Below are 228,516 nucleotides of genomic sequence, written 5' to 3' on the forward strand. Positions count from 1 at the left end.
GTCCACTAGGGGGTTGCGAACTAAGAGGGGGAGGGATGTTATGTATGTGGACCCAAGTGAAGACTTTGGGTGTGCCTGCCAGGCTCATTGGAGCCATACAGACTTTGCCTGGGGACTTGGGAACAAAGGGCTGCAGGATCCAAATCTCTGCAGCCCTAGACCAATCACAAGCCCCACCGGTTTCAATGATCCAATGATGTACTAGCGCGGGAATCCAGAGATGTATATAAGTTGGGCCAGTAGGCCCCCATCCCCAATCTTGTAATGTAGCACCTATATCATGTCTATTAAAGAGCTTGTTATCACTCAACTGATGACTCCATGCATAGAACCCACTATATTATAGATTTTATTCCAGCCTTCAGCAAGAGATCCTCCCCCTTAAGTGAGCGTGTTTTAGTTTATGCTAATACATGTACACTAATGAAGGAGGGGGCAATAAATCCTATGCAAAAACGCCTGAAAGGAAGGAAGACTCACTGAACTTCTTACTTACTTCTGAGTAAAAATAAGTAGGATTAGGCCACGTGAAAAAGCCATAGGAAATAATGAAATAATCAACACGTTTGCCCGCAGCATTTTTTTAAAGCTGCAGCTGCGCAATCATTCATTAGTGAGAGTATCACAGCACCACGGCATGTGCCGGCAGTAGTCTTTCTTCCCCTCTTTCGAACGCCGGCATCGCTTTTTCCTTCCAGGCTGCTCTTCAGTGCACCCGCAGCAACGTCACCATCCGCCTGCATGGCATGACGTCATGGTGCAAGGCTGTGACGTTATGGTGCAGAGTCCCGGCTCCTTCCTTGCGCGGCTGGCCTTTTATAAATGAAAAGCTTCTCGGATAACTCTTGAGAAGGGCGGACAGTGGAAACATGGGTCTGTCCTTCCCTGCCCTCGTCTCCTGCCCGCCTCCGCTGAGGGTATGAAGAAGCCGCCGGTGGAGTTTACTGCGGGAGTTTCGGTGCCAGAGGGCGCTGAGCTTCTGGCGGCAGCGGCAGCGGCAGCAGCCGGCGCTGTGGGAGGAGCTTGTACTTCAAGGCGGATTCTGCACAGCAGCTGCCGGTTCCAGGCCGGCTTCTGGGAGCAGAAGAGACGACGGGAGCGCTGAGCTGTTGGCTGGGCTTCTTGGGGGCAGCACCGCCGCCCGGGCGTGGGGATGATGGTCGGTGCAGCAACGGCGGGAGATGGGGCATCGCCGAACCCCGGCCCGGCTGCAGTCTCGCTGGGCTTGAGCGTGGCTGTGGTCTCTAGCCTGGTGAATGGGTCCACGTTCGTGTTGCAGAAGAAAGGGATCGTACGGGCAAGAGGACGAGGTACGGGGCCTGCTCACGCTCCCAGCCCCTTTCGGCGGCTTTTGCAGGAGGGAGGGAGGGAGGGAGGCGTACTTGCAGCAATAGTTTCAACTCCTGCTCTGATCGCACCCCGTGTGCCGTCAAACTCGCCCGCGTTCAAGGGACGCCGCTCAGAGTATCCCCCTCCCCGGCTTGCGGGTTTTGTGTGTGTGTGGGGGGGGGGGGTGCACACACAGCCACAGTACCTACACGCCACAGCTCTTCCCTGCGCATTTCGATTCCTAGAACCCCATGGCCATCTCTGGACTCTTGACTGTTGCCTGTATAGATAACTTCTCACATTCATTGCTCTTTCAAAGGCACAGACATCTTGGCTTTAAACGCCACCAGCCAAGAATTGCTGGGTTTTATGGTATGGCAGAGCCTTTATCCAGTGCAGCGATCCTGCCCCAGGGGTGCATCCGGAAGGCAAAACGCCTGGGGAAAGAAAGGGCCATACTCCCTTCATGGCTACACCCCTCTCTGCCATGCCTCCAAACGAGGAAGGGCTGGCTGGTGCAGAGGACTGATGCTCCTCCCAAGGAAGAATGGACAGCTCCCAGGCCATTGGCCCACCCATGGCAAGTCCACCCCTATCCTGTGTGGTACATGCACTTGAGAAGGGACCCTTTCGGTTGGGACAGCAATTGTGAGCAATTTCATCCCCCTCTCTGGTCATTCTCTCATATATTTTTTCCACTCTCATCTTGACCTCTTGTGACCCTCTTGCAGCTGACTGTCATTACTTTGAAACAGCAGCTAGCTAATTTGAAAAAGGCCACCTTTGCAGAGAGCTCTTGCCTCGGTCTGCTATAATCATGGTTGTACTCTCTACATTCCAAGCAAAATTAATTCACTCTTGGAACTCTTGCTTTATCGTCAGAAAATAATGCAGCCTCCCAGGGAAAGTCTTGGAGCTTGCACTGACCACTAGAGCACATTGAGTTGCTTTCTGAAAGACAAGTGGAGTCTGGCCAGGAAATGAAGAAGGTGTAATCCCAGAATATTGGAGTTTGTTCGAGTGTAATGTTTCTTTTTGTAGTTAGATATAAAAGAGTGTTCAATCTTAAAAGACTGTGCAACTTACACACCACAAAAGAGAGTGGTTTCTCGACTTGATCTTCAAGAAATTTGAATGAATTAAGTACTAAAGAGAATCCACAAGTTGGCAAGGGCATAGATGCAGAAAGCTGTTTTTTGAAGTTACCTCAGTTTCAAAAGTGGAGGCATTATACTGCTATTTTAAAATTCATATGCCTGACTCCTCCTTTGGATGTATAAAACACTAGGTCAACAGTATTTTGGACTCCAGATTCCCAAGGAACTCAGGGAATGGACATGGTTTGCCCCAGCTCTATCTTATCTTCTCAACCATCCTGTAAGAGGCTAAGGCCTAACTCTTTATAGCCAAGTGGGACTGAACCTCTGGCTGTCTGGCAGCCTGGCTACTACACCACAACAGCGCTAAGTAATTCTACTACAGATATATTGAGCAGATGACCCTTCAGTACAGATTATCTCTGCAATTAATGTGCATTTTGTTTTGCAGCAAGTTTAGTTATGTTGTAGGTGATGTGAAAGACCTCCACCTAAGCTACAGAGTGGAGAACCACTGATGCATCAATTGCCTGATGTATTATAAGACAACTTCATGTGTTTAAGCACTGAGGAATACCAAAGCTATTTCATCCAGAAAGCTACAGGAAACAGATTTTCTTTTAGCTCCGAGGTGAAGAGATATAACATTTTCTAATCTGATGCCTTTAGAAATTTGCTGATGGGATTGTAAATTAGGCCTGGAAACTCGCCCTGAGCCTGTTCTACAAGAAGGGTGGGCTAAAAATCGAATAAATAAATAAATAAAATTCTGTCCTGTTGCAAAAGCATTTAATATAGTCCTGCCACCTAAACAAATAGTGTGGTAATATAACAGAAAATGCCATTGATACCTTTGTTGGCTGTGGCTAATCAAGCCTAACCATCATCCATAAGTCTGGCATTTTAGACAACTTGAAATGCAGAAGAAAAATGGCTACAAGTGTTAAGTCATCTCGACAGCTCTCAGATTAAAATAGACAAAGTCATTAACATACCTCAGACTATCCAGTGTATTATGTCTGGTTTTAAAACAACTTGGACATGACTCAATGCCCATCTTGCCAAGAACTCTTATTATAGGCCAAAAAAAGTCAAAAATATCCTGTGAGTTCTTCATTGTTACATCACCGGGATCTAAAGCTGCACATTGCATGAAATAAATTGTTCACAAGGAATCATGAAAACAATAATTTTTTTGGTTTTCCTTCTAACTGACTTGTGGAATCTAAGCCAGTTTTTTTAAGCCACAAAAAATATCAGCTTTAAATTGGCCAGTGAATTTGGGCCCAAGTACTGCAATTACATTATTAGTGTATAGAAACCTGAATTTGAAAACATACCAGGAACTGTGACTACAAATTGGATGCATATCCAAATTACTATCAGTGGGATGTGCCTTTGAATGCACATCCAAATTTAGGCATATTGTACACCTGGGTTGAATGCTGTGGAAAAGATCCATGGATGCAAAGGGGGAACTGATTATTCCCTGCTGTGGCAGCTATTCAGCTGTGCCCCTCACACTGCTACATTGGGTCCTCATCCCTGAGGAGCAGTATTTGGAGCAGCAGGGGAAGGGAGGTAGGGAAGTCATACTTCCATGCTTGGGATTTAGATGGGATCCACCATGTCTGATTGCATTGAAAATAATAAGCAACTTTTACGTTCGGATGTGCATGTGATTTTCACTTCCTCACATGTATGTTGATCACATGCTACCAGCTCATGTTAAAAATCCAGCCTCCCATGTTCTCAGTAGCCTGGGGAACACAAGTGAAGGCTGCCTCTGAGCATGTACAATGGGCAGAGTTCCCCAATTACTTCAGCCCTTCTCTTGTACTTGCATGTCTAAGCATGAGCAAGTGATTAAGACGTGCAAGGAGGACTTTGAATCACAGTCTGCTCTCAAACAAGAACATTTTATTGCTGCAGATTAAGGTAGAGCCAAAGACAGGGAAAATAGCTATCAAGCCTACTGGATTACAGTTATAAGGAAAAGAACAATAAATACATAACATCAAGCTAAACTTAATAGCACTAAAGATTTACCTGTGATCCCCCCTGCCCCTGCAAATGTCTATGGAACAAATGCACATCGACCCCCACCTGCTCCATGCTGGGAAATGTGACTTCCAGCATTTGAAGAAAGACTAATGGATGTTGCCAACCTTTTAACCCTTTCTGCCTTAGCTGGCAGGAAGCCTCTTGCCCAATCCAGATTCAGGGTAAATCCCAACCTCCCAGTCAACCGAAGATGCACATCCCATACATCTCAGTACCCAGATAAGGTTTTACAACAGCTATCCATTTTGCCCTTTTTGGCAGGTACAGCAAATGTTATCTCCCTGTAGGGACACATCTCTGCTCTCTCTGACCTTGTGGTGCATTTCATGGCTCTGGTGAGGAGAGTTATTATTTGTGACTTATTTTGTAAGGCAACATGTTTCTGAAAATATTTCTTGAATATTTGCAAAAGCCAATTTAAATTCTGGCTAAAGGATGCACAGGCATTTCAGAATATGTACTTTTAAATTATATGTATATACTTTTACAGCTCCAGTCGCTGAGATTGACACCAGAAACAGATGCTGTCTATTAGCCCTAAATATGGGCAAATGGTTTAGATTAATTATACTTTAGCATTTGTACAGTTTGAAGACATCATAAATAGTCCGGGCTGGTGGTTTTGATGTGCTGTTTCATCATTTTTCTAGGAACTTCATATTTAACTGACATAGTATGGTGGTCAGGCACTATTGCAAGTAAGTATCTTCTACCTTTAAGTAATTTACAGATTGAAGTAGCTTTTTGTGTGAGTGTGTTTTTTTTTTAAAAATGATAGTATCTGCCAGATGTCAAAGCATGCAGTTAGACTGGTATTCTTTTTCTTGTTTTGTTACTAACCTTACAATTTGTTCTTTGTTTGAAGGTTTTGGATAACAAGTCTTCTAAATGGTCACTTTGATTAAGCTATGATGTATTTTGTTTTCTTAGGTATTACAAGTTGTGGTTCTTTTTAGAAATAAAAAGCCTTTGATTGTTAAACACTTCTGGCATTTCCAGTATAACTGTAAACATGATGCATCTCTGGAATTATGACAATGGTCACATTTTAAATCAAATATACAGTCAAACCTTATAAAATCAGTCCCTTTTCGTTATGTGTAACATTGTCTGAGACTGATTGGACAAAAAATCCAAAAGAACAATGGTGCAACGGGAAGACAAAAATATTTTATCCAGTTATAGTGGCCCTGCACATTTCACATGTGCTTATTCAGAGGCATCTGTAAGCATGTATATAAAAATAAGAAAAAACAAATTGCCATTAAAAAGCAGAACTGAAATGCATGTATTTTCACACAATGCCCTTTCAGTGCACTTTAGCAATCTTTTGCTAGTGGATGTTGCTGTTTCAAACAGCAAAACCCAGCTGCAAAGTGGACTGAAAGTACATTATGATGTGTGTGTGAGAATGTCAAAAAGGTAATAAACACCATATGAGAAGTGCATAAATATATCCAGAACCACAAATCCATGAGGATCCTTCAGACAATGCTGTGTAAAGCAGCATTACACAGACAATATATGGATGGGAAAACAAATGTTAAAATAAAATTTTGTAAATAACTCAAATTGTCACAAGTTAAAACAATATACAACTAATCTGTAAAATGGTATAGCCAAAGCAGTTCCTACTGGAACAGAGCTACAGAGAGAGATGTTTCACGGTCCGACAAAATACAAAGTTCTGCTACCACTAGCATCAGTAATCAGTTATGCTTACAACTATGCACTGAGGACTGATTTACACAACTCCTTCAGCTGTTTGTTTTTTAATCTGTGTAGCTGAAGTGAAAAAAAAAACTAGATTATAAAGGGGAGATAAGGACTGAAAGTTATGGTTAAATCTAATAATTTGAAATACAGATATCTTACAAAATCTCTATTTGCTTTTCAGTAAAATTAACACAATCATCATAGTTGACTGATCATAGTAGGCTGCTAGAACTTTGCATTTGTCGTTTTTGCATCATTCAACTGCAGCGCTATTCCTTATAAAACATACTTGCAGCCTGACACGGAACTTTGGTTTAGAGCAGTGATTTTCAACCTTTCCAGACTCAGGACCCACCATTTAATGTCCAGGTGGTAGAATGGGACCCACTGACTTGCAAGCACATGAACAGAAAGCACATGATATCAGAGTTATATGACAAGAAATGCCAGAGCTGTGATCTGACCAGTCAGGATCTGCCTGCCTCCAAGCATGCGTAGACACTGGAGGACAAATTGGCATGGAGGAAGAATAAGCTGAGGGGGAAAGGGAGAAAAAGTAAGGGAGCACTTTTAGGGGGAGGGGGGCTTTGAGACTGAATGCCAAAAAGAATTCTCTCCACCACTGAACAATTGCTTTGTTGTTTTAAACAAAATCGTGAACTGCTGGGAATTTCTGGTAATACTGAAATGCTGTCAACATTGTTTTGTTAACATCATTTTGCTCAGTATTTAGGGATATTTATTTACGGTTTTGCTCAGTGTTTAACATTGTTTGCTTAGTATTTAGGGATAAACACTGGAAGCTTTGCTCCTTCTAAAAATATTTTTGTGGTTCTTTTCACAGTGGCTCTGGGTCAGATTGGGAATTTCTTAGCCTACACTGCAGTTCCTACTGTTCTAGTGACTCCCCTTGGAGCACTTGGAGTTCCATTTGGGTAAGGATTTTAGTTATCTGTATCTGAAGCATATGTAGATAAAGATATTCATATATGGAGTAGTTGTTCAAATACCAGCAAGAAATTTAAAACCTTGATAATGAAAGTAGATGCTAGGTGTGTCCTTAACCACAGTTAATAAAGGGTATGAGGCCCTACACAACTAACTCTTTTGTGCACATTTGCATTCTATATATTTTTCTGCCCACTTGATAATTGTTCCTGTTTGCTTAGCTTTGTTGTGTTAGTTCTCTTTAAAAACAAAAAGATTTCACTCACATGAAGATTTGTGCCTTCCTTTTCCATCAGTTACTATCTCCATGCCGTTCCACTATTCCTTATTCAAGGGTATTGGATTTGTAAATGGAAATATCTGCTAATGGAAATTTTATATATGGGGGAAATAGGGCAAATAATAGAAATATTAAAACGCAGCCTCAAACCACCAACCAGGAAGTCCCTCCCATGTTCATTCATGTATTCAGGAGTGGCCCTTAGATAGATGGCTTTTTGGTCCAATCCAGCTAAACTGTCCTTTTTAAAAAAAGATAAATATCATTCACAAGAGTTTATTATAGGCAAGTGGCACAACTCATCTATACTCTGGGCTTTTTTTGTAGCAAGAACTCCTTTGCATATTGGGCTTCTTCCCCAATGTAGCCAGTCCTGGAGATTACAGTAGGCCTTGTACTAAGAGTCCTGCAAGCTCCTGGAGGATTAGCAACATCAGGGGTGCGTGGCCTAATATGCAAAGGACTTCCTGCTATAGAAAAAGTTCTGTCTATACTTACCCCGACCTCATATAATGGATCATTTAAAAAGCCTTATAAATATCTTTAGAGACTGAGTCCTCTATACTATGCCGCTTAAGTGAGAATTTATTCAGCTCCTGAGAGTGAGAGAGACAATTCGCTATCACCATAGCATTTTAAAGGTGGTATATCTTCCCTTTTCCATCACTGGATAACATGTTCCCACTAAATGTAAAAGAACTGTTTAAATTCTCATTTGGGTTGAACTAACAGACAAAGCTCCTCAACAAGGCATATTTCCCTTATAGAGACAAGTAAAACAACTTTTAAAAAGTATTTTATAAAGAAGAACAAAAGATATCAAAGCACTGAAAATTTAATTAAAATGTTCTCTTCTCTCCTTTTTTTTTTTTAAAGATCCATTTTAGCTTCCTATTTATTGAAAGAAAAACTCAACATTCTTGGCAAGTTGGGCTGTCTGCTGAGCTGTGCAGGTTCTGTTGTTCTCATAATCCATTCTCCAAAGTCTGAAAGTGTCACCACTCAGGCAGAGCTTGAAGAGAAGCTCACAAACCCAGGTATTTCATTATTTGGGTGGGACAATAACATTAGCAAGTCAATCCATCTCAGTAGCTGGGCTTTTTTGTAGCAGGATAGAACAAAACATCAGCAACAAAAACCAGAGCAAACTGGTTCTAAATGAAGCATCATCTCACTGTCTTAAGTGTCGTATTTTAAAGTGAGAAAGAGGACAGGTCTTGATGCTGCATCTTTAATTGTTGTAATGCTTTTGCTCTAGAGTAATGAATGTGTTCATTCAGAAGCCAAGCCTACTGCATTGTTAGATTTCTTTCCCAGTAAGTATCGATAGAACTGCAGTTGGAAAAGTAGGCAAGCCAACTTGCTTTCTTGATGGGAAACTCTAATCTAGTGAAAATCTTTCGATTCTTCAACACTAGGGTTGACAAGTCTAATTTAGAAAATATCTGGGGACTTTGGGGGTGGAGCCAGGAGACTTTGGGGCGGAGCCAGACTTTCCCATTTTCAAAATAAATGCATAAAAATGCAGCAATGCAGTTCACCTGAATAGTCATCATTTCCTCATCCCCCAATAGCTGCAATTCTAGTAAATAAAAGTGTAAACACCACAAAAAGCAGCCAAAATGCACAACGTTTGCAAGTTCACATTTTTTAAATCTCACTGGGACTTTACTCACAGGAACTGCTGTTCTTCAGCTTAACACAGGCAAACAAAAGAGAGAGGTGGAGTTTTCCTCTATCCCATAAACAGGCTCCTATACAAAGACTCTGAAAACAATGCAAAACAAGCACAGAGGGCTACGCAGTAAGTTTTTTCATTTTTAAATGAATTATCAGTTACACACTATTACTGCCTTCCCTACAAAGACTTCTGAAAAGTACTCTCTCTCTCACTGGGTCTGATTCCTCCACAACCTCTGACAATTACAGGGGCTATGCTGCTCTCTCACACATACACACGCTTACTTGCTGTGAAAGGAAAGCAAAACAAATGGAGGCTCTGCTTCTGACCCTTCCCCATGAAGTACTTCCTGCTTCCTGTTCAACTTTAAAGGGACACACACACACACACAAAGAGGCATTTTAAAATGGGATCTGTTTGCAGATTTCTTAACCTGCGGGAGATCTAGAGGTACTGGTGGCTGTGGGGGCATGGCTTTCCTCCCGCCGGTCAGCTGGCTGGGGGTTGGGGGGAGCCTGTAAACCCAGGGATCCCCCGCTGGGACCTGGGGATTGGGAAGCTTATTCAGCACATTATTGAAGTGGAAACCAGCTGCCCTACACAATTGAAATATGTGGGATTTAAGCATAAAATAGCATCAGGACAATAAAAAAAATTAAACTGAGGTTATTTAGTGAAGGGCTACAGATAAAAAGCAATAGGTTCTTTCATTTATAAATGAATTATCAGTTACAGAATAAATAGAAGAAGAAGAAGATGATATTGGATTTATATCCCGCCCTCCACTCCGAAGAGTCTCAGAGCGGCTCACAATCTCCTTTACCTTCCTCCCCCACAACAAACACCCTGTGAGGTGGGTGGGGCTGAGGGGGCTCTCACAGCAGCTGCCCTTTCAAGGACAACCTCTGCCAGAGCTATGGCTGACCCAAGGCCATGCCAGCAGGTGCAAGTGTAGGAGTGGGGAATCAAACCCGGTTCTCCCAGATAAGAGTCCGCACACTTAACCACTACACCAAACTGGCTCTCTATACTATTGCCTTGGGGAAAATGATCGTATTATATTTGTGTGCGCTGTCTTGTTCCAGTTTTAGTATAAGTGTGCTTTTTAACACAGGTTGAGAAAATAGGTGACAAAATGGAAGAAAAGAACATGCAGCAATTTTCAGTAACTGAGAAGCCAGGGTTTGTTTTATTTCCTCCACCGAAGAGCTGTGGTATAAAAAAAAAAAGTGTACCTTTGGAAGGCTAGTAAATTATCAAAATCTTAGTTTTGATATAGACATTTTTAATTTGAAGTGTTTATGCTGCATGAAGTATCATGCCCTTCATAGCAGTCACTGTTAGCTCTAAACACTGCATGAAAATGGGGAAAGACCACAGTTCTGGGCAAACTACATATGAGCTGTAGTGAATTTCTTTTGTGGATTGCGATTAGCTGTGGCTTCAAGCATATCTTCGGTGAGAGTGAGGTGGCTTCTAAATCTTTCTCTGCCTACAGTTTTTCCTCATAAATCATGTGTCCTAGTTATCTTTCTTCCAGAAGTTGTTACTTCCTGTCTTTTCATTTTTCTCACTTGTGTGTTCCTGTTGTTTCTTTCTGTTCCACATGTGTTTTGCTCCATCCAGTGGTTGATTCAATATTATATTGCAGGGGTGGCCAAACTGCAGCTCGGGAGCCACATGTGGCTTTTTAACACATATTGTGCAGCTACCAGAGGTTGAGGAGGAACTTAATGCAGGTTTGCTCTCAAGTAAGCATGTTTAGCATTGGGACCTCAGTCAGCCTCTGAATGCTAGCCCATAGGTAGGTGACTGTTTCCACAATGTGTGAAGCAGGGAAGGAGGGGGAAATAGGCAGGCTTGCAAGCTCTTCTCCTCCACCACAGAGGTTGCCCAGAGACTTACAGCAGGGAAAGAAAGCAAAACAGCCAAGGGAGCTACTGGAAGGAGGGACAGAATTAAAGAGGGTGGCACAGGGTTCATAGCTCTTGTAGGAGCTTGTATTTACTAACCTTGGTGTCAAGGCAAAGAGAGATGCATAATGATGCAAACAGTGGACAGTGATTTATATGGTACATGTTTGTTTGTTTCTCCCACCGGTGCCAAAAAATAATTCCCTAACCTTTCCCTATGCTGGTCTTATGGGGACTGTTATTTCTAGCTTTTGTTGTTTTAAAAAAGTCTTCTAGCATGATCATGTTGTAAAATGCATACATATATATATTTTGTCTGTCTTTGCAAATAAAGTATTCAAAGTTTTAATAAGAACATGTGTGTACTATTTGTTCATGCCTTGAGGTTCTCAAACATCTGTTTATTCTATGTGGCTCTTACATTAAGCAAGTTTGGCCACCTTTGTTATATTTGTTTATATTCAGCATATCTCCCTGCAGATTTAAATTGCAGGGTTTTATGCCAGAAATAACCCAACATCATATTGAATCAACCACTAGAGGGAGCAAATCACATGCAGAATGGGGGGGGGGGGTGGCACTGAAGCAGCAGGTACACACTGAAAGGAGGGACATGAGAATGTAGGAAAGCCCTCAGAGGCTGAAGGATAAGAGCAGCAGGAGAGGGCTTGTAGGAAAGGGAAGGTTGGTTTTGTTGGCTGTATTATGATATGGTACGATCAAATATATTTTTAACTATTATAAAAACCAATTCACAATTCAGGACTGCTAGTAAACTAAACTAAATGCATTTCTAAATAAAAATGTCTTCAACTGGGCAAGTTGTTCCATAATCATGGGGCTGCCACTGAAGAGGCCCTCTCTTGTGTACCTATCAAATGAGCATCTTTGATTGATGGGTGTAACTGTATATAGGATTCCACTGTTAGTGAGGAGGACCTCAGAAATTTCATAACTGCATTGTTCTAGGACTGCTATTACTATACCTTCAATGAATGAGAAACTACTCTAAAAGCAATATTTGGATGTTTTACCATATTGGTTTCTGCAAAAAAGAGCCGTGCATACATAGAACACATCAGAAAGAGTTCATGTTTTATGTTCTGATTCTAATCTAATTTTTGTATGAATTACTGTGAGCAACAATGTTGCCACAGAGTTTATTTATTACAATATTTATATCCTGCCTTTCCTCTTGGCTTATGTGGAGTTATGCAATGCTTTTATTCTGTCTTTGTTTTTCAGTGTTCGTGGGGTACCTCTGCATTGTGCTTCTCATGCTGCTTCTACTTATCTTCTGGATTGCACCAGCTCACGGACCCACTAATATTATGGTTTACATCAGTATTTGCTCACTGTTAGGAAGTTTCACAGTGCCTAGCACAAAAGGCATAGGACTGGCTGCCCAAGATATCTTTCACAATAATCCCTCAAGCCAAAGAGCACTGTACCTCTGTTTGGTTCTGTTGGCAGTATTAGGATGTAGCATCATCATTCAGTTCAGGTACATTAATAAGGCTTTGGAATGTTTTGACTCTTCAGTGTTTGGTGCCATTTACTATGTGGTATTTACCACTCTGGTCTTGCTAGCTTCAGCCATCCTTTTCAGAGAATGGAGCAATGTTGGAGTGGTTGATTTCTTAGGGATGGCTTGTGGATTCACTACTGTATCTATTGGAATAGTTCTTATACAAGTTTTCAAAGAGTTCAGTTTCAGTATTGGGGATGTGAATAAGCCTAATATGAAGACTGATTAGGATCCTAATAGTTGATCGGTTGGATGGCCAGGGGATGATGAGCCTTTAATTTCTAGGCCAAAGGAATGACAGAATCTTTAATTTCTAGGCTAAGATAAAAACAGGAATGGATGGAATATATGAAATTAGGGCCCCCCCATCCAGTTTCTCTACTGATGCCACACTTCAACCATATAAGAGCTTTAAGTGGAATAATCTTACAATTTTCCCAGCATATGGGTAAGAATTACATCAGTATAGAGACTGATATATTTCTTCACTCTTAAAGGTGATTTGTGTTGAGAAGAGTCGAAGCATTCAGCATATCAGAATGGAGGAACCATTCAAAATGGCTACCTTCAATGTTCTTGCTGTGGGAATAAACCAATTCAGGTTCTTCTGTGCTCAACTTGACAGATGACATGACTCATAAATGGTCCTTTTGAAAATATAGATACACTTCAAAACTGAAATTGAATTTTTCCTCCCCTATATTATTGTCATGTTTATTGTTTTCATAGCTTTATTAGGGGGTTCTAAAAATGCCGTTTCAGTATCTATATATTAACGTATTTATTTCCTTTACTAACCGCATCTGCATTTTGGACTGTTCATGGGAAGTTTAGAATTGACCAAGGCATAGAGCAGTGCATTTATTACTTAAAACATGCCTTCTCTTACCAGTCAAAAGTTACTCACTGACTTCAGTAAACACATAATTCACTTTGCAGATATGCCTTTTGTTGACAACTATAATTTGAAGTGCATTAACATTTGTCATTCATTTATGAGCTCTTAATGACCAACAGAAAAATATTGTGAGGGGTTGTGGCAGATTGTAACCACTCTTCTACCTTTTTTTGGTAGATCATTTCTAAACACTTGGAAACTACTTCAGTGCCTTTTGTATTACTAAAATACCACATAATTTGAATGCATGTGTCTGTTGTCTCTTAACACTTGGCTGTCCTCATGCTTATAAGCAGGTAAAGCAGCCAGAAAGGGCAGTATATTTACAAGAGAGACTTTAAAGCCTGAATTTATAATTGAGGTGACTGCAATAACTTTTCTCGCACCTCCATTATGTGTTGTTCAGAGAAGTGTTCAACACATGTCTGTTCCCAATGTTCCAGTTTTTATGTAGCAAACTCCTTCATAGCACATTTTAAAGTCAGATTTTGAACTGGCACTTTTCAGAGTGGAAGGAAGCTTGTGGAGCAATGAATTTCTAAGGGACAATGCTAATTTCAGACAAAAAAAGGTTGGACAAGCTCAGTGGCTTGAGTCTTCAGCCACCTCCAAAGGGTTAGGACAGAATCTGGCAGCTATTCAGTACAGTTCCTGAGTTGGGGGAGCTCATAGAAGTGCAGCCTGACCAATTTATGAAGCTCTCAAAGCTAAAACTAAGTTGGTATACATGTATCAGAAATGAAGGATTTTTTTCCTTCATGAAACTTCAGATGCTGTTTAACAGAATAAGAGTATTTGTAGGTCCATCATCAGTATTTAGTTAATGAATTTAACATCTGTCATGGAGAGTTTGTTTTGTATCACTTCCAAAAAACAAAGTACAGGAAAAAAATTTAGCAGACCAATCTCTGTTCTTTAAAATATTTGCATTGCTCCCTTTGAAAATCTCTACTGGTTTCAGAGTTCTGTGAAACTGATGGGCCCAGTTGTGCTCTAGTTTAAAGGTGATTGAAAAATAACTCCTGTCAGTAGAACTGTTTGTGCCATGTGGTGACAGCTAACCAAATGCAGCACAAGAATTACCAGTTTTCTAAATGTGAAGTTGACATTCCGAGATTCCATTTTTAAAACTGCAAATGCCAAGTTTCTGATTTTCATAAAATAAGGGCCGCTTCAGATGTTATAGTTTAAGAATGTGCAATCTGTACTCTTTAAGCATACACTGTCATGTCCAAAGTGACCATGTGTTTTGTTTTGGTCGTGTCAAAACTAATGGTGGTCTTCATTAAGCCGTAACATGTGAAGTAGCTATTAATATTAATTCAGTTTAAATATTAATTTCACGGGTAAAACACAGATGTTTGTCATTTGTATTTTGCCAAACTCCTAGAAAAACTACTCTGGAATGTTACATTTTAAAATAAGACATGCTTGTGCTTTCATAATTCTAGAACAAATTTTATCATAAATGTGTTCATATTATTTTTTGGATTTAAAAACAGATTAAATATTGGCTTCTATTCTTTCAATGTCCCTTGAAGCAAATAGTCACATCGGATTGATTCTAGGTTTTGATTGAAACTAACTTCAGTCTGGTTTTTCCTCGATGATGCACAAGTGGGTTTCATTCTAGAAAATGGCGAATGCTTCTTGTTCACATTATAGTTTTTTTAAAATTTAAAAGTGCCTGTTTCTTTATGAACATTCAGCATTCGTATACACTGCTATTCTTTACTGGATGAGGCTTTTTCTGATGGATGGCTGACCAGATCCCATATTCTTGGGAAACACTTGATTCTCCAAGTATATTTTGCCATTCAAATTCATCCCCTCAAGAAATCAGATTCCATAATAAAGTTGGCACCCTCTGGAAGTAAGAACTTTACAGAGAATGGCAGTTAACGACTCAGGCATAACTTCATGTTCAAATATATAGAATTATGTATTACATAAAAACTAGATATGTAATATTTAAGTGTAAAATGTCTCATTTCTTAACACTTGAAATCTTTTATTATTTTCCTAAAATGTGAAACCATGGACAAATTTTTAAGGTGCCGGGGATCAGATAAAATCACCGGATAAGATACAGTCACATTTACTCTCATCTTTGCCATGACACCTGCACCTCATGGAGATTCACAGCTTCTGGTGGCTGTTTTGGAATGGAAACAACCTGCCAACCAGAGCCCCACTAGACAATTTTCTTGTAACATAGGGCTAGTGCAGGGGTGGCCAAACTATGACTCAGGAGCCACATGTGGCTCTTTCACACATATTGAGTGGCTCTCGAAGCCCCCACCACTCTGTTGGACAGCTTGGAGAAGGCATTTCTCTATTTAAATCACTTCTCCAAATCAAGCCAGCTGGCGGCTTGGAGAATGCATTTAAAGTTGCTTTCTTTCCACCCCTCCTCCCTCTATTTCCTTCCTTCCATCCTTCCAATATTCATGTCTTGCAACTTTCAAACATCTGACATTTATTCTATGTGACTCTTACATTAGCCACTCTTGGGCTAGTGCTGCATTGAGGAATGATACTCAAAAGAGCCACAACTGGCATTTCAAAGAGCCACAGGTGGCTCTTAAGTCACTATCACTGTCTTTGAGTCATGTGTTTTGTTGGCAACACATAGTTAGGGCAAAAGTGTATTGTAAGATCTCCCTTTTTGTCTGACCATTTTTTTCCCGTGTAGATGGTTTTCCTTGATTCATCTGGAACCACTTGTAGTTCAAGTACTACAGTGCACCAACTTATGTGGCACTTCTGTATCTGAATTGCACAGGTTTGCCTGTGATCTGTGGCTCTAAATTTGAGTATGTTGCCTGAAGAGATTGAGTGATTTTATGGCCAAAAGCCAGAATTTTGAAATGTTTTAGTGGCCTTGCATATAATTTATATCTGCAGCATTTTGCATTATGAACTATGAATTTATTATATATATATATATATTTATTTATTTTTGCTACTGTGTTCAACAAATAGTATTTCTGTTTTCCTGTAGATTATATATAATTCTAGTTTTACATACAACTCTGTATGTATTATTAATAGTAATAATACTGGTAAGGCAGGATTTTTTTTCCGTTCACTGCTTTTCTACTCTCTTTGGATGTTTTGTGTTACTAATCTGGTGAAAGGTTTAATTTTCAACCTCTTCTCATAGCATACGACACTGGGTAATAAATATTTGGAATTAATGACCAGAGTTTTAGTCTTCCTCGAACCTGGATATGTCCTTTCCAAGTCCTGTCATACTTAAGATGCACATTATCAGTAACCTGATAAAAAAACATCTTAAGTGAGCTGTATATTACTGGACTGTATTATATTACATTCATACCTACCCTAAAGGAATTTCATAATGTCTTTACAAGATGGTGAATTCTGTTGAGAAATAAATTGAAGAATGTATATGTCCAACTCCTGTTACGTTTAATTGAGCATTTGTTTTAGTTTTGGGTTGTTTTAAAAAGCAATACATATGCAAACCACAGGCTATTTACACTGGAAAAATATGTGTAGACTCTGTACAATCCACTAGGAAATCTCTTCGGTAAAAAAAAAATCTATAACCCATTTGAATTAATGGAAGAGGTATTGTATGTCTTGCATAAGCCCCATTTATTTCAATGGAACGTGTTCTGGATATATTCCCAATGAAAATGCCCTGTAGAACTGGTCTGGGAATACTTATGACAAAATGATTTTTCAGTAGCAAGTCTACAAAAAATGTCTGCTTTAATAACTATTCAATTTGTTTTATGTTAATTATTCCTATTTGTTAATTAATAAGCTATTTTTTAGTATCTTGGCTTAAGTTGAATGTTATATTAAAGTAACCAGCTCCATAGTTGAAAACACTGGAAGATTACAAGGAATAATATGAACGTTATATTTTAGTTTAAGATTAATGTTTTTGCATCTTATGAGGGCCTAACTAAATTGCACTGAAAGGCAGGCTATGCTCACATGTTGGACCACTCTTATAGTAAAGTATGCCTTTAACCCTGCCTTCATGGATATTATTTTAATTCCTTGGAGTCAAAGTTAAGCACTACTGAATTAGCTTACGCTAATGCTAAATGCATCAGTAAAAAGAACAACAAAATGAGGCTGATAAACATAAAAATATTTCTTTATAGCAATTTTCAACTTGAAAATGTCAGGCATTAATTACAAAAGTGAAAATTAACTGTTGCACTGAAACTCCAGACCTACAGATGTTTTCTAAAAAGTAAAATTCAGTCCTGTTAATTTTAGTAACATTCATTTAAAGTCACTCCAAGGATTTTGCAGCAGCAAATAAAAAAAAAATGATTTTATCATTATTCTTGTGCCAGGAATCTGCAGCCAACCCCAGCTTCCTGATGCCTGGATTTGTATGGCATGTGAGTTTGCAACAGACATTTATCATGTACTTATATCATGTTAGACATAAAATACTTTATTTCCACATGTTTAAAATGTAACATATTGTGGACCTAGGAGTACTAGCAAATGTTAATATTTATTATTTTGTTGTTCTGAAGCATATCAGTTTGCACTTTAGAAGGAGAAATTATTATGTAGAGTCAATACTGTTGAGATAAAAAAAGTTTGGACATTTTATATGAGGCAGAAGAGGTTGTGGTGGTGGATGTTATGTTTAAATTAAAATATGAATATGAACCAAGTAAAATGTAGATGGGAGCCAAATTCAAACAATGTGGGATTGATTGCTTAAATGTTGCTATGTTGCAGTATTAATAAAGAGATTCAAAAAGTTTATTTTATTAGTTTCCAAAACACTGTACATAAAGATGGGTTATACATGCAGTAAATTTAACTTTGCTTTAAAACAATAGCTCTAGGCTTGTAGTAACTGCCTTATGTAAATTTGCAAAAGCTATTTATTAAGGTTTCTGACAACCTATTTATCGATATGTAATGTTTTAAAATAAACAGACATTTCTAGCTCAATGTTTGTATCAATTTTTTTCTACTTCCTTTGACAAAGAAAGCAAGATAAATACCATCTCTCAGTCTCTTAATTCTTCAATTATTTCCTTTCTAAATCCACAACATCAAAAAAGCAGTTTTACAAGAACCCACAGTAACCACATCTTCTAGACATTGAGTCAAAACTGGGCCAGGAAATACAGGATAGTATAGTTTTAGTTTTCACTTTTGAATTGCAAAAAAAATTCCTCTATTAGCAACTTGGGGGTCTAACCACTTAAGACTCCTGTGATTCCTTATATATTACAGTAGTTGGTTGCAACAGGACATTTGTTTGTATAAATATTTTTTTCTTTTAACAGTGGCTTGGACCAAAAACAGCATCAGTTTATTAGTTTACTAAAAGGCCAAATTGCTAATTTGATCAGAGCAATGGTCCTAGGAAAAGAATATTTAACCTCCCTGGAGCTGTTAGCCCTCCAGGGGAAGATGCTAGAAATATTGGCTGATGACCTATCCTACTGAAAAGACTCTGACCTACTAGATGTTTAGCATGACACACCCACATAACACTTAGGTAATCTTATCACTCAGCAGGACTTGGCACCAAACCTGTTTCTAGTGTTTGGACTCAACATGGAAAAAACCATGACTCCCAACAAGATTTGAGTTCCTACACTGCATAACTTTGTTCCTGTATTTGTGCTACATCATTCTTGCTTATCTACCACACCCTGTGATGATAAATACATAAATCAGGTAATAAAATTTAAATGCGTTGGCTGGTTATTTAAAACTAATATGTGTCTTTCTCACTTCTGTATTTCTTAACTGCACATACATATTAATAGGTGAAAAAGCTACTGATTTAACAGAAATGTAACTATGACAATCAGCATAGTAAGTAATTACAAAAAATAGGGTTGTCAGGCTCCGGCTGGGTTCTGGAGACCTCCAGCTTTTACAACTGATCCCCAGCTGGCAGAGAAAATAGCTTTGAAGGGTAGACTCTATGGCTGGGGTGACCAACGGTAGCTCTCCATATGTTTTTTGCCTACAACTCACATCAGCCCAGCCAGCATAGCCAATGGCTGGAGCTGATGGGAGTTGTAGGCAAAAAACATCTGGAGAGCTACCGTCGGCCACCCCTGCTTTATGGCATTGTACCATGCTGAGACCCCTCCCCTTCTTAAACCCCACCCTTTCCCAGATCCAATTCCAAGGTCTCCACATATTTTCCAACACAGACCTGGCAGCCCTAACCTACAAGCAGATTACTTCTCTTATTTGTATGCTAAAATGTTTAATCTTCATGGTATATGGCTGCTTTAACAGTGTTGCTTGTAGTTTCTGATAGATACAGGAAAGAAAACAACACATTATTATGGTCCTTGAATCCATGGAAGTTTTCTACTAGCCTCCACGCCACAGAATTAAAGAGTATTTTAACAGTGCAGTCCTATGCAGCTACTCTACTCTCAGCTGACTGGAATAATTCTTTAGGGTTTGTAGAATCTTTCGGGCTCAAGTACCGTGTTCTACTGGAGAAAGTTTTCCTTCCAGACATTTCGTTCTCAGCTGCGGAGAACATCCTCAGTGGCGTTGCAGCCGGAGCAGGCGCTCTGACCTTCTTGGCTGCTGTGCATTGAGTGGGGCCAGGGCTGCTGGAGAGCTGCTATTTCTAGGCTGGATCAGAAAGGAAGAAGGCATTTTCATCCACCAATCTTGGTACCCAGCTCTGCAGAACACCCTACAGACTATAAATTGCAGAAAGTCTCAGAACAACCAGCACATTCCACAGAACAATCAGCACAGTCAACAACCATCTTCCTTATCTTCACACCCCTTCAAACCCTCCCAGCAATTAACACAGAACAATGATCACATTCAACAGCCAGTTTCCTTATCACTACCCTTCCAGGAAGCCCCACCAAACAATGGGCACATCCACAAACCAATTGCCCTTTCATCACACCCTCTCCAGCAGCCCTGGCCCCACTCAATGCACAGCAGCCAAGAAGGTCAGAGCGCCTGCTCCGGCTGCAACGCCACTGAGGATGTTCTCCGTAGCTGAGAACGAAACGTCTGGAAGGAAAACTTTCTCCAGTAGAACATGGCACTTGAGCCCGAAAGATTCTACAAACCCTAATGATGTTACCAGCCGTGAAAACCTGAAATCTTGGAATAATTCTGCATATAATTGCACTGATAGGCGTCATTTTAAACACAAGACTTCACTAGATGTGTGAGGCAAGGTTACCTACTGAACAGAATGGTTAAAAGTTACTTTGGCACACTAAGAACTAATTTGAATGGTGTTATTTTTATCTGCAGTAAAGGAAACTACTGGAAAATATATTCAGGTAGGTAGCTGTGTTGTTCTGAATAAAACAGTTTGAGTCCAGTGGCACCTTTAAGACCAATAAAGTTTAATTCTGGGTATAAGCTTTCATGTGCATGCACAATTCAGGCACTGGGCTCAAAACTTTTCTAGAAAATATGTACATCTGTATTTGGCCAACTAACATAGTTCTATATTCAACCGTTGACAAGTGCTTGCTCAAGGTTGATCAGAGAAAATTTGGTGTTGAAAATTTCTCAGTGCTACAATAAATTAAAATACAGACCCTAGGAATAATTTTCTCCTTTGTATTGCTGTGTATAGAGATTGAATTTATAAGACATAGCTAACGAAAGAGGCATTTAGCATTCTCACAGTAACATTAATACTCATTTGAATAGGGTTAAATTGTTAGATTCTTTACCTGAATTAGAAATCCTGAATTAGTTTAAGAAGTGGATAGGGCTAAATGACAGGATCTTTCAGGATCTGCTTTACGTCTCTGAACTGCATTTTATTAGTCTTTTTGGGTCCTAAGACTATAACAAATTTTGTCTACCTTTAATGTGCTAGCAGTCCAAACAGCTCAAGCTCATTAGAGTTTGAGAGCTAAGCAGGGCTGGTTACAGCCAATATTTGGATAAGAGACCACCAAGGTAGACTGGGGTTGCTATGCAGAGAATGGCAATTGTAAGCCACCTCTGCTCATCTCTTGCCTGGTACACCCTATGAATGGGATTGCCATGAATCAGCTGTGACTTGATGGGACATTTTTCTTCTTATAATTCTACTTGACTCCTATGTAATCCTGTACAGAGTTCTTTCAGTCTGAGTCCATTGATTTCAAAAGATTTAGACTGTGATGACACTGTATAGAATCAGTCTCTAGTAGCCGCACAAAAAACTGGGCTTGAAAAAAAGCTGTTCCTGAAAATGTAATTTCAAAATTGTACTAATTGGCCCATAAATGCACAATAACTGCATTTTCTGAAAGTGAGAACTATGATTCCAGCTGGTTTCGTTGCTAGCAAAAATTACTGAGGTGATGGTTTTTAGCATTCAAAGGGACTCCAACATAGAATACTGTATTAATGGTCCAGTGTCGGTGTGTCTGAATTATATTGTCTTGTTATTGCCAATTGTCCCTCCTTTTACTTGGGAGTTCTCTTAATTACTACATCTGCTGCAGAACTGGTAACTTTCTCAAGTTGTATGTTTAACCTACCCTGTATTTAACCATGAATAATTCAGGATGGTTTTCTCAAAGCCATTAGTTATGCACATTACCTGCTAAACCTCACTGAATAATTCAGAGATGAGTACCAGTGCAATCCTAAGAACATTTTCCTGGAAGTAAATCCCAGTGAGTAGGCTTCAGCAGGATTTTGATTAGGCCTGCTTAGGATGGTCCTGTAAATCGGCTTACTTTTCAAATGTATAAAATAGATCCTGACGTATACTGTTAAAAAGTTCTATTCATTTCCCAAACTAATTCAGGATGTTTAATTCATGCAAAGAATTTAGCCATTTAACACCCTAGTCAAATGCCTATTAAGGTTACTGTGAGAATGATGCTAAATGTTTTTTATATTTTAGATACGTCCTATAAATTTAGTCCCTATACACCAGGGGCGGCCAAACTTGCTTAACATAAGAGCCACATAGATGAATATCAGATGGTTGAGAACCGCAAGACAGGAAGGAAGGCAAATAGATGGGAGGGAGGGGGAGATGTAGAGGTAGAAAGAAAGCAACTTTAAATGCATTTTCCAAGCCACTGGCTGGCTTGGCTCAAAGAAGTGATTTAAAGAGAGAAACGCCTTCTAGCCTGCAAACAGGGTGGTGGGGGCTTCAAGAGCCACCAATTATGTGTGAAAGAGCCACATGTGGCTCCCGAGCTGCAGTTTGGCCACCCTGCTACACACGGTGATATGAAAACAAGCCTATTCCTAGGGTCTACAATCCTCAGCACTTTAAAGACTAACAAAATGTATTTCAGCATAAGCTTTCATAAAGAGTTCAGTTTTTCAGATGCATTAAGTGTAAAACCAGTGGGTCTTATTTTATATATTGGGGGGGGGGGGGGCGGGGAGAGATGTTACAAAGAAGCCAGTTCTACATGGGGCTGCCCTTGTTCCAAACCCGGAAGCTTCAGCTAGTGCAGAATGCTGCAGCCAGGCTGTTAATGGAGCCTCCTTCACGGGAACATGTTCAACCTGTGCTAAAAGTTGCACTGGTTACCTATTGCTTACTGGATTCACTTCAAGGTGCTGGTTATCACCTTTAAAGCCCTATATGGCCAGGGACCTGCATACCTTAGGGACCACCTTTTTCCGCATGTACCCCAGAGGGCACTTCGGTCAGGGTCTCAGAACCTGCTCTCCATCGCCAGCATCAAAGAGGCCAGGCTCAAGATGACCAGAGCCAGGGCCTATTCTGTTACAACTCCTTACTGGTGGAACAAGCTTCCAGAAGAGGTTAGGGCACTGCGAGAGCTCACACCGTTCCGCAGGGCCTGCAAAGCGGCACTCTTCTGCCAGGCATTTCTGAACTGAAATCTATTACAACAGATATTATACCATCTGGCCCAAACAGACACCAATTGGCCCACCTCAAATACTCTATTGTGACCCTGTGACTTTTCTTCTAATAGAACACCCAGTATCGACCGAAACATCAATATATTCCGTTACTAGATCGAAATAGCATCTGGCATTGTTTTATTATATGTCTTATATATTTTATCTATGATGTATTCTTATTTTTATGCTTGGCTTATATTAATATTGATTTTTATGACCTTGAATGTCAGCCGTCCTGAACCTGTCTCAGCGGGGAGGGTGGGATATAAGTAAAATAAATAAAAGAAAAGTCAATAGGAGTGTCTCACAGCCACTCCTAACAGGAAAGCAAAATGAACAAGTTTAATGCAGACTGAATGGCATAATGGAACAAATTAGCATTTGGAAAGGTGAAGTATGGGAGATGTTAGAGGGCTGGGAATACAAGGTCTAAGCCATTACAAGTGTCGAAGAGTTTAACTAAACTGAGACAACTGCATTATAATGTTTTATTGCTATTGTGAATGGTTTCTGTACTTTTCCAGATACCATTGGAATGTTACATAGTTATCTTGTGTTTCCTGCATTTAATGGCCCTTTGGCTATACTGTTTACAGCTGTTTTTTTCTTATATACATAAAGTCCCAATGATACACTCTAGCTTAATCTAGAATAAAACAGTTAAGGTGCCATAAGATTCTTGTTTTCAAAAAATGAAAAAGCACAATAAAATAGACCAGTTTCCTTTGCTAGGGACATTAACTCAATAATTGGGAGAACACGAGAAAGAAGCTTTGAGTCCAAGATGGGATCTAAAATTTATGTTGTGAGTCAACCCTATGCATATTTACCTGAAAGGAAAGGTCCCCTTGTGCAAGCACCAGTCGTTTCTGACTCTGGGGTGACGTTGCGTTCACAACGTTTTCACAGCAGACTTTTTACAGGGTGGTTTGCTGTTGCCTTCCCCAGTTATCTACACTTCTCCTCCCCCGCCCCCCCAGCAAGCTGGATACTCATTTTACCGACCTCGGAAGGATGGAAGGCTAAGTCAACCTTGAGCTGGCTACCTAAAAACCCAGCTTCCGTGAGCAGAGCTTAGGACTACAGCTTTAACACTCTACGCCATGGGGCTCTAACCACTTACCTGAAAACAAACCCCCAAATGAGAAGGAAGCACTTACTGGAGAACACCCTGATGCTGGGAAAGACAGAAGGCAAAAAAAGGAGATGGCAAAAGGTGAGATGGCTGGACAGCATTACTGATGTGACTACATGAATTTGGACAGACTTCGGAGGATGGTGGAAGACAGGAGGGCCTGGCGTGACTTGGTCCATGAGGTTGCAAAGAGTCAGACTCAACAACCCCCCCCCCCCCCCAATTTAAACAGTTTTACACATAATTCTATGCATGTATCAAAGTAGACACGCATAGAATTGCCAGTTATCTTTGCAGCTAGCGTTGACACCCAGTTAGGATACCGTTTTTTTTTACTAACTTGCATTGTTATCAGATGCCTAAACTACAGGCTCATATTTCACCAGTTAGCTCATATTTCAGTTAGATTTTGACCAGAGAGAAAGCAGTATAATAGGAGTCTCAATGGTGGAGGTGGGGGATACCCAGCCAACGCATCCTGGAGCTCCCTTAGTGAAAAGGGAAGAAAAACTAGAAAATAGCAACCGTGGTTCCCTTGTGTATCTATAATAACTGGATGCATTTTCCTAAAATGCCTTCTCTCATTACTGTATCTCACTGGAACTACACACTGATGTGTCAGCCTCAACCAATATAGTACTGGTTAATATCTCACCCAGTATCTCATTTAAGATGGGCCACATAAGTACAATCTTGTTATGCAGACATTAGAATGCTAGTATAGTGCCTGCCTGGCCCACCTATCCTAGGCATTCTAATGCTGCAAACTTTCCTAAGAATGCTTTCCTTGGAGCATCCTTTGCCCCTGCTCAGGCTTGCTTTCCTAGGGGCTGACATTTAAACAACATACTGGATGTGTGCAACATCACATGGATTTGTTATTTTCCCCTGCTGGTGTCACATTTAAATCAAGCCTCATTTAAGAGTAAACATGAACAGCTTCTTGTTATATGACTGGTTTTCATATTCAAGCCTAAAAACTGTGTTTCAGCCTATAGCCAAATTCACACATTTTTTAAAAAGAGGAATGGAATGCACCAATTCAAGGAGAAAAGCCACAGAAAAAGAACCTGAATATGCAGTTTAATTATGTAAAATTAAAATCTAATCAAGAAAAGTACCATTCACAGTTGTGCTAAGTGAATTAATTCTTATAATGGGTCCTAAATTATATTAAATTAGTTAACAACTATAGCTGCCTTGAGCCCAAAGAAATAAGGCAGGATATAAATATGTAAACTAAATAAACAAAACACCTATAAATAGTACTTAATGAACCCCTTTTAATTTTCTTTTGTTGGAAAACAGTGACTTTTAGATCAGCAACAGTGTGTCCCAGAGGACTGGAACGTTCTCCCAACTAGTTTCTGAATATTACCCTTTTTAAAGCCAAATGTGCATTTAATTTGCACAAGTACTGACAGGTTTGGGACTCTGCCACATTCATCTGGCGAAGTGGGCTCTAGTCCTTTTAAACTTTTGCTACAATAAAAAGATGTTTTTGCCACTCATGTACCGTTTATTTCATGAATGATCGGAACTAACCCTAATACACGGGACTCTGATAACACGATAGAAAGACAACATTTCAGAAGGAGCTTTCGCGAATGACTTCCTCAGACACACATAGCATCCTTCTGGAATTATGAACCTTCTGAAATCCCTCCAGTTTAAAAGCAAGGTGAAGGATCGCACAGCATGTTTGTGTTGCCTAACCCAGTAAGGAGATTTCGTTTCTATTACCTGGTTAGACACTTATAAAGGCTGCTATCCTGCACACACTGTCTTGGGAGCAAAGTCCCATTGAATAACATGAACCTTGCTTCCAGGCAGACCTATTTAGGTTTGCTCCAATAACCTATGATCCCGTGACACACCTCTGACGGAAAGTGCCCACCGTGCTGCTGCCAAGCAAAAGGTCGGGTTTAGTCCGCCTTCGGCGACTGCGTGACCCAGTCCTCGCCCGAGGCAACGGCTTCCGCCGGCGTGCTTGCGGCCTCTTTCGCCCCGCCTGTTCCGCCCAGAGCTGAGCGCGGTGTGGGGACTCGGCGGTGGAGCAGCGGCTGAGCTGGAGAGGCGAGCAGCGCCGAGTAGAAAGAGGAAGCGGCCGAGCCATCCGAGGGGCCTCTCCATGGCGACGGCGCGTGCTTGGGAAGGGCCTTCCTCGTCCCCTGCCCCCCCTCGCCCTCCCCCTCTCTTCGTCGCCGCGCCGCCCGCGCTCCCTTTTTGGGTGGCCGGAATGTGAGCGGAAGGCACCGGCGCTGCAGGTAAGGAGCTGAGAGAAGGCCCGAAGTGGCGCTCCTTTGCCTGCTGCTTCTCACCCGCCCCGGCCAAGGCAAAGGAGGGCTGGGTGAAGGTGACCGTCCCTGCCTGTCTCGCGGCCGACGCTGGCCTGCTTCCTCTTGCCATTTCGTCCCAGAACTCTTCTCCTACGGACTAGCGGCTCTTCTTGGCTGCTGCTTCTTAACAGAAAGTGCCCGTAGCGTGCTGCACAGAGCAGCCGAAGGCTATGTGCCAGGAAAGAAAGGGAAGGGCAACAGTCCCCCTTTGAGATGAATTGTAAAGGGAGAGGAGGAAACTTTACCTATCCTTTAATACCTGCTTTAGAGTCTTCGTTCCAACCTGCCTATGTGCATGTCTCCATATAAAGGTGGACTAGTTACATTTTGGACAGTCCTATCAGCTGCCAGGTTCGATCGATCGACCTACCTATCTACCTACCTACTTATGAAATGTGCATAATTAGCAGTGGGTGTGACCTATGGTGTTGCTGGTTGGAGTGCTTTATGGAGCAGCTTGGTTCCCCACTCAGCTGCGAAGCTCACTGGGTGACCTTGGGGCAGTCCTGTGCTACCTTAGTGGACTGTTGTGTGGATAAAACAGGGAGGGCCAGAACCATGTGTGCTTCCTGACCTTGGCAAGACTATAACAAGGATGCTTAAAAGACCAATGTAATTTTAGAGAAGCTTTTTACAAATGCCCCTCTGTGCGTTTCTAGATCAAAAATTGAAGGGTGGTATATAGTTAGACCAAGGCTAGTCAGGTTCAGATCTCCATTCAGCTCTGAAATGCACTGGTGCCAGCCTAACCTAACTCTCAGGGCTGTTGTGAGGATGAAAGGAAATAAGCATCATTAATTTCTTGTGGATGAGGCTTAGGTTTAGCAACTGGTTTGTATACAGAAGATCCTGGGTTCAATCCCTGGCAACTCCAGCTAGACAAACCTTTTGGCGAGGCTGTTCTCTAGGTACAGCATCCTTCTCTCCAAATAAAAACAATAAGTAGTAGCAGAGCTGTCTCCCCCCCCCCCCTTGCTGGTTTGTTTGTTAATGAAATAACTGTTAATGAAATCATTAAAAACCCACAACCCCTGCTATCAGGTCAATATTGTGTAGCCCCTTCGTTTCATTACTTAGCTTATGTTTTGATGTTGTGTTTAATTTTTATTTTTGATGGGGTGCAGTTTGGTATTCATTTTAGAGTTACATTACTTTGGAGATCTTGGCAGAGAGGTTACTCATATATTGGAATCATTTCATCTTGTCTCTGACATTAAATTACAAAGTTATCGTTAATGATGGTAATTCAGCCCTTGCAACAAATGACTGTCTGTTGGTTATATTCTGTGTACCTACTTCTAATTAAATAAACCTTGAGTATACAAGAATCAGACCTTAGAGGCTCACTTTGTGCCTTCCACCCTTGTGGAAAGGTATATTATTTGCATAATTAAATGGTATCATCCTTTGTTCTACATAACTTCAAGCAACTTTGCTGAGGAAGCTGGATGTGCAGAGCTGAAATCCATTTTATGTTTGTCCTGCCTTTTCAGAAATATCCTCCCCTTTTCACACCTGTCTGATATTTATTCATGACTAGTTTAGTTTCCCTACTAGCATATTAACCACAGGTCTAATAACTGCTTATTGAAATTCGGCTGCATTAACGCAGGAGCATCCAAAGCATACTGCTTCTGGTGTGGGAATGGTGTATACACACATGGTTCCTGTTCCTTTCATTCCTGACTGCCTTCCTACCTACTCCTGGTTTTTTTTTCTGTGGCATATGTTCAGAAAGGCAATTGCACTGGAGCCCCTCATGGCTGTGTAACCCCTTCTTCATGTCATTTTCCTTTAGCTTTGCTGGAAAAGCAGGAAAAGGTCTGAAAAAGGTGGGGATGGTGGAACATTTTGAGGGTGGAGCTTAATACAACAGTGAGAACCATCAGATGTATTAAACCCACTCCAATCTACTGGCTACCTACATTGTGCTATGTTGCTCCCCTGTATCTCTGAAGATAGGATGCTCTTCTTTGTAAATATAGAAGGATCATCAAAAACAGGGAGTTGTCTGTTCATGAGAACATGGTTGACATGGGTTTACCCAGATTAAGGACCCAACACCCATCAATAAGGTCTGCAACCTGCAGTTACAAAATTTCAATCTAAGGAACATGAATTCAGTTCCACCCGATATCCATACCTTGATAAACATCAGTGAGAAGCTCGCAGGATTTGATTTGTCATGTAAAGTGTGGAAGACCACTAACAGAATACAAAGGTTTTGGCAGATGTGCAGAACTGTTGCTTAAATGGGGCAAAATACCAGGGCCCAAATGCAGCTGTGGTGCAGCCCGCCAAACTATTTTTCACCTGCCACAGAAATGCGAGTGATGTTCGGAGATGTGACCAAGTTCTTTGAACTTTCCCCAGCTGCAATTGAATGGATTGAAAATTTAGATATTAGTATTTAGAGTGATTGTTCAATTTGTTTGTATACCTGTTGTATCAACTCTGTTACATATTCTACATTATATGTTGTGTATAATTTTGCCATTTAATAAATAAATAACACACCCATAGTTGCAACAAAGGGATTATGCATATAGATATTCCCAGCAGTCACTCCATTACTCTTCCTTTGAACCAAATTAAAACAGGTTTAATTTAAAGGCCTTTTTAAAGGAGTAAGCTCCTGAAATGCTGTGAGTCATGCATTGAATGAGTGCAAGTCATGTGGATGTTCCATTTAAATGTGGTGGCTTCCTACTTTCCATGCAGGGAAAAATAACACTAGGCTTTGTTTACTTCAGTGTTTCAAAGTAGTTTCACCAATTTTTGTAGTAGCATGCAGGAGTAATTAGTTTAAAGATTGTGACTAATCCTTTGAAATCCAGTGCTTCCCGTCTTTTGGTAGCATAATGGTTCACAACATGTTTTTACTAGGGATACAATCCATTTGTTTTTTACATTAGTCTTCTAGTACATCCAGCATCTAGTATTACATTGTCCCCAATACTCACTGCCAGTGGTTCCTAAAAAGAAAGAAGTCTTTACCATCACAGATGAATCTAATTTAACTGTGATCTCTTCTTGTTGGAACTTCTACCTATAACCACATTTGAAAGAACTGGAAAGATTAATTTGAATTTATTTCATATTTAGACTGTGGCTTAGTCTGTCATACAAGTGAAGAGTCTGTTCTGTCTTGGTGCCTCTTGAAACTGATTCTATGATAGCTTACAACACATCCTGAGAACACCTTCCTGGGCTTAAGCTCTGTTGAAGAGACTTTAGTAGGATTCTCAGTAGACCAGTAGGCAGAATAAAAGTCAACAAATTCTTGTATAGTTAACAGTTGAATATTTCCAGGAAGCTGAATGTTGCTTGAAGGCTTCTGGTTTACTGAAGCTGTTTACAACCATGCTGGTTCAAAATCCAAAAGGAAATCACAGTCCACATAATACCTTTTATTAAAACCAGTTACTATTATGTAGATGGTGGTTTGTTTGCTGTAAACTAGAAACCGAAAAGTTTCATTGTTACAGGAGTGCATATATTCCCATCTTCTGCTTTGGTGACATTCTCAAGAATACTTCATGTAAATTTTAAGTAGAAAATAAATCACTTAGTCATCTATCCACCATTCTGAGCACATTAATATAAAAAAACCCCCTATGCATACATCAGTATTCTTGCTGTCCATGGTATTGTGACTTCACTGTTGTTGTTTTTTTAAGGAATGCTAGAAGCTAGTGGTAACAGTTCATTATACAAATTCTTGTAATAGAGCAGAATTTTTGTGCTAGGTTTTACATAACTGTCATGTGATGCAGTCATAAAGGGCTTTCTATAATGTGCATGATCAAACAAAGGTTGCTTTGTTTGGATGAACTCAGAAGTTGTATGCAGCTGAAGTACACAATAGTTCTATACAAATGCTGAGCTAGGGGATATTAATAGAAACAGTGAGAATGTAAATAGATTGTTCTGGTTTGGCTGCTAGTATAGTTGTCTCTGGATACTAGTTGGAATATGTATTAATTTCTTTGTGTTGCCCACTGCTTAAAATTTTGTGCTTCTTTTCCTGTAGAATGTACACTTATTGTAAACATGGAGTAGCCAAGCTGTCAAATGAAGAATATAGAACACTGTTTGTTGTAAAAATAATGCTTACTGCTTAGCCAGTCAGAAAAATCCTTACCTACCTGGCTGTTTCTCCATTGTTTATTTCACTTGAAACAGTGGGGAGGGACTGTGGCCTAGTGGCAGAGCATCTGCTTGGCATGTAGAAGGGTCACAGGTTCAATGCCCGTCATCTCTGGTTAAAGAATCTGGCAGCAGGTGATGTGAAAGACCTCTGTCTAGGATCCCTGGAGAACTGCTGGCAGTCTGAGTAGATAATATTAAGTTTGATGACTCTCAGTATAAGGCAGCTTAATGTATTCATCGATTATTATAGTGCAGGGGTGGCCAACGGTAGCTCTCCAGATGTTTTTTGCCTACAACTCCCATCAGCCCCAGCCAGTGGCCATGCTGGTTGGGGCTGATGGGAGTTGTAGGCAAAAAACATCTGGAGAACAACCGTTGGCCACTCCTGTTATATTGTGTCATGAAAAATGTAAGCAAAATGCTATCCAATAGGGACTGTCATAATCAACTTGCCTATGTTTAGTGTATTTGTGTAAATAAATTACCTATTGCCTTGTCTTTTCAACGAATAGGTAGTTGCAACCTGTATGTGTAGTGCTCATAAATTAATCTGGATAGATACTGTATTGAAAACATAAGATGTTATGTTGTTTCCTCACTATTCTGTAGTTTCTGAAATCTAGCTAATAGCTAATCTATGCCTACAGGAAGTTACTTAAAGACATACAGCTTTTAAGTAATATCATTGTGCTACTCTGTGGTTGAAAGATGTGCTCCTTCTCTAACCATAAAGCATAAAGCAGATATGCTGCAAGTATCCCAAAGATAAAATGAAGGAATAGGCACTCTCTGGAAGGCAGGATTGTGAGTGGAATGTGTTGCTGGTGGCAGTTACTTTTGTTTTTATTAAACTTTCATAGGTTCAATGAAAACCTTTTGGATAGGGACAGGAAGCCCTTACCTGGATCACTCAGGTTAGCTTGATCTCATCAGATCTTGGAAGCACTCAGCAAGGTTGGGCCTGGTCAGTATTTGGATGGGAGACCGCCAAGGAATACCAAGGTTGTTATGCAGAGGCAGGCAATGGCAAACTACCATATCTCTTGCTTTGAAAACTCCATGAGGTCATCCAGCAACAACAAAAAAAGGGAGGGGAGGGATGGAGGATAAAGTGTTATTAAGCAACTATTAGATGTGAAGATTCTGTCTTCTTATGATGCTTGTTTAACAAGAACGTTTAGGTCTCCAGTGTTCTTAACATTACCTTCATGGATTTTGTACAGCAATGTTGGTTATTTGATTTATTTTTGGAAACTGGAGGTTCAGAGTATTAGGAGAGATTTAGGAATTCACAATGCCTTCACAACTGTATGGCAGCTGGTCATATAAAATATGATCCTGGTTTGGAAAATTTCTTTACTTGCTGGGTTCTACTTGAAATCTGTGATTTGTTGAGAGGTCATATTTTAAAATAACAAGTGATGTCACACTTTACACATTCCTTAATCTTAACCTTGTAGTACGCTAACTTAAAAGATATATCAGCAAGTGCCTTCCACTGATGCTTTGCTGGCTTCATTGATGTGCTATTAAAACATAAAACTGTTTGTTGTAATATAATATAAATGATACAATGAAATATTTAAGAAGTTCAAGGTAGAGGAAGGCATTCCCTGTATTTATGATCTTAATTGTTCTCCCTCTGTCACAAAATTAAATAATTACCTTTATAATTCACATTATATCACCACAGCAAACATTTGTGTTTTTGTAACATTTAAGTGGATTGGATTTTTAAAAAAATAACTAAGGGCTTACAGATGTGGGTGTCTTTTGCTTAGCAGTCCTATGGCACATCTGAAAAGCTGATGCTGTAGGTCCTGGGACCTTTGTGATCAGAAAGCTGCATGGCTCACAGAAGTGCACTGAACAAAGGGAACTTTGTAAAATTCTCATCTTTTTCTTCTGCCAGGTGCACAGCTAGCACAAGAGCAAGGTGGGGGAAATTCTCGCTTGGCATCCTCTCCTTATTATGCTGTCTGTGGACCTGGTAACTTTTTCTTTGCACGAGTTCCACAACCTACAGAATCAGCTCTTCAGGGATCTCTGGCATTGCTAGGGAGAGGGAGCAGCAGGAAAGTTGTGCATTGGTAAGTGTCTTACATGGATCCAGTGTCTCTTAATGAAAGTTAGGAAACTTTTTAAAGTGCAGATACGTAAATGAAGGGAAAAGACCAACAAGGATAAAGGGATCCCTCCAGTTTCAGAAATCTTTATGGCATAATAGAGCACATAAGAATGACAAATGCCAACAGCTTTGACTGCACATCAAAAATGGGACAGCATGCTGCTATTGCATACAGATATGCAAATATTTGATGTTGGAGTGCTGTTTAACTTTATGTATGCTTTGTAAATAAAGTTAAACAGGGAACAAAAAGTTGTGCAGGAAAAACAAATTCACTTTGTGCTCTGTAAAATTGAAATAGTTGCTGGAAAGTATTTAATCAAGTTGGGGAACAAATGTGTCTTATATTTGCTTATTAATATTAATAGAAATATTGAGCATATACGGTATTCAAATTAAAAGGTCATGTTTCAGTGGGAATGTTTCTGTACAGGAATAAAACAGTTCAAGTATTCCCCTAATAACAGAATGATTCTGCACTACATAAATAAACTTAGTAAATGTTAATATAGATTAAATTGTGTCACATAGGTGATCTTTATTCTTAATAAGACAAAACACTTCATGCAGTAATTTAAATAAAACTTTGTGATGTAGGAAGTGGAATGCCTGTGAATAATGTATGATCCCTGAGATTTTTTTGTTGTAGTTTTTTTTTAAAAAAACCCTGCAAAACAGCAGTGACTAAATGTTTTCCCCTATCATCTGATTGCACAGACATCATTGAAAAAAAAATTGAAAGGTTTGAAAGGACAAGCATGCAGTGGCCTCAGGGACTGCAATCTATACCTGTCCAAAGGAGATCAATTATTCTATTAATCTTGCTGTCAAATTTGTAGCTAGTGATAGGGCCTGTGGGTCAGTCAGCTTGGTTAGATATTCACTTTAGAAAGATGTGTCTGTGACCAATGGCCTTAGTTTATATGAAAATTCAAATAGTTGCATGCATTAGCTGCAGCTTTGTAGTATAATACTTGCTTCTGGAATAGGTTGTGATTAGGACTGAACAAGTGTGTGCTACAAAGTTATAAGTCATGCTTCTGGAAACAAACTAGTAGAAACGGGATGGGCATGAACCAAAAAACCATGCTGGATTTTGGTTCAAACACAAACTGGATTTTGAACCAGGCTGGATTTTGGTTCAAACACAAACTGCTTCATTCCTTGGGTGATTTGCTTGGTTCGTTTTTCTGATTCATTTTTCCAGACAGCCTGGTGAGGATTCAGTCAATTCCTTGGCAGTGCTGGGGGTGGACTTGTGGAGAGCCCTAGAAATACCCATAGTGGTGATCCATAGCTTGACTGGCAGCTCTGGGAGCCAATAACAGAGCTCCGATTATGCTCTATGGGAGCAAACACCCTGACTCAGCTGCTTTCACTTTGCAACGCAAAGAGAGATGGTTTAGTTGTTGTGAGAGCTGAAGCTGAGCTTTCCTGGAGGCACCTGCTTTGGGGAGCTTTAACTCAGACATTCCAAATCCATTCTTCACCAGCAGATGGAGGAGAGCCTGCTGAAGACTCCTGGTGAGTTTGGTAACTCTAACTCACACGGGGTCTGTTCTACATCTCCCAAGCCAAACAAACCGTGAACCTGGTTCAGGCAATCAAACAAACCACGAGCCACCATTTCCCCAGTTCATGCCTCTAGTAGAAATATTTAGAATCTTACTGTATTTTTGCTGTGACCACTATATGTGAAACACTAGTTCCATGGTTTGGAACTTTGGAGTACCATTCAGTTGGCATAGAACGTATCATTTTTCCTGTATAATGATAAACTGCTGCATATTACTGGAGGCATGTTAATTCTGGAGGTTGTTCTGCTGAGTTATTATCCCTGTGAAATTTGTTTGGAGTTTGTTAGTGAGGAAAAAGCCAAATTAAGGAACCAGACATCTTTCTGATCATAGACTATGTACATATCAACAGAGGTACAATATTTTACTAATCTCTGCTTTTAATGAATTTTAAGCATGCTTTGCATCTTAGTGTAACATAACATGGAATACTGTTATACTTATTGTCCTGAAGTTACCATTGCTGTTCTGGAGAAAAAAGTATGATAAAATTGATAGCCTTAGTAGTTATTTATATGGTACTCAAGAGGATAATAAAGGCTTTGGCAAACACTCCTGTCAGGCACACGATCTGGGAAAAGACAAATTAGGAAATAATATGAAGTGAGATATATGCATGATAAACTGGCCTAAGGTTCAGGTTAGCATTCTTTCTTTTTCAGTGTAGTCTGTTTCATTAGTGAAATGGAAGACAAATGGTGTGAAGAGATGTCTAAAAATGTCACTAAGGTAAGGGAGTTTCTTTAAAAAAGAAATAGAAATTCTTCTCTCAGTTTGATATCAACTTTTAGATAAAGAAAACCCTTGTTCTAGCCTTTATTCAATGTGATACTTGTTTGGTTTTTAAAAACTTCTAACACACCCTGGTCCCCAAGGAGACCCAGGGCAACTCACAAAACTATGAATGTCAAAAACTGACTAAAGCCAGTTTAAAAATAGCGACATCCTCACAAATAGCAACAAACATCATTAAGCTTATTTCTGTCAGATACACAAGTAATTACATGTACTCATGAAAAACTCAGTTAATGGCATTAAAGTCTTATTGGAACAATTCTCTTTACAGCTTTTTTGGAAAGCTAGAAAATCTGGGGTGAAATGCAGAGTCTCCAGCTGGCTATTTCACTGTTCTAGGTTTGCAAAAAAAAAAAAAAATCTGAGGTCAGGCAGTGGTAGTTTGCATAGATACATGAGAGTAGTCAGTCAAGTTTAATGTCTACATGAGAGTAGGTAGCAAGAAGTTGTAGGGAGTTCACAGGTTTGACCTTGGAGAGATGGCTGTTTACGCATAGGGGCCTGTTGACAGTTAAGCCTGTAAAAGTTTTAAAAGAAGCAGCCTAAGTCAGATCCAAAAACAAGTCACTAGTGCAAGGTTTTAAGCATATGCATTTTGTTTTTAAGGTATTTTATCCTTGTCAAAAGATGAGCAGCCCCATTTTGAACCAACTGTAGTTTCCAGATAGTTCTCAAGGACCATCATGTTACAGTAGTCTAGTTTCCAGGTTACTGTAGCATGGATTGTAGTGATGCTGGTGATTACTGTACAGTTTTGAACTTAAAGCTGTGTGTTTTCTAAAGACGTGTAGAAAGTCTTCTTTTTCAAGTTCTTAGTGTAGCATTAAAAAGTTTTCTCAATATAAAACTATTTTCATTTGAAGTGTAGAGTTGAAGAGAATACTTTTACTGGGGAAGAAACTGGTGCTTAAAATTATTCATGTTTATTTTAAACATTTCAATGCCACATTTCTACCCAATTCTGGGTCCCCCGAGGCCTAAGCTTCAAAATGAGCCTTTGAGAATTGTGGTGGCAGAAGTCCAGCTCTAGGGCAGAACTGAGCTTCTCCCAGCCCTGATGTGGGATCCAAGTGTGGTATCCTGATGTGGGATCCAAGAGAGCTAGTTTGGTGTAGTGGTTAAGTGCGTGGACTCTTATCTGGGAGAACCAGGTTTGATTCCCCACTCCTCCACTTGCACCTGCTGGAATGGGCTTGGGTTAGCCATAGCTCTGGCAGAGGTTGTCCTTGAAAGGGCAGCTGCTGTGAGAGCCCTCTCAGCCCCACCCACCTCTGTTATGGGGGGAGAAGATATAGGAAATTGTAAGCCGCTCTGAGCCTTTGATTCAGAGAGAAGGGCGGGGTATAAATTTGCAATTCTTCTTCTTTCGTGGTTAGAATGTCAGACTAGGATCTGGGGGACCCAGGTTTAAATCTCCACTTTGCCTTGGAAGCTACTGAGTGTGACCTTGGGCCAGTCAAATGGTCTCATCCTAACCTGCTCACATGGTGGTTGTGAGGATAAAATGGAGGAGAATGATGTAAGCGGCTTTGGATCTGCCCTAAAGAAAAAAGTGGGTAATAATAAAGTTTTGTGTACGCAGGAAGTTCAAGTGATATTTGGAGGAAAATGGGAAGGAGAGAGGAAGAAGCTTCTTTTATTTAACCGATATTAGAGAATGAGAGAAATAATGTAACAAAATGTGATTAATGAAAACAATCAAATGCTGTCTAGTAGAAGTGTTCTTTCTAAATTAGTTTTAGGGGCAGGTTAGCTGTTACATTCACCAGGAATGTGTCAGTGGATTAATAGCTGGGGGGGGGGAGGGCTGCCTTCCCTGAGCCTCTCTGTTCAACAGGGTACCAACCCAACGAAGCACAAGTGGCTGCCACTGGGTGGAGGGAATCCTCCACATGGCTGCTTCCTTAGGGAAATCAGATTTCCCTTGAGCACTGGGAATCTTATTTAGACAAGTTTACCATCTGAGCAAACACCAATTTGTACCATGCAAGACTAGCAATTTTCAATTAAATTTATTGTAAGGTTTATACTCAGTACTGACATCTCAAGACTAGTTGTACAACTGGCATCAGTTCCTGAATATCCCATTGGGATTCATTTGTTCATATTTATAGTAAGCCTATAAGGGCCAGGATAATTTCACTCTCTTTCCCCCTCCTATAAGGATCAAACATATTAAAATGGAGAAACCATTTCCAATTTGTTATTTCTGCCTATAACAAAGGGCTTTTGCATTGCTGTAAGATGGGGATGGGCAGACTTCAGCTTTGAGAGATTAACTGAGTTTGCTAGTTTTGGGATTCCCCTGCTGTAGCTGGTTACAAAATGGCTCCTCCCAGGGTACAGGCCAGTCATAAAGATCTGCTACTCATTTAAGCCATCCATGTGCACCTGTGTTGCCTCACAGTTCACATCTGAGTCATTACATATCGGGAATCCCAGCACCAGCCCTAAAAATATTACACAAAGGCCTGGTTGTGGACAACCAGTTAATATATTGTCGAAGGGTTTCACAGCCGGAGTTCGTTAGTTGTTGTAGATTTTCCGGGCTGTGCCATGGCCATACAGCCCGGAAAATATACAGCAGCTAAAGTTAATATATTGTTTAATAAGTGGTAGACACTGAGGCTGAGAAGTGATTGTACCTTCATTTGTAAACAAAAAATTACCATTATTTATGACTTTACAAGAGAGAAGCAGTTGCAGTATGTACAGCTAAACTAGTTGTCAAAATAATGGAGAACCAGCCCTAATAGAGTGGTAACTGGCAGGAAACAGAAGGGAGGCGGCAGCTAGGTTTATCCCTAGAGCTATATTTTAATTGGGAGTGCTAGCACTGAAGATCCTCTATAGTTTCTGAATATGGAACTTCAGAGATCTGTTATGGCTGACCCTGGGAACTACTAGTAGATTGTGACAAATCACCCTTTCACTCACTCATGTGGTAAGGTGATTTTGTTTTATGGGGTCTGCCTAAATGTCCTGTTCTTTATGGCATCTATCTTTTTAACTCAGCAAAATATTGATGTGTTGGAAAGCTTATTTCTGCAAAAGCACACTTCTGCCAGCTGAGAGTAGAAGATAGTTACTGGTTCCTCCCTTCATTGCAGGCAGGAATTCAGTGGTGAATGGTTTTACAGGACATTCTTGCTTCAACCCTTCCAGTAATACAGTATAACTATTACATGTACTGTTCTATGACATTGCCCTGAAAAATGTCTTGAGCCAGAGATAGAACAAAATAGGAGTCAAGTTGCTCCTTTAAGACCAATTTAGTTGTATTCAGAATGTAAGCTTTCGTGTGCATGCACACTTCTTCAGATGAGGAATGAGGTACAGTAAGCAGAGACACATACAGCTAGTGGGGTTTGGAATGCCAAGTGGTACAAAGTTAAAAAACAATAGCAGAATAGTAAAATTAACAAATTCAGAAAACTTTTGATCTGTGTTGCATTAGCGCGGGAAACCATAAAACAGTAACATGTCAGAATGTGAGAATGCCTGTTAATTATTCTATTGCTAATAAACCTGGGTCAAAAAGAAGGCATTTCTTTCCCAGAAGTTTTTCCTGTCCAGCTAATTTACCTTTTAACATGTAACATAAATATATACATCATTCTTGTTTGCTGTTAGGAAAAAATACATTAAAATATAGTGGAAGATGGGTTTAGTATATGTAATGAGATAAACGGCCAATATCCCTTGTTTGAGTATGTCAGTACAAAAGCATTATTCTGATACACTATCCTAAAAGAGAAATACATTGGAATACTGTGGATATATCGCCATACTTGGTGAAAGTGGGTTTAGCATATGTAATGAGATAAAAAAACAAAACAACATTTCTGTTCAGTCCTGAGGAGGTGTTTGTTCCAAGTTTCATAATAGTTTGTAATTCAGGAATTCCCCTCTCCATTCTGTTCTTAAAGCTCTGAGAGTGTGTTTAGCATCTGTAATGAGATAAAAAACCAATATTCCTGTTCAGTCCTGAGGAAGTGTTTGTTCCAAGTTTCATAATAATTTGTAATTCAGCAATTTCTCCATTCTGTTCTTGAAGTTCCTTTGTAGTAAAACAGCTACTTTGAGGTCACCCATTGAATGCTTTGGAAAGTTAAAGTGTTCCCCCACAGGTTTCTCAGTTCTGTACTTCCTGATGTCCGATTTGTGTCCATTTATCCTTTGGTGGAGGGTTTGTCCTGTTTGCTCTATGTAGAGAACTGAAGGGCATTGTTGGCATTTAATGGCATATATATAAAGTTGGAAGATGAACAAGTAAATGAGCCTGGGATGGTGTAGTTAATGCTGTTAGGCCCAGTGATTGTGTTGTCTGGTGTATGTGGCAGCAAAGTTGGCACTTGGGTTTATTGCAAGCTCTGGTACCAGTGTCCATGCTCAGATGAGATGTTGTATTGTTGTGAGTGAGGAGTTGTTTCAGATTAGGGGGCTGTGTGCAAGAAAAGGTTTACCACCCAGTACTTTTGAAAGAGAGCTGTCACTGGTATGTTTGTTGGTCAGTAGGTTTCCAGTATAAGGTAGTGTCAATGCATCCATTGTGTATTTTAACAGTGGTGTCCAGAAAATGTATTTCTTGCGTAGACTAGTTCATTGTCAGGTTGATGGTGGGGTGAAAGTCATTGAATGCCTGGTGGAATGTATCCAGGGCTTCTTTATCATGTGTCCAGACCATAAAAATGTCATCAATGTAACGCAGGTATAAGGTAGGTAGGAGTGGGATTCTAGGAAGTGTCGCTCCAAGTCAGCCATAAAGACGTTTAGCATATTGTGGGGCCATACGGGTGGCTGTACCATTGATCTGTAGGAAAAGTTCACTGCCAAATCTAAAGTAGTTATGGGTGAGAACAAAATGGCACAGTTTTGTAGCAAAGTCAGCTGTGTTTTTATCAGATTATATTACAGTTTGTAATCCATTTTGATGTGGGATGTTGTTATATAAAGATTCTACATCCATGGTGGCTAAGATAGTGTTCTCTGGAAAGTTGTACAAAGATTGTCTTTTCCTCAGAAAATCTGTAGTATCACGAACATAACTGAGAGCACTGGCGGCATAGGGTCTTCAAACAGAATCCATATTTTAACTTTGTACCACTTGGCATTCCAAACCCTACCAGCTATATGTGTCTCTGCTTACTGTACCTCATTCCTTGTATGAAAAAGTGTGCATGCACACGAAAGCTTACGTTCTGAATACAACTAAGTTGGTCTTAAAGGTGCACTTGACTCCTATTTTGTTCTACTACTTCAGACCAACACGGCTGGCTACTTGGATCTATTGAGCCAGAGGTGTCAAACTCATTTGTTAAGAGGGCTGGATCTGACATAAATGTCATTTTGTTTGGCCAGGCTATGTGTGCAATAAAACGTAATGCCAGGTACTGGGATTTATAAGAATACAGGCAAATCGAATTGATGAAATTAATTTTTATTCAAAATACAAACAAAAGCAATTGATTCCTAGCAGTGAAAGCAGTTGATTTACTGGAACACATAAGATCTCCATACTTAGCTAACATTTCTAATCATGTTCTTAGAGCAAACTTTACCTCCTTATGATTCCAGTCAATGCCAACAGCAGTCGTGGAAGATTTACTGGGGAACCCACAAATGCCTCAATAGATTTATTTAATTATATACAAACTAGGTTTCGCTCCCAAGGGATAGCATAAAAGGGACAGTATCTTACATTTCCATATCAATTAGTTACCGTACTTTTTGTATATATAGCACTTTTATTAAAAGAGTAATCTTCCTCATAAATAAGGTAGTTTTTCAGCACCATCCATACACCCAGCCTCAGCAGTCAAGGATGGCTACGATCCATCTCTTGGTCTTGTTTCTTCTCTTCCCCCATCCTACCTCTGAAGATCTCAAGGAGGCACACTATGGCCCCATCCCCCTCATCAACAATAACCCTGTGAGTTGGGCTAGGCTGTGACCAGCTCTGCATGACTCAGATGACAAGGTCCTGGCATAAGAGGAGGGGAGGGATCTGAATCTGGCTTTCCCAGATCCCTCCACCCCAGTTCTCATCCCTCCTGCATTTTCCACAGGAGTTGTGAAGCTGACAGGAAGGCCCAACTGAAACCTGCAGGGGGCACTTTTTGCCATCCCATTACCCCTTTTTCCTCACAGGCTGAGAACAGGTGAGGGGGAGAAGGGAGGTCACCTTTCCCCACCCAGTACTCATTCCGCCTCCCAGCTCCACAGCTATTCAGATGTATGGTGGCAACAGAAGCACCTTTTTCCCCCTTCACTCCTCCCTTTGCTTCTGAGGCCAAGACATCTTTCACCTCAGCAGTGTGCATAAGACAGCCTAGTTGCCTTCCAATCCACGCACTAGTACTCCTCCTTTCTTGGAGTAATACTAGTACTACTACTAGTACTCCTATCCCTTTGTTGATGCTCCATGTGCTTGCTCTTGCCAACCCCCATGGTCCCCATTTGAAAAGATATGAAGCGGGTTGTGGCAGTGCTGACTGTTCAGCTTTGCCCCACCCTCCATGTAGTGGCTTCGCCAGCGCTCATTGAGCTCTAGTTGGAGGAGGTGGAAGGGAAAAATGCACCTCCTTTCCCCCACCTTTGCTGCCATTCTCTCCCATATTATTTTTACCCCAGGCCCACACCTTAGGTATTTCCTTTCTGTTTCTTGACAGCTGCAACCACATGCGCCTGCTTTCCCCCCACTCTCAGCCACATCATGCCTTCCCTCCTTTGCATCAGTTGCTCACAGGCTAGATAAAAACGGCAAGCTGTATGTTTGACACCCCTGGTCTATGCTGTCTTTTGAATTGCATACTAATGGCTTATAGGCATAAGTATATAACAGGGGTGGCCAAACTGTGGCTCAGGAGCCACATGTGGCTCTTCCACATATATTGTGTAGCTCTTGAAGCCCCCACTGCCCCATCAGCTAGCTTAGAGAGAAAGTATTTTTCTCTTTAAATCACTTCTCCAAGCCAAGCCAGCTGGCAGCTTGGAGAATGTTAAAGTTAAATTTGCATTCTTTCCACCTCTTCTCTCCCCTCCCTCCCTCCCTCCCTCCCCCCCCCTTCCTTCCTTCCTTCCTTCCTTCCTTCCTTCCTTCCTTCCTTCCTTCCTTCCTTCCTTCCTTCCTTCCTTCCTTCCTTCCTTCTTTCCTTCCTTCCTTCCTTCCTTCCTTCCTTCCTTCCTTCCTTCCTTCCTTCCTTCCTTCAGACATCTGACATTCATGTCTTGTAGCTCTCAAACATCTGATATTTATTCTGTGTGGCTCTTACGTTAAGCAAGTTTGGCCACCCCTGGTATATGTTTCATTGAGACAGACAACAGAACATTAAATCCCACTATATGTGGCTCACATGACATATGAGTTTGAGATACTTGGTATATAGGTGAACAAAATATCCTGGTAGCTTAATACAAAAATACAGTCAGTTTTTCATTCTAATAGTTACAGATGTTAGAAACATAATATAAAAAAGACAAATGACTTCATGTATCTGGGCAGTAAAATTTGGTGTGCTATTATGTTGTCTTACTTAGTCATGCAAAGATGTCACTATGGTCTTCCTGCACAGGCAAGCAAGTTCTTGTTGTGTCCTGTGTGGTGCTGCTGATGAAATAATCTGCAAGAAACTTGCTCACCTTTGTTATTTTTAAAAAAATTCTTATTGTGCAAGTATCACTAGGGAATGCCACGTATCAATTTCTAGGCATGCCCCAAGCATTTAGAAATTAAGCTCTGGAATGAACTGTAGCAACAATAGATGAGACATTTGTTTCTTTAGTATTGCAAAGAAAACTGTTTTAGCGCAGTTCATAGGATTTTAGATGCTGGGCGTTGCCCAATCCAAGCAGTGAATCAGTGACTGATTCATTGTAATAGGGACATAGACAAAGTTCAGTGATAAATGTACACTTCGGCTATTATGAGGATAGTGCTTTAAGGTACCAAATGTTATTGAAAATTGAGTTTAGGTGTTGTATGATACTTAGTTGTAAAAGAAGGAAATTTGAGAACAAGATTGTAGGTTTTGAACTGCAGTTTTCTTACACATACTGAGTTGAACAAGTTGTAATCAGTAACATGAAGGTATGAAATCCAGTTACATAGTTCAGTTTCATGTTGTTCATGGGGGCACCATTAGAGAGAGAATTTCTGATAATTTTGAATCCATGGAAAAAACATCTTTTTCAGTTTGTTGTGGGGGGGGGGGAGGAAATAGAAATGATGAAGAAAATGGAAATATATGCAATACTTACCAAGCCTAACATTATTTTTTCTGCTTTAACAACATAAAAGGAATAAAGTATGTTAACCTGTAAAATTGTACTATTACATCACTGCTGGCTTCTGATTTTTCTGACCAAGCAAAAATGGTACACAATTAAACCACTACTATAGGAGAGTGTACCTGACCATGGCAACAAGCTATCAAAAATGAAGCCCCTGATTCATATCTTTGCATTTGGTCACAGAAAATAATCATTTAAAAATTAATCTTGGTCAATTTATAAAGCGTTTTGGGCCTCATCTCTCCCTTACGGGAGAGAACAATAATCCTTCACTGGAGATCTCCCTAGATTGTAAGGACTTGCCAACTTGGCCACCAGTCTCTGAATCAGAGGTAAGAGGGCTAATAGCCTCACTGGCCTCCGGAAAATCCCCCAGAGAGGACATGCTACCCCCTGAGTTATATAAGGCCTTTCCTAACTAGTGGGCCCAAATTCTGGCCAGTCTTTTCCCAGATTAACACTACAGGGGCAATTCCTCCCATTTGGAAACTGAATATTGTAGTGCCCATTCAGAAAAAAAGGCAATAAACTAGATCCGCAAAATTACAGACCTATAAGCTTACTTAATATTGCAGCAAAGCTTTATAGCAAACATCTATCAAAACTTGAGGATTGGGTGACCGAGGAGCAAATCCTTCATCCCGCACAAGCAGGATTTAGAAAAGGCCTCGGACTATCACCCACTGTGAAACTCTCTCCCAGCTGGCCTATTCAGGCATAAATGGGCCCACAAAGACACTATATGTAGCATTTGTGGACGTGACTGCTGTGTTTGATTCCATTGATAGGTCCCGCTTTTGGTCTAAGTTCACTAACATTGATAAGCGTCTATTATTCCTGCTCCACGAGCTTCACAGTAACACCTCTGCACAAATTAGGGTGGGCACTTCAGGTTCCCTGACTAACAAAATTCCTATCTGTAAGGAAGTCAAGCAGGGATGTGTGATGGCTCCCTTACTGTTTAATCTATACATAAATGACATCACAGAGAGCCTGCCAGCTCCCCAGTTCACTTAGGACAGCAGAAAGTTTCGATCTTTCTTTACGCAGATGATATGTCCATAATATCCTTGACTGAAATAGGTCTGAGAAGGCTATTACAATGTCTAGGGCCCTACTGTAATGATGAAGCCCTGAATATCAACCATGCAAAGACTAAAGTCATGGTCTTCAGAAAAAAGCCCAAAATCTTCTGCTGGAGTATAGTGGGCAATCCAATCAACCAATGCAGCTCCTGGGGGTAACCTTTAAGGAGACCCTGAATTGGAATGCCCACCTGGCATCGGTAAAATCCTCAGCACTGAGGATTGTTGGATCAGTTCTCCACTTTTTTCATACGAAGGGTAGACACTTGATAGATCTAGCACTAAAATTATTTAAAAGCAAGGTTCTACTACATCTTTTGTACGGTGTCAAAATATGGGGGTGGAATGAGAACACTTTATCCAGTCTGGAGGTAATCCAGAATCAGTTCCTAAGATGAATTCTTGCTCTTCCTAGGGGCTCTCCTGCTGCCTTGATGAGGGCTGAAACAGGACTCCCTTCCATAAGAGCACGGATACACCTAGCTATAATAAAACATTGGGGAAAAAGTAAATCCTCTTATCATACTTTCCTTAATTACCATTCATTTAATTTTCTACTATCAAAAGATCACAGGCGTTCTAAATACTTCAGAAACGTTATCCAGAGTTATTCTATTCCTGATGATCTCCTAGGGGCCCAAAATGACTATTCTCAACTTAGAGATTGGATATATTTTTCAGATGCGTTGCTAGATCATTCTCTAATCCTAAAATTTAAAGTAGTCCCTTGGTTCAGACTAATGAAATCGGATCATCTGAGATCCCCATATCTGGTTAATATCTCCAGATTTAACATCAGAACATCCTTCACAGCTCTCCGCTTTGAGACTATGCAAACAACTGTTAACTGGTTGATATTCCCACATCCCAACAGAACAATGTTTTTGCATTTGTGGTTTACCTATGATAGAGGACCTCCCCCATTATATTCTGTCCTGTCTACTCTACAATGCCCCCAGAATTAAATTTCTGTGTGAAGTACTAACCTCCTTAAAAGCATGTTCAGAAACTGAAAAGATTATATTTCTGTTATTTGACAATGATGCTCATGTGTCCTATAGAGTCTCTTTGTTTGCCCTTGCAGCTAAGAAGATAAGAGCAAGAGTAATTTCAAATGCTGTAACTTCTTGAGGTTCGTCTTTCTGGGGAAATTTTAAGGTGCTAATTTGAAACTTTGTTGTTCAGGTTTTGTTTTGTAACGACCAATGGCTGTATACAATAAATTTTTGACTGACTGACTGATAAGCCTAAATGTAACCTTGAATTTTATTTGTTTAGGTTTCAGTTTAGCATCCCCTTGTCTTCAGTACCAGCAGCAGCTTTGTTCCATAATCAATGTGATACTTTGGAATGCCTCAGCAACTAACGAAATGATTCAGAGTAGTGGAAAACATGATTTCTACATTGGTCTGGTATTGGCAATGAGCTCCAGCCTTTTCATTGGTGGGAGTTTCATCCTGAAGAAGAAAGGACTCCTTCGACTGGCCAGAAAAGGTTCCATGAGAGCAGGTAAATACTTTGGCTTGAGTTACCTTTTTAATTTTTATGTGAAGTCTGCTGAATTAGATTCTTTTACAAAAGGATCTGTTGTCCTTGGAAGAATAGGGCACTGCCACCTTCATAAGGGCATCAATTGCCTTGTTGCCAAAAATGTTTCTCCCCTGGATAGGGAACAGTGGAGAGGTTAGTTTTGGAAAAGTGATCCATCTTGCAGTGCTTCAGACACAGGTTGCAGCAGGTCACAATGCTGGCAGCTAAGGACTAGCTCAAGAACTGCATAGTACAAAAGCTGTTGGTGTCTGCTGAGAATGCTTAATTTTTAGATGAACCTGCCTAAATTAAACCAAATCAGGAAAAGGATTTTGCAGGAGTTCCTCTCCCAGAAGCTCTGGAAAGCACTGTCATGGTGTAGGAGAAAAGAGTACATTCTTTTAGCACCAGAAATCAGGCACCTTCCCTTCCCTTCCCTTAGGGAAGCCCACATACTCTTGAGGACCTTGTCAAAGAATTCTGAAAAGGGTCTGCTTGAAGGAATACAGCCTAGTTGTAGAAACCCTAGCCTTTCCCATGTTGGAGGTATTCTGGGATGCAGTGGACTAGGCCTCTGAAGCAAGTTTATGGTGCAAGATGATCTTTCTACAGAGACAAGAAAAATCCTCTTCCTGGAAAAGCCCCAAGGAAGCTGGGCCCTGAGTGTTACCACTTCCAATTCTTCTTTAAAAGCATGGATATACAAAGATTTGAAAATTCACACACCTTGACATCGTAGAAGAAGCATCATGCCACATTTCATAGCAGCCAAAAACTGCTTCCTCAGTGTCTGAAAGAATGGTCTTGGCGAAAGTGTTTTTTCCAGCACCAGATGTTTCTTGATCCAGTCAGATGCACCTGCAGTGCTATCATTAACCACTCTTGAATTTTGGATAGAAATTGATGATAGAATGAACTGGCTGTAATATTTAAAACACAGTGTTAAGAAGTGTTTTGCTTCAGTTTGAAAGAAAAAAGATACAGAAGGTTTTTTTCAATTTTCAGCTAATTGGTATTTGAATTTGATGTCTTCCATAGTGGTATGAAAATGTGTAGTGTACATCTCATATTTCAGTTTTGAAATATATTTGTTTGCCAGTACAAAGAATACTCCATACTCAGTATGTGTGTATAAAAGCTCATTTGTGATCTTTCAGTGACTGTTTTGGCATAAGCCATCTTTCATTAACTAGATTGGGCTTGCCTGGGCTCTCCAGGTTAGGGCTACCCGATCTCATCAGATCTTGAAAGCTAAGCAGGGTCAGCCATGGCAAGTACTTGGATGGGAGACCTCCAAGGAGTACTGGGGCTAGGATACAGAGGCAGGCAATAGTAAGTCAGCTGTCTGAACATCCAAGCCCCACTAGAGGTAGCCAGAAGGTCAACCATGACTTCCAAATATGCATGCACGACCCTCCCCCCCTCCCCCCCAACCCCCCCCCCCAAAGAACTAGATTGGGTAGTTGGCTGTATTTGTAATATCCAGCATTCTGTTGCTTGGGTATCAAACAGTGCAAATTGCTTTCAGTTAATTCCCATATTTCTCTTTTAAGAGTGAACATGACTTGAGGGAATATTTACTGGAGTAATTTTCTTGTTTCTCTCCTTGAAAAATGCAGGTCAAGGTGGCCATGCTTACCTTAAAGAATGGCTGTGGTGGGCTGGACTGCTGTCTAGTAAGTATCTGTAGATGCTAAAATTGGCTGTTGTTTCCCTCATAATCACAGTGTGTTATCCAGTGAAGGGCCAACAGGAGACTCTTGCTCATGCCGGTCTTTCCTGCAGCAGCCAGAAGCTTAAAACATTGATGCTGGAGGCTGAACTCATGTGAACAAAGAGCCACATGGACTGGGGTGGGGGAGCTATTGGGAAAGCTGGCTGTTCTTGCACCAGTGGAATGGTGGCAGAAGAGGGGAGATAGGGGCAGTTTTGCTTGGTTCCATCTCATCACTTCTTCCCCCCAAGCTGTGTAGTTTTGTCCATGAAGATTCTGCAGCCTCCATCACAGCTTTCCAGGTCTCAGGATTGCTGGGAAGGGGTAGGAAAGATCTACATCCATGATTTAACCTTGCAGTTATCCTTTGTTGGATCAAAAAAGTATAATAGAGAATTATCAATGAAAAGTGTGTTATAAGTGCAATCATTGTGGGAAAAGAACAATCCCTACAACGCCTAGGAATAAATGGTTTCCATGCTGGAAAGGATGAAAAGATTGAAGCATCTGTGAAGCAGGGTAAAAGCCTCTTAGGATTTTCCTTCCTCATGTGGCTGTCTAAAGTTTGGGTTTCATTCTGTTACAAAAGATTATTGGTTTCTGTCTTCTTTTTACTGTTAGTTTTTGCATCAATATCTAGATAATAATTATACAAGAGAACTGAGAAAATGTTTCTTTCATATTGGAATCTATTTTCTACCTGCCATGGTTAATGTTACTCAAATCAATGAAGACAGTATTATGATCAAAGATTTTAAAGTTGTGAGGGCGCTCAAACAGAGTAGCCTAGAGTGAGATTAGATTTCCTTCTTAATGAATACTATGTATATATTCTGGTTTTATCTACAGGAACTCATGGTCAGCTCATTTCCTTTTATTTGTCTGTGACTTGCCTTTTTGCTTTTTAACTTGCAGTGGGAGCTGGAGAAGTTGCAAACTTTGCTGCCTATGCATTTGCACCAGCTACGCTGGTCACTCCATTAGGAGCGCTCAGTGTTCTTGTAAGGTAAGAAATGTGGTTGAACCTCAAGGACAGGCAGGACTGCTGTTAGGGGGAAGCTGCCTAGTATATTTAAAAAGCCGCAATAGCATCATGCATAAATAATTTCTGCAATAAGCAAAACCAATAGGGAACATATCTCTATATATGCATATTAAGATTGATGTTTAGAAAATTGGAACAAAAAAAATCTAAGTCTGCATTTTATTCAGTTGCCTGGTATGAAACTGTAGACATGTCAGTATGTTTTAGGTTTTTGTATCAAATTTCGTTATCTTCTTTTGTACTTCTCACAGTTGACTATGAATGAGTTAGTGGCAGGGGGTTGGTTGGTTTAGTGGTAAAATTGGTAAATTATATTGGCCTTGTGGTTATGTTGCTAATTGTGACTTGTAGTAGCTTCCCTTTTGAAGAAATCTGCTTTGAAAGTTAAAAATCAGTAAATTATAAAGTGCCTGTCCTAGCCCAGGGGGCTGCTAGAACTGCACTAAAAAATCAAACTTAGAATACTGTGTGACTTGAAATGTATATTTCATCTGTTTCAGTGCCATTCTTTCATCATACTTTTTAAATGAGAAACTTAATCTACATGGAAAAATTGGATGTTTGCTAAGTATTACGGGTTCCACTGTGATGGTTATTCATGCACCCCAAGAAGAGGAAGTAGAAACCTTGAATGAAATATCTCACAAGCTAGGTGATCCAGGTGAGAATGTGATCATTGTATTTATAAATTCATATCCCATCTTTGTAGCTCAAAGTAAGCTTACACATCTCATTTAAAATATTAATATATGGGTATGGATTTCAGTTATTCAGAGAACTACCAGACCTGCCAGTGGCTTTTGTCTTAACAGTGCAAGGCAATATTTTTGTACCTTCCTATGTCCCCACCTCAGCTTTAGTTCCATTGCCATTACTCAGAAGTAGGCATAGATGCTGCTTTGGAATTCAGCAGGCTCAGCGCTTGCCATCATTCTAGCATTTATCTAATGTAGCAGTTCTCAGAGTGTCAGCTGAGACCCAGGTAGGTTGCAGCCCTCTTGGAGGCAGGGTGTGAGGACAGGAACAAAGGAGGCTCTTGAAGGTTGATGGCAAACTTGGGTTTGCTCCTGCATAATTCACACAGTAATGGTATGCTTATAAGTACTAAAGATAAAATATAAAGCTCTTCATTGTTAACTGATGTGAGGTTCTTATTTTGTCTTGAAGAGGGAAAGCAAGTGTGGTTAATTCTCAAGTGGGTCTCAAAGTAGCATCAGCTTAAAGTAGGTCCTAGTTTAAAAAACTTGAGAACTACAGATCAAAAGGAGAGGAAACGTTTAACTAACTGCAAGGATTGATGGACCCATAGGCAACTTTATGTAGTCAGTAGGGTTTATTCTAAGAACCTTAGGTTAGAATCAGCAGGCACTTATCCCCAAGATACTGAGATCTGCATTGTAGAAGTGACATAGGAGTACTCCCAAGAGATTCGTGGTTGAGCTTTTTGTACCATATTTCATCTTTGAAATCTTCCAACACCACGTTAATACTATGATTGCACTACAGCGGCAGCAGTGATAAGGTGTTCATGTTGTTGTTTTTGGTTTAAAGAAGTCAGCTGCTAATATATATTTTCTATTTTAATGTTATAGGTTTTATGGTCTTTGCAACTCTCATAGTCATTGTATCCTTGATACTGATCTTTGTGGTGGGACCACGGCATGGGCAAAGCAACATTCTTGTGTATATAACAATCTGCTCAGTTATTGGAGCTTTGTCCGTTTCCTGCGTAAAAGGCTTGGGCATTGCGATAAAAGAACTTTTTGCTGGAAAACCTGTGCTGAGACATCCTTTGGCCTGGATGCTGCTGCTAAGCCTTATTGTCTGTGTTAGCACACAAATCAACTATTTAAATCGGGCCCTGGATATATTCAACACTTCTATTGTGACACCGATCTATTACGTATTCTTCACAACATCTGTTTTAACTTGTTCTGCTATTCTATTTAAGGAGTGGCAACACATGGCTGCTGATGACATTATTGGTACATTTAGTGGCTTTCTCACTATAATAGTGGGGATATTTTTATTGCATGCTTTTAAGGATGTAAACTTCACTCTAGCAAATTTGCCCGTCTCCCTACATAAAAATGACAGAGGAATGAATGGCTCTCTGACAACCCCCTATGAACTCTATAATAACGATGAAGAGACTGCAACTCATGTAGGTGATCCTCAGTCCATGGAAGGAATGTCTTCTAGGAGAAATGGAAACCTAACAGCATCTTAAGAAAAATTCTGTAACTGTGTTTCATTGTGAAAAGTCAATTTTAAGCGCTTGTCATAAAAATGTATTTAAACTGTATGTGTAGACAATCGTTCCTTTTTAGAGGTTTGATTAGCTTGGACCAAGCAGAGTGGTTTGATTTTTATTTTCATTTAAAAAAATAAACCTCAAAACATGTTTTGTTTTTATGTATATATTAAATTTGGTGTAGTAAGACTTATTGCACTAATGACGATTTTAAGTAATAAAATGCTTTATTTCTGCATTGGTGACTGCCCCAAATAGGCATCCTTCCTCTCATCCCTAATTGTACAAATGGTCTTGTTTTCAGAACAGGCGGTGGTAAACCTTTTGAGCATGTTTTCAAATGCAAATGTGTGTGATTATGTTCATTTGTATGTGATAGATGAGCCAGCTATTTTGCTTCTCATAAATAAGGCAAAGCTAAAATACTAAGGATGGAAAGGTTTTATTTTAATAACTTGGAGCAGGGAAAGCTACTACCTTCTTGCCTTTCTGAACAGCGAGTAAGTGATAGCCCTTTTTCAATATCGTCAGAGCTGGTAGGAACCTACACATTTTATGAGGTATACCTACATGCTTGACTAAAGAACACATTTGACATGGAAGTTAAATGTGAGGAGCTTCTGAATTTCCTTGATCCCATGAGAGCAACCTCTGTTAATGAGAAAGTTGTATTCCTTTTTCCAAGGTATAGTCAGCCATTTTCAGTTCAGTATTTTGTCACTGTTATCTCATACTGAACTGTGTTGATAACAAATGTAGCAAAACTGGGCCCCTTCCAAGAAATGCAGAAGGAAAAATAAAACCTTTTTTAAAAGGCCTGAGGACAAAATGTTTCAAAAAGGGCAGAATGTTGATTCCCTAATGGCAGCCTGGAGCGAAAGTTTCCAGACTGTCTCTCAGCGAACAAGTCGTTGCCTGCACAAGATCAGCTATATGAAGGAGGCATGTGAAGAGGTCAGTGGGCTTAAGAAACAGCCCTGGCATGTCTTAGTTCTGGTTAAGATGACTTAGAAACAACTTGATAAGGCTGTCAAGGATGGTACCAGTGGATAAAAGTTGTTTAAAGACAAGCATATTCTTAATTTTTTGCAGATGGCTGCCCATCAGTTACTAGGTTCAATAAGGTATTAGTTAACAGAAACAAGGGTCCAAGGCCATGAACATCTTTTGTATCTGTGAGACCACTGCCACAACAGCACCACTTGCTGGAGTAGGGTCTTCTAGGTGCAAATGAGCAAAATCAACAACTGCCCAAATATGTGCTTTCCGTTATGGCCCCACCTTGTGGAACAACCTGCCTGAGGATGTTAGAAAAGTGCTCACAGCTTTCTGAAAACTGTGTAATGCTGAATTATTCAAAAGGGCTTTTCTACAAAGACAACAGTTGCATTGTACAAAATATTTCACAGTTACTTAGAAAAATTATTAGGGGCTGTATGTAGCTTATTGAAACTAGTGCTACTGTGGAATTTTGCACCGTTTATGTTATGCTTTGCTTAATCCTGTTTTTAGACTTCTGGTTGGTTCTACATCCTATGTCCTATTGCATTATACTGAATGTCCCCATGCATCGATCATGGCGACTCACTCTGTTATCTATTGAGTCCAAATGAGAAAAGGGGACTATAAATAATGTGACCAAATATTTGACCATTCAAGCATCAATGAATAAGACAAGTAACCACAGTTGTCTTTTACATGTTTTAATTTGAAATTTAGTTTCATAATTACACTGCCCAATGCTGATAGTACAAAGGTAAAATTATAAATATTTCCCAAGCCTGGCATTAGAAAAAGCAAAGTTCTGCAATGGTTACATTGAATTTTGAAAGAATGACCAAGCAAGGTTTAATTCTACTGCTTAAGAATGTTTCCAACCAAAATGTCCTCTACATAACCATTCTAGGAGTGAATGATGATACTGCTTTGTCTGTGGCCAGTGTAAGGACTCAAAAATATCCCCATTTTATACTAGAAACTAAAACAAGTCTCTGAATACCTGAACAGATTCTACAAAACCTGGAAGTCTCTAATATTGCTTCCATTTTATAGATGATTTTAAAAAACTGATGATATGTGGATACTAGACATTGTAGAAGTGTTCCCATAATTAAAGATACTTTATGGAATTGCAAAAGTAGTTTCCCTAAAGGGTAACTGAGCAGCTTAATGCTTTTCTTACATAAAAAATTACAATCCACATCCCCCCCATGTTAATTTTACATTATTGCTAGTAGTTAGACACAATAACACCAAACCATTTGAAAATAATTATAAACAGCTAGACAAATGCAAGGAGCTTAAGGATGTATTGCAAAGCCTTTTATCAAAAGTATATAAAAGTGGTCTAAAATCCATGTATAGTTATCTCAGAAATGAGACTAAACACCTCTTCCTTTTAGAAGGGCTCAGGCAAATACATTTTGGACATTTTCACGTAACCATCAAATCTCGCATACCACTGTGATGCCCCTGTACTGCTGCCAAAATTACAAACTGGATCCTTCTAGTTGCTGGCCAAGGACTGGTGAATGGGAGGCTGGAAACAGCGAACATGTTCTACTGGTGTGCCTTCTCCATCTCCAGACTTCAAATATTTGTCCAAAATACCAATGATTTCATCATTCAAGATCTGGAATTTTCGGATTCTTTCAACCATTTTCTTCAAAGGCTGCCAACAACAACAATGAGATGGTGAAGAAGAAAGGCTACCTTGGAAAATTTGCCCACACACATACTGGAAAGGGAGGGTGTTATTTGGTTCCTATAAAAGCCAGCATCACCGTCAAAACACACTGTAATGCCTCTTTATTACATACCACATTCTTTATGACCTCATCTTTGCCATCATGTTTCTGTACTTTCAGTAAGTGGTAGCAGAAATCCAGCACATCAAATCGACGCTGCTGCCCCAGAAGCACTATAATCATACAACCAGCCCAGTGCAGCCCATCTCCAAAACACTGCCTGTGAAATAAAAACCACAGAAAATGCAACATTTTAATATGTCAAGTCAACATGAGCACTGTCCTAAAAGAGATAAGTGCTGAGAGCATTTGAGGGAAGCCTTATGACATTTTTATCCTACCTACTGACCATGGTTTTCAAGGTAGTTTACATATATTAATTTAGATAAGATTATAAAATATCCAAAAAATTAAATCCCAGTCCACCACACAAATTGGCAATAATAAAAACCCTACATAAAATCCAGCAGAAGAGAAATCCAATTCAGTGGATCAGACACACATGAAGAAAAAATTATTTCCCTGGTACCCATCATAGTTGGCACCATATTCCCTAACTAGGCACCACCAAAGAGAAGGCCTTTCCAACAGTCCCTTGATTAGATGCCTCTGAAGCAGAGCCTTTGCTGACAATCACGGTGATCAAACAAATACAGCTCCTATTTTTGTTTTGCTGCAGGACTACTGGCTAGGAAAACAACATCATTCTGTGTGCTTTGCTACCTTTGGCAATAAAAACACCTACTAAAACCAAAAATGTTTTCCATCTTTGTCAAGCCTGGCAACTGGCTCACCTCCTATCCCATTCAGACCCAGTCACAGTGATCCATTTTACGGTCACCTCCAGATTAGACTACTGTAACTATGCTGGCCTACCCTTGAGACTGACCCGGATACTTCAGAATGCGGTAGCTTGAGTTCTGTTGGGAATGCCACGGACGACACATATACATCCTATGCTGTGCCAGCTACACTGGCTTCTGTTTGAGTACTGAGACAGGTTCAAGGTTTTGGTGTTGACCTTTAGGCCATGAGTGGTCTGGGACCAACATATCTGAGGGACCATCTTCTCCACTATGTTCCTAGTATGACGCTGTGCTCTGTTGGTAACAACATGATGGTAATCCCCGGCCCCTAAGAAGCTCCACTATCCTCAACTAGGGCCAGGGCTTTCCAGTCCTGGCCCCTACCTGGTGGAACTCTCTGCCAGATGATGTCCAAGCCCTGTGCAGGGCCTGTAAGGGAGAGATCCACTAGGCTTTTGATAGAGACTCTTGATTGAGGAGTGGTATCTGGTGACTCTTCTCTTGTCCACCTCCTTCAGAAGTGTTTCCTTCCTCCCTCCCTCCAATATGCTCTGATATTCTGATGAGTATATAATTAGCCAACTGCCACCAGAGGTAGGAATTCTTATTGCTATTGTTTTATTGTACTAAATTATGTATCTTTTATGTTTTATCTGATGTACATCGCCCAGAGCCCAGCCTGAATGGATAAATTAAATTGAATAAATAATATTAAAAATAAGCAAAGTTTAAGCTGAGGCTGTTTGAAAAAGACTGGCAAACTCCCTCAAAATAGGTTTACAAAATTATTCATAATATTATTCACAGCGTGACACAGGTTAGGACTTCATTTTAATCACACAGCAAACTTCCTTGTGAGCTTTGCAGATGCCCTTCCCAGAAGCAACTGGTCCATTTCTCTCTGCTGTGGGATAAATCTGAATAGACAAGGGGTGGTATCCTACCTTGAGCTCGAGGAATGTCCTCAGACCATAGGAGCCCTTCTTTAAATTTTAGTGACTCTTCTGTTGAAAAGAAAGGCCACTATGTTCGGAGAAAGACTACTTTGGCAGAAGGAAGGCTTTAAACTTTGCTCAGCAGAGTGGTAAGATACAAGCCAACACTGTTACCTTGAAAATGTTCATATATTTACCAATTCTAAAGCAATGTTAGATTCAGAACCATTGCGTGTGCTTGGATACGTACTCCACAGTAAATTCATGTGTACCTACAGGAATACAGTACACAAACTGCATTGCACTCCACAGGCGGTGAAATTCTACACATTCATCCACATGCATCACGCCATTGCTGGGAAGAGGGCCACGCCAGATTGGGTCGTCGAGGAAGCTCCGAATCCTGGTTAAAATGACTTCAAACATGGATAACCCGCAGCAGAGACGCTCCTTGGTTAACAAATCTCCTTCTCTCGCTATGGCTATTTGCTATGGTTGGAACCAAAAGGGAACACCATTGTGAGACAAATAATAAATCAGCAGACAAACTGAAGTACATTGACAGAAATTTCCTGCTTCCCTCACTCTGCTTTTGTGTCTGTGTATTGAAACCAATTAGCCTCACCATACAAATAAATGGCAGTAGACCCTGAAAACCAGCAGCTTAGCAACCCTACTGAAAAAGCTATCTAAGCTTGCTCTCCTGTGCAGACAATGGAATCTGGAAAAGGGAGCATTTCCTTCTGGAAGCTAATATTTTAGCAAAGATCAGAACAGGAGTGGCTGCTTAGTTTGCAACCAGCTCTGGGTTTTCCCTTTTGTTCAGTGAATTATAAAAGAACAAATGGCTTTTGTTAAAGGTTATAAAGGACGTCAGCCGGTTCCCTGAAATTTGAACTGTGAGTCCCCTGAGTGAAAACCCTATCATCTGGAAACTGTGTTCCTAAATGTCATCCTAGCATTGCCTTCTAGCATTTAACCAATTAGCTATGGATGTCAGAAAGCTGCTGTGTTCAGCTCATTATATACCAGTAGGAGCTAGGATGTCAAGGGCTCTTATGAAATTATTGCAGAGTACACTTTTACTCTAAAACAAACAAAGGCGGTACCTGAGGTGTTCCTAGTCTTTCAATAAGTGGAACAAGGTGGAGTGGAGCGTACTTTGATTCCAGTCTCTTCATTTTAGCATCAAGTCTTTCACCCTCTGGAGGGAGACAAAACAATTCTTTCAAAAGGAAACTAGTTGCTTGTGTGTGTTTTTTTAAAAAATTAAATACACAGAATTTTTTCCTCTCCCCCCCTTTTAACTATTTGTTACTTGAAGGCAAGACACATGCAAGCACTTATTTCACTCCTGAAATAAAGCCTATTATGCTCAAGCATACTTTTGCTCCCACACACATTTAAATCAATTAAGATAATCCTTATCACACATAAAATGTCAAGAGTCAAGAGACAGGAATGTTAATGCATAAGCCAAATACCATTCCCCTCCTCCCAACAAAAATGTGTATAAGGAAAACTTGTGGAGGAAGAAACATTTTGGTTGATCACTGATTTGCAAAGAGACAATATTCTGTGACTAGTGGGCAGACTTAGTAGGCAGTGATCCCACTCCAGTTCCTTGCTCTCTATTAAGATTTCAGTAGCATGCATTTAAAGGGGGGGGGGGGCTCAGTGTGATGTAGTGGTTAGTGTCAGACATGGATCTGGGAGACCCAGGTTCAAATTCCTACTTTGACATGGAAAACTGCTGGATGACCTTAGGTAAGTATCTCACACTCAGCTTAATGTACCTTGCAGGGTTGTTATGTCGACAAAATGAGGGAAAGAAGAATAGTTTGCTTTTATACCCCACTTTACCGTAAGGAGTCTCAAAGCAGCTTACAAACTCCTTCCCTTCCTTTCCCCACAACAGACACCTTGTGAGGCAGGCTGGGTTGAGAGAATTCTGGGAGGTCACCCAGCTGGCTTTATGTAGAGGAGAAGGGAACCAAACATGCTTCTCCAAATTAGAGTCCAACTACTTTAGGTTACCAAGCAAAGGGTAGGTTATAAATGAAATAAATAGCTTTCATTTTTCATAGCAGATACAAGAAAAGGTAACAATCTGCTACTAGCAAGGAGTTTTCAACCAATGAAAGAAACAAAAAACCTTCAGGAGCAACACTAAGGGCTCATGTCACAGGGGTGCCAAGCACTTCCAGCATAATGCTTACAACAATAGGTTAACTAGTTGCAGTGGTTTCATTATGGAAACTTCACTTGCTGAGTCTTCAGGCTGCAAAGGCTACCAAACCAAAGGCAGCATACCAGCCACCTACTGTTTTGTTAGGTGTTCTATTTCTGCAGTGCTTGGAAAGCAACAGATCCAGGATATTCACTGGTGGATGCACTACCACACATGGCTGGCAACATTCATTAGAACAGTAAAACAATAAGCCAATACCTTTGACATGAACTCGTGGTAAAATGTTCTGGAACGGAGCCGCATGCAACAGATCACACACTTCCTCTAGTGACTGCAACAAAGGGGACAAAATGTACTGAAAACATACAGCAGCACATGAGAGCAGAAACACTGATAAGGTATTAAGCACCTGTTAGAGTGTTCCAGCCTCTCTTTTAAATGGCAGTTTGGGTCTCAGGAGGCTGTATTCGACTGACAGAGGGCTACAGCATTTGGTTACCCACCAAAACAGGCAGCTTATTCTACAGGCAGAATTATTAAAACCATGATCATATTTATTGAAATGCCTAATGCAATTGACTAACTGCTCCAGTGGCAGAAAGCGAGATGTGGCCCAAGCAGTGAGTCATGCATTTATTTTTACCAGCATTATCTCCATAATTCATTATCGCCTCAAGGACAGCTCCACAAAGGAAGCAAGTCAAAGACACAGGAAAATAATGTTGGACCCTCAGTAGTCTTCAGAAAAGGAAATTCAGACAGCAGCTTTTATGTTCCCAACTGCACAAAAAGTTCTGGCAAAAGAAACACAGAGTGACTTTGGAAGGTTGCATCGGGCCTCAAGTTTGAGCCATGCAGTTTCCAATGCCCATGCTCAACCGAGGAACATTGGTTTGTACTTGGCGGCCATTTTCTTCACCTCTGAAAAACCATAGCTAGTGTCAACATGATTTGCCAAGATACTCAGTTCAAAAATACCTTTCACAACACATAAAGTGACTCAATATGCCTGATAATGATTTAGGACAAGGGTGGCCAAACTGTGGCTCAGGAGCCACATATGGCTTTTTCATACATATTCTGTGGCTCTTGAAGCCCCCACTGCCAGGCTTGGAGAAGGCATCTGTCTCTTTAAATCACTTCTCCAAGCCAAGCCAGCTGGCAGCACTTAAAGGAACATGCATTTAAAGTTGGTTTCTTATTACTTCCCCCATCTATTTCCTTCCTTCTTGCAGTTCTCAAACATCTGATGTTTATGTCTTGTTGCTCTTCTGTTAAGCAATTTTGGCCACCCCCGATTTAGGAGATAACTGGCATGTTTTCTAAGAATACAAACTCTGATTTCATCAAGGAAGTCATGGTTGACACATCATTTTTGAAACACTGATATATTAAATTCTGAATTTAAAAGATGCCGGTTGACTCCAATAATGTGTCTTCAATTCAACTTCAGAGATGTGGGGAGGAACAAATTTTTGCAACAGTGAAACTGAGGGGCCTTAATCACATCCATGGAAGCCAGTTCAATAGGTGGGCAATAACAGCAATCTTTGGGCATACTAAAACTTAGTGTATCAGCAGTTTTTAGCACCCTTCCTTTCCCCTTAAATTTAAATGAAGTGAGAGAAGTACATGCGTAAGTCAAAATAAATATGCTAAACAAAATCACATTCTATTTAGGGCATGGGTGTCAAACTCATTTGCTATGAGGGACGGATCTGACATAAATGAGACCTTGTTGAGCCGGGCCATGTGTATATCTATTTAAGATTAGACAGCAGAAACATAAACTTTATAAGGGACAAAGACAAAGACAAACACAATTAAATATGTTTTTTAAAAACTTAAAACATGCTTAAAACATTAGCATTAATTGGTCTTAAAGGTGCTTTCTTTGTATTTCTCCCATGGGATCCAGGGAACTGGGCAAAAGAAACTCTCGCTCTTTCCTTCCTTCCCCAGAGGACTGGGGGGGGGGGACCTCAGCCAATAGAAGGAAGAGAGGCTTGGCTCAGTAGCTCTGCTGTGAGATTGAGAGCCTGGAAAAACAAGCTCTGCCTCCCCCACCCCTTCCTCCACAAAGGAGGAGCCTCAGTCAATGGAGAAAACAGAGGTTCTGCTCTGTAGCTCCTGTGCAATTGAGCAAGCCTTGCAAAGCAAACAGTTATGAAGAAGGAAGCAAGAGAAAGGGAGAAGAAAGCAAATCACAGTCAGTTGCTTGGGGGCCTGATAGGAGCCCTCTGAGGAACTGATTCAGCCCCTGGACTGCATGTTTGACACCCCTAATTTAGGGCATCAGAAAATTTCCAAATTCAACTTTTTCCAGAGAACCCACCTCACTACCCATTCCACAGTACTGTTTTCACACTCCTGCTACCCCCAACACATGAAATTACTGTAATGGGACATTATCAAAGGATCCTTAATAACTTTAAAGGTAAAGGTAGTCCCCTGTGCAAGCACTAGTCATTTCCAACTCTGGGGTGACGTCTCAACACGGCATTTTCACGGCAGACTTTTTAATGGGGTGGTTTGCCATTGCCTTTCCCAGTCATCTACACTTTCCCCCAGCAACCTCGGAAGGAGGGAAGGCTGAGTCAACCTTGAGCTGGCTACATGAACCCAGTTTCCACTGGAATCAAACTCAGGTCATGAGCAGAGAGCTCAAACTGCAGCTTTACCACTCTGTGCCACAGGGCTTTGTTTCTTAAGAACTTTACTGATTCCTTATTAAAAAGCAAAAAGGTCCTTTCCTTCAGCAAACACCAGAGGGCACTGAAAACATGCAATTTTCTTCATCAAAGAAATAAATAAAAAGCTCTTTCATTTTGAGTCTGAATTCCTGTAATGACAAACTGCTAAAATATCATCTACTCCGCTCTTATTCTTCAAAAAGTTCTTTTCTAGGAAACTATTAAAAGCAATTGTAGTAGAGCTCAGACCTAACCTCTATACTTGACTTTGGACCACCTCAAAATGGTCAAGATCTGCAAGGAACACTTTAATCCAACTCATCACCTACCAGACTCTGCTCAATGAGGAGGCAGAACAGAATAGCATTTCCCACTTCCCGCAGATTTTGGAAGCACACAGTCTTCAGTTCTGCGTACTCAACAATATCCTTCAGCTGATGATGAAAGAATTCCAGAATCCCTGAGAAATGCAGAAAATGAGGGATTGTGGAAAGCAGAATAAAAAACAAACCTATGCATTTCCGTGCATGCAGAAGCAATGTAAATATAGAGAGATGGATCTGAACAACCCAACCCAAATCATATCACCTACAGTAAGCAGATATGCATTAACTTTAGATAAGCTATACCACAATCCTGGGGAAGGGGAGAATGAAAGCACTCAGGGAACCAACTGACCTTGGTGTTGGTGTATGTGTGAGATATGCCAGTATAAGGACTAGTTATGATGGCACAGGCTGCCAGTGTTGTTCCATCGCTCTCAGGTGCTGCCTGCTGCAATGAAAGAGGCTTAGATCCTTGCGCCAGCATGGTTGTGGGGGTTTGAGGAGTGTGGCCAGAGGTAGTTGCTCCCTGAGTGCTTTCAGCCTGGGAATACCCCCTGCCAGAAGCAGAAAGTTCCACCAACAAAAAAACATGTTGTGGCTCATAGGTGCCAACTAAACTAAAAACTCAAGCCATCCTATTGCTACTGCAGCCTCACCAATTAGGGTCAGAGGAGCTCAGGATGCAAATTACAGGCTTGGCCAATCACCTCCCTCCCTGGGGTGGCCAAGGCCCCTCTCCAGCACCCAATCATGTCCTTCACCCTACAAAAACTTCAGCCAGGAGATCATACAACTTAATAGTTGGGGCATGTGCTGCAGGATTCTGGCTCAGAGCTCCCTGCCATGCAGACTTAGAATAAGCAGCAAAGCACTTTGGTGGTAAGAAAAGCACAGAGAGGGCACTTAGCACTACAAAGTGAACACTTCATGCTAACACCCAAGGAGAAGAGTGAAAGTTCATACTCTGCAGCTGGCCTCTCACATTTCAAAACCCTAACAGAATACTCCACCTTTGGAAGCTCAACCCAAAGGGACAACTGCACATTGATTAGATAAACAAGGGTAAGGATCCCAAACTTGCTTCCTCACTCTTCTCATTTGAGGCTAGGTGGCGCCACAGCACCTCCTGCACTCCAGCTCAGCACTGAGTTTGTGCAGGAGCCCTGACATGCCATAGGAAAAGATCCCAAGGAAGTCTCCCAGGAGATATTAGGGAATGCTCTATCATTTGCCTGTTTTCCACCCTTGGCAGATGACAGGGCATGTCTGTGATGGAAGGAGGGGGGTTGGCAGCTGCCCACTGCATGTAGAGAACCAGAGCTGTGTGCAGAAATTTTGAAGACTATGCGTTGATCCATGTGAGAGTGTTGTTATTCTGTGACTCCTATTGTGATTTTGCGAGAGATCGAGCAGATGAAGACTATCGAAACCATTGAGAAGTTCCGGAAAGGACAAGTTTTCTATCTCTCTTTGGTGTTCATATTCCCCTGTGGATGCTTCTGCTCTACATGCTTTATTCCAGAATACTGGTCAAAGTTATGCAGTGACTGGTTGCAATGGCACAGGCGCGGCACATGATTGCTGTATTATTCTGTGTTCAAGACAGTGCAGTGGATTCAACCAGCTTTTCTGATGCTGAAAATACTTTATTTACTCAAATGCAAGACTAGGTTTCTCCCAAGAATGCCCTTAAAAGAGAGGAGGGGGTTCTATATTTGCATACAAGTTACAGTTATGTCCAATAATGATTTGTGTATAGTATTTTTTTGGTGGGGGGCATCTTACATTCAGGATTGTCTTCCTTTTGAGGAAGTATAGTAAGTGGAAGGAAGGGTGGGAGGGTTCTCTTAACCACTCAAGAAGGCCTTGTGTTGTGGATTATGGGACATGAACAGTGCTTCCTCTAAGCTGTGGAGTCTTGTGAGCAATAATTCTACTTTGTGAGCTACTGGCATTAAATCAGTTTGTTCTGGAGCCATTTTTCCTGAGCTAAGACAAAAATGTGTGAGCCAGAAGCTAAAAAACTGAGCTAGCTCACACTAAATCAGCTTAAAGGGAACACTGGACATGAATGGACTAAACTCATGTAGGATATGAGTAGTATTGAGAATGAGAATCTGGCAGGCTTTGAGTCAATCCACAGCTATGTGGGGATTTTTCAACCTAACTGAAATCATATTAATAACCACCTTAGCATTAGATGTAGGTGGGCTAGTTTCCTGTCTTAAAATGCACTTATTGAGCTGGTGGATGAGTTCCACTAAAACAGTCCTTATGCTAAAGTTAAAATCTAGGGAAATTAACATAAAGATGAAAACATATCATAGAAAGTAGCTGAATCACATAAGCTAGACTATAATCATCAGGACCTTAAAGCTGAGACTTTATTTAGATCATCCTGAATGACAAATAGAATTATAGAAAAATATGTTTAGCATCTCTGGATTCTGCAACAGATTTAAATGGGTTAAGAGAAAGCTGGGATAGAAAGGGCAAAAGGTCAATAAGTAGTTACAGCGTGGATACTTGCCTCTACACAAAAATGGTGATGCTATTTCTTTCTTGCATCGAACTTTTCTTTATAAAAAGTTACCTTCCATTTAATTGATTCTCCCCCACCATTACTTTTACAAAAAGAAATACAACTTTGCCTAAAAAATGCCACCTCCTGTTTTCTGAGTGGGCTGACAGGTGCACACCTCACATTTTTAACAAAGGCTAATGAGGCAGTTCATCAGCTCAACAAGAGAACCATGGGAACTAATGTTTTAGTGCATCTTTGACCTAAGTTCAGCCTTGGTAATAAAAGTCGAGAACTTGGTATGATGGAAAAAGCAACCCAATTTAAGTTAAAATGAGGTCTGATGAGGTTGAGTAATACTGGGAGGAAAGGGGAGAAGAATAACAGATACTCAAAAGCAAGGAACAAGCACTGTGGTTCATTTGTGTTAACAAAAATTGCGGAGGTTGTGCTCAGGGTAAAGAACAAGTCTTTAAGTCACAGTCAAACAACAAGCACTCATCAGAAATTATTCTTCTGAAGTGGCATTGGAAGGCAAGTCCCCTGCAGGGGTCATTTGCTAAAAAGCTAAGCAACCAACTTGTGAAATGTGAAAACTAAAAGTCCCAATGTACAACAACAGCAATGTGAAAACAAAATTATTTACACTGGTATTTGCATAATTAAGCTGTTTATAAAGTAGTAAATTAAAGCGTAGAACAAAATTGTTTCTTAATGCTGTAACATCATCTAAAGGAAACTTACCTGGGGAACCATACTCATGTCTGGGCAACCTACAGATTTTTGGCATCACTTCCATTAAGGTCTTCACGTACTGCAGAATTGTGCCTTGTAGCTAGGAAAAGAGATTTTTGCAAGATGATTAGTGCTATTACTAGAGGTAACAGAAGTCCAGCTGTGATTTACAAGTCACGCCATCTTAGAGCTCCTTCATGTGAATTTATTACTGCTCAGGCAAAGTGTTCATATACACAACAAATCTATCATGATAGCCAGATTTTCACATGAAAATACACATGGTTTATTTCTTGGTTGCAGGCACATCTGTGTGGCAAAACTGTTTTGTGAAGTAGCCCTTACTGCTACCAAAAGAAACCTGAAAGATGTGCAAACTAGCTGATTAAAGCTGCAATGCTGTGAATATTTACCATTAACTAGATGCACTGAATACAATTACTTCTGAGACTTCTGAGTAAGTTTGCATAGATCAGGCAGCACATTATTAATCTTTTTGAACTATTTGTATCTAGTTCAATCTACTTTTAAATTTTATTTAAGATTTATTAACCTACAACACCATCAAAGAGATAGAAAAGGAACAAAAGCATACCAAATAAGTACATTGTCAAAGCATTTACCCATCACATACTGGCCAATTGAACATAAAAAGAAGAATATCAACACTGAATGACCTTAATTCTACTTCTAACTATTCTGTGGCCTCTGTACAACTTCTGACCATTATGACTGCAATCTGTATATATCACTGTTCCTTTTTTTTGGGGGGGGGAGGGGGGAGATAAACCATTTCACTGATGGTTTCACTGAACCTGGATGTCTTTTACTTTCAACAGCCAATCATGAATCCTAGGAGTATTTTTTGCTTCCATTTCCTGGCAAAGATCAGTTTGGAAGCTGGTCTTGCAATTATATGTAAGACTACCATTTGAAGTTCTCTTGGGATGCTGAGTACATAATTCAGTAGTACTGTCTCTGGCTTTCAGGGAACCTGGCTGAAACAATCCCCACCACTTGCTTCCAACAACTGGAGGCATGCTTGCACTTCTAGCAGACATGAAAGATACCTTATCTACTGCACAAAACCAGCACTTACAATTTACAGTATTATAGACCTTTGAAACTTTAAAGGAGGATGCTGCCTTTTCATCAAGTTTTCTCTGAAGGAAAGGCAAACTAAGAAGATAGTTCTGTATGTAAAAGTCAGGAATTCCAAGGCCACCATTTAACTTTTAATCATAGGCACTGCTCTATCAGATCCTAGACCTCTTTTTACAACAAACAGAAGTGTTTAATGCTACCAGTCTTTTATTGGGGATTTCAGCTAGAAGTGCAACCTGGGAAGAACCATCATTTTCATCATGTTTATTTATCCTAGAAAGGATAGGTTTAGGCTTTCCCAGAGAATGTGTTCTTAGTTCAGCTATTAGATAATAACTGATTTTACACAGTCATTCAATGTTTGTAGTTAACCAAATACCTAAATTCTTGGTGTGATTTGTTCTCTTCATATCCTAGATCCAATTATTCTCTTTACATTTACTCAAATCTGTGTTGAAACAGATGACCTCAGTTTTACTTGCATTTAATTTATACTCTGAGATCCTACCTTATTACATAATTAGGGTCTAATTCTTTACTAGATTGCTATCTTTTCAACAGATATCAAAGAATGCCATAGGCATACAGGCCGATTTTGTAGTAAGAGTAATGCACTTTAACTCCCTGAATTTTTGCCTCCCCTTTCAGCAAAACTGCTAATGATTCCAAAAATATAATGAAGACTAGCATCTCTTGTGACATCTATTTGCAGAGACAGACACCCTCTTATGCTGACTTTCACAAAAGATTGTGAATAAATCAGATTTGCCCATCTTTTAAAACTGACTCTAAAACTGAAAGCCACAAGAAAGTCTACCAAAAATCTATGTTCTGCTCTATCATATGATATATGATACAAACAAGAAAGCTGATTTGACGTCTTCCTTATTAACCACCTCATTCAAGTTAACAAGCTTTCCTATATTTGGAGTAATAGGCTGACTAGGTGTGAAGCCAGTGTGGTCATAATTATACCCTGCAAATAGTTTGCAAGTACAAATGACAAGATTTTATAATCTAAAGTCAATAGGCTAATGGGACAGTACAAGCTCACTAAGGTAGGATCTTTCAAGGTTTGAAACCTCCCTTTGCCATAGAAACTCGCTGGGTGATCTTCAGCCAGTTACACAACCTCAACCTGCTTCATAGGATGGCTGTGTAGATTATAATAATAATTATCTTATGTCATTGTGTAGTATAGCCAGGAGATCCTAAGACTGTCTGGCAGTCTTAAGTTCCAGTTCTTGTGAACAAGACTTATTTTGGGGGGCTGAGAGAGCTCTGAAAGAGCTGTGACTGACTCAAGGTTACCTAGCTGGCTTCATGCTGAGGAGTGGGGAATTGAACCTAGTCCTCCAAATTAGAACCCGCAGCTTTTAACCACTACACCAGCTCTCTTGCTGTGGAAATAAAATGGAGGAACAAAGAACTATGTCAGCTGCTTTAGGTGGGTCATAAATGAAATAAATAAAGGAATACTCTTGAGATATTCACTTTATGAAAAAAATTAAGGTGCCCCCCCCCCCCAGTGTTTAGTTTTAATGCAAGGCTTAGGAGATGAGATAATCCAGTAATCAGTCGGGGGAAAAGTAGCCCAGGACATGAGACAGAAGGCAGTCCTACTATATATTTTCTAAAAGCAGAAGATGCTTCTGCCAGAATGAAAGGGGGTAGTGGTATTTTGCTCATTCCCCCTCCTCCTGCAGATCTTCACTACCTTTGAGCCATGATTCCAAGGGGCACAGCAGGCAGGAAAGTTTGCTTCCATGGCAACTGCTCCAGTCATACTACGTTTTCCTGCTGTGCAAATAAATGCTGTGCGGTTGGTCTTAAGTGGATCATGCAAGCCAAGAAGTTTTACTTAGTGGTATCTTATGTTTCTTCATATTAGAGTCACATGTATTTCTAAGTCCCTCATCTGACTCCTGTTCTTGTATTAAAACAATAATTTATTTCATTCAAGCAGCACACATATTTATTTTAAAAATTGAAAATAATGCTTGCAAGAATCAGGAACCTGCCATGCCTTAAGATTCATAGCTGTTCCCACAAAATAATTTGCTACGCAGAAAGTTGTACTTCAGGCATCTGTACAGTTAGATAAGTAGAACATATTCCCTCTGATTATAATAATTTCAGAAATAAAGTATGAGTCACCATACCAGACTCTTGACAACTTTCAGTAGTTCTTCCATTACTACAGCAATGCCCTGATATCCTAGGAGTCTGCAGATTACTTTGAAATGAGGTGGACCCACAAAGTTTCTGTAATTGCTATAAATGCTGGAATATGCCAGATTCAAAGCCTAAAGGGAAACAAAAACAAATCCAACATATCTCATTAGCAAGTATTTGTTCGAACAATACAAGGTTCATAATGTTCTTTCAAAAGCTGCGAAGTTGCTTTTTTAATTCTTTAATGTTTTCATGAAAAATGTACTTTGAAGTGTTTAACTAGCATAACAAGCAGAATTACAAGTGCAAAACTGATGTTAGTATCAAAGAATTCAGGTTTTTCACAGCTGGTAACATCATTAGGGTTTGTAGAATCTTTCGGGATCAAGTGCCGTGTTCTACTGGAGAAAGTTTTCCTTCCAGACGTTTCGTTCTCAGCTGCGGAGAACATCCTCAGTGGCGTTGCAGCCGGAGCAAGCGCTCAGACCTTCTTGGCTGCCGCAGCTGAGAACAAAACGTCTGGAAGGAAAACTTTCTCCAGTAGAACACGGCACTTGATCCCGAAAGATTCTACAAACCCTAATGATGTTAGTATGCTTTTAAAATATCATGGTACAAACCCCCCCCCCCACTTGCAAAAAAACAGAATACTGACAAAGTCAGGTTTAACAATACGCCTGAGGTATAACTGGCAATTTACTGATATATCAAGCTTGTAGCAAGTCTAATCAGGAAGGCATTTTGTCATTTGAAAAGTAGACAAGGAATCTCTATATAACTATCACAGTGTAGATTCAAGGTGGTGGCTGGCTATTAATTAGTAGGGATAGATTATTTATTACATTTCTGCTAATACATATCCACAGCACACAGATACTAAATTTGTTCAACTGACATACTGGTATAGGTAGTCTTATTGCAAGTTGCTTCTCTCAGCCTCAGTTCACCTTCTGTAAAATGGGAATGAGCATCATACCTAATAGGAATGTGAAAAGGAATGCAGCAAAGGGAACTATCATCCCCCCCCCCCCCCCACTGTACTTGTAATCAAGTTTCAATAAATTCAACGGAGCTTTCTTTCTGGCAAGCATGCCACAGCAACAGCTGTAGAGAAATGTCCTGCAGTTCTGTTGCTAACCAGTAGAAAGCAACTCCGGAACAAGGTGAGAAACCTACACCCTCCAAAATTGCCCCGCAGCTCTGTATCTCTGTGTTATATCATATAGTTATTTCATGAGAAACTGACATTCTACCTTTTTACTCTCTCGTGAACTAGAAACTACCTCAGCAGATGTCTAGTAGATTACCAGAATCCATCTACAAGAGTATTCTGAATGAAATTAATAAATTTTGATACTAGATAATGGTTGATTGAAATATAAAGTTGCCAATTAATGCTTACTGTATTCTCCTTGGTACTGTGGTGAAAACACAAACACAGCACACAAAGGGATAATGGAGGAGGACTGGCAAAGACAGCTGTCGCTAATGTTTTGGATATATACTTGGTAAGCTAACAACCTCTTTTCTTCTTTTGCAATTTCTAAAATTGCTGTTGAAGTAGAGGAAAATACTACAACAATGGTATTTTAAATGTGGCTCCTACTGATCAATATTGAAAATTTCCCAACATTTTTCAGATACCTTCAAAAAACAATTCAGAAAATATAACTGGCAGACATGTAAATATCTGAATTTTAGCTGAATTTTTCCTTGCTATATTCTGTAAAGCTCTATAAACAGGGGAGCAGGGCAGAAGGAGCAAGCAATATGTCCTGTAAAGAAAACACTACATAAATTAAAAAATTATCAGCCAGCCCAGCACTATTTTAGAAAGCACAGCTAATTTAGCATATGATAATTTTAGTACATTTCACAAGCCTCATGAAACTATCCGTGTACAGGTAAGTTAAGTGCTATAACACAGAGGTTTGTAACAAAGACACATGTAGATAGAAAATTATCAGCAACTGTCTGATAGAGGCAACCTCAAGGTAATCAAGGCAGAAAAGCTTTCTAAAAGCTATGCTTCTCCCTCCCCAACCCAAGGAGTTCAATAATGATGTCACTGAGCAAAGCAAGCCCAGACACACAAAAGCAGAATCTAACTAGCACACTAGAACAGTGCATTCTCAACCAGGAAGCAAGCAAGAGAAAGTGAAGGCTGGCTTTACCTATTCTCAGAAAACCTAGGCAACAGAGCACTTAAGACAAGATGTTCTCATGTAGATAACAAAGAGGCCTCATCACTGCAGAGGAGAACCTACAAGAGTCAAACAATGAGAACTTGGTCCAAATGACCTACAGGAAGAAAAATCAGCAACTACAAATCATGCAGAAAACTACTGAAAACCTGGCTGCTGTTTTTACCCAAATATCACATGAAAACCTCAGAATTTCAACATCAGAAACTGACAGTAAGTATGAACTTTTAAAAATTGATATTGTATATGGTATTTCCCTTCAATATTTCAGCACATTTTATCATATACTCAATATGTGTAAATGAGAGGAGGGTGGGAGAGATGCCCAAGAATGTTCGTTATCTGACGGAAGGGAAAATGGATTTTAAGGGTAGGGTGGAAAGAAGCAGCTCACTTCTAAACCTTAAATCAACACATTTCTTTATCTTGCCTAGTTAGGTTGCGTTAAATAAAAAGTAGGATGCATTTAACCAATTTAAATCAAAGGATAACTTAAATAGTAGTCACTCTTAGAGCAATCAGCAAAGTAACAGTAACTGAAAGCAAAAAACACAATATAAAGTAATTTCTGTGTATGATGTACCCTTTCTGTAAAAATGCTTGTTGCTTCATCCAATGTGTCCAATAAAATGGTTAATCTCTGCTGATTGAGTTTTACCTTTGGCTTATAAAAACAGAAACAAAGGTTGCCTCAAATTGGCGGGGGAGGACTCACTACCTTCTCAAATACTGAGCATTAAATATAGGCATATTCTTTCATAAAATGCTAACTGTGTAAAATATTAATAGTCCTCTTAAAGACCAAAATATGCAAACTCTAATGAAGTGAAATAGGTTCTTAGAGGATTTACATCCTTATTTTTTTGGCTATCCTAATATAATCTTGAACTTCCAGTAGAACGTGGCAAAATCTCCCGCTTGCATCCACAATAATATTAGTGTAATACTTCAACACTATTACAATGACCTAATCAGTAATGCTTTCTAAATTCATTAGCAACATCTTTCTTTCAACATACCTTTCCGGTTTTTAAAAGGGTACCAGAAGAGTAAATCTAAAGTCAATGTAATATTTTACTATGTTTCACATAAAAATGTATCTTGCACTTAAAAAAATCAATTTAATGATTTTAAATCAAAGATTATTTTCAAGTAGTTATGACTGATTTGGTAGTGTGAAATATTTTACCTTTACTGAAAGGTTACAGTTTATATACAATACTTGGACACATTTATTTGGAAGCAGATTTCACTGAGATCACAGGGATTAACAACACAAAGTAATGTTTGATTCTATATTAAACTACTACAGCACTTTTTCTCATATGCATGGAAATATGCAGATAATATCATGCTTGCAAAAAAAATGGAGCAAATCAGCCAGGAAAATTATCTGTCAACTAGCCCTCAGAAGTTTATATTTCTTCCCAGAACAGCAAAAAAAAGTTCCTCTAAAAACTGGATACCCTTTTCTCTGAAGGCTAAATACTTTATAATTGGGACACAACCCACATTTTTCAAAATCAGAGGGTAATCAGTGACTTCCAAGGAGGCGCAAACCACAAAGTAATATTTTAACAAGTTCCATAGTATTTAATGGATCCACTGGACAGAAGTATATTTGTCTGCAGAGTTGAACTGTTTACTCTCCCCTGCCCGTTGGCTCCTCAGAGCAGGTCTTCTAAAGAAGCCAACTTCCCAACTGTCAAAATCAACAACAGCCCGTACACATGCCTCCTCTGTTGTGGCCCCACCTTAGGGAATGGCTTCCCTGAGGAAGTCAGGAAGGCTCCCATTCTCGTGGCTTTCCACAAACAACACAAAACTAAATTATTCAAGAAGGCTTTTCTACATAGGCGACAGAGTGACACTGCACTAAATGATTCACGAAGTTACTTGGGAAAATTATTAGGGACATTGGAGTGATTCCTCACCAGCATTTGCTCCGCCCCCGCTCTTCTCCCTATGCTGGCTTGAGCGATGGATTCCCCACTAGTTGCTCTGCGGGCACTTCTTACATCGCGGTTACTTTCTATTACCATTGCAGCAACAGGATGCTGGTTTTTTGGCGTTCTAGTTGCTACAACGGAAATCAGAAGTAGCCCCGAAGCAAGAGGCACTGTGGAGCAACTGATGGAGAATCAATGCTTGTGCCGATGCAAGGAGAAGTGTGGGGGTGGAGCAAATGTCGGTAAGGAATCACTCCTACTGTGTATAGTCTGCTGAAACTAGGATCCTACTATGGAATTTTGCATCATTTAATATGTCATGTTAATAATTATGCTTTGCTTCACTTGTTTTTAGACTGGTTGGTTCTACAACCCTAGTCCTACTGCATTGTTTACTGAATGTCCCATCCATCAATAGCATTGACTCACTCTGTGTAATCCCCCTTATGTCCCAGTAAGAAAGGAGGTTTATAAGTAGAATAAATAAAAATAAATTGCTGCAACCACCCCCATTCTCAATACTGGTCCTGGGGATGCATGCTAATTACTTTACATAGATGGTGCTAATATATAGACCACTGTGGTATTAAGACTTGTCAGTTGGCACAGGATGCTACTTTATCTTACAAGAGATGTTTAAGGCTGATGCAAAAATAAATACATTAGATTCAGCAGTATTTTGTTCCTGTTGAAAACTCTCATTTTACCAGAACAATTTCACTTTCCTTGGCTTGGACAAGAAGGGACAAGAATGTAAAAGGCTTGCACATACAATGGTCCCTTCTTTGGAATTCCAGTTGCTATAAAATTAAAATGATTTTATACTACAGCATGCAAAAACTCTTCTTAGAAATACAAGTTCCTATTTTCAGTTGGCATTAGTTTGTTTTCTTAAATTCCAGAGCTTATGACTCCCTGAGATCTGCTTCTTGAAACTTCTTGGTCTCCTGAATCTTAAGACTCATCACTGTTCTCTGAAGATAACTACTGAGAGAATAAAGAGAAACCTACAATGGGAGTAACAGTACAAAATGTGACAGGAAACACAGCCCTGGTAATCTGGCCCAAAATGGCAAGCTGCGCTGACAGCTTCTACAGCATTATGTACAACCCCAACTGGGATAAAACGCTGTCAGGGTACACCAGAAAACATTTTCAAAAAGAGGAGAGAGTACCAGGTAGCCGCTCTTCATTCGTCATCGAGAACCTGATTCCATTAACAACTTATATTCTGTGTGTAACTTGCCAGTCAGCAAACCCATCCAGTGACCAATGCCGAATTTTTAACACCCCCAAGCAAGATCCAGCATCCACAAGCAACAAGAAGAAAGACCTAGCAGTGGGCATATGGCTAACCAGTTCTGTTCTGCTTCTCATCATTGCTGGTATCCTTATTTATGGTTGCTTGCATATATGGTGGCGCAAAAGAAGAGAGGCTTTAGAGGCACAAAGCATGCCTCTGGGAGAAAAGGAAGAGGCATGGACAAAAAATGAATTGTACAGTTCAGCAGGACTTAATAAGGAAGCCCAGCCTGGTCAGCAAATGGAAATTAGAAATGCAGATGGTGTCCAAATGGCCACCATAATTGCCAATCCTCTAGCAGCTAAGGAGCCCTCTGTGTTGACTTCCAAATGTGAGGATTTTGTGCCTTTGTCTATATGTCAATCTGCTCCAAAATAGCTGACCTTCCTGGGGCAAACCACTGTACATGTTTTACTATACGCAAACAATATGTATATTTAAGCCTACCTAACAGCTGTTTACAGAAGCACTTCTGTGTCCAATTGCTTTCTTAAATCCTCACAAAGAGCTAATGCATCACATCTACATATTATGTAACTGGAAGACTGAGTAGTCTCCTAGGTCCAAATAGACATAATTTAGAGATATCCAAACTCCAAAAACCTCTATACTTTGGTTTTGTCTTGTGAAAGGCTGTGATTCAAAAACAGAAATGCAAAATTCCCCCAACAGCATAGGATTTGTATTCTTTGTATCTCAACTAGCATTAACATAAACTGAAAACTATTACAAAAACCTATGCTGGAGATTTTATATTACACACATACATAAACTTCATATTAAATGGCATACATATGAGGTCACAGGAACCAAATTTTATTATAGCTCAAACAGATAAGTAGGTAATGGGATTGGCAGAGGGGGAATGACAAAGAGAATGATTATTCAATTTATGATATTTTTCATTGTCCATTATATCTGGTTCTACTTCTTAACACCAATGTTATTAACGGTAACTTTTAACAAGGCACAGCTGGTTCAAGAATTGTAAGCCAGATTTTGAAGTTGTATTTCGTTAAATGGCTGTGTTGTACTATGCATAATTCAAGTTAATATGCCCTTGTGCAGGAAAACTGTTCAACTGCTGTTGTCATTTCTAGCTGTTTCTCTTGAAGTGCATTTATGTTAATGTATAGTTTCAAACTGCTAAATGTACTGACCCTCTTTAGTTTAGTCGGCAAAGCATGTCATCTGTGACATATTCAAGCTTTTAATAACAAAGTAGATTTACATGTGGATTATCTAGGAGGTTGTAAATAGCATGCGCACGCGCACACACACAGACTTAAACTGCCAAATAAATACTGAGTTGTTGTCTCTTAGGTAAGTATTTAAACACTGAATACTTAAACAGGTACTGGGAGGGGGGATTGGATATTAATCTGATTTTTAAAAAATGACAGGATTAACGATATCATTTTGGCCATTTTTTCAAGATGTTATTCTTTATTACAGGTCAGTGTTACGAAGCAAATGTTTTCTCAGCTGTTTTTTCTTGTGGCTCATCAGTAAAATTTCAAACAAAATGTGAATGAACTACTTACTAAAATCTGACTGATGTCCCATTACAATTAATGAAACTGTTTTATAACAGAGTAATGCGTCGTCACAATTTGCCTCTGTTTAATCAAGACCCATTTCACATGCTTCATGGTGCATTAAGCATCATGTTAGATCGAAATAGTTTCAGACACAGAGCACTGTCTCTGAGGGGTTGCAACAATTTCACAAGAACTATCTTAGGGTTATGATGAAAAACTAGAAAGCCACTCAAAGTTCATCAGGTAGCATCTCTTCTCTTTTCATTTCTGATCCCAGGAAAAACCTTTTCATCCTAGATATGTCTTTGATCTCCAGAATGTTAAGATCTGGTTGCCAGATTGAAGAGACTAGCCATATGGGCCCAATTCAGATATCCAGTGAATCAAACTGTCAGAGACAGCTTTCTAAGGTTACACGAATGAAAAATTGCAGAGCCCATCTTGTGTCCTTCAAGTAGAAGCCCCCTAACCACCAATACTTTATCACACTACTTCCTTGAGCCAGCACAGTCAGATCCATAAAGAACACAGAGCAGTAGCACATGGGTGGCAGTGTATCATGGTCAAACTTGTAATTCTTATGGTACTGTTTCCCAGGACGCGCCATGCAGCAACATTCAGGGCCTAGGGGTCCAAGCAATGTAGCCTTCAAGTTCATTCATAATCTCTGTCAAATAATCACAAATGAAGGGGCAGCAAGGACCTCCACTCAAGAATAAAGCCTGCAGTAGGGTCTCAGTCTCCAGGGCAATACTGTCATTGCTGTGTGCTATGAACTGGGACACCCAAACTGACCCCAGGTAGAAATCTTAATGAAGTTTATCAGGACATCTAGGAAACCAAGTGGAGTAAGATCAGGGTTTATGAGCACTTCCCTTTTCTTTTCTTCAAAATACCTAACTTAGCTTTTCATAAGATCTTTCACCTTGGACATATATTTATATATGGACATGTTATAAACCAAATGTAATCTTTAAATTTCAGCTACTGAAACATGGGATTCCCAAGATAGATCCTATTAAACATCTATAAATGCAATGTATATATTGTGTAGTTGTTATCAAATGCAGAATTGCATTTCCTGGACATAAAAAGACAGCCACATTTATGAATTGTAAAAAACTGAAAACAGTGATTCAGATCTGGAAACTGCAAACAGAATGCACCTTTCATGCTTTTATTTTCTTGCTGCAGCCTGTACCTGCCCTTACTCCACAAAAGGAGCCTCTACTGAGGGTTGGGAGACGTTTTGGAATAGTATTGGATGGAATGAGAGGGCAAAATCAGCAGAAATTGTCCACTCCTATGTGAGCAGAGGAAAAACCAGAGCAAGGAAGGAGCTATTTCCCTGGATTTCTCCCTTCCCAATATAGCTGTCCCCTGACAGATGCTCAGGAAGAGCTTTTCGTGGGGTGTAGGGACTGCAGCAAGAGAACAGAAAGGCAACCAAGATCCATTCTGTGTTCTTCTGTTCACTTGCAGTTCTCCAGATCTAAGCCACTGTCTGCTATATTTCAGGAAAGAAGGATTAACAGCAAATACACAAGACAAGCAAGGAACTACATCAGCTCCAAATGATGGAGTGAGCAGGGAACAGTAGTAATGACCACAGCCAAGTGTAATCATTTGCAAAAGTCGTATTAAGTCTCTAGACAGATAACAGGATCAGGCACTATTTCCACAAAAAAAGATGTAGCAACTTGGAGAGCTATCAAAGGAGTTTTTCAAATGTTTCAGTCACAAGCAGATCAGAAATATGAAAAGAATGTCTAACCTTGGATCCGTGTAGATACTGGGGCTGTGCATTCGGTTGCTTATCTCTCTGGAATTCTTGGGAAAAAGCTAATACTGTTCGAACAAACCTATAAAAATAAAAACCCAACAATTTACATTTATGCAACGGAGGTTTTATTTTGGAAAACTGCTTTTTCATAATGTGGAACTTTGGTCCTGAAATTGTAAGAAATACAGGAAGTCATTTTGAATCTTGCTAAAAAAGGCATCAAAGCATTAATATAGTATAACTTACAAATGTCCACAACAAAATGAATGTTAGACTAAGCATGTACCTCTCTCCAAGGTGTAGTGGTTAAGTGTATGGACTCTTATCAGGGAGAACTGGGTTTGATTCCCCACTTCTCCACTTGCACCTGCTGGAATAGCCTTGTGTCAGCTATAGCTCTGGCAGAAGTTGTCCCTGAAAGGGCAGCTGCTGTGTGAGCCCTCTCAGCCCCACTCACCTCACAGGGTGCCTGTTGTGGGGGAGGAAGATAAAGGAGATTGTGAGCCGCTCTGAGACCTGAGATTCGGAGTGGAGGGTGGGATATAAATCCAATATCTTCTTCAAGCTAACTAGATATCTATTATTTACTTATACCTGGGCTTTTTCACAGAAGGAAAGATACAGACATGAATTGCGTAATCCTACAAAATTGTTTTATATTTCTGTATATATTTATGTTTTAAAAGCTCTTATAAAGAATGTGCATGAATTTGTTTATCATCACACTGTAGTCAGGGTGGCTCAAAACACTGACACACCAATAGCAGTGTTAGATTTTTGTGCTCCTATTCAACACTTATGTCCTCTGACTTCTTATCCAGAGAAAAGCAATGGCTGGCATTCCTCATCTTCTTCACAACTCCTTGCACCATGCCAGAACCCAGTCCTGAGTTCTCCCAACTCCCAAGTGGTGATGACAAGCATGCCCCCAAAATCAAACAGACGGCAAAGTTGCTTGGGAAAGAAGGAAGTTCAAGAACTGAATGAGAAGTATGGGGCAAAGGGTTAAGCACATACACACCTATGGTCTAAGCTCCTCACTGTCAAAGCCGCTGGGTTTTTTTTCTTTTAAAAGTGGAGATTCAGTTGTGTACATGTATGTATGTATGTAACATGTTGTTTGCTCTGGATTGGTGTATATGCTTTTATAACAATGCATGTTGTATCAAATCAATTTCAGAACACTCTTCCAACCCTTTGTCAAACTCATCCCTGTTCCCCTATTATTTTTAATTATTTCTGATAAAGTATCTATAATGCATTATACACCTAGGAGAACTGAGTGAAGATAAATATTTTAAAAATAGTTCTGTATTCTTAAATTGGATCTATTCCCTTCCTCTACTCTCTAATGAACAACATTATTTTGGTAAATCTACTTTGGTGTTCTGTTGCTAGACTGTAGGTTTTGCCATGCTTCAAGATAATCAGGTCTTGTTATTTAATCTCTGGATGATGAATGTCCTAGCAATTTATCCATCTGCATCAGCACAGCTCTAAGCAGTCAAAACAAAGTAGATTACACCAATCAAAACCCTGTTATCAGAGCTGGGGGGCAGTTACAATTGATAAATCAGCCTTTAAAGTATTTATTTTGTTTTTAAATATTCATAGCATGATAAACAAGACAATTTAACTTTTAAATCTTCACTGGATGCTCATGATAGATGGCTTTGCTGTACAAGACTGTTGTAAGACTTACTCTGAAGAGCTCTAAATATTTGAAAGTTCTTTATGGATAATAAAATAATTGTTAGAGACTTAGAGACTTTCATGATATCAGGTAAAGCAATGAAATACAAGATGAAAAACAAATTAAACAGAAAAAATTATTATTTTTCTTTTTAAAATATAAGTGGGACCCGTAAGGATTCATGGGGTAGGAAAAATCCCATCCCTTTTCTTTCTGCCATCCCACTACATGTTATGTTCTTCTCTCCTACCAAGCCCTCACCTAGACTTAAAAAAAATAACCTTTTCCACACAGGGCTTCTCTGAAATATTTGTGCCTGTGTATAGTTTCAGGGGATCAAATGTGCACACACACACTTTAAAGGCTTCAGGTATTACTGTAACCATCTCCCTATGATTTGGATACGGCCATCCTGGAAATTAGGCTATCTGGTGGTAATATACCAGACAGATGGCCACAGCTGAGACAGGCAGTTTGCATAAAGCCAGCGAGTTCACTGTAGAAGAGAACCTGAGTCTTCTTGTCCCACGGCTTTCACCAATAACTGGCTCTCATATTACCAAACATCTACCATGCTTGTGTCAGGCCCACAGCCTGCTCTACTCCCTTGCAAATGCTCTCAATCAATAATTCTTGCATTTGGTCTACGTTGCACAGAAAGCTGAGAACTAGCAGATGCAATTAGTTAAATGCCCACTGCTTTAGCAGAAGACTGTTCTATTGTTTAATCTCACTACATTATCAGAACTTCAATAGTTATAAACAGTGAGGAAACTTAATAATGGGCATTTGATGACGTCAACTTTTGACCTCAATGTTGAGAGCTTTTTATAAATGCCCTATATCCTGTAACAATTTACACATCATGCTAATTTGCACAGAACCTTCAAACAAAAAGGTGCTGATTGTTAAAAATAATAGCGTAGCATTTTTACAGAGACCAAACAAACACAGGATCATATGATCACTTGAGCATTCCAATAAAGGATGTATCTATAAAGGATCAAATGCACTTGTCCAATGAAGCAACAGAGAAGGATTTTTAAAAAGTTTTGCTTAAATCTGTAAGATATTTAATTATTCAGGTGGTTGGGTATTGAGCTTGCATTTCCTATGAACATGACAGTGACTCAGTGATTGATTACTAATAATTTTATAATGAAAAAAGGATTTAAGTACTTTTCTCTGCTTTCTTTTAGGAATGAAAAAGATACAAATGATAATGTTTGATCAGGTCATCATTAAAGAGTAGATTATTCCTAACACTCATTCAGCACTGGGAAGCTCATACTCTGAAAATCTTGTTTGTCTTTAAGGCTGTACTGGACTCATATCTAGCAGAGGGAAAATGTTATGCCAGTTATAGCAAGCATGATACAACAATGAGAAATATGCTATTACCCTGCAAGGTGTCCCATTCCCAGGCAACCCATGTGCAAAACAATGATATGGCCAGGAAAGACAGTGTGTGAGGATGGAGTACCTTTGTGGAGGATATACTAGTGACGGTTATAAGGTGATAATCATGGTGGTGATGTATGGTCTCAACCCTTATTAGAAGTCCAAGACTTTCTAGAATGGAGCTTGATTTGATATCTGAAAACAGGTCTGATACATCCTCCACTCTGGGCCCTGATGCATCCCTCTAGATTCAGAGTTGCCTCTGCATGTTCGTCTGCTTGGCCTTATTCTGGTCACAGCTGGCTCTATAAAAGGGGTCTCTAACATGGCATCCATGCCTGCCTTGTTGCCCATCTTTCTTGCACCTGCCAGGTATTTTTAGAAAATGGGCTGGGTCACTGGGACTTTTGCTCAGTGAGGCTTCAGGCTGATTGTGCAGATTTAAAAAAAAAATGCTTCAGCAGCAGCTGCTACCGCAGCACAGTAATATTAACTGCATGACTGAAGGTAAGCTGCATCCATTCAAAAAATTATTTTTAAGCAATAAGCACATTTTAAAAGGCATTCTGTTAATCAGAGCTTCTGCCTGAAATGCTGAAGTTACTATTAGATTTATGCATAACTTCACTCCTTAACATTTTTTGGTTGGCTCAACTTCTGTGTCAGCCATTTTGTGGTTCTGCCCACCATCCTGTGTCAGAATCCCAAAAGTGCCTGCAGCATCAAAAAAGTTGCATATCCCTTGCTCTATAAATCTACCCTTTCCCATATGGGCTGCTGTCTTTTAAACCCCACCCACTGCTGCAATGCAGCTAGATGTTTTGCTTAATCTCTGTATCATACACGTTCAATGCAGAAAATACAAGCTTCCTAGTTATTAGAGAAAGAATGAGGTTTATTGAAAGTCTGGATGCAATATTCTTTTCTACACCCACTCCATCATACAGGCTGTATATGCCAAAAATAACATAACCTTTATCTTAACCGCCTATTCTAGTTATTATAGTTAAGAGTCTCAAAGCATTTGCACACCTTGTTCACACTACCTTCTGCAAGCGTGCACACTGGGATTGCCATATGACGGCGTATGCTTGAACACAGCATTAAAATAGAACATAACACTCCATATAGATACATATAATGAGAACTATCAGAAGACTATAATGGCTTAAGCATATATAGAATAAGTATATGTAGAATCATCCAACATTTACTCAAAAAAGCTGTGGAAGAAGAGTTGTCTTTATACCACACCCTTCACTACCTGAGGAAGTCTTGGAGTGACTTATAGTTTCCTTCCCTTCCTCTCCCCACAACAGACACCCTGTAAGGTAGGTGGGGCTGAGACGGCTCTTGGAGAGCTGCTCTTGAGAGAACAGTTCAAAGAAAACTGTGACTGATCGAAGATCACCCAGCTGGCTTCATGTGGAGGAGTGGGAGAATCAAACCTGGTTCTCCAGATCAGAGTCCACCACTCTTATCCACTACACCACAGCTGGCTTTGGAAGACAAGTTCTACTTTTAAAAAAAAAATTACTCATTTACACACATATACCCCTGTCCCCAACCTCACACCAACAATCTTTGTTCATAAACTTACAATTGTTGGGCGATTTTCTTTGGAAGTGCAAGGATTATACATTCTTAGTAATTCCTTGTCCCAAAAGAGAACAGGATGCCCTGGCCACACAGAGATCGTGATTATAACCCTGCTGTACTTACATATCACATGATAAACTAAATCCTTAATTTATCCAGATTTAAATGAACTGTAACTTTTAACAAAAATTCTACAGTTTTGGAAAAATCTGCCAAACATAGATAGTTAGTAATACAGGTTAGTAGAACAGCATGCAAATTCTATTTTAAAAAATGTAACCTGTCACTAACCTGTTAGTGGACCCGTTGTAGCAGTAATTTGGAAGAAAATCGTAATTGAGCTCCCAGAAGACATGAAGCGTGATTCTTCCATATGGTGCTGACACATTATGGTTGGCTTCTCTGAACATGGCATCAAAACTGTCCAAAGTCATATACCTGCTTAGAAGTTTGTGTGTCATCCTGTTTATTTCTATCAACCCATCCAATTCCTGGGAACAGGTTTTTAAGGAAGGAACAGAAAGGGAAAATGAAAACCACACTAAAATAATATTATGAAAGAAGATGCAAGGCTGCAAAAATCATTAAGATACACTGAATAAAAACTGACCAGGATCATACATCTGCAAGGCCTTCTTGGGGGAAAAAATCACACATTTACTTAGACTAACTTCTATCCCATCTTTCAGTTCTGGTTTTTGAAACAGCTATCCTTGCCAACAAAATATGACATACCTATAAGCCGACTGCCACTTTGGGGTCAGGAAACAGGCCAATTTGGTGTACAGCCAGTTTGGTGTAGTGGTTAAGTGTGCGGACTCTTATCTGGAAGAACCAGGTTTGATTCCCCATTCCTCCACCTGCACCTGCTGAAATGGCCTTGGGTTAGAGATAGCTCTGGCAGAGATTGTCCTTGAAAGGGCAGCTGATGTGAGAGCCCTCTCAGCCCCACCCACCACACAGGTTGTCTGTTGTGGGGGGAGAAGATATAGAAGATTGTAAGCCACTCTGGGTCTCTGATTCAGAGAGAAGGGCGGGGTATAAATCTGCAATTCTTCTTCTTCTTCAATTTAGCGAAGGATTCTGGAGGGTTTCTTTGCCATCTTCTAGGCAGGGGTCACTGGGGGTATGTGAGCGAGGTATTTGTGAATTTCCTGCATTGTGCAGCAGGGGAATTGGACTAGATAATCCTGGAGGTCCCTTCCAGCTTTATGATTCTATGAATTGCAACACTTCTTTCATATTTAAAACATATTCCTAATAGCAGTTAATAGGCAGTTTTTATTCTGGCAAATGAGATTTTATCCATGTGTTGCATCTACTTTAAGGGATGTGATTCACACACAGAGTGATACCAGATTCCATTAATATGGGCTGACGTCAAACCACTATTCCTTAACTGAATATTGCATATACAGGAAATGTTAATCCCATTCCCAGCTGTCCCCAATTCTTCAATTCCAACATGGCATAAAATACTAAAAAAAATTAAAACAGAGATGAGATTATGTACTGCATGATTATAAAGCAGGTGTCCAATCACTTTATCAAACTGCCCTTTGTGCATATCTCACATGACATAAAGCAGAACAAAAAGCAAAACTTAAGAGATTTTCATTTTTGTGCTGTGCATAATTTAATCTGACAAATTACGCATTAATTTCTGACCAGGCAAAGGTGAGAAGGGCAAGGGAGAGTGGTGTGCTACCATGTAACATAAACTTCTATCCATTAATTTATTGTGACATTGGCCTAAAAAAGAAGTTCCCAGGTTTGAACCAGTTCCTATCCTAATACAAATCTGAGCAGTTCCAGTTTCTCAATACTCACAACAATAGAGGTTAGATCTTCACTCTCAAAGCGACTGATTGCAAGTTCCAGTGATTTGTACATGGCTGCTGAAATTCGTTGAGTGATCAGGCGGTTCAGATCTATTGACCGACCAAGAAGCTGCAGCAGAAGAAATCCCAATGCATTGTTATCAATTTTATATACATAATTTGATAACAACTTGCATATTTCATGCACCCTTCATCTGGAACAACAATCCCATCCTCCTAATCCTGTAGAGAGTTCAACTCTCTTTACTGGAATATTTTACAAGATCTCAAAAAACTTTTGTATAATCAGGATGTGCACCTGGGTCACATGAATATGTAGAGCTAACATGATAACTTTTAAAACTTATTCCTATGTAAATGTTTATCAAATTTTTTAGGAGATGGCCTGATGGGAAGTATGAAGGATTCTTACAGTGGATAATCCTGCTATCAGAAAAGTCAGATTAAGACAATAAAGCTCCCAATACATTCTGTAAATTTAATCAGCCAAACAGACTGCTTCCAGAAGTTCACTGTATCTGACTAATAAATTCTGGGCACCTCAAGAGGTTATAAATTATGCAAAATATAAAAACTCTAATTCTACAGAGAAAGGCTTTAGTTAGTATACGTGCTTATTCAGGAATTCTATGAAATAAAAATTTAACTAAAACCAGAGATTAAATCAAATCTCTTAAAAATATTTTAAAAGCCTTCATAGTTTAGTTAAGGGCCTTTTCAAAAAAATTTAAAAGTTCAAATGTACAGTTTTCTATTATACCACAGAATTTCTGCAACTGAGGTAATAATTTAGCTATTATTGATTATAAACAGCAAGAATGGATCTCATGTATTTCCTTTTAGTCATTATTAGATGGTTTTTAAAGAGCACAAAACATACACTAAGAACAAGAAATAAGGAACATGCAGTACAAACATGGGTCTTACTAACCTGCACATGCCTCTGCTTTAGCAATGTTTCATATCGATTGGATGTTAACAAAGGAATTGTTGCTCCCTGATTCTTGCACTCAGATCTTAATCGTTTATCTAGAAGCAGGCTGTTGAAAAGGGAGAGCATTGACTGTCATACACCATGAAGAAGGTGATATATGATAAAAATCAATAATGTAAATGAATATTTTAAAATATTCATGAGTCTACTGACCTTCCTGCCATAACCTTGTAGTATCCAAATATCTGATCTGCAAGCTTGTATACAAACTGATCAAAGCACAAGTTGACCTGAAGAAAAGCAACATATGAACTGCTCAGCAGTTGAATAACTCAAATGTATTTCCTTTAGCAAACACACAGGCTGTGCAAACTCAATGTGCATAGTTGCTAACTCTGTGGTCTAGGCTTAAGCTGCATTAGGTCAGAAGAAATATTGTTCCAATGACCTGGTGTTAAGATGTATCATGTCTTACAAGTTATGCTCAGGTTGTCAATCAACGAACCTGGCATGTGTGCACCAGCTATAAGTTTCACTAACAGTTACAGTAATTTTCTTGAAACTTCATCCTGACTTAACAAACTCAAATATATGTGCTGCTTATTAAAAGGATTATCTCACCTCAGCCTCAATTTCATCATAAAGGAACTGCTTCTTGAACTTGGTGAGAGCATAATGAGCACTGTCATTATAAAGATCCAAAGAATACAAAACATATCTAAATACAGGGAAGAAGAAAATATGATGGTCAAAATCAATCATTGTCTTGATACACCATCACAACATCTTACAAAGTAACCCTGATCATAATCAAAGAATTAGATTTATCCACATCCAAATGCTGACAATAGGCAGGTTAAGCAAGTCTGGTGCTGTACCATATCCTAGAAAGAGAAGTGAGTTCCTTCTGCTCAATCAGGCTCTCATTTTACAAAGTGCTACTAGTAAAAGGAAGGGGTGCTTCAGTAGTAGATAAAACAACCTGGCCACATTATATAAACTACAGAACAATAGTGGTACACAGGTTGGCCAGATGCTGTACCTTTTAGTGGCTATTAGCCACAGTGTGTGTGTGTGTATATATATATATATATATATATATATATAATTTTTTTGGCCACTGTGTGACACAGAGTGTTAGACTGGATGGGCCATGGGCCTGATCCAACATGGCTTCTCTTATGTTCTTATGTACCTAAGAATATGTCAGTGGGTTACATTATGATACCCACTCAGACATCCTTCTAGCATTTGAAGCATCTTAAGCAATCAAAGCTTTTGAAGCCGTATGGAAGTTCCAGGTGGCATTAGACATGGAAATGTGGCAGACATGCTTCCAGTTCTCAAACTGGAAAAATGGGAGATGAGTTGTAAAGCTAAAGTTTATCCATAAGTAAAGCCTGATGCATGTCCTGAAAATAAACCTCAGAGGAGGGGTTCTTGGCAGACCCTAGTATCAGTATCCACAACTGCCTTTTCAGTATCCACAATTGCTTAGTATGGCAAGCATTAAAAATGATTCCCCAGAAAACAGCCAAGTTGAAAAAAAGACTGTTTAAGCATCAAAAGAGAAGGTAACAAACTCCAGAGGCCCATCTCCCTTTGCACTTTCAAATCTCACCCTCATCTTTTTGCTATAAAATACCTTTTCTCCTTATTCCATTTTCCCTGACCATCACTTTAAACCTTTGATCTGGCTTTTACCAGAACATTCTGCATCTAACAGAGAAAGAGAACTTCAGAAATCTTACTCCATCATCGATGCTTCCTTGGTTTCCAAAATGTGATCAGTCAGAATCCAGGGCATAGACATTTCAATGGGAAACTGGATTCTTCTCCCCATTGTCAATTCCAGAAAGAACTCCCTGAACCATAATTGTGATAAGTCACAGCACTGCTGCAGGGTTTCTAAAAGCAGGAGAAGTGATATTGCATGAGTTTCCACAGAGAGACAGCCAGCATAAAAAGAATTACTGCTTTTCTAATGGAGAGGCGTTATGAACCCAAACAAGGATGACCAAGGGTTAAAATAGTATTTCATGAAAAGAAAACAGAAAACAATGATCAAATGGGAAGCCCAGTTACCATTAATAAAAAAGCATACACATAAATGGTTTACTACTGAAAACACTAACACAACTGCCAATTTAGTGGTTTAGCGGTACACATACAGGTTATAGAACACTCTTCCAGCTTATGAAAATAGCTTTTAGTACGGCAAGGGAAGAGACGGGAACATTTTGTAAAAACCATGTTGATCATTCCATTCAACCAACAGGACTGATTTGTCTCCTATGGTAGGCAGTGATTAGAAAGATGCTGAATGGCAAATACAATTCTTGTAGAAAGGAAAAGCAAGTGTGGCAAAAGAAGCCAAAGCAAATAAATTGTTCTCAAGACACCATCTCAGGTGCCAAGGATCCCATCTTGCCCGTCATAGGAGAAGTGTTTTCAGTAGGCCAGCCAGATCAGTGGTTTCCAAACCTTTTATTGAGAAATCTATCAGGAGCATTTTTTCCAGACCTCTTAGGATTCCTCTTTTCAGCCTTGCCAATTATATGTAAACTGGATTATAAAACATATATTCTAAGGAATGCTAAATGAGACAGATAAGTCCAAAAACATTAGCATCTGCAACATTTTGTACGCTGCAGCCTTTTCACAGGGCTGGGTACCAAGTCAGTGGCAGTGCCAGTGACCTATCTGTTTTGTATACACAATAAGCTTTGCTTTTCCAGAGTCTCTACTGCAGCTAACAGAGAAGAGCACAGGTCATCTGCTGTATTAAGAGACCCATCCAGGCCCAGTCCAACTCTGCTGAAGCAAGCACCATCTAGGATACTAATGGGCCCCAATTCACAGTTTGGGAAACACTGTACTAAGGAGCCAAAACTAGGACATTACTTGCAAATGAAAAAACAGTATGCTGTACAAAAAAGGAGCTAGCAGGTGTTCTCCCATTCAGAGGGAAGAGTTACACTAACAAATGTTAGAGAGGTAACACAAAACGGTGCTATAAGACTAGACACACATGCTTCCAACTTCAGCCAATGTAAGAGAAAATGGAAACCCAAGCATTTTACCCAACACAAGGTGTTTGATTTCTGTCCTACATTTTCTTTTTAAATCATAGCAGTCATTTGGCCTGTTTTTTAAACAGGACCAGACTACCAAGATTCTAGTAACTCTGAAATTTTATAAAGAAAGGAAGGAACGCTCCCCAGGCCAACTGGAAAATATATGAAAGCATTAAATGCTTAGTTGCCAGTTGTATTTACAGTCTTTCAACATAAGAAGATAATCAGAGCTGGATCATACCAAGGCTCTGTGTTGCCCGGCAACTAGTTCCTGACAACAGCCACAGATATCAGGCTGCTTTGTTCTGAAAGACCAACATTTTAAATCAAGTAAAATGCACAAAAATCGGAAACATTTTCCCAGGTCACGTTAGAGGTGTTAGGACATGCTGAAGCTAGACACTAATCATCTACAAATCTTACCACTGAAATTTATCAAATGTGTGTAGAAGAAAGACTCTCGATGGAATTTTTCTATGTCCAATATGGTGGGCCCCTCAAGGCTACTTCTCAAGGTTTTCTTGGAACCACTTTTGTCAGCAATGAGGGACTCTAACATGGTTCTCACCATGTAAAGCTGCGTTATTAAACAGAACATTCATGACAAAGGGAAAAACACATGGCACATTAGTCGAACGTCACTAAAACATGCTGTCAAAGAAAGACTGCTCCACTACAAGCTGAAACCGGGTAAGGATGCTTAGAGGTTACAAATTTGAGGAAGAAAGGACTAAATAAAAGCACCACTGTTTGAAGGAGAACAGTTCATGTCAACCACTTTACTTAAAAATAAGAAGTAATGCCTTACCACCAAAATTTAAAAGAGGGGGATAGATGTAGGACTGCCTCAGAAACTTGTTTATCACATGCAATAACTTTTCCATTCCCAGAGATCTGAGCTGCTTCAACAGCTCAGCAGAGTTTAAGGACTCTGTCATAGACCGAACCATGAAGAGCTAAAACCAACAGAGAAGGAAGAGGCAAGGGGGAGAGAATCTGTTAATAAAAAAACACAAGGGTAAATAAGAAAAGGAGACGAACACAAAACCAGGGAAAATATCTATTAGTATGTTAAGACAGAAGAAGCAAGACAATGAAGACTGAAGAAATCTAATTAACATATAACAAACACAGGTTCTTTTATTGTGTCTATTCATTTTGTTAAGGCTCAGAATGCTGCCTTTAAGAGAACAGCAGCATTCAGACATCACGACAAACTGCAATTAAACTCTGACTGCACATGAACACAGCTTGTTGCTGTGTCCGCACCACTTGCTCCTCCTACGTCCCTTTAGGCACAGAGCTTGATACAAAGCTTCTCAATCTGATCACGCTCCAATTCACTGTAGCATCCAAAAGCAGGCATTTCAGTGAATTTAATTTTGTTTACTGTACTCAAGCCAGGATTCTAAACTGGAACTCAATCAAGATTTAGCAGTACAGGCTGATTGCAGCAAAACCTCAGTTTACTGAGGTGCCTGCATATGGACATCATGGTGAACTGAAGTTTGAACAAACCAGGTTTGGCATAAATCTCCTCACACAAGGAAGGAGTAAGTGATGCACGTAAGAACACCAATCAGCTGTGTTTGTGCAAGGCCGGAGTTCAACTGTTGCTTGCTGTGACATCTGAATGCAGCCAATTTCATTTGTTCTCTGTATTACCTCAGATCACAGGTAAAACCCACCTGAAGCTACCACTAAAACTCTCACCAAAATTCCACAGGAGTTTGTACTGATTTTTTTTTAATGGCCTTCAAACATTTCACAAAGGTTTATAGTTTCAAAACAACAATACATTTCTGAGGAACTACCACAGCAGAGGTGCTACAATTTTAACACAGAAAATATAACTGTATGAACCTCTGGCTCACAGTAGAAGTATTCCAAAAGTGCGGTTTGAAAGGCCATCTCTCAAAATGAATAGGTTATATGACTCAGAATAAAGGAAGAACTAAAGAAACAAAAAAAGCAAACAAACTACTTGCCATGAAAAGTGGAATAAAGCCCGAGAGCCCAGAGAGTTAGGTTAGGTGCTCTCAGGGATTTAAATGCACTCAACAGGATTACACGTCTTTCAAACAGCAGCCCACCTCCTCTGTCAAAAATTATGAACAGCTTTGGAAACTGTATTTCAAAAGGGAAAATGCTGTTGTGGGCCATGGGAGGCTAAAGCTCAAGAACAAATGCAAAGATGTAGTAAGTTTATGGTCCTAATCACATATGGGTTTTTTTGGGGAGGGGTGGTGGTGGTTTAGACTATGGATTTCAAACTCATTACAATATTTCCATTTAGCATATAAAAGGTTTTCTCTGTTTGTGGGGAGGTTAATATCTAACAAATTTCTTTAACAGACATTACAATTATGATAGAGTTATCCTAATCCTGGAATTATTTCAGAAAAAATAAAATTTATTTTATTTAATTTATACCCTGCCCTTTCCCACAAGTGGGCTCAGGGCAGCTTACACTATAAAAACCCATCAACAATAAAAACAATAGATGACACAACAGATAGTAACAAGAATCCATGCATCACGGCAGGCAAAAAAATAGGTGCACCAGAAAACTCCTGTGCCCAATTAATACCTAGGGCCATGAGCAGAGGAGGCCAGAATAGCTGATTTTCCATTGCCTCAGACAAAAGCCTGGTGGAATAACTCCATTTTAGAAGCCTTGCAGAATTGAAGCAAGTCCCACAGGGCCCTGATTTCAAGTGGAAGCATGTTCCACCAGGCTGAGGCAAGAGCCAAAAAAACCCCTTGCCTTGGTTGAGGCTACGTGAACGTCCCTCAAGCCAGGAACTACTAGGAGGTGCTCGCTGGAAAAGTGTTTTAAAAAATTAGGAGAAAATATGTTAATTGACAAATTAAGCCTTTAGCTTGGACCTTGCCTAGAATTTCCATGGGCACTGGAAAGGTGATTTTTTCCACAAATTTTCCCCTTCAAAAGCAGCCTAAAAAACCTTTTCCCCCCCCGCCCCCAATGCTGCAGTTGAAGAATGAGAAACCCCCAGGAACAATCTGGGGGAAATCAGAGCTTTTCTGCTCGAAGGGAGAACTGACAAAAATAGTGTCCATCTTTGGTGGAATCAAAGCCCCTAACTATACAGCTTCACATCCCTTTTCTACAAAATTAGGCATAATTCTGTTTCATTTATATACAGCTGAACAAGAGCAGCTGTCCAACTTTATCCCTTAAAATGGTAAATGCAGAGTTAAAGAGGTAGATATGACATCTTATTACAGTGAGAACTTTGTCACTGGGCATTCGGGGGGGGGGGGGGGAAGAGGAGTTGCTAGTTAAGCAAATGGGCCAGATGCTGTGACCTTTCTCCTTCCCAGATGACTCCATGATTTCTAACTCCCACCCCAGTGGGAATGCCATAGCAACAGTTGCCATGCCTGCGAGGACCCTCCCTCTAAAACACAGGGCCATCTTACACAGCAGGTAGACAAGAGGGAAAGCTGCCTGACAGCCCTTCAGCAGGGCTAGCTGTCCACCACTCAAGGCAGGATGCGGGAAAAGGAGACACTCTTGGATGCTATCAGGAGGAACAGCAATACAGAAGCTCAGTAATGGCCAGAGACATCGATGGCTGGTTGGTGAGACAGGAGCAGGGCACACACATGCCCAAAGACACAAGCATATCAGGTCTGAGGGAGATGCTTCCCTCAGGACAATGCCAGTTAACTGAGCATTAAGGATTATCAAGTGCCACATAACAAAGCATTTACTGTATACAGGATTAAGGTTCCTGTAAAAGAGCTTCACAAGTAAACAGCAAAGAAAGGATATAACAGAAAAGCCTATCACAACAAGGGACACAAATGAATCAGAAATACAGATAACCAAATCACTAAGAGACTGCTGGAACAGAGGCATTCCAGGGGACAGAAACACATGTGAAAGAGTAATCAGTGCTGAAAATTAAAGTGACGGCACCCCCTACAAGATTTTTGACTAATCCAGATTTACACAGGATTTGTAACACTAATCTTTTTAAATGGGTTCATTCTGCAATAATTCCTGTGTCAGTCAGTGACATACATATCAGAATAAGGATATAAAGAATTACCTGAGTACTGGAGGGCCCCACTGCTCGCCTTGGGACTTTGACATCAAAGCCACTTTTTGGATCTTTCTCTCCCCTCAATGCTGGATCATTAAATGGTTCATGCCCACCTTCCCAGTCACAAACTGTCTTTCTGATAGCCTGGAGAACACTAGCCATGATCCAAAATGTGTGAGTTAGTTTCTGAACTCTTCCTTCAGAGTCACTCTTCCTTCATGGTTGAACACAGCTTTCCAAATGCATTCCAACAAAGCTTAAAGAAATCACACTGGGAATGCACTTAGTTTTCAATCAATGTATTAGGTAATCCAAAGAGTTCAGACATCCAAAGCTTCTAAGCCTGGGAGCTTCTAATTTTATTTCATTAGAAACAGCAGTTTATGCTAACAACAACTCTATGAATATTGATGCTAGCTTTGAAAATACAAGCCTGTATGGGTATATACTGCAATGCAACAAAATAAGACCCTCTACAAGATAAACTCATTAGTTTTCTTTTAAGAAATCCAGAAAATTTCATTTCTGTGAGATGAATTTCCAATATCATTGCTAAGCATGCAAGCCACAAAACAAAACACCAAAACCCTCTGGTGAGTTAATGCAAAGCATCATCTCCTTTCTCTCACTGTCTCTGTAGAGTCCTAGAAAATTTTAAGAACAGCTTGAATCCAGTATACTGCATGGCCCAGTACCCATCTAATTCCAGTTTGCAGCCCAAGCAATTGCAATAGGTCTTTATGAAGAATAATGCACATAACTCTGAATCTAGAAGGAAACATCAGCTTTAACTAGTTGTCTCTGACAGCCTTGCACCACTGGTGGGCCATATTGTGACTCCATATATATCTCAGATTTGCCCAGACTGGGCCATATTGTGAATCCATATATATCTCAGATTTGCCCTGCACTGGCTGTGGAGAATGTTGTTGCATCTGTGCAGGAGGACTGCTGAATTCCATGCAAACATTATTCCCAGGGTTTGTTTTGGAGAAGCCATGATGGTTATATTGGATTATAACCATCATTATAACCTTGTGGCCTCTCTAACCATTTACTCTAAGTCTGAAAGAGAAAAACAAAAACACTGAATAGCATGAGAAAATGGCAGCCACCACCTTTGAATAACATTCTTCTTCTTTTTGATAGCTTGTCTCAATGGTTCTCTAAGTGTAATTTGAGCAAAGTCCTGGAGAGCAGCATAGATAGTATGACGAATAGCATGATTGAAGACACTTTCCATCCTGCCCATCAACACCTGGAGACCTTTGATCATTGCAATAACCTGTGTGGATAAATGGAATTATTCTGTATAATAAAACTAACAGAAATCGGGGGGGGGGGGCGGGAGCAAGAGGAAAGTAAGAGAACCTCAGCTTCTACAGAAGATTTATTTTTGGTTTTACCTCAACAAGAGCAAACTTTTCTTCACTGGTATAATTGTATCTTGTTGCTCTTTCATACTCTTCTGCATTGTCTGGACAATCTTTGTTAGAGTATTTGTCAGTTGGATGTACTAGTTTCCATGAATACTGCAAATGACAGACACAATACAATGGTAGCATTGGACTAACAGAATCATGCTGTGGAAAAAAATTAGCAAGACTTCCCATTTTTTATAAAAGTTTGAATGACTGTTTCTACTCTCTTGTGTCTCTGGAATGACAACTGTGGGTACTATATAATTTACTAGAATCCCCAAAACAAACTATATTCTCCAGTCCAGAAGTGCATATCCTACCCATACAAGCAGACTGCTGCAGGTACAGTCAAGACGGATGATAATTTGTATCACAATGGTAATCTGAATCTGGGTCCCATGGAAAGGACTGAACACTGCTGCACATGACTGACTATAGCTAAACTGGGACCTCTGTCTAAGAATACAAAATTTAATAGAACCAAGACAAATATACAGCGTAGTGACATAGCATTCAAAGGGCTACAAACCTAAAAATGTAAATGTAAGTATGTTTGTTCAATTACTTGCTAGATTGATTTAATTTAATTTATGCACTGCTTAATGCAAATGCTCAAAACTAACAAAAATGCACTTAAGAAAATGTGTGTTAACTATTATTATGATTAGTCCATAGTCCTCTCATAACAGCAAATGAGATGAATTTGTCAAAATTATCACAAGAAAGGTGATTTGAGAATGTGTCCCTTAGGGCTGGTTCTACTATACAGCTACCTCATGGAAGTATCCAGAAATGTTTCCATATGGCAGTTTTACTGTTCAAGGTTCATTCACTATGCACACTGCACTATCACAGGGAACCCGTGGTGCTGAAAGGAACCCTCTCACATGATTCCTCTATTAAAGGCTGTTGCACATGATGCCCAGGGGATGGAACCTCTGCCGCACAGACTAATTCCCAATGACCTTCACACAGGCACCATTAGGACATAAGAATCTATCCTGGGCCTTGCATTTTGTATTATTCATTTTAAAGAGGAAGGTCGGCAACAAAGAAGTTAGTATAGTCAAGGCTGACTGTCACTTTGATTGATAAAAAAAATTTCTTCACCATCTTCATATATGACTATTAGTCAGATGCCCTACATGAAAGAACTACCAAGCCTATTAAAAATAAATCAGATCTTATCCTTCACTCATCCAAATGAGACTAGAAATAAGGCATGAGATAGAAAACAAGAATATAAAATCTAAGTACTACTGGTAATAAACAGCTCCTTGCTGTTTCATCTCCTCCTCAATCCAGCCAAGAGCCCTTTTTTGTGCCCCCAATTTTGCAGAATGGTCTGCCTGAGGAGATCAGAAGGGCACCATTTTTGATTATTTTTTTTAAAAAGAGGGAAAAGCTGTTTTGTTTCAGACTGAATATCTATGAAGTGGGGCTGTTACCTATGGCCCTGTTTATGAAAAGGGTAAGAAAAATTTAAATAAATGAATAAATGAATGAATGGAAAAGACTATTATTCAGTTGCATTTGACCTGGTTAGCCAGAATTTTTATTGTTGATTGTTTATAGCAATAATGCTGACTATTTAAACCACTGTTATTAATGTCTGCTGGAACATCTTTTACAAGCTCTTTTGGGCCACACAGGGGACAGGCAGGATATAAATATTTTAAAACATAATAAATGAATAGATCACAAAACATTTATCTCCAGCCTCTCATCTGTCCTCCCACGTACCACTTCCATAACATGAGCGCTCCACTGAGACAAAAGTTGTAGGCCTTGGAGAGAAAGATCAAAGAGTTTTCGATATTCTGCATCTGTTTTTTGAGCTTCCTGGCGACCTGATCCAGTCACCACCTGGAATGAAAACATGGCTGTTAATACATTTAAAAAAAAACAAAAAACACCTTAAGTATTTGTTCCACAGTGTAAGCAGCTAGCTTTTTCAGCTTCAATAAGAATGCCAAAGCGTGAGGAGGCCAAATTTTCACACTACCACAGTCAAGGTGAATGCTGGTTTCCTATAAAGCAGTTTCTGGCTACTTCAGCAAGTGTAGTCCTAGCCAGATATTATATAATTTTACCCTATACCTCCTTTGCATGGGAAATGTTGCCCTGCCTACAAGGTTCCCTCAGAAGTGGAGGAATACTGCTATGGTTATATACTGAGTGAATTTTAATTTATGATGAATAAGCATCTAAATATGTTTGGTGTCTTCTTTTTTCCCCAAGCAATACTGGTTGTTAAGCTAGTTATTCACTGAAGTCCTACCCCTTTCTGGGGTAGGGAGGAAAAGAAAGGGCTGATGTTTATTTAGAGATAAGAGAAATACATTCAGTAGATGTACAGAAGTATTCTTACTTCACACATTCCAGAGCTCAGGCTTACCATGGAAAATACATTCAGAGAGCTGGGTGTGTGTGATAAAATTAAATTTGCTTTTCTAGACTAATTATTAAGACAAATAAACAGACTTCAACCTAGATAAAAAAAAGAATCAGCCTGTGATTTTTAAAAAAACATCCTATTTAAAAAGCAGGATTTATTAAAAAAACTGAGTAAGAAGCACTTCATTGAACATTCTGCTGATACCACACCAATGTAACAGTTTCTTGAACCAAGAAGCCCAAGAACATTTCCAGTTCCTCTTTCCAGTGTAAGAGTTTGCCTGCATATAAAGCCTGCCAACACCCAAAGAGGAAGCACACTGCTTCAGCTCACACACCTCACTATTGCTGTAACGGGCCAGTTCTGAAATAAAGCGCATGTGATCTTCTCTGATCTGGATCATCTGTTCACAGATGTTGTACTGAGGACTACTGCTGGAAGATGTGCATGTCCATCTACAACAAAAAGAGAGGGTAGAAAAAAGATGTGACATCTTTCTTTATGCAAAAACTACCGTTTGTGGCACTAAGCTCTCTCCTACCTCCTCAAATCTCCGCACTTTCTGACTGGAGAGCAGGTACACAGCACTCACAACAAACTACTTTCTCCCAGACACCCATTAAACCCCCAGATTTCTATAAGACAGCAAATGAGACTGCATAGCTGCCACAGTCCCTCTCTTCTTTCTCCTGTAACGTTTTCTCAACTATGTGGTGATAGCCCAACAGGTGGTCTGCAGGTATCTTGCTTCAAGTATATGAAAGCTAAGGAGGTGTGGAACTGAACAGGTAACAAGATGACCCATGTAACTGCAGGGCATAAATATAATCAGTATACTTGAGGCTGAAGTAGTGAAGGAAGATGAGACATAATATTGCAACTTTCCTGTCCTCACAAAGAGAAACCAATGAAGTAAAGTGGCAGTCAGCAACATGGTGATGTGATGCCCATGTCTGAATTTCACCAGGGCAGAGAAGAGGAAGGGATATGAGGGTGATACTTTCAGGAGAAGCTGAATGAAACCTTATTTAGGCCTCGTTTCAGCTTAAATTTCATAATTTTCAATCCTTATTGCTAGGCATGACTTGTAGCCTTTCAGAAGGTACAAAAACATCTAAGACTGCACCAAAAAACCCATGAATTTATGAAGGTTTGAAAAAAACCCAGTCCTTATATGTTGTAATCTGCCCTGAGACCACTTGTGGGGAGGGCGAAATTTAAACTAGCAGAAATAAACAAACAAACAAAACATCAAACCAGGAATGAAAAATTCTGTTCCTGCCTGTTGTACAATGTGCAGCGTTTCTCAGACCATGTGCTCTGTCACAGTTTTACAAACAAAAAAGAAATAAGATCATTTATTTGCCTCTAATGCAGTACATGAAAACCTTCACTGCAGACATCAGGACTTCCCATCTTGAACAAAATCCCCAAAACCTTACATGTTTCAGAGTGGAGGGGAAGCATTAAAACCTGCAATCCTCCTAAGCACATTTAGTAGAAAGCACTTCCCATGAAGGTCAGTGGTATTTAACTCTAGGGTAAATGTATAGACTAGGACTGCAAAAAGTCAGACCAGAAGGCAGCTTTTCTAGATGGAGTTACTGGCCCCAATATATGCATATTTCTACACTTAGGTCTTGTTTAGTCAGTGCAACACATGACCAGCTGCCAAGATGAGATGCATGGTAAAAGGGTTACAAAGCATTCACGCACCTCCATACACCCATGCCCACCTTAATTTTCTTTCTTTAAACAATCTACAGAAAGGATGAAAAATTATTCCCTTGCCCTTGCCAAAGCAAACTTTTGCTTGTCAATCTTACCGGGATTTGTTCTCTTCATAGTGGGCACTAGTCTTGATGTATCTTGCCAGTTCAATCTGCATGTCACCAAACAGGGGAACTACCTGCAGCTGCTATACTCAAGAAAGAAAACAACATTAAGCAAATGTATCAGTATCTTAGTACCCACACATTCTGATCCCCTCCCCCACTGCACAAACACTACAGTTAAAAATTCAATAATCTGTCTCTAAAGGTTAATTACAGCCTGTGAGGTACTCAACACATATAACCTCTCATTCTAAACCAACCTTAAAAAATTTGTCTATCTTGGTCAGATTTATCCTTTTCTTGGCATCCAGCTTATAGATGTTACTGACACTGCCATCCATTAGGTATAAACCGAAGCCCATTACCTGAAAAATGAAAAAAACCACAAATTGTGAGTCAATCTAAGGGTTAAGTGATAAGCATAAAAAGTGTTTAGTTTGCAGACAAGACAAACTCCTGTAAATGGCTCAAATCCATAAGGTTTTCAAAACAGAAGATATAAGCTTCATAAATAGGATTTATATTCATAATTGCTTCATTGTACTGCATTCAATCTGATTATATACACTGTACCTTCATTGTATTAAGTCTATGTTGTCAGGAATTGATGCACATAAGTCTACCCATAAGTCCCAAGAAAGTCTAGACCAATTATAAATTGAGACTACTCTCTCGCCCCACAATCCCAAAGCTTCCAGGTAGGCCCAACTAGTGCCTACCACTTCTTCCCACTCCAAGTTTCAAAGCAATTCACATAAAATCATTCCACTGTGCATCATCAAACAAAGGTGCCAGAAGAGCCCAGCCCACATGGAGCAGAACAGTTCAAAAATATATTAATGGTTCCAACCAGAACAGGAGAATATTTCTTACTGATCCATTATGTAGCAACGGTTCAGACCCTGACCAAAATCCCAGAGGACACCAGATTTCCAAGAGAAATTTTAGAATGGTCTGTAGATACAACCATCTACAATTTCCTCAAAGTGATCCTTTCTGAAGCTTATACAGAATTCCCAAAGCACTCTTTAAACTCACAAAATCCTGGAGGGCATTGCCAGTTTTCAAGGAAGGAAAAAACAGCATACAAATATTGCCAAAAGGTCTTAAACAGGTGTTTCCAACTCATGGTAGGGGATTTGAAAATGAGTATGGATTGCTTCATAAGGATCTTCTGAAACACTTTGAAAAGTACATGTATATGCTCAACAGCCTTCCAGGGCTAACGGAAGGGTGAACTCCCTGCCCCAATAAGCAAAACTGAAGAACCAGAACAGAAAATCATAACCTCCCTGATATTACTATGTTTTAAACACACACAATCAACAGTGAGGGCATGGCCTTTAAAATTCATTTTTTCAACTTAAAATAGTTAATGTATCATACTTGGAAGTTCAGAAATAGGTAAATTACAAAATTACTTTTAAAATATTAATCCACTTTTTATATTCCCAATAACTGACATCATGCCTAGGATTACAAAAGTGACAATCAGGATTTTATAAATTGGATGGAGGAACCATGACTTGATAAGAGAGCATCCACTCTTCATGCAGAAGGGCCCAAGTTCAATTAGTTTGCAGATGATGTGAAAGACCTTCACCTGAGACCGTAAAGGACCTCTGCTAGTCTGAGTAGAGGATACTGAGCTTCATGGAGAAGTGGTCTGATTCGGTACAAGATAGCTTTCCCACCCTTTCTATTTCCCCAGCAACCCTGAGATCACAAAAATCCTGACAGAGGAGCTTCTGGGACCCATTTGCACAAAAAGCCACACAGTCTGGGATGAGGGTCACTTTAGTAAAAGTGAGCCAGTGAAATCCTCCTCTTCCACCAGTTGTTTCTGATGACAAAAGAAACTGTTGCCTGAAGAATGTGGGGGTGATTTCACAGGTCCCCCTCCTCACTGCAGCTCTGTGATCCATACAGTTTTTTTGTCCATGCTGAACCTGCAACCTCCAGCATCAGCTTTTTGGAGCTTCTGGGAAGGTGCTGGGGAAAGGTGGAAGCAGCAAAGATCCATCTCCACAAGAACTCTGCACTTGTGCCAAAGATCTAACCCAGTATGTTCAAAGATTGTCTTTTCATCTCTAAAATACAGAGATGTTGGTATTTAGGGGATAAATGCCCAACACTCTTAAAAGTAATGAGCTGTGATTTGATAGCTGTTGAATTTGCTTCCTTTTACAGCCTATAATTTTGATTTTGAGGTAGATTTAAAGATAAAAATTGTCTTTGCATAAATACATGACTCTTCTAACCTTTTTTTTTAAAAATAAAGTTTTCAAATTACTATATTCATTTATCTAACAGTCAAAGTAATTAATGGGTTCTGAGCAATTTGGTGCCACAAAGCATTCTACCTTTTACCGACTATGACAAAGAGACACAAAATTGCTCTAATTACATTGTGGCCTTTCTTCCCTTGATAAAAATGATTTTCATACATAAGAAGCTAACCCCATCCACCAACAAAAGGTAGGCTGTAAATCCTTCTAGAAGCATTCTAAATTGTCTGAGATGTTTGGCAAAGAAAGGTTAGCATTTCAGAAAAATATGCAATGTTTGCCAGCAGGGTTTTTCCCCCTTCATAATGTGGGAGTGTTTGCAAGGAACAAATCTTACTTTCAAGAGCATGTGCTTCTCACTAGGTGTTAGATACATTTTGTTTTCATAATAATCAATGCATAAATTCACAATGTCTGCAAGCAATTCTTCATATCCAGGAATCACCTCAAGTTGTTGCTGTAAAGACTGAAACAAAAATCAGTTAAACATTATATAACGTTTCCAGAAATATTAATGTATTTAATTCTCAACATAGCCCCATCTGCAGATACTTAAATCCACAAATCTGCGCCATGGAGAGGCAAGTGACATTTTCATACAAAGTTGGGGGACACCCCTAAGATTGCACTAAAATATGAACAGTTTTTTTTAAAAAATGGAGGAAGGGTTTAACCCCACCCCACACAGCAGAGAATAGTGCATTTGGGAGATAGAAATGGAGTTGAATCCGCCTGAGCAAGATAACCAGGGGCAGCAGTGACACTGCAGGCAAAAAATAGGATGAGAGCCATACTCAACCACTCCCTGCAGGGAGTGAGACAGGCAGAGAGTCAGAGTGAGTGGATACAGAGGCAGACAGAGTGTGGACAAGAGTGGGCAGTGTGAATCTCAGGTTCCTCGCTCCCCCTACCATTGCCAGGAAGGAAGAGCAGGAACCTCTACTTGAGCCAGGCCAGTGGAAGTGGTGACACTGCAGGCTGGCAGATGGCCAAGTGAACAAAGGGGGGGATGGGACTCTTTCCACAAGGTCTCACAGGTCCCTGGTTGTTAAGACATTGCACTGAGATGATTCTTAGCATACACAAAGAAATCTTTGTGTCTTTATTATTCTATTGCACATAAAATGCTAGGCACTGATCAAAACAGATAATGTCTCAATTCATAAAAAGTACAAGATGTAAATAGTCATTTAATACATAAGAACATACTTGCGTGATCTTGTTGTGATTAGCAAGGAACATGGAGAGGTTTTGAGATTCTTGGATAGACTGAGGATCGGCCATTTTTCGCAAAAACTGGGCAGCTCTTTAAAGAAAAGAGTGAAATTAAGTTCTGTGAGAACAATCATCAGTATTTCCTACATCACTGTTACGATGAATCTTTCAAGAAGGTCTTCATACTGCAATATCATTTCTAAGTCAGCTCTATAAATTAAGGATAATTTATGTAGTTTAGGAATTATCATCATTACTATAGGAAAAGCTCATTCAGCTCCATTAAGTCTCACTTCCAAGACTGGCCCTAACAAATGTTATGGCAGGGATAGCCACATGTGGTTCTTTCACATAAACTGTGTGGCTTTTAAAGTCCCCACTGGCCTGTTGGCTGGCTTGGAGAATGTATTTAAAGTTAAAGTTGCTTTCTCTCCACCTCTCCCTCCCCCATCTATTTGTCTGCCTGCCTGCTTTCCTTCCTTCCAGTTCTCAAACATCTGATGTTCATGTCTTGCGGCTCTCAAATATCTGACGTTTATTCTATGTGGCTCTTATGTTAAGCAAGTTTGGCTACCATTGTGTTATGGCAACAAGATGGGAAGAAGTTTCCAGTAGCAAATTCCTACCATATAAAGTAAATGTTTAGAAATCACACAAAATGCAACTACAGGCAGGATGGGTGGGCATCAATGAACTACTTTTCCTGCACCCAAGACAAATATAAAGTAATTCCTTGACTATTTTTCTCAGAACAACCACCTCTCCTCTTCAAAACACATTACTAATTGTACAGATCCATAAACATTCTCTCCTCGATACCTACCCTTGTTGCCTCTTCCTCTTTATTATTTGTGGGGCAATACCTGTCCTGTTTATTTTATATATCCACACTGAAGTTTTTAAAACATTTAACAAAAGACTACACTGCACTGTAGGCAAGGATCTATCTCAGGGCCCTCAATGAGATGCATCCTGCTACTTTTTCTGGCTTCTGTCAAGAGTTTTTCAAAATTGGGCAAGGCCAGGTGGGTCTTTTGCCCAGCAATTTTTCTGACTGGTCACTGGAAATGTGATTGGCAGGGCAGATTTTTAAAATAGTAGCTGCCACTACAGGAAAATAATCTTTGCTGCATGACTGAAGGGCTGCTGTGCATAAGCAAGGAAGTACTTTTATATCGTATGTTCATTTAAAAAGGCATCCTGTTAATCAGAGCTTCTACATGAAATGATGAAGCGTTACTATCAGAGTTATGCATAACCTAATTTCTGCGGTTGGTTACACTTCCTGCAGCAGCCATTTTGTAGTTGTGCCCACTGCCTTATATCAAAATTCCAAAGGTGCCCACAGGCTTAAAACAGCAGGGACCCCTTATCTCTTTCTTCCATTCTGTTATTACAGTGAAGTCACACAGGAAAAAGAGATATAAACAATATGGACTCAGTGAACTATGAAGTCAAACCTTGCAAACGAGTGCAGAGAAGCCTCCCAGACCTTGTGGCACCCCTGATGGGCCCAGATGCAAAAAAAAATCCTTATGTTTGACTAATTGTGATGTAGCATTTTCTTCAAAGCAGCTCTTTCTTCTGAAGCAGCTTTGCAAAAGCAACTCAGATGAGTATCAGTGTTATGCTGAATATAGTCTTGGTTTGGTTAGATTAGTGATTACTAACAGAGATCCTATGGAAATATGGAAACAACTAGCACCATCTTGTGGCCATAATGTCCTGTAATGCAGCTGTTTCATACATTAAGAAAACATACCTTGTTTCATAAGGGTTACACAGGAAGACTAGCAGCACAATTCAGAGGGGGGGGGCGGAAAGTCTTTTGGGAGCAGACGAGCCGCTACGTGGGCTCACGAAGGGTTTGCACCAATGTACGCCTGGCGCCGCCACAGTGGAGAGGAGTTATGTGGGCAGGGGGCCACCCAAGCACCGCTCCGCCCGAGGGCTGCGCCCGAACGTGGGTGGAAGTGAGGCGGACCGTGGCGTTCAGGCAGAGGAAGGGGTGGAGTTGGGGGCATAACCAGGCTTAGGTGGCTTCCTGAATAGTTTGGCCCATGACACGCCCCCCCCCAAGAGACGCAACGTTATGCTGGCAAAAATAGCTACGTGTCCCATAGGCACCCGTTGAAACCAAAACCAAAGGTCGCCTCTGGCACTGTGGAAGCTCGCAAATCCCTTAGGGAGCGGTGTGATTGCCTCACCAATCCCCTCACGCCTCGGTCTGGCGAGCCCCCTCCCCGGTGCCCAATTGCCCCCCCCAGAACACTTCCGGTCTGCCTCTCACAACTCAGTTGTTAGGGACAGGTTCACGTGGTTGAAAGCTGTGCCAGTGAGCTCCTGGCCATACAGACTTAGAGTGAGGGACAGGAAGGAACGTTGGTGACAGGTTTTGCACTGCACGGTTGCTTTGACAGTATCTTTGACTTCCAAGCAGGAGAGAGAGATCTCTTCCCTGGGGCTATCTGCTCTTTCCAGGTCTTTACAGGTTCTGGGCTCCCAGAGGCTCTGCATGCGAGGACTGTCGCCCATGGCTGGGTAAGTTCCATTGTCCCGCCACACCCGTCCTCCTTCTCCCCTCGCTCTCTACCACTCGGTGTGCAAGCATCTCCGGCACTTGAACCCGGCAGTGGGCTCCAGCAGGGGGCATTTACTGAGCCCACTCCCCTGTGCTGCTGCCTGCTCCCTTCCCTTGGTCCATCCTCTGCCGCATTCCCAACCCCTGGAAGGGTATGGGGGGGGGGTATGGCAGCTGCCCTGATGTGGGGAGGTGGATCAGAAACTGTTCCTTTAAGAGAGCGCCCGACTGAAATACAGTCTGCTCTTCCAGCTGCCGCCCCTGCAGGTGCTCTTGATCTCTGTCCCATTTTGCAGGTGGGACTCCAAAACAGAGGCATCTGCATGTGTTGCTCCACTGCCCCCCCCCACCTCAGCTGCTTCTGCCTGCCACTTGGAATGGAGCCCCACCCACGGTGAGACTGTTGCACTCTGTTCCGAAAAATAAAGTCTGAGCGGTGCCCTCTGTTGTCTCTCCTGCTTGGCAACTGCTGCACATTCCTGGGGCAACCCCTCCCCCGCCTCTCTCAGTGGCCTCTCCGAGGGAATGCCTGGGAAGGTGGGCAAACTTGGTTTTTGGGGAGGGAGAATGAGCTATGAGCTGCCACGCTGCCCCTCACTTGACTGGACAGGGGAGGGGGCTGCTGCCCCTCAGCCTGCCCAAGCTGACGGCCTACCTGACCACACAGGGCTATTGTGCACTGGGGGGGGGGCGCTGAAGTGAATGCATGCCCAGCAGCTCGCACTCTGAGTTCTGCAGCCCCCAGGAGAGGTGTTCCTTGCACATAGCAGGAGGCAACAGCAGGGCAACACGGGGGGGGGGGGGCTGCAAGGGGTGTCTTTCGGACTTGGTCTGGCTGCTCCCAGACACACATTCCAGCTGCTGTCTAGGACAGTGAACTTCTGCACTTGGCACTTCCTGCTTGTCCGCGCATGCCTCTGCCCGCCTGCCTGCCATTGGCAGTCTCTGACAATGGGAGGGAGTGGGGGGATTGACGGCCTCTCAGGCGCGGGCTTTCCGCCCCCTTGCCCAGTCACGTGCAACGGGCTGGCCAATCCCATGGTCCCGCACGAGCCTGCGCCTCCCCCATGCCCGCCTCAGCAGCGGGCCAATGGCGTGCGCCTGGGCAGAATCACCATGGCGACGGGTTCTCTCTCGTTCATCTGGCTACTATTTCCTATCCAAGCGTGGCGTAACGTCTCCCCACTGGAAGCCAACGAGCGGCGCCATAGATCCACCCACACCCGAGCGGCCGGCTGCCACGTATGTCTGGATTGGGCTGTTACAAAGCAATAATAAGTAGGGCTGCTCAAGAATCATACCCAAGTCCACTCAAAGAGGCTTACTCCCAGGAAAGTGTTTCTTAGTACTGTTAATGTGGAACTCTCTGTAGAGGGTGTGGAAAACAAACAACTTTTTAATGCTTTTAAATACATAAATACACTAAAAGCCAGTTTGGAGAAGGGCCACGGCTCAGTGGAAGAATGTACATGGTCTCAAGTTCAATCCAATGGAAAAAAAAAAACCAGGCAGTAGCTGATGTGAAAGTCCTCTACCAAAGACCCTAGAGAGAGCTGAAACCAGTCAGAGCAAACAAATCTTATCTTTACAAACCTATGATGTGACTCAGTATAGAGCCCCATGCATTAACTTTATACTTTCCAACAGGGCTTTTTTTTTTTTTTTAGCAGGAACGCACAGGAATGCAGTTCCGGCTGGAGTGGTGTCAAGGGCGTGTGGCCTAATATGCAAATGAGTTCCTGCTGGGATTTTTTCCTGCAAAAAGTCCTGCCTGAAACAATGGTGATATCAGGGGTGTGGCATAATATGCAAATGAGTTCCTGCTGGGCTTTTTCTACCAAAAAAGCTCTGCTTTCCAACATTAAGCCTATGTGCAAAACAGTTTTATGGATACATGTAAGTGCTAATGAGTTCAAACAGCAATTGCGTGATTCAGGACACCCACATCATAGAGGTATGTGCCAGGGAGCTGGAATGTGATCATTTACCTACCATAAGGCTGAGAGATGTTTGTCTTCACATGAAGTTTGAAATACCAATTCAGTACATATGACACTCCTAAACTGCAGGTGATTACACCAATCCACTGAACCCAACCTGTTATGAACTAGTTAGGAATTAATAGGGTTGATGAAAGTATCAAAAATCCCAAATATGAATATGACAAAAAACCCTGCATTAATTTGTATGCTTTTCTTTTGGTACCTCCTTTTTGGTTCCTTACCAATACACCACCATAAAATCAGTTATGAGACCACATGATGTTTCAATATATAACTCTTTCCCCTCACCGTTTATAGGCTGAGTGGTCATTCTTCACACTGCACTTCATGTTTTTCAGCTCATCTAAAACAGCAAACATGTTGATAAATTTTCCAAGAGTGATGAGATAGGCCTCAGATACAAAATCCTTCCTCCTCTCTGCATGGCACAATCGCTTCACTTCACCACAGAATCTTTCAATTGCATTTCTCTGTTTAAAAAAGTAAAGAAATTCATGCTTCAGGGGGAAAAAGCATGGAGTGTAATTCACACTGCATATTTACTAGCCATGTTTAACACACACATATCCTCAATTAAAATATCTATAATAGGAGACTTCTGCGAGCTAGGGTAAATGATTGTGCAAACTCAGAAGAACCCTCAGATTTTAATGAAAGGCTTTTTATTTAAAAAGGGCAGGGAGAAAATATAGCAAAGCAAAAAGCAAAGTTTATTTAAAACAGTCAAAAGATCAGCATACAAAATAATATAAGATAATACAGTATAAGAACATGGCAATAGACAGTTACAGCCATAATTCCTAAAATTCCAGACCAAACTAATCCTTCACTAATAACTCAACTTACAGTACAATCTACACTTTTTAATTACCAGATAACAATACCTAGCAACCTTGCGTGAGACGGATTCATAATTTGCAGCCAATAAAAACTTCATCACTTGTTCCTCAGCATATTTACAATAATTTGCCAATGGTTTAAAATGTGAGAGAAGCGGTATCAGCAGCTGCTGTCTCTCTTCATCATACATAGGACAATGAGGAAATATATGGGCAGCTAACTCCACCTGATTCAACGCACAAAAACAAATCCTCTGATGCATGGGAGTCCAGGTATATCTACCAAAAAAGGACTGCTGATGGGAGCGGATCAAAACGGGTAGTCTGATTTAATTTAGCCCATAATCTTTCCCTCACAACCAAATCAAAGGCTGCTTTCAGATCCATAAATGCAGCATATAAAACTCCCTTATGGTTATGCGTGTATTTTTGAACTAAATAATCTAGAACAAGACAATGATCTAGCGTGGAACGGCCTTTTATAAAAAACCCCTGTTCAGGTTTAAGGATCTTTTCCTGCTTTAGCCATCTACATAATTTCATACATAAATGTTTGGTGTACAGTTTACATATGATATTTATCAAACTAATAGGTCTATAATTACTGGGATCGGATCTGTTATTTTTCTTAAATATCGGAATTATTATGGCCAGCCCCCATCCCTCTGGAATTTGTCCTGTTTGATCAATATATGTAAAGAGGTTAGCCAAAATTGGGGTCCACCAGTCTAAATTAGCTTTTAGAAGCTCTGCTGTAATATAATCACTACCTGGGGCTTTTCCGCTTTTAAGATTTTTAATATAAAATTCCACCTCCTCGGATGAAACTGGATCCCAAGTTGTAGTAGTATTCAGATCCCACAATGGGAAAGGTTCCAAGTTATCTCCTTTATATAGATAGTTCTTCAAAATGATTTTCCCATATTCTTGCGGGGATTATATACTACTTTCTCAGCACCTGCAACTATTTTCCAGAATTGCCTATGATCCTTGTTCTTAGCTGCCTCTATTAATATCTTCCACTTAAGCTGTGTGGCAGTGTTCTTCTTACTTCTCAAAAGATTTTTATAGGCCCTTTTATTAGCTTGTACTTTTAACTTATTTCCAATCACGGGTGCTCTATGAAATTCTTTAAGGCTCCTAATAAGTCTCTGTTTTGCTTGCATGCACTCCTTGTCAAACCAGCTTTTATTATGGGAGCGCACAGACTGGGAGTTACTAATCTCCTGTGACAGGAATGAGGATAAATGGGCCGTTAGTTGAGCATAGTTATCAAGAATAGAGTCCTCATGGTTAGAGCCCTCCTCCACCATCAGTGAAGATAAATTTCTATGAATAACTCTCCCTATATCAGACTTTGTCCATAATAGAAATTTATCATTCAGCTTGGAACACCAGTTGATTTTCCGCCTACCTGGTATATTTTCTGTTTCTAGAAAGGTACCGTGGGCATTATGCAGGGGGACTGCCCCTACATCCCAACTTAAATTGAGAGGCAGATGGTCACTCTAAGCTCTCTCTTTAATATGAAGGCACTTTAACCTTGCAAGCATATCATTGATGGTTATCAGGTAGTCAATAGTAGAATGTCTGCTACCAGACCAGAAGGTGTATTGCCCAGGATGATCTCCCTGAATTACTCCATCTAGGACCTTAAGATTCAGTTTGTGAATCAGCTGGACTAAACATAACTCTGCATAATTCACAACTGAGTCCAGTGAACATCGATCATTTAACCCATTCGTATCTTCCCCTCCCGTTGGATCTATCCCAAACTTGTCAAATAGGATCTCATCATTTGCCCCCAACCTTGCATTCAAATCCCCTCCCATAATTAACTTTGCGTTAGGATATTTTTGTAAACAATGAACAATATTGGCTTCCATCAAATTCGATGTTTTCCTTATTTGGCCCCTTAACCGTTGTGGAAGTAGATAACAATTTAGACACATCATAGAATGCTTTGGGCAACTCAAGTGTACCGCAATGGCCCCATCATTTGGTAAATAAATTCTTTTAGCCTGTATATTTAATGCAGTAGAAATAAAGGTAGCCAGACCACCTGAAGGTCTCCCCCCCTTATTACTCGGTGTTGCTGGGATGTGGAAAGCAAAATAACCAGATATATCAAAATCTTCCAACATCCAAATTTTCTGCAAAAAAATAATATCAAATTGTCGCAAATAATCCATAAACCCCTTATCATAAACTTTGGCAGTCCAACCCGCTATATTCCAACACAAGAGTTTAGCTAGTTGCCCCAATTCCCCCCCCCCTTGAGGATCGATCTTCTAGTCACTCAAAGGAAATAAGATTCAAATGTCCAGCTTCATCAAAGATGCAGCCATTCTTCAAAACATTTGATAACTTGTTTCCAGGTGAAAAACCCTTTTCTCCCATTGCCGACTTTACTGTTGGGTGGGTGGGCAGTTTGTACCAGAATTTTATCGCTAACAGAAATTGTCTGTAAATGGTTGGGAATTTGTTTAAAGTCTTTTATTTCCTTTGAACGGCTTTTCAGGGGAACCTCTGTTTTCATTGGGGATGCTTCCACTTCCAGTAGTTTTTTTCCTCAGGGCATCCAGTCTATTAGTAATAGCCCACTCATTGTATTGATCTCATACAAGACTGAGAGCAAAACTGCCTATTAAACACACACACAAACACAGAGCCTATGGGTCAGGCATGAAAAATGCTAAATCAGGGGCAGTTGTGGGAGGTAATGGGGAGAAAGAACTGAATAGCATCCAACATCCATTTACCTGAAAATACATAAAATTCATCAGCTTGGTGACCTCTGGTTCTAGAACTTCAACAGTTTTTTCATAAATTTCCACTCTGTTTGGCTGCTCATTGCATTTCACCTAAAAAAAGAAAGGGAAAAGGTTTGACAAACTATGCAGGAATATTGCACGCACCTTTCTTCACCAGCTGTAAGACTCACACAAAAATATTACCAATTTCAAAACATTTTACACATTTTAGAAATTTAACTTTGCCACAAAAGTTTTTCAGAAACTTTTTCAGAAACAGCTTCCAGGATTATCAGACTATATAAAATATTTTATCCTAATGATGGTCCTAATGCTTCTGCATTATCTACAGCAATACATTCTGGGAACAACAAAACTGAGCCCAATAAAATTTGCTGGAAACAAGTCAGGAGGACATTGATTATATGACTGTACTTGCTGTCTGACCTACCATCATATCTGAGGAAAGCCCCCATCTTTCTTCAAATGCTAAGGATTGCACTTTAAGGCTATTTCAGAACAACTAGACAAGGATTACAGATCTCATCTAGTGCAATATTTTGCAAGTTAGTCTTTGCAATGTATCAAAGTATGCAAACAGGCCTTTTAAAATCTTTTGATTTGCTAAGCTTTCCATGAGATGGGTATGCAGAGTTACTTTGGTGTTCTTGCTACTGCTTGACAGCAAAGGCTGTCCTCAAGGGTTACACACTTCCTGTTTTCACTTTTTTGTGGCTGACAGGAAGCAAAGGTGAAAAGACAAGCAACAGGGCATGGGTAAAAAGTAAATGATTCTAGAAGCCTGCTGTTACCATCAAAAAAGAAATCAGATCCAAACTCAAATCAGGGGACCCTACAGCAAACAGCTTAAAAGACAGATTTGTGATGGGGGAGGTTGAAGGAACTCCTCACTGAGAAAGGAGGGATGCAGTTTCAGTTTGGTGCTGCTTCATTACCTGAAGGGATCCTTCCCATCCACTAGCCTCCTACAGGTGACAATTCCCACATGCTGTTCTAACAATATTTTCCATTAAGTTCAACATACATGTCATAGATTACGTCCCAGTTTCAGCATTTTAAACACAGTGGATATTGCAATTATTTCCTGACAATAAAGGCATTACACCATAGGTCATTGTTGTCATCTTTGTAGCACACTGAATTAGGCTCATTAATAATAATAAAGACACTAAGGGTGATAACAGACAGGCATTTAAAGCCACACCTGGGGACGGGTGGCAGGCGGACCAAAAAAGTGCATCTACATGCACACATCTGCCTTTGAAAGTGTTGCTTTTTTGCTGGGGCGCCTCTGAGGTGCCTCCCCAGCCGTCTGGAAGGCCATAAAATGACTGAAGAGCTGCAGACAGGGCGCGTGAGCACTCCAGACGCTCCCTGGGCACCCACAGCCCACCCCTTTTCCAAGCGCCATTGGGAAGCTCCCGGGCGCTCTATTTCCAGCCGGCTCTTTTTGGGGCAGCTTCATTCCGTCTGTTGTTGAACTAAGATTCCCTTTGGGGAGGAGGTTAGAGTTCCTTCTGAAAGTGCTCCAAGGTATCTAATAGCTGTCGAACCACCAAAGTATAAGAGGCCACCTATGGAATAGTAAGAAAACAGTAATTCTTAACACTGATTTTGCTGCTATACCTGAGGAATGGCTCTTGAACAGCTCCTCCATGTGTAGAGCATAATGGCATACTCTTGACCTTCTTCCAACATTTCATTCTAAAACATACAAAAAACCCTGGTGTTTACACAAAAGGGTAGAGTAACTGATCAAAACAAAGATACTAATCATGTAGCATGCTGAACAAAGTTTGAGTCCAAGGGCACCATTAAGACCAATGAAGTTTTATTCAAGGTATAAGCTCTTGTGTGCAAGCATACTTCTTCAGATAGTTTAATGGTTGAGGAAATTCTGTTTTGCTATCTGAAGAAGTGTGCTTGCACACAAAAGCTTATACCCTGAATAAAACCTTGTTGGTCTTAAAAGGTGCCACTGGAATCAAACTGTGTTCTACTGCTTCAGACCAACACAGCTGCCGCACCTGGATCTATGTAGCATGCTGTATTTCAGAGAAAATGCAACTGAAAGCTTTGTCAGAACAGTGACTGAAATAATTTTTAATAATATCCCAAAGCTAAACATATTCACTAGGAAGCTAGTCTAACTTTTATTCGCAAGCACACCTTTGTTTTTAAAGATAATTGTGATTGGTTCAAGAATTGCTAAAACAAAGACCTCAGACCTATTAAATAATCCTGGGATATCAAATCGGTATTAGAACTAAGAGATGCAAAGAATCACATTATCATCGTACTCCTGGGCTTAAGAAGCAGCAAACAGTAGCTCTTTATGTTCCTCTTCCCGACAGGAAACAAAGTATAAGCAGTGAATTTTTTAAAATTTAGTGTACGCACAACAGAATAAGAATGTCCATGAAATACAATAATTGAATAAGAACAGTTGCATCACTTTGGAACACTATTTTTCAAATGCTGAATTTGCTTTAGCACAGACACAACACACAAATTATTCTACATACTAGATTGTGAAACCCAGATTTTTAGTTTATTATCAACTCCTATAGACTGATGTTTAAGTCCTCATCTAAAAAAATACAGTGCAACAATAAGCAGCAGCCATAATATTGTTTTAAAATTATAAAATTGAAATGAAATAGTTGATTTCAGAGCTACTTATATGAAACATGTAAAATCTTACAAAAAAAGTGACCCTGGATATATCCATAAGCATGCACAGCAAAATGATTAATTCTTAACGTCATGTTTATAGAAAAGAATAGGCTTGAAATAAAAACACTAACATGGTTTTCTTATTCCCTTTTACTACAGTAAGTATTGTTAGACTGCTGTTGTTTAATATTTACCATGCTGGAATGAACAGTTGCTTGTTCAATATATCTTGCAATGCCTGTGACAAATGCATTCCTGTCTTCAAAATTGGTGTTGAAATTGGGCTGAATGAAAGACAAGAAAATGTACCAAAATGATGAATAGTGTTGAAGAAAAATTATGCAAATGGTAGTAATTCAGGGCATTTTAAAGCAACAACAGCAACAAAAACTTTTTATGCATTGCATACCTGATAAAGCAAGGATGATGGCGGGGGTTCAATACATGGTTGTTGGTCTGGTAGTGGTAATTCTTCCAAGAGATCCACATTGGACAAAGCATCTTCCAAGGTAACTTGAGCAGTCATTTTGATTCTGTAAAAAGTAACATTTTTAAACTGGTAATGTTCATGACAAGTTAACTAACTATGGCATGTTCCACAGTAGAACTCAGAAGCCAAGCAGGATTGGCTCTGGTTAATATTTGAACTGGAGACACCCCCCCCCCCCCCAAGGAAGTGAAGGGTTGCTATGCAGAGGCAGGCAATGGCAAACTCCATCATGGATCTCTGTAAGTCACCTGTGACTTGATGGGATTTTTTAAAAATTGTGTTATATTTGACACAAACATGAACCCAATGTTTTTATCCAATTATATGGTTTTGCAAATCTCACCAAGATAGATTAATGTGGTGTTGAAATATGTGATTTCGCACATTTACATTTTCAAAAATGTAGCCCATATTATCATTCAGAAACATTCAGCATACAAAACAATTGGTGCCTATTATATAAAAAATGATTGTGAGAACCTCATCTTGCACAACCTGCATTGTCTAGGGGAAAATGTTACCATAGTCCCAGTGTCTAACTTCTTGAGGTTGAAAGGCCTTTCGCAAGGACATAAATATGAGATGTGGTAGGATTGTTGTAGCTCTCCACACCAAGGTAAAAACATTCCCCTCCCCCACCTTGTCTTATTGCTGAGTCTTGGAACAGCAGAGGGGTTCACAGACTGAACACTGACTAAACATAAAATCCTGCACAATTCCAACGTCTCCTTGCACAGGTGGTCATATCCCCAGGACTGCATTCTACAGCCTCCACTTTTCACCACTCTTATTCTACAGTATGAAGTTTTCTTGATTATACTCTTCAGATCTTGACATTTTGAGCATGAGGGACAATTCCACTGTACATCTTGCAGCCAGCTTATAACAGCATAAATGCACTAATTCAGAAACAGTGACTCAGCTCAAAATGGTTTGTCTGAGCATGTGCCTGCATAATTTAAAAAAAAACAAAAGGAACCTGCTCAGAAAAATAACACCTGTTACCAGTGTCAACCACCAAGGTCACATATACAAACCAGGAATTTGTGCACACGAATTTAGAAATCAAAATTAATATAGCACACCTATTTGCTCTCTTTCATTGACAAGATAAGACTAAATATGGTCAACTCGCAACATATTATTCTGGCTAGGTCCTTATCACAAACCTTTAATGAATTTAATACAGATCCAAGCAGGAGATGTAATTAAACAGCTGGACAAGTAAACTAACGCTTTTAGTTTAATTTTCCAGTGTGGGCACTTTCTGGTTTTTAGTATGTTTGTAACATGCTGTTGCAGTTGAATACCGGAATAAAGTTTGACAGGCATGTTCAAAATACTGCTCTGCTTTTTCATTGCACCCATGAGACTGTAAAGTATGTTGTAATGTAGTATTTGCCATGCAGACTATCTGGGTGGAAGTTTGTATAATGCTTAAAACACACTTCTATGTTTCAAGCCTGAAATCAGCTAAAGCACCAACCATCACCACTAGGAAACATGAAGACCATGCTACATCTCTAGATGACTGAAATGTCACAATGAAACTTGATCTGTTACATATTAGTTTGCTTACTTTTTATATTCTATTGTTCTCCCTTACGGGGACTCAAGGCAGGTTATAACATTATTCTCCCCTACTCCTTTTGGAGGGGTCGTCGTTCAGTGGTAGAGAATCTTATTGGCATATAGAAAGTCCCAGATTCAGTCTCCAGCATCTCTAATAAAGGACCAGGTAGCAGGTGAGGTGAAAGACCTCAAATTGAAATCCTGGAGAGCCACTGCCAGTCTGAATAGACAATACTGACTTTGAAGGACCAATGGTCCGATTCAATATATGGCAGGTTAATTTGCTCCTCCGCTTTATCCTCACAACCACCACCCTGGAGGTAGGTTAGGCTAAGTGACTGCAATGGGCCCAGGATCACTTGGCAAGCTTCCATGGCAGAATAGAGATTCAAACTGGTTCCAGGTCTCAGTTCTATCACTACACCACACCAGCTTTCAACTAAAGTTTGATTAAATTATTTGAAGGTTCAACACTTGCTCAGGCCCTGAAGCTATTAGGCTCATTTGAACTATAGCCCTGCACATAACAACCCATGCAGTATCTGAGTGTCTCCTGATCTCAGAAGCAGCGTTTCAGATAACAAGGGGATTGCAGAATATGGAAAAGCTGGAAAGATCCATTCTGCAAACAGAAGCCTGATACGCTAGCTTTTACTTTAATACTACCATAATTTTCACTTCAATGGGAACCAATCTATTTAAATTCAGATAGCATCAATTGGCTTGTTGGGCACCAAATCCAAACAAAGCTCTCAGATAGACAAAGCTTTCAGATTCAACACAAGGCATGGCTGTAACTATGAATTTCATTCTTAGTTCCCTTTTTACAAAGTAAAAAAAAAAAACTATACTTTTTTCAGCACTAAAGATCAGCATATTTCTTATATTTCCTTTTTTTAAGCACTAAGTATACAAGAAACATTGACGGGAAGAGAAGCAAGAAAAAGAACCCATCTGCACAATTATAGTAATTTGGGGGTTTTTTAAAGCAGATTACCACTCACCCACATCTATTCTACATTGCAGGTTTATTCAGTATTGCTAACCAGAATGCAAGAGGGCTTCTCTTAAAACTACAAATTATACTGTGATTTTTTTTTTTTACCGTGAAGAGCCAGTGCTGTGTGGTGGTTAGAGTAGAGGTATCAAACTCATTTTTTTAAAGGCCAGATCAGATGTAAATGTTACTTTGTCAGGCCGGGCTGAGTCATGTCTGACATAAAATGCCAGGTACTGGCAATATAAACTTTATAAATGGCACAGGCAAACCCAATTAACAGTATTATTTTTTAATTCAAAATACAAAGGCAATTGATTCCCAGGAGTAAAAGCAATTGATTTACTAGAGGATCCACAAAAGCCCCAATAAATGTATTTGATAAAAGACTCGTTTTTTCCAAGGGATACCATACCTGTCCCCTAGTAATTTATTTTAATTTCTTGACAGCTTTGACCACACACACCTCACTGTGTACACTCATGTGTCTGCTCCCCCCTCCAAGCAGCCTCCTGCCTTCACTCTTTGCACCTGTTGCTCATGGGCCACATAAGAGCCTTGGACAAGCCAGTTTTGCCTCCTGGGCCATAAGTTTGAACGCCTTCCCCCCCGGGTTAAAGGGCTGGACTAGAATCAGAGACCCAGGTTCAAATCTCCCTTATGCCATGGAACCTTGGTATGTGATTTTGAGTCAGTCACACCCCTCAGCCTAACCTCACAGGGTTGTTGTGAGGATAAAATGGAGAAGAGAATGATGTAAGCTGATTTGGGTCTCCAATGGGAAGAAAGGCAGGGTATATAAATAAATAAATCATACCTACAGCTGTCAGTTTTAAGTTTTACACTGAAGCCAAAGCAGATGGAACATAACATTCTGCCCTCAACAAAAAATTACTACTACTCATTTAATTAAAGACAAACTCTTACTGGCTAAACTGGAACACATAATACCACAAAGCAGGTTTCATTTGTACCATGTAGCAGTAGTAATCATGCTTCTCAGAGCTAAACAGCTGGCAATTAAAGGAGATATCCCAGGTTTCCTTTATTTCTAATTGTAATGAACAATAGTTCTAAAAAATAAGTATACAATTATCTATGCACTACTATCAAAATTCAAGGATGTGTTTTTCTCAGGATCTTAGGCCTAAAATACATGTTAAAATGTGTGAATCCACCACAGGGATATGTAGACATACTGCAGCTGTGAGTTCCCAGCAGAAACTTCATTTAAAAGTGCTGTGGGGGTCCTAATTCAGATCAGGACAGTAGTAGGGAAGAGGGCCTCCTTCCTTTCCCCATGCACTGTTTCCCAGAAATGAAATGGCACCATCAGATTCTTGTTTTGAGGAAACAGTGGAGAGAGGCAGGAGTCTCTTATCCCCACATGAGACAGTCCTGGTCTGAATTAGGCCATTATGGTGCTTTTAAACAAAGTTCTCATCAGGAACTTGCAGCTGCTATATGGCTACAAGAACCCATGATAGACTTGCGTATGTTGTATTATATAGTTTGACCCTTATTCCTGAACACTCAGAATGTCCAAAGTCTTACATTGGAAAGTTTTCCACAGCAGATCCCAAGTTATAGTCTTGGGCTAGGAAAACTCAGTCTTTCCAGAAATATTATAGTCTCCCTTATTCAATCCCTCTCTTCAGTGCTGAATTCTCAACTGTATTACTTTTATATGGTGGAAGGAAATTTTACCTAAAGACAGCCTTATCTTCACAGCTATAAACACAGAAAGCAGTGGATCACCTCTGCCATGACTTAACATTTAACATCAAAAATGTGGGAAGCAGCATACAGCTTTACATACCCAGTTCACTGTTCTTCCCACCTTTGATGGAATTCAGCTAGTTTGATTAAGAGCCATGAAATTATATTGGATCCAGCATTACTGCTGGAAAAGCAAGTTAATGCAGCAGCAAAAAAAATGCTTTCTTTCAGCATCAAACATGGAAGGACCCCTACCTTGGCTCAGCCAAACTAGCCACCTGCATCCATGCCATGGTAGCACAGAGACTAGACCACTGTGATGCTCTCTACATGCGTCTACCCTTGAAGTGAAGACAGAGCCTCCAGTTGGTACAAAATGCCGCAGCTTGATTATTAACAGGAGCTAGATGCAAATTACTCCCATTCTGCAGGTTCTCCACTGGCTGTCCATCTGCTACCAGTTACTATCATATACATGGCCTTGGACTCTCACCTGTAGAGGACTGCATCTCCTCCCATGTTTCATTTGTCTGTTCAGTACTTTCTGCAGGTACCACACTGAAAACAGGATACATCTACTTTTTCTGTTGTGGCCCTTGCCTTGTGGAATAACCTGAGGAGTCTCCCATGCTCCTGTCATTATTCAAAATGAGGAGAGCTCCTCTATACAGTATTAGGATTATACTATAACAGATTAAGTTCAGGAACACACTTTATAAAGGGAAAGGGACTGTATAGTATACCTGTGTGGATAGGATGAATTATCAGTTGAACCTGTTGAACTTCGCTACTTTTTATTAACATAATACCACTTTACTTCATTATAATCAACACTCTGCCTGATGGGTATTATGCTATGCTCATTCAGATTTCAGTAACCCTAATCCTATGTTCATTAGATGTCTCCTCATATTGACTATATGAACCTACTCTGTGCTTAGACTTGTGTTCATATGGAATGTTATTGACTTCCTGTGTAATCTACTTTTAGTGGCAGTGAGAAAGACAGACTATAAATACTGTAAATAATTAAAATAAGATGTCAACCTGAATTTCCACAACTTCATTCCAAATTATTTTATTCTTCTACCATTTGTCTAATTTGTTTAATTCTGTCTACCATTTTTGTTTACCATTTTTTAATTCTGTATTAACCATATTAAGTAAGGACACTTTTTCCTATGGGGAAATGGGGGGGAGGGGGAATTCATTCAAATACCAGGAAATATTTTCCTGTACTCAGTTAAGAACAATAAAAAAAACTGGGGGCGAGGGTTTCCTTCTGGCCATGGAACATTAAGAGCTTAACAAGTTATTTTCAGTTATGTACGGAGTACAGTGTACTCTGTAGAAGTTTCTCTCCTCACAAATTAAAACAATTATGAGTACAGTTAACACAATCGAACCTCCACTACTCCAGTGAAGTGAACAAGGGCTCAGTGTATGTCAAGGATGAGGCCTGTAAGCAGAAAAAGAACTAATGCTGCTCTTGCAATTCTGCACCCAAGATCACAGCATTTATACAGAGAGCTAAACTGCATGTGCAATGTATGCATATCCATGTAGGAGGATCTTTGGATGTGGCCTAATTTTTCTCAAACAACCTTTAAAGACCACTTACACAGTTACATACAAATTGCTCCACAAGCTAACAACTCATCTTCAGGGCTTCCCCTCTTTTGCTTTCTGATCTAAGAACAGAAGAAATGAACATGCACTGGAAAAAGAGATAAGTCTGAGGGTGCCCTATGAAGGTGGAAAGGGAAGGGGAAAGGTACACTAAGTACTGCAAAAGCAGCATAAAAGGTTCCATCAACTCACTTCTCTTGATGAGTTTTTCCTCACATCACTAGCTGGACTGAAGACTACTGTAGCAGAACAAACACCAGAGAGCCACTTGTGAGCAGTTCTAATAGTATGTAACACAGAGATAATGTGTTAAATAAACCTCATGCCTGTATTAATTTAAGTAGTGAAAGTAACCAACACAACACATCTGTAAACACACTGCCTAGAAGCAGGCTACATCACTGACAATGCACTGTTTCATAAAAATTATTAATGGCATAATAAAAGTCAGTAATATTGGGCAGATTCACAGTATCATCCTAAGCAGAGTTATACCCTTATACTTCCTTACTCAGATTTCAACAGTTCATATTCAAATTTTTTCCTAGAAAATTCCAATCTGAAATGGCACAATCGTTACCAAGGCTGATGACAGCACTGAATACTGAATCTCACAGTGACCTGTTGGTTGTACCCCTATATGTTAAAATACAAATGGCAAACACATGCAGAAGACTATTCCCAGCAATCATTATTAGGAAGCTGCCTGTCTCTACACATTCACTGCAAGAAGCTAGTAAGAAAGTGAGCTATAAATGAAGTAGTAAATATAAGAAAGGTGGAATATAAATAAAGTAACAAATAATAATGGCAAGAAAACCTCAAGGACCAGAAAATAAGCATTTCTGTTGCAGTGAAAGACCATCTTTTCACTATTTTAGTGTAATATTCTGCATTATTTTGGGTACCTAAATATTTATTTACCTATTACAATTATCTCTTGCCTTTTCCATTGAACTTAAGCTCATGAACTTGTCTTTCATTCCAGCACCAAACAGGTATAGAGCTCCTTAGCTTCAGCAAGGTTAACAGATCTTCAGATCTGGACTATTTAATGTTTTTTTAATCTGTTACACATAACCATGACCACTACTTGTAGCAGAAAAACTAACCATTCCACACATCCAAGACAGTGCAATTATCATAATACTCATATACCACCCATAAACAAAAAGCTGGTGAACATTTAAAATAAAATATTCTACAATTACAGCATGAAGTATCTCATATTCATTTCTACACCAGTTTTTTAAATTAAAACTGAACATATTTTAGAGTACATGTAACATTTCAATGTAAAAAGGCATTAAGAAAAAACAGATTAGTCATAAAAATCACTATCAGCCATTTAAAAATTACTGTCTCAGTGACAGATCTATTGCAGGAAGCAAGTCTCCAGAGAAGCTGCATAGACATCCCATAAACAATGCCATGTCAAGACGAACACTATTCTGACTTATGTACCCTGCCCCTGTCCTCCTGACTGCTGGTATTCCAAGGATCTCTGTGCCATCCAAGTACTTGTCAGAGTCAACCCTGCTTAGCTTCCAAGATCGAGCTTGCCTGGGCTATCCAGGTCAGGGCTTTATGTACACTATCTTGAAACCTGACCTGCAATCAACACTGTTACTTTTTTATCCTGCCCTAGGGAGCTCACACTGGTATACATATTTCTCCCCTTCTCCTCCTCGCCACAACTCTGTGAAGCAGGTGAAGCAGAAAGAGAGGGAAAGTAAATGATTCAAAGTCACCCACTGAGCTTCATGACTGAATGCGATCTGAACTCCAGCCTTCATCAGACAAGCTAATCACTGCATATTATATTAGCTCCACATGTGATCAGTCACATCTAACTGGCAACCTAAACTGCAGAGAACTCAAGAATTCCAGTATCTCATGCTGGATCTCACAATCCTGATAATTTAAAAATCACAGGATTTGAGCCTATGTAAAACATCTACACATTATAATATTGTGTAAAAACTTCACAGTGCTGAGTTTTTAAGAAACTGTCAAAGAAAGGCACACTTTTCTGTCCAGATCATTTTCAATCAATCATTTCCACTAACTTTCACATTGATTAAAGACTGGTGAACGCCATCAACATACAAATGTAAAATATCTAAATGCACATTAGCTATCCCTTAAATTCATCATCCTGTTGGACGTTCTTTAATACATCTTATTTACGTGAACGGGGATTCTAATCCGTATTTCTTTGTTACTGAGGCAGTTCTGCAAATAACCCTTGCGTGGTCACCTCTGGTAAGTAAAAATTGCGTTCCACTAACCAAAAATGCTTGCAAATTGGGAGATGACCATTTTATTCCATTCGGGCTATTTGCTTACAAAAACCACGACTTCAAGACTCCACAACTGAATAAAGGTTTGAACCAATCGCTTTTTCTTGGAGCCAACATTTCGTATTCCTTCAGCGTCTCTCGTGAATGGATTAGGGCAGGGCAAGGCAGGGCGGAACAGAAGAAACGAGTTTTTCCTTTCAGGAGCCCGAGTTTCAAAGACCAGCCCCATAGGAACACGTCCTTCCTCCTAGGCCAGGCAGTGGGAGGGAAGGTTGCAGAGGGTTTTTGTATACCGCCCTAAGCCTTCCCCCGGGCGCCGGGGACCCTAGGCAAGAAAGGAACACTAGCTTGGCAAAGAATGGAGCCTTCTTCAAGGGCGGTTAAGGGGAAGAGTCGGAAGGCGCAAACAAGGAAAGTTTCTCTCACCCAGTCTCGGAGCGAGGAGGCCCGCCGCTCCCCTTTTGCAGCCACCCTCGAGAGCAGCGAGTCCCGGGAGTTCAGCTCCCTCGGGCTCCACACCTGGTGCAAGAGCCAAAGGCTGCTACTTTAGCGAGTGGTTTTCGCCCGGGCCGCTTTCCTTTGCCAGGGCCGCACGAACCTTGGAGTTTCCTGCCTGAGTCACTCAAACAGGGAAACGGTGCCAGAAAACACCCTTCCTCCCGCGCCAGCTCCTCCCTCGTCCTGTCCCAAACCCTCGTCCATGCCTCTCGCAAGCAGCCGGGCAGGCACCTCCGGCTCCTCCTTCCAGGCCAGGGACCCGCCTCCCATCTTCACACAGCCAGCCCTAACGCGAGGGGGAGGGGGATTTGTTGTAGGAGGGAGACGAAGGCGAGCGAAGGGAATATCTTGAACAGAAACTTGGGGCCAATACAAGGATCAGAATTGTTAGTGTGTCTATTTCATTTTCTGGGTGAGCTAAGGGCTAGATATACCCAGCCTCCAAGTGGGCCCTGCCCCCCCCCCCCATTTTTTTCTCGTGTGGCAGAGCTACACACAGGAAGTATATAATAATATGTAACCAAGTTGGTACAACGGGTATGCAGACCGATTGGGCAATCCTCCAAAATACTAATGTCTAGATTTTCAATCCACTCAGTTACACCTGGGGAGAATTCAAAGAGCTCCGTCACATTACCCTGGAAAGCATCATGCTCATATTCCTGTGACATGGGAAATAGTTTGGTGGGCTGCACCACAATCGCATTTGGGTCCTGGTATTTTGCCCCATTCAACAACAGGTTTGCACAGCTGCTCAAGTCCGTTTATAGTATGTTAGCTGTCTTCCATACTTTACATAGCAAGTCAAATACTGAAGGTCTCTCATTTGCATTTATCAGGTTATGGATATTGGATGGAACTGATTGCATCCATGTTTGCAACCATTCATTCCATGTAACGAAATTTTGAAATGTTGTGATTTCAGGATTTGTGCAGATCTTATTGCTGGGTGTCGGGATCTTATTCTGGATAAGCCTACATCAGCCACGTCTTGGAGTGCAATTCTAGCTCACCTCGTGGTGCACCCTAGACAACACTGAAGAGCAAGAACTTCTGGCAACCAGACAATCATAGGATCTCCTGACTACACTACACCCATGGATCCCCCAGAAATACAGCTCAAGTCCAAACTACAGAGATTTGGATCTCCGTCAGCCTGCCACCTCGCAGCTAGGCTGGCGGGGATTGTTTGCCTCCCAGGAGGGAGAGCAGACGGTGAGGCACGCTTTAGGTGTGTCTTTTAGGGGGCGGGGCTTAAGCGTGCCTCTGTAAGCCTCCGCCCCCCATTACTGTCAGTCCCTCAAAGATCACTGATATGAGAGCAGCGTTGCAAGTTCTCAGCCAGCGTGGGGGATTGGGCTTCGGGTGGCTGCCGTCTCTGTTTGGATCGCGTGGCGTCGGGGCAAGGAAGCATGATGTTGGATTGCAGGCTTTGGCTGTGTTGTGGTTTTCCTGTTAAGGAGGGGTGTCGGGGGTTGTGTTAGGGCTGCGTGGCTGGGTGTTTAGGCCCGTGGGGGCTTGATTTTAGGGGCGTTGTGTTGACCCTACTGATTATTAAACTCCCCCCCCCCTCAATCCTTCCTATCGCTAAGATCGCCAAGGAGCTGGCTGAGGGCAAGATTTTGGGCCCATTTTCTAGTCCTCCAGTGGTTAACCTTAGGGTTTCCCCTTTGGGGGTAGTACCAAAGAAGGCTCTTGGTGAATTTCGGTTGATTCACCACCTTTCTTACCCCAAGGGTTCTTCGTTTAATGATGGGATTCTTGAGGAACTATGTTCTGTTAGGTATACTACCTTTGATCAGGCTGTGGGCATCGTTCGACGCTGTGGTCAGGGGGCTGAGCTGGCAAAATGTGATATCAAATCTGCATTTCGCCTTCTCCCTGTCCATCCGGATGATTTTGAGCTGTTAGGTTTCTCTTTTGCAGGGAAATTTTACATGGACAGGGCTTTGTCTATGGGCTGCTCTGTCTCATGTGAGGCTTTTGAGTGTTTCAGCACATTCTTGGAATGGGCTGTACGCGAAAAAGTGGGCTTGCAGGACGTGGTGCATTATTTGGACGACTAGTATTTGTGGGTCCTTTAGGTACTGGGTGTTGCGCTCAGTTTTTGTCGGGCTTTATTGAGCTGGCCGCTGAATTGGGTGTGCCACTGGCTGAGGAAAAAACTGAGGGCCCGGCCCAATGCCTTGTATTTTTAGGTATTGAGTTGGACACACTGGCGCAATCTTCCAGAATACCTCTTTAAGAATTAGGATTAGTACTTTCATCCTTAAGAAGAAGGTTACACTATTTGAACTTCAGCAGTTAGTGGGGCATCTTAACTTTGCTTGCAAAGTGGTTGCCCCTGGAAGGGCTTTTCTTTGCAGGTTCTGTGATGCTATGGTGGGCCTTTGCCTGTCGCAGCACAGGACTAGAGTTACCAGCAGCATGAGGGAGGATCTGCAGGTGTGGCAGGAGTTTTTGAAATCCTTTAATGGGATTTCTTTTTGGAGAGAGGACATGAGGCTTGAGGCGGAGCTTCAGGTCATGTCCGATGCTGCTGGGTCATTAGGTTTTGGGGTTTACTTCCATGGACATTGGTGCATGGAAGTTTGGCCTGATTCATGGGTGCAGGGTGGTTTGAGCCGGGATCTCATGTTTTTAGAGTTTTTTCCCATCTTGGTTGCGGTTTGGTTGTGGGGAAGCGATATGGCTGATCACACCATTCATTTTTGGTGTGATAACATGGCGGTGGCTCATGTTATTAATTCCCTTTCATCCAAATTGCAACGGGTCATTAGGTTGATGAGGGCCTTCACCCTGCGTTATCTGCGGCTTAACATTTTCTTTTTGGCCAAGCATGTTCCTGGGGAGAATGACGGGGTGGCTGACGCTCTCTCTCGTAAACAGATGGAGAGGTTTCGTCAGCTGGCCCGAGGCCGATCAAGAGGCGGTGCCAATGCCCCAGGAGCTATGGCTGATTGGAGAGCCGAGGCCTGCAGAGCGATAGGCCTAACCATTGCGCCTAGCACCAGGAAGTCTTACAAACATGCTGTGCGGCAGTTTGAAGACTTTAGGGCTGAGGTAGGGTATCGCATTGTTTGGCCCCTCCTGGTGGAGCAACTGCTCCACTATTGTGTTTGCTTAAAAGGTAAGGGATTGGCCGTGTGATCAATTAGAGGATGCCTGTCTGCGCTGGCTTTTGCTAGCAAGGCATTTGGGTATAAGGAGGAAACAGCAGATTTTCGTATTCGAAAGATGCTGGAAGGGTGGTTCAGGGAGGTCGGGACTAATCCTGACACCAGGAACCCTATGTCTCCTGGGATTCTCAAGTGTTTGAAACGGGTTTGGAGCGCAGTCTGTGCATCTCACTTTGAGGCTGTTTTGTTTCATGCAGCCTCTTTGGTGGCTTTTTTTGGGGCGCTTAGGATCAACGAGTTAGTGGCAAGCTCCAGGAAGGATGTTTCAGGCAGAGCTTTGTCTTTTCGGGACGTTAGGTTAACAGGGTGTAACGGGGTGTTGGCACTGTATTGGAGCTGGGTCCGTGTTCAGAGGCGGAGCTTTGCCTGGTGTCTGCATTGGCTGATTATTTGGCAGTGCGGGGGGGGGGCTGCGAAGGGTTGTTGTTTTGTCGTGCTGGGGGCAGCCCTCTGACAAAACACCAGTTTTTTTGACGTCTAGGGCCTTAGCTCTGTTGGGGTTGTCTGGAGTGAGGTTTGGTACCCACTCTTTTAGAATTGAGGCGGCCTCTACGGCCACGGCCTTAGGATATTCTGCTGCGTTCATCCAGCGCCTTGGCTGTTGGCGGTCTCGGGCTTATAAAGGTTATGTTCACCCTTTGCTCCACTCTTAGCGTTGCTATTGGAGCTGGGGTAGTTTAAGGTTTGGGTTTTATAACTTGTCTGTTTCTCTTTTTAGATGCTGTTGTTCCTGGCTGGAGGAGCCAAGTTCTCATCTGCGGGCATAGTTATGTGTTTTGGGCAGCACATCAAGCTCGGAGAACTGTTGTTGGCTCTCTGCTGGGGCTCAGCAAATATGTTACGGTCAAATTGCAGGAGCGCCAGGCTCTTCAGTGGCCTGGCCTGCTCCCGCTTTTGTTTCATGGGTGTTTGGCTCCTCCTCCTCAGGTTTTGATTTTTCACCTGGGGGGGGAATGATCTCGGGCTGGTTAAGGGTAAGGCTTTGATTTTGCAGGCCTGAGATGATTTCAAGTACGTTAGGAAGAGATGGCCTGGTACCATTATAGTTTGGTCGGCCATGATTCCACGCTTGGTGTGGCACAGTGCTTGGAATCCAGCCGGGATAGAGAGGGCTCATTACAGAGCAAATAAGGAGATTCGCAAGATATTGGAGGGTGGTTTGGGCCACTATTTGCCTCATCCAGATATTTCTAAGGAATATCCTGACCTCTACAGAGGGGATGGGGTGCATCTCTCAGAAAAGGGTAATATGTTTTTCCTGAGGGATCTTCGGCAAGGGCTGGGTTTAGCTTTGGGTCTTTCGGTGGGTGCTAAGCCCTAAATGGAGACTTGGCCTTAGTTATGGCAGGTTTTACTGGGTTATGGTGCCATGCGGCCTGGGGAGGACTGGTTAGCCTCCCCCTTTTGGGGAGTTAGGGGTCTGGCAGGATCAACCTTTGGGTATTGGTGACCCGAGGTGTGTGAATGCAGACTGTTCTGGAGAATCGATCAGATGGGTGCCTTTCGCGGAGACGCGCATCTGGTGACTGGGCCCTCTGGTGCGGGCCTCCCTGACGGGAGCTGTGACACACAGCTCTGGCTGGGGGGGGGCGCGTGAATCTTTTGCCCATGGAAAAGGCAGGGGAGCGGTCTGTGGAGACCCCTGGCCCTGACCTGGCCGCAGTTCTGGTTGCCCTTGCTGTTGATATATTTAATAAAGTGGCCCATAGTTTTTTACCAACTCACTTGTGTCCGCCTCTTATTCCGACTTGGGGGGGCAATTGGATCTCCATCAGCTTGCCGCCTCGCAGCTAGGCTGGTGAGAATTGTTTGCCTCCTGAGAGGGAGAGCGGACGGTGAGGTGCGCTTTAGGCGCGTCTTTTAGGGGGTGGGGCTTAAGCGTGCCTCTGTAAGCCTCCGCTCCCCATTACTGTCAGTCCCTCGAAGTACGCTGGCCCTCCCGCCCACCCTGTTTGTTATGTAGGCAGTTGCTGGTCGCCCCATTGAGCGAGAGGCTGGGTAGGAATTTTTTATTCCTCAGCTGTTTGGCTTATGACTGGGGTGTGTTTTTTGCCTACCCTACATAGCATATCAGTGGATTGTGGAATTGGCTTTGGGATGGTGCCTTATGATAGGTTGGTTACTTTTGATGGCAGGTTTTACTGGGTTATGGTGCCATTCGGCCTGGGGAGGATTGGTTAGCCTCCCCCTTTTGGGGAGTTAGGGGTCTGGCAGGATCAACCTTTGGGTATTGGTGACCTGAGGTGTGTGAATGCAAACTGTTCTGGAGACTCGATCAGATGGGTGCCTTTTGCTGAGATGCGCATCTGGTGACTGGGCCCTCCGGTGCGGGCCTCCCTGCTGGGCCTGCCTGATGGGAGCTGTGACACACAACTCCGGCTGGGGGGCCAGGTCTCTCGCCTGTGGAAAAGGTAGGAGAGCGGTCTGTGGAGACCCCTGGCCCTGACCTGGCCGCAGTTCTGGTTGCCCTTGCTGTTTATTTAATAAAGTGGCCCATAGTTTTTTACCAGCTCACTTGTGTCCGCCTCTTATTCCGACTTGGGAGGCAATAGTTCCCTTAGAGAAAAGGGAACTATTCCCTTGATGTTTCGGAAGGTGGATTGTACAGCATTATATCCCACTAAGGGCCCAGTCCTCTCCAGGCTCTATCCCCAAACCTCCAGGTATTTCCCAAGCAGGATCTGTCAACTCATCCATCTTGCTGCCAGTGGCCAAGGGGACCTGGCAACCCTAGCTATGGCAGTGGTACTCCTGCTTCAGCTCACTGAGAGCCATAATGCCCACTTTCCTGAAACATGGGAAATGGTGCTTAGAACAGCCACAAGTGGCATGTAAACAGCCATATATGGCTCCCAAACCACTAAGTATCACTGGCCTAAGGAAATCTCTATTAGGGATAGGTACGAAACACATGTTTGAGGTTCAGTTCTTTACCAAACTGTGAACCAATATAAATCAGGAAATTGTTCATGAATCAAACCCATTTGCAGTAGCTGATCCCTGATCCACCACTTTTCGCAGGGAGTAGAAAGCAGAGGTTTCTCTATGATTTCTGCTCTTCATGAACCACCCTAAACTCTCTTAAAATTTGTGGTGGCTTTTCCAAACCACAAACAGGCCAAAATTCATCTAAAACTTAAATCTGTGAACTGGTTTGTGCCCATCCTTAATCTCTACAATGCCACCATGTTCTCTCAGGGTTTCCCTAAGCTCTTCATGGTAATAAAAATGTTAGGCTGTGTAGCAAAATTAAAATGTTGGCGCTTTGAAGATTAACTGTAGCTCTAAGACATATACTAGAGGGGGAGACTTTTTAGTTTTAAAATAGCAGGAGCATGGAAAAAACCATGTCCAATTTGAAACCTAAGTGAGTTTTTTTCTTAAACCACTGGGAATAAGGGGTACAGAAGCTTATACAAAGTTCCACTTTCCTGATAACAAGCATAGGTCACTTAGATCCAATTCATTAACATAATCAGCAATACAATATCCATTTGAAGTAAAGTTACATGAATGCTTCTCTGAATGAAAACTGCTCCTTAGGAAAACAGCTCACCATGGCATTCTGAAATGTTACCACACCTCTGCAAACTTAAAAGTGCCAAATACAGAGAAGTGGACTGTTATGCAGTTTTAGACATTTGCATGAACAGCTAGCAATGTGGACAATAGCTGGAATTTGAATGTTTACCCTGATGAAACAATGTATCAACTGAACCTAAAGACAAGAGTTTAGATTAAAGCCAAAAACTGCAATTCCCAGAGCTGTTCAAACCAACTGTAAAGAAGATTAAGAGTAAAAGTGAACTACTACATTTAATAAGGTTTGAGCTTTAATCAGTTCTGTAGTGTTACAGTTTACAAAGGACATAGTTGTTGGGCATAACTGTCAAAACTTGCCTTGCCCTTCTTGCCATCTCAGGAAGCAAAAATTCCCCCAGGAATGGAAACTCTGATCAATAAAAGATAACCCCCCCACCCCCGCAAAAAAGAGTTTTCCAGCCATTATCTGCTGACCTGCATAGATTTAGTTGAACAAGTTCCCACACAACTGTTTATGCAATTCTAGCTGGAGTTATTCCAGTTTAAGACTACTAGTTTCAACTGAGTAACTCTCACAGGAGAGCACTGTATGCCAGAACCCATAATAAGCAATTAAAGTACAAATACATTTGGAGTATAGGAAAAATATTATCCTTGTTTGCTGAACATTTGTAATGGTTTTTGTTGTATTTCTCATTGCCTTTTAATTTAAAAACACTCCAGGCATGTGAGAAATTGTAAATAAATTATGTAAATATAAATAATGCAAATGAATAATACTTGCACAGTCCATTACATTACGTAGTTGTACTTTTCATAGTTTACAACATTTAAGTACAGACATTTTGACATTGTTAGGTTTTTACATTATACAAGAAGATAACCATGGCACAAAGAAGCATGACTCCTATGCCAATACCCATTAATTTCCGTGGAAATCATTGTTTAGTAGAATAGTACCTTTTGTTATAGCTGCTGGAGCTGTGGAAATTTCAGAACAGCTGAAACACAATTACATCTAGAGCAGCTGAAAAACAATTATATCTTGGAGAAAAGAAAAAGCAGATGGATTACTGTAATTGCATTGAGGGGCATACTGGATGAACACTTGTCAGGGATGCTGTAGTAGGCTGAACTTGCATGGAGCAGAGGGTTGGACTAGATGGCCCCTTCCAACTCCACGATTCTATGCACACCATAAGGTTCAGGGAACCCTTCTAAAACAGTTTATGCATTTTATTAATTTTGTTGCTCAAAAAGGACAGCAGAAACAGTGACATAATTAACATTTAGTAATGCAGAAATAAATGATATAAAATAGTTGCACCATTACTGTATTTTATTTACATGAAAAACATTTTACCATTTTAAACAGAAGCACACATCTGTCCATTTATGTACATGTATGTAAATTCTAGTGTACAGATTGCAGTCCACCCAGATAAAAAAATACTTCATGTTGGTGATCATGATTGTTACAAGTTTCAATCTGTGTTCTGCTAACTTTGTTCCATTCCAGCCATGAGTGATAAGGTTAAAGACTCCACTGTGAACAAAACACAAAGCAAAATAAGTTTGGCATTTTTATTTTTCATTGTTTATAGAAGTCATAGAGGGGCAATAGCTTGTCAACCAAAATATGGCACAAATGGACAAGCATGTCTTTTCAATTAATTTCAAGTTAGAAATACTTTAATAGTATGCTTAATATGATTATGCATATGATTATATACTGTTAAAAACGAACTATAAGAATTGTTAGTTTTATACTTAGATTATACTGAACAGGAAGCCTGAAGAAAGCTGCATAATATATTATGAAATAAATTACTGAAAACAACAGAGAATCCCATTTGAGCTTTCTATTCTCATTACTCACAATGTGGGAAAGAGCCTCTACAGACTGCTTTGTTTAGCACTGTCACAAGGAACATATGGCAGTTTTTAAAATCTGATTCCATCTTCGTTATGGATTCCATCCTAAAACACAGTGTAGGATAATTTAAGTGGAAAATGACAACAATCAAATTGTACTTAAAAGTGACAAAATTTTAGGGAAGTATGAGTAAAGCACAGTTTCCAAAGGGGCCCTTTCTATTCCTACTAGAGCCCTAGAGTTGTTTTTATACCCCGCTAGTCTCTACCCACAAGGAGTCTCAAAATGGCTTGCATTTGCCTTTCCTTCCTTTCCCCACAACAGTCACCTTGTGAAGTAGACAGGGCTGAGAGAATTCTGAGAGAACGGTAACTGGCCCAAGGTCAACCCTGAAAAGCTGTTCCAGAGAGCCAGGGGTTCTTGGGAATGGTGTGGGATTATGGTGTGAGGACTGCAGATACAGAAGGGAAACTGCATACTCCTTGGCCACCTTCTGTGACGTCTTGTGCCTTTAAGTAACCATTTGCATAAGGAAGAAGTGATTTCTGCTAATTTCCTCTTTCTAGCTGTAGTCCCCCCATGCTGCATCCTACACCACTTGCAGGAATCAACCAACACTCTTAATTCTGGCTTTCTGGGGGTTGTCTCAAGGAGCTCCAGCAGGAAGAGGAGACTACAATGATCCCTTCTGTGAACTGTGCTCCATCCATAGTATTTAAAAATCAAGACAAAAATCTGTATTTCTTTCTAATGAAGGACACAAACGGTTTTGGTGTTAAAAGTAACAAGAATACATTTTAATTGTGAATAAGTACATACTTGGCATCTAAACTCCAAAACCAATGTCAGTTATTCAGTCGCCCTTTTATACACATACTATATCAAACACCTACTGAAACAATGCAGTCACATCCACTCAGCCCGGTCCCACTGATCTCACTTTTGAAAGTTGAAGTGTAACGGGTAAAATAATGCATGCTTTCAACATGCATGACCTTCACTGTTTTATTTGAAGAGCAGCAGACGCATCTTACAATGCATATATCACAAAATTTGCATGGAATTCAGCATGGGTGGGATATAATCCTTATTCTCACAGTACATTCAATAGGCAGTTTGCCATACAAGCCCATTTATGAAGCAAGTACAGTATTGCAGCCCTGACCACAGCAAGCACCCTCACTGTTTTTCCCCTATAGCAGACTTTGCTTTAAGGAAGTATTTGAACATACACATAAGGCTACCTAGATGTCAAAGCTGATGAATCCTGTATCCTGCATATCGTAACACTATTTTAGCCTTTTCCAAGATACTTGCACTTTTCCTCACAACCAGATTAAATCATTAAAAAATTAATTATTCCCAAAAGGTAGAAATTCTTCTAGAATAGTTTTAAATAGCCACAATTTGATGACAGAAACAAAAAGAATAATGATTCAGACCACATCCAGTAATGATTCACACTAGAGGAAAATGACAACAAAGTCTTTTTACTGTTGACCAACTACTGCTTTTTACATATTTTGTGAATATGCAGTTTCCAACCTTATCTTTAACAGACATGCTGATTACGCAGTCAACATATGCTGAAAACTAATAAGATTCAGCTAAAATGAAATTCATTCTTGTCTAGGTGATTAGTCTAACTTTTCCATGGGATCCAAGTCATAATACTTCATATACAGGATATATGCCAGCAAAAAGACATCCTGTAAAATTACTACAACATGAATGACTCTATGTGTGCTTACTTCCAAGCTCCCAAGCCAGCTTGCCAACGATCTGCAAACATCAGTACTAAGTTCAGTACTTTCATTATAGCTTCTTTCACAAAGCTAACCTAAACATGAGAAATGAAAATAGCAGCAGCTGAGGTCAGTATTATTCTGAGATTCAAAATTACACAATCCCCATTACAGAGTACATTTTCCAGCTATCCTAGCTTTACTCATGCAGAAACAACTATTTATCCTAAATATTGAGCAATTTACAATTCAAAGGTGTTAAACATAAGGCCCAGGAGCTGTTATCAAGTTAGGGTAACTACACAAACACATTCCACACATTCTGGGATAGGAAGCCAGTGTCACTAATGGAGCTAGTTCACTAACTACATGCCATACTGCATAACTTCTAAGTACCAGAAGCACACTTAAGTCAATGTCTAGTTAATGTAAAATGATTATTTATGTCAACTCTTTATGAATGGTAGCCTTCAGCATTTGCGGGATAGAAAATTTGACTCTGAAGGTTTTTGAGTTTGACTTTACTGTTTTCAGTCATAAAAACTTCAGCATATATGGAGCAAGAAGCCTTAAAATGGAAATATGGCAATATTCAATAAGCTTCAAGCTAATGCTAAAGTGAGTCAATCAGAGGTTCTGAAAGAACTGCAATAAATGATGGAGAAGAGATTGAGGAGGATAAATTCCTTAAAGCAATAACAGTTTGCTAAAATTATCAGCTATCATTTAATATATAGATTTTCATCTCACATAATTAATGCTGTAATTTAGAACATAATTTTGCCAGGTATTTTAGTTATGACTTACAGCATGTTATGTCACACAAGCACTGTTCTAGGTAGGGATTACAAACCACTGATTCTGCATTAACGTAGTCTAGGACCATCTTAGCCTGAAATGGCTACTTTGGGACTTCATTATAATTACACAGAATGTTCTTTTTAATTTTAAAGATAAAAAATCCCTAAATATGAAACAGAAAATAAAGCGACACATTAAGTTCTTCAAATTCGTGCCGTTCAAGCAATGTTTTTCAAACCAGATAAAAAACAATTTTATATATTATACGAAGAGTATGATCAAAGCATTTAAAAAAGGGATCCTCAGTCCACCTGGATAAGCAAATCAAAATGCTATTTTAATCAATTTATAAGAGAGTAAAATAACACTCAGAGTAGGTCACTTCATTCTGTAGCATTTATGTATCAAGTAAAAACCACAAGTTGTACTGAATTTTCCATATCAACTTTATATACCTTTTCTCTCAGCAGGCAACGATCATGAATTGTAGACAGGTATCTATAATGAATTTTAATCAACTGATCTAGATCTTTTGCTTCTTCTACCTGATGCTGAAACTCCAAACCTGTACTATGAAGAATCTTTAAAAAGAAAATGTACAATGGTCAAATTTTGTACTTAAATGTCTCTTATTGTTCACAAAAAATACAGAGATTTTACAATTCTGTTTTTTCCTCCAAAGCCATAACTAATCTGACAGCCAGCTTCCGCTTTCATAACCCACTAATCAACAGGTCTGTTAAAATGTATATATGTGTTCTAGAACTTAATCAGCTAATTTTTCAAGTGACAATACTATTATCAAGGATCACATCTCCTAAATGTAGAAGATGTCTACAAAAATGTTATTTAAGAGATTATAGCCAAGGATTGAAAACAACTTCCACCTTTAATGTCTTAGCAGCATGTACCCTCAAGGCAAGACCACTAGGCCTTGTCTCACCGTTTCTACTACAAAAAGTAGCAGTTGGGATAAAAACAGCTTAATGCATACTGAATACAGATAGTTGTTATTTACCAATTCCCAACTCAACCAGCAAATCAGGAGAAGGCAGCCAGGCCATACTCATAAGAACATAAGAGAAGCCATGTTGGATCAGGCCATTGGCCCATCCAGTCCAACACTCTGTGTCACACAAAAAAACCAGGTGTCATCAGGAGGTCCATCACTGGGGCCAGGACACTAGAAGCCATCCCTCTGTTGCCCCCATCCCAAGCTCCAAGATTACAGAACATCACTGCTTGGACCTAGCTTGGACCCAGCTCCTCTTGAGTACCTCCTCTCTCTAAGAAATATTGACAATGCAAAATTCAAGATGTGAACAGCCACTGAAGTGAAAACTTATGTCCAACTGACACCTAAATAAAGAGGATGCACTCTTCCTATGTGAACTGAAGGTCAAATTTATCTGCATGTATATCAGAAACCATTTGGGATGTTTAACAAATACACCCTAGACAAGGGGTGTCGAACTCATTTGTTACGAGGGCTGGATCTGACATAAATGAGACTTCATTGGGCCAGGCCATGTGTGTCATAAAATGTCATGCCAGAAAGTGGAGATACAAACTTTATAAAGGACACAGAGGTGCTTTTTTAAAAAAAGTGTTTTCTTTGTATCTCTCCCTTGGGATCAAGGGAACTTGGCAAAGGAAGCTCTGGCTCTTTCCCTCCCTCCCCAGGGGAGAAGCCTCAGCTAACAGAAGGAAGAGAGACTTGTTTCAGTAGTTCTGCTGTGTGATTGAGAGAGCCTCACAAAGCAAGCTTTCCCTCTCCCCCCTTCCTCCCCAAGGGAGAAGCCTCAGCCAATGGAGAAAGTAGAGGCTTTGCTCTGTAGCTCTTGTGCGATTGAGCAAGCCTGGCAAAGCAAGCTGTGATGCAGAAGGAAGCAAGAGAAGAGAAGGAAGCAGACTTGCTCGCGGGCCTTATAGTAGGAGCCCTCTGGGGGCCTGATTCAGCCTCAGGGTCGCATGTTTGACACCCCTGCCCTAGACATTAATCTTATTTAAAAGTCTTAGACATGAATCTTATTTAAAAGTTATTATATCTTATTTAAGTTATTATAGCAATACCTACCCTAGTCATTATATAGTTGTGCAGGCTGTTAACAAAATGCATGAGTTTCATCCTTAGAAGGAACATGCGATGAGTTTGTTGTTTAATTGGCTCTGTCTGGGATCCAAATTGCAGAAGTGGGTCTTGTTCAAATAAAGTCACTCCTCCTTTACACTGGGGCTTTTCCGCTGCACTGACTAGCTCTTCAAAGAGGTTTGGACATTGGAAACACAATATTAGGAAAACTATCAAGACCACTTCTATTGACTCATTAGCATCATCTGTTAATATTAACTTCCACCACATTTTCTTTCTACATTCAGCCATTCAGTCAAAGGAATACATGAACTCCACTCAGTATCAGAAGGACACTGAAACAACTACTGGTTTTTATTTTTTAAGTTGAAGGTTACCATTCCCCTTTCCATAGGTACAACCTAATAGCAGATACACGGCACAACAGTGGATTCAAATTTGCCTGGCATTCTATACAACATGCACACAAGAGGACTGAATTCCAGACAACCTGTTTTATTCTGGTTGGTTCTAATCTAATGTATTACATTAGCTTTGTTTTTAGAACATACTGGTGTTACTTTTTAACTGAAAAGTTAATAGTTTTCCTCCATCAGCTTTATTAAACAGCAACTGCTGATCTCAAAGATCTATTCAAACAGCAGAGGGTAGACTTACCCTGAGGTAGAAGGAAGCCAAAAATCAAGAAGGCATTCAAATGTGTTTTACGATCCCCTATTTAGTACAACTAAAAAGCACAGTAAACAAAAGGGTAATGAAACCCTGAGAAAACAAAGATAGTAGCACGCTGTACACCACGCTAATAAGCAAATCTGCATAAGTCATTCAAGTGGCAAAATTCAGTTGCTTAGCAAGATTTTGAATTATATTTAGCGAAGTACCACAGCTACACCTATAGCAGTCAGACAAATAATCTACTTAGGATCTAATCAGCAGCAACCCATCTGACTGTTTTCTTTCCCACCAACTTTCTCATGGATACAGCTTGCCCTGTGCCACAACCTACTTCTCCCATTATCTCCATTCACATGCACTGCTTCTATTCCTTTTTCCACTTTCATCCCTCTGAGGAGGCACCTAAAAAAGCATTAGGTTCCTGTAGCACCTTAAATTAGTTTGGCCACAACTCCCTCATGTTTAGGAAACATCTTAATCACATAATTAAGAGTCTTTGAATTTCCTTACCATGAAATCTTAACACGTCCAAACTATATTTGGCCCACTTGATTTGCAATAACAAGAGAAACACTTGGTTATAAATTTTTTGGCACTCCACACTTATAACAATATCCACAGGCCAAGGAACCTAAAAAAAAAAACGCTTGATGAAATCATTTCAAGTTTTGCCTGAATGTGTTGCATATATATTTTATAATCAGTGTTGTTGTGATTTATTCTTTATTTCAGTTGATTTTTTTTCAATTGCCTGTTACCTTATAACTCAGTATTAAACCATCCAAGGTATGAACAGGAAGTTTCTTCTTGGCAATATCAATATTTTCACACGATATAGACAGCCTAAGCAGAGAAAAACATGTTAGTTGCCAATGCTATGGTCTACAGTGAGATTTTGCATCGAACAGAAAATACATCAGACAAAAACTATACCTAGTGGCAATTAATTCTGTTCCAAGCTTTATACTAGGAGATCAGAGGAAAAGCTATGCTCTAAACAAAGGATACATGCCTAACCACTCTCACCACTGAGCAGTCATGCGTTTCATAGTTTTTAAGTTAGAAGAAAAAGAACTGGGGTTTGCTCTGAGAACTGTGAGGGTTGAATCACCTTCCCCTAAAAATCAAATCACTTATCCTTGTAAAGGTCATATTGTGTTATATATCAACTCATTATTAAGCACATTACATAAATTTAGCGCTTGATTGCTGTATATTATTTTGCTTAGAGTAGCCATCCGTTGTCTCAGATATACACAGCTCCATGCCTGCTTTTTAGTCCAAACCTCTTATATTAACACTTAACATGCTCAATCCTACCAACTTTTCCACTGCCATAGGAGGAAGGGAAAATCCCTTTTAACACCTCAAAAGACTATGCTAAGGGATCACTGGATCTATATGAATGGGTCCAAATCTGAAGGGGGGAACTAAGCAAGATCACCCCACCTTTCTATTGTCCTCACACACAAAAAAAGCTGCCAGGGTCAAATTCTAATGTTTGCAAAGGTTATACTGTCGGCCAGTGTTTCAATTTCCCACTACTCCAGATTCTGCTTCTTTTGCAGCAGTGGTTTCTTACCAAAACAGAAAAGGCAGACTCCTTCCCCAAATCCTTCCACTCACAAAAAGATACAGTTCCTCAGTTCAACCAAAGACAGCACAGCTGTCTAGCACTTATGTCAGATGTATTCAAGCCAGTTCTTTCTCCTATCCAGTTTCGGGGCTTAACAGAACACAGTGCTGGATTTTTGCTTCCTCCTTCCCCCTTCTCATTTCCCCAAGCAGAGAGATAAAACCAAAACCAGACTTCTTGGAGAAGACAAGCTGATTTCAGCAGAAAATGCAAAGAATGGAAAAAGAGGGTTCCGTATTCCAAGTTTAGCAGGATTTTTTATCAATAGTGTGTACTTTTCTCCAAACAGCCTCCCAGCATGGAAATCATGTGTCTTTTATCATCTTCTTGTTACACAGTAAAGAGTGCAATTATACTTTTATTACCTTAAGCTGTCTTCTGGGTAACGTTGTCCAACAGCTTCTTGAAGCTGAACATTAAGAAATGTCTCACTCTGCCATGCATCCTTCTCTCTTATTTTATCAAAAATAGATGTGTAGAAGTCATACATGGTATCACCAGCCTCAAGTAAGAAAAAGTTTCTCATTGCTTGCAAGTACTCTACCAGTCTAAGCAGGAAACACAATCAGTTCAGATTTCACTACATCACTCTTTGTAATTCAGTGTTCCAACTAATACTTAAATACACAAAATTTCTCAATGTATGCAGTTTATGAAAATGAGCTCCCTTAATGAAAGTTCATTCATACAGTACCAGTAAGATGCATGATTCCAGAGCCTTTGTTTCAGAATAAGGTGGCTGCATCTGTTATAAAACTACAATTGTCACTCTATATTAGTGCCTGTCCACCATCTTTCATTACCCATCCACCTTTCCTGATTGCCACACATAATCTTTTTCTTAAATGTCATGATATTTTTTACTTCCTTCCTCAAATTCCTAGCTTCCCTGTCTTTTTTCTTCAGACTCCTATCCCTTCTTCCTATTAGTCACAACAAGTCCCATTTTCATTCCAGTGCATATCCAACTTTCATTTTCAGCCAATAAGAATTTTAGCTAGAAATATGAAGGCCCAGGGGAGAAACCCAGAAAAATTCAGAAACACACTATTTTTCCAGAGACCCTTTTCCAGCTGACAAATTGGGACATTTGGGGGAACATTGAAAATAATTTCTATAATTTTTTTTTCTTTTGGAGTGAGTGACATTTTAAGATAACATTTGACTCACTCAAAGGGTATAACATAATAAATGTTATGCAAGACAATCCGTAGCATTAGATAGACTGCAGATATATACAAGATACAGCATTAATAATATGCTGCTTATTGAAATGTGAATTTTGGCAACAATTGATATGCTAGCTTCTGTTCAATAATAAATTATTACAGAGCTAAATATTTTCAATGTTATGAAATTTAACATGATATCCAAACATGCTGGTAATCCTACCAATTGTGACTGTATGAGACTGTTTCCATTCAGACTCCGTTTTCTTTATTATACTACTCTCTTCTAAGATAGAAAAAAAATAAGGTATGTGTACTAAGATAGCAAAGAGTGCAGCAATTTACAGGTCTCCATAAAGTATTGGGAATATTTGCAATTTTGCTTTTAGAAAGCAATTTATATTTATATATAGAATTTATATTTTTAATTTTCTGTGCATGCCAATTAGTACAATTTTATACAATAACTAATCTACAAATTACCCATTTAATGCTGTTAAAGGGACAACATAGGTTTCCACTTAATATGAAAGTAAACATAGCATATATTAGAGTTTTTGCCAAAATTTTCCCCCCAAAACTACGGAATAAATGCATTCGCCCTCCTCACTGACTTCAAAATGTCTAGAAATCCTGCATCTTTGGCCTTAGCTCCCTGACTCTGAAATTTTATCTTTGGTTACCTCTTCCCCATCCGAACAGACCTCTCATATTCTCCCATAATAAACTGCAGATTACTTTCAGGAACATCATTCCCTGAACAGTTAGACAGGTGGTGAACTTTCAGATAAATAAGAATGGTACTACTAATTCCCAAAATATGATGCTGTATATTCCAGTAAACACCTTACTAAATAAAAACAGAAAGGGTGGCTGAGGCCAGTTTTTGAATCACTGATTCAGTTAAACTTTTGTTAAGATAAGAAGCCACATTTATTTATAAATACAACACATTAGAGCCAGTGGGACTGAACCAGAGCCTTGAATTAAGCTGTTTGTGATTTAGTAGTAGTTCCCCTTTCAGAAATATGAAGAGAATGAGTGGGAGTGCTTATTTCTTCTGCTGGGGAGTAACTCAGTTGAGAACACCGTGCCTGCTGAGAAAGACATAGGATGGTCATTTAAAAATAACTTTAGGCCTGGGCATTCCATTCTTTAAGAATTTTTTTTCTCCTCTATGTTTTAAGTATAGGTAGCTCTGCATTTGAACTTTTGTTATTATGTATGGGAGGTAATGGTCTGAAATTAGGGTTGCCAATCCCCAGGTGAGGGCAGGGGATCCCCCAGTTTGGAGGGCCCCCCCCCGCTTCAGGGTCATCAGAAAGCGGGGGGAGGGGAGGGAAATGTCTGCTGGGAACTCTGTTATTCCCTATGAAGATTTATTCCCATAGAAAATCATGGAGAATTGATCGGTGGGTATCTGGGGCTCTGGGGAGGCTGTTTTTTGGGGTAGAGGCACCAAATTTTCAGTATAGCATCTAGTGCCTCTCCCCAAAATACCCACCAAGTTTCAAAAAGATTGGACCAGGGGGTCCAATTCTATGAGCCCCAAAAGAAGGTGCCCCTATCCTTCATTATTTCCTATGGAAGGAAGGCATTGAAAAGGTGTGCTGTCCCTTTAAATATGACGGCCAGAACTCCCTTTGGAGTTCAATGATGCTTGTCACAGCCTTGATCTTGGCTCCACCCCTAATGTCTCCTGGCTCTACCCCCAAAGTTGATTTCAAGAACTTATAAATTATTATTGAAATGGTCTATGGAAGATGAAGTAGTGAAATCTCAAATGATAAAATGGGCAATTAATTTTACTAAAGTAATAAAGATGGAATCATGGGAGTATTTATGGAAGAACTCTGAAAATATCGACATGTTACAATATTAAAGAAAACTGTTTTAAAATGCTATATAGGTGGTATATGACACCTAAGAAACTGGCAGAAATGAATAATCAGGTGTCAGACAGATGTTGGAAATGTAAAAAAACATGAAGGTTCTTTCTACCATACCTGGTGGACTCGTGAAAAGGCAACACAATTTTGGCAAATGATTCAGAAAGAAATGTCAATAATTTTAGGTTATGACGTTCAGAGGTCTCCAGATATTTTTTTGTTGGGATTACAAATGGAAAATTTTCCGAAACATGACAGAACGATTGTGGGGTACCTGCTTTCAGCTGCAAGGACATTATTTGCGCAGTTATGGAAGCAAAATAAAATACCAGAAAAATGGGATTGGATATTGAAAGTTTTGTCTTGGAGTAAAATGGACAAACTTACAAGAATCTTAAAAGACTATGATTTGGAGAAATTCAAAAGCGAATGGAAGAAATTTCAAAAATATGTGGAAAAATATTGGAAGGTAAAGGGACATTTAGTGATTTTTGACAGCGGCTGAAACCTTGTGGACTAATGGACTAAAAATACAAAGAAATACTTGTATTTGGGCTTTTTTCTTTTTCTTGTGTATTTTTCTTTTATCTTCTTTGATAAGAGTTAAAAGTTAAGAGTAAGGATGGCCTATATGAATCTATAGGGTTTGGTTTTTTCTTTAGCTTTTATTTTTTTATGTTGGCTATAAGGTTTTCAATATGAAGATTCCAGGACTAGAATTACCTTGCGTTTTTTAGAAAATTTAGTAAACACCAGCGGGGGTCTTGAAAAGATGGGAGGGAAGGATGGAAGGGGAAAAAATGTCATTTATTGGTGTTAATCTTTTAAAGAGCATTTTAACAATATATTACAAAATAAAAATTGTTTTACACAAAGAAGCAGGCAGAGTCCAGCCAAAGCAGTTTGAATAACTTCTTCAAACTGGAAAGAAGGCATACTGGTGTACAGAGCTACACAATGACAACGTACATGGTGGCAGCGGTGGGGGAGAAATATATGAACACTAGCAATACATAACCCACAACGAGGCAAGTCTCCTAGCACTGTTCTGGTAAGACACCTACTCACATTTCTTTGATTTACAAACATACACATATTTGCATTTTCTATATTTTCCCTCTAACTTTGCAGACATTTGTCCCTATTCTTTTTCTCCTATAACAAATGAAGACCTCTCACCTAGCTCCCATGTCCCTCCCCACAATCATCTACTGTTTTCACAAAAGCTGCCCTACATCATCAGGCTGCTTCTTGCCCCCATTCAAAGTAGCTGATCCCCCAGGAAGAATGGATTCTGTGCTGAGCAAGGCAGTATCAGTCACCAGCTACTGGAAATCTAAACCAGTTTAGAGCTAGTTTGGTGTGGAGAGCCAGTTTGGTGTAGTGGTTAAGTGTGCGGACTCTTACCTGAGAGAACCGGGTTTGATTCCCCACTCCTCCACTTGCACCTGCTAGCATGGCCTTGGGTCAGCCATAGCTCTGACAGAGGTTGTCCTTGAAAGGACAGCTGCTGTGAGAGTCCTCTCAGCCCCACCCACCTCACAGGGTGTCTGTTGTGGGGGAGGAAGGTAAAGGAGATTGTGAGCTGTTCTGAGACTCTTCGGAGTGGAGGGCGGGATATAAATCCAATATCTTCTTCTTCTATCTTCTAAACCCAGACTAAGCATTTGGCAAAAAAGGATTACATGCTAAAAATGGCAATATATTCACACTCTCACCTATAACCTTTCTTCAAAGTTTGCATTAAATTTCCACAGCATTCCAGATATTGCTTGTCTATGTGTGGATAAAGGCAAGACCTCAACGTCAGTTCAAATGTTTGGCATGTAACTGATTCAGAGGATCTATCCACACAAACATCATCACCAGTAAACTTCTCATGAAAGTCACTTTGTTCCAAGTACAATCTGCACAACAACAACAAAATATTCATTTGAAAGTTTTGAATATGGCAGAGGCAGTTAGCAAGCATGCAAAACTATGAATTAAACTTTTTCACAGTTAATTACAATATATTCCAGAGGGCTTCTGTCAAAGCCAGTTACCTCAGTTTTTAAATTAACTTCCCAAAAATTACACAGTACAGAAATTACATAAATATGATCCTACTTACAATAAGTTAAACACAACAGTATAGACACAGAAGCTCATCATTTATCCAAGCAAGTTTCAAAACCATTTTGTGTAGTGCATTCTGTGCACTACTCAGCTGCCAAGGAATAAGACTTTTGTAAAATAAAAGCATATGAACATATGAAGCTGCCTTATACTGAATCAGACCCTTGGTCCATCAAAGTCAGTATTGTCTTCTCATATAAACTAAACAGAATTAATGAATAAATTGGAGACAAAGCAGACATTTAGTGAAGAACTGAGCAAAATATAAACAGGCCTTCTTGCCTTCCAATGTGTCCAGCTCTACATGTGTGTGACTGTTGCCCATGGCCTCAGACCAGGGACCTGACCAATGGTAGTCAGGCTCCCTGGGGATCATCCTTGGCCTCACCAGGTGTTGTTGTTCAGTCGCACAGTTGAGTTCGACTCTTTGCGACCCCACAGACAAAATCATGCCAGGCCCTCTTGTCTTCCACCATCCTCCGAAGCCTGCTCAAATTCGTGTTTGTTACATCAGTAACGCTGTCCAGCCATCTCATCTTTTGCCTTACCCTTCTTCTTTTGCCTTTCCCAGCATCAAAGTGCCAAAAAATCAATGCTGCCACCAGGTGTCTCTGTGCAACCTTTCAGTCCCTTTCCCTTACACTTTCTTGCCTTCCAGGTAGGCTGCTTCTTGACTCTCTAGGGTTACCCTGGAGAGTATCATCCCTCCCTGGTCCCTGCTGCCCTGGCAGGCATACCTCTTCAGGGGTGCCTATGGCTGGGTGTTTCTCCTATGGCTGCCTATCTACAGTCCTTAATCCCTTCTCCTTCCGCCCTCACACCTTCCAAATTCTTTGACTCTGCCTTCTAGCTGGAAGGTTCAACTATCTTTTTGGGCTACATGAAAATTAAATATACATCATGCTAAACTTATCAAGTGTTTACTTGATAAGTTTAGCATGATGCATATTTAATCTTCATGTTGCACAGAGAGGTTTTTTGAGGTGGATTATTTTGCAGCTGAGCCTCCATGGTCCCAGTTTGTTTGCCACATCTTTTTGGGGTATGCAGCATCTCAACTACCCACACAGACTCCAGCTGCCTCAGCCAGGCCACTTGCTCTCTCAGCTGGGTGCCACCACACTCTGTAAGAACATAAGAGAGGCCATCTTGGATTAGGTCAATGACTCATTCAGTCCAACACTCTGTGCCACACAATGGCCAAAAACAGGTACTATCAGGAGGTCTGCCAGCAAGATCCTATGTCTATGGGTCCGGCACATGATCCTCCACCCCTTCCTTTCCTGGCTCCTTGCCACTTTTTGACTGTACAGCAAATTGAACAACCCCAGCACTCCTGTTGGTATCCCCATGTTCCTTCTGGTCAGGCTGTTTGGAGTGCCCTGACATTGCCCAGGCCCTGCAGACCCATCTGAACAGCCACGCTGTGGTACTGTATGTGTCACCAATATCTTAACCTAAATTATTTTTATTATTTGAGAAATTGAAACTCCTCAGTTATCTCTCCAGTGGAAACACCAAAGCCAGGTCTTTGATAAAGTAGTAAAAACAAATTATTTTGCAAAATTTCATTTACCTTGCAAAATTGATAGCCAGCAAGGGATCATGAACATCATCCAACTCCAAATGCCTTTCTGCAATAGACTGCATCTTTATTAGACTCCGTTTGGTTGCCTGCTGTTCTGTAATAACTTCCTGAACAGGTTCCTCCCCATGCCGCAGCCGTGATTGGACAGATTCCAGAAATAATCTATATAAGCTCTTCCTTTCTGCATCTGAATTGGTTAGTAAAGTATTATGTACCTTATTTTAAGTGGTTTTATCTGGTTTATTATATGCCTTGAATTTTTTACATTCAAATGTATTATATGATTGGACAAATGACCATAATAAAGAATGACTGACTGATTATGTACATTATTATTTGTTTAAGCCAGAACAAAAAGCTAAGCCCCTCGTTCTGTTATTAATGCAGGGCACAGCAACAGAAAAATATAATTAATCTAAATTATGAGTCTGTGATTCTCAAATATTTTATATGCCTACCAAATATTTCAATCCTGAACATGCAAGCCACATATTTTCCCCTAATTCTACTGGAGATGGCTTATCCAAAAAACTAAACATTGTGATCTGACACATTTCTCTGCTGATGATCAGAATACCATTGGCATGTCAATTTGGTTTTCAAAGTTAAAGAGCCAGTGAAGATATAACCCTCCAAACCACTTAAAGAACACTGTAACAGAGAACAGGACACAAAATGCTTCATTCCCTATAATTCTTACACCTCTTCAGCATGAATTCTTCTGGTTAATACAGACCTCTTAAACTATGACTAATAGCGTTATGTCTGCACAGATTTCAAGTGAAGCAGAGTATCAATTCACATAATTAAGGTTTCATTTCATATTGTTACTTTCTTGCAGTTACCACAAAGTCACAATATTAAGTCCTATTATATGTTGAGTTATTGGTTGGCCAGTCGATAATCACTGAACCAAAGAACTTTAGATTTCACAGTGCACACTGGGGCCACTTGACAAGATGAACTTCCATGTGAATATCATGCAAGGACATTAAACACATAACCTTATCACCCACCCATGGACGGGTCCAACTTCCTTGGGTGACTCAGCCTTTAAAGTAAAAAATAAGTATACTAGACATTTAATGAACAGAAGCCTATATTCTGAGCTGACTGTAAATATTTAAAACAATAAAATATAATACCTGATTTCAAATTATCACTGAAATTTTAAGCTTTACAAGTGGCCCACAGTTAAGAAAGAAAAAAAATTAAAGCTAACTGTGAGACATACAGGTAACTGTATTTGACTGTACATACCTATTTAGGAATCTGCAACAAAACCCTACCCTTTTCTATCACATGTGAAAATGCACATCTATGCAGTACTAGGATAGCAATGACAACTGCATGCCACTAAAGCTGCCAATAGACTCATAGGCCCACAGCCTAAGTACCTTTTACCTCTTGATGCCGAATGTTGTGAAGAGCCATCTGTGCGTTGCAAGTTCTTTAACAACTGCATGGACTTCCCAGCCATGATGATCTGCTTTAGCACTGGTTTTAGAAATGAGACCATGGTGTGCTGCCTGCTTGAAGGTGCTTGATCACTGCCAGAACTGGCACTAGCATTATCGCTCATTTTCTCTTCATTCTCAGTCTTTTCAGATACACTATACAAAGTGTAAGTGGCATACCAGAAGTCCCTATGGTTAACTGGAACATTTTTATTTCTGCAAAGACAAATGTGAAGTCAGTTGCTTTGCCTTTAAAAAATGCTTCCATATTAACTACTAGTATATCAGGTGAAAATTACCAAAGATTATTTTAACTAGGGTTTCAACTGGGGAGAAAACCTTTCTAATTTTGTTTTTAATTTTACAGTACACAGAGAAATTAACAATATATTCAGAATCACTATGTTAACAGATTAAAAGAATACTCTCTATCTTCATCCTTGGCTTTACAAAAAATCAACAGCCAAAATGCACGAGGCTCATCACTATGCACAGCTTTTCAATACAGTTAACTAGAGTAAAATAATTTTATGCAGCACAAAATAGCCATGAGACTGAAGAACCATTAAGACGAACACTGAAGTGATAAGCACTACATTCAGATGCATGTCTAGAAATATGTTTCTAGTTCTTCAAATCTAACAACTGCCAAAAATAATTTACTTTCTTCAGTTAATACTCAGAAGATTTTATACAATGTTAATAATGTTCACATACAGGGCATTTTGCCCATAATGCCTATTGATTCTCACTATTCAGTTCTAATACACATATAGAAAATTAATTGTCAAAGTCAAGAGTAAAACACACAAGACTGGAGAGTGAATCCTCACTGCCTAGGGTAACAAACCAGCCCCAGCTCCTCTAAGCTCCAAAAGGTATTTTACTAGCTGTTTTATCAACGGCAACTTTCAAATCAATTTTATTGTGCAGAACTAGTTGCTAGATCAGATTCCACATTTCTCTTTGTTGGAGCTAAATAGAGAGCAAAAGTCAGTTGCTTATTTTGACTTTCACAGACAGCAGGCCACAGCTGTTTTCACATGGCGTGTCCACTGGATATAAGAACAAAGCTCCATGACTGCACAGGATATGTGTGGTCTGCAGCAAGGAAATCCCTTACAGATGCTGGGTTGCTTGAGAAATCAGAGCTATTGTCATCAAGTCAGGGTTGGCTGTCCTAATGAAAAGCATTGTATTTCATTGTGTTTCTACCTCTGAATTATAAATTCTTTGGCAGGATCAAACAAGTTACCATGGGCAATCCACTCATCCACTGTCTGTAAATATGGCCTTACTGTTTCAACCCAGAGAGAAAACAAAAGGGATACCTGCAATGAAGATTTTAAACATTGTTATTAGGGTATTACAAATATGACAGGCATTGGCTACAAAACACAATATTAATTACAAAAGCAGATCTACACCCTTGTCCCACAAGAAGGCTTTGGGGTAAAGTCAAGAGTAAAACACACAAGACTGCGGAGTAAATCCTCACTCCTCAGGGTAATGAACCAGCCCCAGCCTCTCTAAGCTAACCCTCTGCTGAGAGACCAAGGGATCAAGTCTCCAGCCCTACTAGCTGTTAATCAAGAAGTCAGCCCTGCAAGTTGAAATCAAAAAACAATTATTTCAGTAGCTGTAGCCAAAACAGGTCAAGTACTGGGTTTAGATTGAAGCCCTAAAACCAAATAACACCACAGATACATGATTCATAAGTTTTATTAAAAGGAATGTACAAAAGTATATAAAGACAGAAGGAACGCAAAACAGGAAAGAAAATACTAAAACTAAATAGCTAGTCTAGAATACTTATTCAGGCTGTAACTTGTTCTTATATACAACTTTAAAAGGGAACTTAACTGATTTTATAGAGGATACGGCTATCAATGACTAAAGGGTACCCTTCTCATTCAGAGGCACTAAACCTCTGAATATCAGTGCCATGAGGCAGCATCAGGGGAAGGCCTCAGCCTCTGCGCCTGTTGCTGTGCCAGAGAAACTGGTTGCCCACTGGATGCTGGACTAGATGGACACTGGTCTGATCCAGCAGGGTTCTTCTTCTGTTCTCCTGTAGGCAGTATGGGTGACCCTGGCCTGCTACAGAGAAGGTCAGCCAATGAAGTACAGCTTAGTCTGACCTGAAAGTGCCTAATAGCTGAGATGAGAGAGGCTCAGCGTGTTAGCTGATGCTTTCTGCTATCCCCCAGCTGGAGGTGGGGAATGGGTTTTGGCCTCCAGATCCCCAGGGCCTCAGAAATAGAAAGGAGGTTTGGGGCGGATTTCTTATGCAGCCTCCCTCCTCCTGTTGGGTTTCTCCCCAAGTTGCTGTGACCAACACTGAGCACATTGGTGGGAGAGGACAGGATATAAATCATAAATAAAGTCCCCCCCCCCTTGTAAGCCTTGGGCTTTGCACACCTCGACCTTGGCTGCAGAATGAGAAGGTTTAAACAGGTCCTCCCAGCATTTACAGGGCCTATGCCCTTGGATATGGGTCAATCAGCTCATCAAGCCTATTCTCATCCCCTTCTCCCTGAGGTCTTGCCCCAGCAGTTCCTCCAAGTGATCTGACTGCACAGGCAAGGCTTCACCTTTCATTCTGCTCTGGCCTCTGTACTGCCCTAAGGGTGTGATCCAGCACAGCAGAAAGACCAGAACAGAGACTCCCTGAGATGGAAGGGCAGCCTGTTGTGGCCAGCTGGCTCCAACCAGGAGCCAAATGAAGCAAGTGGTGGTGACACTGAAGCTGGGGCGGGTCACCCTACCCGATCCTGGACATTCTCCTAGTATGACTTGAGGTCCAGAAAATCCCAAGCGTATTTGCAAAACAGTTCATATGTAAACCAGCAGATTTAAAAAGATAGTGGAAGAATTTCTTTTTTAGAGAGTGTGGGAGGCTGCCATCAGAAAAGTGGGAGGGGGACCTGAGAATACCTAGCTCAGACATGAAAGGCAATGTGATGCTTTGATCTCTGCTGATATTTATAAATAACACTCTGTAAAACAACATCTTGCACAAGGCTGCAAACACTGGCAACACAAGAGGAATCTTCACTAAGAAATATTCTACTAAGTGCAGAGCTGATTAAAATGATTGTGCTAAGAATCTCAACTATCTGCATTCTGCACGAAGACTTATACTTTAATACTATCTGAAGAACAGGGTGACGTTCCCAGTCCAGTGAGGCTACAAATTTATGCTTCCTCTTCACCTTATGGCAATAATTGCTTATTTCTCCTATAGGAATTATAATGAGGTAAGAGCTTCTACATACTGTTTGCTCAGAGGCTTCTCCAACGTTGTCATAGTCGAGAATAGCTTTGTACAGTGTATTAAGCAAATGGGATGCTCTTACAACATTTCGAGTGTCAGGTGGAACTTCTGCAACACCAGTGCTAAAAATTTTATGAAGTACCTTCAGCTGTGCTAGACGATGTGACAGTTTATCTATGACTATAGAAAGAGTGACTGTTGTGTCTGCAAAACAAAATATATTAACATTTTAAAATGCATGAATATTAATGAAAACATCTTTCATGTTCACACCACATTAAAATTTTCAAAAACTCCTCTGCTATAATAAAAAGTTCTTTACCTTTGTGGATAATGCACTTCTCAATTTCAGTAAGTTCTTCTTTGAAACTAATAAAATATTTATAGAGAGCCAGCATGAAAGCCTGATAGGTTCTAAATGGGGCTTCTGCACCTTTCTTGGGAGTAGAACTGGTTCCAGGTATTACGTTTTCTGAGCTGTGACCCATCACTTCATCAATGAACTTCTGTAACCTAAATACAACTTGACCATATGCTGCTATCCGCTCCAACATTGATCTTAATGAATTCTATGAAACAAAGAAAGATTTTGCAGTGTTGTTTTCTAATGAAAAGTAACACCATATTATTAACCCATATTATTAAACCCATTGAGCCATACAGTGGATTAAAAAAAATGCATAAAAAGGAGTGATGGACAAACAGGTGGTATTATTTTACAATACTGAAGTTTACAGAATCCAAGTTTACAGAAAAAATATGAAATAAAAAATCGAAGGTTAGAAAAACCCCCAAATCATAGAAGCATATGCACTTCTTTAAGAAAGTGTACCACTGAGATCTCACAAGACTACAGTGTGAAGTCTTGATGGCCATCTGGGGGGTTGCTAGGCAACTCACAACCAATAATACCAAGGATTCCAACTATTAGTTAATGTCACATGGCAGGAAAGAATGTGAAGAGAGATTAAAAAGCTTAAAGACAGGAGAGAAAGCTAAACCTGGAGGGGGAAAAGCTAAAAAGGGAAAGCTGAAAATGAGGAACGATAACAGAAAAGAGTAGGTTGACCTAAAGTAATATCTTCTCCCATGGGGGAAGCATTACATTTTAAACAGACACATGAAAAACTAGGAAGTCTCTCATCTGTTCTAATGTAATGCATTAACCACTAAATCACAAGGCTATGTACCAGGATGATTATTCTCTCACTTTTTTTTAACTACTAAAACCTGGTACTTTGTGCAGCTAGGGTCATTACTGAATCAGATTACTTAACTTACATGGGTCAAATGGGTTACCATGATATCATTTCTCACAGTAATCTTTCCTTCATTCAGCTGAAATATAAAGAGGTTTTTGACACCAGAAAGCAGCCTGTAAAAATAGGACAACACAGATACTTAGAATAACTTCACTTTTTAAAAGAAACTGTCATAGCCACTACATACCCATGTCCACTGGCGGGGGAGGAATATAATCCAGGGTAAAATAAAGCTCACACAAGACCCATTGATTTCAACAGGAATATCCCTGGATGGTATTTATGTCAATGCTGGGTCACAATTCGTTTACAAAAAACTGGTAAATGCTCCCTTACATCAGAATCTCTTGAAATTGAAGGGGTGTGTGGTAAACAAGTGATATGTGATCTACACTGAGAAACTGACTATTTTCCCAAATTATAATGCAATCTGTATTACAAAACTAATTTCTTTTTCAACCCAAATATGCTGGGTAAACCAATTCACATCATGACTGCTTCCGTACAGCACAGATTCTTGATACTGTTTTCAGTGCCATACTATGAACAAAGCATCCACATGTGGGAGTTTTTTGTGCACTTTCCTTAGTCTTTTTTCTAGCTTCTCTCACATGTACTATACAGAAGAGGAAGTATGGTCATCATAGCTGTCTTGTTGACTTAGCCCCCCATTTTGTTGCTTTCTTCATACACATGCTATAGTGCTGTATTAAGATTAGCAACAGAAGCGGCAAAAGCATTGTTACAGCAGTATAGACCTGCAGCGTTATCTTCATCCATTGCTGCTTATTTTAATAAAACCATTATTGCTACTGCAATTACTGACTAAAAAACCCTCAAAAAGCCTTCCTATTGAATATAAATGTACCCCAACAGAAATAAGGACAATTATATTTTATAGACAATGTCTTAAAAATTATAATGAAGGGAATCTTGGGGAGAAACATTCTCTGTTTTATACACTCTGTTATATATAATTAGTCTTGATACACACAATTATGTTATATAATCCTTTTTTCGCTTTCTGTATCCCTTCTATATTACTACTTTATTTTCTAAAATTTAAAAAAAAATGAGATAAAAAGCCCTCCGGTGGCAAAGTAGAAAAAAATGATGGGAAAGCAACATTTGCAAGAGGCAAACTGTGCTGATGTGGGTGGGACCTTTACAGAACAGGAAAATGCATACTATTTCTTCCAGATGGAATGTTAATATGGTTGGACTCCATTTTTTCTCAAAAAAGCAGAATGAAGTAGGTCTAGGAAAAAGCCTACTTAGGATGAGGAAAACCTGGAAAGAGGATGATTACAGTACCATATGATGGAAACAATAACCTCTTTTCTGAACTTAAGAATCACCTACGCATCAAATGTTCAATGAAAACTTGCGGAATTAAGATTATTCTACAACTTGCAATGGATTTCAAATGGCAACTACTTTGAATTTGCTGCTTACCAAATGGTTTCACGAATCACCTGTGTTTCAGTGACAAGTATTCTCTCTTCTGGCACATACAAAGGATCGCTATTATATAAGTGCTGCTCCCTAAAGACAAAAGTTACATTTTGTAATAATTGGCATTACTGCTAAACAATATCAAGTACTATTCCTTTCAATTAGTTTTTCTTTAGCACCAATGGACTTAAGGAGTTATATGTAATTAAAGGAATCCTTCACCCTTTAAAAACATTCAGAAAGGCACAAATATATGAACCATTATGTCTTCCTCACCTGAAAATGCTCTTAAAGTTTTATTTTAAACTATTACACTATTTTTACCTGGGTCCTTGAGAATGATAAGTTGCACACTTGGTGCAGCAATGCTGCAGCATCTCCTCCCCCTTCTTGGTATTTTTGTACTGTGTGTGTGCACGCGTGCATGCACCTGGAAGTCATGGCAACCTCTGGTGACTGACTCCTACTTGGGGTCTGGAGGATATTCAGAGAGGTTGCTGAATAAAGCCTGCCCCTGTCCTTCCAACTACTGGTATTCCAAGAAGGTCTCTCATCCAAATACTTGCCAAGTCAACCCTGCTTTGCTTCTGAGATCTGACGAAATCAGGCTTATCTATGCTATCCAGGTCAGGGCAGATATTCCATGTTATTCAAAGCTCTTTCAGTATTTATTTTAAAGAATGCCCATCATCTCAGAGTCGCACACCATACTAAAAATATCTATATATTTTCAAAATATATTTTTATAAAATTAGAAAAGCAGACTCCGTAAGGACTTGCAATTTTTCAAAGCTATCATGTTAGTTCTTTACAGAGCAACTGAATTAGAGTTCTGGCAGAGATTTTCATTTACTGCATTATTCTAACTGCTGCATATAACCAGGGAGAAAAAAACCATAGGAAAGAGATGAGTATGCAGAAGCTACTAGGAAAGGGTTCCTAGATATTGTGGGATAGCAGCCATTTAATCAAGAATGAACTACTTCAGAGACAGAATGTAATTTGTTCTTACCATACAGCTGCTAAATTGGAATGAAAATGCAGACTATGGGAAAAACGAATTACTCTGCCAGTCCAATATTGTGGAACTACATGCTGCTCCAGCCAAGTACGTGCATCAGGTTCACCTATAGAAGAGACATTTCACTCAAGTGAAAAGTTTCCATTTATAAACAAAGGAAACTTTTGTGGCCCACAAGATCAGGATAACTGTTAATACAAATAAATATAGCACATAGATGCCCAATGTAAAAAATCTGACCCTGCCCCCACCACCGAAAAAAATAGATACGCTTCAAGGCATGCTGAAGCAGAGGTAAATCAGAAAAAGCCCAAATGAGTTTTCCCCAAATCAGAGTCAGAAGACCAATATATACAAAAGAATACCCAGCCCATATACTGAAGGCTGACCAGGCAGTTGGGACCCCAAGGCAGGCCCAGGGCAATACTCCCCCCCTCCTGCTCACTAACTATGAGGAGATGAGATAAAGTGGCAACAGATGCAGGTTCAGACTGGAAGCAGAAGATGCAACTGCTGGTCTCCTCCTTCCAGTTCAATGCAATCATCTGTTGCATTCCTAGGGGGTGGTGTTGGAAGGTATCACAGTCTACTTATGTTGACCTTGTAGGATATTCAAGGCAAGAAACTAAAATAGGTGGTTTACCATTGTCTGCCTCTGTGTAGACTTCCTTCATGGTCTCTCATTCAAGTTATCACCAGGATCTGATGAGATCAGGCTAGCCTGGACCATCAAAGTCAGAGCTTTTAGCGTAGGTATCCTTTAAAGCATACAGTCAAGAATAGCACTTGGATTGTGATAGGGAATCTGGCAGCGCTTCTTCACAGCCCAGGCAGTTCACACTGAGAACCAGAGCTTGTCTCTGGGCCCAAACAAGCAGTCCTTGTTTGAATGCAAAGCAGCTGTGCTCTTTTGTGCCTTATGCAAGACGAGAAGGTTATCTGAGGCTGTGGTCTTCATGGTTAATAAAAGTGCATATGGCACATGCTCTTGTCACCACGTTTTTTGGAGAGAAGTCATTCTCGCTACCTGCCACTATTCCAGCAATGTTGGAGGGGCCTTTCCCAACCCTGCAGAAACCAATGTTACATCTGAACAGAGACTTGCTAATAATTGTACAGATGCCCCAGCGCCTTGATAAAGCAAATGTTAAGGTATGGAGTTGTCATTTCTTTAACAAAAGATCATACATTTTGCCAACTTAAATGTAATTATCAGCCGTACAAATTTCCATATTCAATTGTTGAAAGCATCAGTGATACACCACGTGGTAGTAATGAAAGTTTTGAAAAACAAACCTTTCCAAGTGATATGAGACACAGCCTTCTTGTTTTGATCTTCATGTGGTGTTCTGTCCACTTGAATTCCAGAGTCTTCCCTGCTCAAAGGCTCAGTATCATCATCACTTATATCAGACCACTCCTGGAAAATTATACCATATAAAGCAAATGTCATTGCTAAATGGATAGTGTTCTGTTGACTTCTGTCAGCATGATGTTTTAATCACTACAAGCTGCTTGTTACAAATAAAATAAGAGTTCTTATTTTACAAAATGTACTGTGGCATGCCCTACTATCAAAGGACAGTACAAGCCTTGTTCACTGGTGCCCAGTTAACCAGAAAAATTATTTAACCAACATGCCAATCCAGGACACCTGGAGAAGTCACTAGGTTAAAACCTTTGTTAACAAGCCTATTTGGTCAACCAGGAACCACAATTCCCCAAGAATGTCAGCTAACAAGGTTTTTACTGTACCTAGGTTAAAATTCTGGCTTTTCATTCATTCCATGTGCAAACACTAACTAGGTGTAGCAACTGCTGCTTTGGTCAAAGGCCCATGTAGTCTAGCATACTGCCTCCAGTATACTAATCTACTACTCTGCTTCCAACACTGACCAACCAGAATAGGGGGAACAGGACAGCAACCATCCCCTATATCCTGTAATCATATGAATGCTATATCTCAATAGACTGCATTCTTAATTATGCGGCTAGTAATATCCCCTCACAAAGAGGACAAGGGCTTTGTTTGTTTTTTCTTTGATTTTGTCAGTCAGCCAGAACACCAACAATGTAAATATCATCACAGCAGCAATAGCCTTAGAGTGGTGCATGACTTCACATTATCAGTGCAGTCCAACAATCTCTATAGCCTATATTATATGTGAGCATTTCAGGATCATAGGAAAAAATTCCCTCAGTTTGTTGCATAAAGCAGCATTCTGTATTACCGGTGTTTCAACATCAGGACCAACGTCAAATTCTTCACCTTCCATCAAGTATTTTCCCCAATCAAATTCTTCTTTTTCTGTAAAAGATATTGATTTATGATCAACTGCCTCTTCAATGACTTCCCATTCAATTCACTACAATTACAGGATGATTAAACAAGTCTGCTGAACTACTGCTTCTTTGAGAGATTTTAAAAAGTAGAATACTAGTAACGTATGAGTAAATAAATTATAACAATAATTCACAAAATAAAAAAGGATCTGACATGACTTTAACAAATATGTTACATGATAATACAAAAGCAGCAAAACATCAGGTTTTACACTTGATTTCTAGGATGCTTTCATAAGCATAAACAATAATCTAAGACCTACCCACTTCTTTTTCTCTTGGTTTTTCAGAATAGCTGGTATTGGAGGGGGACTCTGACAGGCACAATAGAAGGGAGAGTATGGCATAATGGGTGTTTGTCTTGAATACAGAACAGAAACAAGAAATTCAGTTTACTACAGAGATTAATATACTGTTTATACCATTACAGTAATAATTTTATTACAGAAATAGAGCAGACCTTCCTGATACAGTGACATATTGATATGCAAGTTAACAGTTTTAGTGGCTTACACAAGAATATACCACAGGAGGAGAGTCAACGTACAAAACTGCATAAGTAACAAAAAACACCAGACTTTAATAGTGTCAGTCACTCAGTCAATACCTTTATTGGCACACATTAAAATTAAACAAAGCCAGTATTTAAATATACAGAGTACAATCAAAAATCAATAATCCCTCCAGAACTTTAATCTTATATTTCTTGATTCTCATAACAGTCAGAAGAAACTTTGCTACTGAGAGGGTGATAATGGAAACACTGAAAAGAAGGGAAACAACCTCACTTCTGGGAGGCTATGCCTGCTATCCAAAATAGGGTTAATTAAAACACCCCATATTCAGGCATAAAATTCACACTGAAGCAAAATATGAGCAATCCATTCTGGTTCCCTGCATGGGCAGATTCTTTCGTGATAAGATAAATATGTAAATCTCCCATAAAGAACTTCTGATGAGAATCATGCAAGCATAGAAGTACGATATAATTGTGGGACTATAAGCTGTATAAAATAGGCAGCTCAAAACCCCTATCTCAGTGTTATAGTAAAATACAAAGAAGAACAAGTTTTACCAGCAAGAGACCAGAGGGTCTATTTCTCAATGTCAAGTTTCAGAGATCTAAATACTTGGGGTTCATTTAACACAAAAAGGGAATCCAGAAGTGAACTGACTGTATTTTCCTCAAGATTAAATGAAGCCAGTTAGATGAAAATGAATCCAATAGCATCAGGGAGATGTAACTACTAGGTCCTGCCTTATAATGAAGGCATAACTTAAATTTCAGTGTTGAGAGCCATGCTCTAGTCATCAGGATCTAGGATCAGAAGATCCTGCCCTGTCTCCAGGCACATGGCCACAGTATCAGTTATATATATAAAAGCCCAACCGTGGTGGCAATTCTGAGGATTTTCATTTGTTAGATGTGGCTTGCGCAGGATTGGCTCACACTGTCTCTGCTGTGCCATTGCCTGATTCTGCTCTCTCCCGCCCACCGCCAGCCCCATCAAGCAACAACTCCAGCATAAGCTCACTGACCTTCGAAAGAGACAGTTCTCTGCTGACAGGGGGCTTATTGATTAGTACTGTCTCTCCTCAGGGTCTGGTTGTAGGAAGTCCAGGACAGTTCATCTGAGAGCGGGCGAGATGTGAGGGTGTAAAACAGGGGAAAGATTTGTGGTGCCTGGCCCCCCAGACCCACTTCCCCCCAGCTATGGGCCTGTGCTCATGAGAAAACAGTTGGATTTCTTCTCTTCAACTGAGGCAAAAGGAATGTTTATTCACATCAGAGAGGGGTCCTTTCAGCCTGCCAATACTCGTCACTCTTTCTATTCCAATTAGGCTACAGTGGGCTCATATGACAGAATGCACTCTGAGGAAGAGGCTTTCCTCCTGGAGAATCACTGTTGCCAATCTCCAGGTGAGGGATGGAGATCTTTCAGAGCTACAACTGCTTTCCTGATGGCAGAGATCAGCTCCTCTTGAGGAGGGGGGAGTGAATGCCTTCACTTGGGTGGGAGGGAAGACACAAGGCTGGGGGGAGCATTCTCACAGAGGCCTTTAGTGGTACCTTTCCACATTGGTCAGAAATTCCTAAGCCCTCTGAGGGAGACCTTTCCTCCTGGGGAACCACTGTTGCCAATCTCCAGGTGAGGGCTGTAGAAGCTGACTGGGTAATTTCAAACCATCCTAACCTGCCTCACGGGGTTGTTGTTGTTCAGATCAAAGGGGGGAGAGGATAGGGGAATGGTGTAAGCTGATGTAATGGCTGACGACTCCTCCCTACTAAACAGTCTGCCAGAGATAGACTGTTGATCTGAAAGGTCTCACTACAGGTCTCTAAGGTAGAACTCATTGGATCCAGTGCTGACTCGGGCTGCCAAGACTATTGGTCTGAAAGGTCTCACTACAGGCCATTGAGGCAGAACTCACTGAGCCCAGTGCTAACTAGGCTGCCAGACTATTGGTCTGAAAGGTCTCACTACAGGCCTCTGAGGCAGAACTCATTGGGCCCAGTGCTGACTAGACCTGCCAGTTCCAGGTTGGTGAGAAATTCCTGGAGATTCTGTGGTGGACTTTAGGGAGGGCATAGGAGTCAGGGCTTCAGAGTGGGGTCCGCCGGACCCAGGTCCTTGCTGTGGAACTGACTGACTGATTTCAGACCAGTCACAGACTTCCGGCTTAACCTGCCTCACAAGGTTGTTGTTCAGATCACATGGGGGGAGAGAATGATGTAAACTGCTTTGGTCCTCCCCTCCCATTGTGAAGAAAGACTAATTTTCCTATATAGAGGCTGCAGGGAGGCCAAAGGTGATGGATCACACGTAGGGAGGGACGGTGGCTCAGTGGTAGAGCATCTGGTTGGTAAGCAGAAGGTCCCAGGTTCAATCCCTGACATCTCCAAAAAAGGATCCAGGCAAATAGGTGTGAAAAACCTCAGCTTGAGACCCTGGAGAGCCACTGCCAGTCTGAGTAGACAATACTGACTCTGATGGACCAAGGGTCTGATTCAGTATAAGGCAGGTTCATATGTTCATATGAAAGCTGAAGTCAGAGGGGCAGATAAAGAGGAGATACGGTTGCCAGCTCCAGGTTAGGAAATTCCTGGAGATTTAAGGGGCCAAGCCTGGAGAGAACAGGGTTTGAGGAGGGGTGAGACCTCAGAGAGGTACAATGCCATAGACTCCAAACCAACAATTTCCTCCTGGAAACCACTGTTGCCAATCTCCTGGTGAGGGCTGGAGATCACTCAGAATTACAACTGCTCTCCAGATGCCAGAGGTCAGCTCCCCTTGAGGTGGGGGAGGGGGAGTGAATGCATTCACTTGGGCGGGTTAGGGTTAGCAAGAGTGGCAGACACTCGCCCAGAGGCCTTCAGTGGTACCTTTCCATGTTGATGAAAATTCCTGGAGATTCTGTGGTGGACTTGAGGAGGGCATAGAAGTTAGGGCTTCAGAGTGGGGTCTGCTGGACCCAGGCCCTTGCTGTGGAAGCTGACAGACTGATTTCAGACCAGTCACAGACTTCCAGCCTAACCTGCCTCACAGGGTTGTTGTTCAGATCAAAGGAGGCAGAAGATAATGATGTTAGCTGCTTTGGTTCCCTACCCCCGCCATTGTGGAGAAAGACAGCCTATGTAGAAGCTGCAGGGAGGGGAAAGGAGATGGAAAGCTGAAGTCAGAGGGGCAGGGAAGGTTGCCAACTCCAGGTTAGGGAATTCCTGGATATTTAATGGGTGGGGTTTGAGGAGGGGTGGAACCTAGGACAGGTACAAGAGGAACAGAGGTCCATCAGTGGCTATTAGCCACAGTGTGTGTGTGTGTATAATTTTTTTTTTTTGCCACTGTGTGACACAGAGTGTTGGACTGGATGGGCCATTGGCCTGATCCAACATGGCTTCTCTTATGTTCTTATGAGATCACTCAGATTTACAACTGCTCTCTAGACAGCAGAAATAAACTCCTTTTGAGGTGGGGGGAAGTTAATTCCTTCACTTGGGTGAGTGGGAAGATAGCAAGGGTGGCAGGCACTTGCCCAGAGTCTTCTTTTAGAGCCTATTGTATTTTTTTTTCACAACGGGCCTTACTCCTAGTAATAGTATATTTCAAATTAGCAGAGTTCACCAAAACCAATACATACATTTCTACAATCTGGTTTATAAGGTTGAGAACAAATTCCCACTGTTTCTTCCAGTCTCCATATGCCAACTAGAACACTTTCTTCAACTGCTTTTAGCATATGATGTTCTTTTTGGCAAGAATGCTGAGGTGAAACCTTTGCTTGGCAATATTTAGAAAATTACTTGCAAAACAGAAGTCTCTTCAAAATGTCATAGTTTCTTCACATTCTAGGTAACTGCTACTGCTACCAGGATCCACAAAACAGAGGTATGAGTGCTTTGCTCACAGGTATGACCCAAACTCCACTTCAAATTCCCTATTTATTAGAGATGCTTCTGAAGTTTACACTGGGTGTTTTCGCACTGACCTTAATCGGCAGCGACGTCCCTCTTCACCGCGCAGGATCTGCGCGGATTTCGCACCAATTGCTGCGGAGCACCCGGAAAAGCCGCAAAGTCCCACGGCTTTTGCGGCGCAAATGGAAACTGGGTTTCCTGCGCGGTGAAGAGGGACGTCGCTGCCGATTAAGGTCAGTGCGAAAACGCCCACTCTTTTGGCTCACAGATTAAACCTCAAAGCCTAGATTCAAAGCAAAACAAGCTTCATGGATGCCAAATTCTTCTGTAGCTAGGATAATAAAGCCAAGCCACAGAACAATTCCCCCTGCCTTTCCAACTCATCTGTCCTGCTGCTAAGGAATGAGGTTTCAACTGCCTGCTGGCACCACCACAAGAGAGAAATCTTGCCTTCTTCTGTCCTTTTCTTCTCTCCTTCCCTCCCTATTAGTGACCAACATACAATGGAGCCCAGTGCCTTCTGGGAACCATAGTTCCCAGAACACTTGATGTTGTAAAAGTACCAACCACGACAGAATAAAATTGAATACCTTTGTTCCTTCAGTGATTAGAAGAGGTGAATTCAGAAACTCTTCCACCAATCTCTTCCAGCTTGCAGCTTTACAGAGGTCTGAGTGAACAATCAGCTTTTCATAAATTCTAATGTTAAAAGATTAAACATTCACCAATTAATCTTCCAAACAAAAAGAACCCATCAACTCTAAAAAATCCCCTCCCCCAATAAAGACCCATATATATGCCTGCTTAAATATGATCATTATTTTCTGTTAACATGCCCTCTACTTGAAGGCTCTGGTTGGTATCTACATGGAATTGGCTTTTGTCAAATGAAAAACTTGAGAAACTGTCTTCCTGAAGAAGTGTGCTAAGCCCTCACTCCTGTGAGATCTGGTTATTCCAGAAGCTTTTGATTGTACTATCATGGTAGACAACTGAATTTCTTCTGGTCAATCAAATTTATTTTTCTGGCTTGGATTTTTGTATGTCTTGGCAGTTGGCAATATTTATCCACTTGTGGTAGTAACTGAGTTTAGACTTCTACGTGTAAATTTTTTTGGTTGATGTTTTATTCATTCATTCATTCAGAAAATGTATATATCAATGGTTGTTCACACACACACTGAGCCTTTTGAAGGCAGGATAAAAATATTTTTAAAAATACAAAGAGCTTAGTAAAAATAGAATAGTCTTACCCATCTACTATCTTCTCTATTTTGTGGCTGCTGACATCAAGAAATTGATGAAATCTAGATGAAAATTACAGAAGAATAACTCCTTGTACCAAAGTCCTGATAAATACCGGTTAAACAACAGAATAAGTTTGCAGTAACTTTTGGTGAAAAATTTATTTAGCTATTTATTTACCACTCCATATTTCTGTATGTATCTCCACAAAGTTTCCTCATATTGGGTTACAGTTCTCTTCCTTGCTATTTCTAAAAATTGTCACTTGGCCATCAAGTCCACTGAATAATATCTGAATATCTATCTGCAGTTTGGCTTTATCTTTTTAAGCAATCAATGCTGCTCTTCTGCTTGAAACAAGCATTTTTTTCTTTCACTGTGTTCCCTTCACTTGAAAGACAATTTATTACACTTTCTTAGCATCATATTAATATGCTTAGACACATCTTTTCAAAATTCACCAACAACTTAATTCCCAATATATGTCAACAATTATACATTGCAAAGCATGACTTCTGTCACCAAGGTATTCTCCACAAGCTGTTTGTATGGCCTTAAAGTGGAGCTCTTTGCTTCTAGCACAAGAGGCAGCACTATTAACTTTAATGCTTTATCTAATCAATGCTGGATCACACTTCTCATAGGTCTCCCCAGACATCTTTATGCCATGAGAGTGCATTTCACAGATTCATCTTAAAGGCTCACAACCACATGGGCAGGATCAGTCACACTGTGAAACTGGCACTCAGCTGAAATGAGGGCATCATTTCTTCTAACACCTGTGTAACTGGCTTTACCCACAACTCTGCAGACCTTTTCAAGAAAAAATGGCACTGTTGGCTTCATCCACAAGCAGCTCCCATAATATAGCTACATCATTTAAAAGATAACTCTCACACTAAATTTTAATTTAAGTTTAATTTTTTGTGAGAATGACCAACATGTTAGGAAAAGATAAGATTGCTAATTCAACAGACTGCGACTAAGGCCCAATTCACAGAACACAGAAAAATAATGGTCACAACAAAGACTGTGTATTGCACATGTATGCCAAGAGTTTTGTGCTAAGCAGGGCCAACCCTGGCAAGTACTTGGATGGGAGAACTCCAATGAATACCAGGGCTTGGACACAGAGGCCGGCAAGTAAGCCATCTCTCTGAAATGGCCAAGCCTCAATAAGGGTCGCTAGAAGTCATCCATGATTTCCAGGCATGCATCTGCACACAAACACATATATATTCACTCCCCCCCAAAAAATGATGGGGACTTATCCCCATTAGCCTGTAGCATTAAAACCAGACTTCTGGTATCATAAAGACTTTAAAAGGGTAAAGGTAGTCCCCTGTGCAAGCACCAGTCGTTTCCAACTCTGGGGTTACATCGCATCATGACGTTTTCATGGCAGACTTTTTATGGGGCAGTTTGCCATTGCCTTCCCCACATAAAGATTTAACAGTAGCACAGACTTGCAATGACTAGAGCAGGGTTGTCAAACATGTGGCCCAGGGGCTCCTATCAGGCCCCCAAGCAACTGGCTCTCATCTGCTGCTTTCTCCCTCTCTCTTGCTTCCTTCTACATAACAGCTTGCTTTGCAAGGCTTGCTCAATTGCACAGGAGCTACAGAGCAAAACCTCAATTTTCTCCATTGGTTGAGGTTCCTCCCCCTCCTGATCCCCTGGGGAGGAAGGGAAAGAGCCAGAGCTTCCTTTGCCCAGTTTCCTGGATCCCATGGGAGAAATACAAGGAAAGCACCTTCAAGATCAACAAGTGCTAATGTTTTAAGTATTTTTTTAAAGAAAATTTTAGTCATGTTTGTTTGTGTTCTTTAAAGTTTATATCTCTGCTACCTAATCTTTAATAGGCACATACATGGCCTGGCCCGACAAGGTATCATATATGTCAGATCCGGCCCTCATAACAAATGAGTTCGAAAACCCTGGACTAAAGCCTGCCTCAGATATCTAATAAAGGATGATACCGCGTCGGGCACTGAGAGAAAACGTGCGAACACTGGGGTCAAAGTACAGTGGGAAAACAAGAGGTCCAACGCTCAAGTAGATCTGTGACACTGCTCTGCATAAGACAAACGCGACTCTTTATCCCAGCTGAACCCATCAAACCGTCTCTGAGCTTCCCAGGGTTTGACTCCACTGCCGCCTTCACAGCGGAGACCCACGGTGGTTTTAAACGCGGGATGAAGCTTTAAAAACCTCGCCTCTGATTGGACAACGGAAGTTCTCGTGCCACATCCACCCCTCTCCCCCCCCCCACACACCTGAAGTTAGACCAGGCGAAATTCAAGGCTGCCTGGAATTGACCGGGGAGCTCTTCGTCGTTCTGCTCGCTCAGGCCGGTTATCCGCCGTATCAGTTCTCGCACTGTGAGGTCTTGTTCCTGCTCGAAGCGGCTCCAGTGTGCGGGGGGTGTCACTGTCATAGCTGCCGCCATCACCGACCAGAATGAGAGAAACGACACCAGGTAGTGACTGTCCGAGGCTGTTTTCCTATATTATAACAAACCGTTCGGTGCCTCATTTTGTTTCGGGAGCCATCATTCATAAAGCCTCGCGATCTTACAGTGTTACGCGAGAGTTCCATCCGAGTGCTTCTCTCAAGGAGAACCGAGAATATACACGCATGCGCTGTTCTCCAAAGTCTTCTAGTTTAGTGAGGACTTTGGCGCAATTTTGTGCGGTGTTTAGATTTTATTAGCAGTTCTTTAGATATTAAATAAAATACGCAAAGTGTGCAATGTTTTGTCATCTGTCTTGTTGTCACTTTCTTTAGAGCAATTAGCGGGAAAGTTTTTGCGGTCTGATTTCTTTACTCGGAACTAAGGCTCGCTATAACAAAGTTTGGGTCCCGTGACATCTGTAAGGCCAACAAAGTTTTATTCCAGGTATGAGCTTTTGGTTGCACGCACACTTTCTCCAATACAATAAAGCGGAATTTTCTGGTCCATACGTATAAAAAATGGTAAAGGACTGCAAGCAGTCCTTTATTATTGGGAGAGGGACGGTGGCTCAGTGGTAGAGCATCTGCTTGGGAAGCAGAAGGTCCCAGGTTCAATCCTTGGCATCTCCAAAAAAGGGTCCAGGCAAATAGGTGTGAAAAACCTCAGCTTGAGACCCTGGACAGCCGCTGCGAGACTGAGAAGACAATACTGACTTTGGTGGACCAAAGGTCTGATTCAGTATAAGGCAGCTTCATATATGTTCAAGCACCAGTCATTTTCGACTCTGGGGTGACGTTGCTTTCACAACGTTTTCACGGCAGACTTTTTACGGTGTGGTTTGCCATTGCCTTCCCCAGTCATCTACACTTAAGGCATCCGTTAAAATAACTTCATTATGTTGTATAGTCATTTGCGTTTCAACTTCTGCCACACTATGTTTAATGAAGCCTTACGCACGGGTAAGTAAGCACAGGGTGTATAACCTTACAGGAAATGTGTAATTATGTTTCATGTAGTGGGATGAGGGATCTTCTTCCCCATTACTCAAGAGTTTCTTTACCCTTTGCAGTTCAGCTCTAGGAAGCAGCATATCTGTTCCCATGCAACACATTTCTACTGCCTGTTCTCTTATTATTATAAAGCAGGGAAGGCAAAGATACTCTTGTACACGTTTTTGGCTGAGCTGGATAAAAATTCAATTGGTTTCATTTTAGAGACATTAGGAGCTGGGACTGCGTGAAAAATAGGATACAAATGTAGCAAATATTAAAGAAGGGGGGGGGAGAATGGTTTGTAGACACACACCTTCTGTAGCCCTGTATCCTCCCTAGGCCTGCTGTTGAGATTATCTAGTAGAAGCGTGTATGTGTGAGAATAACAATATTTTTATGCACAGTGCCATCTGTTAGTATACACTTAACAAGTCTGAACTAGAGAAAATGTCTGGCAGATGTGCTGTACTGATCATACTTTTCTTCCGTTATTCCCATTCAGTTAAGATGTTTCTACTGATAAACTGCAGTTTTGCCTGCATGGGACAGAAATAGATCATTATTTCAGTTCACATATGCCAAGTTACTAAAAGATGGGTGTTTCCTGCTGTGCATAAGAGAGCTTCACTGGATTAAATTTCGTCCCTAATATTTTGGCTAAAATTGGAAGTTCTTGTTTTGTGCTTTTACTGAAAGAGAAAATACATATGCAGCAAAAATTAATTAAAGTTGCTTTCATTTTTGTTTTGTTTTTGTCTGTTGGGGATAAAGTTGAGGAATAATGTTTTAATCACGTTGGCAACGAAGCTTGACCTTTACAAATGTTAATGAGCATTCTCCCTGCATAGTCTGTCAAGTTCATTTATGTTCATTTTGCATTCATTGTTTTTTCCAACAGAGTTTACATGAATGCCATATGTTTCCAGTGAAAACTTTCCACGATTGGCTTATTAGTACATGTTTCCTTTTAAATGTTAATAGAACTGTTCTCTGGAAATGTGTATGTGTCTTTTACAACAGTTTATCACTAGATATCTCCCTGTCCTCCAGAGCTTCCTCAGTCATTGGATGTCTTTCAAGAACTTCCAAGTCTTATTGCTAGAGATTAATTTATGCTACAAAGATAAATTCAAATTCTGAGTTTCCAAGCTTATTTCAGCAAGAAAATGGATGAGAGAACAGAAAACCACCATAGTATCAATGTGCAGTGATATTCTATAAATATGTAATCTGATACTCTTCATGCTTATTTAGAAGTAACTCCCACCAAGTTTGGTGGGGCTTCCTCCCAAGTAAGTGTGCATCAGTCTTGTAGTTAACAATTCATTAGTTGTAATTACAAAACGCTGAACATTTATTTGGACATAGTTCCAAGTAATGACTTGTTTTGTGTAAAAAACTAATTTAAATATGTATATGACTACAATACTATGCAAATGAATTTTGAAACAATTACTATTGAAATCAGTTATTTTTTTCACTTTGAACTCTAGTTCAATAAGTTGTGTTTGAAAATTTAACTAATGTTGAAGGAACAGTATGTGTTTCTTTGATATTATTGTATCATGTGCTGAAAAACTATAGTCTTATGAAACCAGTTCTCCTTCTGGATGTTAGGGGGGAATTAGGAGCAAATTTAATCATCTTCTAGAGTGTTCCATCAAGCGAACTCCCAGATTGGGTTGGGTAGACCACCTGATACTAGATGGCCAAAGACTAATTTAAGTTACATGCAAGAAAGAAGTCAAGTATAATTGATTTGTTCCTAAGGGGAGGTATTTGCATGCCCTGGATGATCCTGGAGATCCCTTCCAACTCTATGATTCTATAAATATTAGTTTACATATCTGTTATTTTCTGGAACAGGACAGAAAAATATTTACATTGATACATTATACATCAGCAAACAAAAGGCTCTTTTCATCTGCTGTTGTCACTAATCCAAACTGTGCTTTTTTCGTTAATAAATATGCAATCACTATTACTTTATATTGAATTACTTTATATACTAGTGCATTTGCTCCCTACCTACTTTTAATGGAATTAACGGTACACTCATACACATGTATGGAACTGGATTTTACTTTTAAGATGCTGAATATCTTTAAGACTATTACCTTTAAGACCTAGGTAACTCAGGGAGTGCCTCCTCCAGTACTGTTCAGATCCTTCTCACAGGTCTTGCACTGTGTCTTGTCTGCAGAGATGCAATGGGTGGTGACTAGGAATGGGGCTTTTTTTAGTAGTAGCACCTTGCCTTTGGAATTCTCTTCCTTTTGAGGCATGGATGGCATCTACCCTATTTGGTGAAGAGGCAGGCCAATACATATCTTTTTACTCAAGTTCTTAATTAGGGGGTTATGCTTTAAATGAAGCAGAGAAATAACAAGGTCCGCACTCATCACTGTGTTGAAACGATTTTTACTTTGATATCAAGGCAGAACATAGCCGGCCATAAGCCTCCAAACGGACTAAATTACAATTACCTATTCTCATTCAGACCATTTTTATTCACACCCAGAACAAACAGGCAGTCCCCCGGGCTTATCTAACTCAACATGCCCCACCTTCCTGTAATTTCTAGTATTTTTTCATACGTCCTGTCTTCATGCGTTATCAGCTTTAGCAAGAAGCTTCTCTGGGAGACCTCTCTGTTATCCAATACACATCTGTGAATCCACACCCATTGAAGGCTGTCTGCTTCTAACACATTGCATCAGATACCCTTTTTGCTTTTGAAGGCAAAAGCATATTTTCATTTGTTATTATAGGGGTATTCATTAATTATTCAGGGGTCCCCTTTCATAAACAATGTTAGAGTCTGCTTATAGCCTTAGAACTGTTTTGTGTGGAATTTCAGATTGCCAAATATTTAATGCTGTTTTTATGCTCAGGTTTGGTTTTGTCAGTTTGTAGATTTTTACCAATTTTTCTGCTGTTTTATGATTTTGTCATGTTTGATTTTATAAGCCACCTTTGAGCAGGTTCTCTAGAGTGGCTGTGTGTAAAATTTGTAAATAATAAAAAAACTTCTAGTAGGGAAGGCAGCCAGTTTTGTCTAAGAAATATTTCAGAAAAGATACCAATGACTATTGCATAGTACTTGGAGACAGGCTAATATTAGAAAACGTGGTACATAATATGGAAGAAATAGGCTTAAAATTCATACTTAATTTTTCATACATATGTTTTGGACTATCATTTCTGCCTCTTTTTTCCAGATGTTTGCACAGATTATCTGTATTATACTGTGAATCACTTCTAGTAATTCTGAGCCCCCTTGAAGGTGCAAGTTTCAGCACCAAATTTTTAAACTGGCATTGTGCAATAATAAGATTTAGATCTGTTTTTAAATACATCTGTACAAAAAGTTTCTGAAATTCTTCACAGAACTCTTAGTTTTTTAAAAGTAGTCCAGATGGAAGAATGAAATACAGTTGTGGCCTCACTTGATATCCCTGCTGTAGCTGGAATCAATTTTATGTTATTAATATAAACTGCTTCTCTTAAGGAGGCAGCTTACTTCTAGGCACATGCAGTATGTAACATTGCAACTGCAGCCTTTTAAACCTTGAAGTAGTGCCCCTCCCTAGGGAATAGCAGTGCTAACTAATTGAAATCAGCACCACAAGAAACACTCTAGAATGTTTCTCATTTTGTCCTGGTGGCCTAAAACCTCACCCTATGACGTACATACAAGGCTAGGAAATGTTTGCTGTGTTTTCCTTGTCACTATGATCTCTCCACTACACTTGGCATAAAGAAACTAGATACTCTTTTGTTCTTGCAGTGTATAGGTCCCATAACTTTAAAAGATGGAAAGAAAGAACTAGTGCTTTTTAAAAAAAAAAATCAACTGTTAATAAACACTAGAATGTTTTAGTGAAGAAAAGCAAATCTTTCAGAATAACAAACAGCTGACTGTCCTTATTCCAGATGTTGAGTTCATACAACTCTATAACAACATTAGAAGCTTTTATTCACACTTTTGCCAGGTGGTTCCTTCTCAAAGGAACCATTTTCTGACTCACAGGGAAACTGCACAGTTCTGAACAAATTCCAGGACCATGAGCTGACAGATGCCTGTGCTACTGTATCTTTGACATGTTGCCAGTGACCAAACATGAATCCAGTACACATAGACAATACTGTTTTTACCCCCGCACTATTGTTATGGAACCAACACTGATGCCAAGTTGTGACAGCAGAGTAAAAGGTTTTTATTTTTGCTCAGTTGTACTGTAAAATTATTCTGTTGTTCAGTCACACATGGATCCACTTAGTAATTCCAAATTTTCTATTTTCCTTCCTATGAGTTTCTTCGCAAAGAATTGCTTGGCAGCAGAAACTACTAGAAAATATTAAAGCAAGTAGGAACTAATTAACGCAGATTATTACAAGTTTCTGAAAGTACAGATTGACAACCCACCCTAGTCTGTTACAGAGGGGTTAAATAAACTGTACACACAAGAAGTGTAACTGTGTCTGGATTGTGCCTCATGATTCCTCAGCAGCGGATAAAGAGCCCATGGTGATCAGTCTAATGCAGGGGTGGCCAACGGTAGCTCTCCAGATGTTTTTTGCCTACAACTCCCATCAGCCCCAGCCAGCATGGCCATGACAGATATCCCCTCCCCGGGGCTGTCAAGGGACTAGCAGCTAGCTGTGGCTACTGGACCAGAAACCCAGGAAGGTGAGGAGTAGGAGCCAGCATCAGAAACTGAAACTGTAGTCCCATGAAGGAGACCAACCTATTGCCAGGGATCCCAGTCACCCAAGGCACCAAGAGTAGAGAAGATGGAAAGGCAGGGAAAGAAGCACAGCTCTCATAGCAGAGGCAACAACTGACTGACCAAGGCCTCTCAGTAACTGCAAGGCCTGTAAGGCTTTGCAAGATGCTGGACAAAGTCCATGTGTGAGTGCCTGTAATGGGCCAGGTTACTGCTACAGCAGTCCTATAAAATGCTTCTGATCAGCTCTGGCTGTTGTAGGATCATTAGCTCTGATAATTCTTGCTATTCCTACTTAGCGTGCCAGCTATTCCCAGATATGAATAAGGCAAACCAGGCCATACTTGTCTGCTCTAAGCCACCCACATGTTTGTGACTTGGCTTGGACTATCTGAACAGGATCAGAGTGCAAAATCTAACAGTAACATTGGCACTACCTATATAACTTCTGCTATAAGCTGGATGGCCCAGGATAGCCCCATTTTGACATATCTCAGAAGCTAAGCAGAATCCACCCTAGTTTAGATGGGAGACCACCAAGGAAGGCCAGGGTTGTTATGCAGAAGGTGTCAATGGCAAACTACTACTTTTAGTTTCTTGCTTTGAAAAATCTATGGGGGTTACCATAAGTCAGCTGTGACTTGATGGCATTTTCCACACACACAGAGTCCATCCTATCCTCCTGGGGGGAAATGAAGAGGAGGAAGGGAGCCAAACATATGTTTTTCTGAAATCCATCAGAATAGGATCTTTTTACTCCATACATCATTATCTTTATGAGAGAACAAAGCTGTAGGAAGGAAGAGAATCTGAACTTTTTGTGCTTCAGACCTTTCTGCATCTAGTTGCTAAACAACCTGCAATAAGTGGGATGTTTGGTGCATGTGTACACACTGAAAGTGCTCTATTGTTTATCATTACCAGAGTACTTTTCAATAAACAAAATTCCTTTTACATCTTATTCTCAGAACAGGGGTCCACAATTAGCTTGCTGGTAAAAAGTAATTTAACTACAACAAAAATCTTGCAATAACCCCTGCCCTGCTGGAGAACGATAGGATCTCTCCCTGACTATGTACTGAGCCTCAAGATGAGCTAGAATCAGGCCCATAGCCAGTGGGGGACTCACAGGGCTCTGTCCCTTTTGATTTTGCAGCACCTCCACCCCAGCAGCTGCAGACACACCTTTCAGGCACTGGGACATGTGGCTGAAGGTGCCACAGCACTCTTAGCTTCCCCAACCACTGCACACTGCTCTCTTTGCCCGCCTGTCTTCTCAGGTCCCTTCCATGGTGGGGAGTCAAACTAGAGGGAGAGCTGAGTGCTAGAAGTCGCTCCTGCCTCTTCTCCTGTTCCTTGGGCCAGCAGCTGAGGACAAAGAAGAGTTATTTTTAGCACACTGGCAGCACTGGGGCCTCCACCGAGTGAGAAGCCATCCAGCATGGTAGAAGCATTTGTCTCTTACCTCCAGTTCTTCCCGAGCTGCAGGATGTGGATGAGGGACTGCATGAGCAGGGTTCTTGGAAGCCCTGACACCGCTGATGCAGCTGCTTCCACTTAAATTAATTTAAATTTAGTTTAATTCAATGTAAGTAGTGCCTGCCTTGTACCCTGGCACCCCCTCATGAAAAACTTCCTGGCTATGGCCCTGGCCAGTATTCCTAGTGTCCATAAAGTCAGTGCAAGGTCGAGGGAGCAAAGAGCCAGAGTTTTTAGTGCCTCAGAACTCTCAGTAAGCCCAGAGACATCTCACGGTATTGTTTTGTCCCTGCTTGAAAAAGACAACAGATAGGCTGTGTTGTGGTAGGCCCCCCATATTTGATGTGTTTCAGGTTGATATCACAGATCACACATTCCCTGTCTCTTTGAGGCGAGGGGCACAATTCATGGAGTGCACAAATTTTGGCTGACCCTTTTTGATTTTCCAATCACTGGAAGGAGTAATACTGAGCATGACTCTTTCAGAGACTCAGTGAATCAAGGAGTAATGCTGAGCATGACTCTTTCAGAGACTCAGTGAATCAAGCACTCTCTGTGTGGTAATTCTGCTTTGGAAATTACTCAGATACAGCAGATATTGCCAAGACACAGCAGACTGAAGGAGGCAGGTTGCCAGAGCAGTCATTCAAACAGATATTCAACACCCATCCTTGTCTGTAGAATCTCAAGAGCTTTACTTACTGTATTTATTCTTTCTTGCATACCAGAAGGTCTCACAACACGTGTACTCTCTACTACATGGACCTATGAATACAAATACTTTGAAACATTCACACTGACTGGATATTTCAGGCCAATGTTTGCAGATTACAATGTTGCTATAGCGTCTGTGGCAGCAACACAAAAAGCTCATGAATGTTCTGGTCCCTTAAAAAATCTGAAGTATTTTTTAAATCATTAAAGGGGAATCTATTAATAGAATGGATTTTATCTCTGCACTGCTAAAATTCTTATCTGGTCTTATTTTTCAAATTCCCTCTGTTCTTATGAGAACATCTCTTTGAGAGTTGCAGCAAGGGTATTGGAATAATGGGCATAATGATTGTCCTTGACTGGAATAACACAGTGAAAACAGGAAATACATAGGGATGGGCACAAACTGGGAAAATGTGGTTCAGTTTGTGGTTTGTGAAATGCCCCATTTGTGAACCACGGACCATCACAAATTTTTAGCCACCTTACAAACTGATTCAGTTTGCTAGAAACATCGAACTTATAAGGGATCTCCAGCTGACTCTCCTTTACCTGCCCTCCAAGTTTGGCGAGGATTGGATGTACAGGGTCTGAGTTGTTTCTGTCAGCTATCATTTTGATAGGCACAGGTTTAGTAGGTTCAAGAATGTATAGAATGTATCCTGTGCAAGCTAGAGATACCAAACTTGGAGGACATGTAGAGGAGCATCTGAGGGAGGTTCACTACAAATCTGGTGTCTCTAGCTTGCACAAGATACATTCTATATACTCTTGAACCTCCTGAACCTGTGCCTGGAAAATGACCAGGGTTCAAGAGTGTATAGAATGGATCCTGTGCAAGCTAGAGACATCAAAGTCACAGGGGCCTACTCTGGATGCTCCTTTTCATGCCTTTCAAATGGTTGCTTTCAAGTTTTGTAAACATTTTGATGGAGTGGAGATAGTCTGAGAATATATCCACTCAACGCTGCATGAACCTCCATGAACATCAAAATTCATGGAAAGTTTGTGCCAGTTGCCCTGCCGTGAACTTGACTTTGCAAATTTATTACAAACTTTAGTTTGTGAGCTGGTTTGTGCCCATCCCTAGAAATACACTCTTCAGTGCTGAATATCTTATAAGATGCTGGCCCAATTCTTATTCATATCAGTAATAGCATCCACTGGGGCCTCTCTGGCTAATTTCCCAACACTATAATTCAGAATTGCAGCCAAATTAGACTAAATCACAACCACAATCTTTGCTGCAACAATAAAGTAACCTTAAGTAATATTTTTCCTTTCAGGAGAAAAATCTATTTTTGGAGGGGAAGATGAGGGAATTAATATGATATCATTCTAGACCCTTCTCCTACCACAAAAAAACCCACAAAAGCAAAGCAGCTCATTTTCTGAATTAGTTCTTTGTTCTTCAGGTTTCTGTGCCCAATTTACACCTGCCACTAGAATTACACTGATACATGATGGAATAGAGAAGAGGCCCCACAATGTACAGACAGTACAAGGAGAGCCACAAAAGGATGAAGAAAATCATCAAAGGCAACTGGCAAAGGCCATTCTCTGCAGAAAACAGTCATAGAGGTCTTATCACAAGCCCCAGAATGCCTACTGCTTCAGGGTTTTTCCCCCTTCTGCTGAATTTATTTTCTGAAATGGCTTTGAACTGATCACAGTAGCTGCATCTGAAGATTTAAAGTAACATTTTGACATAAAAGGGAGAGGGCAATTTGTAAAAGCAACATTTCATTTTCAACCTCAGCAGCTGAGAAGATACAGCACTAAAGAGAAATACAGCTTGTAGTCAATATGAAATTGTTTGGAGAAGTGGAATAATCAAATTAAAAAGCTGGGTGCATTTTTGAAGAGTAGTTTTCTTTAGTATATAGTGGCATGGCTCATTCTGTCTTTTGATCAGCTTTTCTGAACATGCTGCACTTGCTAGAGAACAATGGCAGAAATTTATTTGCATAGTGGTGTGTATACAAATCCTGTTGGACACCTCAGGTATTCATGAGGAAAACTAACAACTAATTTAGCCTTCTTAGTGACTGATTTGTTTGTTTACTTAATTTATTCCTGGCCTTTCCCCCCAATGATGACCAAAAGCAGTTAATCCAAACATATTATTCTATAGGGTTTACTCTGAGGAAAGCATCCTTAGGACTGCACCCTTTACGTCTGGAAAGCTATACAGCATCAGATATGCTCAGCATCTGCACAAACTGAGCTACAACCTTCATTTTTCAGCTGGAATTGGCTTCCCATCATACCATGGTGTGAGTGACATACTAAAATAAGACCCTGAATTATTTGTCCAGGGGTTCTCCTTCCCCTTTTAAAGTAAACCAAGTCCTTGTTCATAAGGATTATGTAGGTAATTTAAACTGAAATGTGAGACTTTTCCAGATATGTTTAGAAATTTTCTTGTACTGATTAAATATTATACGACTATACTGCTGCCTGCTGATATTAATGAGTCTGTTGCCACATCAGAACAATGACCACTCTAACCTTGTGTTCATCTCTGACAAATGGGCAATTTGGAAAGACTGAGAGGGACTGTCCAGCATGAAAGGCAAAAAGAAAAACTAATGTTCCAGTTCAAAAATCACCTGCTGTAAACCAAATTATACATATTTTAACACTGACACACAAGACTCACATGTGTGTATGTGTGTTGTTAAAATCATGGTGATTTATAGCCTAAATAAACCTAGTAAAGAATCACACTGAGTTGCAATGGATATTTGCTCTGTATTTTTTTAACATGGCCCATTTGTATTGTTTCTAGGATGTTGCTTTGGCACAGGACTTAAACTTGACTGTCAGAGGCAGTATTTAGCTTCTGAATGGTTATTGCTATCCTCTTGTAAAAAGAACACCCAAGATAATAAAAATTTGCCAGTTGCTGGCTGTGAATGTGTATACCTTACAATTTCCTTGACAGCTATTTTCCCTGCCGACACCATACAACAAAGACTGATTATAACACAGATAAACTAGGTCACTGTTTGAAACAAGCAAGTAGGGTAGGGAAAAGATGCTTACCTCTGTACTGGCAAGATGATAAATTCTCTAGCTATATATCCTTGAGGACTAGTTTGTAGAAATAGTGACAGTATTATTAATTAGCAAATAAAATAGTTATTCTATTATAATAGTTTAGAGAAACCCTCAATGCAACCCCACAGACATTTATACAGAATGTGGGAAACAGTGAACTAAATATAAATGGAACAATTATGTTAATAAATGTGCTACTTCCAGAGTCACCCTTGGTTCTAACAAGCTGCTCTGCCAAGACTAACACAAGTCTTATGCTTAGTCAGCATCAGCTTCAAGAGCACAACAATGCCTGCAGAAAGAAAAAGCTACTGGAGTAATGATAGCCATTCTCACTCTAGTAATTCTGCAGCCATGTATCAATCATGATGCCGCACACTGATGATGCCCCCAGATTATGCCTGTATAGAAGGCAACAATCAGTGCAAGGTGACACCGGAATGACCCCATGGTATTACCTAGCACTCTATACACACAAAACACTGAGGCGGCCACAAAGATGCCAAAGCACCTTCCCATTACAAACTGCCATGAAATTATGGGTAGATTGGAATCCTGCTTGGTGAACCAAGACACATCCTGGGAGTAGAGCAGAAGTCACACAGTGGGTATGTACACCGACAGGTTCACCATGGGAGTGCTGTTCCAGCATCCAATCATTTTTCAAAAGGGTTGGAATGGTGGAGGAAAGCACAGCAGGAAGTAATTTCAGTTCAGTATCATGGAGAGTGCAGTAAGACCTCAGGTCTGGCTCAAAAAAGGAGCAGAAAGAGTAAAGGGTAGCATTACTTGGTAGTGTGGCAGATTGGTTTAGCTCTACCTCTGAGAGAATTGAGTACCCGATTGTTAGACCTGTCTCTGGTGATGAGCAGACCTTCTACCCTTTATTCTGACTCTTTGGAAAGGGCAGGCTGGTATGGGTGGAATCCTGCATGTGTGAGAGGATCAAGCTAGCAGCTAGTCAATAAAAGCCTGTTTTGCCTGAAACCATTAAAGAAAATTCATATCACACTTAGAAGCCATAGCAAGCTTAAATTTATGTGCTTCAGCCAGGTTTCTTCTTTGGCTGCCTGGAGACCTACGCTACTTGTCTGTCCTTGGAAGGAAAGGAAAGATCCCCTGTGCAAGCACCAGTCGTTTCTGACTCTGGGGTGACGTTGCTTTCCCAATGTTTTCACGGCAGACTTTTTATGGGGTGGTTTGCCATTGCCTTCCCCAGTCTTACACTTTCCCCCCAGCAAGCTGGGTACTCATTTTACCGACCTCGAAAGGATGGAAGGTTGAGTCAACCTTGGGCCAGCTATCTGAATCCAGCTTCCACCGGAATCGAACTCAGGTCGTGAGAAGAGAGTTCATACCTCAGTCCTGCTGCTTTACCACTCTGCGCTTTACCACTCTGGTTTCTTGGAAACCAGCCTATAAATAGAGAAATCTTCTGTGGTATTTATATACAACTACTGCCTCAGTATTCTGTTTTCTCACCACAAAACTTACCTCATAGCAATGAACCCAAAGTCTATACACTTACTACCTTTAACACCTGGTGACTGAGAGGAGGGTTTAAATTTAGAAGAAGAGTTGGTTTTTATACTCCACTTCTCTTTGTTCTAAAGAGTCTCAAAGCAGCTTACAATTGCCTTCCCTTTCTCTCTCCACAACAGAGCTTAGAGAGTTTCCAGGTTTCCCAGCAGGCTGCATGTGGAGGAGTGGGAAATCAACCATGGTTCTTCAAATTAGAATCTTAACCAAACAAATTAGAATCTTAACCACTACACCATGCTGGCCACTACACCATATGTGAAAAATTGGTTTCCCAAAAATCATTGGAGTCTGTGTGACTCCTCTCAGCTTATAGAACAGACCTGTCAAAATAGGGAAACGTCTAAAACGATCAGAGGTCTAGAACTGCCAAACATTCTATTCTTGCAAGGCTTTTATGTCAGAAAGTCACCTAATAAAGGAGCAACTGATAAGTTTCCCCAGTATACATCAGTAGTGGGCAGAACTGCACTGGTAAATTGCTCTCCATCTTGATAGACACACAGAGTACAGTTGCAAAATGGGTTTGGGTACAGAATGAGAGCTGGCTCAACAAAATATAAAAAATTCTACTGGATGCACAGAAGCCATGGTGCAAAGTGCTAAAGTATCTCTTCAGAGTCTCTAACCTATGTTTTGAAATGACAAAAGATGTCTTAAAGATGGCAAATTTCTAAGATGACAAAAATAATGAATTGCTGTTTACTTTTTTACATTAGGACAACTCAGTATGCAGATGTCATATATCAGTTGAATGCACTGTAGGAAGTGTTATCCTTTACAATGCATAGATCACTTCTGTGTTCAGCTGGCATTTGTTTATTCTAACATTGAGGAAGATATTCCAAGTGAATACAGACATGTCTTTATTTTAGGACTTTTTCTGTAAGTTAGATAACAGTGGTCATATCAGATTTTGCCATTCAATTACATCTTTGTGTTATCCCTCAATAGTATTGAATTTCATACTTTGGATGTGTGCTCTGCTATGTGAAAAAAATCAGCAAAGCTGTGAGGGGGAAAGATAACTACATGTTATGCAAGTAACTGGCACCTTAAAAATACTGATCCAAACATAAGAAAGATCCAAACATAATACACAATATATTAAACAGTACTTGGTAGAAAATAACCAGCTTGGATCATGATGACTGTAGGACATGATACAAAGAATGTGATGCATATGAGAGAGGCAAGCAAGAAGGCACTGAAGGAATGGGATCTAATGCAGGGTGGCTGGACTGCTCCACTGTCAAAATGCCTTTTTGGTTTTTTTGCAGATCTGGAAATAAAGCAAATATTACAAAAACACTACACATCTCTAATATTCTCCCCTCCAGAAAAAATCAACTTGGGTAAGCACTAATTCCTTGAATATTTAACTGCTTAGTAAGTGGGGCAAGCACAATAGTATATTATTTGGTGTAGTGGTTATGCCACTGGAATACTGTGTGCAATTCTGGTCACCGCACCTCAAAAAGGATATTATAGCATTGGAAAAAATGCAGAAAAGGGCAACTAGAATGATTACAGGCTTGGAACACTTTCCCTATGAAGAAAGGTTAAAACGCTTGGGGCTCTTTAGCTTGGAGAAACGTCGACTGCGGGGTAACATGATAGAGGTTTACAAGATTATGCATGGGATGGAGAAGGAAGAGAAAGAAGTACTTTTCTCCCTTTCTCACAATACAAGAACTTGTGGGCATTCAATTAAATTGCTGAGCAGTCGGGTTAGAACGGATAAAAGGAGGTACTTCTTCACTAAAGGATGATTAACATTTGGAATTCACTGCCACAGGAGGTGGTGGCGGCTACAGGCATAGCCAGCTTCAAGAGGGGGTTAGATAAAAATATGGAGCAGAGGTCCATCAGTGGCTATTAGCCACAATGTGTGTGTGTTATATATAAATTATTGGCCACTGTGTGATACAGAGTGTTGGACTTGGATGGGCCGTTGGCCTGATCCAACATGGCTTCTCTTATGTTCTTATGCCAGCCTGGTGTAGTGGTTAAGTGCACAGGCTCTTATATGGGAGAACTGGGTTTGATTCCCCACCCTTTCACATGCACCTGCTGATGTGGCCTTGGATCAGCCACAAGTTCTCTCAGAGCAGTTCTCAAATGAGGTCTCTCAGCCCCACCAATCTCACAGAGCGTCTGTTGTGGGGAGGGGAAGAGGAAGGAGATTGTAAACCACTCTGAGGCTCCTTCAGATAATGAAATCCAATCTCTTCTTTATTTTTCAAGATTGATATTTTGCCTTTGAATAAAATTATCACAGGTTGGTTTGCAGGAAATTATAACACCAGAAATAGCTAATCACCCAACAGTGCTTTAACTCAGTGATGATGATGACTGACCAGTGTTGAGTGCAATGAGAGGAATTGCTTCAGCACAGTAATTAGTTTTCAAAAAGAGCTGAGATAGATCTCACACTTGCTTGGAAGTCATCTAGATATCTGCTGGTTCTGATTATTCAGTAATAATAATAATAAGAAGGATACTGCACATATGGGCAGAGTTACTCATTTATTATGATTTCACATGTTCTGGAGAGAAACCCTGATCTATTTGGTCAAAAGTATGCCCCTCAGAATTCAACTGGATTGACAACAAGTGGGCATAGGATTAAAACCTTACATGTATATCAAGAAAGTATAGCTCCAAGGGGAAAAGTTGGGATTAGCAACAGAACTTTCAGCATTTTATTAAACTCTTGGGGTTCTTTGAGGAAAGGCATGTGGAAGAAAATAAAATATTTTCCTATGTTTGCATGATATGGTTATCCATTGCAGAATAGGATCCTTTGATGCTAGACACTTTATGCTCATGCAGGAAGGATCCTGCATGAGCAGAGGAATATGCTCCCCTACATGTAGGGAATGCAGCTTGCACCTGAGGAATGTGCTCCACAACAGAAGACCACACTACACAATTCAAATGAAACTGTAGGATGCCAGGTATAGTTTATACTTGTTTTGGTATCTATTTAAAATATTTATTTTCCATACTTATGGCACAATAGCTACTGTGACTGCTTCCATATTCCAAATAATACTCCATTATTTTAAACAAAGCAGCCAATAAAATATATCAAAAGAACAAAAGAAAGATAAGCAATAGTGACAATATTAAGATATTATAACCAGTATTAAAATAAGGGCTTTTTTGTAGCAGGAACTCCTTTGCATTTTAGGCCACATACCCGATGTAGCCAATCCTCCTGGAGCTTGCAGTAGGCCCTGTACTAAGAGCCCTGTAGGCTCCTGACCTGGAAGATTGGCTACCTCAGGGGTGTGTGGCCTAATATGCAAAGGAATTCCTGCTACCCCAAAAAAAGCCCTGATTAAAACTAAAATGTGGGAGCAGAACAGACACCCTCAAAATCAAAACCAGAAATTCAGAAAAGGGAGGGGGAGAAATAGTCACTGGAACAATGCACTAAAGATCTGAGCAACAAATATATATATTTTTACTTGCAGCCCAAAGCTTAAGAAACCAGGCACAAAGCAAACAGTCACAGGGATGGTTCCAATGCTCAGGCAGGACAACAGCAAAGGGCCTCTCCCTAGTAGCCTCAAAAAGAGGGTGCATACCTAATAGAGCATCTGAAAGTGAACTTAATTGACAGGCAGGCTCATAAAAGGAACAGGTACTCCTCTAAATACAGACCATGTTGCACATTTTTGGGGAGCTCAGTGGTACAGTATCTGCTAGGCATGCAGAAGGTCTCAGGTTTAATCCCTGGCATTCCAGTTAAAGGATTTGGCAGTAGGTGATGTGAAAAGTCTCTCTCTGCCTGAGACCCCGGACAGCCTCTACCAGTCTCAGTAGAACTTGATGGACCAAGGGTCTCATTCAGCATAAGACAGCTTCGCATGTGTGTTCTTTTTAAAGGTAGCAACCAGAACTTTGAACTGTGCCCAGAAGATAATGGAAAGCAAGCCAAGCTCTTTTAAAACAAGTGAGATGTGTTCCATATACACATCTGTCAGTAATCTTCCAGATGTGTTCCACATTAACCAAAGCTTCTAAATAGTTTGCAAAGGGAGCCCTATATATGACATATTGCAGTCATCTAACCTGGATTTGATCAAAGTAAAATCATGGCCAAATCATGCCTGCTCAGAAAGAGCTGCAGCTGGTACACCAACTGAAGTTGACTAGCAGCACTACAAGTTCCAAAGGAATCCTGAGCCACCAGCTCTAACATGACCAATGGTTACATCCTGGTAATCTTTGATTAAAATTAGCTTAATATTATGTTTCCATTTATTCCAGTCACATACAACACACATTTTCCCCTGCATTGATTGATCTGAAAATATCTGGGTTTGGGGATCCTTTTTCTGAAGATATAAGACCAGTTTGGTTATGTTCCTCAGATCATAGCCATTGTTTTAAAATTATGCGTACAGAACTGTCCCCTTTCCTGTTCTTTGGAAGTTTATAATTTGTACAAGAATCATACAAACATTGGTGTGTAACTACTTGTGGACTCACAGCTGCAGCGCTTATTTTGAATAAAACAACCATTAACAGAGCAGAAATATTTGTAACAATGAAAGGAAAGAGATTAGGGAAGAATGGTTCCTGCTGATAAAAATAATCTCTTCAAGGGTACTTTAATGGTTATGAAAACATCTGGTGAGGATGTACTTTCTTGGTCATCCATTTCTATAATAGCAGTCCTTAAGATGAACTGAAAATAGTGGAAAATAGGGCAAACTACGACTGCACTTTAGCATGTATTGTGCCAGCAGTGTACCAGATGCTGCACAAGATGCAGAAAGGATGCCATTCCCACCCAGACTGGGTTCTTTATTTCTTCCTGTTTTAAAGCATTCATTGCTTTACTATATGCTAAAGAGAATGAAAATATTTTAAAATGGCACAGTTTCAAGGGTAGCCATGAGTAGGTGATAGGGATAATGTGTTTGGTGTATCTACAGATGCAATGGGCATCTCTTAAGAGCATTTCACTAAAACATAGTTCTGCTTGGCTCCAGAACAGTAAACACAGGAGGCAGGATGGAGGAGCTTCTACAGAGATCAGGAAGTAGGTGGTGTCAGTCAAACAGCTGTGGGATAAGAAGACCTTTCTTTCTCGTCTCGTCTCGTCTCTTCCTTTTCTTTTCTTTCTAATCCCACCCTATTTCAATAGACTCAAGGTGACAAAAAAGGCAGCAATCAACAAATTCATACCCAAATCTGGAACAATTCATCCTCCATCAAATGTTTTCTGCATAAAGGCTTTTAAATGCCTTCCTACATGTAGCAAGTGAAATTGCCCTCGTTGGCCACTTTAACAGGCCATCCTAAAGGACTGGGTTCATCAGAGAAAAGGTCCATCATCTCACTGTAGTCATATGGACCGTCCTAAGTGATGGCACTTTAAGAAGACTGAAGAATGTAACTGGTGCAGGAGAGTACACTGTGAGAGTATACTATGAAGGACCTAGGCCATGAAGGGCTTTCAAAGTAATAACCAGAGCTTTGGATTGGGCCCAGAATCTAACTGGTAGCCAGTAATCTAATAGGACCGGAATCTAACAGGCAATGCAGCATGCTGGCTTTTTATCTTTGAGTGGCTGATCCTAATGAGGAGTCTTGCTGACACATTTTGTACTAAATAGAGCTTCAAAGACAGACCCAAGTAGAATGCATGAAAGCCATCCAATCTGGAGGTTATAGTAGCTTGGATCAGAGTAGCTGGGTTTGCAGGAGGTTAGATAATATGATAAAACTTGCTCTATAAAAAGAAAATTCCTACTATAATTGGGGGGGGGGGATATTACTTGGATTCATCCATGCATGTTGAAGAAGAAGAATTGCAGATTTTTACCCCGCCCTTCTCTCTGAATCAGAGACTCAGAGCGGCTTACAATCTCCTGTATCTTCTCCCCCCACAACAGTCACCCTGTGAGGTGGGTGGGGCTGAGAGGGCTCTCACAGCAGCTGCCCTTTCAAGGACAACTCTGCCAGAGCTATGGCTGACCCAAGGCCATTCCAGCAGGTGCAAGTGGAGGAGTGGGGAATCAAACCCGGTTCTCCCAGATAAGAGTCCACACACTTAACCACTACACCAAACTGGCTCCAAACTGAAGGTAGTTGACTAAGGAGAAAATGTCCAAAGAATACACACACATTCTGCATACATTTAAAATGTTCTCTGGATGATGACCCAGTTTTGTCCCAAAACAGTGGCCAAGATTTAAAGATGTACTTTAGGCACATCCAGAGGCTAATATATATATGTGTGTGTGTGTGCTGATGTATTTTAATCTTATTCCTTTAAATAAGAGGCCCCCATACCATATAGTAGGGGTGGCCAAAATTGCTTAACATAAGAAACCGATAGAATAAGTTGGGTATCTGAAACTCATACCTAGAATAAAACACTGTTGGTCTTAAAAGTGCCACTGGGCTCTGACTTCTAGAAGGTAGCATTTGCCAACCCTAACATTTCTCCACAAACATGGGTTGACCATTATTGTAAGATTTTTGAAGATCGAGTCGTCCCCTCTACTGTTATAGACACTTCTGTATTTTCTGATCTTCCTGTTCCGCCTCCTGTTGAACCTGACGAAATTATTGAGTTAATTGATGGTTTAAAAATTGGCAAGGCACTAGGTCCTGACGGTCTCCCTGCTGAGATTTTTTAAAAATTTGCAGTCTGGTGGTCTGACCCTTTGGCCAACTTATTTACATTGACCATTACGGAACTGTCCCAGATTCCTGGCTTAACTCCATAATTGTTCCCATCTATAAAAAAGGTAATTTAAATCTTCCTGAGAATTTTCACCCCGTTAGTTTATTACCCATTATAGGCAAACTATATGCAAAACATTTAGAAGGTCAGCTGACAGATTGGATACATTCGGAAAATATTATTGGCCTAGAGCAAATAGGTTTTTCGGGGAAAAAAATCTACTATTGATCATTGTGTCACACTGGCTTTTCTGGCTGGCAAATACATGAATACAAGAAAGGGGAAGCTCTATGTGGCTTTTATAGATCTGAAGAGTGCATTCAACTCTGTGGACAGAAACAAACTATGGAATAAAGTAAAGGATCTTAATATAGATCCCCGTCTGTTAAATCTATTAAAGAATTTACATACAAACACAACTTGCCAGGTAAAATTCTCATCTATAGGATACCTAACTGAAAAAATACCAGTTTGTAAAAGAGTTAAACAAGGGTGTGTGTTAGCCCCACATCTTTTTAATATTTTCTTAAATGATATGGCACAATATCTTAGTTCCATAAATGGTCCCCCACCTAAATTAAATGATCTCTCAGTCCCAATATTATTGTATGCTGATGATACAACTATACTTTCCTGCACAAGAGTCAGTCTGCAGTGATACCTGAAAGCTTTTAACAATTACTGTCAGCTTAACTCACTTGCTATAAACTATTCAAAATCTAAGGTTGTGGTCTTTTCTGAAAGTTGGCGACCACAAAAATGGTATACAGGCAAGCAGGAAATTGAGCAATCCAAATGCTTTAAATATTCGGGCATAACCTTTAATTACACTCTCAAATGGGCAGTTCACCGTGACAGAATAATAAATATAGCTAGTTGTTCTTCATCTCAAATTAAACAGTTTTATTATAAAAAAAGGTAACTAATGTTTGCCTGCCACAATCAGAGCTTTTAATGCTAAAACACTATCACAAATTTTGTATGGTATCCCTCTTTGGATTAATGCTCTGAACCAAAAAATAAAAAATATCTGCATTTCTGCGACAACTTTTAGGAATCCCCAACTGTGTTCCTTATTTGCAATCTGTTCAGAAATAGGCCAACCTCTGATTGAAACAAAAGCTTGAACTCTAACTTTTAAATATTGGTTACGGATATTTTATAGGGCTGAACCAGTTAGCTTGCTCAACTACCTAAAAAGAGACCCTTATAATGTTGCTTGGCAAGATGGAATCATGTTGAAGCTCAAACACATGGGAATTGCAATTGATGACCTATTTTTATCTGATGAATCTTATAATTTTAGATTTATCGAACAGAGAATCTTAAATCTAGAATCTCATAAACTGTGTCCTGTCCAATTTTATACTTGCTCTCCTGCCTCACTTGGACTTGATCAGACGGCCAGGAAAATGGCCAAATATTTATCTGAACTAGATAATCCGCAACATAAGAGAGTTTTTATGCTGGCTAGGATGAGTGCATTTCTCTCCAATGTTCTCTATGGGAGATTTCTTCAAGTCTCCTTTAGCGAGAGACATTGTCTATGCGGGTCAAGCTTGCCAGATTCCATCCAGCATATTTTATTGAACTGCCAACAGTATACTAATCTCCGGAAGGTTCTGTTAGATAGTCTTTCCTTACTGTCCTACATTCAAGATAATGGGATTGATTGCCGTTTCCTATTAAATGATAACATAATCAATATCACAAAAGCTGTTGCCAAATTTTTGGCTGAAATTGTTAAAGATTATTCTAAGCAAGTTTTATTGTGATCTTAATCTTAGTTTAGCCTTTTATGCTTTGAACAGACATATCTGATTGTTGTTTGGTTGACAAGTCTCTGTATATCTCTTTTCGTTATGCCAATAAAGGTGTGATTGGATTGGAATAAACATCAGATGTTTGAGAGCCACAAGACATTAACATCAAATGTTTGAGGGAGGTAGGAAATAGATGGGAGGAGAGAGGTGGAAAGAAAGCAACTTTAAATGCATTCTCCAAACTGCTACCTGGCTTGGAGAAGTGATTTAAAGAGACAAATGCCTTCTCCAAGCCAGACAACGGGGCAGTGGAGGCTTTGAGAGCCATACAATATGTGTAAAAGAGCCACATGTAGCTCTCGAGCCACAGTTTGGCCATCCCTGCCATATAGCTAACTGTTTATGAAACTTCCCACAAATTCAGAAGAAATTTAACACATAGCACGGATGGGTGCTGCAAGACTGCTTGGTTGTTCAAGCTGAATAGATCAGTTTTGTTGAATCTAGGCCAGGAATCCCAAATGTGGTGGCATGAGCGGCATGATGCCCACCAACCATTATAGAAAATGGGTGGGGCCATGTGGGGCTTTTGTCCAACAAGGGCTCTGGCCACTGGAGATCTGATTGGTCAGGCAGATTTTCAACAACATTGCTTGGGTAGCAGCTGCCACCACAACCCAAGGATCTTCACTGTGACAGGCGTTTGTGGATGTCTCCACCCCTTTGGCAGCCACTTTGTGGGTGCACCCACTATGTTGTGTCAGATTTCCAAAGGTAATCAAAACCTCAAAAAGATTGGGGATGCCTGATCTAGGTCAATGTAATTTATTGGTAATTACTGGAGTTCTTCGTACTTGTAGCATTGGTTTGGTTTTTTAAGATTTGAAGAAAAAGATATTGGATTTATATCCCACCCTCCACTCCAAAGAGTCTCAGAGTGGCTTACAATCTCCTTTACCTTCCTCCCCCACAACAGACACCCTGTGAGGTGGGTGGGGCTGGAGAGGGCTCTCACAGCAGCTGCCCTTTCAAGGACAACCTCTGCCAGAGTTATGGCTGACCCAAGGCCATGCTAGCAGGTGCCAGTGGAGGAATCAAATCCGGTTCTCCTAAATAAGAGTCTGCACACTTAACCACTACACCAAACTAGCTCTCCAACACCAAACTGGCTCTCCAGTTTGTAAACGCTTCAACACCCCCAAATCTTATAAAACCAAATCAATGCTACAAGTACAAAGAACTGTGAACATTTAATTAAGAAATCTTCAACTTTGGTGTATGTTCTCTTGCACGACAGTTAAAATTGTCCAGTAGAGCCTTAGAATGAATTGATGCTTATGATCCTTCTTGGCAGTGACCTAGAAATATACTTCTTATTGTCCTTCTCCTGACTTGTAGAGATAAAACATTACAAAAGAGGGCATCTTGTAGCTGTAAATAGAAAGCTGCAGTTTTCCAAGCTGCTGAGGAACGTAAAAGCAATAGGTAAATGGATAGCCACAGGCACAAACTACATAAATCTAGGCTGAATTGTTTTAGTCAGCAATAAACTACAGCTGTTTCATAAAAGATAAATCTATTTGAGTTTATATAATTTAGTGCATAAAATGTTAAATATAGATGTAAAATCTGTAATGCATAGAACAAACAGAACACTAAAATACTTGTATATATTCAATATAGAAACAGTAGCGGAATAGTTTGGATTTATACTCCACCCTTCACTCAGAGTCTTGAAGCACTTTACAATCGCCTTTCCCTTCCTATCCCCACAACAGACACAGAGGTAGGTGGAGCTGAGAGAGAGCTCTTTCAAGAACTACTCTTCCAAAGTTGAAGATTTCTTAATGAAATGTTCAGTCACCACAGCAGATTCCAGTCTTATCAACAAGTTTAACTTAATATGTGATTTTAATACTGCAGGAGAACAATAGCCATGTATTGCCCAGGGCAATGAGGAAGATGTTAAAAGGAAGCAAAATTAGGCAGGAAATTCCTATGCAAGCCATCAGTGAGGATTTTTCTAAATCACTGAACAATAAATCATTATACAATGCATAAAGTCATAATATTTCTAATCTAAAATACTATGTAAGTGATCTGATAACTGGATTAAGTTGTCTGAATAACTACACAGTTCTTTCATGATAGATTAGGATTAGTTATGATTTTTTTTCTGCAGGCCATGTTAACCAGGCGTCTGCTTTCATTTGGATTGCTGTGAGCCATAGGACATCTTTAGAAAGCCCATTCCTCACCTTATAGGCATGCCTCATGTGGGAAAGTTTTGTTCATACTCACAATTTAAACTTAAGCACTAAAAAGTAGACCAGAAGAGAGCAATTAAAACAATATTCCTATCTATTGCAGGAAATGGGCAAGATTTTTAAAATTATTTAAAAGCTGAATCCGGCGAAGACAGAGGTCCTTTGCTTGGGTCGTTGTGGCCCGGGAAGGGAAATCCCCCTGCCAGCTTTTGACGGTGCGCCGTTGATAGCGGTGCACAGGGTCAAAAGCCTGGGGGTACTATTGGAGCCTTCACTGACAATGGAGGCTCAGATAGCAGCCACTGCCAAGTCCGCATTCTTTCATCTTAGGCGGGCGAGGCAATTGGGCCCTTTCCTGGAACGCGACAACTTAGCAACGGTGATTCATGCCACGGTCACCTCGAGGTTGGACTACTGTAATGCCCTCTACATGGGGCTACCCTTGTGCCGGTCCCGGAAACTGCAGTTAGTGCAGAATGCTGCTGCCCGGCTGCTATTAGGGCTCCCAAGATGGGAGCACATTCGGTCGGGGCTTCGGGATCTGCACTGACTGCCAATAACATTCCAAGTCCGGTACAAGGTGTTGGTCATTACCTTTAAAGCCCTATATGGCCTAGGACCTGCCTACCTTAGGGACCGTCTCTCCCCACACGTTCCCCAGAGAGTACTATGATCGGGTTCACAAAACCTGTTAGTAATCTCCGGGCCAAAGGAGGCCTGTCTGAAATCCACCAGGGATCGGGCCTTCTCGGTAACGGCGCCTTACTGGTGGAACCAGCTGCCGGAAGAGGTGAGGGCCCTGTGGGACCTAGGGCAGTTCCGCAGGGCCTGTAAGACAGCCCTCTTCCGGCAGGCCTACAACAACTAACTGACACTGAGAAATTTTTAGATGGAACTAAAATGCATTTAATAGACCGCTGGTTTTTATGTTTTTATGTCTTATTAATTTATTGTTTTAATCTTCTTATGTAAATGTTTTTAATGCTAAATTTATGTAAGTTTATTATGTTGTAAGCCGCCCTGAGCCACTTCGGTGGGAAGGGCGGGATATAAGTCTAAATATAAATAAATAAATAATAAACAACCTGTCCAACTCCTTTATCACAGGGACACACACACCTCTTAGCATTTGGCATGGCTGATGCATCCAGGGGCCAAAGAGGTGAGATACAGTCTGCACTGATGTGCCGTCTGCTGCCAGTAACAGCGTACCAAGAAACCTGAAGGGAGAGAGGGGCAGATACCATCTCAGCACTAAGTCGCTATGGTCTTTCATCCTCTGTAGCCATTGGAGAGGATTGTGGTTGTCATGAAAAGGCTTTCTGGCCTCGGCCTTTGTCATGATTCCTAACCCTAAATCAGGCTCCATGGCCTTGCAGGTGGGAACCTTTGACAGGTGGGGAGGGCCTACAGGCACCAGCAGCTGTCAAACTACCCTCTGCCTTCAGGGTTCTTTGGTTTCCAAAGTCCATACCCCTTTCTCCTGCAGCACCCTGAGGAGATGCTTAGCATAGAAGAAGTCCCACACCCGACCGTCTCTTATCTCCACCTCTTCCCATAATTTCTGGAGGATCTCATCAGATTTTTGGGCAGCTCAGAACTGGGGATCAGCCTTCCAATACAGCTATTCTGGGATGTCTCAGACTGAAGAGCCCTTATCCCAGGACACAACTGTAACTTTAGTGCAAATTGCTGCTAGCACATTAGCCTACCAGCACAGCTTAATTTATCCCAGGCCCATAGCTACGAGGGAGCCTGTGAGGGCACAGCCCCCTGCCTTCCAGCAGGCCCGGGGCCCCCAAGTCAGGGCCCCCAATCTAACATTGTACAGGCCAGTGCCCCGCACAAACTTCCCTTCCCTCCCTGCCACTCCCATCACCACTGCCCTCCATTCCCCACGACTCAAACTGAGTGTGGGATGGGTGGCAAAAGTAGCCCTGGCCTCCCATGTGAGTTAACTCACATGGGAGGCTGGGGGCTGCTTCTGCTGCCCGCCCCCCCCCCCACAATTTGAGTGGTGGGGAAGGGAGGGCAGTGGCAGTGAGAGCAGCAGGAAGGGCAGGTTTCATGGGGGGCTGGCCAGCACTATGGGAGAGGGGTGGGAAGGGAAGACCTTGGGACAGCTGCAGGGAGGAGGGGAAGGCCTTGGGACAAGCTAGCAGCTTGGGAGAATCCTTCTCAGGCAGCAGTGAGAGAGAAGGCTACTGGGGGTGGGGCTGCTGAGTGCCCCCCTCCAAAAAAATTTGTGCCCCTCAACCTTTCCAAATCCTGGCAACAGGGCTGATGTATCCTAGACTGCATGTAACACAGGACTGAGATGTGCTCCAGGAAACGCAAGATGACCTTGTCCCTTTTGTCCCCTCTACAGTCAGCTAGTGTGCTGTTTATTAAGACACTTCATTTGCAAAAGGCCTGTTTATATTACATTCCCAAGTTAATGTAGCATGTTACTCATTTTTCAACTTCCTGTGAGATATTTTACCTATCAAATTGTAACATGTAGTGGTTAAGCATGCGGACTCTTATCTGGGAGAACTGAGTTGACTTTCCATTAAAGGGCAGCTTTCGTGAGAGCTCTTTCAGCCCCACCTACCTCACAGGGTCTCTGTTGGGTGGGGGGGGGAGGAAATTGTAAGCAGCTCTGAGACTCAGAGTGTAGGGCAGGGTACAGATCCAATATCATCTTCTTCTACTATTCCATGGGTGGGGGAGGAAGAAGTTATTGGGTTTCTTTGATATTTATGCCTATTTATAATATTTTGTAAATATAGTGAAGAATAAATAGAGGCTAAAGAACATTCATACTTTCTACTCTACAGCAGATAATCAGGTATTTCATTTACAGCCAGTTTCTAGTACTAGCTGGAACTTCCTTAACCATTACATAGAGCAGGGGTGGCCAACAGCTCTTTAGATGTTTTTTTGCCTACAACTCTGATCAGCCCCAGTCATTGGCCATGCTGGCTGTGGCTGATGGGAGTTGAAGGCAAAAAACATCTGGAGCGCTACCGTTTGCCACCCCTGACATAGAGAGAGGATGGGTCAGATTAGTTGCCAGGAAGGCTCTAATTAGCCTTTCTGGGCAACTAGCTCCCCCTTTTTACTGAGAAAGTGGCTACGTTTCTTTATCGTTTTAAAGGCATGTCAGAGGATCTCATAGAAATAGTTTATGTTTATGCTTTTCCTGATGTATACGTATGCAATCGTTCCATTTTATCTTTTTTTTTTAACCAATTTGCTCTGACATATATATCTATATATTTTATGCCAATAAAGGCTTACTTGACTTGACTACTTATATGTTATGGTTTAAGAAGTCTTATTTCAATATCTGAAGAAGTGTGCATGCACATGAAAGCTTATACCCAGATTTAAACTTTATTGGTCTTAAAGGTTCCACTGGACTCAAACTTTGTTTGAAATACTCCTGTGGCAGTGAGTTCCACCTGTCAATTAAGCATTGTTGAGTGAAGTTTTCTTCGCTTTCATTTTTCCTGTTATTCTACAGTAGTATATAATTTTAATATGTTTAAAACAGACTAGACTATTAGCATTTAGTTCCTGTGGTGATAGGGAAAGCAGGAAAGTCAAAAGTGCATGCACTTGCACACAGCTTATTTTTTTTTTCTCATAAGAAAGCGTCACCACGTTTCATGCTTCCCAAAGTCCGCAAGCATGGTATGAAAATCCTAAAGCTCTCGACTAGCGTTAAAATTCAGATGTTTTAAAGGATAAAATAAAACGGAATGTCTACCGGCACATTAAATTTTGTTAGTTTGTTTTATTTTGCTCCGGCAGACCTACCCACCTATCTTCTATTTGGAGCAAGAGATGCTTGGCACAGACCTGGGCGAGAGCGAGCCTGGAGCACAGCGCAGCCTCTAAACTCCGAAGGCGGGGCAGCCTCGGCTCTGCTCGAAGGAAAGGCGGGCTACTGCTTTTAGTCGCTCTCTCCCTCTATCGCCGGCATGTGGGCGTGTTTCCAGGCCGGGGAAGGCGGCGGGAGCAGCAGCAGCAGCTGCCGCCACCATCTCCTCCTTCGCTTCCCTCCGCCTTCCCCTCAAGTTTGTGCCTGTGTGTTTGTGTTTTTTAAGCAGCCCAGAGAGCCTCCCTGGCGGAGTCTCGCCTCAGCGGCCGAGTGCTCCAGGGTGAGGCGTGAGCGATGAAGAGCCGGCGGCGGTGGAGGTGGCGCTGGCAGCACCGGCGCTTCGCCCTGGGCTTGGCGCTCTACACGCTGCTGCTCCTGCTGCTGGTCTCCTACATGCTGGACTACGGAGCCAGGAGGGGGCGCGCGGGCGAGGAGTTGCTGCTGCCCCGCCGCTGCCCCAGCCTCGAGGAGGCGCTAGGCGAGTGGAGCTGGGAAGAGCAGCAGCAGCAGCAGCCCCCGCCGCCGGAAGAAGCCTCCCAGTGGGCGGCTGGGCCCGGAGGGAACCGCACGGGGAGCGAGGCCGCCGCCCCAGGAAGCCGGGCTGGCGGGAAGCGGCATATTTACTTGCACGCCACTTGGCGCACGGGCTCGTCTTTCCTGGGCGAGCTCTTCAACCAACACCCGGACGTCTTCTACCTGTATGAGCCCATGTGGCACCTGTGGCAGGCGCTCTACCCGGGCGACGCGCTCAGCCTGCAGGGCGCCCTGCGGGACATGGTCCTCTCGCTTTTCCGCTGCGACTTCTCCGTGCTGCGCCTTTACGCGGCGCCTCCGGCCCCCCGCGACCCGCTCGCGCCTTTCGCGTTCCCCTCGGCGGGCAAGGCAAGCAACCTGAGCACGGCCAGCATCTTTGGCTGGCGGACGAACAAAGTGATCTGCTCGGCGCCGCTGTGCCCCGACGCGCCCTGGGCTCGGGCTGAGGTGGGCCTCATCGACGGCGCCGCCTGCGAGCGGAGCTGCCCGCCGAGGGCGCTGCGGGACCTGGAGGCCGAGTGCCGCAAGTACCCGGTGGTGGTGATCAAGGACGTGCGGCTGCTGGAACTGGGCGCGCTCCTGCCTCTGCTACGCGACCCGGAGCTGGACTTGCGCGTAGTCCAGCTCTTCCGCGACCCCCGCGCCGTCCACAACTCCCGCCTCAAGGCCAAGCAGGCGCTGCTCCGGGAGAGCATCCAGGTGCTGCGGAGCAGGCACCGCGCCGAGCCCCGGGGACTCCCCCGACGGCAGCTCCTGCCGCCCCCCGTCGCCGCGGCCATTCTGCCCGGGGGTGGCGGCGCGATGCGGGCGCAGCAGCAACACCGAGCCGAGTTCTTCCTGGGCGGCGCCCTCGAGGTGATCTGCCAGGCCTGGTTGCGCGACTTGCTCTTCTCCCGGCGCGCCCCGGCCTGGCTGCGCGCTCGCTACACGCAGCTGCGCTACGAGGACCTGGTGCGGGAGCCGCGCACCCAGTTGCGTCGCCTGTTGCGCTTCGCCGACCTCCCGGCGCCGCCCGCCCTGGAGAGCTTCGTGGTCAATATGACCCGCGGCGCCGCCTATTCCTCCGAGCGGCCCTTCCTCATCTCCGCCCGCGACGCGCGAGAAGCCATCCACGCTTGGCGGGAGCGGCTGAGCCGCGAACAGGTCCGCCAAGTGGAGGACGCCTGCGGCGAGGCCATGGACCTCCTCTCTTACCCGCTTAGCGGCGAGGACGACGATCAACTGCAAGAAGGCGCCAGGGGGCGCCCAAGCGCCCTCACCCAGGTAAGCGTCCCGCTAGCTTCTCTCCCGGCCATTTCTAATTGCGCTCTCTCTTCCCCTTCCTTTTAACAGGCAGGAATTCAGCAGGTGAAGTCTTTCTTGAAACTGCTAGTCTGCATATTTGTGCTTCACTTGCCATTATTAATGCAGGAATAATGCCCCCGTATTTCTTCTTCCACTCAGCAAGAACAATGAATTCAATCTCTACTGGAAAATGGTTTTCTCTCATATCTAGTTTCTGTGATAATGTGTAGCCTAGCCTAGGTCCTATATATGTATATTCTCCCGTAAGCCCTACTGGATTTCATAGGGCTTACTCCTAAGTAAGAACACAGTTTGAGGTCTGAAATCAGTGATGCCAGACCAAACTTGTCCAGAATCTTGACCTTGATGTAATGCACACCAACCAACCTGTCTGTCATGACTTGACAAAATGATTGGCTTACTTGTTCACTCTACCAGCAACAGTAGCTATATTTGTAAGCAGAAGTTAAGCCCATTGAACCTGTTTCCAAACAGAAGTATTATAAGTTGCTAGAAAACGATGATGTCTGCAAAACAAGTCACATCACCTACTTGGCTGCTTTTTTTTGAGCAGCCGGGCATTGACTTGCATCAGCCTTTAATTAGTGGGGCACATGGGCTATGGCTTACTGTTTTGCATACTACATTATTTTTGGTGTACACTGCTTTAAGTGTAAATACCATATATGAAGGTCACAAATAATTGTCTGTATACACATATATACTGCAAGTACATATTTTGCAGGTCCATGGTTGGTTATAGCTTGTTATTGCACGGCAGTAGTGTATGGTAAGAGCCCTGTGGCGCAGAGTGGTAAAGCTGCAGTACTGCAGTCGGAGCCCTCTGCTCACGACCGGAGTTCGATCCCAGCGAAAGCTGGTTAAGGTAGCCGGCTCCAGGTTGACTCAGCTTGCCATCCTTCTGAGGGCGGTAAAATGAGTACCCAGCTTGCTGGGGGGAAAGTGTAGATGACTGGGGAAGGCAATGACAAACCACCCCATTAAAAGTCTGCCGTGAAAACATTGGGAAAGCAACGTCACCCCAGAGTCGAAAACAACTGGTGCTTGCACAGGGGACTACCTTTACCTAGTGTATGGTAATAAACTGATAGTTCACTCTGTATAATCTGTCAAATAGTACACAGTAGCAAGTGCTGAATATGTGCATATGCATTTATCACTTTGCATGCTACAGAGCTAAATCCACAGACATGCAGTCCAATCTTCTGCGTGTTTTTGAAGAAATAAGTTGCAGTGAGTTCAGTGAAGTTGTGCTTAAGTGAAACGGAGCAGTGAGAGGAAAAATGCATTTCTCTGATAGGTATTTGTACTCCACAGGTTCTGATAGGTATTTGTACTCCACTTTTCTCTCTAATGGAGACCAAAGTAGCTTGCAACATGATTCCTCCATTTTATCCTCACAACAATCACCATGTGAGGTAGGTTTGACTGAGAAACAGTGACCGGCCCAAGGTCACCCAACTAGCTTCCCTGGCAGAATGCAACAGCAACAGATTTATTGTATGTGGCCAGTGGCCATCACAATACAAGGTAAAATGAGTATAATAAAAAGTGGTCAACCAGAAAAACAAAGAATGGTCAAATAAAAATACAACACAACGGGTTAAGTAGGTTATAATTACAACCTTAAATACATTGCTAAAATACTAAAGTAAAAGCAGTTAGGTTTAAGCTGCTAAAATATTAAAATGCCATAATGCTAATAGCTAAACTATTGTTAAAAGCGTTATAAATCCGATGTGAGGGCGATTTGGCTGTGACATCTGTCACCCCATTGATCGCCAGGCTTGATTCAGCTGATCTGGCTGGCTAGGCAGGTATCCCCTACCTCCCTCACTGCTCCACGTTTGTCCCTCCTGAAGCTGCATGCTCAGGGGAAGAGGATGACCATCCCAGACAGAAGGAGTGTACCTACCATTCTTCAGTCAAGGGTATACGATAACTGCACTCCCTGGCAGAGTGGGAATTTGAACCTGGGCCCCTCAGCTCCTGTTCTAATAAACTAACTCATGCTAACTCTTTAATAGGACAAAGGATTGTGGGATTGCCTTTGCCGGATTGATGATTTGAGGACTAATAAACTGAATGAAAGTCAGAGCGCAGTTTAAAGAAGCCAGGTGTTCTGTTGGTCAAGGACAAAGTTGCAGGTTTATAGCTTGTGAATGTTGATGGAGTCTAGCTTACAGTTGGAAGCTCAGCTCTCCTCCATGGCACGTGGTGTGTTTTATCATCTAAAGCTGAGGGGCCAGATAAAGGCCATTCCTTGAAAGCGCGACATGGCCATGGTGATCTACACTCTGGTTACATTGAGATTAGTTCTGTTTTTAGCAATCTGCTCCCCAACTGCGTTTTTGCACTCCTAATTACTTACACTTTTTTGCAAGACTCTGTGGTCCTTTATGTCCACTTTATTGGGACATATCTTACTCTTTTTAAAAGAAGGCATTTTGCTTTTTTTTATAGCTTCCTTGACTTGGGGCATTAACCATGCAGGTGTTGTTTTAGACTGGGCAGTACTTTTCCTAAACTGGTGAATGCAACTTAATAGCACTGTGATCATTGTTCTCACCAGATCTTGAGCCCTGCTCAGATCCAGGTCTGAGAACACTGCTCCCATCTTGCTGGCTCTGTGATGACCGACTGTTCCAGTCAAGGCTTTTTTTGTAGAAAAATCTCAGCAGGAACTCATTTGCATATTAGACCACACCCCTGAAATCACCATTGTTTCAAACAGGGCTTTTTGTGGAAAAATCCCAGCAGGAACTCATTTGCATAATAGGCCACACCCCCAACCAAGCCATCTGGATGTGTGTTCCTTCTCTCTATCGCCCTGGTTCCACTGCGCATTCATTTATGATGTATGGGAATCTAATTTCCACTGCATGACTTCAGCACGTTTATCCAGTCGATTTGAAAGTAGCTGATATCACTCAATATCATAACACCTGCTTTAGTTACCTCAGTTATTTCCTTCTCCATCTCAAGACCCACCCCAAGGGTTTGATCAGATGAGTGACAGTATACCCTCACTTTTAAGAATTAAAACCCTTCAGGACCAGTATTTCTACCTATATTGCTTCTGTAAGGAGTTCATTCATCAAATGCTTTCTAACTTATTTGCTTCTATGCCTTTTTTGAAATATGATGTAATACCTCCCCCCAAATGGTCCTACCTGTAGAGTATATACCCAGGAATAGCCATATCCCATAGATTTTCCCCTTTCCATCATATTTCTGAGACAATACATCTAAGTTGTTATTGAATACCAAGTAATCCAGCTCCCCCATCTTGTCTATATCCTGTTGTTGGCCCTCCAGAGTAACTGGTTGGTCACCGTGTGAGACAGGATGCTGAACTAGGTAGAACACTGGTTTGATCCAGCAGGGCCCTTCATATATAATTAATTAATCATATATAATTAATGTCTATTTATTTTGTTTGTTTTGGTAGGGATTAATCTGTTTGTCCTATGTAGAGTGCAGCACGGCACTGCCAACACATGATGGCATATATCACATTAGGGGTGGATATGTATTGTAATTTGATTCATGAGCAGGGCATCAAAAAGCTTCCCTTGTGTTTGTGTACAAAATATCTGTAGAGGTTTAAAGTTAATTCCAGATGGCCAGCTGTGTCAGTATGCAGTGGCAGCATAAAACAGGAATCCAATGGCAGTTTAAAGAAAGACGACACTTATCCCATTCCTGAGTAAGAGCTCCCACCTCAGATGCATTGAAGCATACATCTATTAGTCTGATGTTTTTATGATCACAACATAATATAAAATAAGCAGGGGAGGGGAGAGATGTTACAAAGAGCCTGGTTTAAAACAAGATTCAATAAAAAAGAGTAATCATGTCACTCAGAATGAGTGAGGACCTCTCCCAACTCATGCGAGGTAGCCAAAGTCTGTCCAGGGTGGTAAAGATAGCATTTTATCACCTATGCCAAGCCTGCTAGCTGGTCCCAGTCTGTCCTGCTCTGATCTTGCCAATGTGATGGTCACTTTCAGATTAGATTTGTGCAACATGCTCTATGTAGTGCTGTCTTTATGGGTGCTTTGGAAACTGCAGGTGATCCTGAATGTGGCTGCTAGATTGCTGACTGGGCCTCCCCAAGTCTGCACATAACACATCAATACTTTGACACTTGCACTGGTTTATGGTCAGTTTCTGTTGCAAATTCAAAGTTCTGGTTTTGATGTATAAAGCCCTAAATGACCTGGAACCGTCCAACATGTGAGACCACCTCTCCCAATATAAATCTCCTCAACTCCTTAGATTATCATTGCAGGGCCTTCTGCAGATATCTGGCCTATGAATTGCATGCTTGTCAGTCACCAGGGCAAGTGCATTTTCAGTGGTTGTCCCTTCTCTCTGGAATCAGCTCCCTGGGAGAGTTTGTGCCCTGCGGGATTTTCCAGAATTCCGTAGGGCCTGTAAATTTGCTTTGTTTTGTGCAGCCTCTAAGTAATATTACAAACTGGAGAGCTGGCCAGTTTTTTTAATTCTCTGAGTAATTTGCCGTGAAGTTAATGTTTTAACTGGTTCTGTTGTTCCATTTATTGCATTTATTTGTATTATATTGTATTTTTAAATATTGTAAGCTGTCCTGAGTGCCCCTGTGGGAAAAGGGTGCAGGTATAAATTAAGAAGAAGAAGAAGATATTGGATTTATATCCCGCCCTCCACTCCGAAGAGTCTCAGAGCGGCTCACAATCTCCTTTACCTCCCTCCCCCACAACAGACACCCTGTGAGGTGGGTGGGGCTGGAGAGGGCTCTCACAGCAGCTGCCCTTTCAAGGACAACCTCTGCCACAGCTATGGCTGACCCAAGACCATTCCAGCAGGTGCAAGTGGAGGAGTGGGGAATCAAACCCAGTTCTCCCAGATAAGAGTCCGCACACTTAACCACTACACCAAACTGGCTCTCCATTAAATAAATAAAGTAGATGTAACATACAATCTACTGCAAGATAAACAGTTATAACAGGAAGTAACGGGTACCCTGACCTACTTGACATTTATAACGTGTAGGATATCCAAGATACTAGCAGCATCTGAAGTGAGTGAGGAATCCCAGGTCCCAGTTAAGACATGGGGGAAATAGTCCTGAATTTGTGAAAGAATTCTAATTCAGCAACTTTGCAGTGGTTTCTCCCTTTGAAGATTCACTTGTCTAAAACAGTAACTTTTATATCAGCAGCAGAATTCCCTGAGGTAGTTTCTGAATATGCAATTTTTAAATGTCAGGTTTATATCCATTTATTGTATTGTGTAGGGACAGACGGACCTGTTTGTCAAATGCTGAGGGTCTAATGGCTTTGTTGACTTAATATTTTATTGCAGTTATTATACTGGAAAATGAGACAGAGATGATGTAACTGATGTTATTACGTTTTAAGTAGATTGCTATTAATTTTTTCCAAGTTACTTTTCTTAGAAAAGCAAAAACTTGAAAGTTCTTGTTTATTATAGTGAATCCTATGTAGATCTTAACCATCCTGTAAAGACCTTTGAGAAATAGATACCTATTGAGAATTTAAGTGGTTTTCTCTGGCATCAGAACCTGTGATACAAAATAAGTCTGTTTCCATGGAGGAGGGAATGTTGTGCAGCCTAAGGAAGTTTTCTTCCTCAGCTTCCTACCTGAGGCACATATCTGCATCCTCTTGACTGTTAAACACTGACATGCATACAAATAAATCCATGTGTTTCCTGCCAAATTAACCTTGGCAACCTTGGTCAGAAGCTTTTCTTCAGTACAACAAATGTACAAATATAATATTTCATGTAAAGTTCTTGTATACTCATGTTTTGAATAAGAAGGAATTTGGGATTACTATTTTTTACATAGCATTTCAGTGAAGTCACAGGGTATTCAAGGTTACATTCCCATTTGGTATAGATCCCACTTTAATATAGAAATCATACTGTGAACCTCAAATCGGGGATTATCCTGGATCAGGAATGAACCTATATGTTAATATTGCTGAGAAGGAAGACAGCTGATACAGTTATTACAACCATATATAAGGAAGCTTTGGATCCTCATTTTAGGTTTTGATTATTATTCTGTGTTGTGCTACTTCACAGAATGTCAATCAATCTAGTTATGGTTTAGCAGCAGAATCTTCTGCATGTTTATTCAAAAGGCTGAAGTTGTATGCATTTCTTGGGAATGAATTACACTGAACTCAATGGTGCTTGCTTTTGGACAGGCTCCATACTCCTGTTTTTAATGTAATTATTTGCAGGCAGGTCTGCAATGTTTAGTCAGTTAGAATCAGTCAGCAGATTTTTTTAAAGTAAGTATTTCTAATAAAAGTAGTTGTGAAAAGTATAGGCAATAGACAGCATTTTTGAAAAGTCTTTCCCTTTTTCTCTCCTTCAGGAGTAAAGGTGTCTTTTAAGACGATGCCTAGGACCCACATGTGCATCACATGGGGCTCCAGTCTTGTGCATTAAGGAGTCAGCCCTATTGAACACGGAGGCTTACTTCTGAGTAACCAAGTATAATATTGTGTTGTGTGGTTATTTTAATTTGTTGCTAGCTCTAATTGCTGTACATTCTTGCTGCCTTCTTCACAAGGGCACAATATTGGAAACACATAATAGAAGAAGAAAGAACAGTGCTGGGTTTTTTTTGCAAGGGGTGCATGTGAAGAAAATACTGAAGGAACTAATATTCCACTTCTTCTGAACTGCTATGACCTTGTTTATAAGCTGTTTCTGTTCTCACTTGCAGAGGTATGAATTACAAACAGGAATAAAATTCAGCTCCTAAGGCCAGTCTTCCTGCACACATGTGCAAATAGATACTTCTCAGCATTCTGGCATACTTTCTTCCCTTTCCTTAAACTGTCTTCTGCCACAAAGCCATATTTTCTGAAAACATTAATGGCTAAATCAGGCTTCCCAAATGAGACTGTTTCAGCTACTCACATTTTGTACTGGGCAGACAAAACATTTCTGTGTTTGAACTGGTGATCAAACAAAATGCTGGCATAGACAGAATGGGACAAAACATTTTTTAACTTCTGTTTGATACTGTTGTGTCTTGCAATTCAGTCCCTGAATTCACAACACAGTGCGTGTGTGTGGGAGACCACAGGTCATCGGAGGTAAGGACGTAAATACCCTCTGCCTATGAAGATCTGGGGCGGGAAGTTGATCTGGCCAGGTAAGAGGGTTGTTCCGGGAGATGTATATAATTGGGGACCCGGCCTTGCCATCTTCTCTTTGTGATGTACTCGCCAATAAAGCATGTTGCCTTCTACAAGTCTAGTAACTCAGTACATTACACTGGCGATGAAGGTGGGATCCTAGCCAACTAGTTTCCCCATCGGGAAATCGCCAACCTGGCTGGAGACGAAGAAGGCACACAGTCCAGAGAGGCAGAAGCGCCTGCCGCCGCCATGGCAACCCTGAGCGGAATGACGGGCCGTATCGCAGAGTTCGACCCTACCAAACCCGAAAGGTGTGAGACCTATGAAGAGCGTGTCAACTGCTACCTACGGGCGAATGTGATTACGGACGACAGCTGGAAGCAAGACGTGCTCCTGAGTGTCTGTGGGAATGCCACGTTCGAGATTGCCAAAGGTCTCTCAGGCCCCGCGAAGGTCACTGCGAAAACGTACGAGGAGGTAGTCACACTCCTGACTGGGCATTTCTTGCCCCAGCCATCCATCTGTCGCTTATATTTGAGAGAAGTGGCAGTTTATAGCACATGCTGTGAAAGTGAAACTGGTGCTAGAGGCTAGATCATCTAAATGACAGTAGGTGGCTGGGTGCCAGAGGTTGCATCAGCCAGAAGCACAGTCAGCATGAAACAGCAAGATGCTGATTGGTTACTCAATGTATAAAAGTACAAAGACACTTTGCTATGTGTGGGTTAAGGAAGTTGGAGAGCAGTGGAGCATATTGTCGGAGTGGAGAGTGAATGGTGTATAAATAAACTGTATATAGTGGTTTTACAACTACTGTGTGCAACCTTCATTCTTGCGTCACTAAAGATCACCCTCTTAAGCTCTAAGCGCATCGACACCATCATCACCCGCTGATTCCTGTTCCATAAGAGAGATCAAGGGGTGGGAGTGACGGCCGCCATCTACCTGGCCACTCTCCGCCAAATCACGGGAAACTGCATCTGCGTCAAGCTGGAGGAAGCCCTGAGGGATCGATTTGTCTGGGGCCTCCGGGATGAAAGGCTACAGAAAAAGCTTTTCACAAAGGAAGAGCTGACCCTCCAACTCGCCTTCAATGAAGCCACTGCATTCGAGAGAGCCGCCAAGGCTCACTCCAGCCCTCAAGCGGAAGCTGTCCACCAGGATGAGACGGCGTCGGGCAACCCCGAGGAGGAAGAAGCACACCAGCTCTGCCGCCAAACAGGAAACGGGCTGAAATCTTTCACCCAGCCACGAGCTACAGAGAGACCCGCCAGCACAAAGTGTGCCAGCTGTGGAAACCCACACGAGCGACGGGACTGCCCCTATCGCAGTGTTGACTGTAGGAACTGCGGAAAAGTGGACCACATCGCGCGCACTTGCAGGGTCAAGACCAACCGCAGGCGCCAATCCGCTCACCACGACTCGATCGATGCTCACATGACCTCATCAACCAGCATCCAGGTAATGAATTTGCCCCTAGCCACCCCAGGTAAGGTCAAGGTCCAAATCGAGGATGCTCCCTGCCTAATGGAGCTGGACTCGGGATCCTCTATCTCCATAATCTCGGAGGAGTCCCTAAGAAAACTCTGCCCTTACGGCAGGCCCGGGTTGCGGCCTGCTGATTTCATCCTGTGAGACTTCCAGAAAAACACCGTACAGATTCTGGGATGGGCCACTGTGAGGGTAGAGTTCAAGAACTTTAAGGGTGTACTGGACATACTCGTGGTCAAGCTCCAGCTCACCACATTACTGGGGCTGGCCTGGTTTAGACATCTGGGCATACAAATAGTCGGGGTGCAGCAGATACAAACGCACAGTTTTGAAAATGTGTGCCAGGAATTCCCAGAGGTATTTGATGGTTCCCTGGGGTGCTACAAGGGGCCTCCCATCACCTTACAGCTCGACCCCCAAGTGAGACCAATAAGGCTGAAGGCCAGGCGAGTTCTGTTCGCTGTAAAACCAAAAATAGAAACAGAGCTGGACCTCCTCGTGGCCCAGGAAGTACTAGAGCCGGTATCCTATGCGGCATGGGAGACCCCCATAGTCACTCCCGTGAAGCCAAATAGGGACGTGCGCATATGTGCAGACTATAAATGCACAATAAATAAAGCGCTCCAGGACAACCCATACCCTGTCCCAGTGGTCACCCACGTTATCGCATCCTTAGCCGGCTCTAAGGTTTTTGGGAAGCTGGACCAGGCCCAAGCATACCAGCAGCTCTCAGTGGACGTCAAGACAGCTGAGGCTCAAACAATAGTGACACACAGGGGAGCTTTCAGGGTGCGGCGATTGCAATTGGGGGTTAGTGTAGCTCCGGGACTCTTAGAGCATAATGGACTCTCTCCTTAAAGGGATTCTCAGAGTACAACCTTTTTCAATGACATTTTGATTGCCGCCCCGGACACCGAGGAGTTCAGCTGCCGTCTGCGAGAGGTACTCCACCGCTTTCAGACGATGGGACTTAAGGTGAAGCGGGAGAAGTGCTCTCTCGGGGTGCTGAGGGTGGAGTTCTTGGGGTTCGCAGTGGACGCTGTGGGAATGCACCCGACGGCAGACAAGACCAGGACAATAGTCCACGCCCCGGCCCCCATGTGCAAGGCAGAGCTGCAAAGTTTCATGGGACTCTTGAACTTTTATCATTCCTTCTTGCCCCACAAAGCTGCCCTCGCAGAACCCGTACATAGGCTCCTTGATAAACATGCCCTGTGGATCTGGGGAAAAAAGCAGGCTGCCTCTTTTCAGGCGGTCAAGGACATCCTGGCTTCCAATGCGGTGCTCCACCATTTTGATGAGTCCTTTGCCTGCGACACTTCCCTGTATGGGGTGGGCGCCGTCCTGGGGCACCAACTTCCGGACGGGAGGGAAGTCCCAGTGGCCTATTACTCTTGGACCCTGACCCCCGCGGAGCGAAGCTATGCCCAAATAGACAAGGAGGGGTTGGCAATTGTGGCGGGGGTGTACAAATTCAATGACTACCTCTACGGCAAGTGTTTCACAATTGCCACAGACCACAAGCCGCTGCTGGGCCTCCTCGCCCCGGACCGCCAGACACCGCAAATCCTGTCACAGCGCATCCTGAGGTGGAATGAGTTCCTCAATTCGTACATATATAAGCTAGTCTACCGCCCCGGTAAAGCAATGGGACATGCAGATACCCTCAGCCGCCTTCCGCTGCCCTCGATGGACCCCAATCTAGCCCCAGCCCACCACGTGATGCTATTGAAGACTCTACCGGAGAGGCCTCTCCACGCCGCTGAGGTAGCTTGGGCCATGGGCAGAGACTGCATCCTCGCACGTGTTCTCAACTGGGTGGAAAGGGGGTGGCCCACGGGCAAACTGGACGCTGATTTCAGGGCATTTGCATCCCGCTGGGAAGAACTGTCCATACACAAAGGGTGCATTCTCTGGGGTAGCAAGGTTGGTGGTTCCCCCCGATGACTTCGGAAGCAAGTGCTCAAAGCCTTGCACGAGACGCACCCGGGGATAGTGCGTATGAAGGCTCTGGCACGTAGTTATGTATGGTGGCCGGGGATGGATGAAGAGATAGAGGGGTGGGTTAGAAGGTGCCTGCCCTGCCAAGAGTCCCGGCCAGATCCACACAGCGCCCCCGTCCACTGCTGGGAGTCCAATCATGTGCTGTGGTCCGGACTACACCTAGACTTCGCGGAGCCATACCAGGGCCAAATATTTCTTATGCTGGTGGATGCCTACATGAAGTGGTTGGAGGTGATTCCCGTAGCTTCAACCTCCACCGCAGCCGCAGTCAGAGCCCTACGAAAGAATAAGAAAAGACCCCCTACGAAGGGTCTTTTGCACCCAAGGGATCCCTGAGACCTTAGTCACGGACAACGGGACCGCTTTTACCTCCTGGGACTTCCAGGAGTTCCTGAATAGGTACCTCATCCAGCACATACGGTCCACTCCCTTCCATCCAGCCACCAACGGCCAAGCAGAGCACATGGTGCGCACCACCAAGGAGGCCCTGAGTCACATGGTACAGGGGGATTGGGACCACCACCTGGCAGCCTTCCTATTTGGGAACCAAATCACCTCCAACCCAGTCACTGGTATAAGCCGTGCAGAGCTGCTTATGGGGAGGAAGTTGACCACTAGGCTAGATAGGTTGCATCCAGACCAGGTTCTGGACCTCCGCAGCTCCCCTGAGACAAGAGAAGCCGCTAGGGGGTTCTTTCCAGGGGATCCGGTCTATGCAAAGAAATTTGCAAGCGGGCGGGAGTGGTTACCAGCCCGGGGGGTTGCGGGTCACCGGGTCCCGCTCTTACGAGGTCTCGTCAGAGGGGGGCCAGATCCTTAGGAGGCACATTGATCAGCTGCGCCGCTGCACCTTGCCAGAAGAATAGGCAGAGACTGGGGGAGCAGGTAGCGGGGTAATAGCGGCAGCGCCACCAGAAGCCACCCAGCCAGTGCTGGCCATGCTGGCTCTGCGGGCAGAGGAGCCTAGTAGCAGCTGGAGCGACCCCTCCCCGTGGGGGTGCAAGGAGAGGCCCCGGAGCAGCTGCAGACACTGGCCAGCATTCTTTTGGCTTCACCCCACAACGAGGAACCAGCGGCCCCACAGCCACAGCAGCCACTCCAGTTCCCCAGATAAAACATAGGAGGTCGAGTAGGGAACAAAAGGTGCCGGCTTACTTGAAAGACTATGTTTCTTGAACGGGGGGGGGGGGGGAGGAGTGTTGTGTCTTGCAGTTCGGTCCCTGAATTCACAACACAGCGCGTGTGCGTGCACACAGAGGTGACCAGTGGGAGACCGCAGGTCACCAGATGTAAGAACGTAAATACCCTCCACCTATGAAGATCTGGGGCGGGAAGTTTAACTGGCCAGGTAAGAGGGTTGTTCCGGGAGATGTATATAATCGGGGACCCAGCCTCGCCATCTTCTCTTTGTGATGTACTCGCCAATAAAGCATGTTGCCTACTACAAGTCTAGTAACTCAGTACATTGCAGATACCCTAACTATATCTTTCAGTGCATTCCCTGTAACTCAAGTATATTTTAACATTTTAGTTAGTATCTGAAATAATTTGATAGTCTTTTGATGGCTGCTAAAAGAAATCCTCCAGTTCTTCATATACATTGAAACTGACTTTGACAATCATTACATGCAGTGGGGGAGGGGGGGGGCTAATAGTTGCCGTAAGGGCTAACTGGAATCAAAATGTGTAAGTAATTGACTGATGGGTATAGCTAAGATTAGATTAAAGCAGTTGGTAAAACTTGTGAATAGCAGATAAGAAAAGATAAGAACAAACAGATGTGAGAACTGAGTGACTTAAGAACCCAGTATCTCGGTTAAGCCCTGGGAGTTCCTTTGTCCTTGGTGTTGTGAAAACTTGTATTTCATGTGTTCTAGTCTAGTTTCTGAAATTCCTTTGCAATAAAACTGCTACTTTGAGGCACCACACGGCAAAGTGTCCATGTTGTTCCTCAAGGTCTGTGAACCCCAGGAACAGCATTTCATGGAGATCAGTGGGCTGCTGTGGAAGGGGGAGAAGGAGCAAAGTTTTGTTTACTAATGGAAAGTTTAGTCTGCCTCCAACCCAATAAACTGTAAAGCATACAAGTGATAATTTTTGCATAGTGATGAGTAGACTGAATTTATACCCTTCATTCAGAGTCTCAGAGCAGTTCACAATTGCCTTTCCTTCTGCTCCCCACAGCAGACACCCTGTGAAGGATGTGGAGCTGAGAGAACTCTTTCAAGAACTGCTCTTGAGAGAGTAGCTTTCAAAAACTATGACTGACTCAAGGTCACTCAAAAGAACAAGCTTGTAAAATTATCAAAGTACTGGTCTGTACAAGATAACTATCTTTCCTTGAAAACTGGCAGGTTTAAAAATACTTCCTGCATAATCCTTATGTTGACACAAGAACCTAAGATTCTTCAGGAATGTATCCTCTCAGCTTTTTCACAAAGGGCTTTGTGCCATCAGGAATGTCTTCGTTTATTTTCAATGCAGCCTGTTTGTTAAGTAGGAGCCATCTCCTACTTAAAAAACAGCAGCAACCCAGAACAATGACGTGATGCCAAAAGCCTGTTGGATAGTGGCCTACTGTGATGTCAGGTACTAAGAATAACTTTTCTTTTGGAACTCTTAATGACCCCAAACTTTAAGAAGAAGCAGTTTCTCCTGCAAGAGGAATTCTGGGAAGTGAAGAGTTATGAGAACAGCTCCAGGGAAACCTCATAACATTCCATCCAGGGGTGTGACCCAGAGTATGCTTCTAATTGTTGAGACAAAGCAGTTTCACCACAAATTGAGATTCAGCACACTAGCACAAGAATCCTAAAATCATACATAGAGCACTGCCAAAAATGGGGTATACTTGGCTGTTTAGTTCAAGATTTGGATCAATATGTTTCCATTCCCTCAGATGTCATGAAATAATTATCATTTAAAAAAAACCCTTTGTGAAAACACTAGAAAGAAAATACAATGAAGTATGAATCATCTCTGGACATGTGGATGTGGGAAGTTCTGGTTTTTAGAACTGTAGCAGCAGTGTACATTAATAGAATGTGCTGCTTTTGCTTGCAGAAATGCGTCCAGAAGTTTACTCTTGAGTACACTTGGGAGGTCTTATGCCTGCTTTCACTCATGAGACAGGCACCTACATGAGTGAAGGCTTAAAAAGCATAGCTACATGCCCATCTTATGAGGGTATAACATTACTAATGTGAGTCTTGTCATTAAAAGCTAAAGGTAGTCCTCTGTGCAAGCACCAGTCATTTTCGACTCCGGGGTGACGTCGCATCACGTTTTCACAGCAGACTTTTTAATGGGGTGGTCTGCCATTGCCTTCCCCAGTCATCTACACTTTCTCCCCAGCAAGCTGGGTACTCATTTTACTGACCTCAGAATGATGGAAGGCTGAGTCAACCTTGAGTTGGCTACCTGAACCCAGCTTCCGCAGTGGTCGAACTCAGGTCGTGAGCAGTACTGCACTTTTACCACTGCACCACAGGGCTCCTGTCTTGGCATTACTTGACAAATAATGAAAATACTGAAACAGGCTCACAAAATTTGGGCCTGAGGATGAAATGCCCTCACTGCGTTACTCCAAATGTAGCTATTATTGTTCAGAGTTGAGCTCAGATAAATAAATGCATCAAATGGCATTTTTAAAAATAAAAAGGTAGATGGGACACTGAAGTATGATGGTGAGAAGGGCCATTGTTTTAACCTAGCATTTGGTTTGTTGGTGTGTATGTCAGTAACTTATATAGTAAAATCAAGAGAAAGTTGACAAATGAACTGTGAACCCTTGTTTTGTATTTATGTTCAGCCTGAAATTAATGATACTTTTTGATTAAAGGGCTGGAACACTTTCCCTATGAAGAAAGGCTGAAACGCTTGGGACTCTTTAGCTTGGAGAAACATCGACTGCGGGGTGACATGATAGAGGTTTACAAGATAATGCATGGGGTGGAGAAAGTAGAGAAAGAAGTACTTTTCTCCCTTTCTCACAATACAAGAACTCGTGGTCCTTTCGATGAAATTGCTGAGCAGACAGGTTAAAATGGATAAAAGGAAGTACTTCTTCACCCAAAGGGTGATTAACATGTGGAATTCACTGCCACAGGAGGTGGTGGCGGCCACAAGCGTAGCCACCTTCAAGAGGGGTTTAGATAAAAATATGGAGCAGAGGTCCATCAGTGGCTATTAGCCACAGTGTGTGTATATATATAATTTTTTTTTGCCACTGTGTGACACAGAGTGTTGGACTGGATGGGCCGTTGGCCTGATCTAACATGGCTTCTCTTATGTTCTTATGAGTATGTACTGTAACATGACAGATTGTAGTGCTGATTTTACCCACACACTGTCTGGCAGCCGTAAAGCAGCTTATGTTGTTGCACTTAAATTCTTCAAGGATGGGAAAATGTTCATCAGAGTTCACTGAATTCTGAATTTAGGGCAGCAGTCTTCTGCATACTTACCTGAGAATAAGCCTCAGTGAATATATTAGAATTTATATCTGAATATGTTTATATAGGATTGGACCTCATGATATAAAATAATGAAGCAGAATTTTTTTTATTAAATACTGCTGATTGTGGATGTGATATTCACATGTTACAGTTGAAACAGTTGGCTGTATGTTAATTACTGAATGTTTAACGGAAATCTGCTTTGGATCATCTGTTAAAAATCTTGACATAATCAGTACATGTGTATTTGAGATACAGTCCTGGTACTTGATTGGGAGTATCTTTTCTGATAGATTATTTGCAGAGCATGTGGTTGAAAGCTATGAAAAACACAGAAAAAATAATCATGCTTAGTAAAGAACAGAACTGCATGATAATTTAATGCAATGTTTACATGGTTTTGACTTGGAAGAATTTCAGAGCATGTGGCTGAAAGCTATGAAAAACACAGAAAAAATAATCATGCTTAGTAAAGAACAGAACTGCATGATAATATAATGCAATGTTTACATGGTTTTGACTTGGAAGAATTTCAGCCAAACTTTGTACTTTTCCTCCCTTGAGTTTCTGGGGTTTATTCTTATGTTTTAATTGAAGTGCCAGTAAGACATTGCATATATTTGCGTTATGCCTTTGTAATGGGAACAATATCAAATGAGAACATTTAAGTTCTTTTGGTTTCATTGAAAGAGTTCAAAGCACTCTGTATGGGACCTATGTATGTTCAAGCAACATATGCTGGGGGGCTGCAGCACAGTCTTGGGATTGCTAGCTCCTCCTTCCTGGTTGCAATACTTATGCATTTATAAACAGTATACTTATATAGGCTCAGTCCTGGTTCCCACTTCCTACACCTGTTGCCTACATCTGTATATCTCATGTATAATGATAGGCTCATGCCTGAATTAATTGAAATCAGTGACATTGAAAATTGCTTGATTTTGATTGGATTGTGCCTTGTGTTTACAGATAAGTTTATTCTCTTCCCCTCCCCTGTTACTGCCAGCCTTGTGACATTGGAAGGATGAGGGATTAGTTGAAGTAGGCTATTTCCTCTTCAGGTTTTAATGTGGGTCAACTTAATGTCCCTTGACACTCTTGCAAATCCTTTTCCTTTAGAGGATTTAATTAGATGTAACTGATCTGGAGGGAGAGGAGGAAAGGAAAAATCTTTATTCCCCAAGAAGAGAGAGAATCTAGCTCTTGCAGTGAGTCATAGCTAATAAGAGAAGTGACAATTTTAAAGCTGCCACATTGGCTGACAGGAGTAAATAAATGTGGGTGAAGAACAGTGATGAAATTAATCCTTTTTCTTCCATGCCTGGAATTGGTAAGAAGATGGAAGGGGCACGCTCTCCTTCTCCCTACTAATTTTGCAGGGCAAGGGCATAAGCGGATTCTATTTAGTGGATACCAAGCTGCAACTGAACAGGCAGGAAAAAGGGTAGGCTTTTTCTTCTCCCTTGGAACTCTGAGGGGCATACTGTAGAATATGAGCGGGTGTGTGTGTGTGTGTGTGGATGTTGTCTATCCCAAGGACTTCTCTCAAAGGATCTTATTTAATTCTACAATATCTTCTGGTTAGATGAGCTGTGTTCATTGCAAAGAAATAAAGCCATTTCTAAAGGGAAATGTCTTGTGATGGGTGATGTGAAGTATGATTCTATGATGCATCCTTTTGTGGAGGAATCTTGAAGATAATAAGTAAAAACTCTGATAAGAATGAATACTGAGTGTTGAGAGCTTTGATTTTACAAAATAGAGAAGATACTTTTTTCATGGACTCATCCTTATAATCAGGTAGACTGATTTCTTGTACAGAGAAGTCAACAATGGCCCAGTGGTAAGGAAGTTTAACAAAAGGAAATTGACATAGCTATTTGGAGTACTTCATGTGGGTTAACTCACCCATGTTTCTTCTAGTGCTAAGTGATTCCCTCCCCCCCACCCCGCCACTTAATCTCCCTCTATTTAAATCCTTGTGGGACTGGGTCAGATAGAGTGTTGACTATAGCTTTAGCTTTCAAGAATTTGGCAAGTAAAAAAAAAAATTGGTGATGAGGAAGGATCTTGAGTGGAAGGAAGGAAAATAGATATGCAAGTGCTCCCTGAAAAACCCTGACTGGTATAGTCTTAACATTTATCTTCCTCTTTGTACATTTTGGATTATTCCTTGACTGGTTTTCTATGTTTGAAAGACATGCTGAGCTATGACCTTGGCTCAATGATGATAACCTCATGCTATCATGAGAGTCTGGCAAGGTATTTAGAGCCAGGGAAGGCAGCCTGTCAGTCTTGAAGTGTTAAGCTGTGATGGTGACCTATATTACTATCTAGCAAGCCTTTCAGCATGTTTTTGTTGTTGTTCAGTTGCACAGTTGAATCCAACTCTTTGCGATCCCATGGACAAAGTCACGCCAGGCCCTCCTGTCTTCCACCATCTTCCGAAGCCTGCTCAAATTTGTGTGTGTTACATTAGTAACACTGTCCAGCCATCTCATCTTTTGCCATCCCCTTCTTCTTTTGCCTTCTGTCTTTTCTAGCATCAGGATCTTCTCCAGTGAATGCTCCCTTCTCATTTGGTGGCCAAAGTATTTGAGCTTCAGCTTCAGCATCTGACCTTCCAGGGAACAGTCTAGGATGATTTCCCTTAGGACTGACATATTTGATCTTCTTGCAGTCCACGGGACTCTCAAGATTCTTCTCCAGCACCACATCTCAAAAGCATCTATTCTTCTACGCTCGGCCTTCCTTGTGGTCCAGCTCTCACAGCCATACATTACTACTGCATATACCATCGCTTTGACTATACAGACTTTTGTTGGCAGGGTGAAGTCTCTACTTTTTATTATACTGCCCAGGTTCACCATAGCTGTCCTCCCATAAGAACATAAGAACATAAGAGAAGCCATGTTAGATCAGGCCAATGGCCCATCCAGTCCAACATTCTGTGTCACACAGCGGCCAAATATATATATATATATATATATATATATACACACACACACACACACACACATACACACTGTGGCTAATAGCCACTGATGGACCTCTGCTCCATATTTTTATCTAACCCCCTCTTGAAGGTGGCCATGCTTGTGGCCGCCACCACCTCCTGTGGCAGTGAATTCCACATGTTAATCACCCTTTGGGTGAAGAAGTACTTCCTTTTATCCGTTTTAACCTGTCTGCTCAGCAATTTCATCGAATGCCCACGAGTTCTCGTATTGTGAGAAAGGGAGAAAAGTACTTCTTTCTCTACTTTCTCCATCCCATGCATTATCTTGTAAACCTCTATCATGTCACCCCTCAGTCGACGTTTCTCCAAGCTAAAGAGCCCTAAGCGTTTCAGCCTTTCTTCATAGGGAAGGTGTTCCAGCCCTTTAATCATTCTAGTTGCCCTTTTCTGAACTTTCTCCAATGCTATAATATCCTTTTTGAGGTGCGGCGACCAGAACTGCACACAGTATTCCAAATGAGACCGCACCAAGGAACAAACATCTTTTAATTTCATGGCTACAGTCACCATCTGCAGTCATCTTGGATCCCAGAAAAGTGAAGTCTGTCATTACTTCCATATCTTCCCCTTCTATTTGCCAAGGTGTGATGGGGCCGGATGCCATGATCTTAGTTTTTTTGATGTTGAGATTCAAGCCTACTTTTGTGCTCTCCTCTTTCACCCTCAACAAGAGGTTCTTTAGGTCCTCCTCACTTTTTGCCATTAGAGTGGTGAGGTTGATGTTTTTCGTGACAGTCTTAATTCTGGCTTCTGCTTCATCCAGCCAGCATTCCACATGATGTACTTTGCATATAAATTAATTAAGCAGGATGACAATATACATTCTTGTCAAACTCCTTTTCCTATTCTAAACCAATCAGTTGTTCCATATCCTGTTCTGACAGTTGCTTCTTGACCCTTATACAGGTTTCTCAGGAGACATGTGAGGTGGTCTGGTATTCCCATCTCTTTAAGGACTTGCACAGTTTGTTGTGATCCACACAATCAAAGGCTTTAGCATAGTCAATGAAACAGAAATAGACGTTTTTCTGATACTCTTGTGCTTTTTCCATAATCCATCGAATGTTGGCAATTTAATCTCTAGTTTCTCTACCTCTCCAAAACCCAGCTTGAACTTCTGCTGGTTCCCGATCTACATACTGCTGATGCCTAGCTTGTAGGATCTTTAACATGATCTTGCTGGCATGTGAAGTGAGTGCAATGGTTTGAACATTCTTTGGCATTACTCTTCCTTGGGGTTGGAATATAAACTGATCTTTTCCAATCCTGTGGCCACGGTTGCATTTTCCAAATTTTTTGACATAATGCATACATCACTAACAGCATCATCTTTTAGGACTTTGAAAAGCTCAACTGGGATACCGTCATCTCCACTTGCTTTGTTGTTAGTAATGCTTTCTACGGCCCATTTGACTTCACACTCTAGGATGTCTGGCTCAAGGTCAGAGATTTCACTGTCATGGTTTTCCAGGACATTGAGATCCTTCTTGTATAATTCTTCTGTTTATTCTTGCTACCTCTTCCTGATCTCTTCTGCTTCTGTTAGGTTCGTACAGTTTTTGCCCTTTATCATGGCCATCTTTGCATAAAATGTTCCCTTGATTTCTCCAATTTTCTTGAAGAGATCTCTTGTCCTTCCCATTCTATTACTTTCCGCTATTGCTTTGCATTGTTCCTCCTCCTTATTCTCTCCTTGCTGTTCTCTGGGAATTTGCATTCAGTTGGGTGAATTTTTCCTTTTCACCTTTGCCTTTCATTTTCCTTCTTTCCTCAGCTATTTGTAAAGCCACATCAGACAGCCAATTTGCTTTCCTTCTTTCCTCAGCTATTTGTAAAGCCTCATCAGACAGCCACTTTGCTTTCTTGCATTTCTTTTTCTTTGGGATTGCTGCCTTCTGTATAATGTCACGAACCTCTGTCCATAGTTCTTCAGGCACTCTGTCTATCAACTCTAGTTCCTTAAACCTATTCTTCACCTCCACTGTATATTCATAAGGGATGTGATCAAGGTCAAACCTGAATGGCCTAATGGCTTCCCTAGTTTTCTTTAATTTAAGCTTGAATTTTGCAATGAATAGTTCATTATCTGAGCCGCAGTCAGCTCCAGGTCTTGTTTTTGCTGACTGTAAGGAGATTCTCCATCTTTGACTGCAGAGTATATAATCAATCTGATTTCTCTGTTGCCCATCAGGTGATGTCCATGTGTAGAGTCGCCTTTTAGGTTGTTGGAAGAGGATGTTTGCTATGACCAGCTTGTTCTCTTGACAGAACTCTATTAGCCTTTGCCCAGCTTCATTTTGTTCTCCAAGGCCAAACTTGTCAGTTGTTCCGGTCACCTTTTGGCTTCCTACTTTAGCATTCCAGTCCCCTATGATGAGGAGGACATCTTTTTTGGTGTTAATTCCAGAAGGTGTTGTAGATCTTCATAGAACCGGTCCACATCAGCCTCTTCTGCATCAGTGGTTGGGGCATAGACTTGCATTACTGTGATATTGAATGGTTTGCCTTGGATACAGACCGAGACCATTCTGTCATTTTTGAGATTGTATCCCATTACTGCCTTCCTCATTCTATTGTTAACTACAAAGGCCACACGATTTCTTCTACGGGATGCTTGCCCACAGTAATAGATGTAGTGATCCTCTGAGTTAAATTCACCTATTCCCGTCCATTTTAGTTCACTGATTCTAAAAATGTCAAGGTTCAGTCTTGCCATCTCGTTTGACTACATCCTTGATTCATAGATCTTACATTCCAATGCAGTATTGTTCTTTGCAGCATTGGACTGTTCTTTCACCATCAGACACATCCATAGCTGAGTGTCCTTTCAGCTTTGGCCCAGCTGCTTCACTCTTGCTGTGGTTACTTGGACTTGCCCTCTGCTCTTCCCCAGTAGCATGTTGGGCACCTTCTGACCTGAGGGGCTCATCTTCCAGCACCATATCTTTTAGCCTTTTGTTACTGTCCATGGGGTTTTCTTGGCAAGGATACTGGAGTGGTTTGCCATTTCCTTCTCCAGTGGATCACATTGTCCTGGTTCTCAGCTGTGGCCTGTCCATCTTGGGCGGCCCTGCATGGCATAGTACACAGCCTCACTGAACCGCGCAAGACCTCTTTCCATGTCAAGGCAGTAATCCATGAGAGGGTCAGCATGTTTACTGTCCTTCAATTGAAATTAAATGAATCCTGTTACTTCTCTGTACTTTAAAGGAATCAAAAGAAATACCCAGTTTTACATTTATGAGATTATCTTCTGCATTAGTATTTCCCTATTAGTCAGAGGCCTGAGGAAGAGATCGGTGGTTATTTTTAACTGATGAGTAAAACGAGTCTTCCTCATATATACCCACCATGAGCTCCTTTTGTCTCTAGGCTCTTTGTAAGGATTATTTAGTGATCCCCTTACAGCCTGTTGGTCCTGTTTTCTGGCTTTCTTGTAGTGTATGTCACCGCCCACCTGAATACAGATCTCATGCAAAGCTTTTATCTCTATTAGCCTTTCTTCTGTCTCTCTCACTCTCAGCAGTTGACTCTTTACTTTTGAAAGCTTCTTTGCTCCACTACCACAGCTAGGATGTTCTAATGTTTTTATGCCATCACTTCAGCTTAAACAATGACTGGATCTGGAGGCATGCTAATGACAACAGCCTATTTTTAACTTCTTTTATATAAATTATACTGGTACATAATGCTGAACACTGTGTATGGAGCCATAAAACTATAACTGTCAATTTTTTTTTTACTGTTAAATGTTTTGAGTTACACTGAAGTTCTATTATGATGGCCTGTCTCAACACTTTTCAGTTGGTAACCATACAGAATATTGTGCGTCTTTGTTTTACATACTAGTTGAGAAACAAAGACATATGTACACAGCCCAATCTTATTGCATGTTTACTCAGAAGTAAGAAGTAAGCCCCACTGTATTAAGTGAGGCTTAGCCTCAAGAAAATATGCGCAAGACTGCAACTTTAATCTTGTAGGTACATGCATATTGACACCATGAAAAATGCAGATCAACAATAATGTGAACCCTTTTCTTTCACATACCCTTTTCTTCCTGTTCTTAAACAGTACTACTGTTCTTTAAAAAAAATGATATATTTAAAGTATCTCTATGTTGCCCTTAACAAAAAATTTTCAGAGAGCTTTGCAATAAAAAGATGCAATGTACACTCTGGGAAAATACTAAAATATAAGACACCCTACAATTAGTAAAAGCAGCACAATTAATACCATAATATCAGAAAAGGGGGAGAGGAGTAAATAAATAACTTTCATAACAGGAGGCTTTGGAAACAAAAGACATCTTCACTGGGCATGTACATCTCCATGATGAATGAAAAGATAAAAGGAGTTCCACAGAGTAGATGACTACCCATTTTACGTTAAATAATTGGAGCATATATTGCAGGGCCTTAGCAACAATTTTAGCAGTCAGACAGTTAAATATGCAAACTGGCTTAATTTTTAGATCCCCTTGCAACCCAGATGGAAAGGGAACAGGGTAATGGGAAGTAATGAAGTAATTTCTGTTCTGGTGAAATTGGTCCGAATACTACACCAAATAGCACTCTTACAACTGCATTCTGGTCCAACTGAAGTTTGCTAACTATCTTCAAAGGTGGGCTTGTGTAGAATGCACTGCTGTGATTTATGTTATCATAGTATGTATATTTGGGTCCCTATTTTGCTGTTCCAGGAAGGAAATAAAACATATTGTTTAAATACACTACATGGCATAGATTAGAACTGCTTGTTCCTGTGCAAACCTCAGTCTAATAGCACCCCTAAACCACTCTTTCAGGGGGAGCACAACTTGATCTAGAATAATCCTAGGGCCAGTGCTCAGTGGCAGAGCATCTGCTTGGGAAGCAGAAGGTCCCAGGTTCAATCCCTGGCATCTCCAAAAAAGGGTCCAGGCAAACAGGTGTGAAAAACCTCAGCTTGAGACCCTGGAGAGCCACTGCCAGTCTGAGAAGACAATACTGACTTTGATGGACCAAAGGTCTGATTCAGTATAAGGCAGCTTCATATGTTCATCTCTAGCAGCAGCTGCTAGAAAAGATCTTTTGGGGAAGGGACGGTGGCTCAGTGGTAAAGTATCTGCTTGGGAAGCAGAAGGTCCCAGGCAGCTTCATATGTTCATACGCAACCGCATGTTCAATCCTAGGTTGGCTACATTATCAACTGGCAGTACCTCAATTTATTGGCTGTCATCCATGCCATCACTACTCCAGGCACTTATTTAGAGTATTTGTTTATTATTATCTATTTATAACCTGCCCTTCCCTCAACGAGCTCTGGGCGGGGAACAATTATTATAAAGAATTAAAATTATAATTAAAAATAATTTGTACAATATAACAATCTTAAAAACAAGTCAAATTCTGCAGATAGTAATATCAAATTGCAGCCACTTCTCCCATATATCACCTCAGCTGAAAAGGAGAATTTAATGTAATTAGCATACCAATGACTCCTCATTACATCCTGCTGTACTATTAACTCACTATTGTAACAGATTTTGTGATTTTATTGTAATTTATTGTGATTTTATTATTATCTATATTGATGTAATCCGCCCTGAGCCCCCATGGGGGAATGGGTGGAATATAAATAATAATAATAATAATAATAATACAAACCTCTGTATAACCTCTTGCAGCAGTTTTGTGCAGATGCTGAACAGCATTTGAGACAAGATGGCGCTCTAGAGGCCCCACCCTGTACCTGATCAATACTTTCCAGTATTGATATGACACACTGAAACTACAGTGCTTCCAACATCCATCTCAGACAGTTGGCTCAGAAGGACACCTGGTTGATGATACTGAATATGGCCAAGAGGTCCAGGAGAATCAACAGGACTACACTTCTGTCAGAGTGTTTAAAGTGCCAATCAGAAATCTGCACTGTCTTCTCCTGCAGCATTAAACAAGCAAGCCCCAGGATTGTGCCAATATTTTTTTTACTTGGGACAGATCTATTGGACCCTTTTTTCTTCTTCTCTCTCGCTCTCTTTTTGGCAATTTCTGAAAAATCCCAGATCTGAATACCATACTGGTAATTGGATCCAGGATTTTTCAGGAATCCATCGCCCTCCCTCTTTTTTTCTTTTTTGGCCCAATAGACCTGAACTGAAAAATACCAGTAAAAAAAAACTGCACACCCCTAGATTCTATTAAAAAGGTTTCATAACCACTTCTCTCATTGTCATTGGCAGAAACCTTTTTCTCAAAGTTGCACTAAGAAACACCCAGACCCAAGAGGGTAACTCTCCCCGAATAAGCTGTAATGAGCCAGGAGAACAAGGATCACCCTGTAAGGTAGTAAGCCAGGAATTTAGTCAAAGGAATTTATCTAAATTAAATTGCAGCTACTGAAATCCAAATCAATGTAATCCAGCTGCATCTGTGAAATATCTTGCAAACCAGTCAACCTCCAGGAATGGGAATCTGAGTGGAGAAGCCGCCTCCAATAACAAACTGGAAAACATAGAAATGCACTCACTTCTTATTGTAAACTCAAAGACTATATAGAGTATGCAGTATTAATGTGAAATGTGAAGTACCTACTATGAAATTAGTTTACTAGAATTTCATTCCAAGGAATCCTTTGTGCCTATATAGGATCAGCCACATTTGTTCAATTACCATATGAAATCGTTTTACTGAATGCTGTATTATCCAGCGCTTTTTTAAAAAGAAAAAGCCCAGCAGGAATTCATTTGCATATTAAGCCACACCCCTGATGCCAAGCCAGCCAGAACTGTGTTTGTGCATTCCTGCTGAAAAAAAAAAAAGCCCTGGTATTATCCTTTTAGTATGACTGAATATCTTTGATAACATGAAATCAAATACTTCAATCTCTGAGAACAAAGTCTAAGTCCAGTGGCACCTTTATGAGCTTTTGTGTGCTCACATGTGAATTGTATCTGAAATGTGCCTGCACTCGAAAGCTCATACCTTGAATAAAAAACATTGTTGGTCTTAAAGGTGCTACTGGATACAAACTTTGTTCTGCTGCTTCAGAGCAACACGGCTAATACACCTGGATTTAACCCTTGTGGTTAAGATATCCATCTTTTAATTCTTACTTTCACAGTATTATATGTCATGAAACTCAAGTCCTAGAAAACCGTTGCATTAAAAATGTACCTGCCTTGATGCTGGTTTCTCAGATAACGAGATAAGTATATTCAGGCTCTATTTAACCCAGTTTCTGTGACTGAAAGAGGTACAGAGCACAAGGTAATGATATGCTTGCTTAAAGGTGTTAACTATTTAACACAGGAGGTGTTTGAGTAACTCAATAGGTACAAAGACAAAAAATGGAACAAACTGCTGGAAAACACTTCTTGATCAAAAATGCAGAATTTTTCCCCTCGTGCAGTGCAGTTACTTTTATAAATGTACAGCAATGTTAATAAAGTTTATTTTAAACCAGTGATTCTTTAACTGTAGGTATACATCCCTCTGAGGAGGCAGTGTATAAAAGGGGAAGGGGTTAGAACTGAGGGGCAAATAAGGGACATTTGGGATTTTAAATAGTTTCTTCTGCACACTTGCAGTGCCTTTTGACAGCAAGTTGAATAGAATGTTTCATACTTTCTTCATCTTGAAGATAAAATCCCAAATGTCTGTATTTGATCATTAAGGAATTAGCTGGTGGCCACCAGACAAAAGGGTCACATTGAACGTATACTTGAGATTTTTGTATAATACGCATATAAATATATCGACGTAAATAATGCCGCCTTCTCTGTAGTGCTGTTTTTTATATACTTGTGGCCGAAGAGCATAGCGTACTTAGTGGGTAGTAGAACATTAAAGACTGAAAAACAGTTTTAAGTAGTAATCAGAAAAAATAAGTTGAAGCAAACCACAAATCGAGGAGAAATTCTTTCATTTTAATACCTGCCTTTCTCTACAGTGGGGATCCAAAATTGCATTCATTGTTTTCTTCTCCATTTTATCCTCACAACAACACTGTGTGGTAAGTTAGGCTGAATGAGGTTACCCAGCAAGTGTCCATTGCAGAGTGGGGATTCAAACCTGGTGTTATAGGGCCTGCTATAGCACTTTAACCAGTATATCACACTGTAGTTTCTCTTGCTGAAAGTGATGTTTATTTCATCCAAATTGAGATTGAGCTTAATTGAGATCTTGCCCATATGCTTGCACCTTCTGAGATAAGGACAGTCACAGCCTTTTCTGTCATGATGCCTCAATTTTGGAACTTCTTTCCTATAGCTGTTTGTTTTGCTAAGAAGAGCTGGTAAACCTGTATTTTATCACATGGATAACCTGAACCTTCCCTAAGTACTGCCATAGGAAAAAATTATTTTAGTTACTCTTGTTACATGAAATCGAAGCTGTTACCAGGGTTCCCTCCTGGCAACGCAATTTGTTGCCTGCTCATACCTGAAGTGCCAGTGGAAGGAAATGGAGCCCATGCTGGCATCATGCTGAGAAGTGTTTGGAAATCCTAGAACATTCCATAATGTCATGTCTGGAGAAAACTGGAAGTGACATCACCATACCAGTACGTCAGTCCCCCATATCCAAAATGCTTCCAGGGTATGGTGGCTGTGGCCAAGTTATTACTAATAAAGAACAGAAACCAACCAGTAGAAAGCATCATACTGAGGTGCAGTCTATACCTGAGCCTCAGTGGCAAAGGCATACCATAAACAAAGAGAATTAAATGTATCACGAAATTATGAAAAATAGAAAACCATAGCATTGATTTCCATACATATCTAATGCTGTTAACATTTAGCTCCAAAATCTTTGAGTTAATGTGCAAATAATTTGCCTTATTTCCAAAGAAAATTAGTGTGCACTGAAGCTTTTGAAATCATATCCTAATCCCGACTTTCAATTTTTTTTCTCACCTGTACAGGTTAACAAACCGGCAGCTGATACATAACAGGATACAAAGGACATATGCATTGTGTACACATTGGAAATGGCAAATGAATAGCAACTTTTACTGAAGGTTCAGCGTGTCATTCCAAACACAGACTAACTTTAGCGGAGCAGACATTATTATAAAGACAACTGAGCAAGGAAACTGAAATGGCTCAATGTGAATAATTACTCCTCTACTTCTGAAGTACTTTATCTTCCAAGCTGCCAGTGTTTTCAGTTCTTGATACTGCCACTTCCAACATGCTTTATCGGCACATGGACAACCAGCTATCACAGGAAGAGGAATATAAGTGTTTGGTTTGTTAAAGGACTCGCATATTTTAAATGTCCTATTCATTTCATGAAAGAACTTCAAACACAATGCCTATGAAATTCATGAATCCGTATTAGTGAAGGCATACAGTCAGTTAACATAAAGCAGTAGTTTCCCTCCTATTCACATCTACCTTTATCACTGACACAGTACTTGCTTTTTGGTTTTTTAAAAAATTGTATTTGGCCTGTTTCTGCTTCTTCTTTGCATTCGTCTTTTTCTCCTTCAGAAACTTAAAAACTGGTGGCGCTGATAGTGGTATGACTGTCAGTTAGAAACCACTGATATTTTAGTGCAACATACAGAAGACATAGCAAACACAAACCACTTCTATCGAAAGTAATATTTGAAATGTAATTCAGCAACCAAAGCACAACTTCCCACCAAATTTATTTGCTATCCCAGATAGCCTTGGGACCATCTGATGCTAGGAACTAGAGCTTAGTAATTTTTATTAAAGTACATCTGCATTTCTGAAATAATGCTTTTGTATTACTTTGGGGAAGGGGACAATTGTAATACACTGTCCCCTAACTGAACTACACTAGTGAACACTGAAAAAGAGTGCCCTGGCTGAGGACTGCTACTAAGTTTAGATTTCTAAGAGAAACTTACATTTCTGAGCAGTGGTGTACTGAATCCTTGGATTGTGTAAGCACCAGTTTGCATTCATGAGGGCAAGGTATTTTTAAAAAAATCTTTATTGTACAATGTTAATTCATACATGCTGTCAAAAAAACCTGGCTGGCCTTCTAAGCTACAGAAGATAGGCCTCACTCTTCCCATGTTGTCTTTTTCAGAAGTTGCGACATAAAATTTACAAAACAGAAGCTTTAAAGACAGTGATCTGCTAGGCTGAAACAGATGCATTTCTTGTGAGTACCTGTCTACAAGATATCCAAAACACCCTATTCTCAACATGCTGAAAAAGTGCCAGTAACCAGGGCCATCTTAACAGTATTATGGGCCCCAGGAAAAGCAGTTACTGGGCCCCTACGACAACTACTCACAGGAATAAAAATGTAAATGGATATTAGTACTGCATCATACACAGATTACTTTGGGGCCCCTATGCTTGTGGGGCCCATGGGCAAGTGCCCATCAGGCCCATGTGTTAAGACAGCCCTGTCAGTAACAGCAAGATGTTCTTGTTCAAGAAAACTCAAACTTACTTTGTTCTTATAGAAGCAGAGGTACAAGATCCACAAAATGCATTAGAGAACTGAAGCTCAAAAGCACTTTCTTCTGCATTGTGCATTCACAACTGAGTCCTGTGCCAGTTAATACTTTACTTCTACTGATCACAATGGTAATCACTAACCATGGACTCAGAACATGAAAGAAACTGCTGGCTTACTCTGTGGTGTGATGACAGTATGAAGGAATTACACATTTCAACAAGTAAGGACTTAATTCAAAACAGTGGACAAGGTAGTACTTATACCTTGATGTTCGATCAGCACCAAATTTGCTACCTATTACTTCAGTAAGTATGCAGGGGTGTTGAACTCATTTGTTATGAGGGCCGGCTCTGACATAAATGAGACCTTTTGGGGCTGGGCCGGGCATGTACCTGTTTAAGATTAGGTAGCAGAAATATAAACTTTATGAAGGACAAAGTTTTTTTAATTAAAAAACTCTTAAAACATGCTTAAAACATTAGCTCTCATTGGTCATAAATATGCTTTCTTTGTATCTCTCAAAGGAAGCTCTGGCTCTTTCCTTCCTTCCCCAGGAGGGGGGAGGAGCTGCAGCCAATAGAAGGAAGAGAGGCCTGGTCCAGTAGCTCTACTGTACGATTGAGAGAGCATGGCAAAGCAAGCTCTTCCTCCCCCTTTCCTCCCTGAGGAGCCTCAGCTAATGGAGAAAACAGACTTTGCTCTATAGCTTCTGTGCAATTGAGCAAGCCTGGAAAAGTAAGCTGTTACACGGAAGGAAGCAAGAGACAGGGAGAAGGAAGCAAATGACAGTTGCTCGGGGGCCTGATTTGGCAGATGGTATAGAGTTTCACAATGGTATACAGATGGTATACAGTTTCACAACTCACTGAAAACAGTCTTTTCCTGTTTTAAATTACTTTTAATGTGCTGCAAATAAGCTTCACTGTTTTGCCTTCAACAAATTATATGTATTTTTATTACCTTTTGTTAAAAAAAGAAGGCTGAATGATTAGAAGACCCCATTGGGCTGAAAGTAAATTAAAGAAAATACGAACTTTCATTTGAGTACAATGATTAATTGTGTTTGTTAGACAGTCAACTCACAGTAGAACGAAGTGTGAAGTACACAGGACTGTCGTGGAAAATGGCAACTATGTTGAACTGTTCTCACCCCCATAACATTTGTGGAAACTGTGGCTGTGAAATGGGTATTTCAGCACTTGCAACTCCACATCACTGACTATTGAAAGGCAAGCATATACACCACATAGCACATCATACATTTCCATTACCTCACGTTAAAGGTGGGGGAAAGAGAAGAATGGAAACTCAAGACAGGACATTGTTTTTGCAGCAGCCCCATAGTTTTTAGCCTACAGAACCAGTATGTTATAGTTATTAGGAGTGTGAAGATCCAAGTTTAAAACCCTACTCAGCCATGAAGTTCACTTGATGACTTTGGGCCAGTCATTCAGTTTCAGCCTACCATGAAGAGGGACGGTAACTCAGTGGTAGAGCATCTGCTTGGTAAGCAGAAGGTTCCAGGTTCAATCGCTGGCATCTTCACCTAAAAACCTCAGCTTGAGACCCTGGCGAGCTGCTGCCAATCTGAGTAGACAATACTGACTTTGATGGACCTAGGGGTCTGATTCAGTATAAAGCAGCTTCATATGTTCTGCTTGTATGTTCATACCATAACTCAGAAGGTTGTTTGTAAAGATACCATGGAAGTGGTGACAGCTGTATACATTACCCTGAGCAATTCTTCAGTAAGAAATTTGTATGAAGAGAATAACCAGATACTGAGTTTTTAAAATTCTGATAGAATTAAGGTTTCACAAAGTGCTCTTTATAATTTGTACATACTTCATAGTAAGCTGTTCTGTGTCTTACATTGGTCTTCAGCTGAGTTGTTGGCATTCAACAAAGGGAACTTTCTGTCTCAAAAGCTTATACCCCACAAATCTTGTTGGTGTCTAAGGTCTTACCAGACTCAACTATAGCTGTTCAGCCAAATTATTGCCATCATTACCTATCCAATGATTTTAGAATGGTGTTATGCATCAATATAAAAAGATGGAGCACTCATGAGATTATATGCAGCCAGCTTCATGGAAGAGTCCCATTTCTGAACTTTTTAACCACTTCTTTGGACATATTAAAAACTAAATTTATATTCTGAGCAATTTCCCTTGCTGCACAACATACATAGATCAGCTATCACTATAACATTTGCCTTATTTAAATGCCAGGTATTAGGAACAAATTATAAATTGGAATTCAGGATATTAGACCGGGAGCCTGGAAGCATGAACCATAAAAAGTCACTTTATGCTTACCCTTGAATTCTGTAGTCATTAAGATATATGTGAAAGATAGCAGACCTATCTTTGGCTGTTGAACAGTATGTATCTTAACACAGACAGAAGACACATTTAAGTCAGTGGTGGCTAATTTTTTGCCAGTGTAGCACAAGTATAAGATAAAAGGATAGTAGAGAACCTGATGATACATATGCAGCTGTCTTGTTCCTTTTCTTCTAAGTCAGGAAGAGGGCAGAGGTATAGGTCATGGCTAGGTCCATCAGCTCTAATGCTCCTGCTGCTCCTACTTCATCAAATGGTAGATACAGAAAACAACCTTAAATCAGTGCTCACATATTAACAGCCTTCTCGGTGTTCAGTTGTGCCCATGGTTGGCAGTAATTTATACCACAAACAGCAATGTTAAAAATCTCTCACCCACTTCACACAGTTCTTCCATGATCTGATGATCTTCGAGTGGTCAGCTGTGCAGTCACACACATGGGTCTTGCCGCAGGCAACGGATCCGTACCTCGGAGTCTCTAATAGCTCGCCTAGAGCGCTTTTTGGTGCGCTTCCCACTCACTCTGGGGAGCAGGCATCGACTGCGCATGCCTGGAGCAAGGGGGAGGCGCCATTCCCACTCAGTTTCTTCCAGCCGCCACTGACACTCTACATAGGTAAACATCAAGGCAGAGAAAGCCAGCAGCGGAAAAGGCTGGGTGGGCATGTGTGACTGCACAGATGACCACTCGAAGATCATCAGTTACAGATAAGCAACCTGTTTATCTTCTTCGTGGTCTCTGTGCAGTCCCACACATGGGTGACTAGCCAGCTAAAGGTCACGGAGGTGGGTGCTGGCAAGAAAAAAGAATGTTAGTCACAACATCTAAAAGTCAGAAAGAAGCGAATGCACTCACCAGTCACTTCAGTGGAAGATGGACCTGAGGACCGCTTGACTGAAGGAAGCGTCTCATCTGGCACGAACGTCCAAGGCATAATGGGAGATGAACGTGGACGGTGAGGACCATGATGCCGCAGCACAGGTGTCCTCCAAGGAGATGCCATGCGAGAAGGCCGAAGACGTCGAGACCGCTCTAGTTGAGTGAGCCCTAAGGCCTTCAGGTAAGGGTTGCTTAGCAACTTTGTAACACAACCGAATTGCACTGGATACCCACTTAGAGAGTCTCTGGGTAGAAATTTTGTGCCCTCTGTGAAGATTGCCATAAGCCACAAACAAGTTAGGGTCCTTACGGAACGGTTGTGTACGAGAGAGGTAAAAGCTCTTCTGATGTCGAGGGCGTGTAGAGCTCTTTGCCTAGAGTCCTTGGGATCAGGAAAAAACGTGGGCAACGAAGTGGAGGTTGACAGATGAAATTGTGACACAACCTTGGGTAAGAAGGAAGGGTCCGGTCTTAAGACCACCTTGTTCTTATGAAAGACTGTATAAGGAGAGTCAGAGCGGAAGGCACACAAGTCACTGGCCCGTTTGCCGGAAGTAAGAGCAACCAATAAGGCAGTCTTCCAAGACAGCAGACATAGGTCCACGGTTGCCAGGGGTTCAAACAGGGGTCTCATAAGATGTGGGAGCACTAACGAAAAACTCCAAACTGGTACAAACAGTTTGATAGGAGGATGAAGGTGCAACATGCCCCTTAGGAATTATTTGGACAGCCTGTGAGAAAAGACAGTCTGGCCATCAATAGGTTCATGGAAAGCAGAAATGGCTGAAAGGTGAACCTTTAAAGAGGAGTAGCTGAGACCTGACACTTGCAAGGACAGTAGGTATTCCAGGATTGAAGGCAGGGGTACAGACTCTGGGTGGAGATGTTGGGATGATGCAAAGGAAAAGAAGTGCTTCCACTTGCATTGGTAAAAGCGCCTGGTGGAAGGTTTTCTAGCATTCAGTATAACTTCAGCTACTCTTGAAGATAGGGATGTGGACGAATTCTCCAAGTTGTAAGGGCCAGAATTTGAGGGTTGTGGTGCAGCACCTGGCTGTGAGCTTGGGTGAAGAGATCGCCTGCCAGGGGGAGGCGGTGGTAAGTGTGGCAGGACATCTGAAGAAGCCTTGTGAACCACGGTTGCCGTGGCCACCATGGTGCTATCAGAATGCAGTCTGTGCCGTCCCGAGCAATCTTGAGTAGTGATCGGGTAATTAGAGGGGTTGGTGGAAAGAGATAATGCAGAGGACCCCTCCAGATGTGAAGGAAAGCATTGTTGCCTCTCCTGGTATAAAAGAGAGGGCATTTCGAATTGTCCTTCGAAGCAAAGACATCTATTTTGGGAGTTCCGAAACAAACAAAAATGCGATGCCGGTAGAGTGGATTGAGGGACCATTTGTGGTCGTCTATGCGAATCCTGCTGAGAGAGTCGGCCAGGATGTTCTCTATGCCTGGAAGGTGAATGGCAGTCAGGTAGATGTTGTTTTTGATACACCATTCCCAGAGCAGTATGGCTATGCGGCACAGCCGGAGAGATCTGGTTCTGCCCTGTTTGTTCACATAGAACACTGTGGCCATATTGTCTATTGTGATCTGGACGTGTCAATCCCTCACAGATGGAAGGAACAATTGAAGGGCCCTGTGCACGGCAATGAGTTCTAGGCAGTTTATGTGCATATTCCTCTCGGCCACAGTCCACAGCCCTCTGACAGTTTTGTCCTCTAAGTGGACTCCCCATCCCCACTTGGAGGCGTCTGTGGTTACGATGACAGATGGAGGAAGAAGAACAAAAGGTATCCTGCAAAGCAAATTGTCTGGTACTGTCCACCGAAAGAGGGAAAGCAGAGCATCCTGAGGGACAGTGAGAACAGTATTCTGTGGTTGTAGATGTGGATGGTAGGCACGAACAAACCAAAGCTGGAGATGTCGCATATGCAGTCTTGCAAATCGAAGGACCGACATGGTTGCAGCCATGAGGCCCAGGAGACGTATGGTGATTGCAGGCTGAATAGGTATGTCGGACCAACTGGGCCAGGGACATAATGGTTCGGGCACGATCCTCTGGAAGGAGACAAGATGAGGAGACGTGCAGAGACGAGCACCTATGAACTGCAAGTCCTGAGTTGGGGTGAGGTGCGATTTGGTGACAGTCACACAAAGGCCCAGGGAGGCAAGAAGAGAGAGTTGTTTTGAGATTTCTCGCCAGCTGGTGCGCCGTAGGGGCAATGAGCAACCAGTCGTCTATGTACGGGAACACTGGAATGTTGCGGAGGCGCAGGGCAGCTGCGACTACTGCCATGCACTTTGTAAACACTCTGGGTGCGGTGGAGAGGCTGAATGGGAGAGACCGATACTGGAAGTGATGATGCCCCATGGCGAAGCAAAGATATTTGCGGCGCTGAGGACTGATGGTCACATGGAAATAAGCGTCCTGGAGATCCAGGAACGCCATCCAGGAGTCCTGCGGAATTGGAGGAAAGATGGATTGGAGGGAGATCATTCTGAATTTCCTGTAGGCTATCCGCTTGTTTAGCCTCCTGAGATCCAGAATGGGTCGCTTGCCCCCATCTCTCTTGGGCACCAGGAAATATCTTGAGTAGAAACACGTCCCCCGATGTTGAAGAGGAACAGGTTCTATGGCATTTTTTCGGAGCAAGTTCAGAATCTCTTGTTGGAGGTGAGGGGAGGGTGGAGTAACGGTGAAATAGTGGTGGTGGGGTGGTGAAACGAACTCGATTACGTATCCGAGACAGATTATGGTGAGCACCCAAGAGTCCGTGGTGATTGAGCTCCAGGTTGAATAAAATGGGAGGAGATGTGTGCGATAGAAGGGATTCATTTGTGGAATGGGACACAGAGGGAAGTCAAAGAAACTGCTTGGATGGTTGTGCAGAATTTTTTGCGGGTTGAGAATGGGGCCTTTGTTGGAAAGGTTGTTTCTGTTGTGGAGGCTTCTTCCTCCAATAATCAGGTTGTCTGGGAGAGCGTTGACAACGTTGGAAAGAGGGTCTCCAGGACTTAGGTCTATTGCATTGTTGAGAGGCTGGCTGGGAAACACCCAGGCATTTTGCCCTCTTATGGCCGTCATCCACAGACGTGAGTATCTCATCTGTTGAGGCATGGAACAGGCCAAGCCCATCAAATGGTAAGTCCTCAATCTTTTGCTTAATGTCGAGTTGTAAGTTAGTCGACCTCAGCCAGACATGACGACGTAGAGCCACTGATGAGGCAAAAACTTTGGACGAGCAGGATACAGCATGTCTCAAGGAGTTGATTTGCTGCTTCGACACTCGTGACAGTTCTGAGACTAGATTAGAAACAGCTTTCTGGGAGGTCTCAGGCATGGATGGAATATGCGGAATTTGGTTGGCAAGGTTGTATGTATATGCTGCAAAATAAGCTAGGTAATTGTTGAGTTTGGAGTTTGTGGAGGCAAGGCTGTAGATCTTGCGAGCCAGTGTGTCCAGGTTCCTGCCCTCACGATCAGGTGGAGTTGGATGTCGCAATGGTTTGGCCTTAGTCACTGAATGAACAATTATTGAATTAGGAGCCGGGTGGGAGGCTAAAAATTTGGATTTGGGTGCGTGCACCCTGTAAAGGGAGTCGAGGCGCTTCAAGGTAGGTGGTATCGAAGCCGGTTTGTCCCAGGACTCGTGTAAGCCCTTGAGGTGGACAGGCAACATGGGTAGAATTGAACCCGCTGGAAAATCTACCTGAACGAGATCATGGACAATATCAGAGACTTTGGGAGAATCAGAAGGGAGAGGAATATTAAGGGCTTCAGCCATGGTGGTGATTAAATTGAGGTATGCTTTGGAACTGTTAGAAGGCAAAAGTCAGGTAGGTTGGGTCGAATCCGATACAGGGGAAATGGGCGGGTCTTCAGAGTCTGAGGGATCCAAAGTGCCCATCTCAGATTGAGATTCTTCAGGCGGGGACGACATACGAGGTTTGGTAGGTGCAGAGGGTGTCTGATCTTTGGGAAGCTTAGGTTGGAGATTGGAGGCTGGAACGGGAGCTGTTGCCAGGGCTGTAGATTCTGTGGTGGAAGCTGTACGGGGCATCAAGGGCTCTTTAGATAGATCTCGGTCCCGAGGGGGTTCATAGGGTCGAAGGATCTCACGGGAGTAATATTCCTGGTCTCTATATGGGGAAGGACGAGAGTATGGGGAAGGACGACGGTACTGAGGAGATTCCAGGTCTCTAGAACTGGAAGGACGACGGTATTGAGGTGATGTATGTTCTAGGACTCAGGTTCGAGAGGATTCACGGTACCGAGGGGAATCATGGAAGTCCTGGATTCACGCATGTGGGTCTCGGCATCGAATTCACGGTACCTGGATCGACGGGAACTCTGCTCGGAAGGGGAGCGGGAGTAACGCTGGTGAATCTGTCGGGGCCGAGGAGATGGCGATCGGGACGGAGAGGAATAGTCATATAAACGACCTTGGTAGTAGTCCTGGTAAGGAGAGGGAGAGCGAGGAAGACGACGTCGAACCGGAAAGCGGGACCGGACCCTTTGAGTGCAGACCTATGTGGAAGATTCTCTATATAGTGGAGAGACTGCAATGTCTCGAAAAAACCCGGATTGAAACCTCGAACGGGTAGGGTCCGAGGAGGGGTCGGGTTCCAGGATGTCGTATGGTACGACGCTATGGATCGAGGGGGAACGAGACCCAATCGGTATAACCTCCACCATAGGTGGAGAGTGCGGAGTTATCTGCGGCATGTCAGAGATAACATCAGAGGGCGCCGAGAGCTCTGGTGGTATGATTGGAGCCGAAGCCATCGGGGTGGATTGCAAGGTCGAAGTCAATGGTGTCGGATCACGGGACTTCTTTGGAACCGAGGTCGGCGAATTCGAGTGACAAGACTTAGGAGCCGAGGTCGGCGAATCCGAGTGACGAGACTTCTTCGAAGCCTTATGGCCCTCCGAGTGCTTAGATGGTCTTGTCGGACTTATGCTTTTTCGGAACGTGAATAGCAGCCGATGCAGCCGAATCTCCCGCTCATTGTGGGGGAGGCGGCGAATCCGAGGTGGGCATAGCCTGAAGAGACTTTTCAAGCAGAAAACTTTTAAGTCTAGCCGCTTGGTTTTTTCGCGCCTGTTTTCCAAAGCTGCTGCAGTGAGGGCAAGTATCTACCCTATGCAATTTGCCCAGGCAGAAAAGGCAGTAAGAGTGTCCGTCTGATGTGGGGATTTTAGATCCACACTTCCGACATTTCTTAAAGGTGATTTTCCCTTCCATACGCTCTGGACGGGGGAGGGAAGGAAGGGGGGGGGGAAGGAAAGGGGAAAGAAAGCGCAGAATAGGGCTTTTAAAAAAAATTTCTATGGACGAAGGAACTAGGCGAAGGAGAAGATAAAGATGAAGAAATACGATACCAACAGGAGGGAGAGACGAGCCAAAGAGAAGAACGCAACAAGGTTGGTGTTGTTCGGGCGGCAGAAAGGAAGAAACTGAGTGGGAATGGCGCCTCCCCCTCGCTCCAGGCATGCGCAGTCGATGCCTGCTCCCCAGAGTGGGAAGCATGCCAAAAAGCGCTCTAGGCGAGCTATTAGAGACTCCGAGGTACGGATCCGTTGCCTGCGGCAAGACCCATGTGTGGGACTGCAGAGAGACCATGAAGAAGATATAAAGTTCCATGATGTCTCCCATCCAGGCACGGGCCAGACATATACCTGTTTAGCTTCAGCACTACTGCTACATCATATGCCTTCCAACTCTACCTTGGAACCATGTGGCCAGTTCAAACTCTTTCACTTGCATAGTAAAGTCAATTTGTCACTTTGTCAGAACTGCTGATTGTTGTGTTCCCTTGAGGCTAAGATTCCCAGCCAGTTTAATTCCATCCAAACCAAGACTCTCAGCCAGGATTAAACCATAGTTTGTATTGCAACCAACTGTGGTTTGTCATAAAGAAACATAATAATCAAACAATTTACCAAGGAGGAAAGAACATGCATGTCCAATGATTCCCCTAGGCCTGCTCAAGGGATGACAACTTAGCCATGAATGTGCACATATAGAAAGCAAATGGTGTGAAACAGTGCAAAGTCTCACTCCATTACTGCATATGGCCAAGAGCATTTCTCAGACACAGTCATCCTGAAACTTAATTAATTTGGATCTGAAATGGAGTGAAAAAGAAAACGAGGAATTATCCAGAGTAAAACTAGTTCCAGCTGTAGGTACTAACAGCTAGTTCTAGCTTTGGTTACTAACAGACCAAACTAAAATTGGACCTAACAGACAATAACATGGGTTTTAATTAGG

General features: G+C 41.3%; 6 protein-coding genes across 8 annotated transcripts; 4 read left to right on the top strand and 2 right to left on the bottom strand.

Moving 5' to 3' along the window:
- Nucleotides 1–1,032: 1,032 nt before the first annotated feature.
- LOC132568253 (magnesium transporter NIPA1) lies at nt 1,033–14,942 on the top strand. 2 transcript variants are annotated; one of them, XM_060233877.1, is made up of 5 exons: nt 1,033–1,310; nt 5,141–5,188; nt 7,051–7,141; nt 8,311–8,471; nt 12,274–14,942. In XM_060233877.1, exons 1-5 carry the CDS (start codon nt 1,154–1,156, stop codon nt 12,783–12,785), a joined length of 969 nt encoding a protein of 322 aa, XP_060089860.1. In that variant the 5' UTR covers nt 1,033–1,153; the 3' UTR covers nt 12,786–14,942. The 2 variants fall into 2 exon arrangements, with proteins under 2 accessions (XP_060089860.1, XP_060089861.1); XM_060233878.1 differs by lacking the exon at nt 1,033–1,310 and adding an exon at nt 2,292–2,318.
- An 11,517-nt stretch (nt 14,943–26,459) lies between these two features.
- Nucleotides 26,460–51,602, top strand: LOC132568256 (magnesium transporter NIPA2). Its single transcript, XM_060233883.1, has 6 exons — nt 26,460–26,720; nt 46,100–46,330; nt 47,971–48,027; nt 48,981–49,071; nt 49,611–49,771; nt 50,703–51,602. Exons 2-6 carry the CDS (start codon nt 46,192–46,194, stop codon nt 51,338–51,340), a joined length of 1,086 nt encoding a protein of 361 aa, XP_060089866.1. The 5' UTR covers nt 26,460–26,720; nt 46,100–46,191; the 3' UTR covers nt 51,341–51,602.
- Nucleotides 51,603–53,051: 1,449 nt separating this feature from the next.
- LOC132568255 (cytoplasmic FMR1-interacting protein 1) lies at nt 53,052–120,383 on the bottom strand. Of its 2 annotated transcripts, none has more exons than XM_060233882.1 (31): nt 120,162–120,383; nt 111,435–111,558; nt 111,220–111,309; nt 109,976–110,053; nt 108,338–108,439; nt 105,025–105,206; nt 100,147–100,243; nt 99,275–99,403; nt 96,910–97,014; nt 96,641–96,732; nt 95,152–95,269; nt 94,160–94,282; nt 92,402–92,527; nt 92,114–92,280; nt 91,002–91,149; nt 87,731–87,878; nt 85,597–85,753; nt 84,467–84,563; nt 84,059–84,135; nt 83,843–83,951; nt 82,901–83,020; nt 81,362–81,561; nt 76,369–76,456; nt 67,585–67,728; nt 64,328–64,418; nt 61,066–61,196; nt 58,302–58,374; nt 56,962–57,056; nt 56,103–56,341; nt 54,184–54,331; nt 53,052–54,035 (listed from the first exon to the last, which is right to left on the bottom strand). In XM_060233882.1, the coding sequence occupies exons 2-31, from the start codon at nt 111,549–111,551 to the stop codon at nt 53,871–53,873; spliced, it is 3,756 nt and encodes a 1,251-aa protein (XP_060089865.1). In that variant the 5' UTR covers nt 111,552–111,558; nt 120,162–120,383; the 3' UTR covers nt 53,052–53,870. The 2 variants fall into 2 exon arrangements, with proteins under 2 accessions (XP_060089865.1, XP_060089864.1); XM_060233881.1 differs by lacking the exon at nt 87,731–87,878 and adding an exon at nt 87,346–87,499 and having other exon boundaries at nt 120,162–120,378.
- LOC132568254 (fibronectin type III domain-containing protein 9-like) lies at nt 69,686–73,621 on the top strand. The gene is made up of 2 exons (XM_060233880.1): nt 69,686–70,014; nt 72,653–73,621. Exon 2 carries the CDS (start codon nt 72,763–72,765, stop codon nt 73,429–73,431), a length of 669 nt encoding a protein of 222 aa, XP_060089863.1. The 5' UTR covers nt 69,686–70,014; nt 72,653–72,762; the 3' UTR covers nt 73,432–73,621.
- A 6,826-nt stretch (nt 120,384–127,209) lies between the features above and the next one.
- LOC132568257 (gamma-tubulin complex component 5-like) lies at nt 127,210–161,628 on the bottom strand. Its single transcript, XM_060233884.1, has 23 exons — nt 161,298–161,628; nt 159,030–159,083; nt 158,367–158,475; nt 153,623–153,719; nt 153,248–153,324; nt 152,313–152,436; nt 151,008–151,122; nt 149,996–150,085; nt 148,560–148,653; nt 147,601–147,847; nt 147,280–147,482; nt 145,217–145,332; nt 143,949–144,217; nt 142,533–142,731; nt 140,557–140,745; nt 136,146–136,328; nt 134,903–134,987; nt 134,655–134,775; nt 133,455–133,636; nt 131,833–131,958; nt 130,583–130,671; nt 128,835–128,935; nt 127,210–128,501 (listed from the first exon to the last, which is right to left on the bottom strand). Exons 1-23 carry the CDS (start codon nt 161,468–161,470, stop codon nt 128,455–128,457), a joined length of 3,090 nt encoding a protein of 1,029 aa, XP_060089867.1. The 5' UTR covers nt 161,471–161,628; the 3' UTR covers nt 127,210–128,454.
- Nucleotides 161,629–188,873: 27,245 nt separating this feature from the next.
- Nucleotides 188,874–218,393, top strand: LOC132568258 (carbohydrate sulfotransferase 7-like). Its single transcript, XM_060233885.1, has 2 exons — nt 188,874–190,400; nt 217,490–218,393. Exons 1-2 carry the CDS (start codon nt 188,898–188,900, stop codon nt 217,514–217,516), a joined length of 1,530 nt encoding a protein of 509 aa, XP_060089868.1. The 5' UTR covers nt 188,874–188,897; the 3' UTR covers nt 217,517–218,393.
- Nucleotides 218,394–228,516: the final 10,123 nt, after the last annotated feature.

The sequence above is a fragment of the Heteronotia binoei genome, chromosome 3, assembly GCF_032191835.1.
Source record: "Heteronotia binoei isolate CCM8104 ecotype False Entrance Well chromosome 3, APGP_CSIRO_Hbin_v1, whole genome shotgun sequence".
In the NCBI taxonomy this organism is placed as follows: Eukaryota; Metazoa; Chordata; class Lepidosauria; order Squamata; family Gekkonidae; genus Heteronotia; species Heteronotia binoei.

Coding starts and splice junctions, on each gene's coding strand:
- LOC132568257 (XM_060233884.1), bottom strand. CDS start 161,470: ATGGCGGCAGCTATGACAGTGACACCCCCCGCACACTGGAGCCGCTTC. Junction 152,437..153,247: donor GTCCTGATGTTGAAACACCG/GTAATACAGAAT, acceptor ATAATTTTCCAG/GAGTGGTCTGATATAAGTGA. Junction 133,637..134,654: donor GGACGTGTTAAGATTTCATG/GTAAGGAAATTC, acceptor ACCTCTTTGAAG/AGCTAGTCAGTGCAGCGGAA.
- LOC132568258 (XM_060233885.1), top strand. CDS start 188,898: ATGAAGAGCCGGCGGCGGTGGAGGTGGCGCTGGCAGCACCGGCGCTTC. Junction 190,401..217,489: donor GCCCAAGCGCCCTCACCCAG/GTAAGCGTCCCG, acceptor TCACCTGTACAG/GTTAACAAACCGGCAGCTGA.
- LOC132568254 (XM_060233880.1), top strand. CDS start 72,763: ATGGGAGTAACAGTACAAAATGTGACAGGAAACACAGCCCTGGTAATC.
- LOC132568253 (XM_060233877.1), top strand. CDS start 1,154: ATGATGGTCGGTGCAGCAACGGCGGGAGATGGGGCATCGCCGAACCCC. Junction 1,311..5,140: donor CGTACGGGCAAGAGGACGAG/GTACGGGGCCTG, acceptor TCATTTTTCTAG/GAACTTCATATTTAACTGAC. Junction 8,472..12,273: donor AGAGAAGCTCACAAACCCAG/GTATTTCATTAT, acceptor TTTGTTTTTCAG/TGTTCGTGGGGTACCTCTGC.
- LOC132568255 (XM_060233881.1), bottom strand. CDS start 111,551: ATGACTGCTCAAGTTACCTTGGAAGATGCTTTGTCCAATGTGGATCTC. Junction 110,054..111,219: donor CAACTGTTCATTCCAGCATG/GTAAATATTAAA, acceptor TGTATGTTTTAG/AATGAAATGTTGGAAGAAGG. Junction 84,564..85,596: donor AAGGAAGCATCGATGATGGA/GTAAGATTTCTG, acceptor CCCTGTATTTAG/ATATGTTTTGTATTCTTTGG.
- LOC132568256 (XM_060233883.1), top strand. CDS start 46,192: ATGATTCAGAGTAGTGGAAAACATGATTTCTACATTGGTCTGGTATTG. Junction 48,028..48,980: donor GTGGGCTGGACTGCTGTCTA/GTAAGTATCTGT, acceptor TTTAACTTGCAG/TGGGAGCTGGAGAAGTTGCA. Junction 49,772..50,702: donor TCACAAGCTAGGTGATCCAG/GTGAGAATGTGA, acceptor TTAATGTTATAG/GTTTTATGGTCTTTGCAACT.